Here is a 282,177-nt window from a genome sequence, read left to right on the forward strand (position 1 = left end):
GCATACCTTTAGATCATACTTCTGGCAGCTGGAAAAAAGGCTGTCACAGAAAATGTATGACTCAAACTGCGCCGGCGATTAAGGACTGGACAGACATGAGGACAATGGAAAAAAATCACACACGGACTTAACTTGAAAATTGACTAATTTGATTGGACTAAATGGAGCTTTTATTTTGGACTTTGTGTACCTTAACTTTCTTTTCTTTAGGTGCCTCACTTTCATGAATTTGTATTTAAAATTGTACCTACTTGGTTCTCACTGGATCGCTAGATATAGATACATTATATAGATTGATTTATATATAGATTGATCTATATATAGAGATATGTATTATTCTATGTATTATTTCTTAATCTGTTTCACTTCATGGGCTAATGTGAAAAATCCTTTGTGGTTTGTTCATTATTTGAGGGTTTGTGATTCTTGCTCTAACTTTGACTTGGACGTTAAATCCAGACAACACGTGGGGGGTTTCATGAAACACTTTTACATGTTAAACACATGGCACACTTTCCTACAACGCTGTCAATTAGCCTTAATGTTGCGTGGCGTAGGCAAGAAACTGGGTTCAAGGCGGAGTCTGTCCTATTCACATACGCATGACGGAGAAGGCAATTATTTCCAGTTCCAGAGAGTGTGAAAATGTTCGGCTAATTATCCAAACGCAAGTGAAAGCAGCATATACTCCACAACAATTTGCACCGTTGAGTACCTAAGCTAATTACGATAAGACTTGCCATTGAAAGAAGAGTTTGTGTTTTTTAGCTATCCATTTATACCCAAGCCACTTTGATGTAGCACCTTAACTTGAAAAGAGTTTTGGTGCAGCTGCGATGGAAACTTTTTACTATGAATAAAAAGAACATGAAGTACATTGAGTGCGGTGCATCGTCCTGTGGATTTCAATGTAATCTCTAAAGGTTTGGCTTTTAAGATATAACGAGAGCAAAATAACATTTACTTAAGTAATTTTATGCAAAAGTCCCACACTGACAATGAAACACTGATTTGACTAAGTGTGCTGTGGGGCGCAGGAGTGCGTACACCTCAAAAAATAGCACATTTTAAATAATGCATAATCTGATCGATCAAAGTTTTTACAATAAGATTCTGAAGTGAAGTGCCCTTTGGTGGAAATATAATTATATATATATATATATATATATATATATATATATATATATATATATATATATATATATATATACATGAAGAAGTACTGTTTACAAAACTCTAAATTTTGTTTAACGCAAGCGGCAAAAGCTCAGGTAGTATTCAACCACAGCAACAAGAAGGTTGTTGGATAGATTAGACACGGCGCTTTACCTTTCCTGGTTTTTGAGCAGTAATAAGTAATAACCTTCAAATTAACTGAGGAATGAATGAAAAGTGCAAAAATAAACGATTCAATTTTGTGTTTAATAGTGAGGACATTGTACAACGAAATCGTTAACAATCAGGAAAGAATCTAATCCTGCCAATTATAATGCTGCAAAGCTCGACCAATTAAAAAAATAACTGCACATTTTCATAAAACAAACGCATTTACAGTAAGACGTACAGTGTGTGTGAAAAGCTTGAAGTCTGATTTTCCCATCACTATAGGGTTGTAAGACAGAGCGGACATGCTGTAGTCGCCTTTACATTCCCGGAGTGAACCACGCCATCAATAGGACCATAGCGCACATTAACGCCAGTGACCTGTGGTTAGCTTATGGCAAGGATAATGGCAGGAACAAAATGTAACCAGGGAGCTATATAACGTGGATGGGTTAGGGAAAGCCAGAGTGCAGATGCAGCTTTAAGCAGTGCTCTCGGTGGTTCTCTGTTTTTCAGGACCTCCTGTTTTCGAATGAGATGAGGTCACACTCACGGCTGTTTAAATGATCCGGGAGAGCGCTGGAAATGCCTGCTGTGGTTTTTCGTTGAGGTTTTCTACAATTTCCTCCAAGCAGAATTTGGAAGCTGAGAAGCGTCTCTGGGCATCATCAGCAGTCACGGTCAGATTCAAACTGATTGGGCATTGCATTAGTTGGCAGCAGCGTATGGGAAGTTGAAGCTGCACGGTACGAAAAAAATTAAAAACACATCCCAATGGCCACACTATTTCCTACATACGAGTGCAGTTCGGATGTTCAATGGGTAGTGCATTCAACATTTAGCATAATGCATCTTCAAAAGTAGTGTCCAGCGATCAATATAGACCACAATGGAGGACCACACCACGTATGAATGACGGGAGATAGAAGAGCCGATATTTACGGTCTTTGGTTTTAACGTGCTGTTGACCCGTGATGATCAGAAGAGCTTGGGATTGTGTTGTCAAGTCTCACAGAATGTTCGGCCTAATGTAAAACCAATGTGGATTTTACGGCACTAAATACTGAGCAGAAACATTCTAAAGTATTCTGACGTTAGCCGTTTATCTTAGCGGATACATTATTTATAGTTTCCCTTTTGTTAATCTGAGACCCATTTTGACTCAAACTTATATATATTATATGATTATAATTTGTCCATTAAAATGTGTGTATCAGTTTAATTATTTTATTCATTTACCAGTTTTGGAGACTTTTTTCACTTAAACGCCAGAGTCACATGACACGAGGAGAAAGAGCTGTGTGTCTGAATCTCTCTGTGAATAAGGGCACTAGACTCTACTAAATAGTGCAGGACTATATGTTGATGGAGTGAGTGTGTGGTTAGGGACTAGTGTGGACATTTGGATTCAGCCTATTGTAATTTGAATTCCTTTTGGCTATTCCATTTGCCAAGGACAGTCGAGAATCTCTTAATGAGTAGTATTTGCTGGTGGTCGGTAGAGAAGATGCCTTGTAAACAGCTTATGACAACCTCGGGTCAGTGCTATATGACTCCATGGGAGGTTTTCTGTTTTTGAAGTAAATATCCAAACTCATGATCCACAAATGTTGAACCTTATCATTATGATTGCCCCACACGCTTGTGTAATAATCTTATGGCATGAAGCCTTTTCAACTGGCAACAATCATGTCTTTGGGGTTAAATAATAGCACCTCATTCTGATGCTTTCATTTATTTGTGCTGACAGAAAATTGAACTTTGTGTCAGTTTTTGTTTCATGTGGTTAGACCCAGTAATTACAGAGATATTGACCATGAACTAGATCAACAAATCTGCAATCTGCAAACTATTGTGATATTACATGAACACAGCCTATTGCAGAAGAGCAACAGCCGTGAAAATGCTGGCCTTGTGGTTGATGCAAACAGCTCCTCTGTGGATGGGTTATTAAACACTACTGTGGAGGTGATGAATCTGTTTCCATCCAGGTCGGATGCATTTATATTTCATATATTACTGCCTGTTAGAATATGCATGGTCATCAATTTACATCACCATCACATAGTTTTACATTAGGAGAATATGGAAGAGACAATGCAGCAGATTTATGATCACACTTCATTTTTCAGTGTGATGAGATTTTGTCTTTCCCTGAATAGATAGTGATTTTTAAAATGCAAATGCAAGGTCAGTGTCCTCATAAAGCTGAGCATTTAAACAGCAAAAAAACATACATCAGGGGGGAAGATTTTTAAAACAGACGAAGAAGGCAGGACGCAAAGCATTTCCCATGAAAGAAGGCACTTAAAAAGATCACTTGTAATTACGTGGTGTGTGTGTGTGTAGGCATACGCTGTTCATTGGCAAGGGAATTGGCAGAAAAACAAAGCATGAATATTAGCAAGATATTTAAGAGAAAGGGGCTAAGGTGTTTCTGACATTTACCAAATACACACAAGCACATTGTGCCTCTAAACGACTTAAAGTAAAATCATTCTCAATCAATCTGGCACGGAGTTGTGACATCATATTAGTGACTTGTTATTTTGCAGGGATGGACCAAGAATAACAACGAGAAAGCGTCTCCTGGAACGTCGTCAGCAACAAAAGTCCAGTTGAAGGGATGTAAAAAACGAGGTGACTTTGAGCGAGGCAGAGTAGAGGAAAGAGGTCTGCACTCAAAGCTCTTTTTCCTGCTAACACTGACGCTCAGCAGTGGACTAATAGGCAGCGAGAGTCCTTGTCTCCTCTCCTAGACTGCCTGGAGGGGCCGTATTGATAATATCCCGAGCTGCTAGCCTCAATTCATCCCCTGGGGCGCTCTGTGTCCCAGGACGATCTTTTGGGTGCACTGGAGGAAGCACAGACCTCAGCACTGGAGCCAGGTACATACAGACACTTGCCCATTCCGCCTTCCTTCCCACACCTCATTTATTCTCATTTTTGCAATGAGAGGGCAGCAGACAGAGAGAGACGGAGAGCAAGAGACGGGGGTGATCACAACCAAGAAGATGTATGAGCGAATGGATGGAGTGATGGCTAAAAAAAGAGCGTTGAGAGTGACAGTCGCTGGCAATGTCCTCCTCTCTCCGATGCTATGAGAAGTGCTAATCCAGCCAGACCACCTCTCACACCTCTCCGTCTTGTTAGGGGCCAGATGGGAAGGAGAAGTGACTATCCGCCGTACTTCTTCCAGCTAACATTAATACCTTCTCTGCGCGCTACCCATTTGTTACACACACTCCCGACACACTCAGGGGGCGCCCAGGGGTGCTGAGTGATGGCCATATGCAGAACTGCGCTCATCTATAACCCCCTGTGGCCGTGACAAAGTGCACCCGGCTTCAGAGGCTGCTGGGAAACCAAGGTTAACATTTGGGGAGGAATCGGTGCAATGAAGTCTGATTCAGCAGGAGCAGTGATAGGGAAGGCAGGGTCAGCGCCGACTGAGAATAGAGAGGTTATGAGTTTGAACTGATACCGAGAGCTTTGTGGCGAATCCAAGAGGAAAGAGGAGGTGACCATGCGGAAACTCCTTCACTCTACTAAAGAATAAAGAATAATTTATTAATTTACAAATACCAAATTAAGTTGAAATGAAGACATCATTTGTACTTTATTATCAAGGATAAGAAACTACTAAAGAAAAAACATAAAGGTTTAGCTCAAGAGCTGAAGAAAGGGCCTTGGAAGTGAGAAGTCACTGCTCTTGACAAGTTGTTCCAGGGGCATTGAAGGATGGGTCCAATGCACATGAGAAGTAGCGTTGAATCAAGATATTATGTTGAAGACGGCAGAGATTGTGTGTTAGCTTGGCATTAAACGTAAAGCGTGTCAGAGGTGGTGGAACTGTGCCTGCCTTATCTTAGTATTTGTCTGGTATGCAGAGGCAGCAAGGGGGCTAGTTCAAAAATGTGGAGGTCAGAAAAAGAGGAAAAATACTCCTACTTGAACACAAGTTTTGGTTATTATTGTTTTCAGTAATGTTGTTATTCTGTGTTTGTGCTTCATATATGAATATGAAACAGAGGTGAGGTGAGGTGGGTAAAATGAACGTGCTCTAAGCACAGTTTAAAGAGTGGATAAACAACTCTAAATAAAGTTCATCATGTTCAAGGTAACTTATAGGTTTTTAGCACTGTTAGAAGTGGCTTGTCCTTACAACCTTTAGTTTGATCATTAATTAAATGAAACACAAAAGACTGAAGTTAAACAACCGCACCAAGAGTAGAGGTGTTTCCAAAGGACACTTTGTTGTAAATTAGAATTGGTTCTCAGTCTATCTGGATAAACAAAACTGGAATAAATACAAAATTCCACCCAAGCACGCGGTTCACTCCTGTCGCAGAAAATGTTTTTTCACCGTTGCCCTTTAGGAAACGGCTGTTGTGATATTGGGTTTTACAAAAATAAGTTGAATTGAAAAGCATCACGTCAATAGTTGTGCATTTGCATATCAAATATATGTCAATGTGGGCATAATTTGTTACTATCATTTGCTTGGCTAATACTACCAAATTCTAAAAATACATGTTTATTACTGGCACATCTGTCAAAGTAATAATTTTCTTCAATTTTCATCTAACAAAAACTATAAACTCAATCAGTTAAAATGGTTGTTTTAGAGATTTAAAAAAAAAGGTTTGAATTTAGTATACAAAGCTTTTTTAAAAATATGTATCATGATTAATTCAGATGCAAGTCTAATTTCAAAGGAAAGAATTCTTGCTGCCCTAAAGTCATCCACACCTAATTAATCTGTACAAAATGGAAAACTCCAGTATTGAATTTTCATCTGACTTCCTTGACATCATTATAACAAGATGCACCTCAAAGTGTCTGATTGGGCTCTGCAGGCATCAGTGATTGATTGATTACATCGTGCTCCACTTTAAGGTAATTAATCAAAACAGCGGGTGCGTTTGTGAAAAAGTTGGGGCAGACATCTCAACCTGGCAACGCTCCCCAACTCCACGACCATGCCACATCAAACATGGCAAGGCAGTAAATAAACAAATTAGCCGACAACAAATGGTGCTGTTTGTTGTAATGGGATATTTAGCTGTCATTAAAATGTATTACGCTGAAACTGTTGGATTAGCCAGCACTGGGAAAGGCAGGCTGAAGCGCATCCAGCTAGTGTTTGTTTGTTGGTTTACAGGCAGGACCCCCCGCTGAGAGCAAAGATGTCGTAAACGAGGCAGAACACAGTATCTATCGCGACGAGTGTCATAGAACATGTCCCTGGGAGAATAAACAAAAACATACAAACACGAATCAATGTCAAGACATGAGCACCGCTGAGGTAAGAACAGCGGTTATGTTACGAAAGTGGGACAACGGTGGCTCTGTCTGATATACTTGGTGATGATACAAGAGCTTTAAGTTCTGTTGTGAATATTTGTATTTGTTTATTTATTAATTAAGGTAGTGGTGGCTGGTACATTAAGGGCGATGGGGCGATGTCAGTCAGCCAATTACTGTATGTCAAATGGTATTCAAAAAATGTTTGGGGGGGAAAAAATATGTATAATTTGTTCAGAATTATGTTATATCACTATTAGTTTAAATATGTAAAAGAATAATATAAATTTAAATAAGATAAGATATTCTGCAGCCTGCATCGTGGGGCGGTTTGAAAATCGCCCATGAGCCTGATAAAAAAGCAATGGGAATCTTTAGCCAATCAAATCCCAAGAAAAATGACTAAGTTACAATGAGAAAAGCCATAGTAAAACTTCCTGAAATGGGCGATTTTTGTTTTGAACTTTACAATCTGATATTTTATTAAGTGTGAAATGTAATGTTTTATCAAATGTATTTTCTCACAAATGATATCTGCCTCTAAGTCATAGTATTATCATTACCAAAGAGGAAACAAAGTTTGTATACTTCATTAATTCAGTTGTAAATGTGTATTATACAGTCAATGTAAAATATTAACTTTTGAACATTAACAAAAAAACATGGTAATGTCAAATAGCCCCTCCTATATTTTGCATCACCAGCCTCCTCTGATTAAAGCTGCTCCTCCACTACCCGCTTGTCTCCAGGAAGACATTGTCTTGTCTGTAAGTATGATATTAAACCATCTGCAGTCTTCGATGCAGAATGAGACACCACCGGGCCAAGTAACAAGTCGGCTCTGCGGAAAGACGATGTTTCTCAAAGTAGTTTTAGGCAATTAAAACACATGTAATCGAATACATTCAAGATACTTTTAATACCATACATTTGAACATTCCTCCCTAAAGCGATAACAACATCACCAGCAGGTTTATTTCAACAAAACGAATATGTTATTGATTTGCATTGAATAATATTCCCTAATAAGCAATTACCAATAGTTTATGATAAAAATCAACTTTTCATGACACATTTCTTACCTGTATTCCAGTTCTGACGGACTCAACGGGGTCAATCCATCAGTAGCTGTACTCATTCTGTCCGTATTAATCCACAGAAAAATAATATCTACTTGTATTTTTCCTGAAGTAATCCCATTTGGAGGAATAGTCCAGTAAACAGCGTTTTCTTCTGAAAAAAAAAACCCTCACAAGTATGTCACAATGTATGTAATATGTCTAACAAAAGGCTTTTTAAATTTTTTCTTTAAAATCACCTCTATTGGGAAATTCATGGTTACACTCATGTTTCACATCCATTGTTTTTAGCTGTTATAATAGGTATTTGTAGTCTCCTAAACATCAAAATGTATTTTTTATCATCATCATAGAGGAGCTAAAATTGTAGTATAACAGTTATACATAATTGAATAACTTGTTCCGAATATACTTTTTGATACAAAAATTTCAACAGCACAAAATGCCTGTTCCTAGAGATCTAAAACTTTACACAGTTGTTGTCAACAAGACAAACATCATGTACAGTGAACAGCATATGCACACAATGAAGTATGTCTTGCTTAAGACCTTAAAGGTTGAATGGATGATTTTTTTTGGCCCAAATTTTAGTCTTTTTTCCTCGTGGCGTGGTGGACTGCCGATTAGTCCTGCCACGTATCAATCATAAAACGCACCTACTGCTCACCTGCAGCCGCGTGTGGCTCGTCCCTGAGAGCAGCACGGTTACGCGTGTCTAAGCGCATTGATCTATCATAATATAGTTCCCTCAGTGTACGGGACAAAATTAAGACGGAGAAAGACTGTTAGAGCTGACTCAGAAGAAGACGGAAATCTACGGGAGACGAGAGATGCGATGCGCTCCGTTGCGCTAATAAACAAACGCACGTGTGTGTTGTATTAGTCCGCACGGGGGAGTGCGCTTGCGCATTTCCGCCTGCGTTCTCAAATCGCTGAAAAATCGTCCATTGCGCCTTTAACCAATTGACAATATTCTGGCGAGACTAAAAAAAGGATGTTTTGTTTATGTTTGGGCTTCTGTAGTGTGAGTTCTGAAGCCCTGACAGTGTTCATCTGCAGAAACTAGAAGGCCTAAGCTTTCTAATGATGTATCACACTAACATGTAGGTTGTAAGATCTATCTTTTGATAAGCAATGACATTTGGGTATGTCTAACTATTGTGCACAGGGCAAAATAGGCAGATGTTAAAGGTTAAGATTAAATTCTTCATGTTTGCTCACAAGTATGTAGTAGCAGTTTCTAAAAGGCCTTTTTAATAATAAAGATATATTTTTTTTCACAGTTCACTGACATACTGACAACTCGTTTTTGTATTTTGAAGTGGCCTAAATGTACTTTGACTTTTGCAGAGTCCTGACAGCCATTATCCACAGAATGTGCCGAGGACATAGATAATCTCTCCACACACATCCTTTCACACACCGAGGTACAGGGCCAATATTTGTCTGATAAGAAAGGTCACTTTTGTCATTTGAAAGCCCACACACCACTACAGGGCCCAATTTTCAAGCTCCCACAACCAGGGAAAGGAGGCCATCGGTGCCTTTGGACACCTCATTCAGCCAGTCATAAATACAGAATAAATCACACTGCTGTCTCTCCCTCTCTCTGCCATTTCAAATAGTGGATTATGGGCTGTTTTTGAAGCCAGGGCATGTGTATTTGAACTGGAGCATTCGTGTCTGTGTCCTTATCTCATCTGAACCATTCACTACTCACACAGCTCCCAGAGAGGCCAGATTAGGGCATCCAAAAATGGGTCATGTGGGTCTTGGTTAAAAAAAAAAACACACATATATATATAAAAGGAGTGGACTGTAAGCAGGTAAGGGGGTGTGGGATAGAGCACTGTGAAGAGTGGAAAAGGTCAGAACACAGTGGTGCTTGCAGTACTACAGTGAACATCAAGTGCTGGAAAATGCATTTCAAAAAAAGTAACAAAAAATGAAGGATCTGATGAAGTGTTGAGCTATAACAAATCCAGGAAATAATAGTACTAAATAAAAAAAAGTTAGGTCTAAAATAAGGGGATGAAAACAGGACTGAACTAATTCTGAACCAAGCAGAAGCAATCTGGACTAAATCAGAACCAGAAGCGATAAAGAGGCAGTCTTTGATTTAACCATAGCTTAATGCAGATATACTAAGTTTCTTTGTGGTATTAAGTAATAAACTGTGTAGATCATAATTTTACTTTTTAATTCACTGTAAATCACAATATTTATCTAAAACAAATGACATAGAAACAGATATATATTCCTTTTCTAAACTGCAAAACTGTTTCTTCTGATTTTTGTATTTATATTTTTGGGAAAATGGCATTGGAACATTTGTGTACGACCCAGAGCCTGAAGTACAGAGCTGTGGGCGGGGATAGAAGACAGGTGAAAACTGAAATTTTCTGAGCACGGGAACATTCAAACATGCGTGAATTATTTTAAATACAACTTTGCGTGAGCTAATAATGTTATCATTTATACTTTGATCGTTTGTATTGTGGTCTTAATGTACTTACACTGTGACTTTAATGTGTGATAAATTGAAATTTATTGTATATATGTCTCCTTTAATACAAGTCTAACCCAGGTCTCAGTGGCTGCGGTTACATACACACTCAAAATTAGATTATGATATATATTTTTTAACAGCTAAACTGTTATAAAAGTTAGTTAATGTAAACTGCAAAAACAGCTCATTTCTTTCTGATCATGGTCCCTCTGATTACTCGTATCAGATTTTGCGGTTTGCGTGTCATTTAATTAAATCACCTTAAATCAGATAATAATCAGATTTTCATATGCATGTAAACATAGCCACTGATGCCAAATCCAGGACTTCAATTTCAAACCAATATCAGTACTGTCCCACCAGCTGGACCACTGCAGTAGGACAACTTTGCAGACTGGTCACGGAACTAGACCGACAGGGCTAGCTTCAATGTCACACGCCGAAGAATAGCTGGAGGTGAACACTAAATAAAGCAGTGTCTAGAGGAGGAATGCTAACACAATGTCCAGGCACAGGTATCTCGGGGTCAAGATTGAACAAGAACAGGCCGCCGGGCGTACACACTTATTCCAGGAGAGAGACACGTCGGGGTGTCGCTCGTCAACGGGGGGCTCTGCTGAGAAATGTGACGCTGACCCCAAAGACACGGCGCCACACTAACGGATATCAGGTAGACAGGGTGTTTTTGCATTCAGCACCCGTCCACTGCACTTAGTAAATCCAATGTTTATAATTAGTTCCACTTGACTCTGCTTGTTTGTGTCGTTGAGTAAACTTAAATTGATAAAATCTCTGATAATTAATGTGACGCGAAATGCAATGATGACGCCTGCAAGTCACATTTTGAATAATAATGTTATTTTCAAATTTTTTTGAATCCAACACAACAGAAAATAAACAGTTTTATGCTGTGCTCTTAAGTGGTCCTCAGAAACTTGGCAAAATGCAGATGGAAGTGAAGGTGACCAAGGGAAAAGAACTCAGGAACTCGGGTCAGAAGCTGCTGTACGAGTTCCACACCTGATGTCACCTGATGTCACTTGATGTTTGGAGATGAACCAAATCAACTGATTCATCAATGTATGTGAATCAATTCAGCTCATTGATAAATCTTTACTACATTTAGGGGTTTACTGTCAGTAGTTATCATAGTTCATAAGATCATAAGAGCAACAACAGGATTCCACTTGAAAGACCTTACACTAATGTTTAATTAATTACCAATGCAACATAAGCTAATTAAAGTAAAAATGCTAAGATGTTTTCCAAAAAAAACTTTTGAGAACAAATCTTAATTTTAGCCCTATTAAACACAGTTGAAACTGTGTGATTTTATTATTGGTGACATCAAGATCCCGACTTCTCAGCTCAAAACACCTGAGGACCACTTAAAGTAGGAGTGCCCAAAGTCGGGCCCATGGGCCAAACCTGGCCCTCCAGGCAGTTAAATTTGGCCCATAAAAGGGTACTCAGAATTATTACTAGGACTCAAAGTATCTATTTGATAACATTTTGATAACAAGACTGTCCGTAGTTACAAAGGAGACCAAATTAACTTTATAAATGCAACACAAAACAAGCTTTAGGCCCTCACCATGCTTATAAATACAAAATAAGTATTGCATTTTTGCCAGTTAATATATTTCGCATAAACATCTTGGTGAGCCGAGAAAAAAGGTTTGGGCACCCCTGACTTAAATGCATCATTAATAACATCCCACAATCAACACTATGTTTTCAAGTATAAGCTTTTTTTTCAGTAAAGAGACAAATCTGATTATTTTAAACATTTTATTGCTGTCAACCAAAAAAACATCAACCAAAAGTTACTACTTTAAATAACAATCGTAAACTGAAGCAAATAAATATTTGGCATTAAAATAATTTAAGTTCATTCGTATTAATATTTTTTAGGATGTCAGTTTTAAGATTTAAACTATTTTTGCAACAGGATTTTTTATTCTATATCTAAATTACCATTGTACAATGAGCTGCAACTATAAGAAAATAATACTGCATGTCTCTATTACTAAAACGGCTCCTGTCTCCTGTAGCTGATGAGGTCCAAGTTTAATATATGCTGTTCATCACACGTCGACATGTTTATTACTGGCACATCTTATAGCATACTGGCACAGTTGTGTGGGGAAAGGGTGCAGCTGCTCATCACAGGCAAATTATCGTTGTTACAGTACAATACAGTTGAGCTGATGAGCCGAATCATTCAAGTGCCACACAGAAATCTAAAACGACGCCCAGCATCCAAGTGACAAACTTAACAGCAGTCAGGACAAAAACACCATAATTAATGACAACACAAAACTTCAAGTACATTGCAAATGCAGCTCCTCTGTCTAACTACTGCTAAACTCTTCTAGACATGCATACAGAACAGCAATGTGCACCCACTTATCAGTCAGTGACAAACTGCATCCTGTGCGTGTTAGGACCAATGTACTCTCAGACTCTTAGCATAGGGAGCGCCGCTAAGAGGCTAAGAGGCACTCAATTTGGCAAACTACATCAACATTCGAAACATGGCGGCAAAACATGCTGCATTTGATAGATTCTGGGCATTTATCTTCTTTGAGGCGAAAACGTAAAGTGACAGTTTCAACATAAATGAATAAAACTCTGTCTACAAACAGAGTTACAAGCCAGAAAAAATAAGCTTTTTTTGTCATAATTTGCAAAATAGTGAAAAGTTATCGATCCACATCTGTTTTGCATCCAGTGAAAACACCTTAAAAAATAAATAATAAATATGCTTGCATTGCTTGGTATTTTGTTATTCTTTACTTTTACAGTACCAAGACAAGAAATAGGACTACACACCTAAAAGTCAACGAGAAAAGATAGCCAAGCCCACAAAGTCTGGAGTTACCAAGGAGACGAGGTAAGGATAAAGGTGGTCTGCTGGTTTAAGAAGGGCAGGCATCAACCAAAAAAAGAAAAACGCAAGTCAACATTATCTTGCCCATTGATGTTATTCCATAAAAAATGTGTTGAAAAGTCACAAGCTCTTATGGCCCCATGTTCATGTACGTTTACTGCCGTTTGTGAAGGTATCGGAAAGTCAAGGAGCCAGAGTGTGTCCACGGCGATCTTAGTAGTGTCCCACCCTGGCAGCGAGGAGACTGCGAGAGCGCGGGGCAGTGGCCGACGACGTGATGCGGCCAAAGCTGGACGAAGGCCACTTGAACAGGGAGGTGACTGGCAGCAGATACCTGGGCAGACGGACAAGAGCCAGGGAGGGATGGAGGGACGGAGGGACGGAGGGATTAGGGAGAGGGCAGAGATAATGAGAGGATTAGATATGCAAAGGTCATTCTATAGAGGTCAGGCCATGGCAGTGTTCACAGCCAAATATCACTCAGTTCTACCATTTATTTTGTTTGTACATATCAACTAAGTGAAGATTTAAACTTTAGACCAAACCAAATAGTTTGACTCCAGATGGTTCTCTGTATTTGCGTTTGAACTGAAAAACTTGATTAAAGACAAAAATAATAAGAGGAAGTGTTTGCCAAAAAAGAGTGAAACTTTTTAAATCAGCTGCATCTAAACCAATTGTAATATTGTTAAATGTTCTTTTAGCTTTAGTACTTTATTTGTTTTAATGTGTAGTAATGAATGATCAATGTCTGCAATTATATTGTTGGCAATGCATTTCAAATTTAGTTGACAGAATCACAGTTTCATCATTGACAGATCTTGGTCCATTTCATTACTTCATTGTAAAACAGTCTTCTCAGTCAAATACAGTTACAGTGTGATTATAGAGGAAAAAACATGTGTATTTATCGTTACTCTTGCATTCAGATGAGGTTTTCCACAACCTTGTCAGACTTTTTCATCTTTTGATACTGAATGCCAAGTTGTTGCCAACACACAACCTTGAATACTTAGTATTGATATATGCAACATCTATTTTTGTTAAGGAGAAAAAAACACCATGCTGAACTTTGGCCTTAAAGCTTTTAGTATCATGAACAAAGGATCCTCACCGATCATTCCGCGGCACCGACGTCAGTACCTTTCTAAGACTTTCCTATGACACCTTCCACCGAGACAGAGCAGTGAGGCAGCTCCTGCTAACAGCGTTCCAGTACCTGAGAATGAGACCAGCGGCAGGTTGAGATAGAGTCGGGAGCGGCCTGGGCACTACTTCTATTTTTATCTTAGTAACTGGATAGAAATGATTGTCAGAGCAATGTCAGATGAGGTGGTCAAATCCTGGTTAAGCTTAACTCAAGGTTAGGCAGCTGTTGCTACGTGGTAGTTTGTCTTCTTTCACACTGATAGCATCAACTTGCATTGGCTTTTGTACCATTCTCATCCATTTGTCATACCCTATGTGACCTCGCCATATCCGCACTAAGGATCTTTAGCTAATAGAAAACTACACACAGTTAAATGAGCAGCAATGGTCAAAAGAATTGTTAAGATGTGACAATCTAATCAAAAGAAGAGCCAGTGGGGTTGAGGATTACACGGAGCAGAAATAATATCTTCTTTTAAGCTTTGCAGAGATAGCACACTTTTCCCTGACAGCTCTCTTTCCTTGTGAAATAGCTCTTGGACAAATTAGCCAAGTAGATTCCTCCAAAGTCGAGCAGAGAAAAGAGAGGGGAGAATGAAAAAAAAAAGAGTATGTCACTAGGGGGGCGTCCGCTTCAACGTTCAGATCTGGGAGCGTGAGGAGGGATTCAAATGAACTTCATTTAGTCCAAACCGGAGTGTCCTTGAAATAGCCTGGAAGTGAGGAAGTATCTTTGGGGCACGTATCCCAAGACTGTCACCGGAATCAGAAAGATAAAGCTGTCCGTCCTGGTACATTTGTATTTGTTGGATCCTTTTTTCTTTTTTTTTGGTTGCATTTAGGGAATAACGAAACATTCTGTCAGCAGCAGAGCATTGCCAAAAAAACAGACTCTGAGACTTATGTGGAGTTTATTGTGCAGAATTGTAGAAGGAATTTTTGGACCATTTTTCTTACTTCTTCTTTGCCGACCAAGCCTGAGAATGTCTTTGGCATCAAGTATCACCAGAACAAAATCAGCAAAAAAGAGTGTGACGTTTTGCTGTTCAGGAGTAGGGCTCTTCTTAAAAACATGGCTTTTGATATTAATTTCCTGAACATAACCAATACAGACAGTAACCACAAATGTATTCTTTCAAAGTCTAAACTCTGCTCCAGTATTGGCTGTGGACTTCTCGATTCAAAAGACCCAAGTTGATGGTTGACGATTAGAAATGACTGTATGTCAATCTCAATTCAAATTAAATTATTCATACAGCCCTCTTCAGAAACATTTATTTGAGTAATCTGTTAATTCTGCAGTATTTCTGCGTTTCACTTTAGCAATATTGGAATCCTTTTGTCTCCAATTCACGCGATATCCATCCTAGCCCGACTTACTGTGAGCCAATCAAAATCCGAAAAGTAAATATCAAATATTGATCATTGGTTGAGGCTGTGTGTTCTCCAGTCATCCTCTTTTATGCACTTTGAGAATATTCAGCAGCTGCACTAAGAATCCATGGCAGCGGCGACGGGTTCGAGGGGAGCGCGAGCGAGGCAAGCCGCATCTCACGTCCGAGCAGCCAATGTCTCTGCAGGCTATGTTTAATTGGCCTCTCATTCTGCATCTTCCAGGTTCATCCAAGCTTTTGATCATGCAGAAGATCTTAGTAACATCGAGGCATGCTTGAGAGGCCAAAGGGGGGTATAGGACAGTTCATGCATCACTGCTTAGCTTCAATCCATCACTTCACAGGGAGAGAGAAAGATTTGCTCCTTGCTCGGGCCGATAGCACGCAAACCTGCAATCTGGCCTCTCAACATCACTCAGAAGTATTCACAAGAGATGCATCTGCCAAAGCCATTTAGAAGAAGGGAAAATAAAACAAGAACAAAAGCGAGACTGCAACAATAGGTGACGCAATCATGAACTACAGGGCCTAGAAGGTATTTTGAAGGTGATCTGTAGAGCCCACTTTTGGTTCACCACCTCAATTAACCCTAATTACAACCACACTTCTCCAATTTGATGAAAGCTAATAGAATTTGAAACTTTTGTCATCATGGGAAAATTGTCTTTGGCCTGCGACAGTAATTCCAAGCTAAACAGGAAAGTCATTAGTGGGGCTATTAGGCTACATCTCATCTGCCCACACAGACCGGACGATTTTGGGAAGACGGGTGAAGCTGTTGACATACCTGGTCAGAGCGCTCTGAAAGGGAAGGGCTCTTGAGCCTGAGTAGGTGTCTGTGACAAAAAATCTGAAATCTATGGAAATACCATGCTTGAAATATTATCCCACCACAGGAATCTAGTGGAGCAAAATATATTATCACTTTTGGGATCCATACTATTTTAAAAAGTAAATATGAAACTAGTTTTGTTATGTGGAATTAAGAGCCCCCACTAGGATCAGCATTTCAGTCAACTTTGGTTTGATAACTAAAAGATATTCTATATCTATTATATTCTTAAATGTATATTTATAAAAATATATGTATATATGTATAAAAAAACATGTGTTTCCCCTGGATACCAGTGGTTCTCAACCAGGAAGTCCCCCATGGGGGTCGCAGAATGATTTTCGGAGGTCCCCAGATGAAAAGATTGAGAAATGTATGCAATAGCCTTATTCGTGACTTGACACCCTTCAAATGCTGTGATAAATGTAGATTCTTGTTTGTTGACCTATCAAATCAATTTGTCTGGACCCATGTCCTGAACATGAAATCAAACATAAGGACACTTATGTTGTGTTTGGTGGTCACAAATGCCAATGGTTGTTATTATGAGGGTCGTGGCTGAAAAAGGTTGCGAGCGAGATAAGTTTTAATATACAGTATGACAGTGCACATAATCATTTATTTAGGTAGCAAATACATGTGGTGAAGAAATGGGTGTTTTTGTGCAGTAGCCACATAACATATGCATGCAAAGCCTGCCATTATCTTCTCAGACACACTTTTGTTTTCAGGTTGTGACCGTTTCATGATGGAGAGTGGCTGAGCTCTTTCTAAAGCCACTCAAACTTAAAATGTACTCAGTCAGGCAAGCAGGCAAGATGCTCTTAATAAGAAAGAGAACAAAGTGGAAGACAGTTTGGCAGCGAGTGGCAACAAGCTGGGTAAATGGTTGTGGAAAGAACAGACATAACGACCATAATAGCTAGAGAATGCCAGATTTGGTGTGATCTCCGAAGCTAAGCAGGGCAGAGACTGGTTACTACTTGGATTGGGAGACTGCTGGGAAAACCAGGTGGGGCGGCTGTGGCTCTAGTGCAAAACTGTCACTATGTCCTTAAGCAAGACACTTCACCCACCTTGTCTCGTATGAATGTGAATAAGTGTTGGTGGTGATCGGAGGGGCAGATATGCAAGCTTCTGTCAGTCTACCCCTACCTCCAATATTACTTTGCCACTACAGAGGATGGAGAGAATGAGTAATGCAATGTAATGTGCTCTAGAAAGGTGCTATAAATATATAAATAAATATAAATCCAATGTGTTAAATTATTATCAATGGTCAGACAGTTTCTCCTCTTATCAACCTTATCTTATCTTATAAGATGTTGTACCTCAAATTTAATTTCAGTTCAAATTTACGGCAGCGCTTATTTACAAGAATGTAAAATCACTTGTAACACAATGTATAACTGGATTGAAAAGGTGTAACATTGAAAAGGTGTAACATTATTGCTGTTAATAAGGGAAGTGAGAGCAGACCAGACTGTTGATGTGGCAACCAAAACAATCATTTCTGTGACAGATCTTTTATGCAGAGTGCAATGCTAGAAGCAGCAAAAGCAGTACGAAGCAGTGAAAAGACAAACAGCGGGGTTTAGCAGAACTAAACCAAGCAGAGACCTGCGTTGAGAGGCGAAGAGACGGAAGAAGAGGAGGAGGAGGAGGCAGCAGCAGCAGCGACAACAGCGGCAGCAGCGGACTCATGGATGGAGACTGGTCCAGCAGCTAATGGTAAGCTTTTTACACACACACATATTTGACACAAGAAAAATATAGACACACCAACATGCTTACGTAAGAATATATATCTTAATAAGTATGTATGGGCAAATTGTTGTAATTTAATATGCTGGATTGATAGTATTGTTTGAGTTATTGTTGTTATTAAAAAACACATTTATTTGACTGTAGTGTCCTTGTTTTTTCTTTCTTTATTTCATTAAAAAAGTATAAGAAATGTTTTTTTTCAGCCCCTTGGTTTGTAAATCATTTCACTTGTGCACACGTGTATATATAAGGTGAGTCATAACAGATCCTAAACAATACAATCGCCCATATTGTAATCATTCCCGTTTAACAGCAGAGGTTGTTCTACAGTAGGTGCAAAGTGATAGCCTGTTAAAAATGCGTATGAGTTATGAATCATGTAAAACGAGGCCCGAGGAAAAAAGGAGCGCTCTCTCCCTCGTAAGGTCATTTGCGGCACAGCCTCATCTGGGCTCTAATTGAATTAAGCAGGCCTCGGGGGGCCCAGGCTAACCTGAGCGCTAATCTGTGGGCCATTATTTCCTGTTAACGGCACGTTTCCTCGCCTCTGCCAGCCCTCTCCTGCCTGCCAGCCCACAGCATATGTGCTTTTAAAGTTTGCTCAATTGTAAGTCCTAGATCCTCTCTCCTTCAGGGAGTGGGTCTGAAATAGAACAAGGCTGATTTGTGTTTGTTTGCTTTACTGAGGTTATGAGACGATAGCTCTAAGGTTCCAACAAGCAGAAGTAGCGTGTCTAGGAGTTGTGCTAATGGCTTGAATTTGAATCTTTAAATGTTAATTTCATCTGTGTAGCTATGTTTGTAGGTGTTAAAGTTCAGTATGTCATCAAATCGGGTACAAATGAACTTCAGAAAAGTCTATGAGATGCAAAAGTAGCAGCTAAAAGTGTTACTGCACTGCTATACATTTACTAGCAATGAAAAAAGTATTTTGTTTAATTATTATTCTTTTTGTTTTGTTTATTTCTTATTATTCAATACAATTCTACATGCACAGCGTTTGTTAGATCCAAGTCTATTTTAAAAGTTTGTATGTTGTTTTATTGCATATCTCTATTCTCCTGCTTTTCTAAAGCTGTCTCGGAAAAAGAAAAACTGGAACATATACATTGTGAGACAAATAAAAGGTATCTCTTTTTAGTATCAGTTTGGAATTATCTGTATTTTAACCGCAGTTTGAGCTTCATTCTAACCAAAATGTATTTCCAACCTAATCACATACTGTATGTATTTTGTTTAGGCACAAGCCCTATTCTCACCTTGTGTCATCCCATTCGGGGCTCAGTCCGGTCAAGGAGCCTCTGGACTCGGACACAAACTTGTAAACGACCAACAGGCAGTCTCTGCACAGCTGGACCAGCCGGCGGCAGCACTGCAGCTCCTGAGGCGACACCACCTCACTGCTCTTATTGAAGACAGCCTCCCACGACGACCTAAGATACACATGATTATTAAAGATGGTCAATCAATTCATCTTAAACTTAATAACAGAAATAATTGTCAACTAATATAGTAATTGAATAATTGTTATCTGGACTACACACAAATAAGTCAAGTGCTGGGAGAAAAGATTTTATGACTGGGACTGAGCAGAGACCGGGAACATGTACATTTCATGTTTTTGATGAAAAACCTTTGTCTGTAAATATATGCAGTTTAGTGATGAAATGAACAGTGCAATGAATGGTTGTTGATTAAATTATAGTTAAAGTGACAGGTGTTAAGAAGTGTTAAAGAGTCCAACGGTAGAGGGAAAGAAACTGTTCCTGAAGGGAGTGTCTCAAATAGTCCGTGTCCAGGGTGAGAAGGGTCGCAGAAGGGTCGCTGTGATCCGACCTGCACTCCGACCTGCACGTCCCAGAACCCTGGAGACGTACAGGTCCTGCAGAGATGGAAGTCTGCAGCCGATCACCTTCTCAGCAGAGCGCTGAGCAATGCGCTGTAGTCTCTGTTTGTCCCTGGCTGTGGCTCCAGCGTACCACACTGTGATGGAGGAGGTGAGGATGGACTCAATGATGGCCGTGTAGAACTGCACCATCATCTGCACTGTCAGCTTGGCTTTCCTCAGCTGCCACAGGAAGTTCATCCTCTGCTGTGCCTTCTTGATGAGGGAACCGAGGGTGGGCTTCCACTTGAGGTCCTGGGTGATGGTGGTGCCGAGGAAGGGGAAGAAGTCTACGATGGTGATGGGGGTGGTTGCCAAGGTGAGGGGGGGCTGGGGGGCTGTGACTTTCCTGAAGTCCACGATCATCTCCACTGTCTTCTGGGCGTTGAGCTCCAGAAGCAAGTCTATCCAAGTGAAGGCAGTAGGGAGTCTGACATAGATAAAAATGCAAATGCAATGCACATTAAAAGGCAGGTGTTGTGTAAAAATAAAGCAACTAAGTGAGCTGGTAGTGTTTCTATAAGGCAGGAGAGTTAGTATGAACATTGAGCCTACATGTTATCCTGAGAGTGCCACACACCGACACACAGGAAGAAAGACAGACACATAAGGTAATAAGATAAGTACAGTTAACCCTCCTTTACAACCCAGGACCAGACCCTGACTGTGAAAGAGCAGCTCCAACTCAGACACCGAACCTCAGGGGGTGCGTTTGATGTCTACATCATTTTAATACATCAGTAGGAGGAAGTACGGCCATGCAAAGGGTTAAAATTTTGCATTCTTATCCTTTTTTTTTTTCTTCATGTAATTTTTCAAAGCACGCTAAATGAATGAGGCACTATAGCCGCTGGGTTGTTTGATTGCTGTTAAGCACTTTAGACAAAATATCAAACAAGACACACAGAGGAGTTTGGGCTAAACCGGTGGATTAAGAGTGTGTTTTTGAAGAGCTTCACCCTCGCTGTGGGACACCAGGACCCCCACTGATTTGCTTCATGTCAGGTTAGCCTGCTGCATAGATGTCTTTAGCAAAACAGCCAGTTGTGTCAACCACACAAAAGGAAAACGAGGCATTGTGCCAAGAATGATAAAGAATGATCTTGTGCATTATACGGAATCACTCACAATAATCAGCTATAACATTATAGCAGTCTCAAGCTGGCAGTAATTATGGGTGACCACAAGTCTGATATTTTACCTCACGGGCAGAGCAATATTGAAATCAAAATCAAATTGAGATCCAATTCATGTGACAATCTGATATTTTGATGAAATGGTCATATTGTGAGCCAGAAATTCTGTGTTTCATTCTGTGTTTGCCAGATCGTGCACTTAGTGAGTAATTGAATCAATCATAGTGAACCGTGGTGTGATTTTGGGGAGAAAAAATTGAATTGCAATTTTTCAAGCATTGTGATTGCAATTAAATGTGTAATATATGAAGAAAAAAGGATTCAGTTCTTGGTGCACATTATAAAACACTAGAGGAGCATTAAAATGTGCCTGAATTATGAACGGACAAACTGATTCCATGAATTTCACAACATACTGGTAGAGGTCTAAACTACAGGGCAAATTGCGTTTTCAATTCATTTTCGTTACATTGTGCAGCCCAGTATGCAACCTCCTAAAGAAAATAGTACTGTCTTTGAGTGTACATGAATTGGGATCAAATTCAACTTGTTACCAAACACCAGGAAATCTTGATATTAATTGGTGATGCAATTGGTAATGCAGTTGCCACAGTGACAATTTGAGATATTTCTCTATTTTTATTTAATTTGAGTGTAGAAAGAAGGAGCTCAGCGGACTGCTACTTTAGTTACACATAAGCCTTCTGTTGCCAGAGAATACACAACCTCACTAGAAGTGAACTGAGGACACATTGAAGGGTCTCACCTTAAAGATAGATAGATTAAAGACCACTTGCGATGTCAGCTGTCTAAGCATCGTCGTTTCCCCCCCACAAGTCTGGGTCAGTTTTAGCATGAAAGGAACATGTCAAGAGCAACTACACGTATCTCAAGTTGTCAAACAGCATGCCTGGGTTTGAAGAAAGTCAAATATATAAAACATGCACGTGAAACAAAACATGAGAAAACAGCTGTTTTTTTCTTTGGGTTTTAGAGTTTTATATAGAAAAATAATAGGAGAGGCTGCTGCTGGGAGACTTAAAGGGAGCCAGATGCTTTGTGACATCTGTTAGAAAAAGTGTGAAAAATAGAAAAAGATGTGTGAAAACTTATCTAACAAACCTAAAAATGTTGAGAACAACCAAGGGTTAAAGCAGGCCTGATCTTTTCGGATGGATTAAAACCACAAACTGTCGCAACAACATGTCAATAGTGACATAAAATTATGCACAAAGAAAATGTGTACTCACTGAAAACAATTGCAGAATGACATGGACAGAAAATCATAAGGTGAAAATCCATTGTGGCACCTTCATGTTTTCTGACACCTAATACCACACACTGGAAATGTGTAGCTGTGTAATATGTAATCGTGCTATGGAATATATACATACTGATAATAGTGAAATCCAGAAAATGGTAGGTAAATAGATGACATTTTTATTTGGACAATATGAGGGAGAGGGAAAAGTATGTATACGGTTTACAAAAACATAATGGCAATAAGGAAACCATAATGTTAATATCTGCCATCAAATGACACGTCACGCCAAGTGAAGGAACATGTTCTTCCATCAGCAGCAGACTAAGCAGGGACCCCCAGACATTCCTCTCCCCAGACACTTCCTCCAACTCCTCCGGGGGGATCCCGAGGCATTCCTAGGCCAGCCGAGAGACATAGTCCCTCCAGCATGTCCTGGGTCCTCCCCGGGGCCTCTTTTGGGAGTGGGAGGAAGTAAAGTACTTATTTAGCCTAACCGCTTTTCTACAATACAATAAAAACAAAATGTATTCAAGCTCGCCTATTCCGACTTCTTACATATTATACGAATATTGGGCTTCTTTTAATACATTTGCAATAGTCAATCTCATTCTGTTTCTCCAGCTTGATATTGTATGAAAACATTCTATATATTAAAGCCGAGTTTAACACCACAAACAGAGACACACAAGCTTTTCCTCGTGGTGTGAACATGAGTCACTTTAAAATTATAAATACCCCTTAAATTATGTTTTCCTTTCCTTTCAAAAAACACATTTGTACCGGTATATATATCTTGGTAGTTGTAGTTTACTTATGCTGTCTGAAATTTAGTCAGAATTTTGGAACAGAATCAAATTTTAAAATGTATAAACATTGAGTTGGTGTATAAATTGGCATTGTGTATTGTTCTTATTGCTCTTTTGTAGTTATTACCCAAAATGTCTGAACTGTATGTTAAAGAAAGCAACATTAAGGAGCAGTAGAGGGTATGCAATGCTTTGTGATCCAAAACATGCTTTGCCTGGTTTATTAATGCCATACTTTTGGATTATTATTTTTTGTGTATCTAGAAAAAGTGACCTTTCCAATTGATCCCAATAATGTATTCTCCTTAACTCTATACTTTCTCTCTGTATTTGTAGATATTTTAGTTTGTCTTCTTTACAGTTGCCAAAAACCATCAGTTTTGTCTTGATCAAATATAAAGATAATTTATTAGTACCAAACCACATTTGCATTGCCCATTGCAGATTGAAATTTGTGGTTGTATTGTACACATGTGATGTTGTGTGAGTGGGTCAGAGAATGGACATTGTGGACATTATTGGTGACTGGGGGTAGGTGCATTGTATATTTTATTCTTGTAAATCAGGGACTGCAGATGGAAATGAGCAAATTAGTTATAATATCAGCTTTGTTTTTTATGAGCTTAATGTCTCTGTACATTGTCCCTTCAAATAAAGACTAAATTAAACTAATGTTTTACAATAGTTTACACTGAAATAAAGATGAATTTAACATCAATGGACTAGTTGTTCCAGTTATACTTGGCAAAACTGATTTATGCCTTGTTCCTACCAGTCTATTATAAAAGTCTATCAGTATACTATTAAAGTATGTGATATTGTAGTTGTATGTATACTTTTTACCACTCTTTAGCAAACAGGGATGTAGTGTAGTGACCTACCCCGTGTGGGAGAAGCAGTTCCACAGCCCCTGGCCGTGGCTCCAGAGCAGCCGGTTAAAAACACGAGCAAACAGCCTGTACAAGTGGAGGTTCTCTACTTCCGGCTCTCTCCAGATCCGCTGCAGTGCGGAGCGGACGTTTGTACGGACTATGTCTAGCACCTGGATGGAAAAAGAAAATAAATCAAAAATAATATCCTCAAAAATAACTAATATATGCATAAAGTGGCATTTGCTCCTGCTGTTAAATTAGTCATTTGTCTTTATCTAAAATCCTGTTCTTAAAGTTCACAATCAGAAAAGCAAATGCAATTTCATCAACGCTAACACACGAGAGAGTTTAGCGTGCGCATATCCTCGCTGTGTTTCTGTGTGTGTGGCAGGACATAAAGAACCAGAGCAAGCAGTGGAGAGAAGGCGAGGACTAATTGCTGCTCTGCGACAGTGTTTTGAGAGAAAGTGTCGGAGGCTCCTGGCGATCTGAGGACACCTGCACCTGTCTCCCATCGCCCCTTCCCCACCTCACTCCTCCGCCTCGTCTCTCTTCTCCTCTCCTCAAAGTGCACCATTGACGCTCTTTTGACGCCAAATTTTCGCTGCTCATTACCGACATGCCCGTTGCGCTTGTGTGAGGCACGGCAAAGTGGAAGCAGAGGTTTTTTCCCGACAGCTATGTATGTGGCTCTGATTGACAAGTAAACACACACACACATGGTAATCAGATGGCAGAGCGGCGTTCCTGACCTCTGCCTGCTGCTCATTAGGCTGCTCCACTCAAAATAAGACACGGATGGGCCCACAACACGGCCGAGCGCAGTTGTGCACGGAGCAACAGCTGAGGGATCACATTATTACTGACACGCCTACCGGATGCTAGGTTTTTTCATGTCATGTCCCAGCTTGTATTTTGTTTACAGCCTATTTGGAGTGTGCGCCGCTGTCTGACATGCTAATGATGCCTGCACCTTTTCAGTCAATCTCCGATGATTGATATGGGAATTATTCATGTCATAAAATGCACCTCTAAAATGCAAGCCAAAATGGTAGAGGGAAAAAAAGAGAGTATTTTTTGTGACTATGAGAATGTCCATGTTTTTAGAAAGAAAATGCTCAAATTCAGCATTACAGTGTGAGAACATACCTATACTGACAGCCTTCTATCAGAACTAGAGCTGTATGAACAAAACTATCAAAATATCATCAAAGTATAGTATTTAATCTAGATAGTAATTTTTTTAAATCAATACTGAAAAAAAAACCTTAAACAGGACAAAGTTGGACATTTCCTGGACAGTTTAGACTCTTTATCAGTGCTTGTTTTATGCCATTGTCGATGAACAAAATTCACAAACTGAAACTTGCAGCTGTAATAGGTGCAGCTTAAAACAATCAATAGTAAATAAAATTGAAAGTATGATAAAAAAAAAAATAAGGCATGCATAGAAAATAAGGTATTGACTAAATACATTAAAAGGGTCAGTATATGTTTAAAATTACAATATATTCTAGTGTTGTTATAATTGTTAGATCAAAATGGTTTGAGGGTTAAGCCTTTTCCTTAGTACCTTAATACCTTGGTTTAGGACTGGAATCAAGTTTAAAAATGTAATCGTCTAAACTACAAAGTGAAGAAAAGACAATCCATTATAACTGTGAGTCATAATGTTATGCCTGATCAGTGCAGAATGGTTGGTGTAGTGGTGTGCGTCTTTACATAACACTTGCCTTTCGTTGTTTGGTTGAGTCCAACTTCACTAACCAATAGGAGGCAACCTTTGGTTTATGATATTTCCAGTTGTCAAGTATCTGCAAAAACAAGAGGAACAGTTCAATCAAAAGCCAAGGAATAAAAACGGCTAAAAATACAGCTGCAGGAGATGTATTTATTTTTTCCCAGCCAACGGAAAACTTTTCTATAGTGGTTACATATATTCAGAACGCAAGTGTATAGTGAGCTGTCAGTGCCATGCTAAGGAGCGTCACACTGGAGTCTAGTCACACGTGTATTATTATTTTAAAATTAGAAGAATGTGTCAGGGAGGCAAAGGGTAGATATGGTGGAGATCTAATTTCCACAGTTGAACAGGCTTTCTGGCAGACTTTCTTTCACACTTCAGCCCAGACCAGGAATCTGTAACATCTCCGGGCTGTGTCTGTTAAAGTAATGGCTTTTGGATTTCACACGTAGTTATAGAAAAGCTCTCATTTTCAACATGACATATTGCGTCTAGTGTGTTCCAGTGTCTGTGCCATATCTAGCATCTGGAAAGAAATCCCAAACAAAGAATGATGTGAATGTATAGAATGCTGTTATACGCCCATAAATTATCACCTCAACAAACAAGCTTATCTAGTGAAGAGGATTGTTGAATATAACATTGTAGATTATTCTCAATGGATTTGAACCAGGCTATTTTAAAAGGGAGCATTATTTAAACATTCATTGGTCACTTTATTAAGCTTTAAGTGTGGCGGATATTGACAAAAATGAATGAATTGGGATTATCCTGATGACCAGATGGAATTTTGGGCAATCTATCAGCATTTGTGCATTTTTTTTATAGTTGTAATATTTTAAATTTGATTGTCTTAAAATCATTCATTACAACGCCTCTGAAGACCCTCAGTTGTCCAGGTTCGCAAAAGAAAATCTAATTCTGTCAACTGAACACAAGTTTTAAGATCGGAGACGTTTTGCCCCTCACACTGAACTGAAGAAGCTCAGTCTTCATTCTTAAAACCTTTGTCCAGTTGACAGAATTTAGTTTTCTTTTACTATTTTGCTGTTGTTAATAATTTGATATTTCTCCCAGCTTTAGATACCAAACTTTAGATTTTTCCAAGTTGGAGTTTACTGTTCAGAGAGTTAATTTTAGGGCTGGAAAATGAAATTATTATTAACAAAAGAAAGTTCTGGGTGAGATGTAAAAACTGCATTTGTTGTGTTCCTCAGGCGCTGTTTTTGCGTGGACTTTTTCTATATCTCTGGGCTGGTGTGAGTAAACTCGTCACGTAGCACCTCGGCAAACAGCATCCCACTGGGAAGCCCATGAGAAAAAACTCACACGTACTCATGCAAACTACTCCCAGGCACTCACAGATACAGGTGCTCAACACTTTTTGTTTGACAGAAAGTTTCCTGTTGTTTTGTTTAGTACAATCTCTGGACTGCATTCATACTCTCAAACATATTGGCCTCATACGTTGGCCAAAAACACTTCTTATGCATTAATACATCTCTATTGATGCAAAGATTGAGTGAGGGAAAGATAAAGGAACAACGCAATTACTTTCCAAACCAACGTTAGGCCAAGTGAATAGTGCTTCTTTTGGAGGAACAACCGAACGCAGAGTCTGCGTCGTTCAGGTGCAGCAGCTCATCTGTGTTTCCATAGCGACCTCATTAGGCTTCATTAAAAGTACAGGTGTGCTGATAATAGTTTGTCATAGCCATTGACACGCTAAGATGTGGCATACACTGTACACACACAAATATAAACATGTACATATTTACTCTAATTTAACACCCACACTGGGAGCACAACAGTGCAACTGAAACTCCTATGTCTCAGACAATTCTAATATTAACTGTGCCTGACAACTACTGTATGTAGTAGCTCCAATTTATATATATTCTAATCACTTTTCTTTTCATCTTAGAATCAGTGTGAGCTGGTGCAGCCTGGGCAAAGCTCGCTCTGTGGACAGCAATAACCATAAAGTAAGTGTCTCTGGCTTGTACCTATTAACTAGTAGTAGCCATTGGAGAAACCCCTTAGGTGTGAACTTAAAATGATAGCTTTTGTAAAGCTTACCTTCATTCAAATTAATAGCTATCTGCTTCTGTTACAATGACGTTCTGCGTAATAAACTGCAGAGGTGTGTGAAACACAGATGTTCCTCAGCATCATCAAGACCACTAAAACTGCAGAGTTTTGGGCTAAGCTGAGAGCTGGTAATGAAACCACAGCTGAACAAATGGGAACAAGCTCAAGAAAGCTTGAGAGCGTGTCTAGTATTTAGTATTAGACATGAGGGCTGTATATAAGGTAATCGAGAATTAAAACAACAACAAAATGTGTTTGTTCTTGTGTATGTTTTGCTGCTCATTGTTGCTCAGTAAAAAGTGAAAATACATGGAAAATTGTATCTGAAATAACGAAACAAGATGCAATGGAACTTGTGTATTAGCATGCATTCTTTAAAGGGCATTTTTATTTTGTCAGTAAAATAACATTCTTGAGAGGCCAGTAACTGAATAAAAGGCAGCTTGTTTTTAAAACTGTGATTTTAGCATAAAAAACATTTCAAGAAGGCCCACCTGACTACAACACATGTTCTTATGCGACTCTTCATGGAGAACATAACACAGTGTAACTGTTTGTTTTGCAGCTGCACAGTAGCAGTCGCACAAGTGCCTCAGAGGGTCATCATTCTGCCCACAAGATCAGCTGCAGCCTCTTCTCTCCCGGAGGACGCTACAGTTCCATCTCTCCAAACAGCCAAAAGTATTTCTGTTCCAAACCAGCCTCTCTGCCATCATTGTAGCTAACTGCATGTATACAGGGGTTTGTGGAAGAAAAACTCTGTACATAAGGCAAATAGAAATATAATCTCCCGAGACACAGACAAGTAATGATAATAGAGAAACAGTGGAACACAGTGGAGCAGCAATATTAAACAGAAGGTTATGAGGTCACACCAAAGACAATGGAGACAGTCCAGAGGATCCCCTATCAGCAGAGGGAGGCTGGGGGTCAGAACACAGCTCACAGCGCTGTCCTTAGTGGACTTTTGTGTTTGCTTTCACAGTTTTTTTTAGTTTTTTTTTAGACAATGTAATTATGTCATTCTAAGACATATACGTCCCAAAATATCTTTAAAAACAAAATTTACTTTTCATAAGTCCAAACAATGATGATATTCATGTCACGGTTGCAGAACAAAGCAAAAGGGGTCCGACTGAATGTGAACCATCACACTGGGACCACTGCTTTTATGACCCCATTCCCCTGGGGCAACATCTCTATAATAATAACAACACAGAGGACAATTAAAACTCACAAATGGCTTCAAGGACTTGACTGAAGTGGAATCGTCCCACTGTAGCAAAAATCTCTTTGTTCTTACATTTCTATATTTCACATTTAATCTGACTCTATGTTTCTCTATCTATGTGAACACAATCTGTAACTAAACCCTGTTTGTTAGAAAGACGCCTTAAGAACTGTTTTCATACCATATTTGCCACAATGTACATTTCCATTACCTGCTAATGATGTGTATTAATTGACAATTCGGTGTAATCCCGCATTTGACCAGGAGTGATCCACTGTAGAAAAAGATTCAGTTGTAAGCCTCTGTAATCAGGCAATGGCCGAAGTTGCCATTTTCTTAGCTAAAGAAGCCAATAAAAAGTCAGCAGATCTCAAAATCTGCTCCTAAAACATCTCAGGACCATGCTGCAGTGGAAGGACCCGAAGAGCCAGAGGAGGCCCTGATCCACATCTGGGCCTTTCATCAGACACGTAAGACTGATCCAAAAAGTTTCTGAAACCTGCAGAGTCTGGCATTAAAAGTGGTTGCGGTTCCTCTTTGATTTATTAGAAATAAAATCTTACTTTTAAACACCAGTGTTTCTTTTAACTAAGCTGAGTCCAGGCATCTTTCTTTGGAATGATATAGTTAGTCACTGAGTTGAGAACTTCCCCTCAGAAAATGAGACTGCATAGATTAATGTTGTTTTACGGGACAAAGTCTGAATGGTGCCTCTTAAAAAATATGAACATTAACTACCTACAATACTACCAAAGTGGTGTCCACAATGTAATAGCTAGTCACAGAGAATATGCATAACATATTGAGGCCAATGTGTGAGGAGGAAACGAGACTAATATACTGCATGATATACAGTACTATCAAAGAAACGAGTAGATGCAGTTGTATGTTTATTTCATGGGTACCTACATCATCGAGCACTGCCTCTGCGTCTTCCTCTGTCTTGCCAGGAAATCGAATCCTCATCGCCGTCAGTGCAGCCAAGGTCTGTCTCACCAACTCCATCTCCTGCTCCTTGCTCCTCAGGTTTGTAAGTGAATCTCCCTGAAAGCACACAGCAACATTAAGTAGGTCAATTTTAAAAGGAGAACAACAACACTGTGAAATAATAGCTGTTGTGTTTCCCCTGTATTGTGCTTATACAGTAGTAAAAACTCTCACATCATAGTGTTAGCAAACAACTACTAACCACTGTGGATTCTTTTCAGACTTTTTTTTTTACAAAGCATTCAAAAGTTACAGAACGGCTGTAAAGTGAAAGAGGCAGGTGGAAAGGGACATATAGCAATGCAATAAAAGATCATTGTTGTGTGCAGCAGGAGTCCTATAGTGAGGAAAGAGCACTTAACATATTCTGAGGGACGGAATAAAACAGATATAATATTCTGCTTGAGCAAACAGACAGTAAGCTGTAAACGAATACAGAATAGGTGAAAAAATGTCTTATTTAAATATAACATGACATTGACAACTAGAGTAACTTACATTATTGGAGTGGATCGTCCCCAGACTGTTGCTATGGGGTACGCGTTGGGCGGAGCCACTTCGACTCAGCGAATGTGATCGAAGTGTGGCAGAGCTGGGCCTGATCAGAGGCGTGGCCAGTGGGACTACGGAAGACGGCCTGGACAAAAGAGACCGCACCTCATTGGGTGATGAGAGTGAGGCGATGGAGCGGGGACAGGAGATGGAGCGTCTGATTGGTCCAGTCAGAATCGGCGACGCAGAGGGGGCTGGAGTGGCTTTCAGAGACTTGATTGGAGGTTTCCAGTGCATTCGGCCTGCGGAGACAAGGCGGGGGGAAATGAGGCATAACTGACTTAAGCTGTGTCACATTTCAATGTCTTGATCCGTGTCATGGCATCTCAGTCCCCAAGTAACTGTCAAACCCTTTCCATCCATCTCCGAGAGGCTTTGGGCATGAAGTGTGCTGTTAAATCTCCCACAGTAACACCATGGCACACTGACCCAGTCCGCATGTGTTATTAACAACCACAGCATGTGCAGGAAAACCAAGAAGCTGACACTCGTCCCGTCTCCGATGAGGAAAATATAGCTACTTTATCCTCACTTTTACTTCCAAGCCACACAACATGTAGTTGTTACGGATGTCACGATATAAAATTTTTGTGTTACGATTATTGTGAGCAAAAACAACACGATTTAACAATTATTTACGATCATTGAGACCTTAACCAAACAACAGTAACATCTTAAATTGTCTTTAATTCCCATAGTCTAACACGTTACTATTCACGAATGACAAAATAAAGTTAATGTGACAAAAACAAAAAGAACACATAGACTTACTTTTGCTTCATAATTGATTATATTGTGACTTGAATAATCATGATTATCAATTAACCAAATGAATGAAGATATGCAGGGGACAGAAAGCTTACTTACTTTTACAAAATGATTAAGTTGGTCACCTGGCTCGCGCAGTGTGAAGGCAGCAGACATAATGTAGTATGTGTGTGAATGCATGGCTACAAACTGTTGCCTCTGCTGCCAAATGAGAGCATTAGGGTTAGTCTGAGCAGCCCTTTAGTGGCTGAGTGTAGAGGAGAAGAGCTTGGCACTTTTGTTCTCTCTGTCCATCCTTGCACACTGGGCTGCAGACTGTGACTAAAATGGTCACATACTGAGAGCGAGGTTTGAGTGAGACCATGAGGTAAATGCCCTCCTCAGCATTATTGGTCCAGCTGAGGGATTCCCAAAACAACAATAAATATAACAGATGTTCAAGGTGCACTTTGTAACTCTTTTAGTGGGGGTGTTTATAATATGAACTGGATAAGACACTCCCCCTCTGTCGGCGTGCCAGTTTGGTTAGTGGCCCCTGGAATACTGCTGCTGCTGCTGGGCTCAGAGAGAAGTCTCCTGCAGAGTGCCAATGCATTTTTTGAGGAAGCAAACACCAGCTTTTAGATGGGTTGGATTTTGAAGGGATTCTTGCTATGGCTCTGCGCTATGGCCACCTGTTTGTTTCCATGGTGATGCTATATGGTGATTTTCTAACCCTCAATTATAAAATTCATATGTGGTGCAGTTTAAAAAATATATGTACTGTACATACGTAATTACATCATTTAGAATTGTATTTAGATATCAATTCAAAACAAACTGTATTATTTTAGATTGGAGTTGAAAGTCCAAAAGCACCAAAATGGAGGATTGGTGAAAATGGAATAAATTGTTTAGACCTGAGCTACAAACAATATTTAAAAGTTGTGGATTTCTGGTGTTTGTTTCTTATTTGCTTGCAAATAGAATGCATTGATGCAGAAAGGCTATCCATTTTTCTGTTCCAAGGTCAGCAGAAAAGCTGCTGTGAAAGGTGCCTGTTTCTCACTTCAAAGGGCTGAGTGCAAGTTGATGTATGTGGATTTGTAGCTATTTCCCAGCCTTATCATCTCTTGCAATAAAAAGGTGGAATTTTGAGCATTAGACTCAATGAGTTTTCAAGGTATACAACTTTCTCACTTTCTCTGTATCTCTGCTTTTTCACCTTCCCGTCTCTACAAATGGACTATTCACAAACACCTTCTCTTTAAGTATGCTTTCCAGAGCGCATTGTTCACAGGGAAGGACACATCTTCACAACTTGTGGCCTTGAGTCGCTAGTTTCCTTTTCGAATATTAATTGAAATTGTTACAGTGTAATGAAGCTTTGTTTTCTTAAAAGGGGCAGTAAATATTATTGAAACTAGAATTAATGTGCCGGAAAGAGACCATTGGATACTTTCCATCTGTGGTCCCTGACAGGTTAGGACTGCATTATATTACAATAGATAAAATATTAAAAAGAACTGCAGAAATTGCAGGTCCCATTACAACCATGTAATATAAAGGATAAAGGTGATATATTTCATTATGATGCTTAATGTCTGAATGTCTGAGATAATGCAAAAAAATATCAAGAGAATATTTTTTTGTTCAATATCTTCCAAGTTCTTGTTGCCTCGATCAACCACACATGGTCATTAATAAAAATAAATTAGCTTTTTTTGTCACGGTTATTTTGGAGGTTGTGCTTTGAAAAGTTTGGGTACAGCGTTTGGGATAAATAGGAAAAATGATCCAGCTCAAATCTGGTAGATGGGCCCTTGGGGCTACACTGTGGTACCCACTGCCCCTGTGGCATTGAGGGATGGGTCAAATCTAGAGGACACATTTTCTCAATTTTGTGTACTTCACCTTAAATGTATTGTGTATTCATAAGACCTGCCAGAAATACACTTCCCCACTGTGATCTTATCTTAGACAGGGCATCCGGCGCGATAAAGGCCAAATCAATATTGAAATGTGCCAGGAGTTATTCTAACAAAGAAAATAAAAAAAGTCCGGTTCCTTCTTTCAGCTGCTCTGCCATAACCTGCAGCTTAGAAGTGTTGAGGTTCACAGTGGGAAGTGATCAAAGCCGCACTCTAAGCATTTGTACAAGGAAGTGTGTATAGTTATATGGAAATGTGTGCCTGTGACTACACCTGCTGCTATGAATACATTTTAGGTGAGCAGAAGTGTAAGGGCTAAGAGGTTTGGTCCTTATACGCTACAAAGAAGATACACATATCACACACGAGCTGTAGTACTTCCAAATGACAGAACATGGAAATATAGGTTGGCTGAAAATAGGGCTGCAAGATAAATCGGAACAAAATCACAATTCAGCAACAGGCAAATTGAAAAGGCTGCACATTTTGAGGTACCAGAATTTCCTCCAAAGACAACAAAATGACCCGTCTTATTCTTAACTGCCAACCCTGTAGTTTAGCGTTCTGAGCTTGAGCTTTTTTCACATTTTAGTTGCTGTGCATTTTTGTTTATGGGTTTCAGCATTCTGTTATATCCAGCCTTTTGAACACTTTTTTCCACTCAAAATATACAACATTCTGTTTTGAATTATAAATTATAAACGGCTAGAGTAATGGACCCAACTTATTTCTGCAACCCATGAATTGCTTTGCCTAGAATTCTCCATTGGACTTATTCATCTCCATGGATTGTATCCATGGAGATGAATGGTAGTGCCTCTAGGCTATGATACAGTTCAGATCTGTGGAGAAATGACCCTGTGCTCACAGAAGGAATTCATGTTTTTGAAGGTATTTTTAAGAAAGAAAGAAATAATAAATAATAAGTAGTTAAATAAATGCAAGACAGATAACATAGAGGTGTAATTCCATATTGTGGAATAGCCAAAGCAAAGCAGTTTCATCTCCATGGAGACAAGCAGATGTGGTGAAGCCTCTATGTAGCACAATATTGAAAAAAATTAATGCAAACAGCTCTCTAACACTGCTCTATCAAAAAGTACTTCATCATGTTTGTTATGTACTGACCTGCTCGCTCGGCCATGTGTCTCTCCTTGTTGTCGCTCAGATCGTATGACACTTTCTTCTTCTCCACTGACCTCCTCACTCCGGTCTTCCTCCTGTCCTCCTCCTCATCGTCGGAGGAAGAGCAGGTGTTGTCGGCGCTGCTGGCACTGGTGAAGTCGGCCAGGTAATCCGGCCGCTGCCTTCTGAGGGACAAGATCGACTCTGGCATTGCGGTCAAAGGCTGGTAGAAAAACAAATAATTAATTCAAAGGCAATGTGTAATATTGTGACATTTTTTCAGCAAAAATATTTTTTTTTGTTTCATTCTACTCTCTTAACGCTGTTGCATCTGTAGGTGTCATTGGCTCCGTCCTCGGCCAATCAGAAAAATGTGCAAAGCCAAAAACACTTTCTGCCTGAGTCATCTGTATAATAAGTAAGTGTATTTTGTTTTGTTTTTTCCTAAAAACCTAAAAAGCAATTATGCGATGAGGCTAACAATATGAAAATCTTTAAACCATAGTATATCATATGAACAATCAATACAGACAGGTCCAAAAATGCACTAGTTTCAGATGACATGTCAACATACCATAGTATATAATGTATATTCACATTCATCCGAAAACCACCAACATTTTTAGTCATTTTTATAGACGACAATAATTTTCAACTAACATATTGCGGCTACTTTATAATGGTAATACTGTAAGTACAAGCATTAACTGTGCTATTCTCCACACTGCACTGATTGTGTAACTTGTCCCTGTATCGTTTCCAAAAATCCTATCACAAAAAGTCAAAGAATACCCACACAGAGAGCCGCTAACCTCCCTCAGCCTCTTCCTCATTACCATCTGTCGCACTGAGACCTTGTGCTCAAACTGTTCCCTCATGTGTCTATTTGCTTACAAGTTCATTATGTACAGATGCACAATTACACATGGACTGTCACTATTAATAGGCAACGGGATGTTTTTATACCTTGAACAAATCTGACCCAGCTGAATACGTAAAGGTTGAATTCACAGTAATGTCACCGTTAAGTGTTTTTATTGCCTCTAGGAAAGCTCTTGTTTTCTGATGCAAAAAACAACAATGTGATTTAGGAGTGTTTCTGCTTCCGCTCTTTTCTTGCATTTGTCTTCCCTGCCTGTTTTAAATCCTGCAAGGGACACATTGGTAGAATTAATAAAGCAACAATGCATCTGCTATTCAACACCCAGAACAGGCTGCTCTGTCAGGCCACCTAAATGAATGAGCAGGAAGTGATCGGGGGGCTGTACAGTCACCGCCGGGCAGTCGTGTTCTGTGCCTGACGGAGGACGACAGCGACTCAGGCAGATTAAATACATGAGAGCCGAATAAAAGGGGGAGATGGAAACATGAGATTGATGGGGAGAGAAAAAAAGATTGGGACAAGGTGAATTTGACTATGAGAGCCACGCAGACACCGCAAAGTGGAGCAGTGAATAGGTAGAACGGAAATGAAGACGGAGAGAGAAAAGGACACTGACATAATAAAGGAAGATATAAACAGATCCTGGATAAACAGTGAGACAAAGAGACAAAGCCTGAACATCGAGGACAGACTCTGAATAAAACTGATGCAGTATGTGGCATGAGAACAATATAATATACTGTTCTTATAATACAAAGATTTCACTCCAAAATTGAAAGTAACTGTGAAGTCACACCGCTTTCCTGTTCACTCAATTTTTGTCCCCTATGATAAAAGATTTCTCACAAAATAAATTTGAAGCGCTGCTTCTTTCCTCTAAATCCTGTATCTTATCCCTGTTCCTTATTCTGCTCTCCTCTTTTGCACTCATTGGTTCAGTTTTAGCAGATGGCTTGTGAGCGCAGCACCCCAAGGAGTGAAACTATCCGTAACAGCTTTCAATGTCTCTCTCCGTACACCCGGCAACATCCAAACTGACGGGGCCCAAATTAATTTGGACAACAGTGATTGGGTCTGAACAAGTCCTCATTCCATCTAAGATCTCTCTAATGCAGCAGCGAACTGCCCTGTCGAGTCCCTAACACACTCTTTGAGTGTTCCAGCCAATTTATCCCTGGAGTGAGGGATGGATGTAGATGTGGAGGTGAGAGAGAGCAGTGAGGTGATGGAGGGAGTAATGTGCTGTCGGAGGAAAGGGAGGGGGTGCGAGGTGTATGTGACAACATAAGAGAGGAAGAAAGGCAGGTAGACAGAAAGAAAGATAGCATGGTGTGAGGGAGAAGCTAGCCTGACAGCTGTCCCCTTGGGGAGTTGGCTCTTTTCATTGGGGCTTCTGATTCTTTTCTATCTTGCTTAAGACACCTCCCCCCTTTTTATTTTCCTGAATCACGTTCAGTGTGCTTTCTGTGGGCGTTAGCTCCAGGCATCTGTCTACCTGCCTGCCGGTGCCCTGCCTTTCTGACACTGCTGCTACACTCAGCTCCCTAGAGGCATATGGCCCAAGTCTTCCTCTCCCTGTCCGTCTCCCTCTCTCTCTCTCAAACACACACATACACACACTCACCCTTGGGCCGCGCTGCCTCGGGGACTTGCCCATTAACTTCTCATCGTCCAGCTCACACTGCTCCAACAGGTCCAAGATGTCTTCTTCCTTTTGTGCGGACAAATATTGACAAAATGTTTAAAAAAAATAAGACAGCCGTACCACTCGTCAAAGTAAATGTAACAGCTTTTACCATGCTTTGTGCTCTTTATTGCTAGAAAGTTCAAATGATTAGTGTCAAAACAGGTGAAGGATTAAAGTTACACATGACAGGCATGTGTCTCTAGGGCTTTGATAAAGGCCAGTCCAAACAGGCTCTGGTCATTGGCAGAAGGGGTGCAGTGGCACAGGAAATGTGCTGGGGCCTCAGCCATTTGGCTGAAGCTAAAATACAGGCCAAGGTGAATAATGTGCTTCACCGCAGTGACATGAAAAGCTCCCATATGCAGCACAAATCCTGATCAACTGATTGTTCAGGCTCCAATGAGCCATTAAGCAGCTTTTGTGGTCCATGCAGAGGTCAGTGTGCCCCTGGCAGTAAAGTCAGGTACACATACTTTAAGAGTCTTCACAGGTATGTTGATACTATACTTTTTAGGGCATGGCAAGTTTATTTATAGAGCTCAAATCATACTCAAAGTAATTCAAAGTGCTTCACATTAATTACAATACAAACAGATAAAAATATAAATAGTCATTATCAAATGTATTTTAAAAGAGAAGAGTGCATGTAGAATCCTTTCTCACATCTTCAGGAAGACTGTTCGCTCTGCTGTTTAAACAATACATCGAATTGTTCCAGATTTTAGCTGCGTAAAACTGAAAAGCAGATTCCCCAAGTCCTGACTCAGGGCACCAGCAGGAGGCCGGTCCCTGAGCTCCCCAGACTACGAGGTTATTATATGGTTATTATGGCACTAACGAGATGTACTTTGGTGCTAGGCCATGGAGAGACTTGTACACAAGCTAAAGTCTCCCTCTCAAAGTCTATTGTCTGAGCCACAGGGAGCCAGTGCAGAGACCTGAGCGCAGGACTAATGTGATTCTACGTCCTGATTAACATATATTTAACCAAATAAATAATCATAATCATAATAAAGTTATAATGGCAAATTACAAACATCTGTAGCACAGCAAGTCTTTCAGCTAATAACTTTTAACAAGTTGAAAGTGTGCCCTGCAGCGATGGTTCCAAACCACTGGAGGCCCATTTACTTTTTAAAGGCACTGCACGCATGCGAGAATGTTTTGACAGGAATTACAGCGGGAAGAAAAATGATGTAGAACTCAAAGATTGACTAGAAGCACTAAAATACAGGAGAAATGTGCATGATTTAGCTGTAAGCACACTGGACCCAAGTGGCCGTGCTCATGCTTATAATTTATTTGTTTGAAATCCTACTAAAATATGATAAAATTGCGATCACCTGTGTGTCTAGAGAGTTTTGACGGTTGCATGTCATCTCTCTTGTAATAGGAGTAGTGAGGAGGTGACGCAAACCCACTGGAAGCCACGGTAACCTGTTGCTGTCTTATCTGGGGAAACCGTATCCAGACAGGTCTGCTCTGCGGAGGATCAGCACGGCACCATGTATTACAGCAAGATTCTTTTATAATGTTGTGACAATACATGACATTTTCCAATTCATGTCCCAAGAATCAAAGGTGGGTTTTGGCTCCAGTGACACATGTGGCTGTGAAATGGCTTGACTTCATATGAAACAGAAAAATGGCTGGATATTTTGAAGCATGAATCCAAGCGACATATTATTATTTGTGTACTTCCCATTCTGGACCAATCACAATCTACAGAACAACACTACAGTCACTCCAGCTGCTACATGCACTTTAACCCTTAACTTTCCATCTCCTCCTCGGCTGTGGTCACATTTTCCATTCTGTCATATACTGTAGCAGCTCTTCTATTGACAGCCTCTTCTGAACCTCAGCAACAAATAGTCCCAGTCATTTAAGAGCCTATTTTACCATCGCCATCACCAGTACCAGTCGTTCAAGTGAAAGTTTGAATTGTGAAAATCCTTTAAGAAAAATACAACATTTTCTGGTGCTTAAACGGTTGTATTATTTCATACAATATATACATTTTCAAGAAAATGTTTGGACTTTGCACATGTCTAATAAAAAAAAATTGTGCCAGAGCCAAAGCTTGAAAAATTGGTAGAAAAAAGAGGACTATTTTAAAATCACAGAAAGTTAAAACACAGATCAGTATACAAATGATAAGGGATAATTTGTAATAGTAACATTTTATCCAACCAAAAAAATGGATGTTCAGATTCAAAAAATATCACTTTCATGATAAATTGAAGTGATAAGAATGTCTTGGAACAGTCCAGTTGTCACTCATGATCGCTTTGTTAGATAAACGCACATTTGAACGTGCTTTGTTCTCATTACTCCTGTCCCTTTATGCTCGGAGCGAGATCCACATCTGTGTGTGCGGACTAAATTAAACCTCCCCCTGGCTCTGTGTTTCAGCTTTGCCTCGTCGTGTGATTGACATCTCCGTGAAATTCTCCACACACTTTCCCTCAAAAGGACACACAATAACTTCATGAAGAAAAACAACTGCAAGAGCTACAGGCAAAAGAGAGGTTTGTTGTCGCACAATCTTAGAAGAAATAGTTTCACATGACGTCTCTCCTTGACTTTTAATAACTATTCCCTTATTTCAACCCTTCTGTCTAAAATATCTGTATTTGCTGGTACAATTAAGTTGCCAAAAAGCAGCAGCAAGTGTTTTGATTTTGTCCTGATGAATCTCTGTGTTTTACTGTCCCACAGTGGCATTCTTTCCCTGCAGTTTATTGTAGTGGTTTTGTCTCGTGAATGCACCACCCAAATATAGGCTCATTGTGCATGTAACTTATTTTTTATGGTTGCAAGCTTATTGAGTGGGTTTGATAATTACCATCGAAAACATCTTACAGAGAAAGCTCACTGACAAGATACAAGAATTGAGCAAAGAAAAATGAAAAAAATCCCTCTTGGAACTTGCCAAAATAGCACATTTTCTCTCCACTTAATCGTCTCTCCGCTCTCCTTTAAGATTGCGTGGAGTGAAAATAAGCCCTTTTCTTTTTTGCAAAGTCTGTTTCTACCGCTTCAAAGTTTAGCTATGGTTGTATTCCTGGTGGTGCTCAAGAGGTTGTGCATGTGTGAGGGTTAACCTTTACATCATACTGTACATTACCTGTGTGTTTGTCCCTCAGGCTCTATATACAAAATATTAGATTCAACCTAGCAAACCTGCAAATACACATATAATACAAGAGGGATATGTAATAACAACTTGCACGTAACTGTTCAACGTATTTATAATGTAATTAGGCCCGAGCGCCACAAGCTGGCGAGAGGCCTATTAATCTCGTAAGGCCGTGCGAAGCACGGCTGCGAAAGTGCGCACGTAGTGCGCACGAAATCGAGCGCGAAGCGCTCGCCCACTTCCAAACACTCACTAACGCACTCCTTCACTCATGCACGCCCCGTGCATACTAATTAGTAGTAGGAAAATGGAACATTACTGTTGTAAACGGGCGAAGCCCGTGCAAAAGTGCGCACTAAACGAGCACTTTACATTGAGATGACGACCGCGAAGCGGTCGTCATCCCCATATAAAGCACTCATTTGCGCTAAGTAGCTCACGAATACGTTCCCCATCTCTTGCATGTTCCGTGCATATAAGCATGTAATGCAAAAATTTAACATTATTACTGTATAGAGGGCCAAAAACACAAAGTGGGCGGAGCCCACTCAAAATTAACGAAAGTACCCGTCAGTGACCAGGGACCCACACCATGAGGTAGGAAAGCGCGAGCGCTTTCCGAAAATGTATAGTTTATGATATTTGAAAAATGGGAAACATTGTTTTCGCATCGGAATATTATTCTTTCTTCTTCTTCTTCTCGGGACCAACCCCCCTATTTTTCACCCAGTGAACATTGACGAAAAGTCACAAAAATGTTCACACCTCTAAAAATCGTGCCTCTCTACATTCTGGCTATTTCCCTTTTATAAAATAAAAAAAATTGGCGCGTCAGCGCCCCCAAATGTACCAAAAATGCATTGAGAGATGGGAAATGACCCAAAAAAAATCTGATCGTAGAATCATGAAATTTGGCGCAGAGGTAGATGGTGACAAGAGAAGTAAAAAAAAATAGTATTACGGCAACGCCGTCCGCCCAACCAACCAAATGTCGGCCATATTGCTTCAAAAATGGCTAAACATGACTTCGGAGTTTTTCAAAACGTCGTACTTTTACGAACTCCTCCCAGGGCGTTGGCCCTAAAAAGCTGAAATTTTGTGAAAATGCTACTGAGGAGTGGGACATCAAAAGTTATCCAAATTACATTGATACCTGTCACGGTCTCTGTGCGGCGAAGCCGCAAACTGTAGCTAGAATTTCAGAAATCTCCCATATTTTAAATTTCTGCCGTTTGAGCAGATAAAGTCCGAATTGCGTAAAATTAGAATCAGTTGTTAAACTCTTTGCCCTAAACCTACTTGAAGTGAAATAAATTCATTTGGCGCCACAGCGCCCCCTACAGATTTTATATGGAGGTTAAATGTTTAGTTTTGCGAAATTATATGAAATTTGACACACAACTCAATTTTAGCATCCCCATCAAAAAAGTCAACGAGACCCATGTCATAATTGTTATGGCGTTGCCGTAACGATGACCGAAACCTTTCATGTTATTCCAATGGGGAAATCGCCAGAACATGTTTACACTTTAGACCTTCACAAACTCCTCCCAGGGCGTCAGCCCTATTAACCTGAAATTTGGTGAGACTCATCTTCAGGACCATCAAAAGTTATCCACATTTTCATTCAAAGAGTCACGGTGTCTGTGCGGCAAAGCCGCACATTTTGCCAACAATTCAAAATAAAATAGCTTTTTGATGGTAAAACAAAGGGGAGAAGATGTGACAGCGTCACAGATTCAGCAGTAGGCGTAATAAAAGGACAATTGGGGCGCGTTAGCGCCCCCTCCTCTTGCGGCGTGGCGGCGGCGTGGCGAGGGCCGATCATTGCCGCTTGCGGCTATATTTTTTATAATCTTTTCATTTTTTCAGGTTCGATTAGTTCATTAATCATAACTCTTTGCATAACCAAGTGTCTTTCAGAGCGCTTTATATTGCATTGTTCATTTAAACTCCATATCTGTAGCGATATTCAGATCTCACGGTACAATATTATTGCAATCTGATGGATATTGCGATATTGTGGAGCGGTAAACAGGATTGTTGACGATGTGCTTGTTCCTTTTAAAAACGCCTTAACAAGCCTTTGTTGTGAATCATTACTGTCATAATCCAAAGAATTAAGATAAAAGTGCTTAAAAACTGTTACGTCTTCATGTTGCGTGCACTGAAATGGAGCAAAGGTCTATGTAGTTCCTTGTGGGTTTTTTTTGGCTTTTGATGCAAAAAAATAATGCATTTATGCAAAAAAGATTTGAATAAAATATACTGTGACCGCCCAAGATTATATTATGAGACTTAAGACAATATGATATCAGGGTATTCTGTTTTTTGTTACCTGACACTTCTATAAGCTACTCAATTAGACATGAACTGCCAACCCTCAGATGTGTCAACCACTGAGCCACTGCTGCTCCTACAAAGAGTTGTTTTAAACTAAAGTCTACAAATAATTGACCACACTGAGCAAGTGCGCAGTTAATCTCTTTTCCCAAATGGCATAAAGTCTTAATTATTTGCTGCTAAAAGAGACTCTAAAAGTGAGTTAGTCAGTGACAGAATAAGAGTAAGGCGAATAGAAAAAAGTGACATTGTGTTGTGGCAAATATGAACGTACTGCGGCGCACTTTATGCTTTATTTGTGGAGCTTTCCTTGTCACTGTGTTCTGAATCATAATAGAAACGTGTGCATACATTGTGTCGTTGTTTGTGTGTCGTTTTCATTACGCGCGCGTGTGTGAGTGTGTGTGTGTGTGTGTGTGTGTGTGTACGCATGAGTGTCGGACCACTGACATACGTGCCTTCATTCGTTTCAGGGGATTATTCATTTCCTTTTGAAGTGAGGCAGCGCGCCCGGCTAGGAAGGTCTGAAAGGCAGCGGAGAGCAGGCTTTCATACTTCTCCAGCAGCAGCTTGTCATCTGGGGGGTAAATACGTCTGTGGACACATAAACAGCACATGTGGAAAGAGCGGTGAGAGGGAATTCTGTAGACAACATATCAGAGGTTACAGAAAGAAGGGATCGTGAGAGTGACGAGGACAGCAAATTAGAAGATAAACAAGAAGATGAGATGTAGGGAAGTGTAAACTACAACAAAGACCTGCCCATGGTTTTGTTACCCCATCCATCGGTTTCAGAGTGATGATGGTTCCTGGACTAGCTTGGAATGTCACGTCTACTTTATCAGTTTGTGTTTTTAATGGTCAAAAGTGACAAAAGGTGACAGAATATGACCGTCAATAGTACTTTCTCATTCAAACTTGATCTGGTTCAAACCCAAACCCACTGTTACGTACGTTCTAAATTTGTGAACACTGAAACAAAAAAATTGGCACAACTAAAAGAAAGGACAAACAAATATAGCAGTGAAATTGTCGTCAATGGAAAAGAATGTTGAACATGAACAAAAACTGAAATGAAAGATAGGGTCATCTAAATAAAAGATTACTCTAGAACAAAGGGTGAGAGAAATGCTCCATGGACCTCCAGGCAGTAACGGAACATAGTAAAAAATGTATTTTATTCAAGCTGTATTTATTTTTTTAGTCTGGGAAAAGGAGCTCAGCGATTTTGGAAAAAATATCTAGTTGTGATTATGATTTGTAATTTTTCTCAATTTAAGAAAAGACTGAAATCTGAACTGCTTAAATAATCCAAGAAGGTCTGAACTGGGTTAGCATTTGCTTATTTATCAGGGCATTTTGTTGCTTGCAATGGAAATATATTAGCTAAAAAATTGCAGTCCCTACGGTGATTTTGATCCAATTTGATCTTGCACAACATGGATTGTTAAAAGCTGACTTATTAAATGTCATTCCCCAGTGTTCGGGGGCTCAATGTTAAAGGTGTAATGGATGATTTTTTTGGCCCAAATCTGAGTCTTATTTCCTCGTGGCGTGGTGGACTGCCGATTAGTCCTGCCACGTATCAATCATAGAACTCACCTACCGCTCACCTGCAGCCGCGTGCGGCTCGTCCCCCGAGAGCAGCACGTTTCCACGTGTCTAAGCGCATGGATCTATCATAATATAGTTCCCTCAGTGTACGGGACAAAATTAAGACAGAGAAAGACAGTTCGAGCTGACGCAGAAGAGACGGAAATCTACGGGAGACGAGGCGCACTTCCGCCTGAGTCCTCAAATCGTCCATAACTATATGGCGAATGATTGACATTAGCTTGCTAAAAAAATATGATTCTAAATGGCCAGTTTTTGACAATACGTTGACAAGATGCACTGGTGCCTGACACTACCTTTACAGACCATTACTTGGCTAATGGGATTTCTCACGTGTTCCACAGACTTTATGCTTTGTCCAGACTAAACTCACACTGCTCCCTGTTTGCACTGGTTCAGGAGGGATTAGGAAAGTGTATACACCGCCGCCGGGTTTCCCTTTAAATACATCCCACCCAATTTATCTCTGTGGTTATCAGAATCCAAACAATGACGGTATTAATCCAAATAAGCAGAGTGTGAATACCAGACCAGTCGGTCAGTGACACAAATACCAAAGAATCTGCGTAACTTAAACATAATCTATACAACTGCTTTCTGTGGCACTTGAAATTACATTGATAATCATGGAATGCAAATAAACTAGACAAACAATGGAGCATAGAGATGCACTATGTAACTTTTCTGGTGGAGGATATGTCACCTGCTTAGCTTTACTATCTGTATTTCTTTGCCTGGAATATTCAACAGTATGGCACGATTATTATCATCATTTTATTTTTTCATATACACAGACAGCCAGGCAAGGTCGATTCAACTGTACTTGGTATTAGTAAAAACAAATAAGCAAATTTACTGAACATAAACAAGACAGACTTTAAATAATTTCCATTCAATGCTAAAGAATACTCCAAAGTCAAAACTCCAAAGTCAAAACTCCAAAGTCAAAACACAAAACCACATGCTTCTACTGACAGAGGATTGGCTGTAGAGTGTAGACGACTCGATTAAAAAAAGCTAAACAGATCATTGACTAGATTAGATTAGAAATGACTGAATCTCGGTTAAAATTAAATTAATTGCACAGTCCTAATATACATAGATGCATCTTTGAAAACATGCATCGTACAATTGTAACTGAATCCTATATTACTGCTACTGGTTTCAGAAGTAGCAGTAATATAGGCAGCACTGCTAATGCTATTTAATTGAGTTCATCTGTCTCTGATAATGGCTGAGCTCAATAAAGTGACCCACTTCTATACTTTTCCTTCATTTGATGCAGTTCTATTCAACCAACTGTGAAGTCCTGAGATGAACTGTCTGCAATATTTCCTCCCCTGGCACAATGATCTGCTTAGACTACCCAAGCTGAACTCTTTTAATGCTTTCTCTTTTATAATACACAGATTTAATGTGCGTCTGTCTGTCCCAGTTACTATTCGCTTAGAGGTGACTATTTTGTGCCCAAATCATTCAATAAGGATGTTTTTTTCAGAAGAACGAAGCAACTGGATTAGTTTGAATTAGTCTCAAAGTTTTAGTAATAAGTAGTAGTTCTAATGATGAATGATATAAACCAGCATTCACAAGCCAGAGCACTTTTTAATTCCAAAGCAAGGATAAATAATAGCTGCTTTAATTTACAAACATATAAGATAAGACTGTAGTCCAAGACATTCTCGCTCCCGATTGATTAGTCGACCAAAAAAGAGGAGTGACTTTGTGTGATCAAAAGTTCTAAAACCAATTAAAAAGTGTCACTATAATATGATCGTATCTGACCCAAACTATCTCAATATTTATACACAAAAGTACTAGAAAACAGTGTATTTGTATGTATACAGGCAACTCATTATTAACTACTGCTAACTCACGCTTTTCCTTTTTACTGCTGTCCCATAAATCACACAATTAATCAAGTCCGACAGCCCTAAATCGCACCATAATGTACAAAAAGCTCATAGAAAAGTAGGGCTATAGTAGAAATAGTGGTATCATTTGTAAATATATTCCTACATTAGAATACATTTGAACTGATCTAACATAATAGAGAATGCTTTACACTTGAGTAGAATCATTTGACAGTAATAAAATCCACTCGAGTATACATTTTCCAACACATCTGCGTTATTAGAGCAACAAAAGCACGAGCATGTATCTCCCCTGCTCTGCCGTAGCCCGACTCCGGTGTAACACTTGTAAGCTCTTTCTAATGGCCCTGTGTTAACCATGTTCATTACTTCCACCGCTGTAATAGGACGCGTTAATCAGGCTCTAGTGTGCGATGGCAGGACACCAGTGGAATGTTAAGAAGCCTTTATTAGCAGCACTAGACAGACTTCAGCCTGTCTGATTGACTGTCTTGCCTGCCTGCGCGCTGGGCAAAGGAGGAAGGAGGTGACAACACTTCACGTGGGCTGGCATCGTTCTGACTATAGCCGTTTCAGACAAGTGATGAGACAAGAAGTCACTTAGGCTTAGTGAGAGCTGCGTGTGTGTAGGTGTGTGCCGGAGAGTTCACAGTGAGAAAGGGAAAAAAATCTAAACCGGCGCGCGAGTGTTCGTTGGATAGAAATGACCATGGCTGAGGGGAGACAAGAGAGGTGGGGATATTAAGGATTTATAAGGGACAAGTGGTAAATCAGAACATGGTGTTGCTGAGTCAAGCTCTGAGCAGGCTCCTTTCTATCTGCAGGTGGCTATTAAGAATTGACAGGGTCTTTCCAGGTCCAGGTTGGAGTTAGGGAAAGTTTGAGGTGAAAGAAATGACGAGAGTGTAAGAAATGAGGGAAAGGAGAAGGGATGTAAAGATTTTTCGATGAATCAATAATTAGTGAGGTCGAAATATAAAGAAGTAAAATTAAGTCCTTTGAATTCAATGTATACTCAAAACAATTAAACATATTATAAGTAAAATGCATTTTAATAAAGCCGTTTATGTCACATTAGTCAGTTTATTTTCATAAAATCAGGGGGCACTGAGCTGGAGGTCGAGATCAAGTATAGAAACATTTATGAATTTGATCTATATTGATATTGAAAACTGTTATCAAGCTTTATTTTATTACAGCTTCAAATGTTTCAACACAAAAAAAAAAAAAAATTGCGTCAATTTGCAGTGGGGTTCCAACCTGAAAAGATGAAATACTATATTTGACAATGAAAGACAACAAGGATTACACTGATTTCATGTGAATCCTCTTCAAATCAGGATGTTTTGTCACTATAATCATTGATATCATAACCTACGTCTTACTTTGGATTTCTAAATGACTAAAAGTTCTTGTAAACTTTGCTATTACACAGTATGTAGTACTAATATGGGTTACTTTTGGATCTGTGTGTTTGTTCTATCCGCATTAACACGATTTAGTCCCCTGGGAGCTCAGAAGATGACCCCAAAAAGAAAAGTAAGAGTTGTCCCGCATTTCGTTGAGTGCGGTCACAGACAACAGAACACCAACAGCACCTTTAGCTTCTTTAGCCTTACCTGTAGTTCCCAAGATGTAGCCTTTCATGTTCCTCTCGGGATATTTGCTTGCGGACCTGTGCCAGCCTCTCTTTCTGCAAGAACAAAATAATACACTAAAATAGACCAATAATTACAGAACTGGGGCAAAAACTAGGCAAGCATGAGCATTTCAATGACTTTGATAAGAGTCGAAACAGTAATGGCTGCAGTGAAAGCTTGTGTCACAACGCTAGCATGTTATTTCTGCTCAAAAGCTTATCAATAACTTCACATCACTTTGGTGTACTCCACTTGTCTGACAAAAGTCTACAAAAGGGCGTCTGAACTCTTCCAGCGTATACTTTTAAGAGCTACAGCTGGTAATGCGTTAAAAGAGGAGGTAGTTCATTTAAATATAGTGCTTGTGCTCCATCTTCTCTTGCACTCACTGATTACCGCTGGGATGATCAAAAGGCTAATCAAAGAGGGAGGGAGGTGAAGCACAGCGAGCTGCCACTTGTTCTTACGCAGGGAAAAAGAAATGAAGAAAAAAAATAGATGTATAATTAAATGCTGAAGTAAATCGTCTTGAATGCTTCTATTTCTATCAGATTAAAATAGACTAATCAGCAATGACAGTAAAAGACCTTGCTATTATTGGTGATTGAATTGCTATATCACCTGACTAATAAGTGGCGCTCCACAAATACTGCACTCACCAGCTCCTCTCTCCTCCGCTCCAGTGTGTGGCGCTGCTTCTCCCAGTCGGAGGAGGAGGCCGCCAGCTTCTTCATGGAGCCGTGGCCGTAGAGTCGTCTCTGGGCCTCGGCCTTCTGCTGAGCCAGGTTACGCTTTTTATCACTTGCTCTAAAAGGAGGAAGAAGAAAGAGATTGTTGCACCACAACTTGAAAATAGAAAATCTTTTCACCGGATGTGATTCGTGACGCAACCAACCGCATATTTTCTATGAATGTGTCCCTCAATCCTTGTAATGTAAGGAAAACATGATATAAAAGTATGTTTAATAGACTGGATGATTTATCAAAGGAGTTAAGCAAAAGGAGTTACATTTTGAACAGTTGCTGTGAGGAGCTAAAACAAGTTCTATATTTTTTTAGTTCTATATTTTTTTAATAATTGTACAATATTTGGGAAAAGAATGTTGATGAATTAGCTCTTGCCTACACCTACTCATAGTATTTATTTTTATTTTAGTTATTCAATTTGATTTTAATTGATTCATTTCCAAACATACAAATCAAAAATACGGACACATAACGCAAACCAACTCAGGACTTTGGTAAAGACAAGTATTTCTGAAGTGGCCCATTGTGGTTTGGGAAAAAAGGCCAATGTATTTTTAGTCAATTGCTGGCCCTTTAAATTGGATATTGAGTGCTGTTGAGGGGTGGAGGTTTATCAATGTCCACGCCCGGCTGCGTCTGGATTGATCCCACGTTGATACAAGTTGAACTTGTGAGCCCAACCCTTAGCACTAAAAACTATAGAGCCCTTCCTAGAGGGACACAAAGCTACAGTATTTCTATACAAGAGGAAGAGAGAGTGAGCCAGAACAAAGACCTCATTCATAAAAGTTGTTTGTCTGGTGGAAAAAGCTCCATGCTGCCTTTGAAGACCCACCGCCATTATTTGCCACGAAATAATCAAATCTCCCCTTTTAATCTGAGGGAAAACAGCAAACAGCAGCTGGGAAACTAATCATTTCAGTGGGAGATTGTTTGCAAAAGACGATGGAGTGACTTTTTCTGCAAGCAGACGGCACTGTGCCGTATGCTTGGCCGAGTAAGATCTATGGGGCATGGCGTAATTGATCTGTGTGCTTCTCCATGTGTGCTTTGTAAACTTGGGACTATATTTAGACCATGTAAGAGGAGGGACAAGCGCAAAGAGCAATAGAATAAAAACAACGAGAGTTCCCGGGGTCTGGAATGTGATGATGATCAATCAGTTGAGGGGCCCGCAGCAGCCAGGGGACATAGTACACGCACGGACTAAGCATATGTGAAAAATACATTTGACGCATGACCAGTAGCAGTGTATTATAAACAGGCATGGAGAGAAACAAAGTAAAGCCCCATATACAGAGTAGATAAAACAATGTTAACTCTCCAAACATAAATAGCATAACTTTCAGGTAAAACGTGAACCATTCAAACAGAGGCTCTGATTGAAGAATGCACAAAGCGCAAGATAAGAGACAGGGCTTTGTACCTCAGCCATTATCCGCCTTTGTATTCAGCGCAGCAACACCGGCGCATATTTACAAGGACAGAGTTTTGGACCAAAAAATAACCCAATCACGTTTTTTTTTTCCCCGTTCTTTTTTTACAGACAAAATTTTCACGACTTTGGTAGAAACTAAAGCAAGATAAAAGGCCAAATTGCGTTGCATCAAATTAATTCTGTAGTATTGAAGCCGGTTGAGAAAGCGAAAAAATAATGGAATCGATTGGAGTCTTTAAACATTCACAGGCCTTTAAAATAAAACCATGTGAGCTGCTCTTGCTTCTGAACTGGATTCTTAATGGGCTCCCGGTTGGAAACTGTGTTCGTGCCTATGCGTCAGAGCAGAGAGAGAGAACACAGAGGACGGTATACCTGATGTTGAGGAGCTGGAGAGCGTTGAGCAGAACCCCCCTCTTCACGTCGTAATCAATCCTCTGATCTGTGCCGAAGCTTGGGGCACGATTGATCTGTCCGGATGAGAATGCAAGAAGACATTTTAGCGATACGTTAGTATTCTTTTAAGGGCTGCCTTTCAGGGGAAACAAAGTAAGTAGCAAGCAAGTAGAGGAACGTGCTATTGACAACAATGTATATCTTTTATACATTTGTGATGAATACAAATTTCTCAATTTCGAGTATCTCAATAATAGTATTGACAGTGCTGAATAGTAGTATTGTATAAAACATTCATGGACCAGAAAATTATACTACAAAAGGTCAGCTTTATAACCTTGTATAGAGGATTACACTAGACATGTCTGTCTCTTTTTGAAGTTATTTTGTATTATTATATAGAATATAGAAGATATAGACAATATTAAAATTGTGCATATCCCCAAAACAAACTGCAATTTATTTTGTATTTATTTTACACATCTCCCACCTTTACAAGCAAGTACATAGATTTTATAGAAAGATTATAAAATATTTCAAAACAATGACCTACTTTTTGAATAAACATGAGCATAAACTGACTTTTAAAACTGTATTAGTAGAAGAAGCAGCAGTAGTAGTAGCAATCCTTGTTAAGTAGTACTAAAAACATGCTATATGGTCCCATTTAACAAAATTGACCTTGACAGATAATATAAAAATAAAGATTAAGATCAACAAAGAGAAAGTGTTAGTGGTCACCTCCGGAGTCTCGCTCAAAAACTTACAAATCAAGTTAGAAATCTGGGGATGATAATGGACTCAGACTTGAATTTAAACAGCCACGTCAAATCAATAACATCAGCAGCTTTTTACCATCTAAAAAACATTGCCAAATCAAAAGTATAGTGTCTAAACCCCTTAGAGACTTGGAGAGACTTATCCATGCGTTTGTCTCCAGTAGATTAGACTACTGTAACGGCTGCTCACTGGCCTCTCCAAACGAGCTGTAAAACAGCTGCAGTACATCCAGAACGCTGCTGCTCGGGTCCTGACCAGAACCAGGAAGTACGATCACATTAGTCCTGTTCTCAGGTCTCTGCACTGGCTCCTGTGGCTCAGAGAATAGACTTTAAAGCAGCTCTGCTTGTGTACAAGTCTCTCCATGGCCTAGTACCAAAGTACATCTTGGGCATGTTAGTGCCATATCAACCATCTCGGACTCGGAGGACCTCAGGGACCGGCCTCCTGCTGGTGCCCAGAGTCAGGACTAAACATGGACCGGCCTCCTGCAGGTGCCAGAGTCAGGACTAAACATGGACCGGCCTCCTGCTGGTGCCCAGAGTCAGGACTAAACATGGACCGGCCTCCTGCTGCTGCCCAGAGTCAGGACTAAACATGGACCGGCCTCCTGCTGGTGCCCAGAGTCAGGACTAAACATGGACCAGCCTCCTGCTGCTGCCAGAGTCAGGACTAAACATGGACCGGCCTCCTGCAGGTGCCCAGAGTCAGGACTAAACATGGACCGGCCTCCTGCTGGTGCCAGAGTCAGGACTAAACATGGACCGGTCTCCTGCTGCTGCTAGAGTCAGGACTAAACATGGACCGGCCTCCTGCTGGTGCCAGAGTCAGGACTAAACATGGACCGGCCTCCTGCTGCTGCCAGAGTCAGGACTAAACATGGACCGGCCTCCTGCTGCTGCCAGAGTCAGGCCTAAACATGGACCGGCCTCCTGCTGGTGCCCAGAGTCAGGACTAAACATGGACCGGCCTCCTGCTGGTGCCCAGAGTCAGGACTAAACATGGACCGGCCTCCTGCTGGTGCCCAGAGTCAGGACTAAACATGGACCGGCCTCCTGCTGCTGCCCAGAGTCAGGACTAAACATGGACCGGCCTCCTGCTGGTGCCCAGAGTCAGGACTAAACATGGACCAGCCTCCTGCTGCTGCCAGAGTCAGGACTAAACATGGACCGGCCTCCTGCTGCTGCCAGAGTCAGGCCTAAACATGGACCGGCCTCCTGCTGGTGCCCAGAGTCAGGACTAAACATGGACTGGCCTCCTGCTGGTGCCCAGAGTCAGGACTAAACATGGACCGGCCTCCTGCTGGTGCCCAGAGTCAGGACTAAACATGGACCGGCCTCCTGCTGCTGCCTAGAGTCAGGACTAAACATGGACCGGCCTCCTGCTGGTGCCAGAGTCAGGACTAAACATGTACTGGCCTCCTGCAGGTGCCCAGAGTCAGGACTAAACATGGACCGGCCTCCTGCTGCTGCCAGAGTCAGGACTAAACATGGACCGGCCTCCTGCTGGTGCCAGAGTCAGGACTAAACATGGACCGGCCTCCTGCTGGTGCCAGAGTCAGGACTAAACATGGACCGGCCTCCTGCTGGTGCCAGAGTCAGGACTAAACATGGACTGGCCTCCTGCTGGTGCCCAGAGTCAGGACTAAACATGGACCGGCCTCCTGCTGCTGCTAGAGTCAGGACTAAACATGGACTGGCCTCCTGCTGCTGCTAGAGTCAGGACTAAACATGGACCGGCCTCCTGCTGGTGCCAGAGTCAGGACTAAACATGGACCGGCCTCCTGCTGGTGCCAGAGTCAGGATTAAACATGGGGAATCTGCGTTTCAGTTTTATGCAGCTAAAATCTGGAACAGTCTTCTTGAAGATGTGAGACAGGGTTCTACTCTGACAATGTTCAAATCCAGCTAAAAACAGTTGTGTTTAGCTGTGCATGTGACTGAAATTATTCTCTTTGCACTTTTCTCTTTCATGTCTTAAACTGTTTAATGATTTCTGTCAGGTCTTTGTGATTTGAATACATTTTTTCCTGTTGTGTGAACCACTTTGAATTGCCTTGTGTACAAATTGTGCTCTACAAATAATAAACTTGCCTTGCTTAAACATACATCAGTGTAAACAGATTTTGGAGGCACGTGAGTGTCTTGCCCAAGGACACAATGACATATGCACTGGTGGAAGCTATGATCAAACTGCAGGCTTTTGAGTCAGTAGGTTCAACGATCTTCTGCCAAGGTTGTCTCTCAGCACAGCAATCTACGAAAAAACTTTTAAGTTCAGCAGTAAAAGGAGTGCTAGAGGTGGTAGGAGTAATAGTCAGCCTTAAGGAATTCCTGTGAAGTACGTTTAAGCAGGCGGTGACGTCTTTGAACCCGGTTTGCGTATGCCAACACCCCGACCCCATCCACACCAGCAATCTCTTTGTAGGTATCTGCAAATTATCCAGCAGAGCACCGCCACATACACTCCACACTACACCACATTCAAAAAGAGTGGGAACAGAGTAAGCCACCTGTGATTTAAGCTACAAAAAGCATCTATCACCAAGGGAAAAATATAAGGAGTAGCTTTTCTTAAACACAACCACTTCCACCTAGGTGCAAGGCATTCAAATACCCATTATTACACCTGACACAACAAATCAATTGTTTCTGAGTTTCTGTTCTTTGTTACCGCTCCCCATGTCTTTCGGTAGGTGAGAATGTTACTTTGTGCTGACAACAAAAGGACTTGTAAATGTTGAGGTATTGGGAATGCACAGGTTATTCTAATATTTCCCCAGTGATGCAACTTCAAATCTAAAGACCGCCTCGTACTGATAAACCCTGATGGCTGAGATAAATCCAGTAATTATTTTCAGGTTATGCCATCTCCTGCTTTCCTTGCATATAGAAAGAATATGTGAGGAGGCTCTCTGTGATGTTACTGGAGTTTAAACTGTTTTAATAAAGATGCACAGATTGAATCAGCGTGACTGAATACATGCAGGGTTTACTGCTCAAAGGCGTTAACAGATTAGCAATGTAATCAAGGGACCCGTGCGTATGGTATGTACATAAATATCACAATTAAAGCCTTGTAGGATTTTCTCTCTTAAATTATGGTTAAAACACGATAATAGTTTCAGGTCCTGTCTTTATACAAAGAGAAAAAAAGGCTGACTTTATCTGATATCAAATCTTGTTATGGATTTATAATTCAGAGACATAGATCATGGTAAAAATAATAGGTGTTATTAAAAAAAATCTTCTCATTCATTTCCTTGAAGTAAAAATATAATAGGCCATATAAAATAAGCAATAGTAGTAGTCAAATTCAAAACACAATATACATTTTCTGTTGAATACACTTTCTGTGAATACACTTTCATGCCAAAATGTGAAATGATAACTGATAAAACCGTAGTAAACTGTGTTAATAAGTCTTTATGTGCTTAAAGTCAGTGTCTGTGTGCGTTTTGCACATTCCTGTCCCACTATCCTGTATCCAGTTGGATACAGTAGAGCTAAGACACGCACATGCAGCACCACAGCCAATCATATGTCGACAGTGTGTTTACGAAGCCAACACTGAGCCAATGGGAACTTTTAACGTAATTTATAGATTTTATTGTTGGCCAATCAGAAATAGTGGTGAAAAGTAGTGAAAGCAGAGTAAGAAACCCATTTAGGAGAATGGAACAGTGTCCCAAAAGATTCTAAACAACCATTACTAATCCCAACACAATAGCCCCCTGTACAGTATTTCAGAGCGAGAGGGCACTCTAGCACTAGACAAGGTTTATTAACATCACAACCAAACTCCAGTATCTGTGAACATGGTAACTTAGACCAGAGACCAGAGTGGATCAACACAAATCACATGACCAATGGGATTTATTTTTTTTTAAACTGTATTAATCTATTGAAGTATATTGGGAATAAATTGCGCATTAGAACACATCACTATAGCAGTGCAATACTGTATCTGTATCTCTGGAATGACTGTGTTTTGGCTCTAGGTAACCAGCCAGCACAGGAGAGAAGAATCACCAGGCCATCATCTATAGACTGAATGTGCCCATTGCTTTGAGTGCATCCAGCAATGTATGTGTTTTATGTCCAGGGCGTCCATTTATCAGAAGGAGCTGGAGTGAGGTGATAGAAAACACACAGATCTCTCCCTGCTCTTTCACTCACTACATTGAAACGCACAATACATCCCTGTGTGCCAGACGGGGGACTTCAACCTATACCTTACCGCCTGAAAAAGGGCTTACAAAGGAACGGAGGCGAAAGGTCTGTTTTCATTTAGAACGCTCTCTGGTTTTGACAGCCCGGTGGAGAGAGTGGCTTCAGAGAGCAGCAGTAGCCTATAGGTAACAGCGTGAGTGGCAGTGATCCGGGCGACGCTTGTCTCGTTACTTGTCTTCATTTCTTGCTTTGATTTGTGGCGTCAAGCTGTCACGGGGCAGGACTGGCACCCACTGTTGGTCTCTCATTTCACACTCCGCGTTGCATCTGTGGCATAACCCAGTACAGCATCCCAGTTTCATGGTCACTTCTGTTCACTTCAAATAGAGCAATTAAGGACAGTCATACGACAAATATAGCAAATGGTGGAAAATCACGCATCAAATATTTAATAGATTAGCGTACACAATTTGCATACGGTAACACACCGAATTTACCAAAATGCAGCAGCTAACTCCTTCTTTACTTCAAGGCAATGTCAGTGTATCCCATGAATAGAGGAAACTGTGGTGGCCCCCAATATTTATACATACATATTTTTGCATCCATAGTCTGACCAAAACATTTTAATAATTTAGGCTTGTGGTATTGTCATAATCTGTAATCAGGATTTTTAATCGTAAAGTCAATAAGTAATATTTTTGCTTCAAAAATGCTATTAAATAAGATGAATTAATCAGATTGATTTTGCAGTATAAACGTGTGGGAAAGACTGCAATATATGTATCCTGACTTTTGTTTTATACTGTATGTTGTATACAGAAAAAAATGCTCAACATAAAAAAATTAAATTTAAAAAAAAAACTGAATCAGAGAGCTTTATGTAAAATTACCAGGATCATGTCAATCTGAATGCATCACATGATTTTCATGGACTTTCTCCTTACTCCTCCCATAATCCTTTTCTGTCTGTTTTGCATTCAGTAAGTTAAACCCTGACTTCCTAAAGTGCATCCCTCTGATGGGGTTTTAAAGGGAGCTCCCGGTCGCTCCAAGACACATTCAATAAAAACATCAGATGAAAAGATTGCAAAGTTTGTTCTCTTTTTGTCATAGATACAGCGTCAGCAGCACTGCCTCAACCAAGCCTATAAATAAGACACAGTCAAAACGGCAGCAGGAACGTGAGGAATGAGAAATTCAGAATGCCTTTATCGTCTTCATCGGCTCATTCGTTTTACCGCGGCTGATCAGAAGTGTGGCTACGAGCAATTTGGTACAAGGTTGCACAGGGTTTTAACGGTTACACATGGGAGCGAGTGGCAAAAGTATGACGTCCAACTGAACATTCTTAGCAATATTTAAACACAGGAGAACAAAAGGCAGGCAGTTAAAAGGAAAAACTATTCATCAAAACATTCAATTGGTGGTTTTCAGGTTCTAGATGATGCGATGTGATGACGTCATGCTCCACATATGGGGACCAGAGCCAGTTTTCCCAATTGGTAACGTTGATGAATTCTATTAGAACCCAGAACTCACTATACAACAACAAAAATCTGACATTTAACCATATTAATAATCAGTATTGAATATTATTGGTCTATAGCGTCATCTGAAACGCAGCAACACGGTCCTTACATCACCCAAATTGCAGTTTTTTGTATCATTCCACCTTACAAAATAGGTAAAGCCAGTCCAATCATTAAGCTAAAGTTTATTCAATCCAAACGTCCTTCCATAATTCCACGTTGAGTTTCCCTCCGCGCCCTCTGTGTCACCAGAGTCACAGCTCTATTGCCGCGGATCAACACCAATCAGCTGCTTTCTTTCACCAACAAATTGCTTTGCTTCGTCGACATCTTTCCTGTGTCTGCGATCCTCGTCAGACCGGCGCAAGGGCCAGCCGGTGATTAATCGCTTCAGAAAAACGAGGCGCTCTTATTATTCCCGGCAGAGTGTAAACAACCACTGCCTTGACAGGGCTCCCCCCAATTCTGCCCCACACACAAGGGTATCAGCACAGTTCAACCGCTGTCAGAATGGACTGTTTGTTGCCACACAATGAGGGAAAGAGAGAAGGAGGGAGAGAAGAGGAGGAGGAGGAGGAGGAGGACGACAGAGAAAGAGGCAGGAGTATAGCCCAGCGACAGAAAGACAGACAGCTGGCCGCCCGGTTAAGTCATGCTCTTGTTTCAGTCGTCTTATCAATCACTGTTTTGTTCTTTGGCCGGGGTTTGACTGGTCCCGGCGCGCACAGGGAAACTCTAGCTGACCAGGTTGAGACGCCGGTAAAAGTCCTGGGAGTTAGAAGGGGCAGAGATTAGCATTAGCCACCAGTTCATTTGACCTGTCTGACGATAAAGTGGGCAGACTTTGTTTTGTGTGCTTAAGATAGAATGTGAGCCTTTTTGGACATCAACTACTTGCGGAATTTTGTGAAACTAAGTGAACTGACTTTCATTTGAAAACAACAATGTAATTTTAACTTTATGATCATGTAGAATGTGGGGTTGTACGTATAGAAAAATAACTGTAAGTGTGTTGTTTGCATCTACGCAGCGAGGTAAGTACTATAAACAGTAGTTTTCATTATCATTATAGTAGTAACACTAGTAGTAATAGTAGTAGAAGTAATCCTAGTAGTAAATGTGTTCTTCTATTCAAAGTAAAATGACTACATTCTCATCCACTTAAGTTACATAGATGTTAAAACTTGCTAAAATAATTATAAATAGTTTTGTTACTTAAAAGTTCACAATCTCAAAAGAGGACAATAATCTTTATGATATGGCTGACCTGCAGGCAGCACAGCAGGCCGACAATGTTTTATATTTTATTCAGGAGGAACAAAGGCATGACCTTTATAGGAAACTCTAGTGCTGGTATGCCAATAAGATTCAAATATAGGAGTCAGAATACTGCATTTTGGTAGGAAAAATGCACCTTTCAGGCTTCTCGCAAACATGCATGCAATATATGTTATTTGACCTGCAAACTCTCTCTCTCTCACACACACACACACACATGCCAGTCCAAAAATCACATATGAACACAGGCCTGCTCCCTCCACTGCTGCCATGCTTGCCTGATGATAAATGACTAAATGTTGGGGTGCGTTTTCAACTGCCCCACATACGAGGCCCGTGCGCACCTAATTTGATACTTATTCCATGAAATAGTCATGTTGGGGGAAAATGGATGTGGATAGAGACAGACAGTGCCATACATCATTCTAATTATTCTTTAATAAACCTCTTACCATGTTCAAAAAGGCGTCTCACAGCTAACTCCTGCCACCTAGGGTTCAACTGAGGAAAAACATCCCCTCCAAGGTAGAAACTTTTGAGTGATTTCCACAACGAGGTAACGCTTAATTAAAGGTGATTGTTTTATGAGGGAAAGAAATGCAATCAACAATTTAACGAGTAATCATTTTACAATTGAAATCTGTCATATACGTTTAGGCCTAATCATGCATTATTATGACATATCTTTACCCTTAACGTGCACATGCTTAGGGAAAAACTTATAGTGGGGGGAAAAAAACATAATTGCCCCTTGTCTGTGCCAAAGTTGTAGAGCTGAAGTGAAGAAGACGAGGGGTGACAAACCAGCAAACGGGAGGCTGAAAGATCAAGTCAACGTCTGTGTCTTCTTGGTCTGTTGTTGTAAATGTCCAGACAGACACTAACAAACTGGTGCCACTGTTGACCTACACCAGATTAGAGCATGCATGCCTCATTATCTGTCGGGCACTGGCCACACTGCAACACGGTTCAAACAATACAAACAGTTTGGGAAACCTGATAAAGTTCAGATCATTATTTTTAATTCAACAAAATGTGTTAACCGCAGTAAACGCACTTCATTTATGAAAGGCGAAGGACAGTAGGATGTTGAAAATGCTTGATATTCATGCAATAATCACTATCTTGATGAAAAGTTGTTTATTAATTAAAACAGCCTCTTCAATCGCTATGAGCAAATCCCTCCGTTTTATAAGGTGCATAATTATAATCTCTTCTTTTGAGACATTTGATTTGAGTGACCATGCTGGTAAATTGAAGGCAAACAACCCTTTATTCAGCATTACCCCTGAAATAAGGAAAGAAGAAAGAAGAAAGGATAAAAGAAACAAGGCCAAAAACACATACGTTTAGAAATAACAGTGGTTACTACAACATATGTTTCTTATGTCCGAGTGACAGCAAAGAAACAAAGAATTCATATAGTGTCGCCTGCCTCCAATTCAGTCAATGAAAACCACGTGAAAACAATACATTCTCTGTGTGGTGTTCAATTTCAGCTTGTTAAGAGTCGGAGAATTTTTGTATTTATGTTCTCGTTTGTCCTGCTCAATCACCAAACATTTTCCCCTCACTCCATTTGAGGTTATTTGTCAAGAGAGCTTATATAGGCAGGGAGCGAAGGGAGGGATAGGTGTCATGATGGCAATATCCTGCCATGATCCAACCCTATGATTTATGATGATATATGACTTTGGACATTATAAATCACAAATGTTTAGTTTAATTGCATGGTTTCCTGACCTGCTTTGCTTTTGAATGACAGAGAAAAAGAACAAAAACGAATAATAAATAGGTTTAAATACTCTATTATGGGGAAGTCTGTATGAACACTGTAAATCTTTGCTTGCTTATAAGAGCAAAATGCGATGCAATGTAAAACTCATAAATATAGATGGGGTGGCTTTGATTTAGGGTCAATTTAAATTTCTCCAAAAAGGATTAGGAGTTTGAGAATGTCTGTAAGTCACTGTCAAGTTGCTATATATATATATATATATATATATATATATATATACATTGTGTGCATGTGAAGTGAAGAGCACGGCTGAATGAAACGCCTTTGCCCATACAAGACACAGATGCCGTCTGGCCAACTTTAATGAAAGTGAAACTCTCGAGTTACAGCATGGGAGTAAGTGTGTGTGTCTGTGTGCTGCCCAAATGTAGCTCTGATGTTTTGAATGTCAATAGGAGCCAAAACTTGTGTTGAAAACCTAAATGAATTAAGATAAGGATCACACAAAAGCCTGTCTCTTTGCACCTACTCCTCTTTCCTTACTTTAGTGGAGGTACAAAGCATCCGCTTGATACCTGCTGGAGTTTAGGAAGCATCACTCTTGCCTTCTCTGTTTTCACCCAAGAGAGAAGCTATTTAGCAGGTGTGCGCTGGCCCTTCCAGGTATTTGCATTATCATTGTGTCTTGCTTTGAAATTCAAAAAGTGATCTTTAAAAATGGCTATATTGTGTAGAGGACTAAATGTGAGAAATTGTCGGGGTGAATCCTCAAGGAAGCATAAAGTGCATAAAAGGTTCTAATGTTTTGCAGTTTTTTTACTTTGTTTTGTGAGGTAACTATTAGTTTTACATCAGCCACATTACAGTCTGTGTCATCAAAACTGCAGGGGACAATTTACACACAACTGACACAACTTTCTGGTAGTTTAAAAAATATGAAATAAAATAAAGGTTTTATCAGGTGTTATTATTTATCAAATCATGACTATTGTGTAATTTTAATGGATTTTAGCCCTCGTTTAAAATATGGTAGGTAACAGTAGTGGAATTATGTTACATCTACTGTGTGTGTGTGTGTGTGTGTGTGTGTGTGTGTGTGTGTGTGTGTGTGTGTGTGTGTGTGTGTGTGTGTGTGTGTGTGTGTGTGTGTGTGTGTGTGTGTGTGTGCGTGCGTGCGTGTGCGTGTCTGCCTGTGTGTGCCTTTCTTTATCATGTGCGAAACGTTTCTTCTGGCTTATCACGCCTAAAGCCCAAAGTTGCGGGAGAATATATATGTTTGTAAACATCTCTAAGTCTAAGAGCTTCTGCACATGCTCAAAATGACAGAGAAAAATGCACACACAAAAAAAAATTGGGCTAATACCACTTGACACTTTCCTTTATACGATACCATCTAACCTTCTGGTATCCGACTGGCTCAGAGTTTACACAGGTTGAACATTCATTTCCTGCCGGGACGTTTGCGAGCCCAACAACCAACTCTGACATTTGAAAGAGTAAAACAGAGCGATGGTGCCGGAGCAGTGGTCTGGGTAAAGGCCCAGCGAGGCATGGCATTGTATAATTTGCTGTGACACCAATATGGAAACTTGAGAGGCAACGTCCAAAAATGTAATGCAAACCTGGCACATAGGATTCTGCTTCAGCTCTTGCATCGTTTGAGTGACCAGTGGTGACAAACGGAGGAAAAAGTGAAATAGGACGAAACCAATTTAATTTACCACAAAACTACGCAAAGTGATCGACTGAAAATGTTAATTTGAACCTGCGGGGCTTGCCACGGGGAGTATTGTTTTCAGCAGCCAGCACACGGCGAAAATATATCTACATTTGTTAAAAAAATATGCATTCACACAAACTGACAAGTCCCCACTAGTTTTACACCTTGATTCATTGACTATTAACTTGATTCACAAGTAGATATTTTTACTTGTTTCAAGCAAATAATCTGTAGGTAAATAATGTGTTCTTTTTATACATTTTCTTACACAACTGAGAGACAAAATAAGGTCAAATGTATTGAAACATATTAAAATAAAAAAAAAAATAAAAAAAAGTGAATAGAACAAAAACTTGATAAGTAATTCAACCTGAACTTGTCAAAACATATATAATTGATTTATGTTTTATCTGATGATTCATCTGAATTCACATAACTTTACAAAAGAAAAAAAAACGGCATCTGGGGCTTTTGTCTCCAGTGAAAACAACGGATGCTAAAGAAATAAAATGGTATCAAAAGTTATTTTCAGAGCAGTGTGGATTGGAAACAGAGGTCTGCGCTTGTAACCATCCCCTGACTAATCAGTTGAATTTTGGGAAATAAATGATAGTGGCTGTAAATGTTGCGTGAAAGAGAAGCAGGGCTGTGTGAGTGGGTTGTTAATTGATGAGGGTTATAGAGTGTTGCTAGTAGCACAGGGGGGATCATTACCACTGGAGTGGAACAACTGCATTTACAGCTGTTTGCCACGTCTCGTACACATTTACACAAGCACAACTAAAAAATACCCCAAAAAACTACCACAGAGCGCAAGCATTCAGAAGCACCAATATGCATCCTTTTGTCATTCACTGCAAAAGACAAATGTATGGTATCTACTGTATATAAGTGTAAAAATGTCAACGGGTGATTTAAAATAAAAAATAAGTCTTAGGACCTATACTATATTTAACTGCACGTGAGCATAAACGCTTTAGGTAAAAGCAACTCAAATATTTTTGCTCTTCTAAATACACCAGCCAACTCTTAAATGTCAGTCACTTTCTGTTCAAATCAGGCTCTTCTGAGAGGAAAAAAAAAAAGAAAATGCTAGATTTATTTTGGGTTGGCATGATTGGGAAAAACAAACAATTATTCTGGAGGCATTTCCCATCCTTGAGTCAATTTGAGGGAAAAGGGGGAAAGGCGCGCAGCCACTTTGGGTTAAAGGATTTAGGTCACGCTTTAACTGACTGCTTGACATGGGGAATGTGACAGAGAAAACCTGGAGTGGACTACCTGAAATCAGCAAATCTGACAATGTGGGGGACTGAGAGAGAGAGGAGTTGGGGGGGAGGCATCTTAATAGTCATGCTGCTGTCCTGACCTATATTCTGTGTAATGTGTGTACCTTTGAACTAGCGGGAGGGGTCTGTTCCCCCACAGAGACATACGGATAAGTAGGCGTGTGTATGAGTGCACACAAGCATGTAATTGTAGCACTGGTGCGGCTGAGCGTGACTATTGTAAGCACGTATGAATGTTTTCTTGATTGTACATAGGAGCGCTCCCCTCGTTTTCTTCAAAGGTGCATAAATACATACTTGAGATGGCCGCGTGGGTGTTGTGCACATGTTTCTGTGCATCAAGGCTGGCGCTGTGTAAGTGAAATGCGCCAGTGTTTATGCTTTATTCTGTCAGTGTCAACCAGCCTCACCCTCAGTCTAATGGTACATTACTTAAGTTTAGAGGGTGCATACGAGAAGCACAGCCCAGAGACTCCTCACTGTGCATTCTCTCTGAATGACAATAAAGCTATATGATATGTACCTAATAAAGATCAAAGAGTATGAATCATGAATAAGTGGAAAATATATATCCACGTTAATGTTGAGCTTGTTGTACTGTATATATGTCATATGCATGTGCAATTACTGTCGTGATTCATGTGCAATTACTGTGCAATTCATGTGCAATTACTGTCGTGATCACATGCAACGGTATTTATTTATTTATTTTATCTTTATTATTTGGGGATGGAGGGGAGGTTTTGTGAGGTTTTGTCTATAGGAGTTTTTGTTTATAAGAGATCTTCTATTGAGAGTGTTTTTCAAACTTCCTAAAAGTGATCTGTTCTTTTCCTCTGTATCTACCTCTGTATCTACCTGTGTTGCAACAATGAAATTTCCCCATGAGAGGACAATAAAGGGTTATCTTATATAGTATGTATGCAATACTCAAAACATAACTATAACTCAGTCATCAAGGTAATGCTCTGTAACTGTTCTTTGTATTTGGTCAATATTTTGTGCCTCTTTGTCAAGTGGCAACAGATTTATTACAACTTTTGACAAGGTTGATTGTCTTTCTATTCCTTTTCCCACTAATATTTTGCAGACTCAACATGAATCAATTACTTTACAACTTAATCAAATCTAAACACATGCCTCAATGCAGCATATACAAAAATGTGTTTACCTCCAAAAGCCAGGGTTTGAGTTTGCGGTCCAGGATGATGTCAAAGCCCAGCACCTCGAAGCAGACACTGTCGCTCCCTGGTGGTTGTCCGGGGCGACACATGCGATAAGCGTGCAGCACGTGGGGCTCGGCCACGATCAGCGTTTTCACCACAAGCTCCTGAATAATGATAAATGAAACATAAAGAGAAACTGAATCATCAGAAATAATAACCTGATAGTAATACACTGATTGTAATACACTATGTAAGCAAAAATGCTCCCACAGGTTTATACTGAGACTATTGCAGCACAGGCAATTCTTAAATACACTTTATGGATACATATGTCACTTATTACCTATACTAATAAAATAAAAAAAGATTACGTAACATCTATGTATGATAATAAATATAAAACTTTTTGAATATGCTTGTTTTTGACTATAGGGGCAACCGGAGTCTCCTTTGTCAATGGGAAACACTGGACACACATTGTTGAATTTACTTTTTCTTTAGTAGAAGCCACAAAAACAAGTCAAAACTAGCCAAAATTATCAACAGATTTCACCTTCACTTTTCACTTTGTCTCTGCTGCCTCCTGTCACTACAAACAGACATTTACACGCACACTAAGCTGCCCCACATCACACCAGCGAGCGCTCACAAAGTGCGTCAGGCCTGCAGTTTGCCCAGTCCCGTTTGACCGCTGGGTACAGGCGGCTGAGAGCCATAGTAGTCTGGCCACTGACTGATAAGGCAAATGGCCCCGCTTCTGTTTTTTTCTTCTTATTTTTTTCTATCAGGCCTGTCTGTCGAACTCCCATCCACCAGTTCATCCATTTCCCAGTGTGACCCTAAGGCTGCCCAGTACAAACACCTGCTCCCACTGTACTCCCAAATTTACCCCGAGTCTCATCACATGCTGCAGTCGGTGTCCTCTCTGCCACCTTCCTCTCCATTATCCCGGGGCCCCAGTTTCAAAAAGCACAAAATACGATGTGTGTACTTTTATGGATTGGAACACTTCTAAAAGTATGCTATTTTACACTGATACGTCAATGTTATACAATTAACATTTTGTGTGAAAACCTCTCATAATACCCATAATAAAATATGTTTTAGTAGTGTAAATTCAGCCATTGTGTCACTGAAAACGACACAACTGTCCACTACAGCCACTCGAATGGGGCAATGAGGGCAAGACAACCGGCCCCATGAAACCATCCTTATCTAGCTACAGTACCAAAGAAATGACGAGGCTCAAATAGCTACAATTGTGTTTGTTTTGTTCTTTTGAGTATCCTGATAACAATAATCAATCGACAAATGTGAAATATTTGTAAAATGTATCTCAAAAGTGCAAAAATTTCACCTCATACCCTTTTGCTCTTTTTGTAGCATTTATTTTTTCTACAAACAATAAACTCATTATTAAAATTTACACATGTTCAACAACATTCACAATATATTTCCCACCTCTCCTTGCAGCCAAACCTAATCTAATCAAACCTGATATACATGGTACAGGTATCAAAGTATACACAAAATAAACCCACAAGACTAATGTTGTTTTCTTTTATCATTAAAATCTATTTCTGCTAAATAAAAGATATATCATGGTATAGAATAACTTATTGTATGCTGTCCTGGAAATACTACAGAACACCCACATGGCTGCCCTTAGACCATCTGACTCATACAGAACATAGTCAAGTAAAAAATGTTAGTTTAGTCATGTCTTTAGTAGAAAAAGCTTCAGTTGTAGTCATCTGGACTCAGTTTGAAAAAGTAGACGTTTCGACTCTCATCCAAGAGTCATTGTCAATAACAGAATTTAGGTCGAGAACTCCGATATTAATACTGTTCTGTGGTAAGACAACCGCCCATTGGGAGGAGCCTTCCTGAAGTAGAAAGAGTTGTTTGTTTCAACAGAAACTCCCCCTTGTATCTACCGAGCTAGCCTATTCAGAATCTTAATGGGCTATTAGAGTCCTCTTTGTCTTAGTGAGACCCTGGCTCAACCACCCTGAGTACCTGATTAGCATCTGAATGTCCTTTACCTTTCCAGGGGTTCAGAATCCCATTATAAATAACAGGAAGATTAAACCTAAGCCCTCCATTTCTGTTTAAAGAAGGTCTTTCTTTTTTAACAAAAATAGCTTCCTTAACTCCTCTTTCAAACCATCTTTTCTCCCTGCTTAAAACCTTCACCTCCCCGTCTTCAAACGAGTGATTAGAGGCTTCAAGGTGGAGATGGACGGCACTCTGAGGTCCTGAACTTGTATTTCTTCTGTGCTGTAAAGAAAAGCCTCTTGTGTAGAGGCTGTTTCGTCTCACCTATGTAACGTTCTTTACAGCTTTCTTCACTGCATTGGATCGAATAAACTACATTGCTCTGTTTTTGAGTCGGCAATTTGTCCTTAGGATGAACCAGTTTTTGTCTTAAAGTGTTTCCTGGTTTAAAATAAACAGGGACTTCGTGTTGTCTAAAAATTCTCTGCAGTTTTTCCGACAGGCCAGACACATAAGGGATAGAAACACCCTTCCTTCTCTGTTCAGTTTCCCTTTTGTCCTGCTTCTTGGTTCTCTTCACTCTGTTGAGAGCCCAAGCGGGGTAACCACAGGCTGAGAGGGCATTTCGGACATGTTTTTCCTCTTTCTTCTTGCCCTCTGAGCTGGTGGGCACACCTTGAGCTCTGTGTTGTAAGGTTCTGATCACCCCCAGCTTGTGCTGTAGTGGGTGGTTGGAACCAAAGAGCAGATACTGGTCCGTGTGTGTAGGTTTCCTATATACTTCTATTTGGAGTTTCCCATCCTCTCCTCTGATCGTGGAACAATCAAGAAAGGCCAAGCGATTCTCCTTAGCGTCTTCTCTTGTAAACCTAATATGTGGGTCCACCGCATTGATGTGATCAGAGAAGGTTTCCAGCTCTTGTTTCTTGATTGTTACAAAAGTATCATCGACATAGCGGAGCCACAGTTTTGGGGCTATGCCTGAGAATGAGGACAGTGCCTTCTTCTCAAAGTGCTCCATGTACAGGTTGGCCACTATGGGAGAGACGGGCGAGCCCATGGCACAGCCATGAATCTGTCTGTAAAATTGTCCCCGGAATTGAAAGTAAGTGGTGTTCAGACAGATGTCCAACAGTTTACATATGTGTTCAGGTGTCAGTTTGGTCCTTTCCTGTAGGGTGGTGTCTTCCTGCAGTCTGGTCCTCACTGCTGCTACTGCATCAGCAAAAACAATTGGATTAAGAACCTCCTCACTGCTGCTACTGCATCAGCAAAAACAATTGGATTAAGAACCTATCAGATTGTGTTCTGACACAGGCAGAAAAGGAGGTGCTCTCTAAAGGGCTCAACTTTTCTGTCACCTCTAAACACATCCCTACAGAGGACTACATCACAGCCACTGAAACGGCAATTAGAAACAACAAAATGACTGAATCGGAGGCTGCAGACCTGAGGTTACGTGTCACAGTGACCCTGAAGAGTGCCAAACCACCGCCTTCAAATATCACATCTGAAGAGAGAAAAGCACTTTCAGCACTGGAAAAAGATCATAGCATCAACATCCTCCCAGCAGACAAGGGACGTTGCACTGTGATTCTCAACGCAGCTGATTACGAAGCCAAAGTCCACACCCTCCTCGAGGACACGACCACATACGAGCGCTTGAAAAGAGATCCGACCAGTGGATACAAGAAGAAAGTGATAGACTGTTTACAAAGGCTGGAAAAAGAGGAAACGATAGACCGGCCTCTGTATTACAGACTGTATCCTGGTGAAGCCATGCCTTGCATTTATGGCCTTCCAAAAATACACAAAAAGGAGGTTCCACTCAGACCCATAGTGTGCAGCACAGATTCCATCACTTATAATGTGGCCAAGCATTTAACAACTATATTGGCTCCGCTTGTGGGGAATTCGGAACATCATGTGGAAAACACGCACAACTTTGTGGATAAAGTGAAACATCTCCAACTGGACCCAGATGACCTCATGGTTTCATATGATGTTGTGTCCCTGTTCACCTGCATCCCGACCTCTGATGCAGTAGCAGCAGTGAGGATCAGACTGCAGGAAGACACCACCCTACAGGAAAGGACCAAACTGACACCTGAACACATATGTAAACTGTTGGACATCTGTCTGAACACCACTTACTTTCAATTCCGGGGACAATTTTACAGACAGATTCATGGCTGTGCCATGGGCTCGCCCGTCTCTCCCATAGTGGCCAACCTGTACATGGAGCACTTTGAGAAGAAGGCACTGTCCTCATTCTCAGGCATAGCTCCAAAACTGTGGCTCCGCTATGTCGATGATACTTTTGTAACAATCAAGAAACAAGAGCTGGAAACCTTCTCTGATCACATCAATGCGGTGGACCCACATATTAGGTTTACAAGAGAAGACGCTAAGGAGAATCGCTTGGCCTTTCTTGATTGTTCCACGATCAGAGGAGAGGACGGGAAACTCCAAATAGAAGTATATAGGAAACCTACACACACGGACCAGTATCTGCTCTTTGGTTCCAACCACCCACTACAGCACAAGCTGGGGGTGATCAGAACCTTACAACACAGAGCTCAAGGTGTGCCCACCAGCTCAGAGGGCAAGAAGAAAGAGGAAAAACATGTCCGAAATGCCCTCTCAGCCTGTGGTTACCCCGCTTGGGCTCTCAACAGAGTGAAGAGAACCAAGAAGCAGGACAAAAGGGAAACTGAACAGAGAAGGAAGGGTGTTTCTATCCCTTATGTGTCTGGCCTGTCGGAAAAACTGCAGAGAATTTTTAGACAACACGAAGTCCCTGTTTATTTTAAACCAGGAAACACTTTAAGACAAAAACTGGTTCATCCTAAGGACAAATTGCCGACTCAAAAACAGAGCAATGTAGTTTATTCGATCCAATGCAGTGAAGAAAGTTGTAAAGAACGTTACATAGGTGAGATGAAACAGCCTCTACACAAGAGGCTTTATCAGCACAGAAGAAATACTAGTTCAGGACCTCAGAGCGCCGTGCATCTCCATCTTGAAGCCTCTAATCACTCGTTTGAAGACGGTGAGGTGAAGGTTTTAAGCAGGGAGAAAAGATGGTTTGAAAGAGGAGTTAAGGAAGCTATTTTTGTTAAAAAAGAAAGACCTTCTTTAAACAGAAATGGAGGGCTTAGGTTTCATCTTCCTGTTATTTATAATGGGTTACTGAACCCCTGGAAAGGTAAAGGACATTCAGATGCTAATCAGGTACTCAGGGTGGTTGAGCCAGGGTCTCACTAAGACAAAGAGGACTGTAATAGCCCATTAAGATTCTGAATAGGCTAGCTCGGTAGATACAAGGGGGAGTTTCTGTTGAAACAAACAACTCTTTCTACTTCAGGAAGGCTCCTCCCAATGGGCGGTTGTCTTACCACAGAACAGTATTAATATCGGAGTTCTCGACCTAAATTCTGTTATTGACAATGACTCTTGGATGAGAGTCCAGATGACTACAACTGAAGCTTTTTCTACTATGGAACACGCCTGGACGAATGAGGGATTACACCGACATATTAGTCATGTCTTGTATGACTTAACAGGAGCGGTCAAAGGAATGGTCCTTGACTTTACACGATAAAAAACACCACTAAAAGGGAGCACAACAGGGCAAACCATTGTGGAATTGGTACTACAACAACACAAAAAATGGCACAGAGCAATCATCGAACCGAATGACTCCCCAGCGGAAACGTTGCAGTTCAAGTGGAGTAAAAACAAAATCTGAATCTAGTTATAAAAGGGCTCTAAACAGACACAGAGAGAAATCCCGGAAAAACATTGGAAACTATGTGTAAACCAGGTAAAGGAGGAGGATGAAGATCTTCCAAACAGACAGTGATTTTGGAAAAGCTGACTATAGCCTCAGATACCAAGAGCTCACCAATCAGGGATGATGTTTTTGCCAAGCTTTTCCTAGAGTTAAACAAAGCCCAAATGCTTGCTGAATTTCTGTCAAAGTAAATCATATCAAACCGTACAAGTCTCTGATGCTCCCAGCAAAGAAGGAAAGGGCTTTTGAGGAAACGTGTGTACTGGCCGAACAGATTACTACTACGGATGTACCAAAGTCTTGTTTGAAATGAGGTGTCTTGTATTTTGGTTCTGCTCATTCCTGGTTTATGGCTATAATCTGTCAGTCTATAGTGTGTGTTTGTGTATGTCTGGGTGGGCAAAGGACTCACAGAAATGTCTCCCCAGAACTTGGCCACGTCATAGTCGTTGGCACGCAGGAACTCTGTGAACCAGCTGATGGATCTCTTGCTGCCTTTGTCCACCGTCTCGTCTCGCTCAAAATTCTCATTGTGTTTGTTGACAGAGTAGTTGGTCAGATGCATATAGAGTTGGCTCTGGAAAAAGACAAGAAGATAGAACAAAAAAGGTGCCATAGTGAAAAACACATGCATGAAATGTATAAATGCTAAAGTATATTCCATTATCCTATTAGTTATACTACACCAATTATTTAAAAATAACATCAACACACATTATTTTTGTCCTCGTTGAGAAGAGGATCCTTTCTGTGTGGAGTTGTATAGGGCGGAGTTTCCTCTGGGTGCTCTGGTTCCCCTACCACTAAAAACATGTACAATGGTGTGCTGGTGTATGAATGAGAGTGTGCTGGAATGATTGGAAATCAGCCCAAGGCTACATGCAAGTATTTCACGTATGTTCATTAACATGTACTGTCCCGACCAAATAAATAAATAAATAAATAAAGACATAAATAATCTATTCAAACATAAGCCCTTAAAAACTGATAAAGTGTATTTAGATTATCCGCCTTCTCTCACTCACTATTCAATATAATATGACTGTGATTTCACAGCACAGAGAAAAGTAATATTGTTTCTGTAATGCCTTTGTCTTTGATCACTGCAGGAATCCTCCTCTCAAAGGGATTCAAGCTTCTTTCACTACAAATTATAATAATTCATACGTATTGTAAGTTTCCCTAGTAGAAAAGAATTACAGAAAACCATTGAGATACAATCCATGCAGCTACAAGGTAATCCTAAAGGGTGCAATGGGTCACTTTTCTGCAGAGAGTACGCCAAAGAAGTATTGCTGCTTTGCTAGAATGTTCCACATAATGGTATTATGTATCTATATATCAGATTGGAAGAGGCAATCCCTCTCACTGTAAAAATACATTATTCTATTCTGTAAAAGCAGTACTTTGTGACAAAATGAGACTGCTGCATGCTGTATGCATCTAATAATACAGTATTTTATCTCTCGTCAACCCGGAAGTAGGAGCTGAAAGCAGCGCTCTGATAGCCTGAGCTGGGTTGTCCACCACAGTTTCACTTTGCTATCTGAAAATTAATGTTTGTGAACATGAACAATGTGCCAAAGGGTTTGTGAGAGCTAAAGATGGGTTAAACAGATCTAAAACCTTACGTCTGGTGTGAAAATCAGGAACTCAGGTAAAAATGTTCAGTTGAATAATCAATTGTTGTCCGGGTTTGGTCATAATTACTGTGCTTATTCATACATTTGCATTTTATTTTCATGATATAATGATCACAGTAAATTGCAATAATTTAACCCCATTCACGCCATAGGACTAGATCATAAACAGATATTTTGATATGGGTAAAATCTATTGTAAAACATGTCCTGGACCAGAGCAAACGCAGCCATGTCGGAATACATCATAATAACTGTGACAGCGAGCCATGGCGACAACATCTATTCCCAGGGCACAGCATCATTTGTCACAGATGTGGTGAGACAATGCACAGTGGAGGGGCAGTGGGGGGCAGTGGAGGGGCAGTGGAGGGGCAGTGGAGGGGCAGTGGGGGGCAGTGGGGGGGCAGTGGAGGGGCAGTGGGGGGGCAGTGGAGGGGCAGTGGGGGGGCAGTGGGGAGGTATTGTAGGGGTCAGGCGAGGTGGAGGGCCTGTGCTCATACTATAGATAAGAATCGGGCTTCAGCATGTGCACAACCTCAAGGCAAACATGAGCAGCTTGATATTAAAGGAGACATCTGGCGGGTGAACAGCGCGCGGCCAGTGGATGCAAGCAGGTTTGTGAGTGAGGATTTCGACATATGAGGTGTAACCGTGTATGATTCACTGTATGACTTTATGAGGCTCGTATTATGCAGGGGTTTGCGTGGGTTTTATAGGTCTGCGTTGTGTTTTACATTTGGTTATGTGATCGCTGGGTGTGCCTACTGGACAACTGCTGCAGAGGGTTTTATTAGTCGTATGGGAAAAGGCTGTAAAAATATTTTTCTTTTCGACAGGTTTATGAAAGCAAACTTTCTGAATGAATAAGTAATGGTATTGTCAGATAAACAGCCAGAGCATCGATGCAAAAAATGACTCTTTGTTGCTGTCTACGAGTCTCAAAAGTATTTAATTTTTTAGGTCTTATGATTATATAGACCTGAATAATCACAATTATCGATTAACCAAATGATCTTGACTATAAATATCAAAATAGCGAAATAGATGAGTAAACACCGTATGACTGACCTATAACATTTCTGATCTCTTAAGTTATTGTGACTGGTTATTTTATGGACTTACCAGATTGGCTTCGCTGGGTGCATGGTACTTCTCTGTCCCCATGCGCACTAGACCGTCGTTGTAGAGGAAGATGCGGAGCGGGTCACACGATGTCACGAGGATGTAAATACGGAGGTCAAACTTGTAACCCTCCATCAGGAAAGGTTTGTCCAGATACTCTTGGACGATGAAGTGCTCCTGGGCAGGCAGTTTCTCACAGTTACGGATAAGTGAGATCCTGGGGAGACACAAACATGATTAAGTCTCTAGAGGTAGCAAAAAATATGTATATACATAATTAAAAATGGATAGATGGGAAGTGGTTCCATGAATATGATAGATTATGTTTTGAATGTATCGTGTGTAATAAAGAGAATCATGAATAACTGTTTGCAGATGTGGAGTTTTCAAGAGAATGTCTTTTTAGTTTAATGTCTGCTTGTTTAAAATGTTAACATTGAACTGATCCAGGTGTGTTTTGGTTTGCCTCAGTTGAAAAGATAATTTACCGTGTATAAAATGTTCACAAGAAATTGGTCCAATATACGTCAAATTGCATACACAACATACTTTTCTTCAACAACTGTCTCCAGCATTACAAACTGCAGACAACGAGCTCCTAAAGGGTCAGACACACAGCGCCCTGATGTATTCCAGTGGCCTTCAACTTCCCATGAAGCATATGCAAATGACAAAACCCAGCATGCATTGGGCCTTGTTAGAGCAGGACAAACTGCGAGTCTCTGTGGGGCACTGAATGTTCCAAAATCCTGTTCAATACTTGGCCTTTAGAATGAATAGACTAGAATATAATGCAGCTCTCAATGTAACGTGTGGCTTTATGAGACCAAGATATGACTGAATTGTTGTTGAAGTTTTATTTTATTCTTTTCTTTTTTGTAAACCTAATAAAAGCTGGAACCGAGGACGGATTCAGCCTCTCTTGAATTACTTTGCTTCTTTGGTCTCATGTCAATTGCGCTAAAGCCTTATAATGTGCAGACGCTTGTAACCAGACCAAATCTGTAGTTATGTTGTACAGGGCTTCGCATAGTGTTTTGAAAGGCAACATTTTTCAAACTATATGAGAGTGTACTGTTTAGTGTGTGCAGAGGGCAAAGGGCAATCTTAAACAATCTCACTAATGTCACCATCCGTCACAGTTAGAGTAAACTGGGGCTAAATGGGTTACATGCACCGGCTGGAGAAGTTTGGAAGGAAATAGCTTTTAACTGTTCAAATCGTGAAAGAGAGAAAACTGACCTGTGATTAGGTCACAATATAATCGTAAAGACTAAAAATCTTGACTTTTATTCGTAGAAAAGGGACAATTTTCTAACAAAATTAGGTATGTTTTAGTTAAATTAAAAGAAATGTGATGATTTGAGAAGCAAAATGTAAACCTTAATGTAAAGTGATTTTTTTAATCTTGCTGTTTGTGTCAAATTGATCATTCAAAGTTTGATTTTATAAAGCAAGTCACATAAATGAGGAGCAGTAATGTGTTAAGAAAAGAAGGATGTTATTGTTTTGGTCATGATGGAATCGCAAATAATCTTTAAATTGCAAAGTTTATTCTCACAAAACTCGTGACATCTGTAGCATTAGTGCAAACATTAGTGACATTAGTGCAAATGTTATCATCACAAGTTCAAGTCACGGGCAATATCTTTAAAAAAATGCAGCTTACTGGTGTTTTTATCAGAAGAATTGGGCCGAGTGAATGACGTGGTGAGGAGCTAACATGCAGACAGTAAACCAAGGGATGAGTGCAGAGTTAGCGATGTTAGTTGAGGAGGAGAAACCGAGGAGAAGGCGACAAGATTGATGAGCCGGGGTGCCATGATAATCACAGCCCACAATATGCTGCATATTTAATTTGGCACCAAAGGGATCTCAGCTTTTTAAACCTTATTTTGTTCCTCTTATAATAAGCAGCGCTTCAAACACAAACAATAACTTAATTTAGCCAGTCGCCGATAAATTAAATTACAGGGGGTAGATATAACTTAATTTCCTGTCGCGTCACACCATGCAAAAGACTGTGAGCTGCTCTCTGCTGCGTGGTCGTGCTAACCTCATCATCTTTCATATTCCAAATGTGTTCTATATTTCAGCCTTAAGGACTAATAAATAAGGGCTTAGCACAGAGTTCATAAGTAACGCTCACATAAGAGCAGAAAGGACAAATTCAAAGAGAATTAGGGGTAAGGTAGCTTACTGAGCCTTTTGCACTTCAATACCTCATCCTTTTGGCATGAGTAATAAATACATGATGAATGTTTCCTTACAGGCTAAGCGCATCAAAGCTAATGTTAACAACCTGTTTGAACAGTTATGTTTCAGGGACTGTAAAATACTAATATTTTATAATGCATTTCAGTAACGATGCTTTCCTGTTCATCACAAATATCACAAATATAAAAATGCCCAAATATCACAAATATAAAAATGCCCTGATGAAGTATTGTAATGTTGTGTGTTGTTGTTTGAACCAAATCAAATAAAAATGACATTTACTTCCAACACTGTCAGAGGACTCGTCACAAACAAAATGTGCAATAGAATTGAATTTCCTTTAATTTATTTAGTGGTCACTCATTGGATTCTGTCTACTATTAAAAAATGTTAGAAAGTGACTAGTGTCCACAACAGCCTAGTGTGTCCACTTCTATCCTGTTTCTTGTTTCCCTTAGCACCTCATAAAGAAGTCCAATAATCACATGCAGAGACCTTGTGGTATGCGTAGGGCCTTTTGATTTATGGAAGAATGATTATCAAGGACAATGAACACAATGGCATTTGGCCAAGTATATCAATTGAAATGTCTGTCTCTATCCAAAATGCAGTTTCAATACAGTTCAGGGTTCACAAACTTGTGACCGTGTCTTATTTCCTTTTTCCTACTAACTCCCACCTTAAGTCCACACTCTTACTCACAGTGGGCAGATTGAGTTGACCTACCCATGACCCATTGCTCCGTTGGCAGGTTTGACAATAAAGGTTTTCTGCTTGCGTTTTCTCCGTAGTTCTTTGACATAGTTTTGGAACTGGGTGTATTCTGCAGGAAAGATCCATGTTTTGGGGCTGAAGCTGTAATCTTGAGGCTGGGACCTGATCATTCTGTGAAGACAAAAACGTGTGTGGGAAGCATTATTTATTCTACCCGTGAAAGAATGACATCTTCTGATTTGATTGTGATATTGGTTTGATATGTCTATGAAAGTGGATAGTACTTCAGGATGGTACAGAGGTGTGTGATACAGAGTGTACAGAATAATATCAATATTGCTGTTTTGAAGATAAGTAATTTGAGAATTTAGTTCACTACCCGATTCAGAAAGCTGTTACTAAAAAAACAGAATAAAAAAGAGATAAAGAAGAAATAAAGAACAGCAAAAACATCCAAACAAAGATATAAAGTATAAAATATTTGGCACTTTGGTGTTTTGTGCAATACTTAAACCTCATCCAAATTACAGGAACGTTCAAGCACATTTAGCAGAACAAAATAACAAACGTATTTCATCTAGAATTTATGCTCACAAAGTAGAGTAATCATCCTGTAGCAGACAAGTTTCTGGTTCAAATCCCACTTTCTTTTTTAGAGTGTCTCTTCCTGACATTATGCATGAGTACTTACTTGGACATGTTTCTTGCTAGACAATCTTTACGGCAAATTTCACCCATGCCTGGGAAGTGGTTAATTCTCTGCAAAGGGACAAGTAGGTTGTTAGGACCATTGCACCACTCAATTTCACCCTCAGCCTTCATCAAAATGAGCACATTAAAGGCATCAACCCGAAGTGAGCGTACGATGTTCTGACATTTATGCCCAATTACGAACTCAAAACAAAAAAGTGACGCAGCGACCTTTGCCAACCCTTATTTAGTTAACCATGTTTTTTTGTTTCCACTCTAAAGGTTGTGAGGGAAGAACCACGGCGAAACGCGAGGGGCTGAAGGTAATTGGTTCTGCATCACAAGCTTCTGCAGTGACAGTTGAATGAATCGCTTTGAATGGGAGCAGAGGGAACAGGGGTTAAAGGGAATATAGTAGTTTTTCCTGTATTCTTTAGCAAAATGAGCCTGAACAGGGGAGCTAATTAGGCTCATGAACTAAAACTTGACAGCCAAGTCTCACAGTTTAACCAACATGAAAAACCAGAGAAAGAATGAGAGAACACAGAATGCAACTATGTAAACGAGACAGACATAATTACTGATTTCTGCAAGATTGTACAATTATCCCCATACTGTGAAAGTATATACTTTCACACAATCAAGGGGATCAACGAGCAGCAAATCAACAGTTGCAACACATGCAAACCTGTTACTGTGATTGTAAAGCCGTATGTGATGTAGTGACTTGAACTCTTGCCCCTGTCCAAACAAGCCATTCTCTCACTTGCTTGCCTGGGATTTAATTGATCATTAGTACACAGTCTAATCTATTAAGAACTATGGAAGATAGATTGTTAACACTAAGAGCTGCAGGGGAGCAGTTACGTTTGTGCAGCGGGGCAGAGGGGTCAAAGAGAGGTGAGGTTAGTTATGGTAATAGGGCAGGGCAATTGTCACGTTCATGTAGATCCCTTGTGCTCACTACTTGTAAGTAACACACTCAGTCTGTGTGTCTATGTTTGTGCCACAGCTTCTCTCTTAACTGAATGAGGGAAATGCAAAGTACATTTTCTAATACCATATCTGCGCATTTTTTGTGTTAATTGGGAAAGAAAATGTACATATGACTAAAATATACATACATTTGCTTGCAAGAATAATAATAATTTGACCTGGTGAGATAATTATCATCTAATGTTTTTAGGCAAATCATTTCCTTCTACTTTGTGGAATATATATTCTGATAAAAATGCTGAATCACAGAAGAGCTTCAAATTTGTTATGCTGTTCCAGTTGGATTGATATTTCTCACACATTCATTCTGCTACTGTGCATACAAATCAACCCCAGCATCAAATCTTTAAAAAGGAAATGATGATCAAATGAAATAGAAGCTCAGTATTTACCTGATAGTTCCTGAGCTCAGCAATTTTCTCATGCTGCACAGCAGAGTCGTTCCATATAAGGTTAGCCGTTTCATCCTCATCCCGGGTCTTGATGAAGTCCATCTCACAAATGACTGCTCGTACTGAGGGAAATAAAAATACATATTCTCTTTATGCATACATAAATACTGCAATACATTAAATCTATATTCACTGTTCAAGGCAGGTTGGCCAAAGGTAATGCCATTCATACAGAAAGATAAATCAATTGTTGTTATACATTCAGATCCCACTGGCATCCCCTTAATAAGAGATTGGTGGCGCGCCCATTTGAACATTAATCTAACATCTATTCATTATTCAGTGGGTAATAAAAAGAAATGTATGCCCTAACAAAAAGAGGTATTCATTAGTTTTTGAAAGCGTCTGCTGACAAAGCCGTTTACAATCCTGACATTGTCGCTCAATACTGTTTCTTTAAGATTTTAATATACTGGTACATAAGAACACACTGGCATTTGAGCAATTAAAAAACAATATTTAGATTAATTAAAAGTTATAGAATGCTCAGTGATTGAGCGCGTACCATGGTTTGTTTGTATTGTGTAATTTTCTGTTCTAATGTTAAACGAATGCAGATTTTAATATGCTGTTCTGGTTACTTGTATACATTTTTTTTTTTTCTAATGTACCTATACAGACGTTTGGCATTGCTGCTACAAAAATGAAAGATTTTGTCAATAACGGTCGCTTTTAGAAGTTCGATCCCATGCTCATTGTTACCATTGTTCTCTGTAATTCAATAACTTTTAAACACCATTATTCATCTTCCTATTAACTTTCATCTAGCACCAACAAGAAAATATTATCTTCAATCTTTACCTGTAATGCAATCAATCATTGGCCAAAAAACGATGGTGCAGTAACAGCTAACAGCAAAAATGAGCCATCCATCTGGCCTTTAGTGTTCATTTACCTTCAAACTACCTCTGCACTGGCTTCAAAATGGCCACTATGAGGGTCTCGTCACAGCTTCCGGAGCTAACTCACAGCTAGAGTCCATCCAACCTGCAGGATCCTGAATGCCTGCAACTTCGCCTCCGTGCTGCTGACTCCAGACTTTCGAGGTTGTAGTTCACCCCTGAGAAATCGCAAGCCACTACAATGCACTGAACATGCCTGGACTGCTTACGTGGCTGCTTTAGGCATACCACTGCGTTAAATTGCCTGAACAGAGATTTATTTAAGTACAGCGTCGAAGGCCAAGCTGTGCCTATGTGCATTTTGGACAATATTAGGTCTAATTTGAGACATTAATGGAGTCCCTCAATGGACTTGCCACAACAAATTAGATTTTGCACTGTCATTTTTATAGCTGGGGGAACAATTAAAGTTCACTGTACGCTTGCAGCTAGGGTAAATATTATACTATATTTATACTTTATGGAAAACAACTCATTTAAATCCAATCTGTTCTCAAAAAAGTAAACCTAGAAAGTTTAGTAAAGAGGGCCACACACGCTGGATGAATTAATTAAATTGAACTACGCGTTCACTGTTCATGGTGTCAATAATCATGAAGAATTCACAGTAATTGTAACATTAAAATGTTATATTGTTACCTGTCTTGTACAACAACATCACACTTTACATTATAATATTCCCTATGGTTATGTGTCTTCTCTGTATATCATTTTTTGGCATAAATGTCAAATGTGAATTGTCATACCGATCTCATATTTGGTGCCGACGACATTTGCTGTGATGGTGCTTTTCTTCTTTTTGCCGCGCACCTTCCTCTTCCCACTGCTCTGGTAGGAGCCCACAGATGGCACATTCACGGGGGATGCTCCTTGATCTTCAGGGAGGACAAATAGCACAAAACATAAAAAGAGAATGAGAGAACACTCCGGTTTGGGTAGGAGGAGGAATGATTGCCTGCAGAACACACTGCTCTGTTATATGAATGGGTTTTATTTTAGTGTGTGGATGCGTCATCATAGTAGGGGAGGTTGATATGCCATGTCCCAATTTTCTAAAGCCTAAAATAGAGTCACTGCCCGAGAGCGCCGGTCAGAGCACTACTGGAGGCCAGGAATGAGGATCGGAAAGACGAGAAGAGACGAGGTGCTGGTGGCTCACAGGTAGAGTACGGCCAGTACGTTACCCAGTGCGATCTTCAGGCGGGCCCAGTCCTCAGCGTCGCAGCGGGTGAGGTCCAGGACGGGTGGTGGACGGCCCCGGTAGGGTTCCTCTGGACTGGCGCGATGGCACTGATGTGGCTCGGGACGCCGGGTCGGCCAGGTCCGCGGCTCCGGGGGCGCCGGCCTGGTAGCGTGCTGAGCAGATATCTCCCTCTGCTTGGCATCGAACGCCCTCAGCAGGTTCCGCATTTGGTCAGCCAACGCAGCGATGCCTGCACCTGGGTTCGGGCCTCGGACTGGTCCCCCTTGGTCTGGGTAGGTGGGCTTGGGCAGGGGACATGGGCACCCCGGCTGTGGGGTCGGCCCGTCCTGACCTGCCCACCACGCAGACTCAGGAGGGGGTGAAGGTGGTTGGTACTGGAACTCGGACCGCTGGAAGGCTCTGGGAGTTGGCACGGGGTGCAGGTTTGGCCCGTGCTGGGAGCCAGGGCACACCGGCCCAGGGGTATACCGCCTCTCCTCAGCGTCGGTGGCTCGGTACAGCGCCTTCAACTTCTCGACGGCTCGACCTTCGACTGGGCCGTGGCTGGGGCCCGGTTCCTCCAGGAGTGGCCCGGCTGGATCCCGCCCGGGAGGGTCTTCGCTCCGTCCCGCCCCCTGCGGCGTCCACGAATCGGGCGCCTGGTCGTCCGGGGTCGGGCTTGAGCCCTGTTCTAGCTTGATCCCACCTGCCTCTGGAGGGGGGGTTCTCTTCTGGTGGCGCCGAGCCGACCTTCGGGCTGCCCGCCTCGCGACCCTGCGGTGGAACTCCTCGAGTAGCTCCAACAACATGGCATCATCCTCGCTGTTGTAAGGGCTTCGATCCTCATCCTCCATCTTGACGGGCAGAGAATTCCACTTCCGGCTCGAAGGACCATTAATGTTGGAGAGGTAACTCCGGACTGGGTGGACTGTAGGGTGCTGGTTCTGGTTTGTAGAAGTCACTGCCCGAGAGCGCCGGTCAGAGCACTACTGGAGGCCAGGAATGAGGATCGGAAAGACGAGAAGAGACGAGGTGCTGGTGGTAGCTTTATTCAGGCTCACAGGTAGACACATAGGATGAAGAATACCATTACAATACATGAGCCGGGGTGCCCTCTTATACCCCGCCAAGAACAAAGCCGGAATGTAGCTGCTCTTTTGTGTCACAAAGCCAAAGAAGAACAAAGGCGGAACCCTGGTGAGACGATAAGGCACTGGGGGGAAGAATAAAGGGTGAAATGCAGTGATGTCATAAGGCACCCTGCGGTGGCTGGAGCGCCTCTAGTGGTCGCCCCATGAACTACAAGAACACAGGAACACAGGGGCCGCGGGCCTTTTGTACAGTTATGCTGTCTTTTGCAAGAAATTACAACTATCTGCTTCTTTTGAGAATTCACATTTGTCATTGTTGGTCACGCACTTAATATTTTTTTTTTAATTGTCATATCACCCAGCCCTACTTGTTGCGACGTAAAAGTTGAGTATTGCTATTTCAACACAGTATTACTCAACAGTATACAACTGTTCAAATACAAAATGTTAAAACCACAACTCAATATACAAATCATTTTTAAAAATCTCGGAATGCCCATGTTAACAATAACTAAAGCAGTGTCTGATGAAAGAGAAGGCATCTCACCTCCATCATTGGAAGGTGAGGGCATCTCAGGATCTTGAAGTGAGAAGAAGCGAGCCAAGCGGTGTGCCAGGCTCGACAGTCAGACCTCACAGGACTCTCAAAGCACCCAGAGGCCGCTGCTCTGCTGCTCTGGTCTGACTGGACGTGTATGTGTGATGTTCTTCAGAATGGCAGACTGGATCATCTAAGCATCTCCCTGGTGCCTTCCAGCGGCCCAGGTCAGAGTGGGCTGGGGGAAGGGAGCGGATTTGGGGAGGAGTGGGAAAAACTGCCTTGAGAAAACGAAGCCCCAGTTTATTTAAGGACCCAAAGGGAGACTAACATGGAGGAGGTGGTAGCAGTAATGCCTGTGGAGGAGAAAGAAAAATAACATTTACTTCTGTGGAAAGTGACTCACAGCTGGCTGTTTGAGGCTGGCTTTAGACTTAGCTTACACATGTTTACTAATCAAAGTGTTCAAATTAACTTTTATAAAGCATTTGCGAAAGGAAATGCCTTGCAAATTAAATTATGATGAAATAATTATGAAACTAAGTGCATTTCAAAATACCCACTGCATCTTAACTGGACCTTTACACCATAGAATGTATTAATTTGTTCTGCTCAAGTTGGTTTCACAAGATGACTGTGAGAGGGTCAGTTAACTTACATCAGTTCCATGTAAAAAGTAACTTTACATATAGTATATCACATTACATATAAATAAAATATTAGGCAAACCTTTTGGGAAATTATATGGGAAACTATCATGTTGATTTATAGGTTTACTATGCTAGTGTGATTTTAGCTTACACCATATTATACAGTGCCCTCTGGTGGTAAAAAAAACAAATATATGCATATATATTACATATTGTCTACACAAAGCTGTGGTGGCAGTTAGGAGATGAGTTTAAAGAAGCAAGTTCAAATAGATTCAGTTTTTATCTTAAACAATTACAAATGAACAATCAAATGCATCACTCATTAGAATTAAGTCCGTCTGCTGGTGTCTGAAAGCTGAAAACATTGATCCTGGTGGGGACAGGCAAAGAGGTGGGTGCAAAAGGGGAAAAGCAGCAGCATGCAGTGTGATGAAGTGAAACCAGCTAAACATCTGACAGGCTTGCACCACAGGCCACCTCACCGTCCCAGAGGTGCACCACGCAGAAGGTAGCACCACAGTCCCGGCAAGAGCGCCAGACCTTGGTGGAATGTAAAACCCACAGGGAAACAGGGCTCATGACATGCATATACCTTATTCAGCACCTAAATAAAGATACTTGTTTGCCCCACATACCACATTTTGCACAATATTTTACACAATATTTTACAAACATACCCTTATAATAAGCAGTTTTGAAAGAGGCATTTAAAACCTATTCATGGGTTTTCAGGCACAAAGACCTACCTGATTTGAAGGCTTTATCTATTGTCATTACATTAAAGTTCAATTCAAAATATTATATATTTTTCAAAATATTATATATTTTTCAAAATATTATGTATTTTGAATGGGGAAAGGTCCACAAAAAATCTTTCAAACCAGGAGGGAATCATTTGCCTGAAACCCATCTCTACTCATTTAAGCTATTTACAGTGTTATTGTTTGTCACTCATGAAACTACTAAAAGAATCATCCATTTTATTATATTTTTGTATTATTATTAAAGGTTTTTCCTCTGTTTATGAGGACAGAAAGTTGAGTCACTTTGCCAGCAGCACTGATGCATGGCAAGAATAAAAATAGTCTCTCTTGTGGTTTAATTATGGCAGTGCCAGTGATTTGCTGTGAACCAACCTAGTTTCATCATATTTATATAAAAAGTCAAGAGTTCAGCACATGACACCAAATTAAATTAGCTGAGACAATGCCAAAACCACATGGTTGAAGAATTAATAAAAGGAAATGCTAACAATTTCAAACTACCCAAAGGAGTTTAGTGAAATTGCATTTCCTATAAATATTTGGTTTGTTTTAATAGAGCAAACTGACAAACTTTACATTTGACCCATATATTTTTGACTAAAATGTATTTGATTTATAACACTTGGGTCTCCTGTTGTTTCTGACGTGAAATCAAATAAGTGAACATATTTTACACATTTTTGTAATGATAAATGCAATATCCCCATATTTCCAGTAGAAGGAGCTACAAGACCATAGGATGTTGATGCTGAGCTCATCCATCTCCCTTTAAGCCACACACAGCATTTGGCATCAACAGACAGGTCTTTGTTGTGCTCATCTGCATCTGTCTTTGTCAGCAGCTGCACATGCAAAACAAATGTGAGTGTGTTCCAATGCCATGTACAGTGATTCCTCTGTCATGTCTGACTGCTATGACTTCCATTTAAAAATCAGCGTAAGGTATTATTATCATGTTTTCGTAGTTCCTAGAATAGAAAGACAGAACAATGAGGGGTTTTTTTCATTAATAAAAAATAAAATGCATGCTTTAATTTTAATAGACAAAGTCTTTAGTATTTGTAGACGAGAGTTTATAGCTGGCGTGGCAAAACAGCAATCACACAAAACCAGATAAATACACATGTTACCCTACACTCTACTAGGCCATCTGTTTTATAGCCTAATTCATTCTAAAGCAGTGCATAGGCCTTAGGGAATATGTATTCAAAGGGTAATAATACAGCTATAATGGGTATAGTAGATTGGTATTATGTAACATAAATTGGGCTGAAACCGTTGTTACTAAAAATAGAGTGGCCACTTTCTTCGTTCCTCTAAATTAACTTTTCTCTTTGTCTGATTTTTGATGTAGACTAGTTGTCATCACCCATGTTTCCCTAATAGAGTGAAACCACACAACAGCTACTTTGGCTTTGGTGCTTCGCTCAGGTTTAAAAAACAACATTTTGGTTAGGTTAGGCATTTTCATTTTGGACTGGTTTAGTAACACAGACTTAGTAGAAAAATGACTAGATACTTTTATCATGTGCATCTAAAATTAGGTCTAACCGCCTGTGACCCAACTCTTTCTCTCAGATATGAGTAGGTGCTGGTGCAGTCAGCCCACATGCAAACACATAACTGCTTTAGTTTTCAATAAAACAAAAAATCCACAGCTTGAACCCCATATGTGACGTGCAGTAAAATGGACGACTAAATTTCTACAGGCCAACATTTGTGACTGTGTAGGGGGCTTAGTCTGCCACAAAGCAACATCAATGTCCCAGAAGATTATGCATATCCCATCACACTTAAGAGCCTTATCTCATGGGAAAATCATGTGTTAATGCAGCAACTGTTATGTAATCTTTTTGGCCTCGGGGGAATGGTCATCTCTCGGGTACAGTCAGCATGTGGTCAGCAAGTGGCAGACACTGTCACAACCAGTTTAAAGGGAAACCATATGTCATCTGTCATATTAATGAGAGGTTTTAAAAGTCAGCATTGTGCAGAATAATATCATCTTAAATTTTGGCCAAATGTTCGAACTTTGCAGGTGTGATCAGGGTTTTATGCCAATGCCAGCACTGTAAACAACATGGTATCTTCCAAATCACTGTAAGTAGTAGGCCACCCCCTGTTGGAGGTGTTTGGGGATTATCTGTAAACACGATTTGAAAATCTGTGAAAATCTGTGATTAAATTAATCATTGCAGATTTGGTAGAACACCTTAAGTAATGGCAACCTCAGTAAAACATTTTATTTCCACACTTGAGAGCTTGTGTACGCTGATTAGACTTGTAGCCAGGATAACAGTGATTAAAAGAGAGCATCACGTCGTCATTTGTGGTTGGCAAGCTAAAAGGGACCAAGTATGCAATTGATACAGAATATTGCATGAGGTGACAGTTTAATAAAAGCAAAGACAAAACAGATCCATGGTGTACAAAGGAATGTAGCTTAGCATTGCAGGCTAAGGATGGAGAGCAGCAGCAGTCAGCGTTACCTTGTGTTTCCCAGGCTGGCTCTTGTGTGGGGCTCATCCGAGCAGACAGGCTGGTGATGGACAAGCCGTGCGCCCTTTGGCTGAAATATTTAAAGCCGAGATGTTTTTTCTAAGATTGAGCTTGAATGGGCTGTGTTACTGTTGCTGCTTTATCATACAGGACAGGTTTTCTGTGCAGAGAGTGCTGCTGGAGCGAGTCCATGGGCGAAACCATTAGACCCGTAAAAGGGGTATCCGAATAAAGCCTTGAAGTTTGCATCCTCAGGCACATGAGCCAGTTGAGAGAAACATGGAACGTCATCCTGCAGAATTTCCGCTGATGAGTTTGCAAATATAGTCCGGATTATACAAAACGTGTTAAAGAGCTCCCCTTCAAATAGACTGATCCATTTAACCGACTCAAACACAGCAGCTACCTAGCAACTGAGGCGCTGGCCATGGTGCTAAAATATGAGCGCGTCTACAAGTCTTAAAATTAAAAGTGTTTCTGACTTTGTGTGGGTTTTACAAAGCTCATTTTAGGCTACAGGCGGGTAAACTTGAAACTAAACAGATAATTTCCACCAAAGTGCAACTTTTAAACTACATTTTATTTTATGTGGGACAATTTGGGTCTCCGGCAAAATCACAAAAATGGGATAATCCAGATGGCTATATGAGTTAATACTATATTTACTTCTGAAGAACATTGAGGTAACATAGAACATACTGTGTTTGGACTGAAAAGGGCCATTGAGTCATTCATATACATCTGGAACATTTAAAATATTTGTTTTTATTCACTTCTAATTGTGAATTATTTTTGTGGGGGGGATTTTTCCTTAAAGATATAGTAACCAGTTAGTCAGACAGAGTCCAATTCAGTGCACACAGACAGTGGAATTTCCGACAGCCCCTGAACGCCTCATAGCAGCAGAGGCAGAGGTGAAAGTCTGGATATGTTTTCGTACCACAGGAGGCGTACTAACGACCGATGACATTGTAAATACTAAATAACCTCTGGGTTGCACAGCACCTGGTGCTTCTGTACTCGGTGAGAATACATCGATGTTTATGTTAGCCTCTACGCTAACACAAGATATTTGTGAGCTAGCTAACAGAGGACTGTGTTAGCTGAGCGCCGCTATCACCGCTGTGGGCCAGCTGTGCATCGCCCTCTCTTCAGACGATGGGAAACGCAGCCACTGCCAAGAAAGGCAATGAACAAGAAAGCGGTGAGCTCTCCAGACACACAGTCAGCACGTCTCTGCATCCATACATTCTTGTACAGGGTTAGATTACACCACACACCGTGCACACTTGGACAGTTGTTGTTATGTTAGCAGTTGCAGTCACAAGCTGAGGACAAGAACCATGTTTGGTAATGCTGCTCACACTCCAGGACATGCTAGCCCCTTTATAATCATTTATATCACATATTCACACAGAGTCAAAGGGAAAGAGCCACTTTATTTGACTATTGAACATGTTTATGCAAATGATCCTGCCCCTGTTTGCTTTGCACACAGCAGCTCTGCATTTCCTCTCCTTGGGCTCTTGTTATCAGGGCCTATTCGTTATAATGTTGTTTTATCAAAGTAGTGCAGTGTGTAGCTATCCTTTTAAAGAGCAATGGCAGCTCCCTGGAACCTGATAACACAAGCAAACATCCACATGACAAGGTCTGCCGTGTCCTGCTTACAACAGGTTTCTGTAAAGAGGTCAATGTGGAGGGGAAAGAGGCAGTAGCTAATGGCAATCAATCAGAAGTAAATAAAGTCTGTAAAGTACTTTAATGTCATACAGTTTGTGTGCATCCCACCTCACAGCCCTATTAAGAGCAGCTAAGTTGTCATATCACTACAACTTCAAGTAAAATACCCACAAAGATGCATAAACACTGTCTGTATAATAGTGTCATTCTCATTAATGTGTGTATTTTTGTTATTTGTGTGTTATGTCCATTTCTCATCTCAATTTTATGTTTTTTGTTCAATGTAGCAACCACTTTTTCAAGAAAATGGAGAAAGTGATGATCCTTGAGTTAAAGTCTTCTAGTTTTAAAACGTTGTTAGAAACCATTGACTGAGGAGATGCTTGATGGACAGTTTTGAGGAGACAGTTGTAATGTTTAGCCACTAGAGAGCATAATCTCTGTGATGGGTGTGTTGGTCTTACGCTTTCTTATCACCAGCACCATAGTGTTAGGTATTTTCAGTTTGCAGAGTTTGCATGCTGTTATCGGGTGCTGCTTGCATATATATATATATATATATATATATATATATATATATATATCCACATTTGCTATTAAAATGTGTAGCTTTTGTATTAATAATGCTACAGAGAGTCAATCACACTGTCATTCTGATGCAGAGCACTTGAACAGGAAGCTGAATTCTATGTGGTTACCCATGCATTGCACTGCACTTGGCCTTGTACAGGAAGCGAGTGTCAGTTGCTGCTGGTCTCCGGTCTCTGAGAATAGTTTGTAGTTGGTCTTCCGAAAAATGGCTCACCAGAAGGATCAGTCCTTCGCTAGTCGCTTCTTTCACCGTTGTCTTAATAAAAGTAACCAGGAGCAGAAAGGCCAGGAGAGTGAGATGCCCCACGTCTCAGAGAACACCATCATTTGGGACAAGTTGAGTAAGTGAAACGCTCAGCTCTGCTCTTCCAGTGCTGCGCGCCCACGGAAGGACTTGTTCTGCTTGTCAGTGCAACGCAATCGTCGATATTTGAACCTTTTTTTCAACTGCATTATGTGTCTTTCTTTATATGTATTTGCTTCTACCAGCTGTGTCAGTGTTGAGTATCATTTTGTTATATTTGTCACTTATGTTGTTTCCTTTTCAAATGCACATGTGCTCACTAAACCCTGTTCCATAAATCCTCAACACACTAAAACTGTAATATATTAATTGTATCAAATATAATATTTACAAACACGTTAATGTTTATGTAATGTAATGTAATCCTAGTTGTTACCTATTACTTATTACAATTTAAAGCATAACTTTTATACTGTTGTCTTGTCTCTGTTATGTGTTTTTTGTCTTGTTTTTTTCTCACTGTTTTAACATTCAGTCTCTCATGTAATGTTTCCCAAAAAAGTTGTGATTTGTTGGAATAATCAAGCTTATATAGTCTTCAGTACCACCCCTTGACATCATCTGTTTCTCCTGTTTTGGTTTTATTTTTGTCTGCACATCCCCGATTTCTTTCACTCCCCACTGACCAGCTGTTGCTATAGATACATATGAAAAACTGCTTCATTCCACAGTGCGTTAGCAGGTTATAATTATATAGAGGCTCGGATAAACATGACATATCAAGACTAAGGTGTCCTTGCCTGATATTATAGGATCTTCTTCATTTAACGCTGTATTTAATGTCAAGTTTTACCAGCATTGTTGTTACTACTTAAATGTTGAATGTTCTTCGTCAATATTTATTCTTCTTTTTCTCTTCTTTGTCTTTTCCATCCATCTGGGTCAATGCTCCTGCCAATCGTTGGTCAACTGTAGAGACGTTTGGTATGCTCTCACTTTATGAGCCATCCCAAATCACAGAGGAAGTTTTAGTATTTGTGAATGACTCATTTATGACTCTGTGACTTTGGATATCTCATTTTTGCTGTGACCATCATATATCACAAATTGCTTAATCTGTGTGAGATTGCTCCTCTCCCCAAGGAATTATTAATGAAACCTAACACTAAAGAGATGCACAATAGCTTTTTGATTAAATATATATTGGCCATACTTTGATTCCTAAAATTCTTCATAAGCTCTTTGCATCGCTTTATACTTCCCGATTGTTTCCCTGGGTGTGTAGTTATGACTTGGATTTTTGCTGTTTGTTATCAGCTTGCCTCCCCAGTAGCTGACCTCTGCTTGACCTTGTCCCTTTTAAAGGAGTAACTGCATTGTTTACTTTCCGAAATATAATCATTGAGTAAACTCTAAATATATATATTTATTTTATTTTTTTTTTCAGTGAAAGAGTTCTTAGCTAAAGCCAAAGAGGATTTTCTAAGAAAGTGGGAATGCCCTCCACAGGTATATTTTACTGTAAATACAAATCAGACATATGCATATAATACTATAACTCTAGAAATATATGTTTTACTGTGGAGAAATTATGTAGATTGTTTAACAGCCACTGAAACTTTTTTTTCTCAGTGCACAACTGGCTTGGATGACTTTGACCGATTCAAGACTTTGGGCACTGGCTCGTTTGGGCGCGTCATGCTCGTCAAACACAAGGGAACAAACCAATTCTATGCCATGAAGATCTTGGACAAACAGAAAGTAGGTTCAAGAGAAGGCTGCTTGTGTGGTGTAGTGTGCGTGTTTTAGAGGTCACTGATAAGTGCATCTTACATCGTTAAGGAAGTGGAACATTTCCTCTTGTGTGCACGCTTCTTAGTAAAAACAAACACAGAACACATTCTCATAATGCTTCAAGTGAAAGTTTGTGGTCGCCCTAAGGCGAGACACTGCAGATGAATAGGAAAAAATATTAAATGTATGTATATAAATCAAATATAAACTTTCCTTGTAGTCTATTAAGTCATTTTATGTGTACAAATGATTTTGAATGGTTTGAGCCAGGTGTAATATGTTGGTTTGAGTTGTAAACATATTAAATATTACACCAATCACCACCTTTCAGAGTACCACCATATCTAAACCAGGTCCATAGAAGGACAATTCCAGGTTTGAACTAGGGCTATACCTAGAACTACAAATGTTGAAAAATTTTGTAAATAACTAAATAAGTAGTGCTATGAATTAGATATGAATAAATACTGTAAATCATTTCAAACATCTATAGATGGGACAATTTCTTTTGAAGGCTCATATGTCAATTGCATTTGTATGTTTCAGGTGGTCAAGCTAAAGCAGATTGAACACACTTTAAATGAAAAGAAAATTCTACAGGCCGTCTCTTTCCCCTTCTTGGTGAGGCTGGTGTACGCTTTTAAGGTAAGTGTTTGATCATAACATAAATTAAACGCTGTAAACTCTGAAACGTAGTTTAATAATGTGTCCTGGTCACATGGGGTTAATCACATGACCTCATCCACTATTTGTGTGCAGTTTTAAGGTTTCCAAACTAAACCTGATTTGAAGTACACCTTCAGAACTGATCAGCCTTAACCTTTTTTCTGTTCATGCCGTACAAATGCTGAGAACAAATTGAAAGATATCTCATGAGATAATGCTTTGTGTGCACAATATTGTCCCTTCCAGAATAGTTAGGGCACGTCTGTTATCAGTCAGATCAGATACATGTTGTTGACATTCATTTTCAGTATTATTACACACAAGTATTTAAAATGCAATGAGTCTTTATAAAATGACTAAAATGTAGATGTGAAACATCTACATTTTAGTCATTTTTGCTCATGAGCGAAATGCAGTTCCCTAAACCGCCTCACTGCTGTTACAGGACAACTCAAACTTGTACATGGTGATGGAGTATGTTCCTGGTGGAGAGATGTTCTCACATCTTAGACGCACTGGAAGATTCAGGTATTGTTTACTCATTTATGGTCATTTATTTGTTTTCATTCAATAATACTCTTTGTCCTGTTCTAGTGAAAACCATGCACGGTTTTATGCAGCTCAGATAGTACTCACTTTTGAGTACCTTCACTCTTTAGACCTCATCTACAGAGACCTAAAACCAGAAAATCTGCTCATAGATCAACATGGTTATATTCAGGTGAATGTGGAAATAATAACAATAATACTTTTGGTCACTAGCCTAAATAATGTATTTATAAGGTACTACATTTTTTTCTTCAGGTGACAGACTTTGGCTTTGCCAAGAGAGTCAAAGGCAGGACTTGGACATTGTGTGGGACCCCCGAGTACCTGGCTCCAGAAATTATCCTCAGCAAGGTGAATATGAAGATGCCCGAAAGAATGACAAGAACAATGTATTTGTTTTAGGAGGTCAGATTTTGTATTTTATTTTTTAGAAAAGTGCTCTGACTCAACACATTGAGTTTCCATTATCTAAACAGTGCAGTGTACACCAGTATAGTAAATATGTCAGAATCAGCCAAAAGGCTATTTTTCATTTGTATTCCCACGACCGCTGTTATTGTTTCTAAAACAGGGTATGAAAAAATACAATACAGCACTGATTTTACTTGTATGCTAGAAATATTTCCACTATTTACACACTAAATAGAAAACAAACACATACAGACACACACAAGTACAGGGCAGGTGACCAGCAGGGGGCTTGCAAAAAAGAAACAACAACACAGGAGTGAGAGTGCAGATTTCTGCTAAATAATGATGAAAGACTTACACTGTAAATCTGAGTTTAGGGAAAAAAAAGGATGTTACAATGATATTCAAGAGATAGTGTCTGCATTTGAAGAAGTGTCTATGATTGGACTGGACTGCACAGGGTGTGATCACATTCTCACATTTGATGACATCATAATCTCAGTTGATGGGCTGGGCCTATATAACTGTAGGAGACTGTTTTAAAGAAACGTCCTAAATAGAAATCATATACCATTGAATTTTATAATTATTTGTCTGTTTGTTTGGGATTGGCTCCATAAACTCATATTAAACTCATTAATCTCACTGTTTAAAGTCCATTCAACTAAAAATCACAGCTTTGGAGGTGAATATTGGTACCACTTTTAGGCTAAATTATTTCAATTTATTTAGGCTGAGAGAGATGACGTTGAACTTTTTTGTTTCATGTGGATAGTGCCAGTAATTACAGAGATATGAACAAAAACCGCAACAAATCTGCTGTCGTGACAGTCACAAGACAAATTCTACCATAGAATTCAGACCTGAACTCCAGCTCTGTCGGCTTTACTATAGGCTTTCTATAATGTTGTGATGTCATGTGCACACAACCTATTCAAACATAAAGTTGGAGGAACTGGCTCATCACCCACCGCTCCTGGAACAATAAATCTGAAGTCAGAACTTGACTTTAAAAATATAGTTTACATTTTAAAAATTATGATTGTTTATGAGTTCATTCAGCAAAGCCATTTGGATTTTATTTTATATTCATATTTTTGGTTTATTTAAATTTTTATCCTTTTTTCTCACCATTTTTCAGGGCTACAACAAAGCTGTGGACTGGTGGGCTCTGGGGGTTCTGATCTATGAAATGGCTGCTGGATACCCTCCGTTTTTTGCTGATCAGCCAATTCAAATATATGAAAAGATTGTATCTGGAAAGGTAGAATACATTTAATTCATTCCAAAACATTGCAGTTCCATTCAATTTCAATATGATGATTTGTCAGAACACTGATTCTGTCCATCAGAAAATCTTTCTTAATGCTTATTAATATATAATATAATATATAGTTTTAAATACATGTATTGACTGTATTTTTGTCTTTCTAATGTTGTAGGTACGATTCCCTTCTCACTTTAGTTCAGATCTGAAGGATCTTCTTAGAAATCTACTCCAAGTGGACCTGACAAAGAGATTTGGTAACCTGAAGAATGGTGTGAATGATATTAAAAATCACAAGTGGTTCTCGACAACAGACTGGATTGCCATCTATGAAAGAAAGGTAAATCTCACACAACCCCATATGCTGCTATCATTAATGTCTATAATGTCTTGTGCACTTTTCTTAATCTTACTCAGTTTCCTTCTTTTGGTATGACATAGATAGTTCCATTGATAATCGGATGTGTTTTTAGATTGAGGCTCCTTTCTTGCCGAAGTGCAGAGGACCTGGTGACACGAGTAACTTCGATGACTATGAAGAGGAGGAGATCCGCGTGTCTCAAACAGAAAAGTGTGCAAAGGAATTTGCAGACTTCTAGTGAATGGGGAAGAGTCCCCTAAGGACTCATACAGTTAGGGATGATTGCACTCTGAGGTTAAATACGGAATTGAGGCTGTTACATTTGGAGCTCATTTTTAGTTCTTAAATCCCACTCGTCATTTCTTTGTGTGCCCTTTGCACAAAAACATACAGACACATTAGCCAGACATTTCTTGTCCTGTATAGCAAAACCTATATTTTTAACAATCCATAGACATCTCTCAATCACAAAATCTTTAAATCTGCTTTATAAGTGTTTCCTTGTCTTTGGATCAAAAATAACATTCAAAACCTAATGAGGACTGAAAACCCTTTTAGTAACTAGAAGCATATTTTCTCTCAAACTAAAGGGAATCTGTTTCTTTCACCTTTCTGGGACTTTAATGTCACACATGCAAAAGTATTTTGGTAACAATTCTGCTATTGCATATAGATATGCATATGCAGATGAAGAACACGTGACTGCAATTCTGATCAAATTTCAATATGCAGTGTGTTTAGTGATCAATATTCCACTCTGAACACTTGACGGACGAATATCTAGCATCATGTGAGTTCACTGCTGTACTATTGTTATTGTAGCATCCTTTTATTCATATCTGGTCACAAGACAGTTACTTTTACCTCAGCCGAAGTATGGCATTTATTGTATGGAATAAAATGATATATTTTTCAGGTACACCTTTCACGGAAAAGAAGGTAGCTATAGGTTTTAAATCACTCCACACAATTGAACATGTTTCGTTATTACAATGAACTACCAAGTGCATTCTTACCGAAGACTTTGGAGCAAGGTCGTGTGGTTGTTAACGGGAATTTCATTTTATTCATTACCTTTGGAGCTAACAGTCTTCCCCTGACATTTTGTTACTTAAAGTCATATTCTGTCTGTCTGTTACGTGTCTGAGTAGCGGTGACACAAAAAGTATCCAAATGTTTGATTGTTTTTGATTTGTTGTGTTTGCCTGTGACACCTGCTGCTTCTTTCCAAGAGTTGCTTCCATAATAGATACTGTCAACAACAAAACGGAACCTCCTAAACATTATCTTAGTAATAATTCAAGTCAATTATGGGGCATTTGATTTCAGGTCAAGTTTGTAGTTTTGTAAAGCAGTTTCAAATCTACATTGAATCCTGGGTAATTATTTTCAGTGTTTACTCCTGCAATAGCCTAATTGGGACCTCCCCAACGACTTCTCCCGATGCAGATTGTTGACTTGGGGGCAGAGGTCACAGGTCCTTGCCTTTACGGTCAGTTTGTAGCATTGCATTAACAGCCTTAGCTTCCAAAATGGTGTTAGACTGATGTTTGACGGTGCTCACATTATAGAAGGAGATGGGAAAATCAATCATAAATAAATGTGAAAATCAGGACTGAATGAAATTGGCACAGATCTTGTACTGTCTTGTACTTTGTCTATAGAGCACATGCATATACTTTTGTTTTTAAAGTTAGATTTTCTTTCCTTTAGGATTTGTTTGTATTGTTTCTTGTTTTCTGTTGTTGTTGTTTTTTTGTAAATTCTTCTCTAAACACAGATGTTTTCCAGAAAATTCAAAATCATTTTTACCCAGTTTAGGTTTTGTATTAATTTGTTTCTTTTTAAATTATGATTTTCTTGTTAGATTATTACTGGTAGGCCTAAATGTAATTTGCAATGGTGTTTCCGCATGTTATTACCAGAACTTCCTATGTGTAAATCTGATATTTCCAGGATTTTGTCTGAAATGTGCAGCTTCTCAAAATGTGTTTCAATGTGATCAATGTTTGTCATTATTTGATCATGTAAATGGCAGCACTTTTCCTGAGCTACTTCACAATCCCTAAATGAAGGAAATCACTATTTAAGCTGAACTTCCCTGTGCTAGTCAGAAATCAAAATTGTGTTTTATTTGGTTTGTGGCATTTTTGCACTTTTAATTTTCCAATATTTATTTAAGTTTGCAAGGGGAGATACTATGCTGCAGCATATTTTATGGTTATGTCACTATAATAATTTTTTATTAAAACCCAAAAATGAAATGCTGAGAAAAGATGGCTTTTGTTCTGTATTAACCTTCACTAGTTGGAGTCTATATTTTATCTGTTATCTTATATTATAGCCCACAACATTCTTCAACACTTTACTGTGGTAGTATTATAACAGGTGGTGGGTGGTAAGGCAAGTTTGTTTGTAGAGCACAATTCGTACACAAGGCAATTCAAAATGCTTCACACAACAGGAAAAAATGCATTATATTCACAAAGACATGACAGAAATCACAACAGACACAAAACACAAGACATAAAAGGGAAGAGTGCAACGAAAATATTTCAGTCACATGCACAGCTCAACAAAACTATTTTTAGCTTAGGTTTGAACATTGTCAGAGTGGAGGACAGTCTGACATCTTCAGAAAGACTGTTCCAGATTTTAGCTGCAATAAATGGAATGTACATTCCCCATGTTTAGTCCTCTGGGCACCAGCAGGAGGCCGGTCCATGTTTAATCCTGACTCTAGGCACCAGCAGGAGGCCGGTCCATGTTTAGTCCTGACTCTGGGCACCAGCAGGAGGCCGGTCCATGTTTAGTCCTGACTCTGGGCACCAGCAGGAGGCCGGTCCATGTTTAGTCCTGACTCTGGGCACCAGCAGGAGGCCGGTCCATGTTTAGTCCTGACTCTGGGCACCAGCAGGAGGCCGGTCCATGTTTAGTCCTGACTCTGGCACCAGCAGGAGGCCGGTCCATGTTTAGTCCTGACTCTGGGCAGCAGCAGGAGGCCGGTCCATGTTTAGTCCTGACTCTGGGCACCAGTAGGAGGCCGGTCCATGTTTAATCCTGACTCTGGGCACCAGCAGGAGGCCGGTCCATGTTTAATCCTGACTCTGGGCACCAGCAGGAGGCCGGTCCATGTTTAGTCCTGACTCTGGGCACCAGCAGGAGGCTGGTCCACGTTTAGTCCTGACTCTGTGCACCAGCAGGAGGCTGGTCCATGTTTAGTCCTGACTCTGGGCACCAGCAGGAGGCCGGTCCATGTTTAGTCCTGACTCTGGCACCAGCAGGAGGCCGGTCCATGTTTAGTCCTGACTCTGGCAGCAGCAGGAGGCCGGTCCATGTTTAGTCCTGACTCTGGGCACCAGCAGGAGGCCGGTCCATGTTTATACCTGACTCCGGGCACCAGTAGGAGACTGGTCCATGTTTAATCCTGACTCTGAGCACCAGCAGGAGGCCGGTCCATGTTTAGTCCTGACTCTGGCACCAGCAGGAGGCCGGTCCATGTTTAGTCCTGACTCTGGGCACCAGCAGGAGGCCGGTCCATGTTTAGTCCTGACTTTGGGCACCAACAGGAGGCCCCTGAGGTCATCATAGTCCGATATGGTTCATATGGCACCAACATCTCCGAGATTGTACTTTGGTGCTAGGCCATGGAGAGACTTGTACACAAGCAAAGCTGCTTTAAAGTCTATTCTCTGAGCCACAGGAGCCAGTGCAGAGACCTGAGCAGGACTAATGTGATGGTACTTCCTGGTTCCAGTCAGGACCCGAGCAGCAGTGTTCTGGATGTACTCAAATGGTACTCAGTTACATTTACCGGTACTTGAGCACTTTTTGAAGAATTTGTACTATAAGTGTAGTTTTCAGACATCATACATTTACTTCTACTTGTTTACAAGTGACAGCTTTTATTAAATTCTTTGTTTCTTGCACCGCTCCGTCAAATATAATTTAGTTTTTCCTCATTTTTTGTTTTGAAAGTACCAATTTAATTATGTATAGTTTTGACATTCCAGTCACATTAATTCAAAATTATAATTCAGATGCTACGTCCTGATAGATTCTCTAACAAATACTCCCACTTGAGTGAGATTTAGTTTGAAGTAACTGTACTCTTAAGTAAAAGATTCACCATTAAGTCTACTATGGCAAAGTTGACAGTATTATTTGTCTTTTTAACATTTGTGTTTCTTGCACCACTTCATGAAGACACCAGATTTAGCACACTGTTGTGTAGCCTATAATTGTAGTCCTTCCAATTACATCATGTTCCCAAATCCTGTTACTACTTACTTATACTCGAGTAATCTTACTTGAGTACATATTTGGTCTACTCTACCCACCTCTGTTCATAAATCCTTATTGCTGTTATGATGAAATATAGTTGCAGTGAATAGTAATTAGGATTAGAGTAGTTCGCTCTTGACTACAAAGCGTCGTTAATAAAAACTTCAACTCCCATGAATCTCCGCTGTCATGTGGGCGAGGGAAGCTAAAGCGATGCCGATGGAGAGCTGCTAGTGCCTTTAGTTGATTAAACCTAGATTTATATCAAATTTACATTGTGTTTTTACTGATCGAGGTTCATGTTTACCGGACCGGATTTTGTTAAGCTACTTACAATACTCTCCTGCCATTTTCGGCTTTTTAATCAAACAGGAAACGGCCAAAAATAAGGTTCGTGAAATGTCTGTTCCTGCAAAACCCAGCTAAGTGTCCGCGTTAGCTTCTGGACAAATGTTACCAAAACCAACTAAAGACTATTTCACTCTCATCTTTATCATACGCGAACGTTTTTAATTCCATTTGTTTACCGTCGTTTCCTCTTTGCATCGTCGGTGCGTTTGTCAAATATCGCGACAGTTGGAGCGTTTTATTTGAGCGTGTTCTTGTGTTGCATTTTGACATCGCGTGTGCATTTGCTTTTATCGTAATGTCTTGTGTCTTCGCAGGGACACACGCAAAAGACACAAACATGGAGACGATGCTGACAGAGGCTGTGAACTTCTGATTGAATTACGGCTCCGTCACACTGTAAGTTCTGTTTATCGAGACGATCTTCTGTTTTAATTTGAGTTCAATTGGATCTGATCATAATAAGGGAAAGTGTAAACGCTCATTAAGCCATAAGTTGTGTGTTAATGGTTAAAGAAAGTAGATATTTCTTTGTAAATACCCCACATGTGCTGTAATATGTCTGTCAGGCTTTTGTTTGTGTACAGTGTTATCTCCCTTGCTTTGTAATAAACGCATTATTCCTCTGCAGACGTAATGGAGGAAAAGGCAAATGGCTCTGTTTACCTCAAAAGGTAAGCTCAGCGCCTTAAACAGTGTGACATTTGTGATGTTTTGTCGGTCAACGCTTGTGTATTTGACCTTAGCCCTGTGGAAAATGGGCAGCTTCCTGACCCTGCCAACTGGGGAGTCGCTGATGTTGTCAATTACTTCAAAGCCTCAGGATTTGAAGAGCAGGCCACCGCTTTTCAAGATCAGGTCAGAATAGATTTCTGCTTCACATATGTTTTTTGGAAGCTGACTATTTGTGTTTTAATCTCACAGGAAATCGACGGCAAGTCTCTCCTCTTGATGACCCGTAATGATGTGCTGACGGGCCTGTCCATAAAGCTGGGACCTGCGCTCAAGATCTACGAGTACCATGTGAAACCTTTGCAGACTCAACACCTGAAGACTAACGCCACATAACAACAATAGATGGCCCAAAAAACAACCTCAGCGACAATCATTGTGTCAGGTGATCCCAGGTTTGAAGCCACTTTTCATAGACTCCTCTGGTGGCACCTCAATTCACTTTTATATCTCACTCCCTAAAAGGGCTGCACATGGGCCCACTAGACTGTTTACCTTCTGAGTTATTCTTCAACTGCTGCTTGAGATGTATTTGAGTTCCTGTCTTATTTAATAAGATGTGTGGTGAAGATAGTTTGCCGGTATGGTGTGTGTGTGTGTGTGTGTGTGTGTGTGTGTGTGTGTTTGCTTGCGTACAATAAGATGTTAAACCTATGTTTTAAACACATGTTTGTATATAAGATGAAATATTGGTTAAAAACCATTGTATCATACATGAATTATGCATCCCATCAATTTGTAACAAATCAAAACCGTGCAGCTGATGCCCCTAAAGCTTGTAACATTTAATTTGTATTTTATCTACCATGATGACCTTTGTTTATTTAATTGAGGCTCCCATGAAGTATAGTATTTATGTGTAAATATTTTTATGTCCAGATCCGTGGTGCTTCTGCTTTGTATCAGAGGCTGCTGTAACGAAGTGTGTATGACCAATGTGCAACAAAACACTGGACTTTGTCCCTAAAAGATTTGCAATAAATGGTGCTGTTTTCTCACCAAAGATTACTTTAAAAGTTTGACTTTTATTAAATGATTAGAATGCTAATAACAATTTAGTAGTTGTTTTATTGTGTCTTTTTAGTAGTTATAGTTTGGCTTGAGGTTTCCGGCCCAGAGTCCCAGTGATGTTTCCAGAGGGATTATCAAGGGGAAGCAGAACCTGTAAAATGACCAGCAGTGTATATTAGGTATAGACTCTGTACAAGACTAAAACCTTTGCAGCACTTACTTCATCTTTGTTGCTGAGTCCCATCTTTGTCATGTCTATTGTGAAGTAGTGTTGGTTGGGCATGACAATCTCTATTTCTTCAATCTTAAACATATAATGATTGAGTTCACAGATCATTTAAAATAAACACTATCACATTAAAGTGTTGGACAAACCTCTGGGAGTCGATCCAGGGCCATGACCTGAGACTCATAGAGCGTCTTCTGCACAGAGGGTGAGTACACGCCGCTGTCATACGGGCCAGCAAACTTCTCAATGATTGTGTCCTTAACAGTTTTCCTAAAACATGAGTAGAACTTCATTCATTTAGATGTGCTTCTTTCATTTGTAGTTATTGGGTAATCATTAGTAACATACCAGGCAACATCAAAGTCAACATCAAGCACTTTATTATAGCGCCACCTAGAGTAGACTGCGGTGCAGAAACACCTGTCCTTGCTGTCCTGTAAGGTTGTGAATTGGTCTCTAAAGAAGCCTTCAAACCCAGACTGTGTAGTTTTCAGGACCGTCATGTCCTTGATTCCACTGTGAAGAACTGGCACCCCTGGAAAAACATTGCATATAAAAAATAAGTGGAAATGTGTCCCGTTCTTGAACCTTTATTCTAAAAAAAAAAATGCAATTTTAAAATGTTTAACGTTTACCATCTAGATTCTGCTCAACCTCACAAAACCGATGAGCTTCAGGACTGAAGATAAAAGCATGGACGTGCTGGACGCCATTCTGGAAAAGTGTTTTACTATTTGTAGTTTGTACAGAATCAAAACGCATGTATCATTTTGTAATTTTACCTTCTCTAGCCGTCTCCATGGAGCCTCCTCCATGTAAACATTGGCCCGCAGGACATGGTTGAATGCAGTTAGAAAATGATTGCAAATATCCAGGGAAAACTGTTCAATAGTATTTACCTAAAGTAAAATGTACATTTAATATAATGCAGATTGTTTTTTCCCTAAAGTGCATATGACAGGTTAGATTACACATTTTACTAAAAGTTTACCTATATTTTTAGAATTTGACAATTTTGGTGAAGTTTGCATTAGTAGGGCCAAAATCCATTTAGATTACACAACAGTAATGATTTGACAAATAATACCTAGTAACACCTTTATATTGTTAAATGATCGTTTAAATTGTCAACTATCAATTGTGTAAATTGTTCCTACATTTTCAATGGTACAGTGCTTATTGATGAAATACAGTGGACAGCGGGATTCTGTTTTAGAACTCACTACTTTTATTTTTATCATATATTCATTTATTTTAAGTTTTATAACTGTTTTAACAAAAGCTTGACTGATGTAAACGTATGATCAATATTTACCACACGTTCTGTGCCCACAAACTAAGTTAAAATTAGAAAAACATGAAACCTGTCATTTGCACTTCAACTGAACTAACTAGTTTGACTTTGTCAGAATGTTCATGTTAAAAGCATGTGACTTACCCCTTTGATTTTGGCCAGGGCGTGCACAGTGTTCTTGATGGTGTCGGTGGGGATGATGTCCGAGTTGTCTCCGGTTAAATAGTCCTTGCGGGATTTCAGTGTAATTTCTACATTGGCTTTCAGCTCAATGATGCCATGATGTTTTCCTTGTCTCTTTATAACCAGCACTTTCACAGCGTTCTTGCCGTAGCCTGTGCGCACAAACTCCACAGTCTGTTGACACAAAGTAGAAAAGACATCAACATGGGAGCCTGCTCTGATGGTCACTCACCCTATAACTCAATATTTTAAATGTATTTGTTGAAAGCCCCTTGAGATGACCATTGTTTTCAAGGGGGTCCAAATGAATAGTTTGACTTGAGTTTTTTAACCTCTCTCAATTGATTACCTTATTAGTTGCCATGATCTGTGCGGGTCTTTACCTGATGTCTCCTGAATCAGGTTTAACCTCAGGCAGAAGAGTGTTTTGTACAAGAGGCGGGCCCAGTTTTGTCTGTTACATAAGACATAATTGTACCTGTTATTCAAGTAAATAAAAATGAAATGTATAATCCAAATTTTTTATTTTGTATGACATTTCTGCCAAATGTATTGATGAAATACTTTTTTTTGCATTGCTATAATTGAAGTACAAAGAAGAGAAAATAAAAGTGTATTGAATAAGTTTATGTATTAGGTATTATTCTGTATAAAGCTGTGTAAAATGACATTTGAACAGAAGTTCTCAAGACTGCAACTATAGTAGACAACAGCAGAGCCAAAATCCCCAAGTACTGACCGACCCATTAATGCAACGTAAAGTGACTGTGAAATTTATTCAAGCAAATCACATTTTATTTTTCGGCTTGCCCTTTTCCATTCTGATCTCAAATTCTCTGTCTCTTTTTTGGTCTCCAAATGTCAGTCAGGTGACAGAAATGTCTTGTGACTTCCTTTCTGCAGCTGTGCTGTACTTGCAAATTTGAAGCCCTAAATCTGTTCCTTTGTTCCTTTTCAGTTATTCAAGGACTGATGTGGAAGATTACCAGGGTGACCATGTATTTCTACTACATTTTGCTATGTTCCACAGCAGTATACAGTGCTGACATTTCATGCAAAAATGAAGCTGGTGAACCTGTTGATTGGTGAGTTTACATTATTTTGTTATTTTAGGAAAAATCAGTCAGTGTTTCAAAAATACTTCCTTTTCTGACAGGTTTGTAATGTACAAGCTGCCCAAAAAGAAGATCGGTGAGGTGGGCACTGGGGTGGACTATATGTACCTGGATTCCAAAATGGAGAGTTGGCTGATGAGTAAATTTATGGTGAACACGACTCAAGGGGCCATGGGAAGAACCCTTAGTCAGCTGTACTCAGGACAAGCCTACAAGGTGAGCAACAGCCTTTTGACCCTCATTTCCAACTTGTGTAGAAGCAAATCTACATTTATTTGAATAGTTTAGAGGTTTACGTGCGAGATAATTGCAGAAAAATTGTAAATGATCCATTCATTGCTTTTTAGAATAAATATAAAATTCTGTTCTTAGTCCAACAGCTCTGTCTATGCAATCTACAACGATGCACCACCATCATTAAAGTACAATATGGAATATGGACACACCAAAGGTATAGTAATCAAAGCAGTGAATGATTTTTTAATTTTTATTTATTGTATTCATGAATTTCAGCTCCACGTTGCAACTTTTTGAAGACTTTTTTCCATTCGAAATATGTATATTATTTAGTTCTCAAACCCATGTATAGTTTTAAGTTGCAGCTGTGTAACAAACCAACAGTTAAGGGTCAGGGGGAGTGTGCGGCCAAAGACCATCTATCAGATAACCACTATTGACTCTCAATAGCGCAAGTTTAATGTTATTCCAGTTTTGTGAGCTTTGTTGTTTGCGCCCGACAGGTATGTTGCTCTTTGACCGATCGCAGGGCTTCTGGCTGTCCCACACGATCCCCCATTTCCCCTCGTTCCCTGAACAAGGCTACATTTATCCTAACTCTGGAAAAGCCAATGGCCAGACGGCTCTGTGTGTCACCTACAAATACAAACAGTTCTTTGACATCGGTAAGTAAAAACGCAGTAACAGTAAAAACACAGCCAAACCCACAGACAAATAACTGACTGTGAAAAATAAGCACCAATCATGATCCGTGTCATCGATTATCATGAGTCAATCCAGTATATATGTTTATTTCTAACACATTTTAACCTAATTTGCTTCTTTTTTTTTTAGTCAAACAACTTCACTACATACATCCGCGTTTCTTCAACTGCTCAATACCCTCGACCTTTTCTCCTGACTTTGCGCCGTTGTCAGAGTTGTGTGATGGCGTACAGGTTCCCATGGACACAGACAGGAGAGTGCAGCAGCTTGTGTCGGCCAGAGGGGAAACGTTTGTCAGCTTTGTCAAATCAGCCCAGTTTGTGGATGGTAAGTTACATTAGATTTGAAAGTTAATTATGCCACTGCAGTCGTCAACGTGTACAAGTTAAAGCTGTAGTGTTTTCACAAAATACTTTTATAGTGAAGTGTACAGAAGGGGTATGAGATTTATTATATTTTTTTATTTAATTTTTTCAAGGGGATCGAAAGTTTTTTATGTGGTTAATGTTACTGCTCATTCACTCTTTTAAGGTGGACTTCACCTCATCCACCGCCGCTCTATACTGTGTAGGGTTCTAAACTCGGGCCTGTTCTTTTTGCTCTAAGTCTGTACCTCCTCCCAATCAAATCTTTACTCTACCAATCTCTACCATTCAAAAAACCTGCTTCTTGCCTCTGTTTGAATGCCTCTGTTTTGAAAGTTTTGAAGGGACAGGCCCACCTTCCGCATACATGGGTTTTGCGGCCCTCTGTGTCTTTGATTAGCTCTGTTTATGTATTGCTGTTTTATGTTTTTTGCTTTCATATGGTTTTATACTGGTTTTAATTGTTTTCGTACTAGTGAGACTAAATTGAGCATTTTTCCATTTTCAGTCGTTTTTTTCTTGTTCTCCGTCTCCGTGCAGCCCTTTGGGAACTGCCTGTTGATAAAATGTGCCACATAATTAAAGTGGATTTGGATTTCATGCACATTTCTTCTGATGGACTGCCGTAATTTCATCTCAAGATAGTATTTCTTTCCACATCGCCCACCCCTAGTTTATAAGTGTTTTGTGAACAGTATGTATGTGTTCTATCCTGGTTTAACACATGGCATTTGTGTTAAACCAGGACATGTAAGATATAGGAAGTAAGTGGTTAGTCATTAGGCCATTCCTAGTGAAAGATTATGTTTGTTCAGATTTTCCCCTGTTTACCCCGGTGCGTTGTTTGCTCAGATATCTACACAGGCTGGGTGGCTCAGCTCATGGCCGTTGACCTGTTGGTGGAGACTTGGCAGACGAGGGGACATGCACTGCCCTCCAACTGTTCCCTGCCCCGCCATACCATGAACATCAAGAGGATCCAAATACCGGGGCCAACGCTCTTTCTGTCCCACCACGACCATTCAAAGTGGTGCGTGTCCCGGGACATTGAGGCGCAGCTCACCTGTCTGGGAGATTTAAACCGAGAAAAGTTCCAAATGTGGCGAGGTGGAGGGCTGACCTGCACCCAACACCCACTGATTTATAAAGCCTTCAGACAACTAGTGGACCAATACACAGAATGTTGACCGCAAAATATGACATTTCTTGAACAGTTTGAGAATTATCTTCAGCTTTATCAGAACTAGAATAAGACAATACAGGAACATGAAGAACGTATTTTGTGTTGAAAATTACCTAAAAAAAAGAGCATTTATTATTATTGTGATATTTAGTTTAGTTTAGTTTAGTTTATTAAGATCCTCATTAGCGCCTGCAAACCAGTTGCTATTCTTCCTGGGGTCTCCTCAAATTCATTACATACATTTCTTTATATACCCCACCCAAACACACACACTCAAACCCCTAAACAAACGCACACATACCTCACACACACATACACACACACACTCCGCTCTCCCTGCGGTCACTGGACTCAGTTATTGCTTTTAAGGGTCAGCTTAAAACCTTTTTATTTAGTCAAGCCTTTTAATTGCATTTGTTTTAGCGGCTGATTTTACTGTATATTGTTGTATATGTATTGCTCACTGTAAATTTTTTGTGTTTTTATCGTTTTATTCTGTGTTTTGTGAAGCACTTTGTGACTTCTGTCTGTGAAAGGTGCTATACAAATAAAATTTACTTACTTACTTACACACGAAAGCCCAATCTACCTACATACATACAGTACTACATACATACAGTATATATATATATATATATATATATATATATATATATATATATATATATATAAATACACTCACATAGATACATATACATACACATACATATACATACAGAGTGAAAAGGAAAACAGCAGTAAATAGCTCATTCACTAAAACAAAAACAAAAAACAAGAAAAATAACAATTACATAATATTATTATTAGTTATACTACCACTATCATTCCCATAATTAGTAATCAAATCTTAACTCCATCCCTGAAGCGCATTAAGTGTAAAAAGGAAAAGCTTTAACTTCTTTTGAAATAACCTTTTATTATTTTCGAGCAACAAAAAAACAGGCAATGCATTCCATGCAACCATGGCCCGATAAACAACAGTGCACTGCATTCTATTGGTTCTGCAAACTGGCAGCACACAGCTTATATTTCTACTTTGTCCAGTTTCATAATTGTGAGTATCTGAGAAAAAAGTCAGTTTATCATAGATTACTGCTGGAATTTTGGTTATAATGACTATGTCTAATAAATGTTAATAAATAGTACTTCAGTCTGCTTTATTGATAGGCCGTGGCTGGAGAGCCGCGGCGCGGTCAAATGGCCGCGCAGTTTCAGGGACCGCGGCATTTCCCTTATAGCCCGTTATAGCCTCATGGCTAACCCTAACCCTAACCCTAACCTTAACCTTAACCCTAACCCTAACCTTAACCCTAACCCTAACCTTAACCCTAACCCTAACCCTAACCCTAACCTTAACCTTAACCCTAACCTTAACCTTAACCTTAACCCTAACCTTAACCTTAACCTTAAAGGCGGTATGGACAATTTTTTTCGGCGATTTGAGAACGCAGGCAGAAGTGCTCATGTGCACTCCCCCGTGCGGACCGACACAACACACACGTGCGTTTGTTTATTAGCGCAACGGAGCGCATCGCATCGCTCGTCTCCCGTAGATTTCTGTCCACTTCTGCGTCAGCTCGAACTGTCTTTCTCCGTCTTCATTTTGCCCCGTACACTGAGGGAACTATATTATGATAGATCCATGCGCTTAGGCACGCGGAAACGTGGGGACGAGCCTGACGCGGCTGCAGGTGAGCGGTAGGTGCGTTTTATGATTGATACGTGGCAGGACAAATGATTTATCCACGCCACGAGGAAATATGATAAAAAAAATTGCTGAAAAAAATCGTCCATACCACCTTTAACCTTAACCCTAACCTTAACCTTAACCTTAACCTTAACCCTAACCTTAACCTTAACCTTAACCCTAACCTTAACCTTAACCCTAACCTTAACCTTAACCCTAACCTTAACCTTAACCCTAACCTTAACCTTAACCTTAACCCTAACCTTAACCTTAACCCTAACCTTAACCTTAACCTTAACCCTAACCTTAACCCTAACCTTAACCTTAACCCTAACCTTAACCTTAACCTTAACCTTAACCCTAACCTTAACCTTAACCTTAACCTTAACCTTAACCTTAACCCTAACCCTAACCCTAACCCTAACCTTAACCTTAACCTTAACCTTAACCTTAACCTTAACCTTAACCTTAACCCTAACCCTAACCCTAACCTTAACCTTAACCTTAACCCTAACCTTAACCTTAACCTTAACCCTAACCTTAACCTTAACCTTAACCTTAACCTTAACCTTAACCTTAACCTTAACCTTAACCTTAACCCTAACCCTAACCCTAACCTTAACCTTAACCTTAACCTTAACCTTAACCTTAACCTTAACCCTAACCTTAACCGGCGCAGTTTCAGGAGCCGCGGCGCGCGGCCGGCACAAAAATAACATGGCTTTTTCGGCCGCGTGCCGCGGCTCTGCAGACACTCCCTTATTGATATTGAAATCAGTCTTATGCATTGAGCCTATTCCTTCATTAGCATTACTACTAGACCTATGTTGTTCAATAAATGAGATGGACAATGTTTTTGGGGCATGAGGGCAATATTTCACTGTATTGTTCATTAACTTTTGAGCTGTGTAGAGGGTTGAATAATTAAGATTAAGGGTATGAATTTATTGTCAAAGTTATTTCGCCCAGTCCTAATTAAAATATCTATGACTCAGTTTTTATATTAACTAATCACGAGAGTTATTGTGTCAGTGGCATTAAGTGGTCTTCAATATTAGCATTTATGGCAATATTTTCTGTAGTAATATATCTCAGTTCAGAATGTATTATTGTGAGCGAGCTACATTTGAGATTTTAAAAAGCTATAAATTCTCAATTAAACACGAAAGGTATAACAAATGTCTTGAGTCTATTTGTTCATAATTTGGTTGGAGTACACATTTGGGTTAGTTGTAAATAATAAAACCTAATGCAACAATGAATTCTTGGACATGTCTGGTTTAATAGACTGAATGAAACGTAATAAAACACAGTATATTCTTGCATTAACATATAGTGCATCAAGGCTATAAACTCACCAACTTGACTACTCTGTAATGCTTTATATAGTCATGGCATTGATTTAGAGCTATAAAAGAGGCGTGCAATGAAACAATAGGTTGCGTTCACGTTCAAGAATGATGTCATAATTTCATATTGAGGGTAATTCATATTTATTGCTCTTGAAGACAATATCAAAACTGATTGCAGCTGTACAAACTGTGAGGAAACCACGCCTTCGGGTTTGAATAATGACATCACTTTACGACACAATTTCACTTTTGTTTGCTTGTGAAGTCAGTTTTAGTTTCATGTCAACCGTGATTACAGCGACATGAACCAACAAATCTGACATGATCAGACTTAAACAGCAAATTCCACCACTGAATTGTGATCTGTCCTCCTGCTCAATTTCAAACAAAGCCTTACTAATCGTGCCAAACCTGTTTTGTTATGTTGTGGTTGTGTTGTTGCTCACAGAAATCCAACAGACAACAGCCAAACCAGTTGAACTAACATAATTGTGCTTTGTTTCGCTGTTTATATTGGCCTGCTTGCCTCTACCAAATGTGGTCAGGCATTATACGTTTCTACCTCAGCCTAGGTTCTTACAACACATTAATTAGACCAGAGAATGTCATTGCGTACAGGGGAGGAACCAGGATATACAAAGCAAGTGGGTGTTGCTTTCATTTCGTGTCAAATGAATGTAATGCGTCAAAGCTTATACATGAAACGATTGGAGATGGATCTGACCGTGAGTACAAAGCTTTAAACCTTCTATAATAATAATGTTATGAGCGCAGGAGTTTACTTATTTGGCAATATGAGTATTTTTTTAATGAATTTGGTTTGCGTTTTAATGCTTGATAATTGTTGACTATTACAATGATTTGTTGTAGACAGAGATAATATTTGACTTAGTTGTGTGTCAGTTTAGAGAGCCATTTCCTCTGTCAATAAACACCACTTTTGAACTTCCTATTGTAATGGCAAAAATAAGGCAAGGAAGCGAGTCGCTTTGTTTCAATGTTAAGGTGATTTAATCAGACGTTTCTCTCACTCTGGTACATTACATGATCAGAATCTCCCCCTTGTCCCATGTCCTCCTTATTAATACACCTCAGTCACATGACCCCACACACGGAAAGTTACCGGTCAGTCAGGTAGCGCGGGTACAAAGGGACCAAAGAACCAGGGGTTTCGGGAGACAGTGGATAACATTTGCATTGATTCAATTTACATGTCTTGCTCTTTGTCCCAGTGTGAAACCAAACGGGGCCTGGCCTGGGACATGTAAATCTCCAGGCAGGGAGGGGTCGTGTCAAGCTGTGTCAAATTAAGAAAGAATTTGAAAATCAAAAAGCAAAGGGCCAGATTATATTTTTCCACAACACTATAAAGCCGTGCGACCATTTATATTCCGAAGAATTTGTTTCATTTTGTAGCCTACAGTTTTTAGTTGTGAATCTGTTCATTTCAGAGGAAAGTGAGACTGTTACTGTGTCTTGGTTTGCTGTTTGAACTGGGACAATCTCAAGTGGCATGCAAAAACGATAAAGGAGAAGAGGTTGATTGGTTGGTGAAACTCAAAATGACACAGCAACATTTCACTACATATCGCGTATAATGACAATGCTTTGATTTTAGGTACTTTTTGTACAAGTTGCCTAAATCTACAGGCGATGGGCTGAGTTACCTGTACATGGATGAAAGCACAAACGGATGGAGGGAGAGCAAAGAGAAGATCAACAGTCCAACAGGGTCCGTGGCCAAAACGCTGACGCCACTTTTTGACTGCTACAAGAAAAAGGTGTGAAACTGTCAGAGTCTGATTAATGTTCATTATTTCTTTTTTAAATTTAAAATGCATATGACAGCTTATTTCACCCAAACTTAGATAACATCTATTATATTCAAGATGTTTCTGTTTATTTTACTTCCTGGTAGACAGCGGATGAGATAAATACATAACTGTTACCTAGCAACTGGATAGTAAACAAGGTCCAAAGTTTGACTACGCTATAGTTATTGTGTTTAACTAATGAAAAATATGTGTAATTTTGGATCTTTTTTTTGTTCTGTTTTTTACTTTTCTTCACAAGCCGTCACTTGCCTGGTCTTAAACTATGATAAACATTCACCCGTGGTATTATCCTTTTAGTCTAAAATTTAATGAAAATCTCTTTAATGCTGTTTAGTTTATTTTTTTCTGTGTTTAGACTGAAGGTTTTGGATATATTCTCTACAATGATCAGCCTCCAAAAGGTCTACAACCTGCTCCAGCATCATTTGGGCACGCTAAAGGTGGTTCATTAAAATATATAACCCATAATTTAGATTTGCATCATGTTTCACTGTTATTCCTCTTTTCTAATACAGGAGTTGTGATGTTAAACAAAACTTCTGGAGTCTGGCTGTCTCACAGTACACCACAGTTTCCTTCATATCAAAGTCAAGACTTTTGGCCAAGCAGCGGGACAAACTATGCTCAGACCTTCCTCTGTGTAACTTATGCCTACAGTAAATTTAAAAATATAGGTAGGTTAATAAATGTGACTTTCCCTTGTTAGTCTTTGGTTTTGTTTTTTAAATCTTGTTTTAATGTTTTAGGCGTGCATCTTAAATACATCCATGCATTCCCATTTGACTTTGTGTTACCACCATATTTTCATGAGGAGCTAAAATGTGTTGCACAAAGAAGTTGCTACCCAAAGACCAAGCCCTGGTTTAAGATTATGAAGCTGACTTCACTAAAAGGACATCAATTTAAGAGCTTTGCAAAATACACACGATTTGGGGATGGTAAGATCCTAGTCCACACAAATAGAGGCTGAGAAATTAACGCTTTGATTAATTGTGCTTAATCTTCTTCCTAGATCTTTATACTGGCCTTATTGTGAACTTTGCAAAACAGAATTTATTTGTGAAGAGTTGGGGAAGTATGCGTCGGCCACTGCCATCAAACTGCAGTAAAATCCTCCCACATTCAGTGTACAACATTAAAGAAGTGAACCCTCACAGGAGAGGCCCCTTTCTGGACACTGTGGACCACTCAAAGTGGTGCGTGACCACTTCAGGTGACCTTACCTGTGTGGCTGACATGAACAGGGAGGTCTCCCAGATGAGGAGAGGTGGAGGGGCCGTGTGCACAGAAGACATCACTGTTGGGGCAGCTTTCCATGCAGCTGTTGAAAATTCCCAGCCATGTGACCTGCCACAACTTCCTCATACAAATGGAGAACTGTGACTGTGGGAAGTCTAAAATTGTAACCATTGTTTGAACAATCAATTTATTTATTTATATTTAGGACTATTTAAGAAGAATTAAGACACTGTAGGTGAATAGGAAAAACAATCTAAAATTGAGATATCAATTTGACACTGTTTCTTACTTAGACCGCCGCCTACATAAATGTAAGGGGAAAATGTCTTGCATAATTTTAATTGTTTTTTTGCATTTTATATAAAATTTACAAAAAAATAAATATAATGGAAAATTAGCAAACATTTTTTTACAAATAAATCAGGCTTAAAATTAGACATCAAATCCTTCTGTACAATGTGTCAAATCTTGTTAAAGATGCACTAAGTCACTTCTCTGGTGGAGTGGGGTGTTTGTCTCCATAGAGATGTCATTGCTTCGCCTGTTCATCTCACCTTTATTCAATTACAGGCGTGTTTTCTTGGGAGAGGTGGTTGTTGACTAGTAACTTGGCCTGGCGATGTCACCTGCTTATCTTCATGGACATTTAATGCCACACGGTGGAGCAAAAATGATAATGAATGGTAGCGATCATCACCAGTACAGTACTACAAATGACAAATTAAAGGATTGATGATCAGCCAATGTCAATGAAATTACTGTTATCGTTAAATTATTATGTTTGTTCCCACAATAATATAACATTTGAGTTGCACATGATCCCTAATAATGATAATATGACTTTGGATATTTTTGCATCTTATCAACACATAAAAAGAGGAACACGGCAGGGCGCCCTTCTCTCTGCACTCTCTTATATCAACTGTGTATAAATGTAGGTGGAACTTACACTATTAGTGCTGCTATTCATCCTGTAGCACAGAGGCCGAAATAAGATTGTTTATCTATTTATTTAACTACATCATCACAGTTACATCCCAATCACACGTTTGTCCTCCTTTCTACGAGGTGTCGCACGTTTACAAAAAAACAAAAGAGCCAACTTTCGATGATCGGACTCAAACAGCAAATTCCACCACTAAATTGTGATCTGTCCTCCTGCTCAATTTCAAACAAAGCCTTACTAATCGTGCCAAACCTGTTTTGTTATGTTGTGGTTGTGTTGTTGCTCACAGAAATCCAACAGACAACAGCCAAACCAGTTGAACTAACATAATTGTGCTTTGTTTCGCTGTTTATATTGGCCTGCTTGCCACTACCAAATGGGGTCAGGCATTATACGTTTCTACCTCAGCCTAGGTTCTTACAACACATTAATTAGACCAGAGAATGTCATTGCGTACAGGGGAGGAACCAGGATATACAAAGCAAGTGGGTGTTGCTTTCATTTCGTGTCAAATGAATGTGCTGCGTCAAAGCTTATACATGAAACGATTGGAGATGGATCTGACCGTGAGTACAAAGCTATAAACCTTCTATAATAATAATGTTATGAGTGCAGGAGTTTACTTATTTGGCAATATGAGGTTGTTGTTTTTTGTATGAATTTGGTTTCAGTTTTAATGATTGCTAATTGTTGACTATTACAATGATTTGTTGTAAACAGAGATAAGATTTTACTTAGTTGTGTGTCAGTTTAGAGAGCCATTTCCTCTGTCAATAAACACCACTTTTGAACTTCCTATAAAGCCGTGCGACTATTTATATTCCGAAGAATTTGTTTCATTTTGTAGCCTACAGTTTTTAGTTGTGAATCTGTTCATTTCAGAGGAAAGTGAGACTGTTACTGTGTCTTGGTTTGCTGTTTGAACTGGGACAATCTCAAGTGGCATGCAAAAACGATAAAGGAGAAGAGGTTGATTGGTTGGTGAAACTCAAAATGACACAGCAACATTTCACTACATATCGCGTATAATGACAATGCTTTGATTTTAGGTACTTTTTGTACAAGTTGCCTAAATCTACAGGCGATGGGCTGAGTTACCTGTACATGGATGAAAGCACAAACGGATGGAGGGAGAGCAAAGAGAAGATCAACAGTCCAACAGGGTCCGTGGCCAAAACGCTGACGCCACTTTTTGACTGCTACAAGAAAAAGGTGTGAAACTGTCAGAGTCTGATTAATGTTCATTATTTCTTTTTTAAATTTAAAATGCATATGACAGCTTATTTCACCCAAACTTAGATAACATCTATTATATTCAAGATGTTTCTGTTTATTTTACTTCCTGGTAGACAGCGGATGAGATAAATACATAACTGTTACCTAGCAACTGGATAGTAAACAAGGTCCAAAGTTTGACTACGCTATAGTTATTGTGTTTAACTAATGAAAAATATGTGTAATTTTGGATCTTTTTTTTGTTCTGTTTTTTACTTTTCTTCACAAGCCGTCACTTGCCTGGTCTTAAACTATGATAAACATTCACCCGTGGTATTATCCTTTTAGTCTAAAATTTAATGAAAATCTCTTTAATGCTGTTTAGTTTATTTTTTTCTGTGTTTAGACTGAAGGTTTTGGATATATTCTCTACAATGATCAGCCTCCAAAAGGTCTACAACCTGCTCCAGCATCATTTGGGCACGCTAAAGGTGGTTCATTAAAATATATAACCCATAATTTAGATTTGCATCATGTTTCACTGTTATTCCTCTTTTCTAATACAGGAGTTGTGATGTTAAACAAAACTTCTGGAGTCTGGCTGTCTCACAGTACACCACAGTTTCCTTCATATCAAAGTCAAGACTTTTGGCCAAGCAGCGGGACAAACAATGCTCAGACCTTCCTCTGTGTAACTTATGCCTACAGTGAATTTCAAAATATAGGTAGGTTAATAAATGTGACTTTCCCTTGTTAGTCTTTTGTTTTGTTTTTTAAATCTTGTTTTAATGTTTTAGGCGTGCATCTTAAATACATCCATGCATTCCCATTTGACTCTGTGTTACCACCATATTTTTATGAGGAGCTAAAATGTGTTGCACAAAGAAGTTGCTACCCAAAGACCGAGCCCTGGTTTAAGATTATGAAGCTGACTTCACTAAAAGGACATCGATTTAAGAGCTTTGCAAAATACACACGATTTGGGGATGGTAAGATCCTAGTCCACACAAATAGAGGCTGAGAAATTAATGCTTTGATTAATTGTGCTTAATCTTCTTCCTAGATCTTTATACTGGCCTTATTGTGAACTTTGCAAAACAGGATTTACTTGTGAAGAGTTGGGGAAATATGCATCGGCCACTGCCATCAAACTGCAGTCAAATCCTCCCACATTCAGTGTACAACATTAAAGAAGTGAACCCTCACAGGAGAGGCCCCTTTCTGGACACTGTGGACCACTCAAAGTGGTGCGTGACCACTTCAGGTGACCTTACCTGTGTGGCTGACATGAACAGGGAGGTCTCCCAGATGAGCAGAGGTGGAGGGGCCGTGTGCACAGAAGACATCACTGTTGGGGCAGCTTTCCATGCAGCTGTTCGAAAGTCCCAGCCATGTGACCTGCCACAACTTCCTGATACAAATGGAGAACTGTGACTGTGGGAAGTCTAAAATTGTAACCATTGTTTGAACAATCAACAGATTTTTAATTTAGTTTTATTGAAGATATTTAAGACTATTTAAGAAGAATTAAAACACTGCAGGTGAATAGGAAATTGAGATATGAATTTGACACTGTTTCTTACTTAGACCGTTGCCAACATAAATGTAAGGAAAACATTTATTTCATGATTTTGATCATTTTTAGCATTTTATGAAAAATGTACAAAAAATAACATATTTGGGACATACAACTGAAAATTGGCATATCATTTGACACATGCACAATGTGTCAAATCTTGTTAAAGATGCACTATGTCACTTCTCTGGTGGAGTGGGGTGTTTGTCTCCATAGAGATGTCATTGCTTTGCCTGCATTAAACGTGTTCATCTCACCTTTATTCAATTACAGGCGTGTTTTCTTGGGAGAGGTGGTTGTTGACCTGTAACTTGGCCTGGCGATGTCACCTGCTTATCTTCATGGACATTTAATGCCACACGGTGGAGCAAAAAAGATAAATAATGGTAGCGATCATCACCAGTACAGTACTGCAAATGACAAATTAAAAGGATTAATGATCAGACAATGTCAATGAAATTACTGTTCATGTTCACATTGTCTGGTCACGGGGTCTTTAATTGTTAATAATCGTTAAATTATGATACTTGTTCCACCAATAATATAACATTTGAGTTGAACATGATCCCTAATAATGATAATATGACTTTGGATATTTTTGCATCTTACCAACACTTCTCTCTGCACTCTCTTGTATCAACTGTGTATAAATGTTACATACACAGTTACTGCTGCTATTCATCCTGTAGAATAGCGACCGAAATAAGATTGTTTATCTCTTCTTTTTTTAACTACATCATCACAGTTACATCACGATCACACGTTTGTCCTCCTATCCACACGGTGTCGCACGTTTACAAAAGACCCAACATTCACTTCCGGTGTTGCCCGGAAGTCAACGTCCGAGCAACACGTGAACACAGCAGCGGCCAAAACACACACACTGCGGGTACAAAAATGGACATTACAGAGGTCCCCGTCAGCGATCAGAGTAATGGCAAGAAAAAGAAGAGTAAGAAGACGAAGAAGCAGAGACTGAGTGAGGAAGGAGACGTGCAGGGCGGTGAAATGGACACGAAAGACGGCGTGAAGATGGAGAAGACTGAGCCTGAGCATGCGTTTCCACCGACTTTCAGTGTGTCCGAAATCAAGAATAAACAGCGCAGACACGTCATGTTCATGAAGCACAAGCAGGAAAAGAGAAAGGTAAATATGAGTTCGAAATGCACCGTATTTTCAGCAGCAAAGGTTCGTGCATTATTACATTGCCAACACTCATGGACTCTGCATTCAGCTATTTGTGATCACAAGTCCCTCTTTTACTTGTCATTACAGTATTAAAATATATATACACATACATGAAATACTGAGGTCCAGATAATCGGAAGCATAAAATGTATAAGAAATAAATGATAAATAGGATGGTCCTCGTCCAACTTATTTTGGAGAATATCCCACGTTTACAATTGTGTCACATGAATATAATAAAAGATTATGAAACATTGTGATATATATATATATATCTATTAGGATTGATAAGACGGTGTTGTTGCTGTTCTCATCTATGATCTTAAGAGTCTGTACTTCCATGTCTAACCACATTTACCTCCTACAATTTGAGGCGGTCGCGTTATATTCAACGATTTCTTGATTTTCTCATTTCAGCAAAAGATGATTCTGAAAAAGAAAAAGAAAAAGGAGCGCGAGGCTTTAGGTGACAAGGTAGGTTTGGGTTCATACAACTGAAAATGTTCAGAACCTTCTGTACCACCATGTGTTGTTTGTGTAATTTGTTTGTGTTTTTTTTAAATAGGCACCTCCAAAAGAAGTCCCCAAGACCATTGAAAACCAAAGAGTTTATGATGAAACTACAGTTGATCCAGATGATGAAGAGGTAATCTGTCAAAGAGGGGATTAGCTCTTGCCCCATTGCACAATAATTCATTACTCAAATTTTCTTTCTCTTGCCCAGGTCAAATTTGATGAGGAAACTGATGAATTTGCTGCATATTTTAACGGACTGACAAATCCCAAAGTCCTCATCACGACGTCAGACCGACCAAGAGGAGTACGATTTTTATATAAATGAAGAAGACTTCATCACTTATTCACATTACACATTTATCTGACGGTCTGTGATTTTGTTTGTGTCCTGCAGAGAACTGTAAGGTTTTGCGAGCAGCTGGGGAAGGTCATTCCCAACGCTCATGTGTATTACAGAAGAGGTTTGGCCTTAAAGCGCATCATACCTCAGTGCGTTGCAAGAAACTTCACCTACCTCATGGTCGTCAACGAGGATCGCAAAATGCCCAGTATCCTTTTATCTCAGAATGGAGCTGGAGCTTCTTTATTGTGGCTGATGCAGTAACTGTATAACCGCTGTAACTTGTATTTATATTCGATTAGTTGTTGCATTTCATTGGGAAGGCTTTCCTTTAACCAACCGTTAAGATGGATTGGTGCTCTGTCATTTACCTGATGGCCCAACAGCACACTTCAAGGTCAGCAGCGTCAGACTACGAAAGGAAATAAAGGCAAGTGCAATTTGAATACATGCGTTCGCACATCCGGGAACTTGTGCAGTGGCAACCGAGTCCGCCATTTTGAAAGGGGCACAACAGCACGTCTACTACATACGAAATCCAGGAAATATGAGGCCAAAATGCCAAAAACCTGCATTCTGTTAGGACATTGCTCTGTTGACTGACCAAGAAATGATAGCTTTGTCGTGAACCTTAGTTTGCTATTATCGTCTAAAGAATCAAAGTATTTGTAGCTCATTATGCCGTAGAAAAGGATGCAGTCGTGTTGTTTTTTATACATTGCGTGCCCCTTTTAAAATGGCCACTATGGGGAAGTCCCGGCTGTATGACGTCACCGTATTATGGCTCATTTTAGAGGGGTTTTTTTACGCTTGTGTGGTAAATGTGAAATTGCTTATACAACAAGTGTACATAAATTAGTCGATGATCATTTCATAAATCAATTTGCTTGTTTCAGCCTTTTAAAAATAATAATATTGAACTTTCAGAGACGTGGCAAGGATCCAACAGAACATCATCCAGAGGTCATTCTGAATAACTTCTCCACTCGTCTGGGTCACAGCATCGGGCGGCTGTTTGCTGCGCTTTTCCCACAGGATCCTCAGTTTGTGGGTCGGCAAGTCGCTACCTTTCACAATCAGAGAGACTTCATCTTTTTCAGATTCCACCGGTACTATTTCATATTATTTCAATCAAATCTGGTCTTTTAAATGTTGTATTACCGTCATCTTCTACTTCATTTTAAGATACATCTTCAAAAATGAGAAGAAAGTTGGTATTCAGGAGCTAGGACCTCGCTTTACACTTAAACTTCGCTCTTTGCAAAAAGGCACATTTGATTCAAAGTTTGGAGAGTATGAGTGGGTCCTGAAGGTGAGTGTTTATTTTATGTATTTACTTTTGATTATCATTTGGAAAAGATAATGCATGAATTTTATAAAAAATTTACAAATGGATGTGTTTTTCTTTTGCAGCGTCACGATATGGATTCCTGCAGAAGAAAGTTCCAGCTTTAAATGGAGAGCTCTGCATTTTCTCCATGTTCGATTGGATTTTTGTGGAACTGCAAAAAATGAGAGACAGCACTCCAAAATTATTAACAATTTTATGAAGTTGCAAACAGCTCAGTGCTTGGGAGTTTTAAAAGCAAAGACTGGTTCCAGGCTAAGTGTATGATATTGGTCTGGACTTGTAGCTTGTTTGTTGGAGAGAGTCATCTGTGGTGCAAGTGCTGCTCTCCACTCTGGAAAAAAATGTCCAATAAGTCGCGTCATGAAGTCAGGCATTTGCTCCACATTTTGCAGCGCCGCCTTTGTCACCTACATCAAATGCCTTGACGAAGTATTGCCTCTCTTGTGTACCTGTCAGGCAGTGAAAGTAGCATTTATATCCGTGGCTTTCAAGTCAGGACCGTTACCAGAGCAACAAAAAAATGTAAATGAATATATGGACTCTTTTGAAAGGGGGATATTAAACTAAAGGTCTTTCAAATCAGGAAATGGTGTCATCCAAAACATAAGAATGTGCCAATCCTGTATTGGTTTTGTGAATTAGATTATCTGCATGGAATGACAAAGCTGGTCCATTGTAAATTGTAAAATACTTTTCACCATTACTATTCATAAAGTTGTGATAAATAAAATGCATAGTAACCGATCAGTTCTGGTCACTTTTTAGAAATTACTGCCCTTTGGTTTTAAGTTTTCTATTATAGAAAAGTTATGTTTTGATGTAGTTCCTGTCTGCAGGAGAGTCAGAATTAATCCTCAAATAATTACAAATCGGAAAATGATGGCAATAATAGCTGTAAAATAATTTTATTTTCCCCCCAGTTAGGCATGGAAAATAACATTTAAAAAGGCACCATGTTGGTAATACATCTTTACAAGTAGGAAAGTCATTTAGGCACAGAGACCTATGGAAATGTTAGAATTGTCAATATAACTAGTAAAAACACATAGCAATTCTTAAGCATAAATTCATTAATACTCCTGAGACAATCCAGTCCATGAAGCAGTGGAGGCCACACACCATTCATATCCAAGACCTAGAGGAAAACATGAGAGCTTAATGAAATGGACATGAAGTAAGAATGCACAATTAGGAAAAAAAATGTAATTGAGATTTCACTGACGAGTATTGCGATTAGGTTTCGGTAATAAGAGTTCAAAGTTCAGGATAATTGCCATAAAAGTACTGAAAAAAGCCAATGAACTGTAAAACGAATAACTTAAATCATACTTAGGTTTGTAAACATGTTATTAAGCAGTGATAGTAGTGCAGAAAACGATTGTCCTTCAAAGACTGCACACTTACAGACGCGGGTCGGTGCTATAGAAAGGAGCAGACTTTCTGGGGTCTGAAGGGGTTGTTGCTGGACGACATGCCGGTGAGCAGGGGGTCGTGGGGGGCGTTCTGGAGGCAGAACTGCTGAAGATCCGCCGCGGCCTGGGACACCTGTGGAGCAAAACACCAAAAAACGTTCACGGGGGGGGGAAGAGCGAACGTTTGTCTCACAGAAAATACATGAAAACACAACGTGGTCAAACGTAAACGCACAGACCGGGGGAGATGAGCAACAGTGGGGAAAAAGTCAACACACGCCCTAAACTTTGTTCTTATTTTGTGTTTACCTTCACTCTGTTTATTCCTGCTTCGAGGCGCAACTGCAGCACAACCTTCTTCATTGCTACGATGTTCGATGAACCAGACATGGTCCAAGTTTTTTAGTTTAGTCGTTTAGTTTCGCAAGAGATGATTAAGTGTTGATGTGTGGAGCTTAATGCTAATGCTAACAAGTTATCAACAGAGAACAACACCTCTTTTCCGGTTGTGTTTAAAACAGCGCCCCGTAGCGGTGAATAAAAGACCTGCACCCATTTATATATAATACAAGTAAATACTCTTTTTGTTCATGCATATTCTAATACAAACATATTGGCATAAATCAAGTAGACAGGTGTTATAACAAAAGAGGCCGGACAGGAGTGTGCAGTACATTCTTAAAATTAACTAAATAAAGTAAAAGGTTGTTAGGGGGCCGTAAAGAGTTCTTATTCTTAAGATAATATAAGATAAGATAGCCTTTATTGTCCACACATGGGGACATTTTGGTAGATGAATATTTGAAAAATGGCAAACCTGTGAATTTCCTGGTTTGCCATTTTTTGTTTGCCAAATTGTTGCTTTTTTATACAGACAAAAAAAAAACATTTAGATCTGAAAATAATTTATATGCATTAATGAGATTAGATATGTTTGCTTCCCTCTCCTTTTTGGGCCATAGTGAATAACATTGCCCATTAGATGAATCATTTTTCCTTCCCCCTTCTTTTTCTGGTCTGCAAATAAGGATGACATCTATGTATGCTCCATTGTAAAAGAGAAAATGACCTAAATGAACAAAATAAAAACATATAACTGACCTATATAACTAACTTTTTCAAAGCTTGTTCTCATCAGATCTCAGAACCTAAGCAGGGATGGGCCTGGTTAGTACAAGGGGTGGTAGTGTACACTGTTGGTGTGTCCTTGGGCAAAACACATCACCCAACACTAGAGTGTGTTTGTGAGACTGAATGTGGGACAATGGATGGAAATTAACCCATAGCTACAATCTGGTGTATTTACAGTATGTGTATCATATTCTGTCCTGACCGACTAAACAAAATAATGATTACAAAGTTACAGAGTTTCTTGCTCCTTTTTCTTTTCTTGTGAACACCACTTTTTACTGCAGTTGTCATCATCAGCACCAGAGCAACAGTGCTGGCACCCTCGTAAAAGAAATTCCACTGGCTTTGAGTGTGTTACTTTAAACTGACCTGTTACTGGGCAGTCTACGCCTCCACCTGATGGGAAACAAGACCCCTGCAAACTCAACTTCATTTTAGTGGATTTACAAACAGCATCTGAAATGGACTTGCCAGTTTCTGAGTCGCCAACACATTCTGAGGAGAAGAGGCCAGTCAGCTGCAAGGTAATGTGAACCTAGAGCATATTTTTAACATAATGTATTTAACGAATGGCACATACTGTCTGTTGTGTCCAGTTTGTGGAGCTCCATGTGCTCTATGTTCCCAATGACCAGTGGAACGCAAAGCTTAATAAAGTCCCTGTAGAGGCCATCCACACTTTTGTCTCAGGAGGCTTCATCAGGTAAGCAAAAGTAAATAAAAACAGTCAAATAAATGTACTTTGCCAAGACAATAGTAATATGTTATTTTCAAATAAAACAAAAACACAAATATATGATATTGTTTTAAGCAAGAAAATAAAGTGATATGATAAATTTACCAAACGATATTGTGGTGTAACTTAAATACTTTTAAATTGTTTTGCCATTTGACCAGTTCATTGCACTTGTTTATGTTTAATTCTGGCAAGGGCTTATGTTACTTTTGTTTTATTACTTCAGAGTTTATCCAGATGTCACATTGAAATCTTTGAGGAGCAGGCTGCGTGCTCTTCTGGGAGGCTCCTTGGGCTCGATGGACAAGTTCTTCTTTCTGAAATGTGTGGGTCACAGTTTAGCGCTGGTGAGTGCAGTCAGCCATTTACTGATGTTTTCCATTGCTGCTTGTGTCCCACCAGGCGGACAGTTAAAAGAACACAATACAGAGCGTTTGATCAACAGGTCCACTGTTCAAGCACTGAAGGGTGTAAAGCACAGCGTGTTTTACTGCCTCGTCTTTTCTCACACACAAATGTCTGTGTATTACAGGTCAAAACAAAGCAAGAAAAGGATGTGAAAGTGAAAACATTTGCTCCTCCATATGTAAGTCAATGTGTTTCTGTGGTTATTTAATGTCAATAGTCAAACTTTCTCAACTATACTGTAATATTGTTTTATTAAAATACTGTAAAAGTAAAAACAAAACTCCAATTGAGTCTATTTTTTGCTATTTATCTAATTTTTAATTGGAAGTTTCTATTCTCCTGTTGCAACATTTTCCATTGTGGTACAAATGGATCTTATCTAATACTCTTTCAATATAATTTCTCTAGTAAGTGAAATACTGAATACCAATTGTTGCATATTGTTACAAAATTCTATGCCTAAATAACCTTGAAAAAAGCATATGACTTTGTTGTGAAGAAAATATGAAAAATAAAAGTAGAAACTTTCAGGAAGTAGCACCAAGATTCTAAAAAAAATCATATTTCCACTGTATGTCATTTTTCAAGTCTCGGTTTTGAGCAAACTAAATTTGGCTTTATTAATGTCCAGGGAAATGCATCACATTTGATGCTTTAATGGTTCTAAAAATCTGTGTGAATTACTTTTGCTTTTTACTACATTTTTAAAGGTGTACTTTTACTTGAGTAGATTTTTTAATGAGCCACTTTTTTTTTTGCTCCTGTACCTGTAGTTTTACATAAGTGACAGCAATAAATACTTAATACACCACTGCTCTCTGTATAGTCACTGATTATTATTATTTATTTATTTTAAACCATTGTCTTGTTTAATGTTGCATTCACAGTTTTGATATTTTGTGACTGTGATGTGTTTCAGGCCCCTCAGCCGGAGCTTTACTTGCTGCACGTCGTTGAAAGTGACAGCAGCGTCCGCTCACAGTCCTTCACTCCAGACAGCAGCAGCTCCTCTGACCAAAACTCATATTACCCCTTTAAGACCAGTCCTCAAACAACAGGGGCCAAAGAGCTGGGTAAACTCCCCCACATCACCACCAGCGCTCAGCATGCGCCCCCTACAGGACGTGTGGAGGACAACCAGGAGGTGGAGCAGGACTGCAGCTCATCTGAGGCAGAATGCCCAGAGAAAAGCATCAACAGCAGCAGCAAACTGAACTGGGTCAAGGCAGAGAGTTGTCCACGCATGTCCAATCAGCGTTGCTCATCTGAGAATAATAGTAAATAGACACACTTAGTTCAGTACTAGAAGATAATCATGTCGAGATTATTTAGTTAATAGAGAATTTTGATTGTTCAGGTCAGAATAAAATGGTAAGAACTAAAAATAATAATAACCGTGACCAATTTAGAATACAAATAAACTTAAAATAGATTAAATTGAAAAATCCATCCATCCATTTTCTACCGCTTGTTCCCTTTCGGGGTCGCGGGTGACTGGAGCCTATCCCAGTGACTTCGGGCCTTAAATTGAAAAATGTATTATGTAAAGATACTAAAAGATTTCACTGTTGTATTTTTAAAAATTGTTTTGTATTGTTTTGTGTTTTGTATCGTTGATCATGCTATCAATAATCGCGAATAATTGTTTCGCCTTTCTTCTCACAATAATTGTTAACGTTAATATCTGTGACATCTCTACTAGAAGACTGTTAGTTCTCTGTATTTGAGTATTTAACAATGTGCTACACTTTTAAGTTTTACAGGAGTGCAAAGCAGATTCGACCTCCAAACAAGGGCGAACGAGCAGAAAGACAAAGCCATGCAACATCAGAAGCCGTGCAGCCAGAGATTCGGGCGTGGCCGAGTCATTAGAGGGCAGATACTCTGACTTCTCACTCAAAGACGGGTACTTTAAGATCGTGTTATAATCCAAACTGTAAATTACATGTGATTTTTTTCTTCTTTCATTATGTGTCTACTTTCAGGCATGGGAAATCGAAAGCCGACCGAAAGTCATGTGCAGTAATTAACGGAAGTAAGCAAAATAATCAGGTACTATTATATACTGTTACGCACTTGCATTATATAAATCAAGGCAAACTCTACTCAAATCCTTTCCCTTGTCTTTAAGGTGATGGACAGTCCAGCAGTATTGTCACTTCAGCGCACTTCTACAATTAAAGCTGTCACTTCAGAAAAATATGTTGAGTCTCCATCCTTTAGGACAAACAGTAAGCTTCCATTGTATTAAAAGTAGATTAACATATGCCTTTGTATCCATTCTCACTCAACGCGTTTCATTTAAGAACAAGAGCTGACAGAGGAAATCAAAATGGTGCGAGAGGAAAGAAAGCAGCTTGAATGGATGAGACAAGAGCTGCTCAGGAAAGGTAAAGATTTGTTGGCGCAAAACAGACACAGAAGGAACCAAGGTGAGTACAAGATATTGAAGTATTTGAAACATATAAACTAGAGTATATAATTTTTGTGCATTCCTCGAAGCAAGAGATAGTTGGAAAAAGAAATATTTTGAAACAAAAAAAGGCACAACTCCACTGGAGGAAAGCCTGAAAAATGTGCGACAAGATCTGGAAACATTTTACAGTAAACTTCTGCATCAGCTCCACGCCAGGGAGAACAGGAGCAACCCCAAACGACAGGGCAGGACCTCAGTCAAGGTAAACTCTGTGGCTGTGTGGTCCAAAGACATAAACTCGTGAATTAAGACACTTGTCGTTACAGAATGAACTTATAATACATATCATGACTGAAAGCTATGAGATTGAGGATCTAAAGAGGAAGGTTGAAGATGCCAAGATGAAGCTGCTAACAGAAATTAAGGTAAACTTTTCATTATTATTATTTGTGATTTACATGTCTATGATATTCTCCCTCTCCACAGTTGAGGAAACAGGCTGCCACAGAACTGAGATCCCTAAAAGCAGAACTGGCCCAAAAGAAGAGTCAGTCAGAGCCGCGGACTGTGGCCTACTTTGGAAATACTCCACAAAACAGAGCACACAAACACAGCTCATCCATTCAACTGTAGATGGAGGTGCAAGTACTTTTGTATGTCTCTCTTTAAAAAATGGAAAATAAAACCCAACATTTTTCTGTTGATTTATTGTTTAAAAAACATTAAATGTTTTAGATTTACAAAAAGTGTTTAGCTGACAAGTTTGAAAGTGAAACTGATTAAGGCAGAAGCAGTGAAATCTGCATTACACGTCAGTGCTTTCACACATCCATTGTTAAAGCAACAAAAGCCTCACTCTGTGGTGAATAAAAGTGGGGACTAGCAGGGTTCGTGTAAATTAGCTAGCATCCTAAAAGAACATTCCACATTTTAGCAGTCTGCTGCTGAGCAACCGGATTATTGTTGTAGTCCAGGAGGTTGCCATTCCACATGCCAATTCCCCGCAAACCTGTGGCCATCACTGCATTTGCTTTTGGGCAAAGACTCTCTGGGTCATCGTACCAAACCTGGTGGATCTTTCCTTCAGTATCCTACAATAGAAGAAATAAATTCATCATTCACTAATTAATTTCATATTTATTCATTCTTCCTATTCCATCTCACTGATAGTTCTATAATTTCCAGGTTGAACATTGTCCTACTTCAGAGCATGAGAAATTCAAATGTACCATGTAATTAAAGTATGGGGCCATTTGCTTGGTGTCCCACAGTCGACCGGTCAGTGAACTGTTCACTTGCTTCATAATCCAGCTGTAAGGCTTCTGTGTACCTGCGGCATCACTGCAAGGAGCGCCACGAAAAGGAACTTTCTCTATTGAGCAGATGCCCTCCTAATAAAATATCCAATTATTTGTTAGTTTTGTTGACATTACACAGGAACGAGTAAGAACTTTTTTTTTTGTACCTGAGACAGATTGAGACACGGATAGTCATAACCATACCATGGTATTCCCATGATAACCTTTGTATTATCGATCTTCATCTTCAAAAACTGGTCATAACCTTTGGGAAAATTGACATTAACATTAATAAACCTCCCATAGATTAATGATTCAGTTATTTAACACCTGCCATTGAGCGTCTGTTCAAGTGGAGCATTTGCCATTGCAATACAATCCCCCCATATCTGGCTCTGCTCGTCATAAGACATGACAAACAGGAGGTCGCTGTATTTGCCAATATTGACGTAATCATAGCAGCGTTTGTCAATACAGTTTGGTGACCACGCCACGTCAAAAGACACCTTCAAATAAAAAATAAAACATGTTTGTAAGTGATTTTGAACACATCCTCTGCTGTTGCACACTTCAGACCTGAGAGCCTGGGATCTGAGAGTGAAAGGCCTCAGATATCTCTTGGACCAGGTCTGTCAGAGCCGCGTACTCGGGTGAACCTGCCTCCACCGCTTGTTCAACATCCAAGTTTATCCCATCCATAAACTGATGCTTAGCCAAGTCCACCTTCTCCTTTATCCAGGCTGTTCTGTTGTTTTGGTCCACAATATCAGCAAGATGGACATCTCCTTTGACGGACAGAAATATTAAAAGGAGATTAGTAATGCTTGAAGTCTGATCCAAGCATAAAGTATGGGCTACAGACATTTTTACCTTTAAGTACCAGTCGAGCTCCCACTGAATGAGCATGGCACATCAGCTCAGGGTCATATTTACCAAATGCTGCCACTGTGGTCACTATGCTCCAGTTATAGGACTTCCAAGCTTTACCGCCCACATCAAACACAAACACCTGCTCCCACGATAATTCAATGAATAAATGCACAATAAAGTATAATCACTGACAAAACCATGTCACACAATGCACATAAAATGGTTTAAAACACTTTGATAAACATAGTCACGGTCAAAATATTTAACTTTGATTTTGAGGGATTTAAAGAGAAGTCAAATGACCAGTAACTGTTACCATGACACCATATTAAACAGGGGCAGAACTGTCAGAATACAGTAGAGTATAAACTGCAGTACATTTTCCCTGCATTTTTAAAATTAAATGTAGCTTGTTGAAGACAGAAGGATTTCGTTATACTTTTAATTTCGAATTTTCAACTTTCATTTTCACATTTTCTTTCACTTTAACTTCACTTATGTTAATCTATGATAAGTACTTACCACAAACACTATCCCACCAAACAAAGTAATAATAAGAAAAACATGAGAAGCTGTCATATGCACTTTAAACTTTCATTTGACCAGAGTTGAACGTCACTGCACCTCAAAGTCTCTCTCCGTTTGAATTTGAAGACAAAACTCCGGCCTCTCGCACGGACATTTGTCAGAAGCGCCACAGAGAAGAAATAACGACGACAAAAGCCACAGAAAACAAGGCATATTTGAAAAGTTAAACATTTGAGGGGGAAAAAATCAGGTGCAATCCACGGGCTGTCAGAATGAGGAAGTAGAAGTAAACATTAGCTGATTTCTACGGGGCGAGACAAGGGACAAAATAAAAAAGATTGTTGACGCCTCAAATTATTTTTATTAGCCTGACCAGCCAGTCCCTCCCACGTTCTGTTCAAATGCGGTTTAGTAAAGTAGTCTGGGAATGGCTGGTCAGGCAATTAAATTATAGCAGATACAAAATAGATGAATGTGTTTATTTATATATAGTAGATACTAAATAGATAAACGTGTATATTTTTCATTTCAAAGGAGATTTTATGAACATAGGCTCTTCCAGTTGGGGTCGAGGCACTAAGATAAACAGTTTATTCCAGTGAAATTAATTAAAATAACACAATAAACTACCTAAACATGTTTGCGGTCCTTGTTAGAAACGTGTGGGAACCCCTGGGCTATTCTTAGAAGAAGAAAAAAATCCATCTCGGGCTCCTTGATGTTAAGTCCAATGATCAGGTTGTGGTAACTTTCTGTCAATGACATTTCCAATGGATTTATCTGTTTGTCTTATTTACATGGTCAGGGCAGAGTAACACCTGTGACATCAAATGTGTGTTTACTTAATGATGCATTTCTGTGGCCAAAGTCAGCACAAAGAGGCTTTAAAAAGAAGCCTCAGCCCTAGATTCTTCACATTCACCAGTCATGAGGGTGTTTGTGCTCGCGCTCACGTTGGCCCTTGCAGGTAAGATTTTTGCATACATATATATATATATATATATATATATATTGGGGGCAATGGGAACCATTGGGAATTAAATTAAATATGCCTTTTATTCTTCCCTTTTTACTCTGCAGTGGCTAACCAAGTCAATCTAGGTAAGATTTTGTATATGAAGATTGATGATAATTTAGGTATTATAGCAATTTATAAAATTCTAATTTAAAATATGTCTATGCAGTCCCTGAGTTTGCCATTGGAAAGACCTATGTGTACGCGTATGAGGCGCAGATTCTGGGTGGTCTTCCAGAGGAAGGTCTCGCAAGAGCTGGACTGAAAATCCAAAGCAAAGTTTTGATTCATGCACAATCTAAAGACAACTTCTTGTTGAAGGTACAGTTGTTTTATGGAGGAACAGTGCAATATCTGGTATAATTTAATAAAAGATACCATACTAACTAGATATTTTTATTCTGTAGCTTACAGACCCTAAAATCTTTGAGTACAATGGTGTCTGGCCAAAAGATGCCTACATTGAATCTGTTAAGTTAAGAGATGCCCTGGCTGCTCAGCTCCAAACGCCGATCAAGTTTGAGTACACCAATGGTATCGTGGGCAAAGTGTATGCACCAGGTGGTGTCTCTACAACCATCCTGAACATCTACAAAGGCATCATCAACGTTTTCCAGTTGAACATCAAGAAAACACTGGACACCTATGACCTGCAGGAGGTAAAGTCGTGTATGCATGCATTATTTCTTGTGTGTAAATGTTAATTGTTTCTTTGTTTTCAGTCTGGTCCACATGGTGTGTGTTTGACCAACTATGTCATCACTGAGCACAAGGGCACTGGCAACTTCTTCATTACAAAAGCAAAGGATCTGACCAAGTGCCAGGACAAAATTGTAAAAGACATTGGCTTGGCTTACATGAGGAAATGCCATGAATGTCAGGCTGTAAGTACATTTGTTCACCAATTATGTCTTCATATGAATTTTGATGTTGTAAATTAAAGTGTCCATTGACGTCGCAGAGAGCCCAGACCTTGAATGGTGCAATAGTAACAAACTACATCCTGAAGACCGCATCTGGAAGTACTCTGATCGAGGATGTGCAAACTAAAGAGATCATTGAGTTCTCCCCATTTGATGTTGTCAAAGGCGCTGCCCAGATGGAAGCTACGTATGTACACAAATAATTATACGATTTGTATTATTAATTACACGCAAATTAAAAACACATTTTCTTTGTAGACAAAAGCTGAAACTGATAGACGTCACATTTGCACCTGTTGAGCCCATCACTGCTGAATATCACCAGCGCGGATCCCTGCAGTACGAGTTTGGTGCTGAACTTCTCCAGAACCCCGTGCAGCTGCTGAGAATCGAGAATGTTGATGCCCAGGTTAAACTCAATCCATTATACTATATTTGAATTGTATTTTTTTCTTACACTTTAACTTATTTGGCTAGATTGTTGAGTTACTGGAGCTCCTGAAGAACTACAATGCTGAAAAAGTTCATGAAGATGCCCCACGGAGGTTTATTGAACTCATCCAACTCATGCGCATGCTGGACCACGATGCAATTGTAACTCTGTGGAGAAACCATAAAGACAAACCAAGTCAGAGGTAAAAAACAAAAACAAAAAAACATTTAAAACATGTCTTTGATACAATAATTTACAAGCATATGTTTTTTTTAGGCTCTGGATCCTGAATGCTATTCCTGTTCTTGGAACTCATGTTTCTCTCAAGTTCATCAGGAATCAGTTGCCATTGACTGAACATGAATCATTTGTAGAGGCAACTAATGCTTTAGTGTCTACATTCCACATGGTAACAGCTGACCGCGCTGCAATACATGAAGCCGGGGAGTTTCTGAAAGACGTGTTTGAGAAGGAAAAGGCAATGGGAGTGAAAGATTTTAAATTCTTCATTCTCCGGGACATAGTTATGCTTGGCTATGGGACCCTGGTTGCTAAACATTGCGTGGAAGAAAGGGATTGCCCCGTTGATCTGGTCAAGGTGTGTAGTTTGTGATCTGTAATTAGACAGCACGATGACATGCTAAATGTTGTAACATGCTCTATTTATTTTTACACAGCCCCTTCACAACTATGCAGTTGAAAATGCAGCTAACCCCGAAAAGCTCTTTGTTGCTCTTAAAGCCATCGGAAATGCTGGACATGTTGGAAGTTTGAAGACTATTCAGAAGTTCCTGCCTGGTTTTGGTAGAGCAGCTGAAGATCTGCCTCAGCATTTAAAGATTCAGGCTGTTTCTGCACTGAAGAACATTGCAAAAACAGAGCCTAAAATGGTACATACTTAACATCGAATTAGATATTTTTGATTTGCGCTTTTATATTTACTGACATGCTGTATTTTTTCACCATTAAGGTTCAACCAGTGGCTCTGAGTCTGTTCAGAAACACTAACATTGACTCTGAACTGCGTATGATTGCTGCTGCTGTGCTGTTTGAGACCAAGCCGTCCATGGGTCTTGTGAATCTGGTCGCTGCCTCTTTGATGAAGGAGCGCAATATGCAGGTTGCAAGCTTTGTGTACAACTACATGAAGTCCTTGACCAGAAGCACTGCCCCAGACATGGCTTCCGTGTAAGAAAATAAACTCTATTCTGAGGATGTTTGATAACTGATACTTGTAAGCTATAAACCATACTGCTTTTTTTCAGCGCTTCTGCCTGTAATGTGGCCATGAGGCTTGTAAGTCCCAGACTGAGCGCACTGAATAGCCGCTACAGCAGAGCTCTGTATATGGAGGCCTACCACAGTAAGTAAATGGGGACTACTTCTCACATCACAGTCAGATAAATCAAATAAAAATGATGATTGTTTTTGTACCTGGTAGACTCATGGATGACGGGAGTGGCTGCCAGTGCCTTCGTTATCAATAATGCTGCCAGCATTTTCCCCAGAGCCATCGTGGCCAAAGCACGTGCCTATGCCGCTGGGGCATATAGCGATGTTGTAGAGGTGCAAAAACAATTGTAATACTCAAGTCATTTAAACACAATACTTGGCACACATGACTATAAATATCTTATTTCATATTTCAGGTTGGCGTGAGGGCTGAAGGACTGCAGGATGTGCTTCTGAAGTTCAATGAGCATCCAGATAACAGCAACAGAATTACTAAAATGAAGGAAATAATCAAAGTGGTATGATTCCTTGTTAGTTTTGATACTTTTAGTCTAACAAAAACATAATTTAAACTTATTTTCCTTCACAGCTCACTGACTGGAAGGCTGAAAGCACCCCCAAGCCTCTGGCTTCAGCTTACGTCAAAGTTTTTGACCAGGAAGTCGCCTTTGCCAACATTGACAAGGAATTTATGGATTACTTTATTGATGTAAATTTGTCTTTAAATTTATATATTTCAAATATTAGATGGTTTGTGTTTGGCATTAACATGTTGTTGGTTTGTAGTGGGCCAAAACACCACAAATTCTGAACAAAGGAAAGACTTTCTTGCGCCAGCTGCTGTCTGGAGTTCAAATGCATTATACTCACCCAATGCTGCTGTCAGAGGTCAGGCGCATCCTGCCCACAACTGTTGGTCTGCCCATGGAGCTGAGTTTCTATACTGCGGCTGTGGCTGGAGCATCAGTCAACAGTAAGACTTCACTTAAGTGCATTATAATGATTAATTAATTGATCATTAATTATGATAATGTTTTAATAGTTCAGGCTACTGTGACTCCACCTCTCCCTGAGGACTACCGTGCAGGGCAGCTTCTTGAGTCCGACATCAGCCTTAGGGCTTCAATTGTTCCTAGGTACATTCCCCTCTTAATATGATCAAACAAACCTGTATATGATCAAAGAAACTATATAAATCACTGTTCATTCTACATCATAGTGTTGCCATGCACTCCTATGCTGTGATGGGAGTCAACACTCCTATTGTCCAGGCCGCTCTGATATCAAGAGCACAGGTCCACACAGTTGTACCTGCTAAAGTTGACGCAAGACTTGACATCAACAAGGGCAACTTCAAGCTCAGTCTGCAGCCGGCACAGAACATTGACAAGATCGCCTCTTTGCAGTATGGAGCTTTAGTTATGACCTATAACACTCACTGCATGATTCATTTTTGAGTAAGTTTTAATGTTTTCTCTCTCCACCAGCGTTGACACTGTTGCAATTGTCAGAAATGTGGAAGATCTCCAAGCAGCCAGGATGATTCCTGTGCTCCCAACTGAGAATATAAACAAAGGATTGAATAGCCTCTCTTCAAAAGCCTTGGTCTCGGAGAGTTTGGTAAGTGTTTCTCCAGAGATATATACACACATACATACTGTATATGTATATATATCTATTTATTTCATTACAGTCATCAGAGCTGCTCTCCACTGATATGCCACAACGCAAAAACAGAATGAGGTTGCTGAAGGCTTATGAGAAGAAGATGTGTGGTGTATTTGAAACCCTTGGATTTAAAGCATGCACCCACATTCAGTCTTCTAATGCTTGGTTTATCAAAAACTCTCCTCTTTACACCCTCGTTGGAAAACACCACGTTTTTGTTGACATTGCTCGAGGTATGTATATAAGTTACTACATATATTTAACCAAACTTATAGTTAGGTGGTGACTTTCTTTGGCCCCACTGTGTGTTTTAACAGTATTAAGTGATAAACATAATGACTCATTAATTACGTAATTGTTAATGCATTGTGTTGGGTTGCAGCTGGTGAGGGTATTGTGGAGAAGATCGAGATTGAGATCCAAGTTGGAGAAAAAGCATCAGAGATCATCCGCGTGGTCACCATCGCACAGGAGGAAGAGATTCTCGGGGACAAGAGTGTTCTGATGAAGCTGAGGAAGATCTTGGATCCTGGACAGAAGAACAACACTAGCTCATCCAGCTCCAGCAGCTCCAGCTCTTCTTCCAGGAGCGGTCGCAGCAGCAGCAGCAGCAGCAGCCGCAGCAGTAGCAGCAGTAGCAGGGCCAACCACCAGTCCAAACATCTCTTAACTGTTGGTCGCAAGAGCAGCAAAAGCAGCTCCAGCAGCAGCTCATCATGCTCAAGCTCGTCTAGACACTCACATGTAACTATCCATGTTAAACCCAAAGCCTCACACTGCAGAAAATCTAATTTAAGTTAGAATTACTTAAATACAGTACAAATATCAATTTGTTACTTTGGATTTATAATGGATGGAAATAAATGAAGTCAGAAACGTCTTGAAAGTTAAACGCTACTGAAATAAAAAAAAAATATATATATATTTATGATTATAAAATATTCTGACTTCAAGTACTTTTAACTAATCTATATGCATACATTTTTAACTAAGTTAAAATGTGTCTTTCATGTTTTGCAGCAAGAGTTGTATGAGGTCAAGTTTATCAAGGATCACAAACACCAGGTGATGTATTAATTACATGAGCAGATTTTTGTTACATACATTTTTTAACTTAAAATGTGTGTTTATTTACAGCATTCTCGCGCCAGTACTCACCTTTCTCGCCAGAGCAAGAGTAGTGCACAGAGCTTTGAAGACCTCTACAACAAGGTATGGTCATTAATGAAAATGATTTTTTTCTTCGAGGAAGTCAATGAACACGAGAATAAAATCTCTAATCATGTTTCTTTTTTAGGCCAGATTCTTGTCTAACGCTGTGACACCAAGTCTCGCCATTGTTGTCCGTGCTATTAGAGCCGACCGCAAGCCACAGGGATATCAGGTTGCCGCTTATGTTGACAAAGAAAACATGAGACTTCAAATCATCTTTGCCAAATTGTCTGATGCCGACCGCTCTGTGATCTGTGCTGATGGTGTCGTGTTGAGCCCCCACAAACTGATGGTACTGATTGTCTTGTTACTCATTTGAAAAAAAATATGATACAATTTATGTTCATCATGTTATTTTCTGTTTAGGCCAGAGTTGCATGGGGTCCAGACTGCAAACAGTACTCCACTGATGTCGTTGCAGAGACTGGCCGAGTGGGAGAAAACATGGCTATGCGCCTGAAACTGAGTTGGGAAAAAATTCCAAGAACATTTAAGCACTACATCTACTGGTAAGACAATATTTAAGATCAAATCAAATCACTCACTTTGCAAATCTTGTCAAATGTGTTCCCTGATCAATTGTGCTCCTTGTGTTCAGGATGTCTCATCTTTCATACTCCCTTCAAGAATATGGGGCCAGCGTTGCAAAGATTAAGCACATGGTTAAGGAACTGAAACTTACCATGGTGCTGGCTTCTGAGACAAAAGTAGATATTCTGCTGAGGACACCAAAGGTACAATATCAATGTCTACCTCGATATTTATGTTCTTTAATTTCTTCCACCCTCTGTCATAAAAAAATAGTACTTACAGTGATGCATTCTAATTAGGGATGCAAGATACAGCACAATCAAATTCAAATTTTCATATTAGTTTAGTAGTTCATATGTTAGTTTTCTTGCAAATGTTATACTACTATTATTTATTTATTTATCTAATACAGATAAAACACATGAATGGATGTCTGCGTTACAAATATATACTTATAAAATGATCCAAACATAATTGTGCAGTTAAAACAAATCAAAATCTTATTGTAACAATGGTTATCAGAAATATTGCAATTAAAACTATTTTTCAGCCCAGTTTGAATGTACACATCTGATATGGTGTTATAAATGTCACTTTAGAGACTCATCTACAGCCTGGGTGTGGCTCTTCCCTTTTCCCTGCCTTTGGAAGAAACAAATTCTCAACTGCAATCTTATGACAACTGGGCTTCAAAGATTACTTACATGTTTTCCAACGGCAACGACAGTAAGAAAAATAATAACAGAGGTATGTTTTAATTTAAACTCGATATGAGAATATTAACATTATTGTGTGTTATAGTGACCTGTAAGATCCAGCAAAACGTCCTGACGAGTTTCAACAATGTAACGTGTGAAAGCTCCATGCTTGAATCCTGCTACCAAGTTCTGGCTCAGGACTGCACAGAAAAACTGCGGTTCATTGTTCTGGTGAAGAGAACAGGCTCAGAGCGCGAACTCCGTGTGCACTTGTCAGACTTGTAAGTACACCTTCACCTCTGCTTGGACATTAGTCTGCAACATAATTCTTACTTTGTTCGATTGACCTCACAGGACTGTTGACATTTCTGAGAGGGACGACCAAATTGCAGTTACTGTAAATGGAAGAGAACAGGAAGTCACTGAGCAAAAAATAAACTTGGCCCCTGGTATGTCCAAAACATCCACTGTCAGTAATAATATAAAGATGCAAAGTCACTCATTTGGTGTTTGATGTTAGGAATCACAATTGAACGCAGAGGTGAGGGTGTGGTTCTTGTCGCTCATAAACTTGGTCTCAAGGAACTTTACTTTGATAGAGAAACCCAAAAGGTAAGCCTGGGATTGATATACATATATATAAGTGTGATCAAGGTAACTGCAACTACAAACTTGTATGTAATGTCTACTTATCTCCATGGCGATTTTGCTGCTTTGGCTGGAATGTCACACAGTATGACATTAAAAGTATAAATCTTTAGGGAAACAAGTTATCAAGCTAATTTACAGGTCAGATCTGTGGAGACGTGGCCCTTCTTGCTGTAACAATGCGTGTTTTTCAATAAAACACCAATTACTGAAGAAATGCAGGATTAATAAATTGTAATGCCATTTCTGTGAAACAATCCAGGCCAACCAATAACATCTCCATGAAGACAAGCAGTTTTCAGACCCCCAATAAAGTTACATCATGTTCCTTTAACAATGTCCTTTGTTCACAGGTTAAAGTTTTGGACATCCTGAAGGGAAAGACCTGTGGTATGTGTGGCCGCGCTGATGGCGAGTTCAGACAGGAATATCGCACGCCTAACAACCGCATTGTCTCTGATGCTGTTAGCCACGCACACTCCTGGACTCTGCCTTCTGAGTCCTGTCGCAACAAGGCTGGTCAGTACTAATAACAAGATCCTCTGACCAGCTGACAAACTGTAACTACTCTTAACAGCGTAAAATGGGGGACTCGCACACTGTCACTGTCACTGTCACAATGTCAACACCATATGTAAAATCTCAAACTTAATTTAGATTCTAAGGAAAAGATTTCATACTCAATACTAATTTCAAAATTTGAATTTGAAGATTTACAAACAAAAAGATAAAAAAACATGCTCATCACAACATAAAATAAGGACAGTTTATTTAATATCGCAAGGAAATACAAAACAGAAAGGTCTAAATTTTGTCCTATTTTAATGTGGGCATTTTTTCAACATAATACTTGTTCAAATGAGTATTAATTATATATTTTTTATCAATTAGTATCTAGCTATCAAACTCAACTCAAACATAAAAATAGACAAACGGTCTTGACTCTTGACAGGGTTTGCGTGTGAGAGTTAAATGATGAATTAAAAATGTACTTCCTTTTGGCTCTTCAGGGTGCAAGCTTCAGCAAGTATCTGTGAAGCTGGATGGGGAATTTAACAATCATGGCGTATCCTCAAAGTGCTACTCAGTTGAGCCAGTTTTGCGTTGTATGCCCGGCTGCAATGCCCTGAGGACCAAAACCATCAGAGTCGGCTACCACTGCGTACCTGCTGGTGAGTCACACAATACCGAGTTTCACATTCTTGCAAGCGAAATAAAACCTAACTAACATGTCTATTCTCTGGTGCAGATTCTCGCCTGTCCTCTACAGATAACATCTTCAGAAAGAGTAAGGATGTGGAGCTGGACACGGTCGCCCACGAGGAATGCCAATGCACACCTCGATGTGCCTGATTTCACAATGTTTGTCTGTTTGAAGTAATGTTTGATCTATATAAATTTAAATAAACTATTGAAGCAAGTCACTCATAGTGTATGTACAATGTTTGTATAGGAAGAGGAATTTACTTTACGTAACACACCAACACGTGAAGTAATATCACATCAGTTACACTAAATTATCACTTTAATGGTCCTCTTTCAATTCAAAAGCCATATTGTGTATAAAGTATACGGCTTGAAAATTTAGGACTAAAGCAATAGAAATCAATAATTAAAAAACTTTTGAAAGTGTTTGAAAAGTGTTACAAATTCAAACACATAGCAGTAAAATGTAATGTGAGTGAAACACATGAATAACACAGTAACACTACAATAAATTGGCTCAATTTATTATATATTCAGGGTGTTAACATTTTCCGAAGAGATTGAAATAAACACAGGACCAAAGACAATTATTTCAGTCTTGTCTGAGTTCAGCTGGAGAAAGTTATTTTGCCTCCACACACTGATCTGTTGGATGCAGCGACAGAGTGAATCTACTGGTCCATAGTCACCTGCCGACAGTGAAACATAGATCTGAGTGTCGTCTGCATAATTGTGATAGAACACATGTTCACTGCGTATCAACTGACCTAACAGCAGCATGTAGAGGTTGAACAGAAGGGGTCCTAGAATTGACCCTTGGGGCACTCCACAGGTCAGGGTCATGTGGTCTGAGACACAGTTGCCAATTTCAACAAAGTACTTCCTGTCTTCCAGATAGGACCATAACCAATTAACACACACAATTGGTATAAAATCATTTTAAAAAATAGGGGCACACTGTGGATAGTCTTTTAAAAGCTATTGAAGCCTTTTTCCCATGTGCCCTATTAATTCAATGAGACTCTAAAATAGAAATGACCTGTGATCGTAACCAGCAAATACCTGATTTGATATTCAGCAAATGTGATAAATAATCAGGTAAAATCCAAATGAGAGCTTTATAGATAAACAAAATGCAGTGCTGTTCTCTTCTCACATCCAATGATTAATCAGGGACCTAAGGGACCGGCCTCCTGCTGGTGCCTAGTGCCAAGACCAGACACGGGAATTGTGCATTGGAGTTCTCTAGGGAGTAAAAAAAGGAATCATAAATCAATACAGTCCATTAACACTAAGGACATTTGCAAAATGTATGATCTTTAACACTGCAACAGAGGAAACCCTTTGAGTAATGGACTGGCAACTCTTGTGAAAAAAAACTGCTGTCTCAAGTCTGAAGCTGGAGTTGAAGCTGAGAGAGGCAGAGTTGAAATTTCCATTCTCCCACCACCAGGGCATTTCCTGAAAATTGAAGAGTTCACCTCAGTTTTGGTTTTTAGAATGGGTATTTATTTATTTAGCCATAGATTAGTTAAAATAAGGTTGCATGGATATGATCGAGGCAGTACCGTGGCTGATAGGAGAACACTCTTGCCTCACAGGAAGAAGGTTCTGGGTTTGACTCCAGGGCCTTTGCATGTCTGGGTGAGATTTCTCCAGGAAATACGGTTTCCACATCCAACCAAATATAGGTACGTCTATTGGTGTTATAGATAATGGCCTTTGAAAACACCAATAAATAAATCAAACCTCATCTGATTATTATTTATTTATTTACTTATTTCTTTGTTTGTTTATTCATTTGTTTGTTTATTTATTTATTTGCATGCATGCATATTGATATTGATCGCAGGCAAACCACTATAGTGTCCAACAGATCACTAAAAATAATTATCAAAAAGGAAGACAGAGGCAGAGAAAAGAAAACACGCATAAGTTAGGGAGCAGGACCACACCCCTCTCACGCCCCTTCCTGCAGCTACACCATTTAAGCATCCAGGTCACACATATCAGTGTTGTGACTTCGTGCCCCTCCCTTCCACCCTCTTTTAATTATTCTATTTCTTCTAATTTTCTCCAAGATGGGGGTATCGAGGCCCGGGAGCCTACAGCCCTCATTGCCAGAAGCCCCAAAACGGCATCCATTTCTATACATTTGTGTTGCTCATGTTTCTCGTATGCCGATAAACACTTTGTATTGTAGCTGGGGTTGTGGTCCTTGTTAGTGAAAAGTCATATTGAGATTTGGAACCTCATCTTTAGGATAGTTCCAGCCTCTGTGGCCTTATGTATGAGTAGTCTGGCTTAATAATATAAGATAATTTTTTTTTCTTAGTGTATGTGCAGGTTCTTCTGTCCTGTTCTGATAGAGCTGCTTTATGCACTCTAATACATGAGTCTTCAATATGTCGTTTAAACAGCCTCACAAACACCAGGCTTTCATCAGGACGCCTGAACATGCATTTTATCATGTATTTATGATGATATACTATATTAGGACAGTTCTGAGATGAAGAGACTGCGCCCATCTGGGTGTGCATCACTGAAACTGCACTTCATAGTTACATTTTTGTCAAATAAAAGGTTGTAGCCTAGAGCTTGGGTCATATAGCACTCCGTTATGACTTCAAGTCATATTTATCCACAGTTGTCCTACCTCTTTAGTAAGATTAATCAATTGTGGTTTCTTTTCTAAAAGTGTGCCTATCCTTGCTATGTCAGATGGGAAAATGTGGAGTTTAAACACATGCTGCTGCTGCTGCTGGTGATTGGTAATTTTGAAATTCCTCTCAAACGTTTTAATTGGGGTCCCAAAAGGATGTCTAGAAAATAATGTATGTAAATTCATAATAAACAATCAGAGAGACTGTTTTTTAAGGTCAGAAATGTTTGTGTTTTCAAGGAATAGATCCAGAAGCATTCTCTTATATTCTCTTTTAGGAACTTTTCTGACTCCACCTTTTATAGATATTTTAATGTGTTCAAGGCAAGCTAGGCTAATATTAAACTCTGAGGTCCACTATAAGTCCAGCTTCTTTACAAGAGCCTGCCTTTTTTGAGGTTGCCAGTTTTGATGATATTTTTCACCATTTGCAAACCCATCACTTGCAAGCGCTTTATAAAATGAATTGTTGATTTTTCTAGCAAAGCTTCTTAGTAGGCTACACTGTCACATTTTAATATGCCCTGGTTCTTCTTAAGCCTTTCCTTATACATACTGTGTAACAAATTAGATTTGATTGTCCATTTTCAGATGTTTAGATTTTTGGTATGCTTGAGGTTTACAGTTTATCTCTACAAACCTTTTGGTGATACTTCCTCCATTGAGTGGATTCAGTTTGAGTCTCATTTTATCATTGGTGCAGCCCATAATTTTGCAGCTAATATTCTGTTGGCTTCCATATTGGTCTTGGAAGCCACACTCTGGTCACTAACTACAACCTCTGATGCCAGTGCCAAAATGTCATGTAAAGTGCTGTGAAGTCCAGTGATGTTGTGTAAACCTGGTTGCGATGACCATAACAAACAAAGTGAGCACACATCTGCGGTCAGAGTGCCCCTAAACTTTGAGATTTCACCATCACACAACAAAGTCAGGTATGGCATGTCTCCCCAATGCACATATATATTTAAATACAGTTTATGACATTATTTATATTAATATTACTATAATGATAATATTTTAATAATACGTTATGTTTTTATTGTGATTTTAAAGCAACATTTCCTGTTATGTAAAGCAATTTGAATTACTTTGTTTATGAATTGTGCTCTACAAATCAATTAGGACTTTCACATTATTGCAAAAAATACAAAGACAAAATACATTATAGACATTAACTCTTTTATAACCATCACTGATGATTGAGGCCGGGACAAACCCAAGACTTTTGAGGGTCGAGACCCAAGTCAAGACATGACTTGGTATCGTCACCTCAACCACAAAGGATTTCCTCTGCTGTTTATCCACCACCACAAAGTCTGGATGGTTTGCCATTACCATTCTGTCAGTCTGCATCTGGAAGTCACACAAGATCTTGGCTCGGTCATTCTCTACCACCTTTGGGGTTTCCAGTCCATACTACGCACAGATGTTCCTGTACACTATGCCAGCCACTTGGTTATGGTGCTCCATGTATGATTTCCCTTCCAGCATCTTATACTGCCTACACCTTGGTGTGGTAGATCATATATATCTACCACACCAAGGATATATCTATATATATATATATATATATATATATATATATATATATATATATATATATATTATATGTATATAGATAGATAGATATATAGATATAGATAGATATATATATTCGGAAAGGAGTAGAGGTTGAACACCTATAAACTTACTTATCGTATCATGTCAGGTGACCCTATCCTACTTCTACATAGATGCCAACAGTTTGTCTCTGATCAAAGCTATTGATCTAGTGCATGTGTGACTGTTACCACATTTGGGGTTGTTATGACCTGTTTGATGAAGTCTCGTCAGCACATTTTCCTTTTAAAAAGCAGAGCAGGTGTTTGCACATCCTCACAACCCGCTCAGCCATGAGAGTCGTTGTACTAGCCCTGGCTCTAGCCCTTGTGGGTAAGTTGCACTGGAACTCTTATTTTATGGTTATACTTTATTGATTAATATAGACTCATTTTTTAACCAACCATATATTTGATCTTTAAAAGTTTATGATTTTTTTTAAATCCTAAATTAGTAACATTTTCTAACACTAATGTATTATTTTCTTTCCATTTTAAGCTGGCCAGCACTCAAACTTAGGTAAGTCATATTCATTCAGAACAAAGTGCAAATTACTGTAGATTGCTTCCATAAATATCAATGTAATGAAATGTACTTTCAGCTCCTAATTTTGCTCCTGGAAACACCTACGTGTATGAGTACGAGGCCAAAATACTGGGTGGTCTGCCTGAGCAGAACCTGGCCAGGGCCGGACTGAAACTCTCCAGTCGAGTCAAAATCAGTGTTGCCCAAGAAAATGTCCTCCTGCTTCAGGTAAATCATGAGAAACAAATGGGACACAATAAATAGGAGAGAAACAATGCAGGGAGAGTATGGTTGAATAAATGTGAGTATAACAAAGAAAACGAGATGTGGACACTGAGGTTTCTGAAGACGAATGGTTGTGGAGGTGCTGCTGCTGCACCGGAAATGACAGGATGAGAGTACCTTTACTGCACATGAATGAATTTAGAGGTGATTGGTTCTGAGGCAAAGATTAAAAAGCCTCATTAGCTAATAACCACCACAGAAAGCAAGTGAAAGAGGTAGGAATTGATTGCATTTTTTTCATGTTGTCTGTTTTTGCATTGCAGCTTGAAAACCCTCAGATCTTCGAGTACAGTGATGTTTGGCCGAAGAATTCTTTCAGCCAAATTCGCCTCCGTGCGGACCTGGAAGCTCACCTCAAAACTCCCATCAAGTTCAGATACAACAATGGGACTGTGAGGGAGATCCTAGCCCCCGAGAGTGTCCCCACAATGGTGCTCAACATCTACAGAGGCATCCTCAACATCTTCCAGCTGAACATCAAAAAGACACAGAACATCTATGATCTGCAGGAGGTCAGTTAAAACTAATGGTGGAACAAGAAAACTGTCATCTGAACTCAATTACTCAGTTTAGGTCAAACTACAAACACAAAAATGGCTTTATTACACAACACAGCTGAAACCCTCATCCATACCAACCTTTTTGACATTTATTTTACAGGAGGGAGCTCAGGGCGTGTGCAAGACCCAGTATGCCATCACAGAGAACGAAAAGACTGAGCGCATCCTTTTGACCAAGAGCAGGAATCTGAACCAATGTCAGGAAAAGGTCATAAAGGACATCGGGTTGGCATACACTAAGACATCCCAAAAATACCAAGAGGTAAGTCCACACAGTTTAGATAACTATCTATATTATAATCTATTGTCTGTTATCTAAGTAGCTTCAACTCAATCCTTTTTTGGTTGCAACCAGAACAACTATTTTATGTCTGAATACAGACAACCGAAATAAACATATTCCTTCATGTGCACTATGCATGTAAAGCCACTGAGAACATCTCTTTGCAGCATTCTAAGAGCCTGAGGGGAACCACAGGATACATCTACAAACTGAAGCTAGTCCCAGGCGGTTCCAACATCGAGGAGGCATCTGGAAATGAAGACATTCAGTTCACACCTTTTAATGAGCTGAACGGTGCTGCCTCCATGCAGACTATGTATGACTATACTGACTTGTTTAGCAATCACAGGGTCGGACTAGATAAAGTAACCTTTAAAACTATTTGTCATTTTCTAGACAACGCCTGGTTTTCATTCAGATGGAAAACGCCCCTATTGTCCCCATCAGTGCTGAGTACCGTCATCGTGGTTCTCTGAAGTACGAGTTCTCCACTGAGCTCAAGCAGACTCCTATCAGGATCTTCAAGATGAAACAAACACAGGAACAGGTACAGATTTCTTTTTTAAACAGCTGACTCAAAACACTGTGGGTCTTTCACTTGTCTTGTGTTTGTAGATTCCTGAGGTCCTGAACCACCTGGTGGTTAATAACAGAGACAAAGTACATGAGGATGCTCCTCTGAAGTTTTTGGAGCTGATCCAGCTGCTGCGTGCTTCCGACATTACCCAACTGCGCAACCTGTTGACTACCCACAGCACATCTGCTGAAAGGCGACAGTGGTTGATGGACGCCATCCCCAACATTGGAACTAAGGATGCTTTTGAGATTGTCATGGCTGAGGTTCTGAAGAGAGAGCTGAGTGTTCCCGAAGCAGCTCAGGTTTTGATTGGAACTCTGCACATGCTGGAGCCAAACAGTGAGAACATCCAGAAGGTTTGGGTAAGTGGGCGGGGAGCGTGGTCTGTGTCATAAATCATCTACTAGAGAAAGTAACATTTCCCATGGCTGATATGTTCTTCAGAGCCACATTGAGCAGCTCTCACAAAAACAAGAACCCTATGATCAAGTTGTGCGCAAGTCTCTGCTCCTTGGCTATGGCAGCATCATCCACAGACACTGTGCTGAGAAGACTGAGTGCCATGATCGAGACATTCAGGTAGACTTACACAAACGTTTCAACTCTATTTATATTATTTCAACTAAAAATAATGCTTATACATATTATTAATGATGTCATTTCCACAGCGCATCCAGGTGCATTTTGACAGGGCCTTTGCACAGCAAAATACAGAGGAACTTGTTCTGTTGGCTAAAGTTTTGGCTAATGCTGCTCATCCTTGGGGCTACAAAGCTATCACAAAGCTCTTGCCAATTCATGGCACTGCTGGTCATAAACTGCCCAAGAGAGTTCACATTGAAGCCATCCTGGCCCTGAGAGGCATTGCCAAACTGAAGACGAAAGAGGTGACTCATCTAGCATTTATAATTATTTATTGAAGAAAAGTGCTCTTAACTGTTGTTTTGCTCAATAAGGTCCAGAACCAGGCTCTGCAGCTGTACATGGACAAAACTCTGGATTCTGAGCTGCGTATGCTTGCTGTCATGGCACTCTTTGAAACCCAGCCTTCAATGGCTGTGGTGACCAATGTTGTCAATGTTATCAAGTCTGACTCCAGTCTGCCAGTGACAAGCTTTACATACTCTCTCATCAAGTCTCTGTCCAGAAGCATGGACCCCTCAGTGTAAGAGTGATTTTCCCAGTCACAACATCTATTTAAGGACATTGCCAAATACACGTCAGAGCACTCACAGGAATGCTTCTGTTACAGGGCTTCTGTGTCTAATGTAGCTCTCAGACTCTTGGGCCAAAGGAGACTGAACATTAAGCTGAGCAAGGCTTTACACGTGGACTACAACAGCCGTAAGACCTGTTTGTTCATTATGTTTTAGGTATTGGTCGGGCTCATTTCATTTAACTGAACAATTTTATCAGATCCTCTGATGCTTGGTGCTGCTGCAAGTATTTATTACATCAACAACGCTGCTACCATCCTCCCCAAAACCATCGTAGCTAAGACCAGTGCTTACTTTGCTGGAGCTGCTGCTGATGTTTTTGAGGTAAAATTACAAAACATGTCTTTACTTTTGTAGTTTGTGGTACATGTTAGTTAAGCAAGTAAACTTCTGCACAGATTGGAGTCAGAAGTGAAGGATTCCAGGAGCAATTCCTGAAAAGCGAAGTCTCTGATGTCTCTGATGACAGAACAACTAAGATGAAGCGCATCCTAAAGGCTGTAAGAAGATTATTTTAAACTAGCCAAAAACAGAAGCAGCAAAGTATAAAATAATGCTTTCTTTTGTCAACAGCTCTCAAACTGGAAGTCTATGCCAATCAGCAAAATGCTGGGCTCTGCATACATCAAGGTTCTGGGACAGGAAATAGCTTTTGTTGATATTGACAAGCAGGTCATTGAGCAGGCAATTAAGGTACCATTGCACTTCTCTTCTGATTTGTTGCTCAGAGTTTTTAATAAAGTCCTTATATTGTCATCACCTGTCTTTGCAGATTTCCTCAGAGATAGACTTCAAAGAATATGGCATGAACGCCCTCCGCTCCTTGTTCCACAGTGGTATCTCCGCACGCTTTGTCAAGGCAATGCTTCCCTCTGAAATCAGGCGCATCATGCCCACTGCCGCAGGTCTGCCCATGGAGCTCGCCCTCTACACTGTTGCTGTCACTGTAGCAGATGCCCATGGTAAGTTAGGGGGAAGGAAGGAAACTAAATTACTGAAATAAACTGTATATATAGAGCCTATATATTGAAACACTGCTTTGCAGTCAAATTCCAAGCCAACGTGCCCCAGGACTTCCAGATTTCTGACATTCTGAAGGGAAAGACTCACATTGAGACTGATATCAAGCCAAGGTAATATATGCAATTGATACATGGCATTTCACCTGCATGAAGTATTTAAGCATTTAGTTCTTTCATTGCTTTTTATTGTCACTCTGCCCTCTGTGCAGCACTTTAAAATGTGTTCTATGAATACAAAGATTGCATTTGGATCTATTATTTTTCTTATACTATTCTTTTTTCCAGCATTGCCCTCAACACATTTGCTGTGATGGGAGTGAACACTGACATGGTTCAGGCCGCCATGGTCTCCAGAGCCAGGGTCAAGGTCAACGTGCCCAGCAAAATCTCTGCTTCTTTGGACTTTGTTGAGAACAACTTTAAGATCAGTGCTCTTCCAGTTAGCCTCCCTGAAAATGTTGCGGCTGCTGTTGAGTAAGTTTACCTTTACAAATACACACTTTACTCAATAATATGTGAGACTCATTTGTGTATGTTTACAGTGTTGAGACTATGGCCATTGCAAAACAAGCCAACAGGATGACGCCTCTGATTCCCGAAAACGCTTCTTCCATGGTTTCAGCATCTTCATCTATTCACTCCTCCAGTGTAAGTGTTTAAATCCATGTTTTACAGCGGTTAACAAACCTTTCCCACCAAGCCTCACCCAACACCTGGGTGGCCTTTGGCCTTCTGAGTATCACCAAGTCCGTAACACAACTGTTCCGTGTCTAAATAATGTCTGAACATGGTCTAAAATAAATAAAATGCACCATTGCTAGATTCATTTTTAATAGGACTAACCCTAAAAGGTGTAAAGAAGTAAAAGGAAATCTAAAGGAAAGGTTAAAAACACCTAAAGCATAGAGGGATTGGTGTATAGTTTTAGACTGATTTTGTCGATCGCAAATATGTTTGAATTAGGATGTGTGGCTTTTTGTTTCAGTCCAGGGATGTGCAGGATAACAAGCAAGTTCAGGACAAGCCAGTTTCCCAGACAAGGGCTTCCCGATTTAACAAGAAGTTCTGCACCGATTCTTTGGGACTGAGAAGCTGCCTCAACGTCATCTCTCACAATGCCAGGTTCCTCAGAGATTCTGCTTTCTACAGACTGGCTGGAAAGCACCTTGTTCGCCTTTCTCTCAAACAATGTACGCAAAAAACACAAACACAGCTTTACCTCTTTGTAGTCTCATGAATCAGTGTTGTCACCTCTATCAACATTGCACGACTCAATTGTTATAACATTGTCAGGCTAAAATTACCCTTTCAACCTACTTGTAGAGGATTAAAGTTCTGTTTTACTTTCATAAACTTGCAATTGTTTGAACTTAGAAGAATTTTTGAGTAAAAATAAATGAACAAGCTGCTTGAAGTTAAATTTCATAACATTATTAATGTTCATGTTTTTAGCTGAAAGTGAAGTTGTCGACAAGTGGGAAATGGAACTCCAACTCGGCCCCAAGGGCGCAGAGAAGCTGATCAAAAGTATCAACTTGAACATGGAGGAGATCCCAGAGGGCACGCCTATTCTGTCCAAGCTCAAGAAATTCCTGGATCCAGCTTTGAAAAACTACACCTCCTCCAGCAGCTCCTCCAGCAGCTCCTCCAGCAGCTCCAGGTCTGGGCATCGCAACAGTCGTTCCTCCTCCTCATCATCATCCAAGTCTCAAATTGCTGGCAAAGTCATCCGTGCCATGGGCAAAATCCTCGGTAACCACAAGAGCAGCAGCAGCAGCAGCAGCAGCAGCAGAAGCCACCGCCACCAACAACAACAACAACAACAACAACAACAACAACAACACCGCCACAAGAGCCACAGGTCCACTGTGTCCAGCCTGTCCTCTCTGTTCAGCTCTAGCTCCAGCTCTTCTCGCTCTGTTCCCAATTCTCAGGTGAAGACATTTTATATATTTTTATGTTTTATGTGAACCTTCATGATAAAGGGAGTGAGCTGTTGACAGTTTTAAACAGGTGATATGGTGTAGACACGGGGAAAAAGATATTACTGAGTTTATTTTAGTCCGTTTTAATTTTACATCTCTCTTTTTCTTACCAGCGCATGGATTCTCGTCACAAATTCCAACCACAACATCAGAAGAGGGTATGTTAACCAATGTCTAATCATTATTTACTTTAAAATAAGTCAAGTTTGTAATTTTATTCCAAACTGAATGATCTATTTTGCAGACATCTAAGCGTCATTCAGGATCTGCCTCATCTGGAAGAACCTTGGAGGACATCAGAGCACAGGTATAATCATTTGTTTATTCATTTCTTTACATTTTGAATTCAAATAAGTTACTCCTACTTCTTTTTGTCCATAGAACAAATTCCTTGGCGATTCCGTTCCCACAGTTTTTGTACTCATCCTTCGTGCTGTCAGAGCTAACAACAAGCCACTGGCCTATCAGATTGCTGCCTATGATGACAGAGATAACCACAGGATTCAGATGATCATGGCAGCCCTCGAGTCTGAGGACAACTGGAGGCTCTGTGCTGATGCCATGGAACTTAGCAAGAACAAAGTTGCTGTAAGAAATTACAATAATAAGAGATGATGCTCAGCTTGGATCTAATGGTTAAACTATTTATGCTCCTCTTAACAGGCTAAAATTTCTTGGGGAGAAAAGTGCAGGACCTATGAAACCACAATCACAGCTGAGACTGGCCTGGCAGAAAACAAGGTGGCAGCTCGCATGAGAGTGGCTTGGAAGCGACTTCCCTCTTCTGTTGTCAAAAACATCAAAATGTAAGTTCATGTACACATACTTGTGAAAAGACAAAATCCAGCCTTTATAAATTAACACATTTATTTTGTAGGATCTACGAGCACATCCTTGCTCCTTACTTGTCCAGTGTCAATCTGCAAAAGAGATCAGATAAGAACAAGCAGATTTCTGTGACTGCTGTTATTGAATCTGAGAAAGTGCTCGACCTCATTTTCAAATCACCATCAGTAAGGCCATTTTTAAAGGTTCAATCTCTTTGATTCCTATACATTGTATGATACATATATTTTCTTGTTCATACAGTATATCTACAGACGTAATGTGCCTCTTCCTGTTTCAATCCATAATCTGAATGACCTGCTGCCATATGATGACTTGCAAGACAATGTTCACCATGTGCTGGCAAAGACTACTGGAGGTAATGCTTGGCATGGCAAAATATTGAAATACTTTATACAGTTTATCGGCACAAAATTAACTCCATTTTTGTCATCTTTGTTCAGCTGAGTGCCGTTTTCAGCAGGGGCAGCTTACTACTTTCAGCAACAAGCAATACGAGAACTACATGCCAAATTCTTGCTACCAGCTGCTGGCTCAGGATTGCACTGATAAGCTTAAATTCATCGTTTTGCTGAAGAAGGACAGTGCAAACCGTTACATGGTCAATGTAAAGATTGGCACAAAGTAAGAATATGGAAAGGCGATGCATAAATGTATGAGGAGAATAAACTAATATATTGTAATTTATCTTTAAGGGATATTGACATGTTCCTTGATGGAGAAAGACCAGCTGTTATGATCAACGGAAAGGAAATTTCCAGAGAGAGCCTGCCATACGTGAAAGGTCTGAGCTCTCACATTTACTTTTATCATAATAATGAGTTCATACATAGTTATTTACAAACTGTAAACGTTCCCATAGATTCAGTTCGTATTGAGCTGAAGAACAACAAGCTGGTTCTCTACGCTAAAGCATTTGATCTGACTGAACTCCACTTCAGCAACATGGATGTTCAGGTACTTTTTGTTTATTTTTTTATATATATTTACAGCTATTTAGAATCGGTATGTTGTTAAATCTCATAAATCCTTTTTCTATCAAGCTCTATGTTTCGGATTCATTGAGAAACCAAGTCTGTGGTCTCTGCGGCCAAGCCAATGGAGATAAGAAAAACGATTACCGCTTGCCCAATGGCCGTGTTACTGAGAACCCCATCAGCTTTGCCCATGCCTGGACTCTGTCTTCCCAGAGCTGCAGTGATGAGACAGGTAAGAGAACAGTGGGCCACAATGACCAGACTTAACATTTATTCAGACTATGGTAATGTGAGGATTTTTCTATACCAGGTTGCCGTTTGAACCACGAGTCCATTGAGAGAACCTTTGACGTCCGTGGTGTGCAGTCTAAATGTGTCTCTGTTGACACTGTGCTGCGCTGTAGGCCCGGCTGCACTGCCACTAAAACCGCCATGAACAGTGTGGGCTTCCACTGCAGGCCCGTCGGTGAGTGTCCCGACAGCACAGCAGCAACACTGAACCACAGAGGCCAAATGTACTGATATTGTTGATCTTTGTTTTGTGCAGGTGACAGCCCGGTCTCAGATATCCATGAGCGCAGCATCGACGTAACCAAGTCTGTTGAAACCCATCTGGACTGCAGTTGCACTGCTCAGTGCTCTTAGATTCTTGTCCCCTTTTTGTCTATGTGTACATTTTATTAAATGAATTTAGGCATCTCAAAAGACATACCAAGGCTGTTTGATATTTTCTTTCTGTGGCAAAAATATTTCACATGATATATATGCTTAAAACACCAACACTTTAGACAAAAACTTGACATTAGTTTACACCTTTTAGGCTGGAGGCTTTTGTAGTAAAAACAGTTTACAATCAACAATTAGTCACTGTCTACAGTTGTTATACCAGTTTCAACCAATTACACACCTTATGTGTTGCTCCTGTCCAGAAGATCATCACCAGTCTGAGTTCATCTACATGCTGCCTCGATGTGTTATCCACCAGATTTCTAAAGTCTGTGCTGAACAGTTTACTAGCACTACCCTAAACTGGTTAAGGTCCTATCTGGAAGACAGGAAGTACTTTGTTGAAATTGGTAGCTGTGTCTCAGACCACATGACCCTGACCTGTGGAGTGCCCCAAGGGTCAGTCCTGGGTCCCCTTCTGTTCAACCTCTACATGCTGCCGTTAGGTCAGTTGATACGCAGTGAAAATGTGTCCTATCACAATTATGCAGACGACACTCAGATCAATGTCTCACTGTCGGCAGGTGAATATGGACCAGTAGATTCACTCTGTCGCTGCATCCAACAGATCAGTGTGTGGATGCAAAACAACTTTCTCCAGCTGAACTCAGACAAGACTGAAATAATCGTTTTTGGCCACAGAAACAAAGAGAAAGTGTTAGTAGTCGCCTCCAGAGTCTCGCCCTAAAACCTACAAACCAAATTAGAAATCTGGGGGTAATAATGGACTCAGACTTGAACTTTAATAGCCACGTCAAATCAATAACATCAGCAGCTTTTTACCATCTAAAAACATTGCCAAAATCAAAAATATATTGTCAAAACCAGACTTGGAGAGACTTATCCATGCGTTTGTCTCCAGTAGATTAGACTACTGTAACGGCCTGCTCACTGGCCTCTCCAAACGAGTTGTAAAACAGCTGCAGTACATCCAGAACGCTGCTGCTCGGGTCCTGACTAGAACCAGGAAGTACGATCACATTAGTCCTGTTCTCAGGTCTCTGCACTGGCTCCCTGTGGCTCAGAGAATAGACTTTAAAGCAGCTCTGCTTGTGTACAAGTCTCTCCATGGCCTAGCACCAGAGTACATCTCAGACATGTTAGTGCCATATGAACCATCTCGGACTCTGAGGACCTCAGGGACCAGCCTCCTGCTGGTGCCCAGAGTCAGGACTAAACAGGGACCGGCCTCCTGCTGGTGCCCAGAGTCAGGACAAAACATGGGGAATCAGCGTTTCAGTTTTATGCAGCTAAAATCTGGAACAGTCTTCCTGAAGATGTGAGACAGGCTTCTACTCTGACAATTTTCAAATCTAAGCTAAAAACAGTTTTGTTTAGCTGCGCATATGACTGAAACATTTTTTTTCTTTGCACTCTTCTCTTTTGTTTGTGATTTTATTAGTTTAGACAATCAGTTGGATTGATAATTTTTAATTTTGTTAATTTTATTGTATTTCTGTTTCTGTAATTTCTTTGTGATTTGAATGCATTTTTCCTGCTGTGTGAAGCACTTTGAATTGCCTTGTGTATGAAATGTGCTCTACAAATAAACTTGCCTTGCCTTGCCTATATATATATATATATATATATATATATATATATATATATATATATATATATATATATACATATATATATATATATATATATATATATATATATATATAAGATAAGATAAGATAAGATAAGAGATAAGATAAGATATTCCTTTATTGTCCCACATGGGGAAATTTCATTGGTGCAACGCAGGTAGATACAGTGGTAGAAACAGAAGAACAGATCACTTATAGGAAGTCTGAAAAACACTTTCAGTAGAAGATCTCCTATAAATAAAAACTCCCATAGACAAATAAATATATACATAAATACCATTGCATGTGATCACGACTAATTGCACATGAATATGTGTCACGACAGCACATAGATTGCACATGAATTTCACAGTAATTGCACAGTAATTGCACATGAATTCCAACAGCAATTGCACATATGACAGAATTGCACATTAGTATTAGGTTAGGTCAGTATTGCGAGTGTTCAGTACTAACAGTTTTTGTTATAAAGTCTGACAGCAGCAGGAAGGAAAGACCTACGGAACCTTTCCTTCACACATCGAGGGTGGATCAGTCTCTCACTGAAGCTGCTCTCCAGAGCGGAGAGAGTGTCCTGCAGGGGGTGACACTCATGGTCCAGCATAGATGTGAATCTAGCCAGGACCCTCCTGTCCCCCACCTCCTGCACCGAGTCCAGAGCACAGCCCAGGACGGAGCTGGACTTCTTGATGACTCTGTCCAGCCTCTTCCTCTCCCTCTCTGTGATGCTGCTGCTCCAGCAGGCCACACCGTACAGGAGGGCTGATGCCACCACAGAGTCGTAGAAGGTCTTCAGGAGTGGCCCTGTCACTCCAAAAGACCTGAGTCTCCTCAGGAGGTAGAGCCGACTCTGGCTCTTCCTGTACAGTGCGTCCGTGTTATGAGTCCAGTCCAGTTTGTGGTTCAGATGAACACCCAGGTACTTGTATGAGTCCACTCTCTCAATGTCCCGTCCCTGGATGTTCACTGGTGAGGGGGCAGTGGGGTGGCGTCTGCGGAAATCCACCACCATCTCCTTGGTCTTCCCCGCGTTGATGAGGAGGTGGTTCCGCTGACACCAGTCCACAAAGTCCTGCGCCAGTCCTCTGTACTCCGCGTCATCGTCGTCCGTGATGAGTCCGATGATGGCAGAGTCGTCAGAGAACTTCTGCAGGACACAGCTGTCCGTGTCATGTCTGAAGTCTGCAGTGTAAAGGGTGAAGAGAAAGGGCGCGAGGACAGTGCCCTGGGGCGCCCCCACACTGCAGGGTGGGGGCGGGCCGAGTGTCAGACACACAGTCCCGTGCTCTCACAAACTGGGGTCGGTCTGTGAGGTAGTCCAGGATCCACTCTGCCAGGTCATACTCCACACCAGCCGTCTCCAGCTTGTCCCTCAGGAGCAGCAGCTGGATGGTGTTGAAGGCGCTGGAAAGATCGAAGAACAGAATCCTCACAGAGCTGCCAGGCTTTTCCAGGTGAGAGAGAGAGCGGTGCAGCAGGGAGATGACAGCGTCCTCCACTCCGATGCCAGACCGATATGCAAACTGCAGCGGGTCCATGGCTGAGCTCACGGTGGAGCGGAGGTGGTCCAGGACTAGCCGCTCCAGTGTCTTCATCAGGTGGGAAGTGAGAGCCACTGGCCTGAAGCTGTTGAGGTCTTTGGGGCGCGGTGTCTTTGGCACAGGTACCAGACAGGAGGTCTTCCAGACCTGTGGTACCACCCTCAGCTTCAGGCTCATGTTGAAGACATGCTCCATAACTCCACACAGTTCATCTGCGCAGGACTTAAGGAGCCTGGGGCTGATGCCATCAGGTCCTGCTGCCTTCCTCACTTTAATCCTCTTCAGCTCACTCCTCACCTGTGCTGCTGTGACAGTCAGTGGTTGGCAGGGGGACCGTGTGCTGGGGGGATGGGTGAGTCCAGGCGAAGTGGGGAGCTGATGGTCCGGGGCAGATAAGCGAAGAGGAACAGATGCAGGGCATTGTCCAGCTGTGGAAGAGGGAGCATGCAGCTGTGCAGGGGGAGGGGCGGGTGACCGATCAAACCTCAAGAAGTGAGCATTTAAATCATTCACCCACTGTAGATCCCCCTCTGTCTGGGCAGGGGGGATTTTGAAGCCCGAGATGGTTTTCAGGCTCCTCCACACTCCCTGAATGTTCTTCTGCTGCAGCTGCTCCTCCATCCTCCTCCTGTAGCCGGCCTCAGCCTGCCTGATCTTCCTCCTCAGCTCCTTCTGCACAGTCCTCAGCTCCTCCTTGTTCCCTGACCTGAAGGCTCTCTTCTTCTCCTTCAGCAGAGCCTTCAGTTCACGGTTAATCCATGGCTTGTTGTTTGGAAAACACCGCACCGTCCGGGAGGGAACAATGTTCTCAAAACAGAAGTTGATGTAGTCCGTGATCCACTCTGTGATGGTGTTGATGTCCTCCCCATGTGGGTCATAAAGCTCAGTCCAGACAGTGGTGCTGAAGCAGTCCCTCAGAGCCTCCTCGCTCTCAGCAGACCACATCCTCACCTCACGGGACACCACAGGCTGCCTGCGCACGATGGGTTCATACACAGGCCTCAGATGTACAAGGTTGTGGTCCGAGCTGCCCAGGGGAGGGAGGGGGGAAGAAGAATAAGCCTCCTTGGTGTTGGCAAAAAACAAGTCCAATGTTCTATTCTCTCTGGTGGGGCAGGTAACATACTGGGTGTATGTTGGTAGAACAGAAGAGAGAGAAGCGTGGTCAAAGTCACCAGAGATGAGGAAGAGACCAATCGGTGGTGTTTCCCTGCAATGCCTCATAGACTCAGGAAGCAATGTTAGCACTTTAACAGAGAGATTTTTCAGGGACCATCTCCATGGGGAGGATGAGGACATGCACTGTACATCAAAATGGCTGAAAATCACTGCGGCTAACAAGCTACCACTACCGTACCTGGGTTATGTAGAGCTAGATATTCAAGTCATGGGGGTGACACTACCTGAATGTGGATTTTTGATAACACGAGACAGAGACGGCAGTAAAACAGACAAAAATGAATATGATCCATCTCCACCTGGCATAATTGGAATGAACATTGCAAAACGGTGCAAAGAGTTGATACTAACAGAATTTGATGCAGCACTTGGAGGAGAACTGGATTCAGAGTGGAGAGAGGCTTTTCAAAGAGTACAGAAGGCGGAACTGTTGGAAAAGACGGCCTTGGCTCGTGTTGCACAGAAAAATAAATGTCACCTGCCTGCCCTTTCAGTGTCCACAGTTTATGTAAGGGGCCCAAAGAGAGACTCTAGTGACACCTCTGTTATGGTGCTAGAACCAGGCAATACTCCTCTACCTGGTGGTGTTATTGTTATGCCCACTGTTGTATTTGCTAATAGTCACATGTGTCCAGTCCAAGTGATCAACTTCTCTCAAAATGATGTGTGGCTCCCAGGGAAGGCCAGATTAGGTGTTCTTACCCCATGTGAGTGCATTGAAGGTGACCCTTATGAAGTTAAGTTTCAGCGCATATCGGCTACACACGAGGAGGTCACTGTTAGTCAGAAGAGTGACGAGAATCCTGACAAAGACATGCAGGCCCTGTTTGATCGGTTACACTTAGGTGGCACCAGTGAGCAGCAAACAGAGTTAAAGGCGCTATTACTTAAGTATGCTGATGTTTTTGCAGTGCAGGACGAAGACCTGGGATACACTGACCATGTCCAACATGAGATCCCAGTATTAGACGAGACGCCTGTTAACCAGCCATACAGATGGATCCCACCAAATCAGTACAAAGAGGTGAGGGATCACATTTCAGAACTGTTAAGAAAGGGTGTTATCAAAGAAAGTTCAAGCTCATATGCGTCACCAATAGTCTTGGTCCGTAAGCCCGATGGTAGTCTGAGACTATGCGTAGACTACAGGAAGTTGAACTTAAAGACTAGGCGTGATGCATTTCCGCTACCACGTATTGATGAAAGTCTAGATGCTTTAAGTGGTGCAGAATTCTTCTCAAGCATTGACCTTGCCAGCGGGTACCATCAAGTTGCAGTCCATGAAAAAGACAGGCACAAAACGGCCTTTACAACACCTTTCGGCCTATATGAATATCTACGCATGCCGTTTGGATTATGCAACGCGCCTGCAACGTTTCAGAGATTAATGCAAGCAACAATGAGTGACCTTGCCTTCCAGATTGTTCTCGTTTACTTGGACGACCTGCTTGTGTATTCCAAAACCTTTGAAGAACATCTTGAGAGACTTGAAACTGTCCTCCAGAGGCTGAAAGAAACAGGTCTAAAAGTTAAAGTTGAAAAATGTCGACTTCTTCAATCTGAAGTCAAGTTCTTAGGTCATCAAGTTTCCGCTCAGGGTGTAGGCACTGATCCTGAGAAGATAAGTGCTGTGAAAACCTGGCCTCAGCCAAGCTCAGTTAAAGATCTCCGGTCCTTTCTGGGTTTCTGTAGTTATTATAGGCGGTTTATTGAGGGGTTTTCACAGGTTGCAGGGCCACTTCACGACGTTGTAAATGGCCGTATCAAGGAGAGTAGTCCTGCTAAGGCCAAACAATTGTTCCAGTTGAACTGGACTCCAGCATGCTCTGTGGCGTTTGAAGTTCTAAAAGCCAAGTTGACAGATGCGCCTATGCTAGGTTATGCAGACTTTCAGTTACCATTTATCCTAGAGACAGATGCTAGCAACCTTAGTTTAGGTGCAGTTCTGTATCAGGTTCAGGGTGGGAAGAAAAAGGTCATAGCTTATGCAAGTCGCAGGCTTAGAGGGGCTGAGAGGAACGACAGGAACTACAGTAGTATGAAGCTGGAGCTTCTTGCGTTGAAATGGGTGGTAACGGAAAAGTTTCGCAGCTACCTCCTTGGGTCCAGGTTCACAGTCCTAACTGACAATAACCCACTTTGTCACCTGTCTACGGCCAAGTTGGGGGCTATCCAACAGCGTTGGGTAGCGCAGTTAGCAGTGTTTGACTTTGATGTTAAGTACCGGCCCGGTCGCTGTAACTCAGCAGCCGATGCCCTTTCCAGTCAGCCGGCTTTAACAGAGTTGGATCCAAATTCAGAGGATGCAGAGTTTGACGGTTGTGTAGCTATATGCAACGTTGTTAGGGTAGGCACTGCTTTGTGTTCTGAGTTAACTGCTGCAGGGGTTGAGCACTGCAGAGTGAGACAGCTAAGTGTTTTACACATGGACAGTGAGGAGATAGATTCAGTGCAGAGCAACACACCAACTCTTCCCAGTTACACAAAGGCTGAGCTCCAGACATTCCAAGCTTCGGATCCAACACTTAAGGTTTTGAAAGAGCTCTGGGATAGGAGACAATAACCTATACAGGAAAGACAAACTCTGCCCATCCCAGTACGGTCCCTACTGAAACAATGGCACCGTCTCAGAGTAAAAGATGGACTCTTGTATCGTGAGATTGAAGATGTAAATCTTGGAAAATGCTAAAAGCTATTATTGCCTTCCTGCCTTAAAGAAAAAGTCCTCACCAGTGTGCACAATCAGATGGGACACCAAGGGATAGAACGAACTCTTGGGCTGTTGAGACAAAGGTGTTTTTGGGGAGGAATGCATGAGGATGTAGAAAAATGGATCAAAAACTGTCAACGGTGCGTGTTAACAAAGATGCCACAACCCAAAGTTCGTGCACCCCAAACTCCATTTCTAGCTACCCGTCCTCTTGAAGTTGTTGCAGCTGACTACACTATACTTGACCGAGCAAGTGATGTGAAAATGAAAATGTTCTTGTGCTCACCGATGTTTTCACAAAGTTCAGCCAAGCCTTCCCCACTAGAAACCAGAGGGCAGACACAACTGCTAAGGTCATGTTGAAAGAGTGGTTCTTGAAATATGGGGTGCCTGAGCGCTTGCACTCAGATCAGGGCAGAAATTTCGAGAGTGCTGTGATTGCAGAATTATGCAGTTTGTATGGGGTGAAGAAGAGCCGCACCACACCTCATCACCCGCAGGGAAACCCCCAGTGTGAGAGGTTTAATAGAACTTTACATGACCTTCTGAAGACACTTCCCCCTGAGAAAAAGCGCCGCTGGCCTGAACATCTAGTTGAACTTGTGTACGCTTATAATGTGACTCCACACTCTTCGACTGGGTACTCTCCTTACTACATGTTGTTTGGAGTACACCCTCATCTACCTGTTGATGCTCTGCTTGGGCAGGAGACAACCAAAGATGAGAACACAGACTGGCTCAGGGCACACAGAGAACGTCTTCAGAATGCACATGAGAGAGCCAGAGAGTTTTCTGAAAGAAAAGCGGCAGAAAGAATGGCTCGTCAGAATGCTAAAGCTTATTGTCCAGCTGTGGAAATAGGGCAGTACGTGTACCTTCGCCATCGTCCTATTGGCAGAAATAAGATTCAAGATTCATGGTCATCAAAAGTGCATAAAGTCATTGATGTCCAGGGGACAACACACACAGTAGTCCCAGTGAATGGTGGTCCACTAAAAAGAGTGCATAGGTCTAATCTTCGTCTTTGTGTAGGGCCTTTGCCACCTCCAAGTCAGGAAGATCAAATGATTCCCCTTGTTCGTGAGCCTGAAGCTGATATAGACTCAGAAACTGAATCCACAGCCTCAGAACCTGACTACCTGCTAGTGGAACAAGTTGATGAACCCATTGGTCCAAGGTTGGAAAACCTAGAAAGTAATTCTGAGGGCGAAAGCAGGAGTAAAACTGGAAGTGACCAACTGTTGGATGTTGACATGATGGATGAGCCCGGTGAAGATTCTCCTCACTCAGGATCAGTTGTGGGAAGTCCGGGTTTGTCTAAAGAAAGACCAGTACCTGCTCCGCGGCGGAGGGCGGCACCATCCAAGATAGTCACGCCTATGCCACCCCCACGCAAAAGTGCAAGGGCAACCGCTGGTCAAAACAGAAACCCATTTAACTTACCTGTGAGTGCCTGCAATAATTCAGTATCTTTCACACCAGATGTGCTGTCTCAGGTGTTAGCTGGTATGGTCCTTTACACATCAAAAGCTATGGCTGATGGTTAGGAAGTCACCGAGACGTTGACTTCTGGCAGGGGAGAATGTAGCCGGGTCATATAATAGTTTAAAAGCTAGTTGCAAGTCTCCGTTTAGCCAGCAGATGTCACTGTGGTCAAATGTGAGCACAGTCACACTTGCGCACCTGTGACGTCACCACAGCGCGACAGCCGAGTGCCTCGTTGAGAGAAAGCAGAATTTGGTTTGTATATTGTGAATCTTTCTTTAAAATGAGCTTTTAGTACAAAAATAATCTTTGATAAATCGTTAGACAATGCTTTAAACTGCATCATATTTTAAGATTATTCTCCTCTAATTTTGTAGAGAACAAGGATCGATGTAGATCGACTACTAGCCCTGTGAAGCGTGTTACTACTGACGTAAGGGTAGTTTGAAACAGCGTGACGGCGTGAGTTGCAATATTGATTGATTGTCATGTTTATTAATGTTTAATATTGTGTTTTTGGTTGTTGACCAAGTTTGTATTTGTGGTTAATGCAGAGGGGAGACAGTACTGCTCGTGGTCCTTCTGTGCTGAGTGTGGTCCGAGCAGTCTGTTTGCTTTTTTTCAAGTGAGTTAAGATTCATTGTCATACTGTGGGATTCTAATGTAATTTTATTTTCATTGTATCCACAGTCGAATGTATAAAGTAAGATGTATTTATTCTTTGCGTTTTCATAGGACTTTAAGCCCACTACTGTTGTCTTTTTTTGTTGATTTTATTTTGTTCCTGACACAGATATTAAAGTGTAAAGTGTAAAGATTTTTTGAGTAAGCCAAATCAAACCAAAATTAATGCTGTTCTCCTGAGGACAGTCGGGAAATAAAAGACCCACATTATTTTTTGGAGCTGCTGGTGTCTGTGTCCATCATTTTACCACCTGGCCATATATATATATATATATATATATATATATATATATATATATATATATATATATATAAATAAACCAGACTTGGAGAGACTTATCCATGCGTTTGTCTCCAGTAGATTAGACTACTGTAACGGCCTGTTCATTGGCCTCTCCAAACGAGCTGTAAAACAGCTGCAGTACATCCAGAACGCTGCTGCTCGGGTCCTGACTAGAACCAGGAAGTACGATCACATTAGTCCTGTTCTCAGGTCTCTGCACTGGCTCCTGTGGCTCAGAGAATAGACTTTAAAGCAGCTCTGCTTGTGTACAAGTCTCTCCATGGCCTAGCACCAAAGTACATCTTGGGCATGTTAGTGCCATATGAACCATCTCGGACTCTGAGGACCTCAGGGACCGGCCTCCTGCTGGTGTCCAGAGTCAGGGCTAAACATGTACTGGCCTCCTGCTGGTGCCCAGAGTCAGGACTAAACATGGACCGGCCTCCTGCTGGTGCCCAGAGTCAGGACTAAATATGGACCGGCCTCCTGCTGGTGCCCAGAGTCAGGACTAAATATGGACCGGCCTCCTGCTGGTGCCAGAGTCAGGACTAAACATGGACCGGCCTCCTGCTGGTGCCAGAGTTAGGACTAAACATGGACCGGCCTCCTGCTGGTGCCAGAGTCAGGACTAAACATGTACTGGCCTCCTGTTGGTGCCCAGAGTCAGGACTAAACATGGACCGGCCTCCTGCTGGTGCCAGAGTCAGGACTAAACATGGGCCGGCCTCCTGCTGGTGCCAGAGTCAGGACTAAAGATGGACCGGCCTCCTGCTGGTGCCAGAGTCAGGACTAAACATGTACTGGCCTCCTGCTGGTGCCAGAGTCAGGACTAAACATGGACCGGCCTCCTGCTGGTGCCAGAGTCAGGACTAAACATGGACCGGTCTCCTGCTGGTGCCAGAGTCAGGACTAAACATGGACCGGCCTCCTGCTGGTGCCAGAGTCAGGACTAAACAAGGGGAATCTGCATTTCAGTTTTATGCAGCTAAAATCTGGAAAAGTCTTCCTGAAGATGTGAGACAGGCTTCTACTCTGACAATGTACAAATCTAAGCTAAAAAATGTTTTGTTTAGCTGCTCATATGACTGAAAGGATTTTTCTTTGCACTCTTCTCTGTTATGTCTTAAATTGTTTTGAGCTGTAATTTCTTTGTGATTTTAATGCATTTTTCCCTGCTCTGTGAAGCACTTTGAATTGCCTTGTGTATGAAATGTGCTTTACAAATAAACTTGCCTTGCCTTGGTTGAACGTTTGATTACAATCTAAAACAATATATTCATTCTATTTAAACATAATGTACTGTAAGAAAGAAAGGTTCCCTCACACAGCCAACCCTTGCCAGAGGGCCAAAACAAAAAAATTACAAAATAACTGCACAAAAGCAGCGGTTTTGAATAAAACAAAGTTGTGATACATGAAGTACAAATACAATTAAAGACAAAAGATAGACCAATAAAGGGATGAACTACTACATACAGTAGTAGAGTAGTAGAATTGATGTTATTATCAGCCTGAATATTAATAATTCCTCCAATATTTAACACCAAAATGTTTCTAAGCTGCCCCTGCTGTCTCTGCATCAGTGTATTTCCAAGATTGTCATCACATGTGTCTTTTTAAATAAACTAGAGACTCAAAATGGAAATAGAAATGTGATGAAGCTAAATAGATGGCTACTAAATCATCATTATATATACAATAAATTATATTGTATCCCAGATAAAAAATAAAAAAAAATCACAAAAGTGAAAAGCAATTGTTTTTAAATGTATTACAACTTCACATCAGTTTGTGGGCCCTGCCATAGAATCTTAAAAATATTGATTGTTTGACACAACAGCAAGACAAGTATTGTTATTGGCTGAATTCATCTATAACTGATAAAACAATATACTTAGATATATTCCTACGTAATAAGTTTTTGCTTTAGTGCAGTACAAAATATGACAGTTATACCAAGCAAGGGAGTTAAACCACGAGGGTCGGTGATTTATGAACTATTATCATTAATATTGGTAAGCCTAGATTTTTTATTATCAGTAGTAAAAATAACAATATTTTTTTATAAATAGGCCCTAATACTGTTTTAAACAATAAAATATTCACATTTTTCATAAATACATAACATGGATAAATAAAATAAAAATAAATAAAATTACACCAGTTTAAAAATAAATAAAATTACACCAGTTTCATTTGACAATATCCTTGGCCAAATGAAATAAATTAATAAATTCACATTGTACTACACTTGTTTTATCAAATCTCCCCTAGTTTACGGCCACCAATTTTTAAAACACAGCAAACTACCTAATGCACGAAGCACAACAAATATTTGAAAACTTAATAAATAACAAATGAATTAGGCTATGCATTAAATATACCAAATGCAATAATAATTATAAACAAATATTGTAAGATTATGACAATCTTAACAGTCAAAACTAGGCTTATCTCCTAATTTTTAAATGTTAATTGCACAAACCATTCAAACAGGTAATTCATTTAAATCTAAAACTGGACTGTGCCCGGCACTAAACCACTGCAATCTTCATCTTTAGTGCTGCAAACATGGCATGGGTGTCTTTGTTGTCTTGTTAGCTCAAATCTGGATCAGTCTTCCTGAAGATGTGAGACAGGGCTCTACTCTGACAATGTTCGAATCCAGGCTAAAAACTATTATGTTCAGCTAAGCATAGGACTGAAAGGGTTTTCCTGTTGTGGGAAGCAACTTGAATAGCCTCATGTATGAATTATGCTCTACAAATAAACATGACTTGCCTTGTTACACCAATTGCTGCCTGCCTGGTGGTGCCCAATATTTTGATACAGGAGTGGATCAACTTTTTTGGCTCGAAATCTAATTTGTGGGTCAGCAAGACCTGGAGTGCAAGGACTGGTGTTTATCAGGGTCATAAATATTGATTCCAGATGACATAGGTTTGTATAAGATTAGCATGAAAAGAAATATTGAAATAAAATGTATATGAATCTACAACATCAAATGGGTAAATGAATATTTGTTAAATAGTTTGTTTGAATTTGATGCAATAGGCATATTTGATATTTCATTTGTTTGAATTCTTTTATTTACCGTGATGGGCTTTTATAAGACACAGGAGCTAATTAATATTAATATGAGGCCTATAATGCCTGTTTCAATATATATATATATATATATATATATATATATATATATATATATATATATATATATATTAGCGTGATACTAATTAATGCAACACAAACTGTCCTGTGTATATCAAAGTTAGCTGAAGAAATCCAGAACTGATGTTTGGCCAAATCATGGACAAGGACAACCATGTCAGGTGACCCTATCCTCCCTTTACACAGAAACCAACAGCTTATCTCTCTGATCAAAGCTATTGATCTAGTGCATATGTGACTGTTACCACATTTGGGGTTGTTATGACCTGTTTGATGAAGTCTCGTCAGCACATTTTCCCTTTAAAAAGCAGAGCAGGTGTTTGCACATCCTCACAACCCGCTCAGCCATGAGAGTCGTTGTACTAGCCCTGGCTCTAGCCCTTGTGGGTAAGTTGCACTGGAACTCTTATTTTATGGCAGTTAATTAGGTAGTTATATTTTTGTCTTTATTTTAGATTATACTTTGTGGGTTCTATGTAATATTAGTTTTGGTTTTATAAATTTGTAAAATTTCCAAATACTAATGTGGTGTATGCATGTATTTTGTTTCCATTTTAGCTGGCCAGCACTCAAACTTGGGTAAGTCATATTAATTAACAACAAAGTGCAAATTACTGTAGATTGCTTCCATAAATATCATGTAAATGTACTTTCAGCTCCTAATTTTGCTCCTGGAAACACCTACGTGTATGAGTACGAGGCCAAAATACTGGGTGGTCTGCCTGAGCAGAACCTGGCCAGGGCCGGACTGAAACTCTCCAGTCGAGTCAAAATCAGTGTTGCCCAAGAAAATGTCCTCCTGCTTCAGGTAAATCATGAGAAACAAATGGGACACAATAAATAGGAGAGAAACAATGCAGGGAGAGTATGGTTGAATAAATGTGAGTATAACAAAGAAAACGAGATGTGGACACTGAGGTTTCTGAAGACGAATGGTTGTGGAGGTGCTGCTGCTGCACCGGAAATGACAGGATGAGAGTACCTTTACTGCACATGAATGAATTTAGAGGTGATTGGTTCTGAGGCAAAGATTAAAAAGCCTCATTAGCTAATAACCACCACAGAAAGCAAGTGAAAGAGGTAGGAATTGATTGCATTTTTTTCATGTTGTCTGTTTTTGCATTGCAGCTTGAAAACCCTCAGATCTTCGAGTACAGTGATGTTTGGCCGAAGAATTCCTTCAGCCAAATTCGCCTCCGTGCGGACCTGGAAGCTCACCTCAAAACTCCCATCAAGTTCAGATACAACAATGGGACTGTGAGGGAGATCCTAGCCCCCGAGAGTGTCCCCACAATGGTGCTCAACATCTACAGAGGCATCCTCAACATCTTCCAGCTGAACATCAAAAAGACACAGAACATCTATGATCTGCAGGAGGTCAGTTAAAACTAATGGTGGAACAAGAAAACTGTCATCTGAACTCAATTACTCAGTTTAGGTCAAACTACAAACACAAAAATGGCTTTATTACACAACACAGCTGAAACCCTCATCCATACCAACCTTTTTGACATTTATTTTACAGGAGGGAGCTCAGGGCGTGTGCAAGACCCAGTATGCCATCACAGAGAACGAAAAGACTGAGCGCATCCTTTTGACCAAGAGCAGGAATCTGAACCAATGTCAGGAAAAGGTCATAAAGGACATCGGGTTGGCATACACTAAGACATCCCAAAAATACCAAGAGGTAAGTCCACACAGTTTAGATAACTATCTATATTATAATCTATTGTCTGTTATCTAAGTAGCTTCAACTCAATCCTTTTTTGGTTGCAACCAGAACAACTATTTTATGTCTGAATACAGACAACCGAAATAAACATATTCCTTCATGTGCACTATGCATGTAAAGCCACTGAGAACATCTCTTTGCAGCATTCTAAGAGCCTGAGGGGAACCACAGGATACATCTACAAACTGAAGCTAGTCCCAGGCGGTTCCAACATCGAGGAGGCATCTGGAAATGAAGACATTCAGTTCACACCTTTTAATGAGCTGAACGGTGCTGCCTCCATGCAGACTATGTATGACTATACTGACTTGTTTAGCAATCACAGGGTCGGACTAGATAAAGTAACCTTTAAAACTATTTGTCATTTTCTAGACAACGCCTGGTTTTCATTCAGATGGAAAACGCCCCTATTGTCCCCATCAGTGCTGAGTACCGTCATCGTGGTTCTCTGAAGTACGAGTTCTCCACTGAGCTCAAGCAGACTCCTATCAGGATCTTCAAGATGAAACAAACACAGGAACAGGTACAGATTTCTTTTTTAAACAGCTGACTCAAAACACTGTGGGTCTTTCACTTGTCTTGTGTTTGTAGATTCCTGAGGTCCTGAACCACCTGGTGGTTAATAACAGAGACAAAGTACATGAGGATGCTCCTCTGAAGTTTTTGGAGCTGATCCAGCTGCTGCGTGCTTCCGACATTACCCAACTGCGCAACCTGTTGACTACCCACAGCACATCTGCTGAAAGGCGACAGTGGTTGATGGACGCCATCCCCAACATTGGAACTAAGGATGCTTTTGAGATTGTCATGGCTGAGGTTCTGAAGAGAGAGCTGAGTGTTCCCGAAGCAGCTCAGGTTTTGATTGGAACTCTGCACATGCTGGAGCCAAACAGTGAGAACATCCAGAAGGTTTGGGTAAGTGGGCGGGGAGCGTGGTCTGTGTCATAAATCATCTACTAGAGAAAGTAACATTTCCCATGGCTGATATGTTCTTCAGAGCCACATTGAGCAGCTCTCACAAAAACAAGAACCCTATGATCAAGTTGTGCGCAAGTCTCTGCTCCTTGGCTATGGCAGCATCATCCACAGACACTGTGCTGAGAAGACTGAGTGCCATGATCGAGACATTCAGGTAGACTTACACAAACGTTTCAACTCTATTTATATTATTTCAACTAAAAATAATGCTTATACATATTATTAATGATGTCATTTCCACAGCGCATCCAGGTGCATTTTGACAGGGCCTTTGCACAGCAAAATACAGAGGAACTTGTTCTGTTGGCTAAAGTTTTGGCTAATGCTGCTCATCCTTGGGGCTACAAAGCTATCACAAAGCTCTTGCCAATTCATGGCACTGCTGGTCATAAACTGCCCAAGAGAGTTCACATTGAAGCCATCCTGACCCTGAGAGGCATTGCCAAACTGAAGACGAAAGAGGTGACTCATCTAGCATTTATAATTATTTATTGAAGAAAAGTGCTCTTAACTGTTGTTTTGCTCAATAAGGTCCAGAACCAGGCTCTGCAGCTGTACATGGACAAAACTCTGGATTCTGAGCTGCGTATGCTTGCTGTCATGGCACTCTTTGAAACCCAGCCTTCAATGGCTGTGGTGACCAATGTTGTCAATGTTATCAAGTCTGACTCCAGTCTGCCAGTGACAAGCTTTACATACTCTCTCATCAAGTCTCTGTCCAGAAGCATGGACCCCTCAGTGTAAGAGTGATTTTCCCAGTCACAACATCTATTCAAGGACATTGCCAAATACACGTCAGAGCACTCACAGGAATGCTTCTGTTACAGGGCTTCTGTGTCTAATGTAGCTCTCAGACTCTTGGGCCAAAGGAGACTGAACATTAAGCTGAGCAAGGCTTTACACGTGGACTACTACAGCCGTAAGACCTGTTTGTTCATTATGTTTTAGGTATTGGTCGGGCTCATTTCATTTAACTGAACAATTTTATCAGATCCTCTGATGCTTGGTGCTGCTGCAAGTATTTATTACATCAACGACGCTGCTACCATCCTCCCCAAAACCATCGTAGCTAAGACCAGTGCTTACTTTGCTGGAGCTGCTGCTGATGTTTTTGAGGTAAAATTACAAAACATGTCTTTACTTTTGTAGTTTGTGGTACATGTTAGTTAAGCAAGTAAACTTCTGCACAGATTGGAGTCAGAAGTGAAGGATTCCAGGAGCAATTCCTGAAAAGCGAAGTCTCTGATGTCTCTGATGACAGAACAACTAAGATGAAGCGCATCCTAAAGGCTGTAAGAAGATTATTTTAAACTAGCCAAAAACAGGAGCAGCAAAGTATAAAATAATGCTTTCTTTTGTCAACAGCTCTCAAACTGGAAGTCTATGCCAATCAGCAAAATGCTGGGCTCTGCATACATCAAGGTTCTGGGACAGGAAATAGCTTTTGTTGATATTGACAAGCAGGTCATTGAGCAGGCAATTAAGGTACCATTGCACTTCTCTTCTGATTTGTTGCTCAGAGTTTTTAATAAAGTCCTTATATTGTCATCACCTGTCTTTGCAGATTTCCTCAGAGATAGACTTCAAAGAATATGGCATGAACGCCCTCCGCTCCTTGTTCCAGAGTGGTATCTCCGCACGCTTTGTCAAGGCAATGCTTCCCTCTGAAATCAGGCGCATCATGCCCACTGCCGCAGGTCTGCCCATGGAGCTCGCCCTCTACACTGTTGCTGTCACTGTAGCAGATGCCCATGGTAAGTTAGGGGGAAGGAAGGAAACTAAATTGCTGAAATAAACTGTATATATAGAGCCTATATATTGAAACACTGCTTTGCAGTCAAATTCCAAGCCAACGTGCCCCAGGACTTCCAGATTTCTGACATTCTGAAGGGAAAGACTCACATTGAGACTGATATCAAGCCAAGGTAATATATGCAATTGATACATGGCATTTCACCTGCATGAAGTATTTAAGCATTTAGTTCTTTCATTGCTTTTTATTGTCACTCTGCCCTCTGTGCAGCACTTTAAAATGTGTTCTATGAATACAAAGATTGCATTTGGATCTATTATTTTTCTTATACTATTCTTTTTTCCAGCATTGCCCTCAACACATTTGCTGTGATGGGAGTGAACACTGACATGGTTCAGGCCGCCATGGTCTCCAGAGCCAGGGTCAAGGTCAACGTGCCCAGCAAAATCTCTGCTTCTTTGGACTTTGTTGAGAACAACTTTAAGATCAGTGCTCTTCCAGTTAGCCTCCCTGAAAATGTTGCGGCTGCTGTTGAGTAAGTTTACCATTACAAATACACACTTTACTCAATAATATGTGAGACTCATTTGTGTATGTTTACAGTGTTGAGACTATGGCCATTGCAAAACAAGCCAACAGGATGACGCCTCTGATTCCCGAAAACGCTTCTTCCATGGTTTCAGCATCTTCATCTATTCACTCCTCCAGTGTAAGTGTTTAAATCCATGTTTTACAGCGGTTATCAAACCTTTCCCACCAAGCCTCACCCAACACCTGGGTGGCCTTTGGCCTTCTGAGTATCACCAAGTCCGTAACACAACTGTTCCGTGTCTAAATAATGTCTGAACATGGTCTAAAAAAAATAAAATGCACCATTGCTAGATTCATTTTTAATAGGACTAACCCTAAAAGGTGTAAAGAAGTAAAAGGAAATCTAAAGGAAAGGTTAAAAACACCTAAAGCATAGAGGGATTGGTGTATAGTTTTAGACTGATTTTGTCGATCGCAAATATGTTTGAATTAGGATGTGTGGCTTTTTGTTTCAGTCCAGGGATGTGCAGGATAACAAGCAAGTTCAGGACAAGCCAGTTTCCCAGACAAGGGCTTCCCGATTTAACAAGAAGTTCTGCACCGATTCTTTGGGACTGAGAAGCTGCCTCAACGTCATCTCTCACAATGCCAGGTTCCTCAGAGATTCTGCTTTCTACAGACTGGCTGGAAAGCACCTTGTTCGCCTTTCTCTCAAACAATGTACGCAAAAAACACAAACACAGCTTTACCTCTTTGTAGTCTCATGAATCAGTGTTGTCACCTCTATCAACATTGCACGACTCAATTGTTATAACATTGTCAGATTAAATTACCCTTTCAACCTACTTGTAGAGGATTAAAGTTCTGTTTTACTTTCATAAACTTGCGATTGTTTGAACTTAGAAGTATTTTTGAGTAAAAATAAATGAACAAGCTGCTTGAAGTTAAATTTCATAACATTATTAATGTTCATGTTTTTAGCTGAAAGTGAAGTTGTCGACAAGTGGGAAATGGAACTCCAACTCGGCCCCAAGGGCGCAGAGAAGCTGATCAAAAGTATCAACTTGAACATGGAGGAGATCCCAGAGGGCACGCCTATTCTGTCCAAGCTCAAGAAATTCCTGGATCCAGCTTTGAAAAACTACACCTCCTCCAGCAGCTCCTCCAGCAGCTCCTCCAGCAGCTCCAGGTCTGGGCATCGCAACAGTCGTTCCTCCTCCTCATCATCATCCAAGTCTCAAATTGCTGGCAAAGTCATCCGTGCCATGGGCAAAATCCTCGGTAACCACAAGAGCAGCAGCAGCAGCAGCAGCAGCAGCAGAAGCCACCGCCACCAACAACAACAACAACAACAACAACAACAACACCGCCACAAGAGCCACAGGTCCACTGTGTCCAGCCTGTCCTCTCTGTTCAGCTCTAGCTCCAGCTCTTCTCGCTCTGTTCCCAATTCTCAGGTGAAGACATTTTATATATTTTTATGTTTTATGTGAACCTTCATGATAAAGGGAGTGAGCTGTTGACAGTTTTAAACAGGTGATATGGTGTAGACACGGGGAAAAAGATATTACTGAGTTTATTTTAGTCCGTTTTAATTTTACATCTCTCTTTTTCTTACCAGCGCATGGATTCTCGTCACAAATTCCAACCACAACATCAGAAGAGGGTATGTTAACCAATGTCTAATCATTATTTACTTTAAAATAAGTCAAGTTTGTAATTTTATTCCAAACTGAATGATCTATTTTGCAGACATCTAAGCGTCATTCAGGATCTGCCTCATCTGGAAGAACCTTGGAGGACATCAGAGCACAGGTATAATCATTTGTTTATTCATTTCTTTACATTTTGAATTCAAATAAGTTACTCCTACTTCTTTTTGTCCATAGAACAAATTCCTTGGCGATTCCGTTCCCACAGTTTTTGTACTCATCCTTCGTGCTGTCAGAGCTAACAACAAGCCACTGGGCTATCAGATTGCTGCCTATGATGACAGAGATAACCACAGGATTCAGATGATCATGGCAGCCCTCGAGTCTGAGGACAACTGGAGGCTCTGTGCTGATGCCATGGAACTTAGCAAGAACAAAGTTGCTGTAAGAAATTACAATAATAAGAGATGATGCTCAGCTTGGCTCTAATGGTTAAACTTAAACTATTTATGCTCCTCTGAACAGGCTAAAATTTCTTGGGGAGAAAAGTGCAGGACCTATGAAACCACAATCACAGCTGAGACTGGCCTGGCAGAAAACAAGGTGGCAGCTCGCATGAGAGTGGCTTGGAAGCGACTTCCCTCTTCTGTTGTCAAAAACATCAAAATGTAAGTTCATGTACACATACTTGTGAAAAGACAAAATCCAGCCTTTATAAATTAACACATTTATTTTGTAGGATCTACGAGCACATCCTTGCTCCTTACTTGTCCAGTGTCAATCTGCAAAAGAGATCAGATAAGAACAAGCAGATTTCTGTGACTGCTGTTATTGAATCTGAGAAAGTGCTCGACCTCATTTTCAAATCACCATCAGTAAGGCCATTTTTAAAGGTTCAATCTCTTTGATTCCTATACATTGTATGATACATATATTTTCTTGTTCATACAGTATATCTACAGACGTAATGTGCCTCTTCCTGTTTCAATCCATAATCTGAATGACCTGCTGCCATATGATGACTTGCAAGACAATGTTCACCATGTGCTGGCAAAGACTACTGGAGGTAATGCTTGGCATGGCAAAATATTGAAATACTTTATACAGTTTATCGGCACAAAATTAACTCCATTTTTGTCATCTTTGTTCAGCTGAGTGCCGTTTTCAGCAGGGGCATCTTACTACTTTCAGCAACAAGCAATACGAGAACTACATGCCAAATTCTTGCTACCAGCTGCTGGCTCAGGATTGCACTGATAAGCTTAAATTCATCGTTTTGCTGAAGAAGGACAGTGCAAACCGTTACATGGTCAATGTAAAGATTGGCACAAAGTAAGAATATGGAAAGGCGATGCATAAATGTATGAGGAGAATAAACTAATATATTGTAATTTCTCTTTAAGGGATATTGACATGTTCCTTGATGGAGAAAGACCAGCAGTTATGATCAACGGAAAGGAAATTTCCAGAGAGAGCCTGCCATACGTGAAAGGTCTGAGCTCTCACATTTACTTTTATCATAATAATGAGTTCATACATAGTTATTTACAAACTGTAAACGTTCCCATAGATTCAGTTCGTATTGAGCTGAAGAACAACAAGCTGGTTCTCTACGCTAAAGCATTTGATCTGACTGAACTCCACTTCAGCAACATGGATGTTCAGGTACTTTTTGTTTATTTTTTTATATATATTTACAGCTATTTAGAATCGGTATGTTGTTAAATCTCATAAATCCTTTTTCTATCAAGCTCTATGTTTCGGATTCATTGAGAAACCAAGTCTGTGGTCTCTGCGGCCAAGCCAATGGAGATAAGAAAAACGATTACCGCTTGCCCAATGGCCGTGTTACTGAGAACCCCATCAGCTTTGCCCATGCCTGGACTCTGTCTTCCCAGAGCTGCAGTGATGAGACAGGTAAGAGAACAGTGGGCCACAATGACCAGACTTAACATTTATTCAGACTATGGTAATGTGAGGATTTTTCTATACCAGGTTGCCGTTTGAACCACGAGTCCATTGAGAGAACCTTTGACGTCCGTGGTGTGCAGTCTAAATGTGTCTCTGTTGACACTGTGCTGCGCTGTAGGCCCGGCTGCACTGCCACTAAAACCGCCATGAACAGTGTGGGCTTCCACTGCAGGCCCGTCGGTGAGTGTCCCGACAGCACAGCAGCAACACTGAACCACAGAGGCCAAATGTACTGATATTGTTGATCTTTGTTTTGTGCAGGTGACAGCCCGGTCTCAGATATCCATGAGCGCAGCATCGACGTAACCAAGTCTGTTGAAACCCATCTGGACTGCAGTTGCACTGCTCAGTGCTCTTAGATTCTTGTCCCCTTTTTGTCTATGTGTACATTTTATTAAATGAATTAAGGCATCTCAAAAGACATACTAAGGCTGTTTGATATTTTCTTTCTGTGGCAAAAAATAATACACATGATATATATGCTTAAAACACTAACTTGACATTAGTTTAAGATAAGATAAGATAAGATAAGATATTCCTTTATTGTCCCACATGGGGAAATTTCATTGGTGCAACGCAGGTAGATACAGAGGTAGATACAGAAGAACAGATCACTTATAGGAAGTCTGAAAAACACTTTCAGTAGAAGATCTCCTATAAATAAATAAAAACTCCCATAGACAAATAAATAAATTTACTCCTTTTAGGCTGGAGGCTTTTGTAGTCAAAACATTTTACAATCAACAATTAGTCACAGTCTACAGTTGTTATATCAATTTGAACAGATTACACATATTATGTGTTGCTTAAACATTTGATTACAATCTAAAACAATATATTCATTCTTGTTAAACATAATGTATTGTAAGAAAGAAAGGTTCCCTCACACAGCCAACCCTTGCCAGAGGGCCAAAACTTAAAATGTACAAAATATCTGCACAAAAGCAGTGTTTTCGAATAAAATAAATATGAGAAGCATGAAGTACAAATACAATTAAAGACAAAAGACAGATCAATAAAGGGATGGACTACTACATACATGAATTGGTGTTATTATCAGCCTGATTATTAATAATTCCTCCAATATTTAGCACTAAATTTAGCACCAATATTTCTCTAATCCGCCCCTGCTGCTGATGCATCAGTAATCTGCATTGCAATTTCCACTTTGTCATCAGTGTCTTTTTAAACAGACTAGGGACTAAAAATGGAAATAAAAGTGTGATGAAGCTAAATAGTATTTATTTGTATTTGTAATGATAAAAAAAAATGTTTATATAAAGTTATTTTGTTAAATGTATTTCAACTTTACATCAATTTGTGGGCCCTGCCATAGAATCTTCAAAATATTAAAATCTTGATTGTTTGACACACAAGTATTATTATTGGCTGAAATACTCAATGTCCAACAATATACCCAAACATATTCCTACGTAATTAGCTTGTGCTTTAGTGTAGTACAAAATATGACCGTTATACAAAACAAGGGAGTTAAACATAACTACACCAGTTTTTATTTGGCAATATCCTTGGCCAAATGTTTCGATTGCTTGATTTATTCTTGGCCTTTTTACATTTTTGCTACCTTCAGCCACACCTCAGGGCAGTTCCTTCATCCTCTGAATTCACATTGTACCACACCGGTGTCTTCAAATCACCTCTTTATCTACGGCCACTGGTCACTACAGTCCACCCGGAGGGGATGATGTCACCGGGGTGTCTTTTGGTGTGGAAGTGTCTGATAAACCATGGATGACATTTTCTGCAGCTGATCCTGGATTTCTGTCCGTTTCAACTGATTAAAAGAAGATTAAATAGAAAAGTTTAAACAACTATCGAAAATGAACTGATCAGATTAATCAAAACTAATGAACTCTTGAAATTATTGTCGATTAGCTTAGTCATTAAATCATAATGTAAAAATTGCATTAAAATAAATGAAACAAGTAGTATGTAAATCTAGTGTCTGAGTGTATCTGTAAAAATCTCATATTCACGTGCCTTTTGCAATCTAATGACTAATAAACCATTTAATCATGGAGGAAAGAGAGGTTAATCAAGTTGCAATCCATGGGTTTCAGAATGATGAGAAATTAGGACCATTGACATAGCGATTGACAATTATAACAAACTATTACAGCTTTAGAATGGAAAAAAGTTCTCAAAATGTTGCATATATCAGCTGAAACCCATTAATATTTGCATTTATAATAGTGAACGTGTTTAATTTGTAAAATATGATATCATACACCAGGTGGCGCTGTAATACTATAGTACAAATATTGTATGATATAATCATAATTATTAAATATAAATAATTATAATAATCTATTATTTTAAAAGATGACACCTTTTGAGACATAATGAGGTGTTGTGACATAAGTTATAGCTAGACTGTTTACTTACATGTTGAAAGGACACTTTTTGTTCTTGAAATTTGAGGTTTATTTGAGTCAGGAAATGGACTCAAATTTAAAAATTGGTATTTCAGCCACATTGCACGGTCCTCCTCAAAAGCTTTCCTCTGCAAATCATAGGATTTAATGAATGGTAATCTAATTTAGTTTGAAAAATAAAACTGTAAAAGTGGTAAATTCCATGCTTTATTACCTCATGACTCAGTCTTATGGCTGCTTCAGTAAAGTTGCTTCTTTCTCTGTCAAAGATCTTTTTTTGTTCCTCTAAATGTTTCCACTCTCCGCTGAGCCTCTCCTTCTCTTGTTGCATGTAGCAGTTATTGAGTAAAGATGTCACTTCATCATCACACGGAGAACTCAGCTGCCGCTACAAAAAGGTATCAAACATGAAAGCCTGGACAGAACATCCCTGTCATCACAGAATAAGAGTCAGTCCCACCTGCAGGAGGTGCTGCTGCGTTCCAATATAGTCTTTGCACTGTTGAATCTCCAGTCTCAGTTTGTGCATTTCCTCCTCATGAGAGACTCTTGACACAGAATCAATACTGCTTTTGTCACTCGTCTCCACCAAGGAAGCTGTTCATTGAACCGCAGCAATTTTGACTTTAAGCATGATGTCAACCAATCCACCAATGATGCAATGAGATAAATATGTGAACATAAGCAAACATGATACCTTGGCTGTCTAGTCTTTCAACGTGGCTTTTGAGTCTTCTCCACTGAAGGCGAATACCGTTGGTCAGTTTTTCTCGAGCATCATCACTAAACAGCTCAACATCCATTTTTGTGGAATCAAATACATTCTCTTCATCTTCCTGCTCCTCTTTCTGTGACACATGAGTAACAACAATGGAAAAACAATTCATTCATTATTAAAACAAATGAGTGCATGTCTCACCTGAAAGATGTCACATTTGTCATTTTTAGTTGAAGGTTTCTTTGCTTTGAGAATGGACACCATGTCATTCTTCATGTGCTGCAAGACTTTCTTCAGCTCGGCATTCTCCAGCAATAATTCTCGTTGCCGGTTATCATAATCCGTTAGCAGAGTTTTGTACATCTCTCCTTCGTGCCTGTCAATGATACAGACATTAAACAGTAATGTCACACAATAGCATAGTTTTTAATAGAACAATGGGTCAACTGTATTACTAACTAAAGGGGAACTATGTAACTTTTCTGGGGGTTAGTAAGCCACATTAAAAGCAAGATGGATAAGTTTGATGCAAAACTGTGGAACATTCAACACAAAGCAATGTCACCTTCATAAGACAAACAGGTACATTAGTTCAGAGAATTACACAGAGCACCTTTTTTTTTTTTTAAGCGCACAATAAGTCACCTGGCTTCAGTCTTCTCAGTTTTCCAAAGGCTACGCTTCCCATCTGCACGTCCAATGCTGTTTAACACGTCAATGGCTGAAAACGTGAAACAAAAACTAAATGAAAAAACAAAATCAATACCTTCTTATGGCTAAGAATATAAAATAGATATTATTTTACCTTGTTTTCTGTCTTTTTTGTCAGAAAGAAGTTGATTCAAGCGCTCCTTCAGTTTGTTAAATTCTCTTTCTTTCCTCTTCATTTCATGGTTGTACTGGCCAGCCCGGTTTGAAATGATGTTCTGAAGTTTTTGCACCTGATACAAAACATGTTGTTAAGTTCATCAAGAGTAACATCTGTATTTATAGAAACATTTAACAAGTTACCTCTTCTTTTTCATTTTTCAGGCAATTTTGTATACTCTTTACTTTCAGTTGTAGTTGGCGCTCTCTCTCATGAAGTCCAGTGTTTTCTCTTTTAAAAAGTTCAACCTGCTCCTGTAGCAACAAAAGAAAAAAGGGCACGGTTCAAATCTGTCTATCGGAGTAAGTCTGTCTAGTAAGTGGTGATTAAAAAAAGAAAAAAAAGATTGATTGTAAATATATTTAAAATGGAATCCATAAAAAAGGACTGAATAAGTTTATGTTTCCCCCACTCCTTTTCGTATTTATTTGTTTATATTTCTCATGAACAATGTTGGTCGGTTTACTTTAAGATAAAACCACTTGAATCCGATTATGTACGGTCTTCATTGTCATCACTTGAGTTCATACCTATGTTTTATGCATCTTCGGAGTAACAAACTAAAACAAACGACATCTTTGTGCTTGTGTGCTTGTGTGCTTTTGTGTGCTTTCGTGTGCTTGTGTGCTTGTGTGCTTGTGTGCATGTGTTCTTGTGTTCTTGTGTGCTTGTGTGCATGTGTTCTTGTGTGCTTGTGTGCTTGTGTGCTTGTGTGCATGTGTGCTTGTGTGCTTGTGTGCTTGTGTGCATGTGTTCTTGTGTGCTTGTGTGCTTGTGTGCTTGTGTTCTTGTGTTCTTGTGTGCTTGTGTTCTTGTGTGCTTGTGTGCTTGTGTGCATGTGTTCTTGTGTGCTTGTGTGCTTGTGTGCTTGTGTTCTTGTGTTCTTGTGTTCTTGTGTTCTTGTGTTCTTGTGTGCATGTGTGCATGTGTGCATGTGTTCTTGTGTGCATGTGTTCTTGTGTGCTTGTGTGCTTGTGTGCATGTGTGCTTGTGTGCTTGTGTGCTTGTGTTCTTGTGTGCTTGTGTGCTTGTGTGCTTGTGTGCTTGTGTGCTTGTGTGCTTGTGTGCTTGTGTGCTTGTGTGCTTGTGTGCTTGTACCTTTAACTGAGTGCTTGTGAGTTGCAGGTACTCCATACTTCTGTTCGATTTAAGCTGCTCCACTTCCATGTTTTCTAGAGCTCGCAGATCCCTACGGTGCAGCTGAATCAGGTCATACACACAATTAAGCACCGCCACGACATTGAGCTCCGAGTGCCTGATGGAGTCGGCCCAAACTGGAGACAGACCTAGAGAGGTCAGCTCCTGTAAGAAGGTGCAAGAAGGCTGTGAATACAAGTGCTTATGACCAGGGGATGGGCAATTATTTATGATTTATCTACCCATGTTCCATATACCTAAGACAATTAAAAATGGGTCAGCAAATGCCAACGTCTGTCTTGACTATACTCATTTCACAATAAAGTAGTTAACATAATTTGAAGTGGGAGACATATTGAAAAATGTATCATATCACAATTTTTAGAGATATGCTAAATTAGAATACAGAGTGTATCGTTTATAATAAAACTACTGAACAGAACTCAAAAATAGACTTAGCAAGAAAGTTAAATTTCTCTTCAATAGCTATTATTTGACAAATAAAAATATATGAAAATATCTATTATTATTATTAAACGAATGTTTAAACTGTCAGGAAAATCTGTTCCTTGCTTGAACAGTAAATTGCCCTGAAATTTTGGAAACATGGATTTGTTTTTTAGAACACAACATTCTATAATTAAATACATTTTCTTCATAAACTGCCTTATACAATTCTGCAAAAAATAATAATAATAATAACTTTCCCACAAAAGGAAGTAATAATTAGAGTCAAATGTAAAAACATATGCATTCTAAGTAAGAAAATAAAATCATTACACAAGTAAAATGCCATCAAACATAAAATAAGATACTGACCTGAGTAATGTGCGACAGACATTCATGTACATTTCCCTCCGTGCAGAAAGAGGAGCACATGGCCGGTCTCTGCAGCAATGACTGGTTAAACAGCCTTTGGGGAGATGCTCTATATTCAACAGGATCGCCGTGACTCTCTTTGATATCTAGCAGAAACGCAACAACAAATATTTGCCGTGCCATAAACGACCTGATAATGATACCATCATAATTTGATTTACTTACCAAGAAATGACTCCGGCATAGTTGCTGCGCAGCCTTCACGCTACGAGTCTGGTTCATGTGCCGGGTTCACAAGGACTGATCCAAAATCCACAGACGCACACCTGCTCCTTTAATAGAGGGTCAGATTAGCAGAGCTCATTCAGTTCCATTTATTCTCAAGACATAATAAGGGAGTCTATTGGCCGAATGTACAATCCAGATTAGGGTTTGTCTGGGTTTCATCTAAAACAAGATCATTTCATTGTCATTTACAAACAAGAATAGAGCCCTGTTATAATGTGTTTCCATAGTTTACATCTAAATCGTCACATGGGACAGTGTTGACATCTTATCTAAAGGCTATTATCATAAACTGATCAGGCTAATCCATGACACACACAGACAAACAACACAACACTGACCTAAAGGAACTAATGCAAAATGTTGGCTACGTGTAAATATGACATTAAACTGGTCATCAGCGTTTATGTGAAGGTGTAAATTAAGGAAAGATGAATTTACTTGACTAAATTAACAAAGTCTGTTTTACCTCTTTTGAGAAATAAATTAAATCAATCAATCAATACATGAATAAATGATGAGAACCCTTATGGATGATGATGCACGCACACACCGAAGGCTCTTTTGGTTTCAATGACACTTAATCAGTCTGGTAAACAGATGGCAGCCGGCCTCCCCAGAGCTTAAACCCCACATATGACCAGCTTACACAAACTCTACAAGTGGTGACCTTTCCCGTTGCAGGTTTGCTTTTGGTTCATACTTCACACTGATGGATGCCTATTAGAGCATTTTCATATTAATACCTACATTGTTATATGACCTTAGGATAAGACACTACAGGCAAAACTCTTCAAAGGACGTTTGCCTCTGAAGTGACGTCAGCACCAACAGAAAACAAACTCTACAATCTTTAACGGATTTGGATGGATTGTACAGGAAAAGTTATATCTAATTTTAAACCTGATTTATTTAGAATATAGCTACATATATATATATATACATATATATATATATACATATATATACATATATATATATATATATATACATATATACATATATATACATATATATATATATATATATATATATATATATATATATATATATATATATATATATATATATATATATATATATATATATATATATATATATATATATATTTAGGCCAAATTCAGTCAGATTTCGTTTTCACAAATACGAAAATCAGATATCAAAACCTGTTCTGTATTTATTCTATTTCTTATAATTAACATCAGTAACTTACAGTATGTCAACAAAATTAAACAAGAAATGTCAAACCTGGCTCTATCCATTTTTCATATTTGTGTGTCCAAAATATGTGCAACTTTTGTGCCATTTTGTGCAATCTGTGTGTTTTTATTCATAAACATAGCATGAGGAAAACCCCATGTCCTTTTCACCAGCAGTGCCTAATGTAACATGTCCTAAAGTAACACTAGTGAGGAGCAGATTTGTACATTAAATACGCAGGTAAAACATAACACAATACATGCAACAAAATCGTCCAGCAGGTGATATAAGACTGTCTTGTAAGATTTGTATCCATTAATAATAAGAGCGCAAAGTGACCTAATTAACATGGAGCGTTGCCTTTACGATACGTGAATAAACCTTCTAAATAAAACTGTCGCCTCTAATGACACGGCCTGGCTCTTAGAACGCTACAAACACGTCTTACAGTGACTTACTTGAGGACATAAAGCCGATCCTCGCGGTGCGTTTTCTCTGTAAAAGAAAACCTGAAGCAAACCCAAATGTTTTGCGCACGTTGAAGGCACGCAACCAAACTGAAGGCTGATTGGCCGCGTCGTTGTCTAGCAACCAAACATGGCTCAATGTGATTGGCCAGTGGATAGGAGCACAAAAAGCACAGCCCATTCAAATCAAACACATTTCATTATTTAGACACTTTATTATTTAAGATGAACAAATGTACAACGACCAGTTTGTCAAAAACATCAATAAAAATAAATAAATAACATAAATAACATATATGCAGAAAGCCAAAATTAATAGAAAATATACTTTTGAATAATACATATTAGCATGTAGGTAAATATTCATTGAGCATGTGTAAATAAATACATAGATAAATACAAAAAATACATGACCACATAGGCTACATTCCACAACAATATTTACAACATTTGCAGTAAAAGGCTAGATATATTACCGTATACCAAATGATGTTCAGTAAAAAGATATAAATGAAGCATTTCAACTGTTTTTTTACATTTTTATTAAAGCCTAGATACTTCAGCTATTTCTCAACTTAAACATCTTATTTATTGTACTCTCTAGTTGCTCACTGGAACTGGGACTCCTTTTGATTCAGATAATGTTTGCAGTGGATCTGTCTGAATGTCTTTTTTGGCATCGAGCCACCATGTTTTCATCTCCCCTTTCCCCTGAAAGTTCAAGGAAGAAGATGGAGGGACAAATGAGCAAAAGACAGGAGTCAAGTTGCAGAACATGTGCCTTTTGAATTTTAAATAAAGCCATTAGCTCTGGTCAGGGAGCAGAGGGCAGCAGCTGAGGTCTCTCCTAACAAGACATCACAAGTGTGGGAGAGTAAACCCCTCCCCCTGTGACCCGGCACCACCCAAAACCTGGGATTAAGTTACCAAGAAACTGCTCCATACAACCCTAAAGGTATAAAGGGAAAATAGCGTGCACGCCCATTCCTTTATGTGGAGAGCTTTGAATTCATGCAGAAGTTCATCTGGGATTTCAGAGTATAGAAACTACTAACACAGAAGGCTGTACAATGTGTACCTGTAGTATTTACCTTCACATTGAGCGTTCCTCTGCAGGTCAGGAAGTAACCCTTCAGACAATGGAGCAGTTCTGCTGTTGTATCACTCACCTGGATTTTAAGAGCTGGACCAGAAAACATAAATGGAGATAATTGGTTCTTTGCCAGCAGCTGTCACTCTCTATGTACATGTGATGGGTCCTAGGACACATCAAATATATGTTAATGTGACTGTCTGTTACCTTCACTTGTTGATTCCATCCGAGATGCTGTGTTTACAGCGTCACCAAACAGACAGTATCGTGGCATTTTTGTGCCAACCACTCCCGCAACCACCGGTCCTACAGGGCCAAGCGTATAAGAGATATTAGGCACAGGATAATCCAATTCACTTCACATATCTATATCATACCTGAGTGGATCCCTGCTCTTATTTTCAGCTGAGTGGTGGGTTTATGGGGGATCTTGAAGCTTTGGCAGACACTGACCAAATCTAGAGCCATACTGGCTATTTCCCCAGCGTGATTGATGCCATTTTCTTTTGGCACTCCAGAGACCACCATGTCTACAAAGACACCAAGCATGCATTAAAGCAGATAACAAAATACTTTATAATACAAATACACACATAGATAAACCTACAAGCATCTCCTATGGTTTCCACTTTATAAACGTCATAATTGTCAATTATATCGTCAAAGGTGGTGTAAAGTTGATTTAAAAAATCAACAACCTGATGAGGAGTGCTGGCCCCAGACAGCTGAGTGAACCCAACAATATCACTGTGATGTCAAACATAGACAGAACAAAATAGTATTAGAATACATTTTAAAATACTATATTCATATGTAGATACGGTATGATTTTGCTTTTGAAACCTGAAATAAATGGTGGCATTCGTAAAGCTTTGAGCCTCTGCTGTTTGACCTTGGCGTAAATCATCAGCCACTGGCTTGGGGAGCATACCTGCAAAGACATACACTTTCAAATAGATGCATTTCTGATGGGCCACTAGATGGCAGCAAGTATCACAGTACTACAGCACTGTACAATGTAAAATATGTTTTATATTAGTTTATGTGAGCAGTTTGATGTGTTTTTGTGTGTGCTTACTGTACAGCAGTCGATCAGTCTTTTGCTTCTCTTGCAGCAGGTCTTGAGTCCTCTCTGCGACAATCGCCTCCAGATGCTTGCTGTACTTTTCCATCTGTGATTAAGTGAAGTTTCTAAAGTTTAAGAGTCTTTTTGTGAGCTGTGATGTTAAACTATTGTTTTTCGGCTTCTTACCAGATTCATCATCATGTCCACTGGGCTGACTTTGTGCGGGTTCATCTTGTCAAGCATCTTTTTCACGTGCTCAAATGTGGGCCTCGTGGTGATGTTATTAGACCAGCACTTTTTTATCAGCTGTTCAAAAGATAGTTAGCTTATACTATTATAATGGCTTACAATAGAATCTCTTACATTACATCCACATACCTCACAATAGTCAAACTGACTTGGGCAGTCTGTATCAGCCTTCCCTGCTCTGACTTCAGGCAGCGGGGGGCGCCACATGACATCTATCCTCACTCCTTCAGCCTGGTCCTGTTGGAAGAGGCTGCTTGTTACCAGATCAAAGGAAGCTGAAGGCTGTAATCTATGGCAGCCATACTCACTGAAAAGAGGTCGGCGCGAGTGGCAATCTCAACCAGAATCATGGAGTAGCTTATGAGAAACACAGAGGAAATGTGTAATTTGGGCATTTTTTCCAGTTGCATCTATTTAAAAGGTTTAAATTGAGCAAAAAAAACAACCAGATCTTTATTTTGCATTTTGTTCAAAACCCAAATATTGATTACTAAAATAAACAGGTCTTTGATTTGATTTTAGTGTTAAAAATAAAAATGTACAACCAACATTTTTTTAAGAATGGTGGGTATAGTGGGTAGGTTTACATTATTTATATTTTCTTAGCACGCAATGCAGGATTACTCAAACATGCATGGGTCAACTGAAATAAAAGTGGATTTTACATAAAATGTTCCCTTTAAGGGCTAGTTCCTTTGTTGCTAGGGCTGTCACAATATCAAATTACTGTTATTGTGGGAAGACACATCACAAGTATTCACAATCAACAAATCAACAGGGAAATTATTAATTTGCTTTCATTCGTAAAAATCAAACTCTCTAAATGAAAAAGTAACATGGATGTGATGAGAACAGCTTCTAAATATGTCACAATTATTATTATTGTTATCATATTTCTATTTTATTTTTAATTTTATTGAATGACGTCTCTATTTGCTGCGTAAGAGGACAGCACCACCTGCTGATACCTGTAAACATCTGCGCCCTGAGTCATGTTGGAGCTGCTCCCCAGAAGGACTTCAGGAGCGCGATATACACGGTTAATGTCCCCACAGTTGAAACCATCGCTCACGGCCTCAAAGTCCCCTATTCGGTAAGCGGTGAGCCCATAATCTGTAATCAAACAGGAAAACAGGCAGCAGATGTTGACTTTCTTGATAATAACACAGATGCTTTTTCAAGAGTCCACAGACTGCAATAAAAGCTGTTTATCTTTGACTCTTCTCTGAGTATTCCCCTGAAAGTCTCCTATTGCACAATGCAATGTTGTTACCTGAGATTTTGCACACCCAGCGGTCATCAATCACACAGTTTCTGGAGTGGAGATTCCCATGGAACATCCTATGTTGGTGAAGATAGGCCATGCCACGAGCGACATCAGCGGCAAAGGAAAGTCTAAGGGCAAGATAACAAATAAAAAATATATATGAGTATGGAGTGACTGCGCTAATTTTATTATGTTGTTAGGCATGTCTAAATGTATTTTAGACATTACAAGAGGTGTAGAACACAGGGGTATTCCACTCCTTTTGAGCACCATGGACTTAAGTTAGTATTTAGTTAGTTAATTAGTTAGTTAGTTAGTTAGTTAGTTAGTTAGTTTGTTTGTTTGTGTGTTGTTTTGCCAGTCATGACGTCATATTAATTCAATGCTTCTTTTAAATTCTCAACCAATGTTCAAATAAGTAAATAAAGGTAGAAACAGCTGTATAATTTTGAGAAAGGACCTTAAATTTAAAGGTCCACTGTGTAACTTTTCTGGTAGAGAGGTTATTTCTTTAGTCCATGGAGTAAAGCAGGGGGCGCTCTCAGGACAATTTACACGTCAGATATGCACAATAGATACTTTTAAACCATTGCACTGTAAAAGATCGTGGTATTTTACAACAAAATGTTGTCCAATACATACAGCATGTTCCACTATCAGGTGCAGGTATAGAATTCACTGAGAACAGCCATAAACCTCTTTCTGGCTCTGATTCTGATTCTAAATGTAATCACCTGAAGCCCCAGTTGATGGGAACGTCTTCGTTGAGCAGAACGTCGGACAGACTTCCTTTAGGGCAGTGCTCAGTGATGACACACACATACGGCACTTCAACGGAGCCTCCAATAAACTTGCACAGATTTGGGTGGTCGAGTTGCCTGTCCATTAAATACACATGATGAACTGTGCGCCATGAATCACTTTCTTTTTCCTAGGCAGATATGTCCTTACCTGACTTCTTTCACCTCTTTCCTGATGGTTTTAGACAGGGTGAAATGTTTCTTCTGGATATGCTTCACAGCAACTGTCTTCCCATCACTGGAACAAGGCAATTTACATTTTACAATCCTGTCTTACAGAAGAATAATGTTACAGTTGAAAACACAGATGGTGCCTCCAAGTTAGAAAACAATGAATCCCCACACGTAGTATACGCTCTGTTTTAGCTCTTGGGACAACAAAACAGTGCTTTGTTGTATTATTCACACTTAAATAGTTTCATCGTGGAACTGTATCTAATGAGATGAGACCATGAGAATGATTTATTGAATTAACTGCTCAACCATTAAACATTTTATTTAATTGTACCTGTGACATGAACCGTCTACGGGTGAAAACAAACATTTTTGCTCAAACTTGTTACATGGCATGTCTTTCATGTCATTGTCTCTAATCAAATGAATTCAAATTAAAGGTGCACTATGTAACTTTCCTTTTTAAGGGTCCGACTCGTACTTGTCTCCATTAAGATGTTATTGCTTTGCCCGGATTGTTCCACAGTATGGAATTAAACTTATATAAATCTACATGAATGGACAGCAGGTGGCAGCAAAAGGCCCAGTTATTAGTCAGTTATGCAGCAATAAAAACACCTGTAGATCTGAATAAATGCAAAATTGCCTTTAATGCCACACTGTGAAACATTCCAGGCAAAGCAATAATATCTCCATGGAGACAAGCAGGTAGCGGTCGCCTCATCAAGCACTTTATGTAACGTAGCTTTAAAGTGCACATGACAGGCTCCCGTGTTTTCCAAATTATGACTTAGTTTGGCGGGATAGAGCGAGTGGTAAATATTTATCATATTTTTACATCAAAATGCAGTTTGCCAAGAAAGAAATGTTACTATATCTGTCTTTTCATCAATAAGCAACATTCCCTCAAAAATGTAGGCACAACTTACACGCAACTTACACAATTTCCTGACAATAAAAACAGAATAAAAGTGTATTATTTGTCAAATCATAACTATTGTGTAATTCATATGGATTTTGACTCTTACTTTATAGGTAACAGTTGTGGAATTACCTCTACATTATGCTCATGACCAACCAGGAAACAACATTATACATTTAAAAACTTTAGTCAAAACTTAAATATAATCATGGCACATATACAGTTTGTAAGCACGTTGATGTTTGATACAGGTGAACCCTAATAAATGAAAGTATGATCTTACTAGATACCCAGCTGAATGAGACCTGGTCTGAAGGAGGTGTTGACTCCGGTGCACACAGTGACATCAGTGGTTCGACTCACGGTGGAGTTGCTCATGGCGCGCTGCAGGGTCATCGTGCTCCCAATGCCCATGTAGCAAAGTTTACCTGTGCACAACACTTTAGCTAAGGTACAACTCCACATATCGATAACTAGGGCTGCGTTGGGTGAGGCTTTTATTTACCAAATACTATGTCGTTGTAGTTTATGATCCAACTTTCATCCCAAAACATCTTCTGCTTCTGGTACTGAAGCCACTGCGTTCAAAAACAACAATGAGCATCCACACTGTCCTTTGTTAGGTTTTGCAAATGCTCAAAGGACTGACCACCAAGGTTAAGATGAATCCACTGCAGAAAAGGGCAACAGGGAGACCAATGGCCAGTTTGATAGTGATGGACATGGGGCAGATGCCGCAGTCGGCCGGGCAGTTCAGACAGTTCTCCTCCAGCTCACAGACGTTATCCCCACACACTGAAGAAAAGCAAACGTACATTTCACACACCTTAAGAACAGTGCGGAAATTAAAAGCGTAATTTATGGCAGACCTTGAGCAGAGGTAACCAGCACTTTCGACTCCAGCGCCGCATGCATTTGTCCAATTTTAATATGCGCTATGACTGAAGTGACTCCCAAATGAACAAGCAGCACCTAAACACACATAGTTTACCCGTTAGGCAACTTGTGGATGGCTAGAGGTTTACATAGGTGAATTGTGTTGAAACGATTCAAAGAAGTAACTAAAGCATTTGAGATTCCTGTAAGAGAATAGCTATAATAGACAAGATTTTATAACAACACAGACAAAATGTTTAAGTTTGGCAACAGGACAGATTTTCTTTCAAGGCGATGAAGATAAATTGTAAGTTAGTTCAGTTTGTTAAAGTGCCTAATAAATCACAGATTGCTTTGAAACCGCATGCTCTCAACTATTTGTTAAGTAAAAGTTGAAGTATTTATTAAAACCGTCTTGCTTTCATTTGGATGGTTTACCTTAGAAGTCCAGTATTTCTGAGCCATCGTGCCTGCTTTGGAGACCGTGTGGGTGACTATTTTGCCGTCGTCGGGAATCCACGGCCCACAGATCCCTCCGTGTTTCTGCAAAAGTGAAAAAACATTGGTACACACGGTCTACTTGAAGTACACTTTAAACATTACAAGAATATACTTCCTAAACAAATAACTCCAGAGCAGTGGCGGCTCCAGACATTTCTTTTACCACCCTTTCCATGTTTGCCCTGCCTATCTTTAAATCTATGTTCACAAAACCAGAAACTAAACCTGGACATGAACATGACAAAACCAAGTCCATACTAAAAATAAAATGGGCTCAATTTAGGTCTATTTAGGTCATTTTAAACATTTTGAGATGGCCTTTTGAACATTTTATAGATGAGATTGCATGTCCTGTGAAAAAGTGACTACATTCTGGGGGGCTAAGGGCCATCCTGGTGCCCCTGAAGCCCCCCCCACTGACGCCGCCCCTGAGCCAAGGACTTCTGTGTAGGTAATATTACCATGAGGCCGAGGGGGCAGGAGTGGATGTTGGCGTGGTAAATACAGCAGTTCATCTCATTCGCGTTGTTCCAGTTTACGGGGCATTCGTGGTCGTTACAGAATCTCTTCGCATCGGCTGGATCGCTGTGGTTTAAAAAAAAAAAAACATACAAAGACAAATACCTAAATGAAAACAGGACAGGGAAATGCTCTATCTCGGTGAAGAAACTATAAAGTTCAAAGTTGAAGTGGTATTAAGAAAGTATCTAGGTCATGGAGATGTCAACCACATATTTGCCTGGAATCTTTATCCATGGAGACAAGCAGATAAGTTCATACCATACTGTGGAACATTCCAGGCAACGCAATAACATTTTAATGGGACAAGCAGTTGGCAGATGCTTCACCAGAAAGTGCACCTTAAGAATAAAAATAATGGAAATGTTAAAAAAAAATGTCAATCTTATCAATTGCTTTTGGAGCTTTTTCTCAGAACCCATCAGCACCATCATCAACGGCCCAAAAATACTGACAATCATTTGAAATATATGTGGGCATTTGGAATTTGTGTCATTTTGGACGTTGGGTGATAACAAAAGGAAGCGTACCTGAACTGGAATATCTTGTTCTTCACGGCGTATTCATAGAAAGAATCTGATGCTGTAACTGTGTATGAGACATTAAACTCTTCCCCGTCGGTCACTTTCTCCGGGGGCCTTTGCACCCACGCCATCTCAAGACCTATAAAAAATACTCCTTAATCTATTCTTCAATGCATTTTCTTTCAATTTAATATTTTAGTCTGTACTTACCACCGCAGTTTATCATGTTGTAATCATTTGGAGTGTTGTTTGGCCAACAGTCATACTCCGTGTTGTCCAAGTCATGCCAGCATTTGACTCCCTGCATCATAAATAGTGTAAAGATGTACAAAAGAACAAAATCCAATGCCTCATCACAAATTTTGAGCACCATCGATGCTTAAGACACAGAGCAGTCTGGACATGGACATGACGACATGCGCTTCACAACAGCAAGTGTTTGTGACAAGACAACAAAAGCTTAGCAGAACGTGGGGAAACATGGGCGGGGGGGGACATGAAATACACAAAGCAGCACAAAGCATCTTAATCACAGTCTCAGCAAAGTAAGAAATTATGATCAACTATCACTTACAAGCAAGAAATACACGTAAAGCGTCACGGCAGTGTGCAGAGCCATCCTGTTCGTCCTGAGAACCTCTGACTGAACTGACCACTGTTCCACAACATGGAGCCCCTGTCTGTCCCTCCTCTCTAATTGTCTCATCAGCACAAGAGGCTCTGCAATCACAGCCTCATCATGCTCTTTTAAAATGCTCTTGAGTTCACCTTCACTGCCCCGTTACGTCAAGACTACATGTTTGTGAGGGAAATTGGAAAAAAAAATAAGACGGACTGCGTTCATGTGATGTAAAGAGAAAGAGACTGTGAGATTGACTTTGTATGGACTTTGCCGGGGCAGTTTGTACGGTAGTTTGCCGTTCGGAAAGATTGATGACTCTGCAAACACTGAAAAACAAACTGGAACAACCTTCAGGTGAACTAGGTGTAGTTATATAATCATTGAGATCATTGAGATAGTTGCAATGACAAAAGGTGTTGACCACATTTTGAAGTTCAATATTGTACTATGGACTATAAACTACAGAAATAGTTGTATAAGACGGGAAGAAGTGGTAAAAACTTTCCATCTGTTTCTATAGGTGTAGTATAGTACATCTGTGAAATGTTAAATGGCTTTTCACTAAATGTCTAATTATGTCTAATTACAGAACAGCCGCAGTTTCACAGATTTAACATAAAAGCGGGAAGGCGAGCTTGACTTTCCCTGTGTGGCTTTTTATTTTATTTCATTGAAAATAAAGTGACAAATAGCTTGTTACTGTTGTATTTGTATGATGAATTACAATGATAAAGTAGCTAGTCAAAAAATAGCTTTTTTAGCCCTAAAAGCAACAAAAATCGACCTGAACAGAGAAATCCTTAACAACAGACGTCTCCAGCATTATTATTTCGTCCGAGTGTCAGTTCAGTGCCGTCTATTTTAGTCAGAATGGACATTTATTGTCACAAATGGAGCTGGAGAACAGGTCATAAATCTATGGTAGAATTTGTTGCTGTCAGATTGACGATTTGTTGACCTGGTTTATGGTTAATACTTTACAATCACTGAGCTGATCCATATTAAACAAAAAGTGGCTTAAAGTTCACTATAATAAAGTGGCTTAAAGTTCACTATAATAATTTATTTATTATGTCTTCTCTGACATAATAGATAAATATGAGGCAAACCGTATTCACAATAGCTTCAGAAAGTGGTGACATTATTCAACATCAAAGACATGATTGTTGTAATCTGAAAGGACCTTAAGCCATGAGATCAGTATGGCAAGTTTGAGGAGCCAATCCCAAACAAATAAGGTTCAACATTTGCAGATCATATTTGTTTTTAATGAGACGAAAGGAAATAAACGTCAGAAATAGTGATTTATGAGGAAAAGACGATCCACCAAGATTCATTTTTGTTGTCATATACATTTCCCAGCCTTAGGTTCTTATTACATGGCCTATGTTTCTATGAGGCATTCAAAATAAAATCACATCACTGCATATGGTGTCAGACACTTGCGTATTTAGTGAGCTACAAACAAGCACAATAATAAAACACGGGGTACAATTCACAGGCTATGTTCAACAAGTTTCAGTCAGTGCCATTTAAAAACAATGAAGTCATCACACCCAGACAGTGGCACGAAACCTTTACAGCAGTTAATGTTTGAGCAGCGACTCGTCACTCGTCCGCCGGGGCAGAGAGTGAGCGCAGTCACGGGTACACAGCGTATGTTGAACCCTCCACAGAAATCCAGTGTGTCGCAACATTTACAGGCTTTCAGGTGTGCTGCTCTTGCATCACACCAGCCATTACCGCCAAACGGAGTGATACAGGTAGAACAAGTTTGGTTTATATGCGCTGCTGTCTGCTGCAGGGGAAATGAGCACAAATGAGTTACAAGAGGGAGTTAAGTCTGGCTTCTTTGTCACTGAACAAGGATCCATATGAAAACCAGCTGAATGTGCTCCCAAGTAGAGGTGGGATTGGGAAATAATAATAATAATAATAATAATCAATAATATGGTGAATATCTTTTGGGGGATATGCACATTTTATTTGTTGGTCTCAAAATGCAACAAAATGACGGGATAAAAAAAAGGAACCGACTGACTTTGTAAACTTTAAAACAAGGTTATAACGTGATATTCCTGCACATTGTCAGTCACATTTGTCTTATTCTTAAAACTTGGATTGCCCAAGATATTTATCTTTTCAATACAATCCCTACTCTCAAGACTTCAACAACATTATTATCAACTCATTATGCAAGCACTATAGTAGACCTTAAATATGCATTTTTATATATAATAACAACAACAAATTTACTGAAGAAAATTCATATTTCAATTCATAGAAATTGTCCAAATAGACATTATATACAGTACAAGACAGTTCCGTGGGTTTATGAGCATGTTCTTCAAAATGCATAGTGCACCAGAGTTCTATTTCATCCCTACTGAACGCCAGTCGATGCTTTAGCACTGAATGATTCCCTGCAAATGCACAAAGAGAAGCATTCGGTGCTAAAACATCTGGGATTCATAGAACCATAGTTACATTTGTAACTTTCCTTATAAAGACCATAAAAATTGCTTTATCTTGATCACTGATCAGGTGGTCTTTAAAAGATGATCATAATTAGAAGTTACTTGCTGCTTGTGTTGTAGCTTGGAGCGTCAACGTCAGCTTCAATGTCTAACTTCGAATGTACACATCAAAAATTAATTCATAGCTTATTCTTCACGTCTTTAGTATCTCCTGGTCGTCATGTTTCATCTCCTCTGACGGGGGCTGACTGCTGCCCGTGTCTTGTCCAGAACCTTGCGGTCGCATGTTGGCCTTTAGGGACCGCTGCCTCCTGGTGCCGTTCCCGATACAGCGTAAGAGGTTCTTGAACGTGGCCCACATCTCCTCATCTTTGTAGGAATAGATACAGGGGTTCATGACGGAGTTGAGCACGGCCAGCAGCAGCAGCCAGCGTTTCAGTTTGACCACGTTACAGCTGGTGCAGTGGAGGCCATCCATCAGCAAGACCACCAGCCCGGGCGTCCAGCACAACACAAAAGCCCCTGTGGGGAAACAAGAGGAGAATAGCATTCTTTAACTGCAGTGAGGTTTGTTTTTACTGTGATAAAGATTAACACAAATGCATTAGAGTCAGGATTACCTCAAATCTCTATATTTTTGAATGCAGTAGTTTAACTATAACAGACCCTGCAGGTTAGTACAGGTCACAGAAATGTATTTTGCTCATATTCAATTGCATGTTTGGTAAATAATGGGCACAAATGCACACAACCGAGACATGTTTGGGCATAAAAGTCTCCTTAAGCCACTCCGAGCTGTGAAAGAAAAGCCACAAGCACAAACTTGTCTGCAGCACCAGCATCTTCTGTGTCAAAGCAACTGCTGACAAAACAAGAGCCATTATATATTACAACTTCAAACATGGGGGATTAATTCTTTCTTCATTGAGCATGTGGACATCCTTTATAAGTGCACGCCTGTCTGAGTGTAGGAAACTTAACTTTGCAGTAAACAAGTATCACAATTTTAGAACACATTTCCCAATTTAATGCACGTAGTTTAAAGTTGCATTATCAGAGCTTCAATCGCATTGCTGGTTTTCTTAAACGGGTTTGTCCAGTCCACCCGAGCAGATTGCATTTGGGTACATAAACTTTTGGACACGTAAAAAGATGAATCAACTTACTTTTCCTGCAGTTTACAATGCGTACAATGTGTGTACTATCACGCAAATGCAAACTCAAGCAAAGACACCGCAAAGCATCTGAAAGCAATTGACACGGAATGAATGGCCCTTAAGTGCAGGGCCGGGTGGGGACTGCTGTAGGGGACAATGTGGTGGATGCCGAGCCACACAGGCCGAGGAGACAAAATCACTCTAACTCTCGAGTTCACATGCAAATCGGTCAGCTCCAAAAGGTATAAAATAGTCACAATCTGCGTCTCTGCTGTGATTACATACGCTGTGATATTATTCTTTGTATGTTCCGTGTAAGTATTTCAGTCAACACCTGGTTTGGCACAAGTAAAAGCCTACATGACGAGACCATTGTGAAAGAACTGGAGCAGCCTATCCCGACAAAAGGTTTCCCATTACAAACCCTGAACAAACAGAATACAATAGAGCTTTCTCCCATGAGACGTCCCAAGTATTGTACACAGCTTGGAGTATTCAAAGGACATTTCTAGAGCTATACACACTAACTAATACAACTACTTGCCTTAAATCTCCTCTGTGATTCATTCAAATATGGCAAAACATTCTGACTCATCACTATGATCATATTTAGATGGTTAGACGTACTAATTACATGACGATACACCTACCGAGAACCACCATGACTGTCTTGATGAGCTTGATGGGCGTTCTTTTGCGATTGATGGAGCCGCTGGTGTGCGAGCTGAGCATGGTCGTCTTCCTCTTAACATACGTGTAAATCCTCACATATATTGCCACCATTATGAGGAAAACCAACAAGTTCGACGCCGACCAAAAGACGAGGTAGCTCCGGCTGAAGATGGGCGCAAGCTGGGAGCAGTCGCCGAGGTTGCAGATGCAGTTCCAGCCCAGACTCGGAACGGCGCCCAGGAATATCGAAATGGCCCACACAAGCACGATGAGTAAGGTGACCCTCCTCTTGGTCAGGTTGCTGTGGACGTTCCAGTTCAGGACGGATATGTAGCGCTCCAGAGCTATGACGAGCAAGTTGGCCAGGGATGCGGAGAGGCTGACGTCCAAAAGGCCTTGTCGGATGAAGTAGCCCTTGACCGTGAGCATCCTGGACACCTCGCCAGTGTTGAACATCAGGTACACATACGCGATCCCCGCCAGGAAGTCCGACGCTGCCAGGTTGGACAGCAGATAGTAAAAGGGGTAGTGAAACCTCTTGTTGGTGATGACAGCTGCGATGACCATGAGGTTTGAAACCAGAATGAAACAGCAGAAGAGGGAACCCACCACCTGCACCAAGATGAGCTGAGTTTTGTCCCAGTTGTCGTCTGCACCGATGTTGTGGTAGAAAAAGCCCATGGACTCGTTGTAATGGCAGCTTTGATTGTCCATTTTAGTCTAAGAAACAGACAGGCAGAGAGTTATTCACACGCATTAAAGTATGACTTCAAGAATCTACGTGTAATCTGCAAATGTTAAATAAGATAAGAAGTTGGATTATAAAGGCAGAGGCTGACAGGGCCAGACTGCTGTTGACGTTTTAATGACTTTAAACTAAACAAAACAAAGTGCTGCCTTTTAAGTGGCATGGCCAGCTCCTTCTGATAGAAACCAGAGAAACACTGACAGGGGTCGAAACAAAAACGTGAGGTCAGGAATTATCTATCTAGGCTGCTACAATATTGTTAATTCTACACAAAAAAAAAGTTGTACTAACACAAACTCAAATTGTTAGTTCTTTAAGATGGAAAAAACTAAATAAAACATTGCCATTGTTCCAGTTCAAGTTGTGTAAGCAAGAAACGATCTACTATAGACTCAACATAATTTCAGGTGCGCTTACCTTTCCTGAGCAAGTCTCAAAGGTTTGTCAAAAAACACACTTCACCAAACGCTTGCGATGAGGCAAAAAGCGGCATTTTTCTCAAACTTTGGGCAGCCGTGAACTGAACATACTGCCACAGACGGACTGCGACAGGACGAGGCAGTGAGTGAAGTCTGGGACAGGACGAGGCAGTGAGGACACTTTCCTCTGAGGCGTGTGGAGCAGTGACGCGCAGGGCGTGTGCGCTGGCCAATCACATTCCTCCACTGATACCAGGCTGAATGAAGGGAATAACGCCCCAAAGAGCTTGCAATTCGGAGTTATTACTATTCTAACCTGCCAATGTGTAATCAATTTCTATCTTTTAACATTTAATCCATTGTGCTTAATGTATGACTTATAATAATGATTAACCCTTTGCAGGAATTCCTACACTACACTACACTGCACTACACCGCCTTATGACTTAAAGCAGGGCTTGCCAAACTTTCCAGTCCAGGACCCCCACAATAACCATATAACCGACTCGGGACCCCCACTGTAAGATTAAATTTATTTGTATAGTAGTTTGTTATCAGACCCAATTTCACGAAAAACCTTGGAAACCACTGACGTAAAGCAGTGTTTTCAAACTTTTAACTTCTTTTTGTCTCCAGTAGCCTCTAAAGTATCTCTCACACCGAGAACCTGAACTTAAGTACGAGGAAAATCAATCTCTTTCCTTGTCAATGTTATTTTTCTTGTTTTATTATATTGAAACCTATGATCTTCCAAAACACTCTCAAGGGTGTTAAAAACAAATTCAAATAATAACCAGTGTCAACCCCAGTGTCAGAGCTTGTGTACGCCCAGGGGCCCCGTAACAGAAAAATGATTAATTTGTGAATTTCTGTTAATCGATTTCCATTGCCACAAAACAAAACATTTATTTTTCAATCCAGTTTTACATCTCTTCAATTGTTCAAAGCCTCTTTGAGAAGACGAGCAGAAAAACTAAGTCCAAAAACAATAAATTACATACATACATACATAGTACAAAAACATCACATTTCACAAAATACTGAAACTGGACTTTTAAAACTCCATGGGCCCATGACAAGCTCTTTCCCAGCATCCTTCACTGCGTCCTCAGGAAGTGCACAGCTGTCAGCTCATAAGGATAACACTGTCATTTTCAGGAACTCTGCAAAACAAAACGGTATTAAATAACACTATGGAAAATAAATCAACATAAAGAAGGTTAGGTCTTACTTTAGAGAGATTATACACAACATTAGTCGTCTAATGCAATTGTATCTTCAATACAGATAATGTATAATGTCAAAGGCTGCAATAAGAGTGGGAAGTGTCTAATGAAGATCAAGATGTAATTTCATCCTTTCAGCAGCTAATTTTGTGAGCAAGTAGCATATATTACATTTACTCAGAGCAAGGTCATAAATAATGTCAATTACGGTCAATTGTAACTAAACTAGAGTAGCACTAATAACCAAGGTCATCTAATTTGCAAGGTCACTAGCAGTTTTCTTCATTTTCAGAGAGAAATTATATTTAGTTACAAGTCTAAGATTACACACATCCTTTTTCCTCCTCATTACTGTTTGTCAGAGGAAAATACTACACTTCCCTCAGCACTTAGATAGAAATTTGCGGTTAAACTTGTGAAGCAAATCGACCGTTTCATGAAAATAATAATTTATCCATATATTATCAGGTCACTGCTGGAATAATGTCAGAGCTGAACACAAAAATAATAAAGGTCTCTCGCTATAACCCAAACAAATCTATTTGTTAGAATTGTATTTAAATTCAATGTGAATTTAATAAAGGCTTAAATTCTTTAGAACTGAAACAGAACTGAAATTCCACTTTGGTTTAAGCTCCTCGCAACGACACGTATTTAGAGAAGCAGAGAAAGAAACAACCAACTCATTTCTGCCTAAAAACCAGAGGTGGAAAGTAACAAACTACAAATAACTCACATCACTCTAATCAAAGTTTTGGTTAATTGTACATATTTAACACGTACTAATTGTAATTTGAAACCCACTCGTCCCACCTCCGTCTTATCTCCTTTTTAAACCTACAAACACATAGAACGACACTGTATCTGCAAAAAAACGATTGAATTTAGCTTTAAACTGCATGATTGAAAAAAAACTGATCTAAAATTTAGCTCCAGTATTTATGATTTTACTTGTATTTTGATTCATGTACTCAAATGTAAAGATTTTTTTTCGCCACTGGTAAAGACAAACTGTACAGATTATCAAAACGTACAAAATACTTGCATCTACAAAGTGAAGGTGGACTTTTTATAAGAAAGGCAACAAAACAAGAAAAAATGTTGGCTGAGGGCAGGAGTTCCTCCAGCGCACAACCTCAGTTTCTCTGTAATCAGCCCATCTCTGGGTGTGTCCACAAAGCTGCCACCGCTAATTTCATTGCTCTCAGACCACGTAAGACCAGGCCAAGACCGCAGCACGGGGGAGACTCTGCTCCAGTCTGCTGCCTGCTGATCACAGCCACACAGAGAGGAAGAGGCCAAACTGTACAACGCAGCTGATGTGGCAAGAAGTATTTGCCGGGTCAGATCAGTGGAGAGGGGACACTGCTCACAGTAAGAAAGTAAGTTTTTCCAAGATATGTTTGAGTAATAAAACACCTGTAATGATATAAATGCAAAATGGGTACGTAAATCAAAGAGCCACCTGCGTTACACTTTACTGTGGCATGTTTGAATAATCCTTTATTGTCCTGTGTTTGAGGCTTGAGTGCTTTGAAAAATGTTTTCACCTACCCCCCGTCTCCGCCCACTGTTCTGTCCTTAATTGCTTCATTAATGATAATGATAATCTGAAATTTTGCGATCATTTTCCAGCAGTAAAAACAAGTCCATGAAAATTCACTGCTTGCGGAGAAATGCCACAATGAAGAAGCAGTGATTATCACTTCTGCAGTTTACAACAGGAAGTTAGTGAACCTTTTTCTTTTATTAAGCTTGTTTGGATCAGCATTGCAGTATAATGTGTATTTATGATCTACACATTTTACAGTTTCAGATTACAACTGTAGTAAGTCTCAAACAAGATTCAATAGTCACAAAAATACTGTAAGTACAACACCTTTTACGACAGCACAAGAAAGCACACTGATGATTGACATCCATCTGGACGTTCTCCTCAGAGACTGTCGACTCTTTTTGCTCTCTCAGAAACTTCTGCAGGTCGGTCAGCGGGAAGCCATCCTTTTGATAGTTCTGTCAAAACATCCAAAATGCAATGATTAACTTTTGGATTTTTCACCGATACCAAGCGGCTCATATCAGTTCTACCTTGATGGTCTCGTAGGCATCCGTGATGAGGGCAATAAAGAGTGACAGCACCATGTAGATGAACAGGGAGATGAAGGAGTAGAGGTAGGCCCTGCTGAAGACCCACACCAAAGTGTTTTTATCCTTGAGCTGAGCAAACGTGGTGAACATGTCGTCGCCGTTCACCAGGGAAAAGAGGCACTCGGCCACAAGACTCAGGCCCTCGAACTATGGGGAACAAACACACAATGAAGTTACTCATCTTCTGTGGGATAGATGCATAAATACACACTATAAGTAACGTCAAGACTATTTACTTAATCACCAATCACAATTATTCAGGTCGATATTGACAAGAAACGAAAAAATAAATAGCTTTTTTTGGGCATTATCTTAATAAAAAGATGCAGACAATACTTCAGAATGCATCAGGAATGTACTAGTATGTCCCTGTAAATGGTTTAGGAGTAAGTCTAGCACACAAAGTGACTGGACCATAAAATTAAAGCACAAAAAGGCAGAAAGATCACTTTACAGCCTTGTATGGGAGATTACACTAAATTACACTCGAGCAGAGACGTTTCTGTCCCTTTTGATTTCATTTTAAATAATTTTATTAACACGATATACAGTATACTATATCAAGAGCACATGTGATATACAGTATATATATTTAAAAAAAATTTCACTTCACCTTCCACCTCGAAAGACAAAATTATTGTGACAATTTTCAAAGCAAAATAAGGTAATTTCCAATCAAATAATTTCCATAAACCAACATTAAAAGTGCTGTTTTTTTTTTTTTAATATATCTGTCTGTTTAGGTCATATAATCATGCAGAAAGTTTGTTTTCATGAAGCTGGCGACATACTCCAGGACTATTAGACGATGTGAATGAACAAAAACAGTTAATTTCACTGTTGTTGTTGGTCATGGTGTCAATAATCGTAAATAATGGTGATGTTTCTTCTCACAATAAGTCTAACAATAAAACTGTATATTGTGACATCTCTAATATAAAGCCTTGTTTCCATGGGTTCACTTTGGAGCAGATTGTTATCGTCCAAAAGTGCTTAAGTGATACAAGGCAAACTCTGAGACGTAGTAGCTGCAAAAACCAAGTGAATCAGCTGATGCGGAAGAACTGGCAGAAACAGAGACAAATAAAGAGGCAGATGGTTTGAGGGCAGAGTCTAACACAAACATTATGAGTTTGTGTGATGATATCTTAAAACAACATCCCCTTGAACACATGGATCTGGGACAAAGCACTTGAAGACGTGTGGGATGGCACGTCCTACTACATCCTCTGTTTATTTCTGCAGTAAATACACACTGCAACTCAAAGTGGAGTCCCCGGACCACTGCTTTGTAAACACTGGAACGTAAATTGACATTAATCCCACTGGCCACATTACAAACACCAACCTTGTTAAAGCAGGAGTTTTAATTATGACCGAAGAAGGACTTTGTAATTGTCCAATATCATGTTTTGTGGTTTGTATTGAACCGGGCCAGTGGACTGTGGTTATCAACCAAATAAATACTACAAAATCAATAGGTGTTACCCATTGCTGCAAAAAATGTGTGGAAATATAAATATATATAAACAAATATAGGCCGACATTGTATATAGTCTAGTAATATAATTATTTAAAAATATAGCCTTTTCAAACTTCTCAGGTTAGGGCTTGCTAAAGTTAACACTTGCTGCCCTCTGGTGGCAACTGGCAAGACAAGCATAGTTTGAAAAATTAAAGACCAGAAAATGATTACTGCTTAAATGCACCTACATGTTTGGTTTGGACAAGTATATCACCTACAAATAATCTGCAAAGACCATATTCCTGCAAACTCCGCAACATTATTGAAATGCAAGTCAGTCCACATTACTAAAGTATATGTACTACCTTTTCATGGTATGGGCCAAGTACGATCCAGCCACAGAAGGTGTAGCCCAGGTAGATCATGCCAGCACAGCAGCAGAAGCGCAGGACCTTGGGGAATGCTGCTTTCATTGTTAAAATAAGCACCTGGAGTTACAAAGTAACAACAGCCTTAGTTTGAAGTAGTCCTCAAATAAAAGGTCAAGCAAAAGATACAAACTCACATTGTATTTTTGGAAGTAACCCAAGTATCTGATGACACCGACCCACACCAACAATGTGGATGTTCCCAGCAAAATGCTGCACACATCATAACTGGTCAGACTCTAGACAAAAAACAGATTGATGAAATGTTACTAATCTCGTAAAATGCTACATAATATGAAAATGTACAAATGACAAATGGCACAGTTATGTAATTTAGTTTTATTGTAGTTCAAAGTGCAACACACATTGAATTATAGTCAGCTTCATAACTTCACATGTCTGTCGCAGTGTGAAAAGGCTTCTAAACAATGATAAACATATAGTGTGGACGTCCAAAGTCCACAGCGTAAGTTAACGCTTAGCATATTCTGTGTGTAGACACTGTAAAGGGTGTAGCTGCATCTTGTGCGTGATATTTGTGTAAAACAATTTACCTTCGCTTGAATTTCCATCTTCAAAATGGATCCAATGATGGTCAAGACGTCACTGACAATCACCATCACATACCAGCCATTGAGAAACTCACTCTGGTCTTCTTCACAAACATTGCGATTGTAATTCTCATCTAAATATCTAGAAAACCTCTAAAAACAATAAAAGAAAGAAAACATTGTTATGTTAATTGACTAAAAGTATGTATTGCAAATTAATAAAATAGCCATTTTAAATTGTATTATTGAACAATGGTGGGAGTATATTGTAGAGCAGAACAACTTCGAAAAACATCTAATGACAATTTGTGACATGTGATTTAAGCATTCGGAAATATCAACTGCTAAACTACAACAAAATGTATTTTAGAACACATGTTTTTATATATCAGAAGGCTTTATTTTGTTATTTGCCGAGGAAATTATGTTACTTAAATAATGGCCTTCTTTGCCATTTATTTTGCCATTTAAATGAATGCTGTTGCCCCACATTACAGTTCTGTACTTTGACTTGACAACAAACGCTGCTGACCTGGAGCAGCCTGACCGCCAGCACGATGGAGCGAGTGCAGAGGATAGCCGATGTGATGCACACCAGGATGACAAAAGCATCAAACACCAGAAGATAGCGTGTGTTTTTTTGAGCTGAAACAGAAAAGGTTTTGTGAGCCGAGGGCCCTTATCTCCTCCACTCACTCCCAACAGACAGAAACTCCCAACTGTACCGACCACAAATATGCCACAGCTCTTTTTGTTTGTAACGACTGTATGTACTAAGATGTACAACAAGAGTTTATGCATTTATGCAACCTTCAATAAAATACTTGTTTTACTCTTACTCACACCAGCATCTTGAAAGCTGCGGTGGAAAGCGTGTTGAGAATAAGGATGTCACAATTATTAGGTTAATCGATAATCATGATTATTTAGCTCACAATATAATCGTAAGAACCAAAAAAATATAATCGTGACAATTTTAGAGGCAAAATTAAGTATTTTTAGTATAATATAGCATCCAGAAAATAGACTTAGCGGTAACTGTAAATATATTTTTTTCATCTGGCTGTTTGTCACATTTAACTTTATTTGTCTTTCAGAAAGTAACATTTCGTAATGCCGCTCACAAGTTTGAGGAATGTTAGACAATGTAAATGAAAGAAAATGTAACTGTTGTTTGGTCTCAATCATGAATAATGGTTAAATCGTGATGTTTTTCCTCACAATAATCACAGTAACTCTAAAATTGGATATCATGACATCCCGAGTTGAGGATTTGTAAAAGTACAGCTTCATGTACTCAATTAAAAGTATGTACGATATAATACAGGCAATTACATTTTAATTCCACTTCAGAAGCTATTTAGATCACAATTTTTAAACAGAACTCAATTATTTGACTGGTTAATGGTGAATTACGTCATTTAAAACCAAGCCACTCATTTTCTGAGCAAAAGGCAACCAGAGCAGGCGACGCAGGTTTGTTTTTTGAGTTTGTAGGTTTAGAAAAGAGCAGAGACAGCAGAGCGGTGAGGCAACTGTGGACTGGGACAACTGGGACTTTTAGAGTTTAATGCAACTAATTACAATTTCTGGAATTTATACAGTTTAGAAGTTTATAAATCTATTCAGAAAAGTACAATCACCACAAAGATCTACTCGACTGGACTAACACGAGTATTTGTAATGAGTTACTTTCCACATCTGCTTGAATATGACAATATTGGGTACTAATAGAAGTCGAAGTTTGATGGGAACGTTTTGTACCTGTTCCAGATATCTTCCAGCCTCTGCAAGTACTGCTCTCAGCGTCGATGTCCAGGAAAACCTTGACCATTCCACTGTGAACCTGGTTGTCAAATGTTATCTGATAAAAAAACCACAAAATATTCAGCAATTAAAAAAAAGGTGCACCACAAGGGCTGTTGCACTGCAAGAAAGAATGTTTTTTCAGTGTATTTTTGAACAATAAAGATAACCAAGTGTTCTGTCCATACTGTATATATTTTGTATTCAAGTCTATTTTATTCCTTTTTATTTTATGCATGCCTTTTTTTAAGAGTTTATATTATACTAGAGACTAGCAAGTGTGTATACCAAACTAGAAAAGTTAGACATACAAGAGTAATTTGTCCATTACAACGTTTTAATGCGGAATACAACAGGATATTTTGTTGTTTGTGGAGGAAATTATGGTAATTTGCGATTTTTATTAGAATCATCCCAAATTACAATCAAATGTCCTCACTTACCGTTACATAAAATGAGTAGCAGTCAGGTAGCTCCCTTGAGCGAACTGTCTGCAGGTTTATTCCCTTCAGTTGGAAAGTGATTTTTACGTCAATAAGCCTAAAGAGACGGATCAAAATGCATTAGCTGAACGCAGAGGGAAAACTGCACGAAGAGAGATGCCCAGCCACGCCCACCTGTAAAAGTCAAACTCAAAAAAGGAGGAGTTCTGTGTTTTCCACTTGTTTACGGTTCTTGGATCATGATGTATGCAGACTGAAAAAGAAAGCAAAACACAATTTGAATTACAGTTTGGAAGAACAAGTCTATATTGTTGAAGCAATGTTATATCACATCATTACATTAAAGGAGTAATGGAGGATTTTTTGGCGCCAAATCTATGTCGCTTTCCTCATGGCGTGGACAGCAGAGTAGTTCATTCACATGTCAATCATAGGATGCACCTAATGCGCACCTGCAGCCTCGTTCTGGCTCATCCCCAGGAGAGCACCACGTTTCCCTGTGTCTAAGCACATGGATCTATCATAATATAGTTCCCTCAGTGTACAGGACAAAATGAAGACAGAGAAAGACAGTTCGAGCTGGCTCAGAAGAGATGGAAATCTACGGAGATCGAGTTCTCAAATCGGCGAAAAATCCTCCATTATTCCTTTAACAAAATGTATCATGTCTTAGTTTTTAGTAAAAAACAGATATTTGGCATTATTCTGTCACATAAATTATTTCATATAAACACAATGAACACAAAGATGGAAAAACAAATTTACAAAGGAAAGAAAATGAAAATTAGTGTGTTGTGGTGGACTGAGGGCACTACTATTTAAAATGCTTAAAAATCAAACAAGAATATGTTGCTCCTGATCAAAACGTTCTAAGTGCATCAATTTATCAGTGTCGGATTCTGTATGAAAAGGTGTAAATGTGGAACCTTCTTCGAGTTGAGCGTCAATGTCAAAGGCCTCGTCGGATGGATTTATGTTGCCTCTTTTGTAGACCTCTTTACAGACCGTTATTGGAAGCGTTTTTCCATCAGCGTCTTCTGCATAACCGATTGGACCCACGGACAATTGCTCCAACTGACTGAACTGTAAATACATGAGTGAGTTGAGCCTTGAGTTAAATACACGAGGAAACCACCAAATTAATCAAAAGATACAGTTCGACAAACACATGGATAATGGATGACCTGACCTAGACCTGGAAAATACCAAGAAAAGTTTGAATAACAGGCATATCCATAGTTAGGATAGGTTGCCATAGCGATTGACAATTCAAAACAATTACCGTATTTTCCGGACTATAAGTCTTTCATAGTTTTGGCCGGGGTGCGACATATACTCCAGAGCGACTTGTATGTGAGATTACTCACATTATTTTCACACTGGAAACCACAAGAGGGCGCTCAAGGCTCTACGCGACGCAGAAGAAGAATCTGCACTTCCTCTACTGCTGGAGTTTGTGGAGTTGTTTAGAAGTGACACAGAGGAAGAAGAATTCAATGGTGATTTGGGACAATACTGATGCTTTGGTAAACTTGTTAGTATTGTAACATACCAGACACTTACGACAGTTTGTTGCCTGTGCGTCATGTAGCTGAAGGTGTTACATTAGCATACGTAAACCTATTCACTATGTTCTTTAATCTGGTATTATTTTAAATTGCATTTCAAGATGAAATGTCTGTTCTTGGTCTCGGATTTTATAGAATACATTTCCCCCAAAAATGAGATTTATACTCCAGTGAAACTCTATTATGGTACATCATATGAATGGGAAAAAGTCCCCAAAATGTACGAAGAAGCCCAGGCATTGTTCAACATGATGCAAACACACAAATGGAACACATTTAGCACTTTTCGGTTGGATTGCCATGATATTTTTGCCCAAAAAATACTTTTCCTTGTAATATGTTTGGGTCATGTTAATGGAGAGGAGTGAGTAATTAAGACTTTGGTGGATTAAATAGAACCCATTTTTTTGAGTTGAATGATTAAAAGTCTGTCTTGTTTATGTCCGGCAAAGTCATTTGTTTGTTGTTGTTGTTGTTGTTGCTGTTGTCAGCGGCAACACAATCTAATTAAAGTTCACCTGATCAAAGATGTAAAAGAGACTGTCGAAGACTCCTTGTTGTGTGTACACAGCCACACTGTAGTCGTCCGGGTCCACACCGCTATAATCCTTTAGAAATAGGTTTTTGAGGCTCATGGCGTTCTGCTCTTTGTACGCCACCACTAACTGATTGTTGAGGCCAAACAGAACAAGCTAAAAAGGGGAGTAGAAGAAGAAACAACACACATTTAACACAGTTTTGGCAGTGTCAGTGGTCGTGAGCAGGTTGAAGGGCCTACCTGTGTGGTGATCATGATTATTTTTAATATCTGAACACCCATTTTCCAGGGAAAGTGGTCCCGGGCCCTGTATTTCTCACAGGGGCTCATGAAATAAAACTTCAAGTCATCTCTAAGGTTCTCCTCTTTAATGACATCTGCTGTTGTGGTGGAGCTGTAAAGTTAAATAAGCGCCACGTTACCGAGAACACAGATAATAATTCAGAACAGAGGCCAAAGAGTCACGTTTGCTCAAAAAGCAGAAGTGAAATAGGCAAAATGCGTCAGTCAGTGCTTTCTGCAGTTCAAGCACAATATTTCAGAGCACAGAACAGTCTTCTCACAGGAGGAACTGTATGTCCAGAGCACACTGGCTACATTCATGTTGCTACCTGGATTTAAGTCCAAGGTTAGACCGAGCAAAATATGGGCCACAATATTTGCACTGTTTGGTTCACATTTTGATGGCCAAAGTACCTCCCACACAAAATGTACACACTTTTTTAAACGTGTCTCTACTTTGTCTGAACTTATTTCAACACATTTTAAAACAGTAGATTTTTTTAAATGCATTTGTGGTGTATTCTTAATTACACAGTCAAAAGTATTAAGCCAGCAATGAAGTAGGTTCTTGTACCAACAGTCACTTAGAAATGTGAACTTAGTAAGAGTGCAATTCATTTGAACATTGTTTACGTGAGACACTTGAATCTCACCTGACAGAGTTGCTCCTGTCCAGATATCGAACCAATAACTCCATTCTTGACCAGTGCCGCGCAGAGATAAACGTCAGTGGCTCGTGGGCAGCGTTTCCAAAGGTGACATGACTCTTGAGTTGAAAGTGGGCAGAGCAAAGAGAGGCACGGGGCAAAAGCGCGTCGAGCTCGGCCAATGACAGTGTCAGGAAGAAGCGCGTGCGCGGTTCACAGGTCACTGCCTCAGCCTGCCACTAGGGGCGCACTTCCGTGTCATTTTACCACTGTTTACCTCTTATCTAGACACCCCGGGGCGCCTCATGTAACATTCAAAAACTAACTGGTTTATCGGCTTTGAAACTTCACATTTCAGGTGATAATTTCGTTTATCAGAAGTGCTGTGATGTGCATGGATGAATAATTTTATGGGTGGCCAGGTTTGTGCCGCTTTTGCATATTATTTATATCAAGCATTACTAGAATAACATGGAATATTAAACAACATTCTTTATTGTATAAGATAGCATAAATGCATAAACATATCTTCATAATTTAGAACATAATATGTTCCCACTCCCAAGAAACCAATATTATTCATTTATAAAATTTAAAAACAGGTTCAATTATTTAATCGCAGGTCATTCAAACAGTTGTGTGAGCTCCAGATCACAATTTCCCTTTTACCAAACCCAGATGATTATTTGAAACAACATTATTAGATATTTGTGTTTCCTTTGATCCACTGAGTAAATAAATCCTGATACCTGAGTGACTATCAATGTGAATGTGGGGTGTCTGGCTGGCAGAATCCTGGATAATTAAAACAATTAAAAGTATTTAGATCTACTGTAGCTTCTATGGAGCCACTTCTGGCAATGTTTCCTGTACAGGATGTCCAATACTTTCTATTCTTTAATATTTTTGAGTTGCACCTTTGGGCTTTGATCTTTTTAGTGCAATCTTCTCTCTAGAAAAAGAAAAAAATATGGATGAGAGTTGAAAAATGCTAAAATGTAGATGTATACAAGCAATCAGATACTGTCATTCAATATATGTGTGCAATACTGTGGCACAAAAAAACAAAAAACGATCACACTTTTTAATAAATTAACTACTAGTTAAATACTAGTTTGAAATGCCATTTGACGTTTTATTCAAATCAAAGTGGAAATAATAATAAGTAAGAAATTGCTTATTCTTCTTTGTCATTTTGATTTGATTTTACCCCATCTTTGTTATAAAAAGTACTTTAACTGTGTGTTTTGGTGTGTGTAGTCCAAGCGATTACGTTCACGATTATTCCGATAGCAGCCCTGAACGATGACAAATGAACTTACCCGAACATCTTCTTTTATTTGTGGCGACTCACTTGTTGATGCCCCTCTCTTTGCTGCAGTGTTTGTCTGCGCTCCGACTTCTGTCACTTTTCTGCTGACATCAGCGTGTTTCTTAGCCAATGTCTGTTTCATTTTTGGCCGAGTTGTATTAACTTCTGCCTGTTCCATGGACACGTTGCCTTCCGATTCAGACTCGACTTTGGACCGATGAGTGGACTGTTCTGAATCTGGGCGGGTTCCGTTTACGTCTGCATCCATCTCATCTCTGTTGTGGTCCATGTTTCCCAGGCTCTGAACAGTGATCTTCTGTCTCTGCTCTCGGACTCTCTCGACAGGACGCTGGCGGATTGGGTTTCTACATCTGTCCCCACCTCCATCCTCATCATAGCCTCGATGTGGTTGTGGTGGTCCATAAAACTGAGCATCCCCTCCTCCTTCAATTCGAGGGACATAACGCTCTGGGGGAGGATCAAGTTGAGGATCCCGTCGTCGCCCACGGAAAGGTGCAGTGATACCGTGCTGGAAGGCTGCATTCACACTGCTGTACATAACGATCTGAGGTAAAAGATAGACAATCAATCAAAATAAATGTCCACAATCTCTTCACTAAAGGTTTCATTCTCACCAGTATGGAAAGCACAATAGTGAGGAGAACGGGAATTTGCAGAAGAAATGGGAGATCTTTAAGAAGAGCTCGAAGAAACTTGTTGATTCCTTGGCCAAAATACTCTAGTGGTTCAGTGATTAAAGTGGTGATCGTGACAGCAATTGCTGAAAGTGCAAAATGCATATATGTTTAAATATTACAATAGTTACAGTTTTTGTCATAGTTTATGTTGACTTGACTGAAAAAATATACACCTTGGTCGGAGGCACCAGCAGTATGGGGTTTACTATGAGAACTTCATAGTACAGTTTACAAGGAGCGTCCTCGAGAGTCCAGGTTCTTCTGAACCACTCTGGAATAAGCATTCACAAATCTTATACTGATATTTAACTGTTTGTACACTTCAAATAGATTAGGGTAAAAGATAAGTTAATTTTGCCTTTCAAACTATCACTCCAGTCAATTTTCCTTACTCCAGTGCATTTTTGCTTGAAATCATCCATCACGACAAGGTTTGTTTGGTGCTCTGCAAATGGAATCTGAAATAAATACATAATGTTTAAAATGCTTAAACAATACTTAATGTTTTAAAAAGTCCTTAGAGAGGAAATTTTACCTTATAAAGGTAACACCAGTTCCAGACAGCTTATCATAAAACATACAGAAAATAACCTCCTGAACTGCACAAACCAGGAGATGGTTGACCACAGCTCAGTGCTAATAATGGCTACAATCACCAGAACACACAGTGCAGCCTTCAAGAAAAGATTACAAATTAAAATACATAATATCTACCGGTAATTTGTTCAAATCTTACCAGGAGAACATGTTATTACCTTCAATACGAGGTCAAGCTCCACACCAAACGTGTCCTCAAAACGCCACTTCCAGGCCTCAGGGTCATGTGGCCGAAGATCAGTGAGTATCTGACTGATGGCATTGTCCAGAGCCCCTGTTCTCCAGCTCTCTTCACCGTCCAACAGAGCCCGAATCTCTGACAGAGTCTGTTTAGAAACCTTTACTTGGGCGTTATATATTATGTCTGTAGAGTCAGTTGGCTGCAATAACAAAGACAGATTTAATAATCACATTAAATAAAATAAACCACAGTATAAACTCACAACTGACCAAACCAACTCTTTCGATTTCCTTTACGAGTCTGCTGAGGAATCTCTTGAACACAGGATTACACGTGGGCTGCTGAGCCAACAAGGTCATCTTTTTCTGCTGGTCTTTAATCTCCTAAAGGGGATACAGTATTCTCAAATGGGTTATAGGCCTGCAGTTCTGCTGGCCCGCCTTCCACTAAACTGCGTTTGACAACTTTTACAGAAATTGCTCCTCTCGCGACACAAACCAATACCATCGATAGAAATTGTGCAACAACTGTCAGTCAGCCTAAGTCACGCCCACGTGACCTTCCCATGATGATACACGGCAATATATAAGTAGGAGAAAGTTTTGAAAATGTACTTCACAGAAATGCTGAAAATATACAGATTAGATAATTTGTCATTGATAAGAACATTTGTCATTTGAAATTTGTAATTCTATTTAAGGAAATATAATCTGCAGAAGATTTGTGATCTAATGCAACAATCCTCATGAAAATTGATTAAGGATAAGTATGTTTTTTAGCGGTACGACTATCAAGGCATCAGGAGTTCCACGTTCATAAATATTTGCATGACTTCATTCAAAATGCTTGTTGCTTGCCCTAACTGTATGAAATTATACAGGTTGTAAAAATTGCTGTGAAAATACATGCACAGAAAGTTCAGATAGATAGATAGATTAATCAGTTTTTTTTTCTTCTTTTTTTTCTTATAAAATACATTTTCTGTTTTCACATCAGAAAATAATATTCTGTGGTTAGATGGATGAATCCAGTAACATTGACTGGCTGCGTGGTGGTTGTATACACACAGGTGACAGCGCCCCTGCACAGCAGTAGTACTGACCACTGGCCAGCAGAGGTCAGAGGTCAAAGCTTTTTGGCTGAAAGACACTTTTGCCTCATTTTGAGACTCTTAAAAACCTAAATATCTCCCTTGTTTTTCTAAGGATAATTGAATGATTCAAAAAGTATTACACTCTGGTCACCATGATCCTTCTGATGGTGTAAATCAATTGTAAACCTGACCCTTTAACATTTTTCTGATATACCTAACTAAAGAAATGCAATGATTGTGTCAGTCGGGGGCTGTTTCACTGAATTATTAACACTGTTAATGCACTGTGCTGTATTTAATGTACAATATTAAATATTACATTTTCCCAAATAAAACGCAATCATTTAAGTAGTATATTATATTCATCCAACAGATAAATAATAGTAAAAAAGTTCAGAAAGGGAACTGAAGAAAGTACTTGAGTGTCACAACATCTGTGATCTAAAAATTTTTGACTTTTGTTAGGGAACCTACTTTTTTTTCCATATTGCTATAAATAGTCGTCCCCCATTAGTTCTATTATAGTCACAACATGGCTGCTGGACCTGAATGTCTGGTTTAAATTATACATCATTGGTGTTTACTGACCTGTTTCTGTAAAACCTCCATTGCTGATTGTATTCGCTGAGCCCTTGTGAGTCCTCCGTGTGACCTCCTCTCTTGGTGAGCACATCGGGATAGTTAGAAGTGGACTACGAAGGAAGCAAAACTAGTTACAACAGCTACCATAGTGAACAACAGCCTTCCTTGAGCATTAGTTTGAGCATTCTCTGACCTCGGGGGGTTTTCGCATTGATTTTGAGGCGACATCGTAGTTTTCATCATAACTTTCATCATTTCACCACTGCCTGTTCAGAAACGGCCAGAGCCAAGCAGCTCAGAAGTACAAAGATGTGCATTGTGAGAGAAAAATGTAATGTCTGTCATAAACTTAGGTCAACATGTGTGTAACTTCCGGGTCACACTTATTGTGGCTCTGCATGTAGACATCCTTGGGTAAACAGACTGACAGCTGGGGATCCAAGGATGTCTTGCATGCGGTAGAACATTGAGTGTGTTTTTCTGCAATATGTTTAGACTGGTTTTGTGCATACATGTACATATGTTGAACTCAATCTTTGTTCTGTTCAGACCAGGGAGGGAGAGACAACTGTCAGGGAGAGTATTTTGGCTGTGCACAGCTAAACTACATAATCACTTTTGGACGAGACAACTTGGTTCTATTTTGCCTCATTTCTCTGTCATTATTACAGAATAGTTTCCACAACAATTTGGTGTCAGAAGTGGGATCCTTCGAACGGCGACTCGTCTTCGCGGGCTGTGATGCGGTGTTTGGCCACCTGGAACGATAATTGTGTAGACTAGGGTTTTTTGATGTATGTTAATTGTTAACTGGCAGGCAGACTATTCTGTGACCCATTTTTTTTTGACATGTTAAACACTAAAAGACGTGTCTGGTACTATTTTGAGGTAGTACCCTGCACTTTTAAAGTTTAACCTACAAATAGCACCTTTAAATTTATTCAAATTAAAAGGTCTTTCTTTAGAAAACTTCTTTACAATTCTAAAACTACTATTTAGACACGACAGCATTTGAACATTTAAATAATTCTGCTAGACACAATAGCCCATTGTGCCGGTGTCCAATCGCAGCCTCATCGCAGGTGCCTGGGGAGTGGGTTAGAACACTCGCTGGTTAGGTTGTCGGTCGGCACTAAGCCTACTGCAAAGTCCAGGAAGAGCCTGGCTCCCCTACCCACTGACCAATAGCCAGTTTTAACACTAAAGGCTTTGGTCGAGTTTTGTCTGAGACAATAGTTTAGTGAAAGCTAAATCTAGGGAGGGGCAGCCGAGACTAGGTCCTTCAGTAAAGATACAAAGCGCCACACATAAGGTGGAGGCTTCAACGAGAGAGTCGTTGAAAAAGATACATACGCTCAGCACAGACGTGTGCAGTTTGCAGAAAGCGAGCAGATATGCAAATAAATAAATCTAAAAGTGATGTGTCCATCCCGGAGACACCTGTCATGCTGGCAATGTCAAATAACTATGGGAGAGAGTGTCTGGAATGCCTGCCAATGTAGTCAGAGAAATTTGGATTTCCATCCGGAGGTTCACTGAGCACTAATCAAATTGCAAATCTAAAAGCAAAATTGGAAAAAACAAAAAAAGAGACATTAGAGGGAAATAAAAAAGTGTCAACAGAGGTAGTGAGAGACAATAAGAGGCACGAGAAATGGATCAAACTGTGGGAAACTGAGGCCGTAACGTGTGAAAGGAAGAAAATATGCAAACAGATGACCGGTGTGAGTGTGAAAGAGAGTGAGAGTGAGAGAGAGTGAGAGAGAGCTACCCACACACTGCGCAGAGCACACAGGCTGGTGCAGGCACAAGAACACATGTGCCCCCTGCATACACACGGACACCCGCACCACAACACACACGGACACTCTCACCTGAACATATTACAGTGTCAGTCTGTGTCCTTCTATTTACCCAGATCTCACCTGCCTTTCTGCGGCGCGGCTGGACCCAGATTTGGACACCTGTCCAGTCAGAACCACCATGCCAAGGCTCCAAGAGGAGGACATAAGATAAGATAAGATATTCCTTTATTGTCCCACATGGGGAAATTTCATTGGTGCAACGCAGGTAGATACAGAGGTAGATACAGAAGAACAGAACAGATCACTTATAGGAAGTCTGAAAAACACTTTCAGTAGAAGATCTCCTATAAATAAATAAAAACTCCCATAGACAAATGAATAAATAAATACATAAATACCATTGCATGTGATCACGACAGTAATTGCACATGAATATGTGTCACGACAGCACATAGATTGCACATGAATTTCATAGTAATTGCACATGAATTGCACATGAATTCCAACAGCAATTGCACATATGACAGAATTGCACATGGTTAGGTCAGTATTGCGAGTGTTCAGTACTAACAGTTTTTGTTATAAAGTCTGACAGCAGCAGGAAGGAAAGACCTACGGAACCTTTCCTTCACACATCGAGGGTGGATCAGTCTCTCACTGAAGCTGCTTTCCAGAGCGGAGAGAGTGTCCTGCAGGGGGTGACACTCATGGTCCAGCATAGATGTGAATCTAGCCAGGACCCTCCTGTCCCCCACCTCCTGCACCGAGTCCAGAGCACAGCCCAGGACGGAGCTGGACTTCTTGATGACTCTGTCCAGCTTCCTCCTCTCCCTCTCTGTGATGCTGCTGCTCCAGCAGGCCACACCATACAGGAGGGCTGATGCCACCACAGAGTCGTAGAAGGTCTTCAGGAGTGGCCCTGTCACTCCAAAAGACCTGAGTCTCCTCAGGAGGTAGAGCCGACTCTGGCTCTTCCTGTACAGTGCGTCCGTGTTATGAGTCCAGTCCAGTTTGTGGTTCAGATGAACACCCAGGTACTTGTATGAGTCCACTCTCTCAATGTCCCGTCCCTGGATGTTCACTGGTGAGGGGGCAGTGGGGTGGCGTCTGCGGAAATCCACCACCATCTCCTTGGTCTTCCCCGCGTTGATGAGGAGGTGGTTCCGCTGACACCAGTCCACAAAGTCCTGCGCCAGTCCTCTGTACTCCGCGTCATCGTCGTCCGTGATGAGTCCGATGATGGCAGAGTCGTCAGAGAACTTCTGCAGGACACAGCTGTCCGTGTCATGTCTGAAGTCTGCAGTGTAAAGGGTGAAGAGAAAGGGCGCGAGGACAGTGCCCTGGGGCGCCCCCACACTGCAGGTCCGAGTGTCAGACACACAGTTCCGGGCTCTCACAAACTGGGGTCGGTCTGCGAGGTAGTCCAGGATCCACTCTGCCAGGTCATACTCCACACCAGCTGTCTCCAGCTTGTCCCTCAGGAGCAGCGGCTGGATGGTGTTGAAGGCGCTGGAAAGATCGAAGAACAAAATCCTCACAGAGCTGCCAGGCTTTTCCAGGTGAGAGAGAGAGCGGTGCAGCAGGGAGATGACGGCGTCCTCCACTCCGATGCCAGACCGATATGCAAACTGCAGCGGGTCCATGGCTGAGCTCACGGTGGAGCGGAGGTGGTCCAGGACTAGCCGCTCCAGTGTCTTCATCAGGTGGGACGTGAGAGCCACTGGCCTGAAGCTGTTGAGGTCTTTGGGGCGCGGTGTCTTAGGCACAGGTACCAGACAGGAGGTCTTCCAGACCTGTGGTACCACCCTCAGCTTCAGGCTCATGTTGAAGACATGCTCCACAACTCCACACAGTTCATCTGCGCAGGACTTAAGGAGCCTGGGGCTGATGCCATCAGGTCCTGCTGCCTTCCTCACTTTAATCCTCTTTAGCTCACTCCTCACCTGTGCTGCTGTGACAGTCAGTGGGGGGACCGTGTGCTGGGGGGATGGGTGAGTCCAGGCGAAGTGGGGAGCTGATGGTCCGGGACAGATAAGCGAAGAGGAACAGATGCAGGGCATTGTCCAGCTGTGGAAGAGGGAGCATGCAGCTGTGCAGGGGGAGGGGCGGGTGACCGATCAAACCTCAAGAAGTGAGCATTTAAATCATTCACCCACTGTAGATCCCCCTCTGTCTGGGCAGGGGGGATTTTGAAGCCCGAGATGGTTTTCAGGCTCCTCCACACTCCCTGAATGTTCTTTTGCTGCAGCTGCTCCTCCATCCTCCTCTTGTAGCCGGCCTCAGTCTGCCTGATCTTCCTCCTCAGCTCCTTCTGCACAGTCCTCAGCTCCTCCTTGTTCCCTGACCTGAAGGCTCTCTTCTTCTCCTTCAGCAGAGCCTTCAGTTCACGGTTAATCCACGGCTTGTTGTTTGGAAAACACCGCACCGTCCGGGAGGGAACAATGTTCTCAAAACAGAAGTTGATGTAGTCTGTGATGCACTCTGTGATGGTGTTGCTGTCCTCCCCATGTGGGTCATAAAGCTCAGTCCAGACAGTGGTGCTGAAGCAGTCCCTCAGAGCCTCCTCGCTCTCAGCAGACCACATCCTCATCTCACGGGACACCACAGGCTGCCTGCGCACGATGGGTTCATACACAGGCCTCAGATGTACAAGGTTGTGGTCCGAGCTGCCCAGGGGAGGGAGGGGGGAAGAAGAATAAGCCTCCTTGGTGTTGGCAAAAAACAAGTCCAATGTTCTATTCTCTCTGGTGGGGCAGGTAACATACTGGGTGTATGTTGGTAGAACAGAAGAGGGAGAAGCGTGGTTAAAGTCACCAGAGATGAGGAAGAGAGCCTGTGGATGCTGTGTTTGCAGCCTACAAGTGCAGGAGAGCAGTGCTTCACAAGCATTTTCAGCATTGGCAGACGGGGCCACATAGACTGCGATCAAAATCACATGTGAGAACTCCCGGGGCAGATAATATGGCCTCATGCCAATAGCCAATAGTTCAATATCCTTGTTACATAGCTGCTCCCTCACTGTGCAGTGTTCGGGTTTGGACCAGCTCGTGTTCACATACACCGCCAGACCTCCACCTCTTGTCTTCAAGCATTCTCTCGTTCTGTCCGCCCGCAGCAGATGAAAATTGTCCAAACCTACAATAGAGTCTGGCATTTCTGCTGTTAACCAGGTCTCTGTGAAAATCAAGACGCTGCTGTCCCTATAAATCCTCTGGGACCGCATGAGGCTCGCTATTTCCGTCATTTTATTTTGAAGGGACCTCACGTTACCCATGACTACGGCGGGAACCGACTTCCTGTTTGTCCCTCTTTTCTCTCGGAGTTTACGTCCAGCCCGTCTGCCTCGTTGCGTTTTCCTTAGGATGTCCGCCGGGATAACGTGACGATCTCCGGGTAAGACGACTGTTCTCCGCAGTTTCATGAGTTCCTCCTTTGTGTAAACGCGGTACGGCGCCGGGCGGGGGGCGGGGCCGGAGCCGGGGGGCTCAGAGCCAAGACACATCGCAACGACACGACGAAAACACTCAATCCAGCCGAATAAAGTCAAAACAAGTTAATTTAAAGCGATTCCAGTGCGTGTCCCGATCGTTCGTGAAGTTCCTCTTTCATATAAACGTGTATATAAACGTGTACCGACGACACGCCGTATTTTGGTAGGTTAATACTAAGACATTAACTTAGACATAGTATGTGTCATAATTAAGTGCTTTCCTGATTTTTGTAAGTTGGATTAGTGGGGCGGAACCTTTGTGCAGAAGGTGTTGCACCAGATTGGGTTTTGACGGCGGAACTTCCTGTTTACGTCAAACGTGATCTGGACATGAAAAGCAGCACCTCGGTTCATCCTTTCTTTTGCTTTTCTACAATATTTTCAGGTTACAATTCCTGCTACGGCAGTCCCACCTTGGGGCCCGTAACACATGCTATGTGTGTGGTCAATTTGGACATTTCTCTCGAGACTGCCCACACCAGGCCACACATTCCTGGACCACAGCATGGGGCCTACTTTGGGCCATATCCAGGACAGCCACAGCAACAGGTATGGTCAGGGCCACAGCAACAAGCATATTCGATGCCCCAACGGAAGTCCTATCCAGGACAACAATAGCAACCATATCCAGCGCCACCACAGCACCAAACCAACAGCGGCCTGGAGGGAATTACGGGTCGGACTTACTGGACGGGGCACGTGGCAGAAACAGCAGCATACCCAATTGTCTCTGCAGGAGGGTAACTATACACTGCTCACACAATCTATCTCTCATCTTGAGGTAGAGCTGCTAAACCTAACAGCATTTATTTCACAACATCTCAATCAAGTTCTAAATTTCCAGTTCTCTTTAAATGTAAATGGTGAAAAAAATAATTTTCTTGTGGACTCAGGAGATACACGTTCTGTAGTCAAAACCTCTGCACTCAAACAAAAGCCCAAGCTGGTCGCCACACATATTCATCAGCAGCGTCTGGTGAGACATTAAAGGAATACTACACCTCTCCTTTAACATGCTCTGATAGCAGTGGTCAATCATTCAAACATGCATTTCTCTATGTGTCCTGTCAATCCTCTTGGACGAGATCTCATGTGTTATTTGGGTATTTGTCTCCTCTTCACTTCAGATGGATTAAAGGTGACTACTATCAAAGAATTAAATTATGATTCAAATTTCCTTATTTTCACTGGAAATTGACCCCTAACTCCTCAATTGAAATGATTTCTTTAGCTCAGAACAAAGTGAAACAAACTGATGACACTGACTTTAGAGATGTAGGAGAGCTGCAAAACATTCCTTGTTTGTCCACAGACAGAACAAAATTATGGAATGCAATGGTGTGAATGTGGGGAAGATGTACTGTCTACTGACTTCTTATGTTGGGATGATAATTTCTCTGCTGTCTCTGTGCAACTCCCAGACTATCTCAAAAACTTAAATTTGTCTAATACAAATATGTATCTCGCAATATCAAAACCAATTAAGGCTAACAGCGGGGAACTCAAGATTTTATTAAAAATTGTTCTGTGGTGGAGGAATGGGTCGAAATTCCTGATTCTGATGCATTGTTTTCACAGTCCACTAATTCTTGGAGAACGTGTCTGTCTCTAGCTTTGCACACTGTTTGTTGTGTTTCCAAAGACATACAAGATAAAAGCCACTCTGCTCCAGAAGGGAATTGTTTGTTTTTTTAAACATTTACACGCAGAAGGCCACAAAGCAAGCCTTTCTAAACTACAGTAGTAATTAGTAATTTTCCTGGGTCATGTGATATATAAAAATGGCAAAAACATTTCCACAAAGCGTGTTGCAGCAATACAGAATATTCCAAAACCTATAACTAAGAAACAATTGATGTCATTCCTGGGGATGTATTCATATTGTCGATAATTCATTCCAAATTATTCTGTAATGGATTCTCCTTTAAGTGCTCTCATTCATGGTAAAGGCCTTAGGACCACTGTTGCGCTTGAACGCATTCATTGAACGAAAATTCATGAACGCATTCATAATTTTGGTGAACGTGAACTGAATGCACTGTATTACTGCCAACGAACGATAATGTGAACACATTCATTCTGTCGTCTGTGAACGGCCCGCTCATTCTTTTTAATTTCGTTCAATAAGGTGTCCGATTTCTAGAGAATTCCAGGCGAAAAACACACCATTATGTTGCCCAATCAGAGCCTGTGCCTGGCAAGTGTGAGAGCGCCGAAGTTGAAGAGGCCGATAGCGCAGACATAGAGACTGATTTTGCGTGTCCCACCACACTGCGCATGCGCATCAAAACAAAAATCAGCATGGACAGCAACAGAGCAGCAAAGAGTCGCCCAACGACTGATGAGTTTTATGATAAAGTTGGTGAGAATGGGAACAATCTAACCTTGCCTCTGGGGAAGGCTGTCCCTTCAATGTGAATGGATATCCTGGGTCAGGATTCAAAATTGGATATGAAGATGAAATCTGACACATAGTTTCAGCATTAAACTAATAAAATAATTGCTCCCTGTGGTTGAATAAAATCATTTAGAAACATTATAGCATGAAAAACATAACTGAACTAGTTAATTTTTTGGAGCTGTGAACTTAGTTCATGTAGAAAGTGAACTTTTCCAACACTGCTTAGGGCTAATGACAAACTGACATGGACAGAGGAAGCAGACACAGCTTTCTGTGAGTTGAAAATGGCCTTACAGAACCCAGCAACTCTGACCTGACCCAACTAGACCTTTCACACAGACTGTCGACGAACGAAATGGCTGCATGACTTTTGTCCTGCTAGTCGCACGGGGGTTCCCTGCGACCTGTCGCTTACTTTTCTGCACATCTGGACCCAGTTGCAGCCAGCATTCCACGATGTTCACGTGACCTGGTGGGCTATGCTGAGCTAACACTGTTGGTGCCACATGCTGTATCTCTGATTCTACTTCATCCATCCCAGATCCTCTCAATGCCAAGCAGAGCTCCGCCACAACAGAGGAAATCTGTGTGGAAAAAGGCTGAAGCGTGGAAAAGGGATGAAGTTTGATTTGGTCTGCTTACCTAAACATTTTCTCATATGGCGCTGATTTCACATGGCCCTGACCATGCATCGAAGGGGGGAATGATAAATGCTGTGGGACAGACTTGGTTCACGAAAGGTTTTAACACTAATGCCCAAAAGTTTGTCGATGCTTAGTCCCGGCATGTGGAAGCGTTCCCATGCAAACATGCATGGGTTCCGTTCACATCTGCGTCCATCTCATCTCTGTTGTGGTCGATTTCCCAGACTTTTTCCCTGGAACCTGCGCCATTTGCCTGTCTTCCTGTAAAATGTGCCTGTAAAGAATTGTAAATGTTTCTATTGAAGTGGGTCATGTGACCACCTGGCTTACCTATGACCTATAAAATGAATGTGAATCCCCGGTTGGGGTAGAGAGCAATGTAGGAGCAGCCAGACGTGTGGACAAATTGGCTCTTCATGAGAGTGACTAACGAGTCCACACGAGGGAGAGTTTATTTCAGTTTATTTACATTCACTTAAGACAACTCTATAGTTTGACTTTATTTCCCGAGAATCGTTTTAAGAGAAATTCCACTACACATGCTGGATGTCTGCATTCACACTGCTGTGCATAACAATCTGTGGGGAAAGAGAGACAATCAATCAAAATAAATGTCCACAATCTATTTACAAAAGGTTTTAATCTCACCAGTATGGAAAGCAAAATTTGCATATGCAATGGGAGATATTTAAGAAGAGCTCGACGAAACATGTTGTTTTCTTGGCCAAAATATTCTAGTGGTTCAGTGATTAAAGTGGCGATAGTGACAGCAATTGCCTAAAAGTGCAAAATGCAAATATGTTTAAATATTAGAATAGTTACAGTTTTTGCTACAGTTTACGTTGACTTGACTAAAAGAATATACACCTTGGTCGAAGGCACCTTCAGTATGGGGTCTACTATGAGAACTTCATAGTACAGATTACAAGGAGCGTCCTCGAGGGTCCAGGTTCTGCTGAACCACTCTGGAATAAGCATTCACAAATCTTATGCTGATGTTTAACTGTTTTGTTTGTTCAAATAGATTAGGGTAAAGGTTAAGTTCATTTTACCTTTACGAATGACCCAGTCAATTGCCCTTACTCTTGTGCATATTTGTTTAAAATCATCCATCTTGACAAGGTTTTTTTGGTGCTATGCAAATGCAATCTGAAAGAAATGCATGTTTAAAATACTTAAACAATACTTCATATTTTAAAAATAGAGGATATTTTACCTTATAAAGATAAAACCAGTTCCAGACACAGCTTATCATAAAACATGCAGCAAAAAACCTGAACTGCACACACCAGCAGATGGTTGACCACAGCTCAATGATAATGATGGCTACAATCACCAGAACTGTTGAGCATACTTGCAGATGGAGCAAAGCCATGTGTTACCTGCGTGATCAGTGAATGTGTTGTTGTGTTGTAATGAGCATGCGCAATAAATGGTCAGTAGTGTTGCTTTTTCCCTCAGACCAAAGAGACGACGGTTGTCTGTATTTTTTCCCCCGAACCACATTGGTGACTACAAAACGATAGACTGCTGCAGAATGTCTAACGTAACAGGTTATGGGCCCAGTCAAGTAGGCCAAAAGTGGTTCAGACTTTTATTCGACGGCGAAGAGAAAAGTTACGAGCTGTGGGAAACGAGGTTCCTCGCGCATATGGAGTTACGCGGCCTCAGAGGAGTTATCTCGGAAGACCCGGAGATAGATGAGGAGGACGAAGATGCTTGGGCGGAAGATGAGACGAAGAACGGCGAGGCATATGCAGAGCTTGTGCAATGTCTGGACAACAAGAGCTTGTCATTGGTAATGAGAGACGCGAAAAGAGACGGAAGAAAAGCGCTGAATATTCTCCGCGAACACTACGCTGGAAAGGACAAACCTCGCGTTGTGAGTTTATATTGTGAACTTTCCTCGCTTCATAAGACCAGCAATGAAACGGTAACTGACTATATTATTCGAGCAGAGACTATATTCACGTCATTGAGAAGAGCAGAAGAGCACATTAGTGATGGGCTTCAGATAGCGATGGTAGTTAAAGGGCTACCTGATTCATACAAGCCATTCGTCGTGCACATCACCCAGATGACACTGTAACGTTCAGCGAGTTTAAAACGAAACTGCGAAGTTATGAGAGTACTGAAAAATATGGGAAGAGTGACGTGAATGCTGATGAAGACAACGTGATGAAGACTAGTTGGGCAACAAGGTCACGAGGAAGAGGAAGAGGAAAGAAAATGGTCCTGGCTGATGTTGAATGTTACACGTGCGGTAAAAAGGGACACATGGCCAGGACATGTCCGGACGGATACCAGTTGAGAAAAGAGGAACGAAAATGGGACACAACACAGCGCGGAAGGGGACAATATCGAGGACGAGGCCGTGACCATGTGAAGAAAGTTGATGGAGAGACGGAGGCAGAGCCTACATCTTTTTGTTTCTTCAAGATGAGTGACTGCTCTACACAAAGAGGAAACAAGAAAGGTCTCATGGTCGACTGCGGCGCCACAACACACATGATCAACAACGCCACAAAGTTCAAAACAGTTGACAAGAGCTTCAGACCTGAGGACCACATGATCGAGCTTGCCGACGGATCCAAGGTGAGCGGGATGGCGAAAATGAGGGGAGATGCTGAAATCTACTTGTTGGACAGCGAGGGACGAAGAGTGAAAACGATTCTCAAACAGGCACTCTACATCCCATCGTTTCCACAGGACATCTTTTCAGTTAAAGCAGCGACGGCCAACGGAGCTGAGGTCCACTTTAAGGACGGTAATGACTGCCTGGTCCACAAGGATGGTACCAAATTCAAAATGGACGTGTATGGTAGGCTGTATTACCTTAGCACAGTAGAAGATGAAAATGTTGATGAAGTATATGGGTGTCATGACATTCAAACGTGGCATAGGATACTTGGTCATTGCAATTTTGATGATGTTGCAAAATTAGAAAAGGTGGTTGAAGGAATGTCTATAAAAGGGAAACATGACAAATCCAACCAAAAATGTGAAATATGCACACAGGGCAAATTCACACAAAGCAGAAACCGACAGGCAGACTCTAAAGCCACAGCTGTGTTAGAGCTTGTACACACAGACCTATGCGGTCCTATAGAACCAGCAGATAAAGATGGGTACAGATATGCAATAGCATTTACTGATGATTGCAGTGGGATGATATTTCCATACTTCATTAAAACAAAAAGTGACACGACAAAAGCTACAGAAAAATTCATAGCGGATGTAGCCCCATATGGAAAGGTAAAGTGCATAAGGTCAGATAACGGCACAGAGTTTACCGGACAAGAGTTTCAATGTCTACTTAGGAGTAATGGGATAAGGCACGAGAAGAGTGCACCCTACTCACCTCATCAGAATGGGACTGCCGAAAGAGGGTGGAGAACCTTATTTGAGATGTCACGATGCATGCTATTGGAGAGTAACCTCCCAAAGCAATTATGGACATATGCTGTTCAAACAGCAGCCCAAATCCGCAACAGGTGCTACAGTAAGCGGCTAGAGCAGACACCTTACCGTGTTTTTACAGGAAAAACACCTAACCTATCCAACATGCAGATATTTGGCTCTGAATGCTATGTTTACAAGCAGGATAAGAAAAAGCTAGACTCTAGATGCAACAAGGGGATCCTTGTAGGCTATGACAAATATAGTCCAGCATATAATGTGTATTATCCTGAGACAGGAAAAGTCCTAAAACATAGGCTGGTAAAATGTATCACCAAAGGTGGCACAGATAACCAGACCCAGACAGATTGTGACATGGGGGAAGACATTGAGAGTTATGTAAATACACCTCAGAAGAGAGTCAACCAGGGTCAGAGACAGAGACAGCCTGAAGAGAGTAAAGGGTCCATTGTTGAAGAGGCTGCTGAGACAGGTCCGACCCAGACAGATAGTACTCAGAAAGAAGAGGGAGAAAGGAGATACCCTACAAGACAGAGAAAGGCTCCAGAATACTTTAAGGAGTACCAGTGTAAAGTTGAGTGTAACAATGACGAAAGTGAGAATGTAGATTATTTCTACAGAGTAGCTTATGATGTTCCTAAAACACTTAGAGAGGCAATGGACTCTAAAAAGTCAAAAATGTGGGCTGATGCGATGAAAGAGGAGATGAACTCTTTGACAGAGAATGAAACTTTCACTCTGACCCCACTGCCAAGAGGCAAGCAAGCAGTGGGAGGTCGCTGGGTATATGCAGTGAAAGAGAGCCCAGATGGATCTGAGACTTGTAAAGCCAGATATGTTGCAAAGGGCTATGGTCAAGTGGAAGGAATTGACTATACAGAGACTTTTTCACCAACAGCCAACATGACCTCTGTACGAGCATTAATGCAGGTGGCTGTACAGGAGGATCTTATTTTACACCAAATGGATGTGAAGACTGCTTACCTCCATGCTCCAATGGACTGTGAGGTATATATGGAACAGCCGGAAGGTTTTGAAATCAAATCAAAGACAGGGGAACACTTAGTGTGTAAACTCAACAAGTCATTGTATGGTTTAAAACAGTCCGGGCGTAACTGGAATATGTTACTACATGATCACCTTACAGAGAACGGTTTTGTACAAAATTATGCTGATCATTGTGTCTACAGCAGAAAATCTGAGAATGAGAAAGTGATTTTGTTAGTATGGGTGGATGATTTAATCATAGCAGCGAGTAACAACACCTTACTCAGTGATGTGAAGGAAATGTTGAAGAGAAGATTTAAGATGAAGGATATGGGTCCACTTAAATACTTCCTGGGTATAGATTTCAGACAGAGTGATGGAGAAATCAAAATGACCCAAAAGAGACACATAGAGAAGATATTAGCGAAATTTGGAATGTCCGAATGCAAACCGAGATCCACCCCATGTGAGCAAAAGTTAAACTTTGACAGTGAGGGTGAAGTTATTGATTCAACAGGATACAGAGAGATAGTAGGTAGCTTGATATACATTATGACATGTACAAGACCTGACCTGAGCTGGGCTGTTAGTAAACTATCTCAATACCTAGCAGAACCAAAGCAACAGCATTGGGCTACAGCGAAACACATACTGAGGTACTTAAAGGGTACTATGGATCAAGAACTACACTACCAGAAATGTGAGGAAAGCCCATTACAGCTGGAGGGATACAGTGATGCTGATTGGGCAGCCGATATGGATGACAGGAGGAGCACAACTGGATACTGTTTCAGCTTAACTGAGAATGGTCCAGTTATATCATGGAAGAGCAGAAAACAGCAAACGGTAGCATTATCCACATGCGAAGCTGAGTATATGGCGCTAGCAGCCACTACTCAAGAAAGTATGTATCTTGTACAACTACTTGGAGGAATAGATAGTTGTAACCAGCATACACCAGTCAAGATATTTGAGGACAACCAGGGGGCGATAGCTTTATCAAAGAACCCAGTTTGCAGACAGAGAAGCAAACATATAGACATAAAGTACCATTTTGTACGGTCTGCACACGCAGAAGGTAAAATATGTATAGAATATTGCCCTACTGCAAACATGGTAGCTGATGTCCTTACCAAGCCTTTGACAAAAGCTAAGTTTGAAAGTTTTAAGGGATATTTGTTTGGGAAGTAATGTTGAACATTGCTAATATACCAAATGTTTTATTTTAAAGTTGTTTTGAAATGTTTAGAACTTTGCCAGTATGCCAAGTGTTTTATTTTGGGGTTATATATTTTTGTTTACTATATGAGAACTATACACATGTCTTTGAGTGGGAGTGTTGAGCATACTTGCAGATGGAGCAAAGCCATGTGTTACCTGCGTGATCAGTGAATGTGTTGTTGTGTTGTAATGAGCATGCGCAATAAATGGTCAGTAGTGTTGCTTTTTCCCTCAGACCAAAGAGACGACGGTTGTCTGTATTTTTTCCCCCGAACCACATTGGTGACTACAAAACGATAGACTGCTGCAGAATGTCTAACGTAACAAGAACACACAGTGCTACCTCCAATACGAGGTCAAGCTCCACACCAAATGTGTCCTCAAAACGCCACTTCTGGGGCTCAGGGTCATGAGGCCGAAGATCAGTAAGTATCTGACTGATGGCATTGTCCAGAGTTCCGCTGCTTTCTTCACCGTCCAACAGAGCCCGGATCTCTGACAGGGTCTGTTTGAAAACCTTTATGTCTGTAGAGTCAGTTGGCTGCAATGATAAAAACAGATTTAATAATCACATTAAATAAAATAAACCACAACTCACCAAACCAACTCTTTCGATTTCCTTTACGAGTCTGCTGAGGAATCTCTTGAACACAGGATTACACGTGGGCTGCTAAGCCAACAGGGTCATCTTTTTCTGCTGGTCTTCAGACTGAAATATATCAAACTATACAAATCTCCTAAAGGGGGTGCTACAGTATTCTCAAATGGGTTATAGGACCAAAAATGTAACTGAATAAAGACCATAAACTGTTAAATAATGGTAGTTTTGAAGTCCCAATCCATGCAGAATTCGTGTCAGTCAGACTGACTAAAGTAGGTATGTCAGAATCCGCTAGAAGCACACTGGAAATTCAGTCCTGCAGTTCTGCTGGTGCTGTGCCCACCACTGGACTGCGTTTGACAACTTTTATAGAAATTGCTCCTCTCGTGACAAAAACCAATACCATCGATCAAAATTGTGCTACAACTGTAAATCTTTTGTTATGGAACCTACTTGGACGACTGCGGGACTACATCAACATTGAACATTACATACAGCTCAAATACAAAAAAAGCATATCAATAAAGTCAATTTAAAGCATATTGCTATAAATTGTCCTCCCTCATTAGTTCTATGATGTTGCTGAGCAGGATATAACAGTCACAACATGGCAACTGGATGTCAATGTCTGATTTAAATTACACATCATTGGTATTCCCTTTACTGACCTGTTTCTGTAAATCCTCCAGGTGTTGGTTGCATTCACTGAGCCCCTGTGAGTCCTCCGTGTGACCTCCTCTCTTGGTGGGCACGTTGGGATAGTTAGAAGAGGACTACGAAGTAAATAAAAAGTAGTTACAACAGCTGCCATAGTGAACAACAGCCTTCCTTGTTTATTAGTTTGAGCATTCTCTGACCTCAGGGGGTTTTTGCGTTGATGTTGAGGTGACATCGTAGTTGTCATCATAAGGATCTCTCAAGTCGCCGTCCACTGCCTGTTCAGAAACTGCCAGAGCCAAGCAGCTCAGAAGTACAAAGACGTGCATCCCGCCTTTCAAAGCCAACACGCGGATAATTATTCTTATTTTATTCTTGTGAGTTACGAGTGTTAGCAGAATATTCCCACAGCAAAGAAACAAAACAAGAGTAATTGTTCTACATGTTAGCATTAGCAGCTAGTGATGATGATGGTGTTTTATGGCGGTTGTTGTTGTTGTTGTTGTTGTTTTATGGCGGTTGGCATCCGAGTTTATGGCGGTTGGTATCCAGGCGTTACATTACCACCAGACTTTATTCTTTAGACTTCATTCTTCAGTTCAAAGCCCACGAATTCCAAGCACATGAGATCCTCTTCTTCTTCCTCCTCCCCATCTTCTTCTTCTTTGGTGTTTAGTCTTCTCCACTTCCTCTTGCCCCTTTTCTTCTTCCTTCTTCTTCCTCCTTCCCAGCGCTCCATGGCGGCCGGCATCCACCCACTGTAATTGTGATTTCTGGAGTTACTTCCGTTGTTGACTAAGACTAAGATGTCTTGTCCTAAAGTGAATCTTTATTTTAGCTGTGCACAGCCAAAATGCTCTCCCTGACAGAGTCGTCTCTCCCTCCCTGATCTGACTCCAAAACAAAGATGAGTCCAATTTGTGGATCTACACGCGCGGGCGCGGCGGCTGTGCTGTGGATCTACACGTGCTGTGGATCTACACGTGCTGTGGATCTGCACGCGCGGGCGCACCATCTTGGCTGCTGGGGGCTTGACTATACAGTGATCCCTCGTTTATCGCGGGGTTTACGTTCCAAGAAGAACCCGCGGGAGTCGAAATCCGCGAAGTAGAAACCTTTATTTTTTTACAGTTATTATACAATGAAATACTCCATAAAACATTGAAAGCAAGGAACAAAACCTTTTTACAGGCCCAAGCATTTGTTTAACAAATAAAAGTACTGTATAAACGTTTGTACTGTACTCTCACCGCTCTCTCCTGGAGCTCACACGTGCGCTCTCACCGGCCTCGCAAACTTCAATTTGGCAAGCGGTTTTACGTACGTGTACATATTAATCCATAACGTTATTGACACACAGGTAGAGAAGACGCGGAGAGACTGCTTAGCCAATCAATGCAGAACACAATGCATGATGAAAATCCGAGAAGCAGCGAGTCCGCGAAAAGTGAACCGCGATATAGCGAGGAATTACTGTACCACACATCGGTCCATTCAACTTCCTGGTATATTTATTACGACCAGTGATATGCATAAAGTTTGCACTCTCCCCGTGAACAACAACAGCCATCAGTCAGTCAGACAGCCGCATGCGGCGACTACGAAAAGCACAGACAACTGCCTTGATGTGAAAATACTTACTTTTTGCATATCCAAGTAGATACTTCGCGAGGTTTTGGAAACTGTCTTCTGTGAAATGTCGGTAGCATATAGCACTGGACCAGACTTGCCATACATGCCACTGAAACATTCTCTTAGTCCGGGACAAATGTGTCCGAAAACGTCCTCTACTCTTCCGTTTTGGCCACTCAAAGAACCCGTTTCCCTCTTGAGCGCAGTGCTGTGCTTCACATCTCTGTGTTATTGCAAGATTCGTCGTGTAAAACGTAAAATTCTGTTTAGCACATTTCAGACGAGAACAATGAGGGTGCGGCCACAGCGCGTTCACGGTGTGACGACACTGATTTCGCAACCGCTCTTAAAGCATTCGGTTACCAAGGCGGTTGCAATGGCGTTTTCTTGGGTTTGGCCAAAATTAACTCGTGAATTTTTTTTGTCATTGGTTAAAACTAACCGTTCACACTTGGTTGTGAAAAACTGAAAGCTATATTCCACTTATTAAAAAACATTGCAGCCCATCTTTAAAATGAACATTTCCTCTCTGCTCCTGGCAAAATCTCGCTTAAAAACCTCGCTCTTTGCATCATACAAGATGACATGTTCCACTATCTCAGTGTCTGCTCCACACTCACACAATCTTGATGGGTGTTTGCCCAGGAACATTAACATCATTTTTTTTCAACCCAGTTTGTCCCAACCTTAATCATGCAATAGTCACCTGCCCTCTTCTACTCATCCCCATGGTTTTCATGGGACGCTTTACGGTTAGTGACCGTAAAGGCCTTTGGGATGTGTAGGTGTAGGCCATGGATCTAATGTGGGCATTCTAAAGAAGAAGTGAAGAATGTGAAGTCCCCCAGCAAACACCAAGAGGAAAACTGACTTTTCATAGTTAACATAACCAAGGACACATAGGATTTATGCTATAGTAGCAATTAACGCAATAACTTTGTATCCCCACACATGAATATATGCACTGTTTCTATATTTTGTTTTTATTTTTTTGATATTTGAAAATTGACAAACTGTTCAACGTAGAAAATATGTATTTATATGTCTCAGTGAAGGTGAACTGTAAAACGCAGCTGAAATAAATAACAAGAAATATTGGCCAGGTCCGAACTGTTTTTCCAAGGTATTTTCAAAACTCAGGCCCTCGAACTTCCACAAGGAACATCTCATCTTCTGTGGGAAAGATGCATAAATACACACTATAAGTAACGTAAAGATGATTTACTTAATCACCAATCACAATTATTCAGGTCGATATTGACAAGAAACAAAAGAAAAAAAGGTTATTTTGGACATTATCTTAGTAAAAATATGCAGACAGTACTCCACGAGGCGCTTGACACCATCACCCACTGCATACAATACCGTATTTTCCGCACTATAAGGTGCACGTAAAAGTCTTTAACGTCCTCAAAAGCCGTCCGTGCGCTTAATAGTCCGGTGTGCTTAATATATGGTTTATTTCTGGTTGTGCTTACTGACCGCGAAGATATTTTGTGTGGTACACGGTGTATAAAAAAGATTTGGGACACGAGACACCGATGCGTGACTATATTTACAGTACTCCTGAATCAGAAGTCCCAACAACATGTGTGCAAAGCATTCTGGGAACAGTAGTCTACCGCTACACTTTGTCAAAACGTAAACAACATTTTCAGTCAGGCACAACCCAGACACCTACCGGTAAATAAAGGACCCCAAGAAACTTGGCCCAAGATGGCTCCTGCCATTGGATCTGTTATATTATCGCAAGAAATGCGCTTACGGGCTAAATTATCAGTCAACTGTGGGAATCAAAAGGCCGGAATCATCACTGAACTGCCGCGTGGATCCGAGATGCAGGATCACACTGACCAAAGAGATTTTAGCACGGAGCACTATCGGTGCTTTGGCTGCTTTTACCATTTGCGCCCCAGCAGCCATTAAATCGGGACACGGGATGTAAAAAAATGGGGCTGTCTCAGGTAAATCAGGACGTCTGGTCATACTAGCTATGCACACGGCGGCATTGAAGGAGTGTATTGTGTTGTATTTTACGTGTTGCAACTGAACGAGGCTGGGAGTTGTTGTGAATACGCTAACTTGTCTTTTAGCGGTAGCAGAGTGTGTTCTGTGTTTGTATTTTACGTGTTTACAAGTGATCTTGACTGAGAATTGATTTGGATATGCTAACATGTCTTTTAGCGGTAGCAGAGTGTGTTTTGATGTTGAACAATGTTGATCTGAATGAGTTGAACGCGTTTAATAAAGCTCAACTGACTCTGACTTATCTGTCTGTTTTGTTTATCTCATGCGCTTTATAGTCTGGTGCGCTTTATGTATGGACCAGTACACATGGTACACAAATAACTGATGGTGCGCTTAATAATCCGGTGCGTCTTTTCGTGCGCAAAATACAGTACATCATTCTCAAGATTATAGTAGTCTTTCTCCCTCTTTGCCATATTCAGCCCCCCGACCACTTTGGCGAACAATGGTTTTAAAGATTCATCCTCCCTCTGCAAAGCCCCAAAGTATTTGGTACCTGCCACATGTCCTTTGTCAGCTCCTCCTTACAGTCTGGTTCCCTGCATTTCAGCCCTTTTTCAAAACGCCGCGCCGAGACTTACTACGACCTTTTGTGCCTCTCTCAAACAGTCTGTCCAGCGTTGAGAAAGGGTCAGGATCTGGCTCCTTTTCTGGAGTGGATGTCACGCCTGCTCTGGTCTGGGCACGAGTAATCACAGCACCTGACAATCCTCTAGTAACCGCACAGTCTTTGGCCTCTTCTTCCATCAGTAAATCCAGAAGCACCGGTAGGTCCCACCCCAAGATGGCAGCTACAGGCAACCTTTCCACTACCTCCACCGTCAGTAAATAAGGTTGCTCATCCACCACCAAAGTGAGCTCAGTTGTAGGGTAGGAATGCCCGTCACCATTCAAACAACAAATGTCTTCCTGCCCAAGCCAGTCAGCTGAGCAAAGTTTTCCAACAAGTCTACAAACTGTTTGCGGCCAACCCGGGCTAGACCAGCCAAGTCTAACATGTCATCCGCCTTAAGGACAAAGGGCCCGTTCGCCAGCGGCCGTACCGGGTGCCTCAACATCTGGTAGCAGAGCTTCTGAAGGAGATGGAGGAAATGCAGCGCATGGGGGTGATCGAGCCATCGCAGTCTGAATGGTGCAGCCCAATTTCAATTACTCCTGTGCATTTTTGGTAAAGATATTGCATCTTGACAAGGTTTTTTTGGTGCTCTGCCATTGCAATCTGAAATAAATGCATAATGTTTAAAATGTTAAATAATTTATGTTTTAAAAAGTCCATAGAGAGGCGATTTTACCTCATGAAGGTGAAACCAGTTCGAGACACAACTAATCATGAAACATATAGTAAATAACATAATGAACAGCAAAGACCAGGAGATGGTTGACCACAGTCCAATGCTAATGATGGCCACAATCACCAGAACACTCAGCCTGTCAAGTCAAATAGCCCAGCCCTACTTCTCATGTCTCTCCTTTCACTCTTCTTTCCCACTCTGCTATTATCTTTAGTTAATTTCTGGTCCAAGTAGGCTATCTCCAATCTAACCAGCAGATGAGGCCCTAGGCAGATTAAGCTGCAGCACTAATTGGGCTCAGGTATACAGATGTGCAGGGCACGCACCAAGCACATGAATGAACAGGAGGGAACAAAGATGCATTGGTGAGTGGATTTGCCTGTAAAAATAGATTTTAACTTAAACCTGCTCAAGGTTATTAAATGTATTTAATTTGGTTAGAGGCAGTTACATTGTGTTGCTGTAGAACAGCAAAGTCATTAGAGTAAAGTCGAGATAATTTTGGCCTCATCTTAGGTTTTAGCAACGTTTAAACTGAATATTGTTTGCATTGAAGATTGCAGATAGGACATTTATGTAATGGAATATTTTATTTATTGTTTTAGGTTGGGGAATAGTTATTTAACCTAAAAGCAATTTAGATAATTTAGACCAAATTATAAAACTACTTGAATTAGTTTATTGTTTAAAACACATTACAAGTCAGCAGTGATATTAGTGGATACATTCCTATTTAATGTTTTGGAAATTAAAAACATACAAAAATTATGTTATTTCTGTATGAAATGTTTAAAAGATAACAGAAATTAAGTGCCTTATTTCTGCATTTGTTTAAAGGTTTTTGACCTGCTTCCGCTTCTGCTGTTACTGTTGCTGCTTCTGCTGTTAACGGAATAAAAGTTTGAAGCAGATAAGACTTGCGTCTTTTTCCTGGGTCTTTCAAGTTGGATCAGCATTCATCAAATATAAAATTGACATAGCCTACAAGAAAAGATTACAAATGAAAATGCATAATATCTACCGGTAATTTGCTCAAATCTTACCAGGTGAACATGTTATTACCTCCAATACGAGGTCAAGCTTCACACCCTCAAAATGCCACTTCCAGGGCTCAGGGTCATGTGGCCGATCAGTGGCATTGTCCGGAGTTCCGCAGCAGTCCAAAAGAACCCGGATCTCTGATAGAGTCCATTTGAAAATCTTCACTTGGGCATTACACATTATATCCATCGATTCAGTTGGCTGCAATAAAAAAGATAGATTTAATAATCACATTAAATAAAATAAACCACAGTATAAACTCACCAAACCATCTCTTTTGATTTCCTTGAGGTGTTTGCAGAGGACTCTTTTGACCACAGAAATGCACGTGGGCTGCTGAGTCAACAGGGTAATTCTTTTCCAAAGGGTCTTTAATCTGACAGATACCAAACACACACCCATCGAAGTAGTTCTGTTCATCCAACAGAGATAAATAATAGCAAAAATGTTCCTAAAGGGAACTGAAGAAGGTACTTGAGTGTCATAACATCTTTGATCTTAAAACTTTGGTCAGGCCGACAGAAATAAATGTTCTTTTGCTACAGAACCTACTTTTTACTTTTGTTAGGCCTTAGTTATTTTATTACTTGGTTTACGAATCCGCCGCACTTAGATTATTGATTTATACAATATAAATAAAATAAATTCTTATGATTTTTTTTTATAAAGTACAGCCGACAAAGCAGAATAGCATTAAATTAAATGTAAAAAGTGGTATTAAGTCAAAAGAAAAGCGCGCGTGAAGCAATTTGTTGCCAAACTCCTGCGGAAGTCTGTGACGGAGCGGGTCTGTCCTTGCGCGCAGTCCCGGGGAGAGCGCGCGCCCGTCTCTATCTGCTGCGCGCCTTTATATCGCAAATACACTTTTTAAACCCGTTTACAACATTTTCTTCAGCGCGTTTTGCCATGACTGGGTGGGTGGGGGACGGTGCACACTTAAGTTAGTCCTCCCCCATTAGTTCTATGATGTTGATGAGCAGGATATTACCCCTAAGCCCTACTTAGTCTGGTTAAAACAAACTAGACTGTGCAATCTAAAAGTTTATAAACCCGAAAAAAATGTACGTCGGGTCAGAGCGGGAATCGACCTAAGGATTTCCTGAACTCCAATCCGTGTCTCTAACCGCTGAGCCAACACGTGTCAAAGCAATGCCGCTGCGAGAACGTAAATGTCTCCAAAATCGCGGTAACGCCCCGTCTCTAACCGCATCTGTCACACGATGGCAACTGGACCTGAATGTCTGGTATAAATTATACCTACCATTGGTATTTACTGACCTGTTGGTGTAAATCCTCCAGGTGCGGATTGTGTTTCCACAGCCCCTGTGAGTCCCTCCAGTAGTTAGCATAGGACTACGAAGGAAGCAAAACTAGTTACAACATCCGCGGTAGTGAACAACAGCCTTAGTTGTTTATTAGTTTGAGCATTCTCTGACCTCGGGAGGTTTGGCTTTTAAACGTGTCCTGAAGACGTCCACTTCATTTAGGAGAACTAACAGAGTCAAGCAAGAAAAAACGCGCATCACGCCGTTCAATACAGTAACGACGGCGAAACGACAATGGGCACGAGACGCTTCTTCTTCTTCCGCGCAGGCGGAAGTGCGCATGCGCACTCCCCGTGCGGACTGATACAACACGCACGTGCGTTGGTTTATTAGCGCGCCGGATCCGATAATATAATACATCTGTGACCGGATCGTTCCTGCGTTGTGTCTAATATCGAGTGGCCACGAGACACGGTTTATCCGTTTATTCTGGTAAACAGAAAAACACAAAAATAAATCCAAACGTGCCACGAGGCAACTCCAGCCCAAACTCTTCCCCGCACGGAGATAACAGAAGGGAAGAGGAAGTCACGTCCATCACATTTATAGGGGGAATATAAGGGAACACACGAAGAAAAAGGGGGCTGGAGGACACAGACAGCACAATAAAACAAATACCAGGCATGTTGAACATAATATAAAACAAAAATAATAAAGATTTTGTGTGATTATACAATAATACATGAACTGGTTACACCCCCTTAATACCAAAAGCACATAACATCGGCTGCTAAAAAGAAAAAGGAAAATGGCCAATATATCAAAGATAATCTACTCAAAGAATAAAAGGCAATAAGCGGTGCCATTTACACCACAAAATAGCAACCATTCACAATGTGCATAGGATATCTGACATAAATATCAAGTAGCCCAACAGAATCACAAGTGCTGGCACCAATCAAAAGAAAGGAAGCCACTGAAATCAAATAGTTATAATAGGAGCATGAACTCTCTCAGGTCCGAACAAAGACTCCTGAGTCATAGATTCAATCAATCTACAGACTGGCTTAACAATCCTACCAAAACGAGTGGTAAGGTTGTGACCCAAATCAGAAAGGTCATCGGAAAGTTTGTGTACCTCATCACACGGGGCCAAGGGAGCACCAGCAAACTCGGTGGGAGAGTCACAGGATATCACATCAGGTTGTATTCTTTCATTGGGGGACTGCTGCTGGACCCAAGACGTGGTGCGGTCAACACTAGACTCACTCAAACTCGGGGGGGCATAGGGCTGGGAGGATTCAGATTCCCCACCCACCACGGACACTCCGGGTTCCTCTGGGACAGCATCGACATCAGCAATAGACTGCGCTTTTGTCATGTCCATCGACGTATCCAGCGGCAAGAAGTTGACTTGAAGAAGTAAGTTGCGATGCACAGTCTTTTCATTACCCGCTCTGTCTCGGATTTTGAATATGTGGAGGTCTGGTTTCGAAGCAATAACATCGTAAACAACTGCCTCCCACTTGTCTGACAGCTTCCTTTTTCCTTTGACTCCGTTATTTGCCAGCAGTACACGGTCCCCAACAGAAAGAGGTAAGCCCTTGATTCGCTTATTGTACTGGTCCGACTGGTGTTTCTGTTCAACTGCACTGTTTCCGTGTGCCAAGATCATGGCGGAACGAAGGTCATCCACAAGTGACTTGTAGTCGCACACCGAGCCATCATGGAGGACATTCTTGAAGAGGCGATCAACAGGTAACCGGGAACCCTCCCGAACATCAAATAGAAGGGCGCAAATCCTGTTTTTCATGAGCAGTACAATTATAAGCAAATGTCAAAGATTGGATCATCTGCGGCCATCTCTGCTTCGTCCTTGGGGGCAAAGATCTCAACATGCACCCCAACGTCCTGTTAAACCTCTCAGTGATGCCATTGCCCATGGGGTGGTACGGTATGAGATTTGATGATGCCGCCCATTTCTAGCAACTCTGCCACCAACTCACTCTCAAATGTAGCACCTTGGTCGGAGTGGATGCGCTGAAGAAAGCCATAAATGCAGAAGAATCCCTCCCAAAGCTTCTTAGCCACATTCTTTGCAGTTTGGTCGCGGCAAGGGAATGCATGTGCCAATTTAGTGAAATGGTCAGTGACCACAAGAACATCGACCGATTTATTGTTGTTGTCCTCAGCAGACCAAAAGTCAATGCATACCAACTCCAGTGGCACACTGGTCTTAATGTTCTCCAGTGGGGCTCTGGCAGACGGTTCTGGAGCCTTACTGAGGACACACCGTGGACACTGTCTTACATAGTTGCGGACGTCTTTTTCCATCTCATACCAAAAGAACCGCTGACGTGCCAATGACGGAGTGGGTGGCTGCCCTTTGGTGACCTGCATTGTCATGGATGCCAGCGAGTACAGACGACTTGAGGGACTCTGGAACAACAAACTGGAAGCGCTTGTGCTTGGTCAGAGGATCCTTAGTGACACGGTACAGAATTCCTTCAAGAACCGTCAGCCTCTCCCACTGATTCAAAATCCTAAGGACCTGCTGGTTTTCATGGTCACGCTCACGTCTGGAAGGCCTGCGTTTCCGGTTCACAAAGAAGGTAACCCTGGAAACAACAACATCACGCTCCTGGTGGGATTGGAGCTCATGCTTGGACAACACTGACGACAGGCAAGGCTCAGGGCCAACAAGCGCACCTAGATGGCCGGCTAAAGAAACAGCACGATGTCTGGACGCAACCTCCCAGTCATTGGACGCCGACAGGACAGTGGAGACTTCTTGACTGCGGTAGAGAAAGCGGGGCCAACCAATGACTGAGGCTGACAGGTCAGATGAAAAGCATCCTGCACGGACTCCTCCCTCATTTCACAAGCCTGCTTCAACAGATCAATGTATGGCTCAGAAAGGAGACAAAGGTTTGACAAAAGGCCGTCAACTAACGGCATCTGCAACAACATTCAGCCTACCAGGGACATACTTAATGTCAAAGTTGCACAGGGCCAGTTTGGAGACCCACCGCTGTTCACAGGCATCCAGTTTCGGCTTGGTCAAGATGTACGTGAGCGGGTTATTGTCAGTCCAGACGATGAACTGATGACCTTTGAGCCAATGACTGAATTTATCACAAGCTGCCCACTTGAGAGCCAAAAATTCAAGTCTGTGAGCAGGGTATTTAGCCTGGCTGCGGCTTAAGGACTTGCTAGCAAAAGCAACCGGTCTTGCCCTCTCCTCACCAGCAGGCACCAGAGAAAGAACAGCCCCAAGTTCATCAGTGGAAGCGTCAGTGGAGAGGATAAAAGGTCTATCAAAATCTGGGTGAGCCAGAACCACACAATCAAGGAGAGCGGTTTTTAATTTCACAAAAGCTCCCTCGCACTCAGGGGTCCAATCCTGTGGTGTCAACTGTCTGTATGTACCAGGTTTACATCGGCCCTAACCACCCTTGGTCCTCCGCTTTTGGCCAGCTGTCAAGGCATAGAGTGGCTTGGCAATACGGGAACATGCAGGGATGAAATGTTGGTAAAACAGGACCATTCCGAGGAAGGATCTGACCTTCTGCTGGGATGGAGTACAGCCATCAGAGTCCATCAAGTCCTCCCTCCTGAACCCAGAGATTGTGCTCACCTTCTCCTGATCCACAGAAACACCGCCAGCGCTAACAACATGACCCAGAAATCTAACAGATCTTCTGAGAAAGTGACACTTCTTTTGAGAAAGCTTCAGGTTACTGGATCTCAACCGGGAGAAGACAACACTGAGACGACTCAAAGACTCCTCCTCAGAAGGTGCAAACACCAACAAGTCATCAAGGTAGCAAAGATGGTTTGAGAAGTTGAGATCACCAAAAATGCTAAGCATCATTCGCATAAAGGAGGCTGGACTGTTGCAGAGGCCCTGGGGCAAGCGGTTGTACTCATAAAGGCCGAGGGGCGTAGTAAAGGCAGTGTAATGCCTGTCAGACTCATGAAGAGGGATGTTGTAGAACCCTGAAGTCAAATCCATAGTGCTGAAGAAGGCATTTCCTCCAAGGGCAGCAAGGCAGTCTGACTGGTGTGGCAGTGGATGAGCATCCTTAACAGACCTAGCATTAAGCCAACGAAAGTCCGTACATAACCGCAAGTCTCCTGACTTCTTCCACACCAACACCAGGAGAGAGGCATATTCACTGATGGACTTGCTGATTATGCCTCTTATTTCCATTTCAGACAACTTCCCTCAACTTCTGATAGTGAGCTGGCGGAACTCTGCGGAACGGCAGCCGAAAGGGACAATCATCAGCTAAGTGAATCCGATGGACAAACTCCTTAGCCTCCCCACAATCCAGACTATCCCTAGAAAACACATCCTTAAAGCCCAACAGTAGGTCAGCCAGCTTGCACTTCCACTCATCTGACACTTCACAACCTTCCATGTCAATGTCACCGAGTCTACAGTCCTTCAGTAGCTGCACAGGGTCAAACTGGCTACTTTGGTGTCCAGAGAAAACAGGTCCTGAACCTAACTGGGTCTTAAACAGGCCCTGGGTAACAGGAAAGTCTTCCATGGCCACACAGGGGAACACGTCAGCTAGCTTTGCATTACGCCGCAAGGTAACAGCAGTCTGCATGGGATTGAGGACCTTCATGGGAACCCAGCGATCACCCCACATTGGGTGTGGAGCGTGCGGATGTAGGCTCAACAATGACCGTGCTGCCAGGGGACACAGGAGCAGATGCTGGCAGCTTCCCCCAAACAATGTATTCCTTCTGAGGAAGCAGCGTCACAGCCTGTTGTAATCTCACTGTTCCCACCATATCAGGAACCTCTGGGCCCAACCACCGGGAGGAGCAACTCAGTAATTGGAGAAACAGCTCACAGTCAGGGTCGGATGTAGGCGAAGATAGCATTTCCCAATATTTCTCTTCAGATTTCATCTTCTGGACAACGGGTCGGATAACATTAGTGCCAACAATAAACTCATCCCTCTGCCCAAGCACCAGAAACGTTGGCACCGCAAACTTCAAGCCATAGATCTCAATGTCCAAATCATAGATACATTTAGGTTGAGTAACAAGACCACCACAACCAAAGAGAACCACCTGCTCGGGGACAGGTTGTGGAATTAAGACCACACCAGCTGCTCTCAACCTGGCCTCAGCTAATTCACTAAGTGTACATGACATGCTACCTGAATCAAGCATCCCTCTCAAAGATATTTGATTCTTCACTGAAACAGGAGCATAAAACAGTTCACTAGCTCCCTCAATTCTTTGAGACCCAACCAGAACGACAGTCTTGTCCTTGGGGTAGCTTTTACAACAGTCATCATACACAGAGTGAGGATCAGGAGGATTGTCGAGGGTATCTATAACACTCCCCATGTTGCCCCTCTTATCACTTAGGCTGACTAGTTTAAATCAACAGTAGGCGGAGCGGTGACTGATGCGGGTCTGGTCTGCTGCACACATTCATTTCTCATATGACCGGGCCCAAAACAGTTAAGACACAGTCTGTTCAATCTACAATGAGAGTGAGTGGTGCGTTCGCTGGAACCACAAACCTGGCATGCTCTGCTTTGGGGACGCTGAGGGAATTGACCGCGACCTGCCCTCTGCCTGTTGTTAGTTACTGAAGCAGTGCACAGGGAGAGAACTTTGTCAAACATGGTCACCATTTGCTGAGTGACAGGTTCTGGTGTGGCATTAGCTGAATTGTGTGGCGGGCCCACTGTTCCTGACAGCGGTTGTGGAGACTCATAGGCAGCTTTGGGTGGACAAAAGGGAGTCAGTTCAGCAGAGTCCTGAAGATCGCAGGAATAAACAGGGGCTTGAGTAGACAAGGCACTAGTCACCAAGTGCGTGTTGGCCGCAACACCTTTTATCCGTCCCACATGACTGTCCAAGCGGCGCTGGACCTCAGCAGCTGTCCACTCCTCGGGGGGCTTGATTTGAAATGACAGAGAAAGAGCAGGGTCAGGACAGTGACTTATGAACATCATCACAACCTCAGCGGTAGGGTCGTCCACACATTTCCCAGGCCTCCTGAGGCACTCATCCACAGCATCAATAGACTTATTGAGACGGATCCAATAGTCCATTGCATCCTCACCACCCCTCAGTATAGTGCTATAAAAGTCTCTCATTGGCATGTTGGAACATGTGATTTCACTGAAGTTTCGTTTTAGGATGTCGAATACAGCAGCGATCAACTCACTCCCAACCAGGTCAGAGCGGCAGCGGAGTGACACCTTAACCATATTCCGAACTTTGCCTGTCAATCTGGACATAATCAGTTCATACCTTTGCTCAGACGTCTCACAGCTTGTTCGAGACCGGTTACATCTCATCGTTCCCTTCCATTCTTGAATGGAGAATGTATCAAAGCGGTCACCCCTGAAGAACGGTGGGGCTTTGGCTTCAGACTGCACCACTACTTTGAGCTGTGAAGCCTTCAGGCGACTGGGGAACATACTGACAGTAGCAGGTAGCTGGGTGTGGCAGGGCGGTTTGTGCATCGTGTTCAGACTGTTTGCGATACTATCCCCAATTTGTTTTGCCAAATCAGTTATTATGCCACTAAGCGCATCATGTGTAAGAACACGTGTGGGATCTGAGTGTGCATTAGCAATAGGAGTAGAAGTGGCAATCGGTGGACTCAACACAGTCTTATCACTAACAGAGCGTACATCATTAACACCAGCATTCAGTGCCATGCCTACCAATGCAAGGTGGATTAGGGTTAAACATCTTGGCCAATATATATACGTTTCAAACTCAGTCTCTTTTTTTTTTTTTTTTAAACAAAGTCACTTCACACAGTCAATAAACCCTAACTCCGCACTGCAAGCCTAAAACCTGGCAGACAGTGCTGAGGGCAGCACTCCTCGGCGACGCGATGACGTCACAGGACCACAGCACGCAGCGCGCCGAAAGTGAAGAGGGGGGCGGCACCGGCAGAGAAGCCGAAGGCACGGCAGCAGCCCGCGATGAGAGTACCGCTGAATGGCGCTGGCACGGGTCGAACGACACCAAGTGTGACCGGATCGTTCCTGCGTTGTGTCTAATATCGAGTGGCCACGAGACATGGTTTATCCGTTTATTCTGGTAAACAGAAAAACACAAAAATAAATCCAAACGTGCCGCGAGGCAACTCCAGCCCAAACTAAAAGGGATATAACACAATTAAATCAACACACTACATACAAAACATGAAGGACGACCCGAGGGATGACTGACCTCTTCCCGGAGATAACATAAGGGAAGAGGAAGTCACGTCCATCACATTTATAGGGGGAATATAAGGGAACACACGAAGAAGGGGGCTGGAGGACACCGACAGCACAATAAAACAAATAACAGGCATGTTGAACATAATATAAAACAAAAATAATAAAGATTTTGTGTGATTATACAATAATACATGAACTGGTTACACATCCATGGCCGGATCGGATCGCATCGCATCTCTTGTCTCCTGTAGCGTTCCGTCTTCTTCTGAGTCAGCTCGAACAGTCTTTCTCCGTTTTCATTTTGTCCCGTACACTGAGGGAACTATATTATGATAGATCAATGCGCTTAGACACGCGGAAACGTGGGGACAAGTCGCACGCGGCTGCAGGTGAGCGGTAGGTGCCTTTTATGATTGATACGTGGCAGGACTAATCGGCTGTCCACGGCACGAGAAAATAAGACTCAGATTTGGGCCAAAAAAATCGTCCATTCAACCTCTAGGCCCGTACAGCGGCCGAAGCGTCCAGCTTACATTCAAAGTCTATGTAAAGGCGCGTTGAGCACGTCCTGCGTTTCCGGCGGCGCGATTTCTTCGTTTTTGCGGCTCGATTGGTGCGTTTTCGTACGCCCAAAGCGACTGGCGAGCCATGTTCAGCTTTGTTCAGCTTTGTTCAGCTTTCTGCGAAAGATGCGCAGCAGCAGCCAATCACAGATGACGTGCTACGCACAACCCGGAAAAAGACCCAAAACAAACCTGCAAGATAAAAAAAAAATCCTTAAAACGCAGCTCTTGGAGCAAATAATGATATTGACTAAACTCTGCTCAACTCTGAAGTATCTGCGGGTCCCAGACGGGGCCCATCGCCTCCACTTTTGGACTTTGTAAAGTTGATAAACCAAAGCCATGGTCCCCATTAAACTCCATTACCACGAGAAAAGCAACGCAGCACAACTCCTCCACTGTGCATGTGCGCAGAACGACTCGGACGCACGTCTGCTGCTGAGTGTATTTGTCTGTACGTATGACGGGGTATCCTGGATTCAAACGCACGTTTGTAACGCGTCATAAAAACAAACGCGCTCGAACTTGAAACTATCGCGATTGGCCAATAGCTCCCCGTTATCTCCGGGTTATCTCATCCCTGTGTTTACTTCCGTTTTTTAATGAGCCAAAAAAGAATTTACTGCTGCACTGTGAAATTTATTCTTTTACTTTATTTTTTCAACCGTCTGCTCATTGACAAAACAAATGCATTCAATCGAAAATGGGGGATTCAGAGGCATCTCAAAGAGATAAGTTGATGTTCTTTTGTTGTTTATTTGTATCGTAAATGAAAAATCAATTTGATCTCCTGGTATCCTCAGGCCCTCATATCGCCACAACATACAAAAGTACTTTCCCAGGAAAATATTTTGTTCAAATATTATATTATGTGTAGATTATTAATTGTCACATAACATATTCCGAAATTATTGAACTTTGATGAGAGGTAACTGATTTATTTTGCCTGAAAGTTGAAAATTGGAGACTTTGTTCACCAGAATAGCTCTTCACAGGGCGGGGAATGGTCAACATTTAAATGGTAATAGCCCGACACCAGGGACCGCCAGGATACATTCTATGTGAATATAAAATTATTTTGTTACAGTTCAGATTTTTCAATGATATTTTGTTTTTGCATTTTTTTCGGACACAACAGAGAGAAGAAATGTCGTTGGGCGCCTGTTCAGCAGCTTGGAACGGGCACAGAGCTATGGTGATGGATTAGTGCATTTAATCAAGTATTCACCCAGCAACAAGTGAACCATGGAGCTGCACAAATGCGCAGACGCTCACGCAGTAGAAACCCACGTGGGAAGCGATGTGCTCAGCATACAGATCATATTTGTGCGACCAAACACTATGAAGTCGTCCAATTTAGAGCACAGGGTATTGGCTGCAGAAGGGTTAGGTGAGAAAAGTCAGAAAACAACAAGAATTTAAATTGATATTTTCATGCGATTTTGGAAAATAATTCTAGCTAATTACATGATATGGTGACCCTTATAGTAACTTAAATCGTTAATTTTGGTGCTTATGCCTTTTGCAACTGGGCTTCCATACTTTGTTTCAGGAATTGCAAGGGGTGAAGTGTAAGAGAGTGGTAGAAGAGGCAGCAGTAAGCTGTACTTGAACTGGTCGGCCCTGACCCTGCGCCAGGATATTTTGGGCCTGTATCCAAGGGTTATAGATTATCATCTGGCCTACTCCAAGAAGGATCTCGACTTCTTCTTGACCCGTCTCCCTGCGCATGCAAATACACCGCAGTCAATCAAGGCCATCCGGAAGCAAACGATGGGACGCTCTCAACTTTGTGGTGCCATCAGAGTTTAGACCTGCACAACAGGTATAACGTTTAAAGTGTGTTCTTCCCTTAAAACTCATTGGTGAATAATTATCTTACCGGTGACTCTAATGACTTTTAGAAAAAGAAGGACTTAAATACAAGTCACTGAGAGCTATACAAATCAAATGTTAGAAAGTTTCAATGTTAATATATATATATTATTTTTAAACCTATAAGTACAATGTACTTTGATTTATTTACACCCAGGAAGAGCCCAGGCAAGAAATGGAGGACCTTGAGATGGGAGACCTGCCAACCCCTGTAAGATATGTCATACCTTACGTGCTTTCTCCTGTTCATTTGAATCTAAGATGTAATGTAGAGTAGATCTCATTGAGAAAGTATTGTGTAAATTCGGTGTAAACATCAACATACAATGGTATATTATTAAGTATTATCTCTTGGAGTATTCAGTTGTTAACAATTTAAATGCTGTGAGCACTTAATTTTGTGTTTACTAAAGGTTCTCGATTTGATTGGCTTTGCATTCTGTTGTGGAAAAATAGGTCATGACATGTCACAAAATTAATATCTGTGTTGTTGTCCTGTGTGCAGATGATATAAGAATATGGGGTCCTGATTAAGATAAGATAAGATAATCCTTTATTGTCCCACATGGGGAAATTTCATTGATGCAACGCAGGTAGATACAGAGGTAGATACAGAGGAAAAGAACAGATCACTTAAAGAAAGTTTGAAAAACACTCTCAGTAGAAGATCTCTTATAAACAAAAACTCCTGCAGCCAAAACCTCCCATTTTCCAACAAGGGATGGAGGGGAAAAATAATAAAGATAAAAATAAATAAATACCATTGCATGTGATCACGACAGTAATTGCACATGAATATGTGTCACGACAGTAATTGCACATGAATTGCACAGTAATAAGATAAGATAATCCTTTAATATACACACAAGGGGAAATTTCGTTGTTACAACGCAGTAGAACAGGAGGAAAGGACAGATTATAGGAAGTTTAAAAAAAAAACAAAAAACACACACAGTAATTGCACATGAATCACGACAGTAATTGCACAGTAGGACTAACAGTGTTTGTTATAAAGTCTGACAGCAGCAGGAAGGAAAGACCTGCGAAACCTTTCCTTCACACAGCGAGGGTGGATCAGTCTCTCACTGAAGCTGCTCTCCAGAGCGGACAGAGTGTCCTGCAGGGGACAGAGGGTCCTGCAGGGGGTGGCCCTCATGATCAAGCATAGATGTGAATCTAGCCAGGACCCTTCTGTCCCCCACCTCCTGCACCGAGTCCAGAGCGCAGCCCAGGACGGAGCTGGACTTCTTGATGACTTTGTCCAGCCTCTTCCTCTCCCTCTCTGTGAAGCTGCTGCTCCAGCAGGCCACACCGTACAGGAGGGCTGATGCCACCACAGAGTCATAGAAGGTCTTCAGGAGTGGCCCTGTCACTCCAAAAGACCTGAGTCTCCTCAGGAGGTAGAGCCAACTCTGGCTCTTCCTGTACAGTGCGTCTGTGTTATGAGTCTAGTCCAGTTTGTGGTTCAGATGAACACCCAGGTACTTGTATGAGTCCACTCTCTCAATGTCCCATCCCTGGATGTTCACTGGTGAGGGGGCAGTGGGGTGGCGTCTGCGGAAATCCACCACCATCTCCTTGGTCTTCCCCGCGTTGATGAGGAGGTGGTTCCGCTGACACCAGTCCACAAAGTCCTGCGCCAGTCCTCTGTACTCTGCATCATCGTCGTCCGTGATGAGTCCGATGATGGCAGAGTCATCAGAGAACTTCTGCAGGACACAGCTGTCCGTGTCATGTCTGAAGTCTGCAGTGTAAAGGGTGAAGAGAAAGGGCGCGAGGACAGTGCCCTGGGGCGCCCCCACACTGCAGGTCCGAGTGTCAGACACACAGTTCCGGGCTCTCACAAACTGGGGTCGGTCCGTGAGGTAGTCCAGGATCCACTCTGCCAGGTCATACTCCACACCAGCCGTCTCCAGCTTGTCCCTCAGGAGCAGCGGCTGGATGGTGTTGAAGGCGCTGGAAAGATCGAAGAACAGGATCCTCACAGAGCTGCCAGGCTTTTCCAGGTGAGAGAGAGAGCGGTGCAGCAGGGAGATGACGGCGTCCTCCACTCCGATGCCAGGCCGATATGCAAACTGCAGCGGGTCCATGGCTGAGCTCAGGGTGGAGCGGAGGTGGTCCAGGACCAGCCGCTCCAGTGTCTTCATCAGGTGGGACGTGAGAGCCACCAGCCTGAAGCTGTTGAAGTCTTTGGCGCGCGGTGTCTTGGGCACAGGTACCAGACAGGAGGTCTTCCAGACCTGTGGTACCACCCTCAGCTTCAGGCTCATGTTGAAGACATGCTCCATAACTGCACACAGTTCATCTGCGCAGGACTTAAGGAGCCTGGGGCTGATGCCGTCAGGTCCCGCTGCCTTCCTTACTTTAATCCTCTTCAGCTCACTCCTCACCTGAGCTGCTGTGACAGTCAGTGGTTGGCAGGGGGACTGTGTGCTGGGGGGATGGGTGAGTCCAGGCGAAGTGGGGAGCTGATGGTCCGGGGCAGAGAAGTGAAGAGGAACAGATGCAGGGCATTGTCCAGCTGTGGAAGAGGGAGCATGCAGCTGTGCGGGGGGAGGGGCGGGTGACCGATCAAATCTCAAGAAGTGAGCATTTAAATCATTCACCCACTGTAGATCCCCCTCTGTCTGGGCAGGGGGGATTTTGAAGCCCGAGATGGTTTTCAGGCTCCTCCACACTCCCTGAATGTTCTTCTGCTAGAGCTGCACCTCCATCCTCCTCTTGTAGCCGGCCTCAGCCTGCCTGATCTTCCTCCTCAGCTCCTTCTGCACAGTCCTCAGCTCCTCCTTGTTCCCTGACCTGAAGGCTCTCTTCTTCTCCTTCAGCAGAGCCTTCAGTTCCCGGTTAATCCATGGCTTGTTGTTTGGAAAACACCGCACCGTCCGGGAGGGAACAATGTTCTCAAAACAGAAGTTGATGTAGTCCGTGATGCACTCTGTGATGGTGTTGATGTCCTCCCCATGTGGGTCATAAAGCTCAGTCCAGACAGTGGTGCTGAAGCAGTCCCTCAGAGCCTCCTCGCTCTCAGCAGACCACATCCTCACCTCACGGGACACCACAGACTGCCTGCGCACGATGGGTTCATACACAGGCCTCAGATGTACAAGGTTGTGGTCTGAGCTGCCCAGGGGAGGGAGGGGGGAAGAAAAATAAGCCTCTTTGGTGTTGGCAAAAAACAAGTCCAATGTTCTATTGTTTCTGGTGGGGCAGGTAACATACTGGGTGTATGTTGATAGAACAGAAGATGGAGAAGCGTGGTTAAAGTCACCAGAGACGAGGAAGAGAGCCTGTGGGTGCTGTGTTTGCAGCCTACAAGTGCAGGAGAGCAGTAAATTTATACCCTTTATATTATCATCTGAAGGATTTAAATATCTTGGTCTAAATATCTCCCCCAAAATCAATGACATAGCAGAGTTAAATCTAAATCATGTCATGACTAAAATTAAGAAAGACTTACAAAGATGGACTCCTCTTCCAATATCATTGACCGGGAGAGTTGCCGTCATTAAAATGAAGCTCTTGCCAAGATTGTTATATCCAATGCAGCTATTACCTACTCATGTTCCTGAAATATTTTTTAAGTCAATTCACCAACTAATCAGGAAAATTCTTTGGAAAGGAAAACGCCCGAGACTGAAATTAGAAAAACTACAGTACACTCTGGATCTTGTCCTAACGTATGGAACAGAGATTAGTGACCTCATTGTCCTCCCTCAAAACCCTATATTGTCAGATCATTTCCTAATTACCTTTCAGTTTATTCTTAAAGATCATCCAGTCCCACAAAATAAAGTTATAATGAAAAGGACAATATCTGAAAAATCTCTCAAAATTCAAAGAAATAATAGAGCCAATATTCAGTGACATGTCATGTGATCCTGCTGAGAACAGCTTTAGTCCCAGTTTAAGTGATCAATGTGTCGACTTGACCATGAATTCTCTGAAGTCTGCTCTTGACATTGTCGCGCCGTTAAAACAGAAGGTCATTAGGCCAAAGCGCGCCTCCCCATGGTACAACCAAGAACTGCGTTCACATAAACAAAGAGTTAGAAAGTTAGAGGGATTATTTCGTCGCTCTCACACAGAAGAATCCCTAAAAGCATGGAAAAGTTGCCTGCTGTCCTATAAGCAGGCTCTGCGTAAGGCCCAAATCAGATATTATTCAAATCTAATAGAAGTCAACAAAAGTAACACTAAATTCCTTTTCAGCACTGTAGCTAGGCTAACAAACTGTCACAGTGCAGTAGAGCCCTCAATCCCAGCTACACTTAGCTCTGATGATTTCCTCCTATTTTTTAACAATAAAAACAATCAGAGATAAATTAGATGAAATTACCCCCGCTATTAGCCCTGAACTAGCCCAAGCTGTAAATCTAACGTCCCATATAAATCCACCTGTAAACTTAGAAAGGTTCACAGCTGTTGATCAAGCAGAGATAACTTCAGCCATTATGTCCTCTAAAAGCTCAACTTGTGTCCTAGACCCCATTCCAAGCAGACTCCTCAAAGACATTCTCCCCCTAATTATAGACCCTATTCTTAATATAATAAATACTTCACTCCAAAGTGGCTATGTTCCACAGTCCTTCAAACATGCAGTCATTAAACCTCTTCTGAAAAAGCCTAATCTAGATCCCGGCCTATTGGTAAACTACAGACCTATTTCAAATCTTCCCTTCGTCTCTAAAATCCTTGAAAAAGTTGTAGTAAAACAGCTTTGTCGCCACCTGCAGGACAATAACTTATTTGAAGTTTTCCAGTCAGGGTTCAGAGCCCACCACAGCACTGAAACTGCACTAGTTAAAGTCACAAATGATTTGTTATTAGCCGCTGACGATGGACTGGTCTCAATCCTGGTTCTGTTGGACCTGAGCGCAGCGTTTGACACCATTGACCACAACATTCTACTGCAGAGGTTAGAATGTGATTTAGGTGTTGGAGGAACAGCCCTCAGCTGGTTTAAATCCTATCTATCTGATAGGTTCCAATTTGTTAATGTAAACCAGAGCTCCTCACCAAGCTCTAAAGTAATTTACGGTGTGCCTCAGGGTTCGGTACTCAGTCCAATTCTGTTTACTCTTTATATGCTGCCATTAGGCAACATTATCAGAAAGCATGACATTAACTTCCACTGCTATGCAGACGACACTCAGCTGTATTTATCAATGAAACCTGATCAGAGCGATCAAGTAGACAGACTTAGTACTTGTGTGAAGGAGATAAAAACCTGGATGACACTAAACTACCTGCTTCTTAACCCTGAAAAAACCGAGGTCATTGTGCTTGGCCCTAAGCATCTACGAGACTCTCTATCTGAGCAGATAGCCACACTGGACAATGTCAGTGTAGCCTCCAGTTCTACTGTAAGAAACCTTGGAGTCTTATTTGACCAGGAGCTCTCATTTAAAGCTCATATAAATCAAGCTTGTAAAACAGCCTATTTCCATTTGCGCAACATAGCCAAAATCAGAAGAATCCTGCCTAAAAGTGATGCCGAAAAACTTATCCATGCATTTGTAACGACTAGATTAGACTACTGTAACTCCCTGCTTGCAGCGTGTCCTAAAAGCTCCATAAAAAGCTTTCAACTGGTTCAAAATGCAGCAGCAAGATTACTAACAGGAACAAAAAGAAGAGAGCACATTACGCCAGTGCTGAAGTCTCTTCACTGGCTCCCCGTCGAGTCTAGAATCAAATTCAAAATTCTACTCTTGACCTACAAAGCCATAAATGACATGGTCCCATCCTACCTCAAAGATGCTATAGAACCATATCATCCAAACAGAGCTCTTCGCTCTCAGAATGCCGGCCTTCTGGTGGTGCCAAGAGTCTCTAAAAGTACTGTAGGAGGTAGAGCGTTTAGCTACCAAGCCCCTGTGTTATGGAATCAGCTCCCGACCCATGTTAAATATGCTGACACAGTCTCTTCATTTAAGTCCAGGCTTAAAACGTTCCTCTTCGAAATCGCTTATGGTCAGACTAGTTAGGAACAGAAACATAAACCCACAGCTTTAGCTACGCTGCCCTAGGAGTAACTATGCTGGGGGAAGTATGACAGCTTGAGCACAATCCTCTTCTTCTTCTGACTACTTATGCTATCAAACAATATTTATTTTTTGATTCCACTTGCAAACTGTTCACCGCCTTCTTTTCTTTCTCTCACTCCTGAGGACCTGTGGACCCAGATGCCCCTCCCCTGGTGAAGTGGTCCCTGCCCTGTGTGGACGGTCCCTCATCTGCCTGAAGAGTGGGTCTAGCTCGCCTCCGACGGTCCCTCATCTGCCTGTAGAGTGGGTCCAGCTCGCCTCCGACGGTCCCTCATCTGCCTGTAGAGTGGGTCCAGCTCGCCTCCGACGGTCCCTCTTCTGCCTGAAGAGTGGGTCCAGCTCGACTCCGACGGTCCCTCATCTGCCTGAAGAGTGGGTCCAGCTCGCCTCAGACGGTCCCTCATCTGCCTGAAGAGTGGGTCCAGCTCGCCTCCGACGGTCCCTCATCTGCCTGTAGAGTGGGTCCAGCTCGCCTCAGACGGTCCCTCATCTGCCTGAAGAGTGGGTCCAGCTCGACTCAGACGGTCCCTCATCTGCCTGAAGAGTGGGTCCAGCTCGACTCAGACGGTCCCTCATCTGCCTGAAGAGTGGGTCCAGCTCCAGTCTCCTCATGTCCGTCTGTCCGTCTGTGAGAGTCGGATCTCTCCTTCACTGGAACTCCTCCAGGTTTCTACGCTTTTTTCCCAAAGAGGTTTTTTTTGTAGTTTTTCCTGGCCGAGAAGGAGAGTCTAAGGACAGAGGACCCTGGGACATTGTCCCTCGCCACCACAGACATTGTCTGACTCCCTCGCCACCACAGACATTGTTGATTCATTTCTCCCTGTGGCCCTCAGAGGCAACTGTTGTTGTGATTTTGGGCCTTACAAAAATAAATTGATTTGATTTGATTTGACCAGTTGACAAAGGAGGCTTAGCATTACCAAACATATAATACTACTTCTGGGCAACCCAAATTAAATATGTTCTAGAATGGATTAGAAATGATACTGACTCTTCATATTTGGATCTTGAAGCACTGGGACTAAATACAGCACTCTCAGCCATACCGTTTATTAATAATATGTCCTTGATAAAAGGGCTAAATGATAACGTTGTTGTGAAAAACACCCTTAAAACTTGGCAAAATGTGCGCAGACACTTTGGACTAGTGGAACGATATTCATTTTTAGCACCCATTTATGATAATCCCGATTTTCCAGTGTCATGCACAGATGCAGGCTTTAAAATGTGGAGGAACGCCGGTGTACAGAAGATCCAGGACCTCTTCTCTGGAGGGAACCTAAAATCTTTTTCTCAACTCAAGTTAGAATATAATCTCCCACAGACACATTTCTATCAATATTTGCAGATGAGCTATATTTTTTCAATTCCATTCTATAAAAATGGCCCTCATAATAATGAACTTGAAACTATTTTACTTAAGGCAGCGCAATTAAAAAAGAAAAGCTTAGGCTATTTGTATAAATGTATGTTTGCCAAACCCATTTTGATAAAAAGTAAAAATCTTTGGACCGATGACTTTGGAACCCATCTGGATGAGTCAAAATGGAAAAAGGTTTTATTAAATGCAAAGAAAATTACATGTTCTAATAGATCTCATGAAACCCAATATAAAATAATCCACAGACTTCATGTGACACCAGTTATTCACAGTAAATATGATTCTACAAGCTCTCCACTGTGTCGAAAATGTAAAGCTAGTATGGGCACATACAATCATCTAATATGGTTTTGTCCCCAAGTTCAGAATTTTTGGCCGAACAGAAATGAAACGCCTCCTACTCATAAATATCCCAGCAGATACTTATTGTTTTGTTTTAGGACTAGACACACATTCCGAGAAGAAACATAAATATATTTTGAGAATTCTATTATTTGCAGCCCGCTTAACAATCTTACAAAGATGGCTAGACAATGAACCTCCAGATCTCCGTATGTGGAGGGAGATGTCCTATCATGTCCTTAATGCCACTGGAGAGGCTCTCACACGTCCTGAAAGGCTCTGTAGGACCCTTTGTTAAAAACTGGTCCCCACTAGCCTCCTTCTTTGGAGAGGAATGGAATAAGGTGATTACTATGGGTGTTTCAGATTAAGAAAACCACCAGTAAATGTACGGGATGAACTTATTAATCATTAAAGTAGATATGCTATAACTTGATAAATTGAATGGATCATGGTGAGCAGATATACTGTAAATATAGAACTCAAGGTCAATAAACCTCTATTAGATGCAAAATACAATACTTATTATGTTTTGTATTTATTTATTCCTTTATTTATCATTATGATTATTATTAAGCTTTTTGCATTTATTTTTTATTTCATTTTTATTATTATGATTATTTTAATTTAATTTATTTATTATATGTTTTTTTCTCCCTTTCTTCTCTCCTCTCTTCTTAGGGGGTGTGTAGGGATGTAGGGGTGTATGTGTGTAAGTATGTATATATGTATGTGTGTATAGGTATATGTACAGGTATCTGTATAGTGCAGTCTGGAGTCCCAGCTTCAGCTTTGATGCTGGGTAAGACGCTTGATGCCAATCTCTGTGCTTTCTTTTGGACAATCGAGTGGATTCCTGGACACAGGATGAAGGCGGCCTCATGAGCTCCGCATTGTGGATCAGTACTGGCTCCGGCATGGGTCGGGGCTGCCCTGAAGTTATTCGGGGGGGTCCGGTGTTGGCTTGCCCGTGCGTTTGCCCCTCGGCGCTGGTACCAGTTGGGCTGGGCCTGGGTCTAGGACGCTGGTTTCCTCGGTCGAGTGGTGGGTAGCAATGTTACAGCAACTTGATGTGTATATACGTGTACATGTACCGGTATATAAATGTGTATATGTTTATGTAATATATGATTTTATTGTGTTGATGTTTTGAGTGCACTATGTGGTGTCTTTAAATGCAAAATCAATGAAAAAAAATAACAGAAAAAATCATGGAACTAATGACCACGACGGATCTGAGGGCTGTGGATCTGAGGGCCGTGAATCTACTACTCAGAAGCGATGTCTTGAAATTATTATGCCTAAAAAACAAAGAACGTGAGAAATGCTACGGAAAGAAAGCGAGGAAATGGAATGTTTTGCCAGGTATAAACTAATCAATGTTACGTTTCGTGTCCATCAGTGTTGTTATCTGTATTACACATACAAGCAGCCTAAATACTGACTTCATCATGACTTTAGCATGTTTTGTGATAGATAAACATGAATACATTTGACATGTAGGCATCTGGCAGATAAAAAAATCCGTAATTTATTAAATCAATTTTAGATCATACATTCCATGTACTGGCCTTATCAGTTGGTTTGTTTTGTAACCATTCAATGTGCCTCATTTCACTCTGCGTCGCCTTCCAGGTCAATCTGTCGGATCTGATCTGATGTCCTACAAAAACATTGCTTTCATATTTCACTTGTATTCAATTGTTACATTTATTGTAACAATATATCCAACATATGTGCAATATCATAAAAAACTATGTTCCAAAATCTCAGTGGAACATTTAAATATGTATTTGTATTCTTTACACTTTTAATTACAGTCAAAAGTATTAAGCCAGCAATGAAGTAGGTTCTTGTACCAACAGTCACTTAGAAATGTGAACTTAGAAAGAGCGCAATTCATTTGAACATTGTTTACGTGAGACACTTGAATCTCACCTGACAGAGTTGCTCCTGTCCAGATATCGAACCAATAACTCCATTCTTGACCAGTGCCGCGCAGAGATAAACGTCAGTGGCTCGTGGGCAGCGTTTCCAAAGGTGACATGACTCTTGAGTTGAAAGTGGGCAGAGCAAAGAGAGGCACGGGGCAAAAGCGCGTCGAGCTCGGCCAATGACAGTGTCAGGAAGAAGCGCGTGCGCGGTTCACAGGTCACTGCCTCAGCCTGCCACTAGGGGCGCACTTCCGTGTCATTTTACCACTGTTTACCTCTTATCTAGACACCCCGGGGCGCCTCATGTAACATTCAAAAACTAACTGGTTTATCTGCTTTGAAACTTCACATTTCAGGTGATAATTTCGTTTATCAGAAGTGCTGTGATATTTTAATAGATGCATGGGTGAATAATTTTATGGGTGGCCAGGTTTGTGCCGCCTTTGCATATTATTTATATAAAGCATCACTAGAATAACATGGAATATTAAACAACATTATTTATTATATACACAATGGCATATATATATAAAAACATATCTTCATAATTTAGAACATAATATGTGGGCTGCAGCCCTATTACTCACTGCCAAGAAACCAATATTATTCATTTATAAAATTTAAAAACAGGTTCAATTATTTAATCGCAGGTCATTCAAACAGTTGTGTGAGCTCCAGATCACAATTTCCCTTTTACCAAATCCAGATGATTATTTGAAACAACATTATTAGATATTTGTGTTTCCTTTGATCCACTGAGTAAATAAATCCTGATACCTGAGTGACTATCAATGTGAATGTGGGGTGTCTGGCTGGCAGAATCCTGGATAATTAAAACAATTAAAAGTATTTAGATCTACTGTAGCTTCTATGGAGCCGCTTCTGGCAATGTTTCCTGTACAGGATGTCCAATACTTTCTATTCTTGTTATACTTTGGAGTTCCACCTTTGGGCTCTGATCTTTTTTAGTGCAATCTTCTCTCTAGAAAAAGAAAAAAATTTGGATTAGAGTTGAAACATGCTTAAAAGTAGATGTATACAAGCAATCAGATACTGTCATTCAATATATGTGAAACTCTTGAAATAAATTAACGTCCAAAGCAATAATAATCATAATAATGCTGCAACTAAGGATTATTTTAGTTGTCAACTAGTCAAAATGCCATTTAGGTTAAAATGCCATTTTATGTTTTTATTCAATAAAAGTAGAAATAAATTGCTTATTCTTCATAATTTTGATTTGATTTTACCCCATCTTTGTTATAAAACGTACTTTAACTGTGTGTTTTGGTGTGTGTAGTCCAAGCGATTACGTTCACGATTATTCCGATAGCAGCCCTGAACGATGACAAATGAACTTACCCGAACATCTTCTTTTATTTGTGGCGACTCACTTGTTGATGCCCCTCTCTTTGCTGCAGTGTTTGTCTGCGCTCCGACTTCTGTCACTTTTCTGCTGACATCAGCGTGTTTCTTATCCAACGTCTGTTTCATTTTTGGCCGAGTTGTATTAACTTCTGCCTGTTCCATGGACACGTTGCCTTCCGATTCAGACTCGACTTTGGACCGATGAGTGGACTGTTCTGAATCTGGGCGGGTTCCGTTTACGTCTGCATCCATCTCATCTCTGTTGTGGTCCATGTTTCCCAGGCTCTGAACAGTGATCTTCTGTCTCTGCTCTCGGACTCTCTCGACAGGACGCTGGCGGATTGGGTTTCTACATCTGTCCCCACCTCCATCCTCATCATAGCCTCGATGTGGTTGTGGTGGTCCATAAAACTGAGCATCCCCTCCTCCTTCAATTCGAGGGACATAACGCTCTGGGGGAGGATCAAGTTGAGGATCCCGTCGTCGCCCACGGAAAGGTGCAGTGATACCGTGCTGGAAGGCTGCATTCACACTGCTGTACATAACGATCTGAGGTAAAAGATAGAGAATCAATCAAAATAAAAGTCTGCAATCTCTTCACTAAAGGTTTCATTCTCACCAGTATGGAAAGCACAATAGTGAGGAGAACGGGAATTTGCAGATGAAATGGGAGATCTTTAAGAAGAGCTCGAAGAAACTTGCTGATTCCTTGGCCAAAATACTCTAGTGGTTCAGTGATTAAAGTGGTGATCGTGACAGCAATTGGCTTAAAGTGCAAAAGGCAAATATGATTAAATTACAACAGTTACAATTTTTGCAACGGTTTATGTTGACTTGACTAAAAAAAAATATACACCTTGGTCGGAGGCACCAGCAGTATGGGGTTTACTATGAGAACTTCATAGTACAGCTTACAAGGATCATCCTGGAGGGTCCAGGTTCTTCTGAACCACTCTGGAATAAGCATTCACAAATCTTATACTGATATTTAACTGTTTGTACACTTCAAATAGATTAGGGTAAAGGATAAGTTAATTTTACCTTTCAAACTATCACTCCAGTCAATTTTCCTTACTCCAGTGCATTTTTGGTTAACATCATCCATCATGACAAGGTTTTTTTGGTGCTCTGCAAACGCAATCTGAAAGAAATGCATGTTTAAAATGCTTAAACAATACTTAATATTCTAAAAAGTCCTTGGAGAGGGGATTTTACCTTGTAAAGGTAACACCAGTTCCAGACACAGCTAATTATAAAACACACAGCAAATAACCTCCTGAACTGCACAAACCAGGAGATGGTTGACCACAGCTCAGTGCAAATGATGGCTACAATCACCAGAACACACAGTGCAGCCTTCAAGAAAAGATTACAAATTAAAATACATAATATCTACCGGTAATTTGTTCAAATCTTACCAGGAGAACATGTTATTACCTTCAATACGAGGTCAAGCTCCACACCAAACGTGTCCTCAAAACGCCACTTCCAGGCCTCAGGGTCATGTGGCCGAAGATCAGTGAGTATCTGACTGATGGCATTGTCCAGAGCCCCTGTTCTCCAGCTCTCTTCACCGTCCAACAGAGCCCGAATCTCTGACAGAGTCTGTTTAGAAACCTTTACTTGGGCGTTATATATTATGTCTGTAGAGTCAGTTGGCTGCAATAACAAAGACAGATTTAATAATCACATTAAATAAAATAAACCACAGTATAAACTCACAACTGACCAAACCAACTCTTTCGATTTCCTTTACGAGTCTGCTGAGGAATCTCTTGAACACAGGATTACACGTGGGCTGCTGAGCCAACAAGGTCATCTTTTTCTGCTGGTCTTTAATCTGAAAGATATCAAACTATAGAAGTCTCCTAAGGGGGATACAGTATTCTAAAATGGGTTGTAGGACCAGAAATGTAACTGAATAAAGACCATAAACTGTCAAATAATGGTAGTTTTGTAGTCCCAACAATGCAGAGATCTAGTCAGTCAGGGCCGTTTCACTGAACTATGAAAATGAATATTAACACGGTTAATGCACTGTGCTGTATTTAATGCACACACACACACACACACACACACACACACACACACACACACACACACACACACACACACACACACACACACACACACACACACACACACACACACACACACACACACACACACACACACACACACACACACACACACACACACACACACACACCAAGTGTCAAAACATCTTTGATCTTAAAACTTTGGTCAGACCGACAGAATTAAATGTTCTTTTGTTATAGAAACTACTTTTTACTTTTGTTATGGAACCTACTTGGACGACTGCGGGACTACATCAACATTGAACATTACATGCAGCTCAAATACAAAAAAGGCATATCAATAAAGTCAATTTAAAGCATATTGCTATAAATAGTCCTAAATAGTTCCTGAGCAGGATCATTTGGTCACAACATGGCTGCTGGACCTGAATGTCTGGTTTAAATTATACATCATCTTTACTGACCTGTTTCTGTAAATCCTCCAGGTGTTGGTTGCATTCACTGAGCCCCTGTGAGTCCTCCATGTGCCCTCTTCTCTTGGTGGGCACGTTGGGATAGTTAGTGGACTACGAAGGAAGCAAAACTAGTTACAACAGCCGCCATAGTGAACAACAGCCTTCCGTGTTCATTAGTTCGAGCATTCGCTGACCTCAGCGGGGTTTCGCATGGTTTGTGAGGTAGGATCGTAGTTGAGCATATCATATGGATCTCTCCAGTCGTCGTCCACTGCCTGTTCAGACACTGCCAGAGCCAAGCAGCTCAGAAGTACAAACACGTGCATCCCGCCGTTTAAAGCTAACGCGAGGATAATTCTTATTTTTTTACTCTTGTGCGAGTTACGCCACAGCAAAGAAACGCAACGAGAGTATTTGTCCTACATACGTGAGCATGAGCAGCGTGAATGTGAAACTACAAGCATGATCCTGATGACGGTGATGACGGAAGGGAGGGATTTTCAGCAATTGGAACAACAGCGTCACGACACGAGACGCTTTACGGTTAATATAATAGATCCATGGAAAACACCGGGAAGACCTTCGGGATATGTAGGCGTAAACCATGGATCTAATGAGGGCATTCTTAAGAATAAAGTCTAAAGAATAAAGTGTAACGTCCGCTATAAAACACCAAAAGAAGAATAAAGTCGAAGACGTTCAACTAGTCTCGCGATAAAGTCTCGCAATAATAGTTTAAAAAAAAAAACATAACCAAGGACATAAGATAAGATAATATAATCCTTTATTGTCCCACATGGGGAAATTTCATTGGTGCAACGCAGGAAGATACAGAGGTAGATCCAGAAGAAAAGAACAGATCACTTATAGGAAGTCTGAAAAACACTTTCAGTAGAAGATCTCCTATAAACAAAAACTCCCATAGTCAAATAAATAAATACATAAATACCATTGCATGTGATCACGACAGTATTGTATTGTACACAATTGCACATGAATATGTGTCACGACAGCACATAGATTGCACATGAATTTCACAGTAATTGCACATGAATCACAAAAGTAATTGCACATATGACGGAATTGCACATCAGTATTAGGTTAGGTCAGTATTGCGAGTGTTCAGGACTAACAGTGTTTGTTATAAAGTCTGACAGCAGCAGGAAGGAAAGACCTACGAAACCTCTCCCTCACAGAGCAAGGGTGGATCAGTCTCTCACTGAAGCTGCTCTCCAGAGCGGAGAGTGTCCTGCAGGGGGTGACACTCATGGTCCAGCATAGATGTGAATCTAGCCAGAACCCTCCTGTCCCCCACCTCCTGCACCGAGTCCAGAGCACAGCCCAGGACGGAGCTGGACTTCTTGATGACTCTGTCCAGCCTCTTCCTCTCCCTCTCTGTGATGCTGCTGCTCCAGCAGGCCACACCGTACAGGAGCTGATGCCACCACAGAGTCGTAGGTCTTCAGGAGTGGCCCTGTCACTCCAAAAGACCTGAGTCTCCTCAGGAGGTAGAGCCGACTCTGGCTCTTCCTGTACAGTGCGTCTGTGTTATGAGTCCAGTCCAGTTTGTGGTTCAGATGAACATATAGGGTTCATGCTATAGTAGCAATCAACGCAATATCTTTTTATCCCCACACATGTATAAGAAATAAAAAAAAAAAAATGGAGAAAGTGTTTATTCAACATACTTTTTATTTACAAATGTCAGTATGTAAAATGGTGTTTTTTCATACTGTACAGCTCAGTTATATAGGATACAGTTCAGTTATATAGGATACAGCTTCAGAAAGACACAACTCTAGTTTAATTTGACAAGTTCATCACCCAGTCCACATTAGCCTTCATCAGTAGATTGACTCCAGAGTCACAGATGGATCAGTGTTGCTCTTTTCAACATAAATCCAGCTTGAAATCGAACAGAGAAATGCAACATTGAACAGGGAATGTTTATTTTCCTTTGTGTCCCTTGCCGCTCTTTGCTTTTCCTTTGCCTGGTCGTCCTTTAGCTCCTTTGCCTTTGACTCTTTGCTCCTTTTTTTGCATTGCGCGAGTATCTTTTTTCATTCGACCGTCAACCACCTTGAATACCCCTTTAACACCTGCAGGCCGTCTGACTTTCCTTCCAGCTCCTTTTTTAGTCACAACGTATGTTACTTGCTTCTTCTCTTTACCCAGGCCAGCCTTCTTGTAGATACTGAAATTCAAAACACAAAACTTAATCCATATTCAGTAAAAACATTATGGATTCTTTTGGTAGGGGTCCTACTTTTTCAGTTGAGCCATCTTCTCTTTTTCAGAGATGTCCACAGTGTTGACAACAGCCTCAGCTTTTTTCTTTGCCTGTTCCGTCTTCTTAATCATCTGGTAAAATCAGGGTTATAGTTCAGAATTTCTATAGAAGGAAATGATGCTTTTCATGATTACTACATCATGGTAATCTTACCCTCCTCTTCTTTCTAGCCTTGGCTTCAGCAACACGTTTGATTGGTCTTGCATCAATCTCCTTCCACTTCTGTTTGTATTCCTCCACCATCTCTTTAGTGACAGGTACTGGCTTTTTTCTATGTTTCCGTTCATCCTGCATAAACCACTCGGGTACCTCCCAGGGCTCATCAGAGCTAGCAAACCTGACATTTAACACATTTTATGGCATGTTTTACTTGCATATGTACCAATGATGGAGACGCACATAATTAGACAATAATACATTACCTATGAAAGGACTCATCTACAAAATCTCTGGCTCTCTTCTTTGATGCAGCTATCTGGGAGCCCAAAGCCAACCCTTCTGCATCTAAAATCTGAATTTTTTTACCTGGAAAAAGTACAATAGTCAATTAGTTCTACAGCTCTATGAGTGTGTATCTTCAACATATTTAAATTAATTTCATACTAGAGCTTTCAACAGGAACAACTTGAAAGTCATCATCCTCTGCCTCGGTGGACATCCCAGCAGCCCCACTGGCCTGCTTCATCTGCAATATCCGTCTGTGAACAGGGCATATTATTTGTTGTGGACAGATTCGAGTTGTTAAATGACTCTTAATCATTGAATGTAAATTAACCTACATTTCATCATCATCGCTGTCATCAGAATCACCGTCACTGTCCTCTGCCATCTGTGAAGGTCCTGCTTCAACTAAAGCGGTGGAAACCTCTTTTTTCTCTTCTTCCTCCTCCTCAGCTTTCCTCTTTGTGCCTTTGCCTGGAAAAATAAGTTCCTGTAAAACTTTTCCAAAGCTTGGCAAAAAATTAGGTAGAAATGGCCTTACCAGTTGGTTTGTTTTGTAACCATTCAGTATGCCTCATTTCACTCTCTGCGTCGCCTTCCAGGTCAATCTCAGAGAAGATGCCCTACAAAAACATTGATTTCATAATCCATTTGTATTAAATTGTTACATTTATTGTAACAATATATGCAACAAATATGTGCAATATCATAAAACTAGGTTCCAAAATCTCAGTGGAACATTAAGGTTAAGTGAAAGGATTACCGGTTTATATATATTTTTTTAATATATTTCTTAAAAGAACAAACCTTGCTAAACCACAAGTTGGTCTCTCGCTCTTTCTTCTCCTCTTTATCTTCCAACTCTACCACCAGACCACTCTCATCTCCTTTATCATCTTCAGCCTCCTCGTCTGCAAATTTCACTCTACAACAAAAACATACTTTGTTAGAACTCCAATAGAAAGGATGCATTTTATTCACAGCTAAAAGTCCCACTTTTTCTTTGCAGATTTTTTCTCAAGCTCTTTTTCTTTCAGGTACACTTCTTCCAAGTCGTCGTCGTCAAGTTCAGAGGCCAGTGACATTTTATCTGCCTCATCGTCATCATCAGAAGAGAGGTGAATGTCATCCTCTCCGTCCACCAAGGAATCAGCTGCTAGCATGTCGCCTTTGGATACATCAGAAAGCACCTGAGGAAACAGCAGAATCCGGGTTGAGTTAATCAGTTTAAGTAAACTTGCTTAATATTATTACCTTCTTCTTCTTGACAGTCATCAGTGAGAACAAGGACACGTCATGCGAGTCAGCAATGGACACACCAGGCAAATCCATTTTTAACTCCACACGATCTCTTCGCTTCTTCCGCTCCTTTAGTATCTTTTTCTTCTTCCTAACAGTCCACACAATAAGAGCAATCAAACTTTTTTTTAAATTTCCAACCTAGGTTAGAGTCTGCTAGGCTGACCTGCCGGACCAACCCACTTCCTTTTCTGGCTGGCCACACTACAGACCAGTCGGATTAAAACAAAACATTTGACAAACCTTTTGAGTTCAGCCACTTCCTCCGCCTTGAGCTCAGCCAATTTATTATCCATTTCTTCTTCACTATCCTCCTGCTCATCTTCTGTTTTTTTATTTTTAGGTTTATGCTCCGAATCACTTTGTTCTTCATCAGAACTTAAGCTGAGGTAAAAGCAACAAATATTAGGCGTCAGTCTTGTTCAAACCAAAAGATACAGCATCTATATATTTTTTGTAGTTTACTTGAGGTCCTGATCCACTGGCTGTGCTTTCTCTTTGAGTTTCCTATTAAGATATCTCCTAAGCTTAGTCCTCCAACTTAGCAGCAGTCTGACGACATAAGAGATAAAAAAGAAGAGTTTATCAATCATACAATGAGAATATTCAGCCATGGTATTTTGGTTCCTTTGTCTTACCGCAACTCTTTTCGACCCAACACTTTGACGTCACGACAACACTCTCTGATCTCTTCAGTTGTGGATGAATGATCCTCCAAGTCAGGGTTGTCAATTTTGAGCTGCAAACACAAAAAGACATCTAGATAATTGAAGCCTTAGTCCTAAATTGTGAACATCTAAAGAATTACAAACTGGATTGATCAGAACAAGTAATACTAGACCATCTTACCTCACTGACTTTTGATAGAAAATCTACTGGGTTTTCAGACTTGAGAAAAGCCGTCAGTGAATAACTATGAAAAAGTGTCAAATCGCCATCAGCATAACCCTCTGCCTGGAAAGGAAAATATAAACACACTGTATAATATACCGAAAACCTTCAAGGAAACTTGTGAAACATATAGTAGCAATTCTACTGTTAGCCAAACCTTGGGCTTTTTGTTAGTTACAAGGTCCTTCACAGTTTTAGCCTGCACTTCCACCTCTTTAAAGGCATGCTTAGGGTCAAAAAACTTGTTGTCAATTTTGTCTGGTGCAAGAAAACCTACAGAAAAACACAAATATTATAAGAGTCAAGAAAATTAATGTAAAAACAACACTTGCCAACTTACCCTGACAAACAACAAATATTTCAGCAGACTCATTTCTTGAGGCCTGGGGCTTTGTGGCCTGCACTTTCTTAAAAAACTGCTGAAAAATCCAAAGCAGAGGCTGGTAGTCCTTAGAGCGAAAAACCTTTGTCACAAAAGTGCCTCCTTTGTTCAAGAACTCACAGGCGAGTTTCAGAGCCATAAGCGTTAAATGAGCTGGAAGCAAAACAAGAAAAAGTTCAAGCTATTTCATGCAAGCATTTTTACACTAAATGAATTATATTACCTTGGGTAAAAGCATCATGTTGCCAGTTTGCACCCACATTGGGAGCTCCATCATTCAACACAACATCAGCTTTCCAAGTCTGGAGCTCTTTTCTAAGAGCCTGATCACAATAAAGGATATGCATTGATACAGAGACACAGCCAGACACACATTTTACTCCTGACACGCAGTGACCCTTACCTGCCTACATTTCTCTGCAGTAATGTCTTCTTGAAGCGTCACAACGCCAGGAATGGGTTTGATTGGCACAAGATCAACACCTGTAAAAAGAGCATTTGAGTGTATGCATGAATTTTAAGATTGATCCAAAACAGTTGAAAGAACGTCACACTCACCAATTACAAGACTCGACACTGGCATAAATTTTGCTGCCACCTGCAACCTAAAAAATATAGACACTCGCTTATGGTACTCGCCAAGATCACAGAATAAAAAATAAAATAAAAATCACGGCGGAATAAATGTAGGGCATGCATATTTAGCCCTTACTCAACCTGAAAGGAATATAAAATGTAGTTGACACAAACACAGAAGCTCACCATCCTCCTGGAGCAGCACACAGATCCACCACAGCTCTGGCTTTCTGAAGAAACTGGAATTTTCTGTTCAGTTGAATAAGTTTGAAAGAAGAACGAGACCGATAACCTGTAATGATAAATTTCAAATGATAAAATCATAAAGGACGTATCGATCAGCTTCAACAAAGGATGTTTTGGCAAAAGCTAACGTTAACGCATTAGAATGTGTCTGGTTTACCTGTTTCTTTGGCAAGGTGGTAGAATTTATCTTTTCGGGTCTTTCCAACTTTGAGTTTCTTCCCCATCTTGACAGTCCGATGTGAACAGTGAAGTTTGATGTAGAAATGTTTTACAATCCAAGATTTTCTGTACTGTTACCGACTGGGCATGACGAACTGACGACACGTGCGTAAAATGCGTCGCAGACAGTTACACGTCATCATTCATGCGACTTCATTCAGTGTGAATTGTCGCCACCTGCTGGCTGTCATAATTTCAGACCATATGATTTAACCATTTGTGTCATTTTTGAACTATCAATATATTCCTGCAGCATAAAATGTCAGTTACGCCTAGTCTCATCGGTAAATGTATTTATTGAATTAAATGTGCCTGTGGAGTGACAATAATAATGTGTGTGTCAAGTAGTAGAAAAAGCTTCAGTTGTAGTCATCTGGACTCAGTTTGAGTGTGTGTCAAGGCCTACACAAGCCTTTATGAGGTGTCTACTGAGAGGGAAAAATACAGAAGCTTAATGCAAAAAGGATTCTTTGAATATTTATTTAGTAATTTGGGGTTCTTTGGTGAAGTGCCCACTGGTCAGAAAGGCCTGTTCCTGGATCGTGTGTTGATCAGTCCCAGGACAGAGAAGGCACTGGCTGCGGCTGTCACCAAACTGATGGCCCCAATGGCCCGTGTAGCCTGTAGATAGAAAGAACAATATCCTGCATTTTACTGAGGACAAAGTTGTTCTGTTCTATAATTCTTTTATGCAAGAAGAAATAGGCTACTATAAATGAAGGTCTATGGCCTGTCACATAACAAATATGTTGTAAATTACATATTGGATTTCATTATTGTTTTATAAGGTCAATGAGCAAGTAAAGCAAAGTAATAATAAACAGAGAGAGACCTGTTCAGACACCCCTTCCCCGTAGCGCAGAAGAGTAACAAAGTGCTCGCAGTTACTTCCCAGCAGGTCATAGGAGACCTCTTGATCGATCAGCACCTGCGCTCTCTCGATGATCTCAGACACAGGCAGCGGAGTGTGATTATGGTCATATTTGTTGTTGACTCGATATGAGTCACTTCCAACCACCTCTTTGAGCAGCTGCATGCGGACCACTGCCTTTCTGCTGAAGACGGACTTCACACTGGACATGGCAGCGGCCTGGCTCTCATCTGTGAAGACCATAAAACATCATAGGGAACGCATGCAGTGATGTTTGGGCCTCTAAAATATCACATGAAGTATTAAAAGTGGCTGGTAAACTGACCAACGGGCGTTAAGTTGATGATGTAACCATCTCCCAGGTAGAGAGCCCAGTGCTGATAGGCTGGTCTGAAGATCTCAATGAGGTCACCTGGCTGGGGGTCACCAGGCGGGTCGGGAATGTCAGGGTCATTTGAGGCCATCTGTAAACAATGAAGAGTAGGTTGTGTGTTTTTATTAACCCAAACAATTTAATGTGTATTTTCTATGAATGAGATTTTGATTCTAACAAACTATAGATAATTTATTGTGGGCCAATACATACATGTTCTTTCAAATATGAAGTAGTATGAAATACTACTAACTGTTACTACTAACCTTGTTAAACTGTAAAATGACCAAATAAACCACCACCACCACCACCACCACCACCACCACCACCACTACTACTACTACTACTACTACTACTACTACTACTACTACTACTACTACTACTACTACTACTACTACTACTACTACTACTACTACTACTACTACTACTACTACTAGTACTACTACATTAACTAGCCCTAATGAAGCATGAACAAAGACGTATTTCATAATGAACAAATAGTTTATTAAGAATGATTCAGACAGTAAGTGAGGCTGATGTAACATCTCATTTGTCCATGGTAGTAAAAGTTTCAATCAAATCAAGACATTTAGACTTCCAAATCAAGACATTTCGACTTCCATCTAAAAAATGTTTTGAAACTGAAGATAATGGTTTGAGAAATATGTATACAGTTTGAGCACAGGAGAGTATAAATGCTCGTTTCTCAAAAATTACTTTTGGATCAAAGTTGAAATGTCTTGATTTCTAAAAAATGGCATCCAGATGACTTTTAAACCTGAATATATTTTTAATAAACCATTTGTTCATTATGTATTAGGTCTTTGTTCAGCGCTTCTTAAGGCTATTAAAGTGTAGTTGTTATAAAATGTTACCTTAAATTTCAACATACAGATTGTTGACTCACAGCAAAGTGTTGTTGTTTATCCATCCCACATCATGCTTCCACAAACACTGTGAGGAAAAAAAGACAAACATCAAATCACACATGCCACAACCCTGTGCCACAATTTTCAGATTTTGGGATTATACTGTGGATTATACAGAAAACTAAATGTAGTAAACAAAACTCAGGGATGACAAAAACACAGAAGTTGATGTAAATGGCTGAATGTATGTAGACCAATAAAAGAAAGAAAAACCTCAACAATGTATAGCTCATCCACACACACATACACAATACACACACACATACTCACTCACACAGACAATTCACTCTGGCTCTTGGTTAAGTTACAATGGCACTGACACAATGAGGAAGCTGACAGAAAAATAGTTTCCCTTCGAGTTATTTTTCAATAAAGATTTATAGGTATTGGCAGTAAAAGTCCAACCACTTTAGATCTGGACATCAGCATCAGTCCAGGAGAGCGTTTTGCTTGCACACCTCATTATTAATGGATGATAGCGCATGTTACAGTGAAAGAAAGCAGCCACATATTATTTTACCTATGTATCAGCTAAACCTGGTCAGATTTAAATACAATATGACAAAAACAATGTGACAATAACGTAACGCAAACATGTAACACACTGTAAAAGATATAGGACACATTAAAACTGTACTTACTCAAGCACAAGCAGCTTTTTCTTCCTCACCATTTTAATTATCCATGCTCAATCCACATATGACTTTCAAAAAAGGTAGTCGGATTGGGTTAAACTTCTTTCAAATATAAGCAAATACAGCTGATAATATTGTCAATATTCAAAGGCCAGGTGACAGGCTGGACGTCCCGTGAGAATATTTCAGTGTTCACAAGGCAGAGTGATTCTGACAGTGGACAGGGTCAAACACACACACAGACACAAAGAGGCGTTTCCTCTTTTCCATTGTCCCTTTACTGACAGCCTCATTTAGAAAACAACTGTGCACAAACAAGCCGCTAAATAAGGTAGAAGTAGCCTAATATAAAACCAAATATGATTATTATGGGCTGAGATCGAGATCCATGTGGAGGAAGAAGTTTGATTTTTAGTTGGAGGGACAAGGCCGATTGACCAGCCAATGTGGTGCGAGTGAAAATAGTGCTTTGTGTCAAGGTAATAGGCGATAGAATAGGTTGTGGTGGTAACCTTAGCAGAGTATTAATAATGGGTATCTTTGTACCTGACATGCAACATTTGGTAAGTCTCTTTAAATGACTTTCAAATAGGTGCAATAAATAGACTTTGTGATTGAGGATCGGCCATCATTTTAGACAGGACTCAAAAGATGGAAATGTTATGTAACCTTTTAGATATTAACAGCAAATTAATTTGCTTTGGTCCAACATAGAATCATTTCATGGGAATTCGGGATCAACAATAATAAATGGAAAAGGTGGCGTCATAGGCAATTCAAATAGGGTTGTAACTTAATTTGGTTTAGAGTAAAGCTGGGGATGGACCCTCCACCATAAAAGTTACATGCCTCGTGTACTTTTAAGGGGCTAAGATTCTTGTCTTTCTTGTTGTCAGGCCAGTCTGAGAAGGTTGGACATTAGAGGATGATGAATAATAGAACTAGAGGTAGGTCAAAGACGAGATTTCTGTATTAACCGACTCTTAAATTGGTAAAAAACAGCAGGAAACATGTTGTGTATGGAGTGAAACTTTACACATGCACAGTGATTCTTCTGAATGAACATTTGCTCCTTGATAGTTTACACTGGAGTAACCTCTGGGGCTGGATGAATTCTATGCTCTGTGATTGGCTGTTCTTGGTCTGCTAACGCGATCATCACTGACCCCGCCTTTTTAGTCAAGCTTGTAGTGTTAAGTGTCGACCACGGATATATAAGTGTTAACAAAGTAAAGTGGATCCTATATTAGACATATTAAAGCATAATCTACAGAGACCTGTATCACAACCCTTGCATTATTGTCATTTCAAACCAATATATACAAATCAATATTATCATAATTATCATTATTATTATTTATTATTATATTTGTTTTTGTTTTAACTGAAATAGATCCATATGATACGAGGCTTTGTTATGGTGGCACAGGCACTCCTTATTTGAATACATCCATTAAATTCACTTTATTTGAGTAAATATGCCACTTGCCGCTACCCGCTTTTGCCGCTTTTGTTTTGAAAGCTGTTTTCCTCTGCTGCTGTTAGCCACAGTTAGCTTGGTCACCGCCAGGTTGGAGAAAACACAAGGTTAGAAGAAGTGACAGCAAGAATTTCAACTAGAAAGCAACTTAGTATTGTAGTATTCTTCTGTGTTATGAAAGAAGTGTGCTATCGATAAGATACTGAGGTAAGCTGACATTAAGTAAGATTAAATGAGACAAGAGTTGATGCTAGCTTTAGCATTGGTTTGCCGCTGTGCTTCATCGATGTTGCTAACATGAACACATAGCGTTAATGTCCGTGTGTAATGTTGCATAATTGAGTATTACATTACGCGGTCACTATTAGTTCTACAAGATCTTTATTATTATTGTTATTTTACGTTTTTTGGAGCTTTCACTGGTCGCATTTCTTTCTTTCTTGCTTTCCGATTTTCGTAATTCAAGATTATTTTTGTAGATATTTTTTGTGTGATTCCTCCTATTACTTTTGGTTTTCCTCGGTCTTGTAGTTTTCTAGGAATTTATCTTCAAATTTTCCATTTTTCATCAGACATTAGTCTTTAGGCTTTATTCTTTTGACTTTATTCTCAGTGTTCGTCATGCAATGATCCTAGCAACTGTCCAGAACTACTTGTGTTGTACTGCTTGTGTTTGTTTTGACATTCATGGTAGTATTCATTTTGGTGTTTCTCGGTTTTGTAGTTAAACGTTTCCCTATTAGTAATAATAGAGAAACTTGGTGTTTTTGTCATGCAATGATCATGGCACATGGAACTATTAGAACTGCAAAGTAAAGTTGAGAAAGCTGCATTAGATCTATGTTTCATTTGAATAATCCTCATAAATATGGCATTGATTAAGAGCTTTATTCCTGTGTAATTACCTCTGGCCTCAGATCTGTCACGATGGCTTCAGCTCCTCCACTCAGACGAACAGACTCGGCCTTTGGGGATTTATCCCCCTTGAAGCACTTTGTGTTGGCCAAGAAGATGATCAGTGAGGTGTTTGAGCAGCTACTGGATTATGTCGAAGAGACCTCTGCATTTGTTGAAAGTGAGAACATTGACTTTACCCACATTTTAAACTGTTAATTTTTCACTCCGTGTCAAATTAATCATTTTCTTTCTTGTTTTGCAGAAACTTGTGAAAACAAGTCTCTGGAAAACATTGCAAATGAGGACCAGAAGTTGGAGATTCAGGCTTATGCTGACAAACTGTCAATCATCAAAGATGTGCTAGCAAGACGACACATGAAAGTCGCATTTTTTGGCAGGTATGTTCATTTTTTCCCATTCAAATGATCTTATATTTTTATTTTTTTATTTGCTAAATAGTGAACGTCCGTTTACAATAGGATGTTTATAGCCCATTACAGGGCTGTAAGTAAACAAAGAGGGTAGTCTCAGGAGGTCCCCCCCGGTGGGCAGGGCTTACTGAGAGTAGCATAAATATTTGAATTCCCAGACTGATTTTCAGATTGAGAATGATGAGCGTTGAAACATTTTGTTTTTCTATAAACCGGTCCAGATGACTCATGACTAGAAGTATGTATTTTAATGTAAATCTGCACATTAAATTAATGTATGAATGTGAGTCGGTGATTGGTGATGGTTGACGGGGCTGAAGGCACAAAAGTAACTCAGAGTATGTGGAGGGAAGGAATAATGCATGACAATTGTAAACGTTGAGTGTCTGAAAAAGTTGATCAAAAGCGAATGCATTTTTATTATTTTTAAATTATCTTTTGGTTTTAGGACGAGTAATGGCAAAAGTACTGTGATCAATGCGATGCTGCGAGACAGAGTATTGCCCAGTGGTATTGGACACACAACCAATTGTTTTTTGAGTGTGGAAGGCACAGATGAGGACAAGGCTTATCTGAAGACTGAAGGGTCTGAAGAAGAAAAGAGCATTAAGGTGACAAAAGGTTTATGTTAAAAAAACAACAACAACAACCTATAAATTAGATGCTCTAAAACTTATGTGTATATACATATACATGTATATGTGTGTAGTATTCTCTTGATGTGTGGTTACTTCACCTTGATACAGACTGTAAACCAGCTCGCTCATGCACTGCACATGGATGAGAGTCTGGATGCTGGCTGCCTCGTTCGGGTCTTTTGGCCAAAGACCAAATGTGCTTTACTTAGAGATGATCTGGTACTTGTCGACAGGTAAATTATATCACATATCCAAAGGGGTATCTTCATTTGAATCTCAATTAGCTAATTTTCTAATCTGCACTATACTTCCAGTCCAGGAACTGATGTTACAACACAACTAGACAGCTGGATTGACAAGTTTTGTTTGGACGCTGACGTTTTTGTCCTGGTGGCTAACTCTGAGTCCACTCTTATGAACACGGTAAGAGTTTGAATTATTTCTTTGTGTTTTGCATTTGTGAATTAAAAAAAATAATACTTGTAATATGAAATCAGTGGACATATTAATTTTAGAAGCAGCGATGGGTAGAATATGTAGTTTATTCATGCCAACTCCAGCCCAGTTATTGTTTGGTCCTCTGGCATTTAAACAATGTAAACTGAGGCTTAGCCTCTTAAATTTGAATTCCTTTGTAAAAGGGGCCACTAGTGAATTGCTCATTGACTGCAGTTTAAAAGTAATGTTTGACTCTTTTATCATCTAGGAAAAGCATTTCTTCCATAAAGTAAATGAGCGACTGTCAAAACCAAATATCTTTATATTGAACAACCGCTGGGATGCCTCTGCAAATGAACCCGAGTACATGGATGATGTGAGTCAGTCTCACCATAATCTTTTTACATATGACATTAGCGACAAATGTATGTTTATGTTTACACTTTTTACATTGCTCCTTTATTAAAAAAAAACATTTGTTCCAGGTGAGAAAGCAGCACACTGACCGCTGTGTCAAATTCCTTGTGGAGGAACTGAAGGTTTTGGATGGTGAAAAAGCCCCTGACCACATCTTCTTTGTTTCTGCCAAAGAGGTGCTCAACTCGCGTATGCAGCGAGTGCAGGGAATGCCTGAGTCTGGTAAGGGCATAGCCACAACAGTTTAACATTTTATGGGAGTAAATGGGTATGTAATGTGCATAACATGAATTTGACAACCTTAATTTGCAGTTGATGTTTTTATACACATGTTTTGCCCTACAGGGGGAGCATTGGCTGAGGGATTCGAAGAAAGACTGAATGAGTTCAAGTGCTTTGAGCGGAGGTTTGAGGTGGGCCTTGGTGTCTCTCATTACACTAATGACCAGGATATATTTCCAGAAATGTTGCCAATACTAAAAAATAGTGGTTGGTTAATCAAAGCTACTTTTAAGGGATATTCTTGACGTTTGACCTGATACATACTTTAGTTTTTAATTTGCCAGCAGCGCTATGTTTGTAGTTTCACTCCAACAGGACTTTTGCCACTCAAGTGCCTTTTCACTCAACCTGAGTCTTCATTGCTGAAGTCTAGATTCACTTTGGCGATGGCTGATTTGATTTGTTTTATCACGAATTGTGTTTTCACTCTTAAGTTCTTTTGTGTTTCTTCCATTTGTTGTTTAATTAATACACTCAGTTATTCAGTTCAACATTTTCATGTTTTTATAATTTATGATTACTGTGACACTACTTTGGCTGCTGGACACAAGATGTACAACTGCTACGGCCATTTTAAATGTTTCAGAGTCTTCTCTTTTGTTAAAGTAGCAAGTGTCCATCTTGCCACTGTTTGTCTGGTAGCAGTCCAGTTTGGTAGCAGTCCAGTTTGTGCAGCCCTGTGAGTGTCACTGTAATGTTTGTGTTACGGCCTCGCAGGAGTGTATCTCGCAGTCAGCAGTGAAAACAAAGTTTGAACAGCACACTATCAGGGCCAAGCAGATCACTGAAAAAGTGAAGAGCATCATGGATGCCATCAACATTGAGGCGGCAGAGAAGAGGTGGGAAACAGTTTCTTCTTTTTATCGCATGATCTTTTGCTCAAGTGAGCTGGTAAAGAAATAGCATATAGAACATTTTTTGGTTCAGTAATATGGAGTATCTAACATTGTGACATTTGATTGGGGTTGGGGTTTTCAGAGTGGCGGCTCTGGAGGATAGAGAATACCAGATGGATCGACTTGATTTTGTAAGAAATCAGGTGAACTTGCTCATCAATGACATCAAAAAGAAGATCAAAGCCATCAGTGAGGATGTCGAAACAAAGGTACTGCAGTACTGGTTGTGGGTACACAGCACTTGTTTCAGTTTCAGCCTCTTCATTGTAATATTTAGGTGTCCAGTGCGATGGGTGAGGAGATCTGCCGTCTCCATGTAATTGTGGATGAGTTTCATGGAGACTTTCATCCCTCATCTCACGTTCTCAAGCTCTACAAGTCTGTAAGTACAGATCCCCATTTTGTTGTGTGCACATACTGTACAAAGAAATGTATATCATAAAATAAGAATCCTTCTTGCAGGAGCTACTAACTCATGTTGAGGAAGGTATGGGCAAAAACCTGGCCTTCCGCTGTTCTGATGCCATCACTGCCTCAGTTCAGTCATGTCGGGGTTACATGATTGGTACAAGTTTTGCTTTCACTTTCAACTTTAAAAATCTTGAGTCCAGTAAGTGATGTCACAAACTCCTAACTCTTGTTTCTCCTTGTCTTCAGAGAGTATGCTTCCTCTGCTCCCGTCTTCAGCCCAGGGGCAAATCAACATGTTGGTGCCAGGCAGGAGGTTTGATCTGAGTTATGACCTAAATTGTGCCACAATCTGCTGTGACTTCCAAGAGAACATAGAGTTTCAGTTCTCTCTAGGCTGGGCAGCTTTAGTTCACCGCTTCCTGGGCCCTGTCAATGCACAGAGAGCCCTCAAAATAATGGACCAGAACATTATGGTAAGTCAATACTATTATATCACACGTAAAATGTGTATGAACAGCCTAATTTAAGTTCCTTTTGCAGACTTCCCAACCAGCGTTGGCTCCAGCTCAGACCCCATCTTCAAGTCCTCCCTCTATCGTGGCACCAGCAAACCAACAAACAGCCGTAATGACACATGACGAACTGATGCTGGCTATGGCAACAAACGTGGCCTCGCTTACGTCGCGCACATCCATGAGTGTTATAATTGTGGGGGGTGCGGTATGTTGGTTTTCAATACCTAAATTCAAGTTTCTGAAATAACAAACCCAAGCCTAACTGGTAATGTTTTGTGCATGTTTTAGGTCTACAAAGCAGTTGGTTGGAGGCTCATCGCTCTCTCTGCCTCACTTTATGGTTTGGTGTACCTTTACGAAAGATTAACCTGGACCACAAAGGCCAAAGAGCGCACTTTAAAACGCCAGTTTGTGGACTACGCTACAGAGAAGCTGCAGCTGATTGTTAGCTTCACAAGTGCTAACTGTAGCCACCAGGTCCAACAGTAAGTGTTTGGGGATTCTTTTAGATCATGGGATCCAAAGTAAGGTTCAAGGAGTGGCTGAGATAACATTCCATTACTATGATTATTATGATTATTAATTCATTATAAAATTACAAAAAATACAACATGATCCAGTTGTGCATTGAGTATACTATCAATATTTGAAATGATCCATCCATTTTTTTCCGCTTGTTCCCTTTCGGGGTCGCGGGTGACTGGAGCCTATCCCAGTGACTTCGGGCCTTAGGCGGGGTACACCCTGGACAGTGGCCAACTTGTCGCAGGGCCAACACAGAGACACAGACATTACAGACAGTTCACGCTCACATTCATTCACTAGGGCCAATTTGGAGTCACCAATTTTTACCTAACACATGCATGTCTTTGGACGGTGGGAGGAAGCCGGAGAACCCGGAGAGAACCCACGGTAACACGGGGAGAACATGCAGACTCCACCCAGAGAGATCATGTGATGTTGGTCTGGTCCGGGAATCGAACCCACGATGTCCTTCTTGGGAGGCAAGAGCGCTAACCGCCTTTGCCACCGTGCACCCATATTTGAAATGGTGATAATTGAAAATGTTTAGATACTGGATCAGTGTATTAAAAGACAACACATTGCAACTACGGATACAGTACTGAGAAATTAAAATCATTTTATATTTATGACACTCGTTAAAGTTGCACTATGCACATTTTCTGGGGGAAGGTCCGCCACCTGCTTTTTTTCCATGAAGATGTTATTGCTGCGCCTGGAATGTTCCACAGTGTAGCATAAAACTATTTATATCTGTGGAGACGGGTGACACCACCTGGCCAAGTTACAGGTCATATCTGAGTCTTAGTTTGTACTTTGCACTTGTTATTGTACAGTTTCCTTTTGCTTTCTACGAACTACAGAATATTTCACACTTGCATTATGATGCCATGGTATAAACCCCAAAATGTCCCCATGTGTGGACATTAAAGGCTATCTTATCTTATTTTAAAGGGTTGGCCTAATAAGCTTAATAGCAAACCTAAAGTTTCCCTACACCGTTTCGGTCTTTCCGCATGTCAAGTGTTATTGTTTCTGGAATAATGACCAAATATACCTGACTGAAAAACAAATCTGATAAGAGGTGACCCCACTCACAGGAAGAGTGCGGTGTTTCAAGTTATTATTTTTATTTATTTCAAGCCATATTGTGGAACATACCATGCCAAGTTAGGAGACTGTCATGGCCCCTCACCAGAAAAGATACATAGTGCAACTTTAACTTTAGTCTTTGTGAGACCCTGGTTGAGCCAGGGTCTCACAAAGACAAAGAGGATTCTAATAGCCCATTAAAATTCTGAATACAAGGGGGGAATTTCTGTTGAAACAAACAACTCTTTCTACTTCAGGAAGGCTCCGCCCAATGGGCGGGTCTTACCACAGAACAGTATTAATATCGGAGGTCTCGATCTAAATTCTTTTATTGACAATGACTCTTGGATGAGAGTCGAAACGTCTATTTTCTAACTGAGTCCAGATGACTACAACTGAAGCTTTTTCTACTTTAAGCTTACATTGCTTTTTACTTACTTACAATTCAGGTAATTATTTATAAAGTAATTAGCAGTGCCTATTTTTGTCCAGAGTAGTAAACTTCATCTCACTCAGTTGCAAATAAAAAGTAGTATATTCTCAATTATGACGACATTTTATATATTTCTGTTCTATTTTAATTATATTGATGTCCAAAATGCTCAAACATTCTTTAGCATATAAAATGTTGTACATTTTTTGTTGCCTTTTGAAATCGAGTGCTGGTCCTCAAACCCCTGGTTGGCAAACATGGCTCTAATACAGCGCTCGTTTACATCTGGTGTACCTGTCCCACTCCTGCCTCACTATGTGCTGGTTTTATGACTGTGTCCTCTTTGTTACCAGGGAGATGGCTACAACCTTTGCTCGCCTGTGTAAGCAGGTGGACCAAACTCAACGAGAACTAGAAGCAGAAATACAGCGACTCACTGTGAACATCGATGAACTGGAGACGGTGCAGAGCCACGCCAAGAGACTGCGGTCAGTTCAGCCCCTTAATGCAGCTATTTAAATTAAAACATGAACATATATTTTTAACCAATGTTTTTCTTCTTTGTGCAGACATAAAGCCACAGATCTGGAGAAACATTTGGAAGCGTTCACAAAACAATATCTGCAACAACAGAAGTGAAAAGCCCAACTAGTCAAAAGTATTTATTTTTATAATGAGTTGTGTGTTTTGTTTTGAAAATATGAAGTCTCTTGCCTCTAAAAAAAAAAAATCTGATGTTTGTCAATTTCCTCTGTTTGTATATTATTTAATATTTTTGTAGATCAACAAAATAATTAGCTGACTTCATGTTTTATTTAATACTCCCCACTACTGTAACCGTCACAGATCAGAACATAAACTATGATCGGCTGAATATTCCCACAAGTTGGTGCTGTGATTTCAATTGGATGCCGTACTCTTTCAGGCTCATTTGGCACCATTTTGCTTGTACCTGTGAATGTGTCTTTTTACTTGAGCCAATGACGTTTGATAAAGTTTTTCAATAAAAGTGAAAGCCTAAACAGTCTTGCTTGGCTGAATGGTCATTTTTTTAATTTAATGGCCAAACATAAGTTGGGTACTGATCATCTTATGTCATTGGTGTCACATGGCCAACTTACAGGTCATATCTCTGGAGAGGCGAGGTGATTACACAGGTTTTCAAAGGCATTTTCTCGGTATTAAAAACATCTGAATAAATTCAAGGGATGCGTGAAATGCCGTACTGAGGAACACTTAAGGGAAAGTAGCCACATTTCCATGGATACACGTAGTTGGCAGGTAGACCGACGACTAAAGTGAAATAGTACACTTTTAAAAATTGCTAACAGCATGCATACACACAGACACATTTATGGTTAAAAGCTTTTTTATTGGTTACAATTACTCATGGCAACATATCAGTTTCACCAAGCCACTGTACAAATACAAAAAGGGTCTGGTGTGAAAAAGACTATAAAAATTATTCCATAACAAGTGATTACACTTATCACACAATAGCACTGTAAGATTATCATGGCCATCAGGTCCCTGGTCTTTACTGGCTTAATACATAAAATAAATAAAACAATGTAGAATAAAAGGGCAGTGCTTTCAATTTGTGATGGTGCTGCGAAGGTAAAATATTAACAGATTTTGAACTAAGTACTTTTAGATGAAAGAAAATCAGATAAGACAGCAGACATTTTAAATGCATATCCAATCTTCTTGAAAATCAGCTACTGAAAGTTACATTAAAATCAATTAAATTAAGCACCTTTCTGCCGTGTTTAAAACCACAGGCACAGTTGATTTTTAAGTTCTGCTAATACTGTTATATTCAGAATACAGTCATTCGATCTGAGCCACTGTTAACTTGATGAACAGTGCTGTTAAAGGCTGTGGTGTCTATGATGCGTGTTTACATATTGTAAAGCTATTTATCGTTCATATTCAACTCTTGGAACCAGCATTGCAGTGGTGCTTATGCTACATTCTGTATTACAGCTAAACAAGGCTATATACTTCAGTCAGTCACAATAATAACTACGGTCTTTTTAATGCCCAATATGAATTGAAAAAAAGTTACCATCTCGGTTAGAGATTAGTCAATGTATGTTACTGACTTTTAGCTTATTATGTTTGATATAGTCTTAAAACACCAATGTAAAACTGATACCAATTGTTAGCACACCTGTTCAGCCTAATATAAGATACTACGTAAAACAAATTTAAGAACCAAGTCTGGCACTTTCAAACATTACAGTTTTAGAGTTCACAGCTCTGGTCTGTGGACAGTTTTGGCACAAATGAAAATAACCACATATAGAGGATGCACACTTCAACACTTGTCATGCAATACATTTCAAGTATTACATTTCATAGGAGGTTTCAGGCTTAAGTCTACAACATTCACTCATGGAGTATTTTTCCAACGTGAAGCAGGTTCAAAGTTATTTAGAGGCATATGTTTATCAATATTAAAGTTGGTGTGGCAGCCAAAGCAAATTATAATATTAAAAATTATGCTCTGACGGCAAATATTTCTACTAGTACGAGTTTAGTGTTTATTAGTATCAGGATGTTCTTCTAAATAACATAACGGCACATTTCTGTAGTCACATTTCTGTAAGGCAAAATGGGGACACACTGGCAGTGCCACATCTCTGGAGTCCAAACACTCTACACGCAAGCAACACCAGAGGGAGGCACCTGAGACGGGATGTTTAGGTCCAACTCACACACAATACAGCTGTTAAAGTCTTACTTTTTCAAAACCAGAATCATCCAAAAGTCAAAATATAGACCGTTAATACTACAAATCCACTTTCAAACACAGATTCTTGATTATTTCCAGTTTAGAGTGCATTTCTAGCTCTCAGCTGTGTCTACATTTCTGTTATCAAGGTGAAAAATCGGAAATTTTATGAATTTATGTTGCTACAATGATTTTACCTGTTTTGATCTAATCTCATATTTTTTTGAAAAGATAGCTAATAACATGAATTTTAAATACTGGAAGTATGGCGTTTGCCATTTCCATCTTTACAGTCCCTGTCCTGTTCTCAGCCTGAAAGAGTCCTTGCTCACTTTTGTAGACTCTTGTGAGGAGGGCAGGGCTGTACCTTCACTTTGTCAATTTAGGCTCAGTTTAAGCTTAGAAACAGCATACTGTCCACACCCATCTGATCGGGCCCTGTTTGAGTTTGTGATGATATAATCCATATGAGATGTCGTAGCTTGATACACATTTGACCTTCAGTTTTTCCTTAAATTTGAAACCGATTTAAATTAGTTATTCTGTATTATGCAAAAAAAGGGAGGAAGAAAACACAACATTCATTGTAATAAAAAGGAACTGGATACAAAATATATTATACACAAAAAAAGCACAGGCCTGATTATCAACATTACCAGCAACTAAAAGTGAACTTGTACATTGCGGTGTTAAAGCTTGTTCTGGTACTCACATGGATAAATTAAGTTTCTAGAATCTGCTCATTTCTGAAATAATGTTGTATATTAATGTGGATATGTACATTTAAACTAAACTCCCCAAATCATAAAAATGGGTGGGAAATAAACTACAAAAATATATACATACACATTATATATGCATATATGATGCATATATACACACATAATGCTATACATATATACTGTCTTTATATACATTTACATATTACACACTGACAGTCAACATATATGTTGTTAGTCTCAGTAACAAAGGCTTGTTTTACCCCGAGGAAATAATGGTAAAAGGGCATGTTTTCGTTTAAACTGTTTAAATTTGTTGATTCTTAAATGGGAGGTGAAAAAGAACACTATTTATAAAGATAGAGTGAGTTTGTACTTTGTCACAGGTTGTCAGCAGCAAGGTGGATCTCTGTGGTGGGTCAGAGCATGAAAGTTGACACTGTGTACAGCCAAAGAGCCCAGGCCAGCGGTGGAGGCTCTGGGCGTGGGTGGGGCTGCAGTGGGGAACTTCTTGGGCAGTGATTGAGTACATCAAGATCTTTTAGTTCCAGATTCGGAGGAAACTGTCCCAGGAACCAGTGGCTACTGCCATGCCGTCCTCCGTTACCCCTAAGCAGCTTACTCTGTTGTCATGGCCAGCCAACACACCTGCAAGAAAAGCAACATCAAAATCCACTATAGTTTACATCAAAGTTTTTGTCAACATTGGTTTATAACTCATAATAAAGTAGAAAAATGTGTGAAAATATGAATTCTTTGTTTTAGGGAGCTAGAATGGCATTAGATCTTGACCATTGTTTGAAGTTAATTATTTAGTCATACCTGCACGCTCTCCTTTCAAGGTGTCCCAGACGTTGCAGTTAAAATCATCATAGCCAGCCAATAACAAACGACCACTTTTGGAGAATGCCACTGAGGTGATGCCACAGATTATATTGTCATGACTGTACAGCATCAGCTCCTGGTCAGCGCGGAGGTCAAACAACCTGCAGGTGGCATCATCGGAGCCCGTCCCAAAGGCGTTTCCATTAGGGAAAAACTGCACAAATGGAGCACAATTTTATTGACATATAGACAGATCATGTGTTGCTTGTGTTAGTGTCAGAGGATTCCCCGTCTCAAATACGGTACCTTTAAAATGATTTAAGTCATTTGAAAGTTTGCCAGTTTTATCCACAGTTAAAGGGCCAGTACTCACGGTGACAGCGTTTATATCCGACACGTGACCAGTGAACGACTGCCTGCACATGCCATCACGAATATCCCACAGCTTCGACGTCGCATCACAGGCTCCTGACACAAATGTTTTAAAGTCTGGGCTCAGCGACAGACTCATCACGTCACCTGTGTGGCCTGTAAATGTGGTGGCCTGTTGGCCAGTTTCAATATCCCACAATGCACTGCAAGAAAAAAAAGTTGGATGAAGAAGTTAGTCTTGATAAATGTTATTTTGGTCATGATAAATGTTACTTTGCTCACCAAGTTGTGTCCCCAGAGCTAGTCAGTATTTGGTTATCATCCAAAAATCGGCAGCAAGATAAATAACCTAAACATTAGATATTGTTGGATTTGGTCATGTGAAAACACTGCAGACAGGACAAACAGATTTTGTGGCATGTTTGTTTGTTTTACCTGTATGTCCAGGTAACTCTCTGGTGACACGCACATTTCCCTCACGAGTCTTCAGACTGTAAATGGAGCAGATATTGTCTAGACCTCCACAGGCCACATAGTTCCCGGAGGGGGCATAGGCACACGTCATCACCCAGGAAGAGCGCAGAGGGATAGCATGCATCTGGGGACAGTCAAGTTTATGGAAGTCAGACTTTGAACAAATATTGCAATAAATATCTGCAGACACAACGGCAGTATAATATCTCACCTTATTTGTTGTGTAACTGTCCCAAATAATTAACTTTCCATCTTGAGAGGCACTAACAAGTAACCTGGGTACAAAAAAAATAAATATGCTTAGATGTAAAAAATGACAGTGTAAAACACTGTACATTCACAAAGCCAGACTAAAGCAGTGATATGAGTAAAAAGCAGTGAACTCCTTTCTGTCGTGCACCCACATCCACCTTTCCAATAACCTGGCGAGCCATGCACTACTTTGTCCAAACTGCAGGGTCATTCGGGACCCTGCTCACAGCAAATGAATTTTAATGTTTTTTGGCAAAAAAATATATATTTAGTTTAGTGTCTCACAAATGCGGAAGACATTTATTCTCAAATATCTTCATATTATTAAGAACCAACTCAATTAATAGCATTTAGTGCTTTGCCCGTTAATTTTAAGAAGTTGTTTTTCCGTCCTCTGTCATTTGGTACTAAGCCATGCCATGCAACTGATCATTCTCTGGTTAAGTAATACACCTGAATCGCACCCATCAGAACTCGGGGTGGAGGGACATAGTCCCAGACTGTATGTCTTTGTATAGTATACGATGTCTGTAATCTTAGCTTGCCAGGCTATCGTTTTTAATGGACCACTCTGTCCAGAAGAATCTATTACCCAGCTTTCTGCAAAAGTCTGCAATAAATAGAAGGTGAAATTTAATAGTCTGAACTACCAGAAATCTCTATGTGCAGAAAAGTCAAAGAAAGATGGTTCAGATGGAGCCTTAAGATCTACAGATGTAAAAACAGCCTAACCCCAGGTTTATGTCAGTTCCTCCAAGGACAGGAAGTAGTTTGACAGTGCTACACTGCAAAAGGAAGGGCCTTCAAACGTTGTGGCTGTATAATGTCAGTGGCTGTATACATAATAAACAATGGCCTCCTGCAGGGTCACCCATGGGGTGCTAAGCACACACACAACAATTGGAAAAATACAAATTAAACACATCTAAAAATATCTCAGGTGGATGTTTCAGGTGATGGACCCTCCACCAGTAAGAAGACAAATCGTTTTGCTTCACCTTGACCTTCAAGGTTTTGAGTACATTTCCTATAATCTGGCAATACAATACGATTCACATGTCACAATATGATATATCACAATACTGGATGATTTATTTAGATTTTCTATGACTTCGAAAGTCTTCCACAAAATCGAAACATTTTATTTTGTCTGTTTTGATGACTCTTGAATGAAGACACACTATGGAAACTTTCTGCTGAACAGTCAAATACATCAGTAACAATGATTCATCTCAATTTTCGATTTGATTGGAATACAAATGAGCAACGATTTCTTGGGCATACACTTTATAGACTTTGAATATGTGCCATTTAAAACACAAACATTAATCTAATTTCTCCATTCAAAGTCTGACCTGTTCCAAATCACATGAATATAGTCTGTGGAACCTCTCGATTAAAAAACCCCAACCATATCTTTGACGATTGGACAAGACTTAATCTCAATCGCTTGATCTTTCTATTAGTTGCCCAGCCCTAAATATAGTGTTTTGACAGAATAGGCACTTACAGTGCTCTCTGCTGTCCTGGAACAATTTACCAACTTTAGCGCAAACTTAAAATCTATTGAAATTCATGCAACTCACTTAATATGTGTGGCAATACCAGTATTGTGACTCAATGTATTGTGATATTCAAGTGAATCGATTAGAACACCCCAATATTAAAAATACTACTAATTATAATATTCAAAGTAAAAACAGTGTTAGAATTTTTAGAATGTTAAATCCTAAAAAAATATATATATATATAAAGTGGCATGAAAGATGCAGCAGTGAAAGTGCCGGTGGTGCTGTAGTAGCAATACAGTGGTGGTAGTGGTGAAAGTATTAGTAATATTAGTAGAGTCAAGTGATACTAGTAGTAATAGTATAGTCCCACACCTGGGACTGCCGTCACTGCCCCAGTGCAATGCATCAACAAGGAAATGGGAAGAAGAACATTGACTTAACACAGTGGCTTTACATTTAGACTAGAAGAGCTATGACATGTATTAGGTTAGGTTACATCTATTTGTATGACACAGTTTATTGTATAAGGCATAGACAGAGATATAAGGATTAGAGCACAGTACCTGGAGTCGCTCCCCCAGTGCATTGCATAGATTTTGGCCAGGTGTCCCCTGAGAGTACGTCGCGTCCTCATCTGTATCCGGCCAACTGAGTCCAGGCCAGCTGTGATCTGCCAAAACAAAGGAAGAGCATTCAACTATAAACTACAGTGTTTATTTAAAGCAATGGTCTGTTACTGCCGTTGTCATTTTTATATTTTACCTGTGACAGAGTGGAGTCACTGCAAGCTTTTCTGGCATCCTAAAAACAAAGTATTATTATTTCTTTTTAGATGCGACATGAGGACATTTTTACGTCAAATGTGAACATAAACTTAAAGAGGCTCACTCTGATCTGATTGCGTAGCTGTTCCGCTTCCTGTCGCAACTGTTCCAGTTCACTCATTGTCACTGTGGTGTGTTCGGACCACTCTTGTCCAAATGCTGACTGGGACGGGGAAACACACGCCCCCTAACACCTGCAAGACAAGCAAACAGTAACAATGTAAGACAGATATCAAATAAAGGCGTAAGGATGGGGCTACATTTATTTAACAAACATTAGCATCCTGTCTGGGATGAGAGAGGACCGAAGCATGCAGGGAGGGGCAGGGTGGGGACGGGTGGAGGCCTGGAGGGTGGTCTGAGTCTTCAAACAACCCCAGTCTAGTTCAAAAGGCCATCTGAGCCAGACCCTGGGCCTGACCTTTCCGGACTCAATCTGCCTTTGTGTTGAGGCACTGCAGTGCTCGCTCTGCTTCACCATAGAGCTTCAAATGTAACGTATGACATTCACGACACTGTCCAGATGTATGCAGTCAGATGTATGCTTCTGCTCATCGATACTTCATGTGTTTGGGGGGCCTTGAATGTGGGCCACTGGGGAAAAACTCACAATAGGTAATTCATGGGCTGTGCCTCCATCTTCATTCATGGTACAGTAATAAAATCCTTGTTTTATAAAACCCAAAATATTGCAAGACTTTCTTATAGCTACAAAACAGTTCAATGATTTGCCACGCAAAAGGAGGTTTGAACAGCAACAAGGCACAAGAGACAAAAAGCATCTGTGCGCTCTGAGCAACGCAAAGGATACGTCACTGCTTCCTCCAACAGACGCCAGAGGGGCTTTCAGCGTCAGTCCAGCGCTGATGAAGCATGTGCATTATGATGACTTTACATCCATTATCGTGCATACCTCCGAAATACATCGTCAGTGACATCCTACTTTTGCCTATTTCTGAACTAATTTACTAATTTTTAAAAGACAAGAACTGACCATTTTAAATACATTTTGTGTATTAATCTCATAATATGACAATGAGCTTAGTTTTAATTGAATTGTGTTTTCATTCACAGAACAGCACAGGCATTAATAAGGGATGACAAGTGGTTTTAGTAAATTAGCTATTTTTTCTTATAAGCATAAAAGCAAAACAAATCACTGAACGCTGACTAGGAGAACCATAAAAAATAACTAATATAATGAAAAAATAAAAACATATTATTATATTACTATTGTATTGACCTTAAATTTGGGATCACATCACTCTTTGGGATTATCATTCTTCTGACCCAAACATGTCAATGCACACAGACCATGACACAGACGTGCTCGTTTCAGTCACGGTCACATCTACGAACCACTGTTTAGTTAAAAGGTTTAGTTAAAAGGTTTGAGGTGCCGAAGAGTCACATGAAAACTGCAGCTCACTCCTAAAACATGTTCATACTGCAGTAGAAGTCAAGGGTTACATGCAAAATACTACTAAACAGAAAAAAATAAAGATTTCTGTCCAATAATTAAAAGATCATTGTTGGCATCATAGCTTTGGCTTTAGTGTCAAAGAACTGATGGAAAGAGAGATTTTATTGTTCATTGGTTTTGAATCAGTGTGCCAGGGAACACTAGTGTGCCTTCAGGTATTGCCTTATGATCCCATTTCAGTTAAGTTAATGTGTACAGTACACTATTAAATATCATGAGCAACTTCTTAACCAGTTGAGAAAGCAAAACAATGATCATTGCAAAATAGAAAGAAAAAAAACAGACACCGAGCAAGGAAAATCTTTGCATATTTGCTCATGTTTTAGTGTGTGGTGTGTTGCTGAATAGTTTTAACCAAAAAATTTGGTTTAAAACCCGTGGCATAGTTTTTAAACCTACCAAAACCCTGTTCAAATCAATACAAACTGTAAATAAAGTCTGCCCCATCCTGAGTTTTGTTAGGGGACTCGTATCCCTGATGTTAATGGTCTATCTACACCATATGTTAATAATAAAATGCATCCAAACTGTCCTGAGGGTCAGAAGCAGCAAGCGTCTGCTCCAGGATCAAAATCATTGATGGTTTGAAAGGACTGGATCTCTATGTCATTCAATTCAGTAGAACAACTCTAATTGAAACTAAGCAGCTACACAGCAGACGACAAAGGCAAAGAGTGGACTCGGGAGTTTAATGAAATCATTAGATATGTTAAACACTTTTGTTTTTACCGTGGCGTAACAACACTTTAATAGTGTGTGAAGTTACCACGGAGCTAAAGGGGCATGCTGCTCTACCATGTATGAACCTGTTGAAGCCTGACAGTTAACTATTGCAAATATCTGTAGAATGGAGGAAATACCAGGTAGTTTCCAGTAAGGCAAAGCAACCCAATTACATCATAGATTTTGTCAACTCTAACCAGGACTAAAGGGAAATTAACCATATAAAAACAGCAAAACTACAATAGCTCGATAACAAAAATGCGACTCAATACCAAGAAGTGTTGGATTGTACAAAGATAAACTACGCCAACAAAAAAATGAAATAGTTAAATCAACCATTTATCCACCATCTGAACAGCAGGCCCTTATTGCACGCTCCACAACTTCATATTAACCTGTCTGACAATAAAGTACATTCACACACACACACACACAACACTTTTAAAGGTGCACTGTGTAACTTTTGGAGGGCACAACACCCGCTTGTCTCCATGGAGATGAATATTATGAAGTATTATGAGGGCGAGCACCACAGTTTTCAGGAAAAGAGGAAAACGCTGTTGAATGATGTGGGACGTGAAGGGGCGGACTCTGGAAATGCAAGTTTGTGGACAGTAACTGTAATAACATTAATTTAAATAACTGTTTTTTTGTTTTGTTTTAATTAATCATGACAGAGGAAGCACCCTGATCT

The 282,177-nt window shown here is 40.6% G+C and overlaps 24 protein-coding genes across 40 annotated transcripts in view; 11 read left to right on the forward strand and 13 right to left on the reverse strand.

The window, feature by feature from the left end:
• Positions 1–12,864: 12,864 nt before the first annotated feature.
• On the reverse strand, positions 12,865–85,518 carry ttll7 (tubulin tyrosine ligase-like family, member 7). 6 transcript variants are annotated; one of them, XM_072438449.1, is made up of 23 exons: positions 85,312–85,518; positions 81,415–81,761; positions 79,340–79,468; positions 77,632–77,753; positions 76,245–76,312; positions 75,566–75,724; positions 72,623–72,839; positions 70,270–70,434; positions 64,069–64,227; positions 50,368–50,462; positions 48,467–48,614; positions 47,787–47,860; positions 43,138–43,273; positions 37,132–37,218; positions 34,628–34,847; positions 30,768–31,063; positions 30,192–30,326; positions 25,950–26,030; positions 24,226–24,386; positions 19,513–19,686; positions 18,107–18,222; positions 14,255–14,330; positions 12,865–13,445 (listed from the first exon to the last, which is right to left on the reverse strand). In XM_072438449.1, exons 2-23 carry the CDS (start codon positions 81,437–81,439, stop codon positions 13,325–13,327), a joined length of 2,964 nt encoding a protein of 987 aa, XP_072294550.1. In that variant the 5' UTR covers positions 81,440–81,761; positions 85,312–85,518; the 3' UTR covers positions 12,865–13,324. The 6 variants fall into 6 exon arrangements, with proteins under 6 accessions (XP_072294550.1, XP_072294552.1, XP_072294551.1 ...); XM_072438451.1 differs by having other exon boundaries at positions 14,226–14,330; XM_072438450.1 differs by having other exon boundaries at positions 37,132–37,214; positions 43,134–43,273.
• Positions 85,519–86,212: 694 nt separating this feature from the next.
• On the forward strand, positions 86,213–95,162 carry prkacba (protein kinase, cAMP-dependent, catalytic, beta a). 4 transcript variants are annotated; one of them, XM_072438457.1, is made up of 10 exons: positions 86,214–86,525; positions 89,287–89,348; positions 89,472–89,600; positions 90,180–90,278; positions 90,745–90,827; positions 90,894–91,020; positions 91,104–91,199; positions 92,401–92,523; positions 92,702–92,866; positions 93,000–95,162. In XM_072438457.1, the coding sequence occupies exons 1-10, from the start codon at positions 86,480–86,482 to the stop codon at positions 93,123–93,125; spliced, it is 1,056 nt and encodes a 351-aa protein (XP_072294558.1). In that variant the 5' UTR covers positions 86,214–86,479; the 3' UTR covers positions 93,126–95,162. The 4 variants fall into 4 exon arrangements, with proteins under 4 accessions (XP_072294560.1, XP_072294558.1, XP_072294556.1 ...); XM_072438455.1 differs by lacking the exon at positions 86,214–86,525 and adding an exon at positions 87,725–87,936; XM_072438456.1 differs by lacking the exon at positions 86,214–86,525 and adding an exon at positions 88,700–88,823.
• A 2,310-nt stretch (positions 95,163–97,472) lies between these two features.
• samd13 (sterile alpha motif domain containing 13) lies at positions 97,473–99,259 on the forward strand. The gene is made up of 5 exons (XM_072438609.1): positions 97,473–97,561; positions 97,837–97,918; positions 98,151–98,193; positions 98,266–98,377; positions 98,444–99,259. The coding sequence occupies exons 3-5, from the start codon at positions 98,156–98,158 to the stop codon at positions 98,585–98,587; spliced, it is 294 nt and encodes a 97-aa protein (XP_072294710.1). The 5' UTR covers positions 97,473–97,561; positions 97,837–97,918; positions 98,151–98,155; the 3' UTR covers positions 98,588–99,259.
• Positions 99,257–101,209, reverse strand: uox (urate oxidase). Its single transcript, XM_072438608.1, has 7 exons — positions 100,930–101,209; positions 100,274–100,390; positions 100,127–100,205; positions 99,840–100,026; positions 99,638–99,761; positions 99,483–99,566; positions 99,257–99,413 (listed from the first exon to the last, which is right to left on the reverse strand). The coding sequence occupies exons 2-7, from the start codon at positions 100,304–100,306 to the stop codon at positions 99,339–99,341; spliced, it is 582 nt and encodes a 193-aa protein (XP_072294709.1). The 5' UTR covers positions 100,307–100,390; positions 100,930–101,209; the 3' UTR covers positions 99,257–99,338.
• A 701-nt stretch (positions 101,210–101,910) lies between these two features.
• On the forward strand, positions 101,911–104,587 carry dnase2b (deoxyribonuclease II beta). The gene is made up of 6 exons (XM_072439281.1): positions 101,911–102,053; positions 102,125–102,299; positions 102,456–102,534; positions 102,824–102,985; positions 103,155–103,352; positions 104,243–104,587. Exons 1-6 carry the CDS (start codon positions 101,941–101,943, stop codon positions 104,575–104,577), a joined length of 1,062 nt encoding a protein of 353 aa, XP_072295382.1. The 5' UTR covers positions 101,911–101,940; the 3' UTR covers positions 104,578–104,587.
• A 3,710-nt stretch (positions 104,588–108,297) lies between these two features.
• Positions 108,298–111,448, forward strand: LOC140354173 (deoxyribonuclease-2-alpha-like). The gene is made up of 7 exons (XM_072439099.1): positions 108,298–108,337; positions 109,064–109,158; positions 109,231–109,393; positions 109,803–109,887; positions 109,963–110,121; positions 110,194–110,385; positions 110,460–111,448. The coding sequence occupies exons 1-7, from the start codon at positions 108,311–108,313 to the stop codon at positions 110,828–110,830; spliced, it is 1,092 nt and encodes a 363-aa protein (XP_072295200.1). The 5' UTR covers positions 108,298–108,310; the 3' UTR covers positions 110,831–111,448.
• Positions 111,449–112,168: 720 nt separating this feature from the next.
• LOC140354172 (deoxyribonuclease-2-alpha-like) lies at positions 112,169–114,623 on the forward strand. Its single transcript, XM_072439098.1, has 7 exons — positions 112,169–112,198; positions 112,515–112,609; positions 112,682–112,844; positions 113,254–113,338; positions 113,414–113,572; positions 113,645–113,836; positions 113,911–114,623. The coding sequence occupies exons 1-7, from the start codon at positions 112,172–112,174 to the stop codon at positions 114,279–114,281; spliced, it is 1,092 nt and encodes a 363-aa protein (XP_072295199.1). The 5' UTR covers positions 112,169–112,171; the 3' UTR covers positions 114,282–114,623.
• A 634-nt stretch (positions 114,624–115,257) lies between these two features.
• On the forward strand, positions 115,258–118,565 carry rpf1 (ribosome production factor 1 homolog). Its single transcript, XM_072438894.1, has 9 exons — positions 115,258–115,569; positions 116,029–116,085; positions 116,177–116,257; positions 116,336–116,431; positions 116,522–116,675; positions 116,815–116,897; positions 117,395–117,576; positions 117,653–117,779; positions 117,881–118,565. The coding sequence occupies exons 1-9, from the start codon at positions 115,321–115,323 to the stop codon at positions 117,920–117,922; spliced, it is 1,071 nt and encodes a 356-aa protein (XP_072294995.1). The 5' UTR covers positions 115,258–115,320; the 3' UTR covers positions 117,923–118,565.
• A 146-nt stretch (positions 118,566–118,711) lies between these two features.
• Positions 118,712–119,740, reverse strand: LOC140353705 (guanine nucleotide-binding protein G(I)/G(S)/G(O) subunit gamma-5). Its single transcript, XM_072438389.1, has 3 exons — positions 119,540–119,740; positions 119,223–119,363; positions 118,712–118,953 (listed from the first exon to the last, which is right to left on the reverse strand). The coding sequence occupies exons 1-2, from the start codon at positions 119,618–119,620 to the stop codon at positions 119,238–119,240; spliced, it is 207 nt and encodes a 68-aa protein (XP_072294490.1). The 5' UTR covers positions 119,621–119,740; the 3' UTR covers positions 118,712–118,953; positions 119,223–119,237.
• Positions 119,741–120,622: 882 nt separating this feature from the next.
• Positions 120,623–124,605, forward strand: spata1 (spermatogenesis associated 1). Of its 2 annotated transcripts, none has more exons than XM_072438518.1 (12): positions 120,623–120,885; positions 120,958–121,064; positions 121,324–121,444; positions 121,630–121,683; positions 122,425–122,782; positions 123,261–123,411; positions 123,491–123,557; positions 123,637–123,736; positions 123,812–123,895; positions 124,008–124,183; positions 124,248–124,346; positions 124,408–124,605. In XM_072438518.1, exons 1-12 carry the CDS (start codon positions 120,823–120,825, stop codon positions 124,552–124,554), a joined length of 1,527 nt encoding a protein of 508 aa, XP_072294619.1. In that variant the 5' UTR covers positions 120,623–120,822; the 3' UTR covers positions 124,555–124,605. The 2 variants fall into 2 exon arrangements, with proteins under 2 accessions (XP_072294619.1, XP_072294618.1); XM_072438517.1 differs by having other exon boundaries at positions 120,626–120,885; positions 123,812–123,937.
• Positions 124,606–124,675: 70 nt separating this feature from the next.
• On the reverse strand, positions 124,676–126,899 carry ctbs (chitobiase, di-N-acetyl-). The gene is made up of 7 exons (XM_072438899.1): positions 126,714–126,899; positions 126,090–126,228; positions 125,796–126,004; positions 125,554–125,725; positions 125,387–125,484; positions 125,151–125,312; positions 124,676–125,012 (listed from the first exon to the last, which is right to left on the reverse strand). Exons 1-7 carry the CDS (start codon positions 126,846–126,848, stop codon positions 124,824–124,826), a joined length of 1,104 nt encoding a protein of 367 aa, XP_072295000.1. The 5' UTR covers positions 126,849–126,899; the 3' UTR covers positions 124,676–124,823.
• A 599-nt stretch (positions 126,900–127,498) lies between these two features.
• LOC140353743 (vitellogenin-2-like) lies at positions 127,499–136,400 on the forward strand. The gene is made up of 33 exons (XM_072438448.1): positions 127,499–127,584; positions 127,698–127,718; positions 127,802–127,953; positions 128,040–128,291; positions 128,355–128,516; positions 128,594–128,742; positions 128,814–128,964; positions 129,033–129,190; positions 129,265–129,586; positions 129,666–129,878; positions 129,959–130,176; positions 130,254–130,351; positions 130,430–130,554; positions 130,638–130,739; positions 130,811–130,930; positions 131,008–131,194; positions 131,264–131,357; positions 131,441–131,626; positions 131,709–131,841; positions 131,915–132,122; positions 132,272–132,633; positions 132,910–132,954; positions 133,027–133,101; positions 133,187–133,393; positions 133,468–133,610; positions 133,700–133,835; positions 134,232–134,358; positions 134,434–134,611; positions 134,685–134,779; positions 134,851–134,942; positions 135,332–135,497; positions 135,989–136,150; positions 136,228–136,400. The coding sequence occupies exons 1-33, from the start codon at positions 127,545–127,547 to the stop codon at positions 136,329–136,331; spliced, it is 4,983 nt and encodes a 1,660-aa protein (XP_072294549.1). The 5' UTR covers positions 127,499–127,544; the 3' UTR covers positions 136,332–136,400.
• A 4,645-nt stretch (positions 136,401–141,045) lies between these two features.
• LOC140354409 (vitellogenin-1-like) lies at positions 141,046–149,434 on the forward strand. The gene is made up of 30 exons (XM_072439409.1): positions 141,046–141,201; positions 141,522–141,770; positions 141,919–142,080; positions 142,269–142,417; positions 142,498–142,648; positions 142,717–143,040; positions 143,123–143,257; positions 143,347–143,565; positions 143,635–143,843; positions 143,931–144,022; positions 144,095–144,219; positions 144,294–144,395; positions 144,469–144,588; positions 144,668–144,857; positions 144,941–145,028; positions 145,203–145,391; positions 145,460–145,565; positions 145,903–146,107; positions 146,370–146,851; positions 147,016–147,060; positions 147,147–147,209; positions 147,284–147,490; positions 147,566–147,708; positions 147,780–147,915; positions 147,992–148,106; positions 148,192–148,372; positions 148,444–148,705; positions 148,792–148,957; positions 149,036–149,191; positions 149,273–149,434. Exons 2-30 carry the CDS (start codon positions 141,687–141,689, stop codon positions 149,368–149,370), a joined length of 4,704 nt encoding a protein of 1,567 aa, XP_072295510.1. The 5' UTR covers positions 141,046–141,201; positions 141,522–141,686; the 3' UTR covers positions 149,371–149,434.
• Positions 149,435–162,725: 13,291 nt separating this feature from the next.
• On the forward strand, positions 162,726–171,133 carry LOC140353579 (vitellogenin-1-like). The gene is made up of 30 exons (XM_072438190.1): positions 162,726–162,901; positions 163,222–163,470; positions 163,619–163,780; positions 163,969–164,117; positions 164,198–164,348; positions 164,417–164,740; positions 164,823–164,957; positions 165,047–165,265; positions 165,335–165,543; positions 165,631–165,722; positions 165,795–165,919; positions 165,994–166,095; positions 166,169–166,288; positions 166,368–166,557; positions 166,641–166,728; positions 166,903–167,091; positions 167,160–167,265; positions 167,603–167,807; positions 168,069–168,544; positions 168,709–168,753; positions 168,840–168,902; positions 168,977–169,183; positions 169,265–169,407; positions 169,479–169,614; positions 169,691–169,805; positions 169,891–170,071; positions 170,143–170,404; positions 170,491–170,656; positions 170,735–170,890; positions 170,972–171,133. Exons 2-30 carry the CDS (start codon positions 163,387–163,389, stop codon positions 171,067–171,069), a joined length of 4,698 nt encoding a protein of 1,565 aa, XP_072294291.1. The 5' UTR covers positions 162,726–162,901; positions 163,222–163,386; the 3' UTR covers positions 171,070–171,133.
• Positions 171,134–172,118: 985 nt separating this feature from the next.
• On the reverse strand, positions 172,119–177,419 carry LOC140353583 (afadin- and alpha-actinin-binding protein-like). 3 transcript variants are annotated; one of them, XM_072438196.1, is made up of 13 exons: positions 177,403–177,419; positions 176,874–176,974; positions 176,649–176,794; positions 175,791–175,994; positions 174,836–174,946; positions 174,630–174,765; positions 174,470–174,545; positions 174,026–174,200; positions 173,804–173,954; positions 173,567–173,703; positions 173,321–173,494; positions 173,117–173,234; positions 172,119–172,505 (listed from the first exon to the last, which is right to left on the reverse strand). In XM_072438196.1, the coding sequence occupies exons 2-13, from the start codon at positions 176,890–176,892 to the stop codon at positions 172,393–172,395; spliced, it is 1,560 nt and encodes a 519-aa protein (XP_072294297.1). In that variant the 5' UTR covers positions 176,893–176,974; positions 177,403–177,419; the 3' UTR covers positions 172,119–172,392. The 3 variants fall into 3 exon arrangements, with proteins under 3 accessions (XP_072294297.1, XP_072294296.1, XP_072294298.1); XM_072438195.1 differs by lacking the exon at positions 177,403–177,419 and having other exon boundaries at positions 176,874–176,980; XM_072438197.1 differs by lacking the exon at positions 177,403–177,419 and having other exon boundaries at positions 172,119–172,492; positions 173,113–173,234; positions 176,874–176,980.
• Positions 177,420–179,127: 1,708 nt separating this feature from the next.
• LOC140353580 (atrial natriuretic peptide receptor 2-like) lies at positions 179,128–187,346 on the reverse strand. Its single transcript, XM_072438192.1, has 23 exons — positions 187,166–187,346; positions 186,802–186,892; positions 186,598–186,730; positions 186,010–186,133; positions 185,486–185,590; positions 185,041–185,143; positions 184,821–184,966; positions 184,677–184,749; positions 184,455–184,599; positions 183,227–183,313; positions 183,010–183,153; positions 182,282–182,403; positions 181,977–182,121; positions 181,317–181,365; positions 181,138–181,245; positions 180,946–181,065; positions 180,772–180,865; positions 180,537–180,624; positions 180,301–180,440; positions 180,071–180,223; positions 179,901–179,999; positions 179,692–179,783; positions 179,128–179,311 (listed from the first exon to the last, which is right to left on the reverse strand). Exons 1-23 carry the CDS (start codon positions 187,295–187,297, stop codon positions 179,201–179,203), a joined length of 2,604 nt encoding a protein of 867 aa, XP_072294293.1. The 5' UTR covers positions 187,298–187,346; the 3' UTR covers positions 179,128–179,200.
• A 1,341-nt stretch (positions 187,347–188,687) lies between these two features.
• lpar3 (lysophosphatidic acid receptor 3) lies at positions 188,688–192,781 on the reverse strand. The gene is made up of 3 exons (XM_072438198.1): positions 192,685–192,781; positions 191,498–192,239; positions 188,688–190,212 (listed from the first exon to the last, which is right to left on the reverse strand). Exons 2-3 carry the CDS (start codon positions 192,231–192,233, stop codon positions 189,884–189,886), a joined length of 1,065 nt encoding a protein of 354 aa, XP_072294299.1. The 5' UTR covers positions 192,234–192,239; positions 192,685–192,781; the 3' UTR covers positions 188,688–189,883.
• Positions 192,782–193,566: 785 nt separating this feature from the next.
• Positions 193,567–203,949, reverse strand: mcoln2 (mucolipin TRP cation channel 2). The gene is made up of 14 exons (XM_072438194.1): positions 203,795–203,949; positions 203,100–203,253; positions 202,840–203,013; positions 201,680–201,836; positions 200,928–201,006; positions 200,754–200,850; positions 200,269–200,368; positions 199,037–199,149; positions 198,508–198,657; positions 198,091–198,192; positions 197,891–198,013; positions 196,001–196,207; positions 195,792–195,925; positions 193,567–193,849 (listed from the first exon to the last, which is right to left on the reverse strand). Exons 1-14 carry the CDS (start codon positions 203,836–203,838, stop codon positions 193,813–193,815), a joined length of 1,671 nt encoding a protein of 556 aa, XP_072294295.1. The 5' UTR covers positions 203,839–203,949; the 3' UTR covers positions 193,567–193,812.
• Positions 203,950–204,628: 679 nt separating this feature from the next.
• LOC140353492 (chloride channel CLIC-like protein 1) lies at positions 204,629–208,278 on the reverse strand. Its single transcript, XM_072438067.1, is given in 10 exon segments — positions 204,629–204,655; positions 205,111–205,665; positions 205,736–205,883; positions 205,973–206,069; positions 206,157–206,256; positions 206,334–206,361; positions 206,363–206,472; positions 206,554–206,775; positions 206,846–206,956; positions 208,258–208,278. Coding segments are annotated over 10 exon segments (1,419 nt in total).
• A 42,415-nt stretch (positions 208,279–250,693) lies between these two features.
• Positions 250,694–254,344, reverse strand: LOC140353581 (chloride channel CLIC-like protein 1). Its single transcript, XM_072438193.1, has 10 exons — positions 254,154–254,344; positions 253,969–254,070; positions 253,195–253,305; positions 252,903–253,124; positions 252,681–252,821; positions 252,507–252,606; positions 252,322–252,419; positions 252,085–252,231; positions 251,460–252,014; positions 250,694–251,079 (listed from the first exon to the last, which is right to left on the reverse strand). The coding sequence occupies exons 1-10, from the start codon at positions 254,283–254,285 to the stop codon at positions 250,966–250,968; spliced, it is 1,722 nt and encodes a 573-aa protein (XP_072294294.1). The 5' UTR covers positions 254,286–254,344; the 3' UTR covers positions 250,694–250,965.
• Positions 254,345–254,790: 446 nt separating this feature from the next.
• On the forward strand, positions 254,791–272,292 carry mfn1b (mitofusin 1b). 2 transcript variants are annotated; one of them, XM_072437900.1, is made up of 18 exons: positions 254,791–254,795; positions 265,509–265,666; positions 265,751–265,886; positions 266,368–266,530; positions 266,666–266,790; positions 266,872–266,980; positions 267,264–267,371; positions 267,481–267,634; positions 267,758–267,825; positions 268,412–268,533; positions 268,673–268,799; positions 268,868–268,972; positions 269,053–269,155; positions 269,248–269,474; positions 269,542–269,721; positions 269,805–270,001; positions 271,917–272,051; positions 272,133–272,292. In XM_072437900.1, the coding sequence occupies exons 2-18, from the start codon at positions 265,519–265,521 to the stop codon at positions 272,200–272,202; spliced, it is 2,277 nt and encodes a 758-aa protein (XP_072294001.1). In that variant the 5' UTR covers positions 254,791–254,795; positions 265,509–265,518; the 3' UTR covers positions 272,203–272,292. The 2 variants fall into 2 exon arrangements, with proteins under 2 accessions (XP_072294001.1, XP_072294000.1); XM_072437899.1 differs by lacking the exon at positions 254,791–254,795 and adding an exon at positions 264,644–264,798.
• Positions 255,727–260,412, reverse strand: ftsj3 (FtsJ RNA 2'-O-methyltransferase 3). Its single transcript, XM_072438282.1, has 21 exons — positions 260,242–260,412; positions 260,025–260,130; positions 259,821–259,867; positions 259,666–259,745; positions 259,486–259,585; positions 259,221–259,415; positions 259,038–259,153; positions 258,839–258,943; positions 258,628–258,728; positions 258,455–258,541; positions 258,233–258,373; positions 257,945–258,080; positions 257,687–257,880; positions 257,498–257,615; positions 257,232–257,313; positions 257,029–257,164; positions 256,853–256,947; positions 256,672–256,774; positions 256,403–256,586; positions 256,226–256,320; positions 255,727–256,153 (listed from the first exon to the last, which is right to left on the reverse strand). The coding sequence occupies exons 1-21, from the start codon at positions 260,306–260,308 to the stop codon at positions 255,907–255,909; spliced, it is 2,535 nt and encodes an 844-aa protein (XP_072294383.1). The 5' UTR covers positions 260,309–260,412; the 3' UTR covers positions 255,727–255,906.
• Positions 260,768–263,331, reverse strand: plaat1 (phospholipase A and acyltransferase 1). 2 transcript variants are annotated; one of them, XM_072437901.1, is made up of 5 exons: positions 263,118–263,329; positions 262,455–262,501; positions 261,500–261,638; positions 261,136–261,404; positions 260,768–260,924 (listed from the first exon to the last, which is right to left on the reverse strand). In XM_072437901.1, exons 2-5 carry the CDS (start codon positions 262,476–262,478, stop codon positions 260,823–260,825), a joined length of 534 nt encoding a protein of 177 aa, XP_072294002.1. In that variant the 5' UTR covers positions 262,479–262,501; positions 263,118–263,329; the 3' UTR covers positions 260,768–260,822. The 2 variants fall into 2 exon arrangements, with proteins under 2 accessions (XP_072294002.1, XP_072294003.1); XM_072437902.1 differs by lacking the exon at positions 262,455–262,501 and having other exon boundaries at positions 263,118–263,331.
• Positions 272,293–272,914: 622 nt separating the features above from the next.
• LOC140354455 (guanine nucleotide-binding protein subunit beta-4) overlaps positions 272,915–282,177 on the reverse strand; it is a 13,027-nt gene continuing 3,764 nt past the window's right edge. For 3 of the 4 annotated variants that reach the window (XM_072439498.1, XM_072439497.1, XM_072439496.1), the window contains 10 exons: positions 279,342–279,471; positions 279,216–279,254; positions 279,017–279,123; positions 278,826–278,840; positions 276,902–276,965; positions 276,652–276,814; positions 276,499–276,565; positions 276,218–276,419; positions 275,842–276,058; positions 272,915–275,667 (listed from right to left, as the gene is read on the reverse strand). In XM_072439498.1, the coding sequence (XP_072295599.1) occupies positions 275,561–275,667; positions 275,842–276,058; positions 276,218–276,419; positions 276,499–276,565; positions 276,652–276,814; positions 276,902–276,965; positions 278,826–278,840; positions 279,017–279,123; positions 279,216–279,254; positions 279,342–279,398 (1,038 nt within the window). In that variant the 5' untranslated portion in view covers positions 279,399–279,471 and the 3' untranslated portion in view covers positions 272,915–275,560. The remainder of the gene's footprint in view (positions 275,668–275,841; positions 276,059–276,217; positions 276,420–276,498; positions 276,566–276,651; positions 276,815–276,901; positions 276,966–278,825; positions 278,841–279,016; positions 279,124–279,215; positions 279,255–279,341; positions 279,472–282,177) is intronic. The other variant, XM_072439499.1, reaches the window with a different exon arrangement.

The sequence above is a fragment of the Eucyclogobius newberryi genome, unplaced genomic scaffold (assembly GCF_026437365.1).
Source record: "Eucyclogobius newberryi isolate DKJ021-1_F unplaced genomic scaffold, fEucNew1.0.hap1 SCAF_9, whole genome shotgun sequence".
Lineage (NCBI taxonomy): Eukaryota > Metazoa > Chordata > Actinopteri > Gobiiformes > Gobiidae > Eucyclogobius > Eucyclogobius newberryi.

Coding starts and splice junctions, on each gene's coding strand:
- uox (XM_072438608.1), bottom strand. CDS start 100,306: ATGGAGGAGGCTCCATGGAGACGGCTAGAGAAG. Junction 100,206..100,273: donor CATGGAGACGGCTAGAGAAG/GTAAAATTACAA, acceptor ACACTTTTCCAG/AATGGCGTCCAGCACGTCCA. Junction 100,027..100,126: donor GGTTGAGCAGAATCTAGATG/GTAAACGTTAAA, acceptor ATGTTTTTCCAG/GGGTGCCAGTTCTTCACAGT.
- LOC140354172 (XM_072439098.1), top strand. CDS start 112,172: ATGAAACGATTGGAGATGGATCTGACC. Junction 113,339..113,413: donor ATCATTTGGGCACGCTAAAG/GTGGTTCATTAA, acceptor TTTCTAATACAG/GAGTTGTGATGTTAAACAAA. Junction 113,573..113,644: donor CAGTGAATTTCAAAATATAG/GTAGGTTAATAA, acceptor TTAATGTTTTAG/GCGTGCATCTTAAATACATC.
- rpf1 (XM_072438894.1), top strand. CDS start 115,321: ATGGACATTACAGAGGTCCCCGTCAGCGATCAGAGTAATGGCAAGAAA. Junction 115,570..116,028: donor ACAAGCAGGAAAAGAGAAAG/GTAAATATGAGT, acceptor TTCTCATTTCAG/CAAAAGATGATTCTGAAAAA. Junction 116,258..116,335: donor TTGATCCAGATGATGAAGAG/GTAATCTGTCAA, acceptor TCTCTTGCCCAG/GTCAAATTTGATGAGGAAAC.
- samd13 (XM_072438609.1), top strand. CDS start 98,156: ATGGAGGAAAAGGCAAATGGCTCTGTTTACCTCAAAAG. Junction 98,194..98,265: donor GGCTCTGTTTACCTCAAAAG/GTAAGCTCAGCG, acceptor ATTTGACCTTAG/CCCTGTGGAAAATGGGCAGC. Junction 98,378..98,443: donor CCACCGCTTTTCAAGATCAG/GTCAGAATAGAT, acceptor TTAATCTCACAG/GAAATCGACGGCAAGTCTCT.
- LOC140353743 (XM_072438448.1), top strand. CDS start 127,545: ATGAGGGTGTTTGTGCTCGCGCTCACGTTGGCCCTTGCAG. Junction 130,931..131,007: donor TTATGGATTACTTTATTGAT/GTAAATTTGTCT, acceptor GTTGGTTTGTAG/TGGGCCAAAACACCACAAAT. Junction 133,394..133,467: donor TGAGCCCCCACAAACTGATG/GTACTGATTGTC, acceptor TTTTCTGTTTAG/GCCAGAGTTGCATGGGGTCC.
- LOC140353583 (XM_072438196.1), bottom strand. Junction 173,704..173,803: donor TGAAAGACTAGACAGCCAAG/GTATCATGTTTG, acceptor TTCAATGAACAG/CTTCCTTGGTGGAGACGAGT. Junction 172,506..173,116: donor AAAAAGTGTCCTTTCAACAT/GTAAGTAAACAG, acceptor TCTTTTAATCAG/TTGAAACGGACAGAAATCCA.
- mfn1b (XM_072437900.1), top strand. CDS start 265,519: ATGGCTTCAGCTCCTCCACTCAGACGAACAGACTCGGCCTTTGGGGAT. Junction 267,372..267,480: donor AACCCGAGTACATGGATGAT/GTGAGTCAGTCT, acceptor CATTTGTTCCAG/GTGAGAAAGCAGCACACTGA. Junction 270,002..271,916: donor TGTAGCCACCAGGTCCAACA/GTAAGTGTTTGG, acceptor CTTTGTTACCAG/GGAGATGGCTACAACCTTTG.
- lpar3 (XM_072438198.1), bottom strand. CDS start 192,233: ATGGACAATCAAAGCTGCCATTACAACGAGTCCATGGGCTTTTTCTAC. Junction 190,213..191,497: donor GACAGTCATGGTGGTTCTCG/GTAGGTGTATCG, acceptor GTTTCCCCACAG/GGGCTTTTGTGTTGTGCTGG.
- LOC140353705 (XM_072438389.1), bottom strand. CDS start 119,620: ATGTCTGGTTCATCGAACATCGTAGCAATGAAGAAGGTTGTGCTGCAG. Junction 119,364..119,539: donor CAGGAATAAACAGAGTGAAG/GTAAACACAAAA, acceptor TTTGCTCCACAG/GTGTCCCAGGCCGCGGCGGA.
- LOC140353581 (XM_072438193.1), bottom strand. CDS start 254,285: ATGCACGTGTTTGTACTTCTGAGCTGCTTGGCTCTGGCAGTGTCTGAA. Junction 252,822..252,902: donor AGCTTGACCTCGTATTGAAG/GTAATAACATGT, acceptor CTTTTCTTGAAG/GCTGCACTGTGTGTTCTGGT. Junction 251,080..251,459: donor AAATAAAAGAAGATGTTCGG/GTAAGTTCATTT, acceptor TTCTTTTTCTAG/AGAGAAGATTGCACTAAAAA.
- ctbs (XM_072438899.1), bottom strand. CDS start 126,848: ATGTTTAACTTTTCAAATATGCCTTGTTTTCTGTGGCTTTTGTCGTCG. Junction 125,485..125,553: donor ACTTGAACAGACGCTCAATG/GCAGGTGTTAAA, acceptor ATTTTCCCAAAG/GTTATGACCAGTTTTTGAAG. Junction 125,013..125,150: donor CCCCATACTTTAATTACATG/GTACATTTGAAT, acceptor CTTCTATTGTAG/GATACTGAAGGAAAGATCCA.
- LOC140353579 (XM_072438190.1), top strand. CDS start 163,387: ATGGTGCTCAACATCTACAGAGGCATCCTCAACATCTTCCAGCTGAAC. Junction 170,072..170,142: donor AATGTAAAGATTGGCACAAA/GTAAGAATATGG, acceptor TTTCTCTTTAAG/GGATATTGACATGTTCCTTG. Junction 170,891..170,971: donor CTTCCACTGCAGGCCCGTCG/GTGAGTGTCCCG, acceptor TGTTTTGTGCAG/GTGACAGCCCGGTCTCAGAT.
- ftsj3 (XM_072438282.1), bottom strand. CDS start 260,308: ATGGGGAAGAAACTCAAAGTTGGAAAGACCCGAAAAGATAAATTCTAC. Junction 258,944..259,037: donor TAACTAACAAAAAGCCCAAG/GTTTGGCTAACA, acceptor TTTCCTTTCCAG/GCAGAGGGTTATGCTGATGG. Junction 258,542..258,627: donor TTGGGTCGAAAAGAGTTGCG/GTAAGACAAAGG, acceptor TTATGTCGTCAG/ACTGCTGCTAAGTTGGAGGA.
- ttll7 (XM_072438449.1), bottom strand. CDS start 81,439: ATGCCCTCACCTTCCAATGATGGAG. Junction 72,840..75,565: donor AACGGAGCAATGGGTCATGG/GTAGGTCAACTC, acceptor GTGTCTCCCCAG/GATCTCACTTATCCGTAACT. Junction 70,435..72,622: donor CACCCAGCGAAGCCAATCTG/GTAAGTCCATAA, acceptor GTCTTTTTCCAG/AGCCAACTCTATATGCATCT.
- plaat1 (XM_072437901.1), bottom strand. CDS start 262,478: ATGGATAAACAACAACACTTTGCT. Junction 261,639..262,454: donor ATAAACAACAACACTTTGCT/GTGAGTCAACAA, acceptor CATTGTTTACAG/ATGGCCTCAAATGACCCTGA. Junction 260,925..261,135: donor GGGAAGGGGTGTCTGAACAG/GTCTCTCTCTGT, acceptor TTCTATCTACAG/GCTACACGGGCCATTGGGGC.
- LOC140354409 (XM_072439409.1), top strand. CDS start 141,687: ATGGTGCTCAACATCTACAGAGGCATCCTCAACATCTTCCAGCTGAAC. Junction 141,771..141,918: donor ACATCTATGATCTGCAGGAG/GTCAGTTAAAAC, acceptor TTTATTTTACAG/GAGGGAGCTCAGGGCGTGTG. Junction 146,852..147,015: donor GCTCTGTTCCCAATTCTCAG/GTGAAGACATTT, acceptor TTTTCTTACCAG/CGCATGGATTCTCGTCACAA.
- LOC140354173 (XM_072439099.1), top strand. CDS start 108,311: ATGAAACGATTGGAGATGGATCTGACC. Junction 108,338..109,063: donor GATTGGAGATGGATCTGACC/GTGAGTACAAAG, acceptor TGTTCATTTCAG/AGGAAAGTGAGACTGTTACT. Junction 110,386..110,459: donor ATACACACGATTTGGGGATG/GTAAGATCCTAG, acceptor TCTTCTTCCTAG/ATCTTTATACTGGCCTTATT.
- LOC140353580 (XM_072438192.1), bottom strand. CDS start 187,297: ATGAGACAATTAGAGAGGAGGGACAGACAGGGGCTCCATGTTGTGGAA. Junction 181,246..181,316: donor CTCGCGCCGACCTCTTTTCA/GTGAGTATGGCT, acceptor CTCTTCCAACAG/GACCAGGCTGAAGGAGTGAG. Junction 181,066..181,137: donor GTCAGTTTGACTATTGTGAG/GTATGTGGATGT, acceptor TCTTTTGAACAG/CTGATAAAAAAGTGCTGGTC.
- dnase2b (XM_072439281.1), top strand. CDS start 101,941: ATGTGGAAGATTACCAGGGTGACCATGTATTTCTACTACATTTTGCTA. Junction 102,300..102,455: donor ACTCAGGACAAGCCTACAAG/GTGAGCAACAGC, acceptor TTCTGTTCTTAG/TCCAACAGCTCTGTCTATGC. Junction 103,353..104,242: donor ATCAGCCCAGTTTGTGGATG/GTAAGTTACATT, acceptor TTGTTTGCTCAG/ATATCTACACAGGCTGGGTG.
- spata1 (XM_072438517.1), top strand. CDS start 120,823: ATGGACTTGCCAGTTTCTGAGTCGCCAACACATTCTGAGGAGAAGAGG. Junction 120,886..120,957: donor AGAGGCCAGTCAGCTGCAAG/GTAATGTGAACC, acceptor TGTTGTGTCCAG/TTTGTGGAGCTCCATGTGCT. Junction 123,737..123,811: donor TCCATCCTTTAGGACAAACA/GTAAGCTTCCAT, acceptor GTTTCATTTAAG/AACAAGAGCTGACAGAGGAA.
- mcoln2 (XM_072438194.1), bottom strand. CDS start 203,838: ATGGAGTTATTGGTTCGATATCTGGACAGGAGCAACTCTGTCAG. Junction 200,851..200,927: donor TTTGAGTTTGACTTTTACAG/GTGGGCGTGGCT, acceptor CCGTCTCTTTAG/GCTTATTGACGTAAAAATCA. Junction 193,850..195,791: donor TTCTTGTGCTGTCGTAAAAG/GTGTTGTACTTA, acceptor TTTGTTTTGCAG/AGTTCCTGAAAATGACAGTG.
- prkacba (XM_072438455.1), top strand. CDS start 87,801: ATGGCTCACCAGAAGGATCAGTCCTTCGCTAGTCGCTTCTTTCACCGT. Junction 90,279..90,744: donor GGCTGGTGTACGCTTTTAAG/GTAAGTGTTTGA, acceptor CTGCTGTTACAG/GACAACTCAAACTTGTACAT. Junction 91,021..91,103: donor ATCAACATGGTTATATTCAG/GTGAATGTGGAA, acceptor TTTTTTCTTCAG/GTGACAGACTTTGGCTTTGC.